We start from the raw sequence: 288,358 nt of genomic DNA, 5'->3' as shown, positions 1-288,358 counted from the left end.
GACACTTCTCAAAAGAAGACATACATGTAGCCAACAAACACATGAAAAGAAGCTCAACATTACTAATCGTTAGAAAAATGCAAACCAAAACCATAATGAGATACTATCTCACACCAATCGGAATGGCTATTATTAAAAGGTCAAAAAATAACCGATGCATGTGAGGTTGTGGAGAAAAGGGAACACTTACACACCGCTGGTAGGAATGTAAATTAGTTCATCCTCTGTGGAAGTCAGTTTGGAGATTTTTCACAGGACTTAAAACAGAACTACCATTCAACCCAGCAATCCCGTTACTAGGTATATACCCAAACGAATGTAAATTGTTCTACCATAAAGACACATACACGCATGTGTTCATCGTAGCACTATTTACAATAGCAAAGATGTGAAACCAGCCTAAATGCCCATCAATGATGGACTGGATAGAGAAAATGTGGTATGTATATACCATGGAATACTATGTAGCCATAAAAAGAAGGAAATCATGCCCTTTGCAGTAACACGATGGAGTTGGAGGCCATTATCCTAAGCAAATTAATGCAGGAGCAGAAAAGTAAATACTGCATATTCTCTCACCTGGGAGATAAACACTGAGTACACATGGACGCAAAGAAGAGAACCATAGACACCAAGGCCTACTTGGTGGTGGAGGGTAGGAGGAGGGTGAGGACCAAAAAACTACCTATCAAGTCCTATGCTTATTATCTGGGTGACTAAGTAATCCCATGACACACAATTTAGCCATGTAACAAACCTGCACACGTACCCCCCCGAACCTAAAATAAAAGTTGCAAAGAAAAAAAAACCAGTATTAAGCAGGTATATTTCTGTTTTTACTAATGTATCTTTGGGTTGATTCCTAGAAGTAAGACTGCTGGATTAAGGGTCAGGATTTTGTATTGTTTTCTAATCTCAATGGGCAGTCTTGAGGTATGTAGCTTTTGCCATGGTCATAGTGAAACTGGAAAAGTTCCCTTGTCCCCTTCGCAGGGCATGCGAGAGAGGGAGTGGCTAGCTTCTTCAGTGTTTCGCTGCTCACATCTCTGGGGGAGCATACAGATGGGCAGGATGTGGGGCTTCGACCCCATGGCAGTGTCTAGGGGTGAATTTTTACAGCTCCTGAAGCCCCAGTGAGTGTGTGCTACTGGGGGCTGTTAGTTTTGCTGTCCATAGGCAGCTTGTGTTAATCAGCTCAATTAGACACTCTGCCTCGTGGCAAGGACAGAGGGCTTTCTGTATCCCGGGTTCTTGCCTTGGTGTGCCTGAAGAATCGGTTCACACGTGGGCTTGAAGAATGAGTGCAAGGTTTTACTGAGTGGAAGTAGCTCTCAGCAGATGAGGGAGCCAGAAGGGAGATGGTTTTCCTCTGGAGTTGGGCTGCTGGATGGCCTGGGCGCTCTCCTCCGACTGCCCCAGCCAAACTCCGTGTCAGTCTGCCAGTCGGTTGGTGGCTTGTTGGCCTGCTGGTGCTTGTCGGTGCGTTCCTCTCAATGTCCAGCCACCTGCATGTTCCTCCAGTGATGTGCTCCTCTCGATGTCCAGCCGTTTGTGTGTCTGCCTGTTAGGGTGTTGGGGGTTTTCATAGGCACAGGATGGGGGAGTGGCACGCCAGGGTGGTCTTGCAAAATGCAACATTTGGGCAGGAAAACAAAAATGCCTGTCCTCACCTAGGTCCCTGGTCACAAGGCAGGTGGTGGAGTCCTAGTCAGGGACCACGCCCTTCCCCATTTCCGTATCATTTAAAGGGACCACACCCTTCCCTTCCCAGCACTTCCCTTCCCCACTTCCGTATCAATAGCAGGGGTGGGATTCTTAGGATATCAGTGCTCACGGGAGTGGGACAGTGGTGTAATAAATAATATTATCTTTGGAGATAGACACATACACACACATACCACACACTCAAGCAGCAGGTAAGTGAATAATGTTTCGTTCAACCTTGTTTTCTCATAGCATTGATGAGAAAAAATATCGCTTCTTTCTACGGCCACTGTCTGTGTGAACCTTGCGTGTTCTCCCCATGTCTGCATGGGTTTTCTCTGGGTACTCAAATTTCCTCCCACATCCCAAAGATAGGCACATTCAGTGAATTAGCGTGTCTAAATGGCCCCTGTCTGAGTGAGTGTGAGTGTGTGTGCCTGAGTGTGCCCTGTGATGGGATGGCGGCCTATCCAGGGTGGGTTTCTGACTGGTGCCCTGAACTGCTGAGACAGACTCACCCACCTACAACCCCGAGCTGGAATAAATGGGTAGATAATTATCCTGCTTGAGTATATTAATAGTTAAAAAATGTATATATAGCTCAAATATTTTTCTATGTTTAATATTAGAAGTGCTTTGGCTCTTTATTTAGAAGTCTGGTGATGTTTTTGTGACCAGAAATTTGTTGTAGGAACTGAATCTTATTTATATCAAGTAGCTGGTGGTAAAATTGGTTTTGTTATGTGTCGTTTTGTTTAAACTTTTGTTTAACAAGCAATAGGTTCAAAGAACCTATTGAAGATATAAAGTGAGGAATTTGTGTGTGTGTTTGTATATATATATTTTGTAAAATCACTGCCTTTTTAAAGGGTAATTTGGGAACATTTTTATCATTCCTCGGAACGAAGGATAAACATTCCTTTCCTTAAAAATAACATTCGAACATCATTTTCCAGAAATATAAGAATTCTCTCACAGTGGTTGCTATTTTACTTTTCAATGACTTGCCAAAACTAGAAAGCAGAACATATAAAATTTCATCTGGAAATGATTTCTGGGACTTATGTGGTTTTTGTGCTGCTATTCTTTTTTTTGTGTTTTTATGTTAGGAAAAGTCATAGAAGAAGCCAAATTTGGTGTAGGAGCTGAATTAGTTACTGTGATTTACTAGAGATGGACAGGGACTGTGGCAGTCTTTGGCAGGCCTCGAGGAGCAAACTGACAAAGCTGTCATTTTCACATTTAGAATTTTCCATGTGTTCACTGCCAGCCTAGAAACCCCAGGAGCGTGGTGTCCCCTACATTTTCCAATATCTGAAGATGTTCTACCCAGATCTCTCATATGATCGATTCTACAGCCCATATAGAGTCTTGCCCTGTTATTCTAGAGTCACCATTCAGAGTCATCCAATATTCTGAAGATAAGAGCTCTTTTCCTTTCATAAAAGCCTTTTCATATCGCTGAAAACAGTTAATCATCAATCTGCATTGAATATCCAGTATATAAAAGAGACTGAAATAATAAACGCCAACTTTTATTGAGTGCTTAACATGTCACAGGCATGATGCTAGTTAAGCTCTTTTCATGGATTATCTCACCTAATTTTCAAAAAGGTTTATTAGTATTTCAGAGGGGCAAAACTGAAGATCTGAAGCCTAGTACTTTTGCAATACTGTAAAGTTGCTATTGGTAGAATGCTTTCTGATTTTGAAATCCACACTGTTAACCAAGAGACCACTTCATTAGCTAATGAGGGTTCTCTGGAGTTGCTAAAGGAAATGTCATTCATACTTTCTTGAGAGAAATGGATCATATTGCACAGGAAAGGGATGTAAGAACATATATGTATTGTTCTTACATCATATATGTGTGTGTACTAAAGCCCTGATAGAATGATGAGCAAGGAAGGAATGAGTTTAACCTTTAAATTAGACTGACCTTGCTTCAAAACTTGGTTTCTCCACTCACTCCCAGTGCAGACTTAGATGAGTTATTCATTGCTCTGAGCCAAGTTTTCTCCACGCTTAAATAGGAATAATAATTCTCCAAAGTTTTTTTGAGAATTTGGAAATACTAATATGTGCATAAAATGATTGAAACAGTGTCTGACATATAGAAAGCAAACCCTAAAAAGTAATATATAGATAACCTTTGAGGCATTTTCAAGTCAGTGAATTTTTACGTTTGGCAAGGACCTGGGTAGTTGAAGAGGATAATATGATAGGCAATACAAGTGAAAATAAAAGAAAGCATAAAGACTTGAAAGCAGAAACAAACAAATGGTGTGTGTGTGTGTGTGTGTGCAACGTAAGAAAGTTTGATTTCCTATATAGAGAGTTTAGTATGCTGTGTAATGTGAGATCACATTGCTTAGTGTGTGATAGAAGCTTGGGTATAATAGAAGCTTAGATATGATGGGAGCTGCTGTGGAATCCCCCTGCAGAGTCAAAGTCTGTCACGTTGAAACTCCACACTGTCAAAAGCAATGGTATCTTGAAGTTTGTCTGATTTAATTATGTTGACAACTTCCTAGGAAAGACACCTTCAGAGCCTGATAGAGGCAAGCAGGTGATGAGATGTCCGTTTTGTATGCTGTGCCCACCACATAGCATGATTGTAAATACTTAGTTCTCTTGAAATAACAACTGTGAAGGAGGAGTGCCATGGGGAGGTGAAACGGATGCAATGATCATTTAACTTTTTCTATGGTTCTTGGGCCTGAAAAGTAGGAACACCTCTATGTTCCTGGAAATTGAGAAAAAAAAAATGTGAATCAGAAGAGATCATCTATTCCGTATTGCGACTACTCTGAGTCATATCAGTAACACAAACATTTGATAATCATTTCTTAATTAAACTTCTGAACATTTTTTGACATTTTATAAAACAATGCTTTTCCCAAACTAATTCTATTTTGAGCTATCAGAATGTATATCCTGTTTTCTTGCATTTTCACCACCAGATGGCAGTGATAACCTATTCATTCATTTCTCTCTCTTTTTTTTTCTTTTTTTTAAATCGTTCTCTTGTTTAATGTTATTCTAGAAATGAACCAGTAGCTCTAAATTAAAAGTGATGGCCAAAAATTCCCACTCTATTTTCTACGACAAGTCAGCATGCTAGAGTCACAGTTCCCTTGTGCAAAGAAGTGAACAAAACGTGCATGGAGGGAAGCACAGGAAATATCGTGATTTTGTGTGAGAGCTGGAATGCCACTAAGTAGTAAATGACTCTGGTAAATTGTAAAAGACTACCTTGGGTTGTGTATATTAAAAGTATATAAATCTCCGTGTGTGTTTGTGTCAGAGAGAGAGAGGTCTTTGGGTTTGGGGTAGAGGTTGTATAAATGTGACTTCAAAATATCGCCTGTCATAGGCTACCCTTGTCACATTCTAGGGTTAACCCTATTAAGGGTGAAAAAGTGAAGTTATCAAAAAATGAAGTGGGCCCTTACACAGCACAGATGTACATGACCTTGGTCTTTACTCCACTTAATCACCACTTCCTTACTCAGTTTGTCTTAATATTGCTTATTTCATTTTTCAGATATTTTCTGCAAGAATAGTTTTCTTGTTTAACTATCCTGGATTTACAAGTACATGTTTCAGCTTGGAAAACAAAATTTTTTGTTTAACTTTTTGTATTTCTTAGCAATAGCAATGAAAATCTTCTAAAGATTGGGGGAAAAAACCTATAATTTTTTTGGACACACTTCTTTAAACTTTGCTTGATGAGGCTGTTTTTAAATGAAACATTCACATGCAAAATTCAAGAGACCGGGAAAAATAGCCTGAAATTGATAAAGTTGTTTGTCCATTGTATTTTTAGTCAGGATTATCTGGACCATTTTTTAACATCTTGGAGTTGTCAGTTGATCTGGTTTTAGTTTCAGCTGTAAAGGACAATTTTCTGGTCTCCTTCAGTTAACCAAGATGTGGTCACAGACCAGGCAACACAGGTTTTGTCAGTGAGATACCATGGAAAGGAAAAGAGGCCTTATAATTATAATCAATAGGTCTGGGTTTGATGGTGTACTTTCAAAGACCACACATATGGCTGTGGGCATGTTTTTATCATGATCTATAAAATGGGGATAATAACGCCTGTATGGGGTTCATTGAGATAAAGTCTATGATTTTTTGGCATGCACGCAATAGTCAATAGAGAGTTTTCTTTCTCTCTCAGTTTACCCCCTGGATAAAAGTAGGTTGATTCTGGCTTAAGTTACAAACAGGAAAAGCTGTGTCTTCCACATTTGTTTCTTCCAGAAGTTTACTCCATAAACATCCACTTCCATGCCTTTCTTTGGTCTGGAATTTTCCTAATGATAAGCTAATGGGGAAAATAATTTTTTATTCTTATGCTTTTTGCAGCCTTTTAAAACACATACATATGCATCTAGAAGTTAAGCTTCTTTACTTAATTGAATAAGAAACAACATTACAAATGAATGCAACATAGTGAAGATTAAATAAGGTAATTAACAGGTCGGTGCTTTGAAACGTTATATTCTGTTATAGGATTGGAAGGATGTAAGAGCATGCTTTAATATAGAAGGTTTCTAAAAGCCTATGTCTTAAAGGGGCCTCTAAGATCCATCTCCACTAAAGAGCTTCCAACTCTGATATATATTTCTGATATATATTTCTGAGCAGATATGGTAATTGGCCTTTATGTTCTGGAATGACACAGATTTCCAAAGGCAGGCAACATTCAGTCTCTCCTACAGTTTCGGCATTGACTGATTGATATTTTATTTTCAAATAGCTTTATACTTTATTTTTGAAATAGAGGATAATGTTCCTATGGAATCTTGGCATCCTGAAGGAATAACTTGTGTTTTAAAAATTTGCTTGGGGACATTGTGGTATTTAGGAACTCAAAAACCACATGGCACTTTGACAAACCTGTGCAATCAAACCCATATTTGTTCAATGAAAGCTTTGGGTTGCCTTATTCTAGAATGTTGAATGCTCAATAGCTTCCTGACTTTGATGTGGTGAAGTTGGAGAATTTTTCATGTGGGGAGTAGTAATCACTTTCTATCTTGCAATGGTGGTACAGGAATTTGTTTTTATGGGAGATCTTCCCTTTCATCCAGGAGTTTCCCGATGCTAATGTTGGATGAGAAGCTCTGAAATCCAGTGAAGGAACCAAAATGCAGTACAGTTCTTCCCTAGTAGCTAAAGGGGGTTGGTTCCAGTACCCTCCACCCCTTGTGGATAACAAAATCTGTGGATGCTCAAGTCCCTTATACAAAATGGCATAGTATTTGCATACAACTGTGCACATCCTCTTGTATATTTTAAATCATCTCTAGATTACTTATAATACTTAATATCATGTAAATGCTGTATACATAGTTGTTATACTATGTTGTTTTAAAAATTTGTATTATTTTATTATTGTATTGTTATTTTTTATATTTTTGTCCACGATATTTTCAATCTGAGGTTGGTTGAATCTGAGACATTGGAACCCATGGCTATGGAGGATTGACTGTACCTTCAGACTGAAGCATTAAGTGTACTATTTAGTAATAGTAATTGTATCTATTGGCTGAACTTTGTTTCTGCAAAGTTAGAAATCCTCCCTACCCCATATTTTGATTTATGTAGCCTAGGGCCTCTTTGTTTTAGATAGGTGTGTAGATGCTTCCCTCCCCCAAGAATTTATTCACAGGAGATGGGAAGCTGAGACTCTGTTATCACTGACAGTTGCAAAGACTGTTCATCATTTTATGAGGGAAGCCAGAGAAATGAGATGGACTGGGCTTAGTGGAAAAGAACCTTAACATTTGTCCTTCGCAAGGAGTTATGTGCAATTGACATTTGTGATTGTCTTGTCAGGAGCATATAGCCAGAGACTCCTGTGGGAAGAGATGCGCAAGAGAGAAAATACTGATAGATATGAATGTAGACACACATATACATATACCATAGGCATATCCGTATGTACATACAAAATAGTTTATCAGATCTTACTGATATATTTCCAATTAAAATTAGGGAAAGAGATGTGTGTGTCAGGGATTGTTTTTACTTTAACTACAACTACTTTCTTCTGTATCAAGAATCTTGGTTCCCATGAATGCAGGAGATAATAAAATTAGAATTTCCCGTAATTATTACTTTATCCCATGTTATAAACAGAATAGTCTTAAAATAACCATACCAAAATCTCCACCATGAAAAATTACTGAGAATTGTTCAAATATATTTTGCATATTCTACACATTATATCAATTTTTTTATAACTTCACTACTTTGCTTAAATTTTAAACCATTATATATTATACTCTCTTCCTTTAATCTTCACTTCATCTGGCTCTACAAGTAACTATATGTTTAATGCTCCTCTTCAGTCCTCATATCGATAATTTTCTATTCATTTTGGTTGTCTAAAGTACCTACCATAGTAGATTCCTAAGGAGGAAAATAGAAACAACATTCCTTCAGTTTTTGCATGCTGATAAAAATTCATGTGTGCCCTTTATACTTGACGGTAAATTTTGTTGGACATAAAATCCACGGCATACATACATATGTGTGTATCTTCAAGTTTATTCTACTTTTTTTCTGGGATAAAACATTGCTGTCCAGAAGTCTGATGATAATATAATTTTCTTTCCCTTATGTCATTTTGACTTTTTTGTACATTGATGTTTTGTGTGGACATAAACTGCACATGTTTAAAAGGTATGTGGTAGGCAGCATTCTACGATAGTCCCCCAAATTTCTACTCCTGAGAGTGTACACCCTGTATAATCCTCTCTGTTATGGACTGAATGTTTGTGGCCCTCCTGTTCCAATTCAAACATTGAAGCCCTAACCCCCAATGTGATAATATTTGGAGACAGAGCCTCTGGGAGATAATTAGGATTAGATTAGGTTATGAGGGTAGGGCCTTTATGCAATGCCACGATCTCGGCTCACCACAACCTCCGCCTCCTGGGTTAAGCGATTCTCCTGCCTCAGCCTCCCGAGTAGCTGGGATTACAGGCATGCAGCACCACACCTGGCTGATTTTTTTTGTATTTTTAGTAGAGACGGGGTTTCTCCATGTTGGTCAGGCTAGTCTCGAACTCCCGACCTCAGGTGATCTGCATGCCCCAGCCTCCCAAAGTACTGGGATTACAGGCGTGAGCCACTGCACGCCCGGCCATATTTCTTGTCTTTTTATAAAAGCCACAAATCGGCTGGGCGCAGTGGCTCACGCCTGTAATCCCAGCACTTTGGGAGGCTGAGGCAGGCGGATCACCTGCGGTTGGGAGTTCAAGACCAGCCTGACCAACATGGAGAAACCATGTCTCTACTAAACATACAAAAATTAGACAGGCATGGTGGCAGGCGCCTGTAATCCCAGCTACTTGGGAGGCTGAGGCAGGAGAATCACTTGAATCCGGGAGGCAGAGGTTGTGATGAGCTGAGATCCCGCTATTGCACTCCAGCTTAGGCAACAAGAGTGAAACTCCATCTCAAAAACAAAAAAAAAAGACAAGAAATAAATCACTTTTTCCCTTCCATACGTATGCACTGAGGAAAAGCCATGTGAAGTCATAGAGCAGCCATCTGCAAGCCAGGAAGAGCGCCCTCACTGGAAACTGCAATGCTGGCCTGTGGTCTTAAACTTCTCAGCCTCCAGAACTGTGGGAGAATACATTTGTATTGCTTAAGCCACCCAGTCTATGGAATCTTGTTATGGCAGCCCAAGCAGACTCCTCTGAGTATGCGTAGGCCTTAGGAATAGGATCTTCACTCCCATGATTAGGTTATATATTTGATCATAGCACACTAGAAAGAGAATCTTCTGTTGCTTTGATGAAGTCAATTTCCATGTTGTGAGATGGCTACGTGACAAGAACCTGGGGGCAAGCTCTAGGAACTGAGAGAATCCCTAGCCAGCAGCCAGCAAGATAATGGGGATCTTAGTCCTACAACCACAAGTCATTGAATTCTGAGACCCCTAAGTCTCAGATGTGATCACAGCCCTGGCTGACACCTTGATTTCAGTCTAGTGAGATCCCAAGTACAGGATCCAGTTAGCTCATGCTTGTATTTCTGGCCCACAGAAATGGTAAGATGATAGGTTAGTTTTAAGTCACTAGGTTTGCAATAATTTGTTATGCAGTAATAAAAAACTAATACAGGGTGCAATTTGATAAGTTTTGATATATGCATATGTATAGAAAACCATAAACAAAATTCAGATAATAAACATACTTATTACTCCCTTAGATTTCCTCATGTTCTTTTATAATCCCTCATTCCAGTCCCACCTCAACCTACCGTATTTCCAGGAAAGTATTGATCTGATTTCCTTCACTGTAAATTAGTTTGTATTTTCTAGTCTTTTTTATAAATGGAATCATACAGTATGTATTTGTTTGGCTTTTCTCTTAAAGAATAGTATTTTGACACTTATCTGTGTTATTATGTATACCAGTAGTTCATTCCTTTTTATAGCTGATTAGTATTCAATTGTCTCTATTTACCAAACTTTATTAATTCATTCAACTGTTGATGCACATTTGTGTTGTTTCCAGTTCTCAGTGATAACAAATAAAGATGCTACAAACATTTGTGTATACATTTTTTAGACATGTACTTTCAATTCTCTTGGGTAAAGACCTAGAAATGCAATGTCTTCATCATATGATAGATGTGTATTTCAATTTTTTAAGTGCCTAAATTTTTTTTCAAAGTGGTTTTACAGCTTTATATTGTCAGCAAAAGTTAATGAGAGTTCCAGATGCTCCACTTCCTTGCCAACACTTGACATGATTAGTTTTTTTAAATTTTAGGTATTTTAATAGGTGTGTAATGTTATCCCAGCATGACTTTAATCTCTATGCCCCTAATGGGTAGTAATATTGATCACCATTTTATGTGTTTATTTGACATATGTATATCTTCTTTTTGGTGACATATCTCTTTACATATTTTGCCCATTAAAACAAATTATTTCAACAGCTTTTAGGGGTTCAGCCATTTTTTTGGTTACGTGGATGAACTGTATAGTGGTGAAGTCTGGGCTTTTAGTGTACCCATCACCCTAACAGTGTACATTTTACATACTAGGTAATTTTTCATCCCTCACCCACCTCCTACCCTTCCACCTCTGAGTCTCCAATGTCCATTATACCACTCTGTATGCCTTTGAGTAGCCATCTTAGCTTATGAGTGAGAACATGCAGTAATTGGTTTTCTACTCTTGAGTTCCTTCACTTAGAATAATGGCCTCCAGTTCCATCCAAGTTGCTGCAAAAGACATTCTTTGTTTTTTATGGCTGAGTAGAATTCCATGGCATATATAAACCACATTTTTATTACCCACTCATTGGCTGGTGGACAGTTAGGTTGATTTTATATCTTTGCAATTGTGATTTGTGCTATGATAAACATATACACATAGGTGGTTTTTTTTTTTTATATAATGACTTTTTTTCCTGTGGGTAGATACCCAGTAGTGAGATTGCTGAATTGAATGGCAGATCTACCTTTAGTTCTTTACGACTCTCTATACTGTTTTCTATAGTGGCTGTACTAATTTACATTCCCACCAGTAGTGTACAAGTGTTCCCTTTTCCCCACATCTATGCAAACACCTATTGGTTTTCAAGTTTTTAAAATGGCCATTCTGGCTGGAGTATGGTGGTATCTTCTTATGGTTTTATTTTGCATTTCCCTGATAATTAGTGATGTTGAACATTTTTTTCATATGTTTGTTGGCCATTTGTATATCTTTTTTTGATAAATGTCTGCTCATGCCATTTGCTCATTTAAAAATAAGGTTATTTGGCTGGGTGTGGTGGCTCAGGCCTGTAATCTCAGCACTTTAGGAGGCCAAGGCAGGTGGATCACGAGGTCAGGAGATCGAGACCATCCTGGCTAACATGGTGAAACCCCGTCTCTACTAAAAACACAAAAAATTAGCTGGGCATGGTGGGGGGCACCTGTAGTCCCAGCTACTCGGGAGGCTGAGGCAGGAGAATGGCGTGAACCTGGGAGGTGGAGCTTGCAGTGAGCCCAGATCATGCCACTGCACTCCAACCAGGGCGACAGAGCGTGACTCTCTCTCAAAAAAAAAAAGATTATTATTATTTTTTTCTTGCTGATTTGTTTGAGTTTCCTGTAGATTCTGGATATTAGTCCTCTATCAGAAGTATAGTTTGCAAGTATTTTCTCACATTCTGTAGGCTATCTGTTTACTCTTGGTTGTTTTTGCTGTGTAGAAGCTTTTTAGTTTAATTAGGTATTTATTTATTTTTGTTTTTGTTGCATTTGCTTTTGGGGTCTTAGTCATAAATTCTTTGCCTAGGCCAATGTCCAGAAGAATTTTCCCTAGGTGTTCTTCTAGAATTGTTATGGTTTCAGGTCTTAGATTTAAGTCGTTAATCCATCTTGAGTTAATTTTTGTATATGGTGAGAGATAGGGATCCAATTTCATTTTTCTACAAGTATATTTTGCCCATATTTTAAATTGGGTTATTTATATTTTTATTACTGGGTTTTGATAATTTTAAAATATATACTATATAAAGATTATGTGATTTTCTTTCTTTTCTTTGAGACAGAGTCTTGCTCTGTAGCCCAGGCTAGAGTACAGTGGCGCAATCTCGGGTCACTGCTACCTCCGCAGGTTAGCAGTGATAATAAAAAGTATCCTCTCTATGAAACGATATTTCAAAGAACAGAAGTTTTTAATTTTGATGAAGTCCAATTTATCAATTTGTTCTTTTGTGTATTGTACACTTGATATCATATCAAATAAATTATTAACTAATCCAAAGTTACAAAGATTTTTCTCCTATTTTTTTCATAGAAGTTTTAGGTTTTGCATTTAGCTCTGTGATCCATTTTGAGTTAATTTTTTACATGGTGCAAAATATGTATTGAAGTTCATTTTTAAGTTAATACATAATATCTGTACATAATTATGAGGTACATGTGATACTTTGTTACATGCATATAAAGTGTAATAATCAAGTCAGGGTATTTGGGATATCTATCACCTCAAGTATTTATCATTTCTACATGTAGGAAACATTCCAAGCTGTCTCTTCTAGGCTATTTTGAAATATACAATATATTGTTGTTAACTGTAGTCACTCTACTTTGTTATCAAACATTACAATTCATTCCTTTTATCTGTCTGTACCCATTAACCAACTTTTCTTCGTTGATCCCCTCAACCCCTGCACAACACACACACTCTTCCCAGCCTCTGGGATTATTCTACTATTTATCTCCATGAGATCTACTTTTATAGCTCCCACATATAAGTCAGAATATGTGATGTTTGTCTTTCTGTGTCTCTTCCTCTGAGAGCTGGTTATTAAAAAGAGCCTGGAACTTCCCTCCCTGCATCTTGCTTCCTCTCTTGCCATGTGATCTCTGCACACACCAGCTGCCCTTCACCTTCCACCACGAGTGGAAGCAGCCTGAAGCCCTCACCACAAGCAGATGCTGGTGCCATGCGTCTTGTACAACCCACAGAATTGTGAGCCAAGTAAAACTCTTCTTTGTAAATTACCCAGGGTCTTTATAGCAACACTAAATGGACTAAGACACTACCCCTTTGAGGTAAAATTGTCCCCACTACTCCTAACTCTGAACTGATCTGTTCTTCATCTCTGTAGTTTTCTCTTTACCAGAATTTCAAATGGATGTAATCTTAGTATGCAATCTGAGACTGACTTCTTTCACCTAGCATAATGCATTTGGGATTTATCTATGTTGTTTTGTGTATCAATAGTTTGTTCCTTTTTATTGGGGAGGAGTTTTCCATTATATGGATGTACCAGTTTACTTATGCATTCACTCCTTGAGAGAGATTTTGATTGATTCCAGTTTTGAGTAATTTTGAGTAATGCTGCTACAAACATTTTTGTGCATGTTTTTGTCTAAACATAAGTTTTTATTTCTCTAGTGAAAATACTTAGGAGTGAGATTTCTGGATCTCATCACATGTGCATGACTTTATGAGAAACCGCCAAACTGTACCATCTTGCTTTCCCAGCAACATGCATTAGAGTTCCGGCTACTCTATATCCTCACCAGCACTTGGTGTGGTCAACTTTTTTCAACAGTCATTCTAATAGATTTGAATACTTTATTTTTTAAAATTACATTTTCTGATAGTTGTTTGTTAGTGCATAAGAATATAATTTAAAGACATAAAATAAGAGTATTTTTTACAAGTGTTAAAAATTAAAATATATATACTGAAAGCATATTTATTATGACACCTTGATGAATTAAACACATCCTTGTAGCTAGTAACCAGATCAAAAGACAGATCATCACAAGAACCCTAAAAATCCTCTTTTTTTTTTTTTTGAGACGCAGTCTTGCTCTATCACCCAGGCTGGAGTGCAGTGGCGCAATCTCGGCTCACTGCAAGCTCCGCCTCCCCGGTTCACGCCATTCTGCTGCCTCAGCCTCCCGAGTAGCTGGGACTACAGGAGCCTGCCACCACGCCCGGCTAATTTTTTTATAGTTTTAGTAGAGACGGGGTTTCACCGTGTTGGCCAGGATGGTCTCCATCTCCTGACCTCGTGATCCACCCACCTTGACCTCCCAAAGTGGTGGGATTACAGGCGTGAGCCACCGTGCCCGGCCACGTAAAAACCTCTTCTATGCTCCCTTTCATTCATTACCTATCCTTCCAAATCTATTTTAACTTTGAATAACGTTGATTAACTTTGCTTTTTTCTATGTAATATAAATGAAATCATGCAGTTTATGGTCTCAAGCCCACTGGTATTTTCTCTTACCCCTCTTAGAATGTTGGTCAGAAGGAAATAACCCAGGAGAATGAAAGCATTAAGATAAATTGCCATTGATAGTATTTTATTTTACATATGTATTTATAGTTATTAAGTGCATACCCTACATATTGTGCACATCCATTAAGATAGTGATAAGTGTTGTGCTACTGAAATATCGAAAGAGGAAGCAGATTATGGGGCTTAATATTGCCAAGGCTTTCTTTTTAATCTTCATTTCTTTAATAGTGATTTTTATTGAGCAACATGACCATGGCATAATTATGTTTCGTAATTTATCTGGTTTATTGTGTGCTTTTTACAGGTTTTTTTTTCCAGTCAAAAATGTATTTTTCCCCTTTTGGGAAGTATAGGGTAGAGGAATCCATTCCCTCATCACCTGAAGCTCCCGTATTCCCATCATATGTGGCCTCCGTGCATCAGCAGCTGACGCATTTCCCACAATGGAGGTGGTAAAGAGAGATTAGGCAGCTTTTTAATTTCCATGTGGAGTTTTCTCCAGAGAAGTGCTACCATACCTGTTCTTTCCATTACTTTTGTTTTGTGTCAGAATGGCAGAAGCCTATGTTTGCTATTATGAAATAAATAAGTTCCAGTTCATCACATGCTCTTGAATTAATCTGAATTAGACCATATCAACTCAACTTAGTAGGTCTATGCAAATTTACCAACACATAATACCTAAAACTTTACTGCTGTATTTTTTTCTTCAGGAATTGCAGATAATAGGCTGTAATTTTACCTGACTTCCTTTGTATTTAGTAACTCATACACACATACGCATTCACATAAGACTTACAGGCATAGGTAAGTTACCATTTGTGTAAGTTTTATCCTTCATCTATTCCATATTTTATGATAGTCTTGGCCAGAACAAATAGTAATTATATTTTAAGAAACCAGTACTCATATTTAACAAAGGCGTCTGCTAATGATATCTTTATAGGATCGAGGTATTTATGCAGTATTCACTTCTACATGTTTTGACAAAAGTAATAAAATATTAATAAATCAGCATTACTTTTTTTTGTTTTTTTTTAAGATGGAGTTTTGCTCTTTTTGCCCAGGCTGGAGTGCAATGGCACGATCTCGGCTCACCACAACCTCTGCCTCCCAGGTTCAAGCGATTCTCCTGCCTCAGCCTCCCGAGTAGCTGGGATTACAGACATGCACCACCATACCTGGCTAATTTTGTATTTTTTAGTAGAGACAGGGTGTCTCCATGTTGGCCAGGCTGGTCTCAAACTCCCGACCTCAGGTGATCTGCCCACCTCGGCCTCCCAGAGTGCTGGGATTACAGGCGTGAGCCACTGCGCCTGCGCCTGGCCAATCAGCATTACTTTTAAATCCCAGCAATCAGATGAAGTAATTTTATAACTAGGGAAAATATTTAAAAGATGGGAGGGCCTGGGGATATGTAATTAATAGTTCTCTGGGAAAAAAATAAATTGTAGTCTTCAAAATTCTTTTTTCTACCTGAAAAAGCACATCTAGGAAGACATGACATTTTGCATGAACGGAATCGTTACCAACTGCTATAATAGCCAGGGGCAGGGTCTTTTCTCCTCTGGATCTGCATTTTGAAATTTGCACTAGCAGAATTGCAGAGTGATGAATTGAACACAGGGATTCTGAGCCAGATTGCTTGAAGTTTGAATCCCAGCTACATTGCTTGACCACTAGCTTTATAATCAGTGTGCTTTTTCTTTGTCTTCTCAGTTACAAAACTGGGGTAATATTAGGACTTATTTCATGGAAATTTTAGATGGATTAAATGTATTTATACATGTAAAGTGTCAAAAAATGCCTGGCTCTATACATGTTGACCATTATTATTGAATTACTGAATTAAAACATTAAATAGACATTTATAATGCAGTTCATCTTCTACATCGCATTTTTGTTATTAGCCTGATAATTCATAGTGTTTTGGAACTAAAAAAGAACTTTGGAAATGATCTGTTTCAATTGTCTTAGTTAAACTTGTGGAAACTAAAGTTGAAGAAGGTCAAATTATTTGTTTTAATTATCCAACTTGCTAGTAATAAAGCTAGGATGTTAACCAAAGCCTCTTAGTCTGTATTGTTTGAGAGGAATTGGGTAGTCTAATTATAACTGAATTTACAATGTAAATATTATAGTAATTTAAAGTAGGCAGTCAGAAACCTTAAGGGCAATTCATGGTCCACTGAAATGAACTTTCCCCCTAATTACTCATTTCTTGTTTTCCAGATTACACATGGCATTACATTAGCTATTTATTTTAATGGTTACGGGTGCTTTAAAATATTTAGTTTCTTCTTGCATGATTTTTTATTTTTCATTGAATGCTGCTAATGCTTTTTGTTTGCCCACAAGCTCAGAGGAACAAACTTCAAAGCCTAGCTAAAGGGCGTTGTGTTTCTTAGGTAGTTTGAGATACCATCTGAACCCTTCCTCAACTTTTTTTTGCTTCTTTCAAAAAAAATAAATGCTAGCCAAAGGCTCCAATCAGATAGGTCCATGGGAGGGCAAGTGGTGTGAAAGCTTTCCTCTAATGTGACCAAAGTAGACAAACTGGCTATTTTAGGCTCCAAATGTAAATGTCTTATTTGTGCCTGTTAGAACTATTTTAATCCATGGTTAATATATTCATAACATAACATTCATGCTGCTGTTCTACAAATGTCACTGTCCTAGGAGAAGCAGCTATTCTCACAAGTGATAAAGAGAAAGAAAAAAACAAATGGTATGCTATACCATCCTTTCAAAACATGTCTTGATTGTGTGGTGGTTGGGGGGCTGGGAGAGAGAGAGAGAGAGCCAAGTCCCCATTTTCTTCAAAAATAAATTAAGTGTTAAAAATTCATTACACTTTTATTACCAGTTTCTTAAGTGTCAGACCCTTTGGTTGGCATTCAGGATGCAGCAGTGACTAAGGCAACGTGCCATAGCCATTAAGTGTTGGGACCAGGATTTAACCCAAGCCAGCTACCTCCAGGGTTGACTCTCTTAATCACTACCTCTCAAAACTTTCCTCTACAGGAAACTATCATTATTTTTTGATTAATGGTGAGAGAAAAAGTTGTAGGATTGATTTCCCACAAACACTTAGCCTAAAAGTAACAAACATTGATATCTGGAGGTTACATCTTTGATTATTCAAAACATCTCGATGAAATTTAAAAACAGTGTTAAAGTATAGCTGTTTTCTAGTAAGTTGTTTTTGGTCATGTCTCAATTTCCACACGTCTTTCTGATAGGCAAGTCAATGTGCTTATTTTCTATTTTTTATGATATTAAATAGATCTTTCTAAGCACTTATTTGCAAAATGCTTAACTATTTTTAATCTCAGCCAAGTCCCAGCTCTTTTCTATTGAAGGAAGACAGAGCCAAATGCTTAAGAGGGTGCTGCTGGAATGGGTGACCCTGTCTTGAGGACTTTGCCATGACAGCTGTCTCGTCTCTGCCAAGTGGCTTAATTTCTCTATGCTTCCAGTTTTTGCATCTGTAAAATATTATGTTTCTCCTAGATATATTATTTACCTGCAATTATTATTTATCTTATAAATAAAGTATTGTTTACTTCAACTCTTAGGCTAGCTTGCATTCAAATGTCAGGTATTATTTCTGTAAAGTGAGAGTGGCAGGCCAAGAGCTCTCCTGGTCTAGAAACTCTGAGCCCAGAGACACTAGACTTTTCCCCTGCGGCCTATAGTGTACCTGACACTATTTGGAATTTGTATGGAATCAGCTGGCATCTTCTATTTTTGAACATTCTGGATAGTCCTCCTGAGCAGCAATCTTCTCAGCTTGCTCAGGACTGGTTGTGCCTTTTTGATTTCGAACACTGTCTTCATATTGCAGATAATGAAAGTGAAAACCCTGTGAGGTTAAGTATGATGTGCCATTTCCCTCAGAGAATTATCAGGATAGCTGAAGTTCTAGTCACCCACTCTTCACTCTGTACTCTTCCTGGCACACTGCCTTACTTCTTTATTAAAAGGCTCAGGGAGAACAAGCCATTTCTGTAGCACACTTACAACATTTTTGGGAGCGGCTCCATAAATCTCTCTAGTGTGTAACAATGGGATAATAAAACTCCGGGATTTGGAATTTACTGTGGTTCTCATCTTCTCTCCAGGCCTTTGTGACTTAGAAAGTCCATATGCTAAAATCTCAGAAAGGGTGATTCAGAGAGACCTCCTTTAATTTGGAGCTTGCTGGTGACCTCCTATTTATTTGCTTCCTCTTATTTTTTTTTTCCAAACTAAGGTTTTTCACAGGACTTCATATAATTTTTCCAGCTTTTCTGGTATAAACCATCTGTGGTCACTTTGCAGAGTCTCTTTAGGTCATGGGAAAGTTCTGTCTTTCCTGCATAGCACATATATGAGCCCTGCTCACCACAGCCACTGTTAGTGGACAGTTCTATTTGTCCCTAAGGAGTTGAGATGTAGTCACAATGACAAAATGTTGCCTATCTACAATTGTGATAAACTTTAGAATGCTCATACACTTAATTAACTCATTGGTCACTGTTAAAAATGAGTTTTACCTCTTTTCTCAGAGAGGCAAGCTATTATAGAATCTCTGCAAGAAAATGACAGTTGTAAATACTCTGATGTGTTAGTACAGTAGTACCTTTATGTTGGTTTTCCAGATACCTTTCAACTTTAAAATACCCATCAAAAGCGTACAAACATGTGATATATTGCCAGACATGCTTTGTCATTGTCTTCAGGATGTGTCATGTCCTGTCCTATCTGCTCTCAAGTCTTGATCACTTACCTGTTCTTATCAGACTAACTTCCTTCAAGACTCAGCCCCCTTGACTACTCTAATCCACAATGCCTCAGATTTCCAAAATACAAATTATTCCATGGGCTGATACTTGAATATACCTTGTCATCTACATGTGATTTGTCTTTTATGTGTATGCACATTTGTGAGTGGAACTATAAGCTTCTTGAAGATGGGGACTATCTCCTGCAATTCTGCTGAAGATCAGACATATGCATGGTTACTGCATGCACATGTTATTTTAAATAATAATTTCTAAAAATAACAATACATACCCCTTGCAGTTATTCTAAGAAATACCAAGACAATAAGGCAAATCTGAATGATCAAAAGATCGCAAACAATGTATTTGCCTATTTTCTGTTTTTTTTTTCCTACAAAAATGTGTATGTGGATTTGTGTGAGAGTGTGATATCAAACCTGGATTATTCAATATACAGTTTTGTTACTGGATTTTTTTTTAAAGTAACCGATTATGAATATTATCCAAGTGCATAATCTTACTAACCGTAATTTATTTAACTATTCCCCTATTGTTAGATATTTAAGTTGTTTCAGTTTTGACTTTATTATTAAAAATGTTTTGGCAAATATCTGTGTATCTTTCTCCCAGGAAACTTTTACCAATTTATAATTCCCCCAATAGATCACAGCGCTCTTTTCATTCCATTTATAGGCAAAAGTTGTCTTATTTTTAATTACATTCTTTGTTTCTTAGGGAGATGATCAATTTAATATGTTTAATAAACATTTAAATTCTTTCTTTGGTGAACTGCTCATTTGTGATTCTTCTCAATTTAATTTGTTGTGTGATATGTTGCTCTCAGGTTCATAAGAATTAATTATGTCTTAAAGACATTATCTGAATCCATATTTATTGGAAGTATTTTTCCATTTTAGAGTTTACCTTTAATTTTGATACTGGCAGTTCCTGATAGTATTTACAAATAATTAAATCTAGTAATTGTTTTCTTTGTGAGTTGTCCATTTCTTAAAGCTTAACTTTTCCATATAAAGCTTTGAAAATGTTTGTTTATATTTTCTCCTGGTTTTTATTTTTCTGCTTTGAATTTTTATTTATTTATTTATTTATTTTGGTTTTAAGGAGTAGAGAGTTTAGTAGACAAAAAACAAGGGAGAAGGCAGGAGGAAGAAGCTCCCCCGTGCAGAGACAGAGAGGGGGGGCCTCCAAAACTGAAAGAGGAATCCCCCAAATTTTTAATTTTTAACTTTATGATACACTTGGAATTATTTGTTTTTTTACTCTCAAATAATTGATAAATTTTCCAGGATCATTATGGAATAGTTCTTTTTCTGCTTATCAGATATTTTCTTACGTATTACGCATTTTTTTTGCTGGTTATGTATTTTCTTACTGATCATACCTGTAGCACATCCTAGTTTTTTGTATGTGAGTATTCTTGGGGTCTTGATTATACTCCTTTGATCTATTCATTCCTGTTTAAGTTTCACAGTTTTGATTATTGTACCTTTATAGTAAATTTTAACATCTAGTAAGACAAATTCCTCATGTTACGATTTTGTTCCTCACAAAAATCTACTCGTTTGTCTTGCTCATTTTATCTTACAGAAGTTTAGAATTATTTGCCAAGTTAAACATGTCTGCTTGGGATTCTGCACAGAATTGCACTAAACCTTAATATTCTTTGAGATGCAATAACAAAAATAGTTGATAGCATTTAGTATATTCTCAATTGGACTAACACTCCTCCCATGCTGGAAGATAACTGACTTCCAGGCTATGCACTAGTCTAATGGTGTAAAAGGTAGGGTGTTCAACTGATGGTAACTTACTTCTACAAAGAACATTTTAAGAAGAGACTTTCCAAAGTAGCTCTCACAGCTTCTGTATTATTAATCTGTTACCTTTCTTTAAAATACTGACACGAGATTTTTGTCATTAGTAAACCTCAAGCAAATATTTTAATTCTGATACTTTTTAGCACACGGATGGCCCTTTAAAAGCCATGTTTATTAAAATATTAAAGTAAATATCTTAAACAACTTTCTTATTTGAGTAAAATTAAAAAATTTATCGCTGGAAAATTGTTCTAAAATCTATTTGTAAGACTACTACATAAACAACAAAAAGTAGTTTTCACTCATTTAAACCTCCTTATCTGTCTATTGTTTTTGGGTCCCGTTCAGTTTTTTTGTTGTCTGAAATGCATGTGTCCTGTTTCTGATGGGAATTCTTGCTAAGTGATATGTGTCCTTCTCTTCCTTTGGGATTTGAACTATCCCAGAACCATCTTTTCTCTCTTTCTTTTCCCATAAATTCTGCTTCTCAAATGATAGTGTCTGTGTTTGGTTTCACAAACATCTGAATGAAAGTCGTTTATTTTCATTTAGAAACACATATTGTAAATTGAGTGCACTTTTGTTTTTAGAAAAGTACAAAGTGATAATTCAAGGTCTATACAGACAAGATTTTTGCTTTCAGAGTAAATACAAGAAGTGTAGCCTTATTTTCCAAGACTGTCTGTGTGGAAGAGCATCTTTAGATAATAAATAAATTCAATTAGTTTGATTAATACTATTTATTAATTTGGCTTTCTGTCAGCAATTTTGAAGAGCAGATTTTCTGTTAAGAATGATGATCATTTTCTTAATTCTTATTTTATGTTCTTATGAGAATAGTGGTCTAGTAATGAATCACAAATGTCTAAATGTATGTGGCTGCAAATGCTAGGAAAGTGTTGAGTGCAGAAACATTTTGTGTTTGGGGAACTCATTGCAGTCTTTGAACATTTCCCGCATTTTCTGTGACACTAGGAAAAGGAGAGGCCTTGCTATTTTCCCATAATGACTTCTTTCAGGAGCACTAGGATGATGCTTTTACGATGTAATTTGGGAACACAACAGAGGAGATCAAAAAACTTCAGGAAGACAATATTTTCTTTAATTTCAATATAAATCGTAAAATTGAAAATTTTCATATGGCTGGAAAAATAAATAGGTAAATTATAGACACTGATACTTCAGCCTGAACATATCCTGGAAGCAATCAGAGTAGATATAGACAATTGCCAGTAAGATGGGCTGCTGAGAGTCAGACATTTTTCATCTATTTTTGAGTTAACAAATGTAGAGTTTCATGGCAGTGGGATTCTGATGGTATTGGGGCAATCTTCCACTGGAAACAACTATACAAGGAGTCATGTGGGTTTCCCAGCATGATGTATATTCGAGAGCCTGAGCACATATGCATCTTTCATGGTTTGTGAAATGACCATTTTCCTTGTGTAGCAGTAAAACAACTTCTCTCAGAAAAATGGATTGTGATTGTCAATATTTAATTTTACTTTATTTTAAAACATTAAACATAGATTTGATTATTGCATGGCTTGAATATGGTTTGTCCCAACAATAACTCATGTTGAAATGTGGTCCAATTTGGTGATGCTGGGCCTAATAAGAGGTGTTTGGGTCATGGGGGTGGATCTCTTACAGATTTCTTGGTGTCACTCTCCTGCTCTGCTGGTAGTGAGTTCTCACTCTTTTGAGAATGGAATAGTTCCTTTGAGAGTGGGTTGTTATAAAGCGAGCTTCCTCCTTCTGTTTGGTTCCTCTTCGTGCCTGTCCATTTCCCCTTTGACTTTCCCTGCCACGTTTTGACCTCGCTCATGGCCTTCACCAGAAGCTAAACAGATGCTGGCTCCATGCTTATCATACTACCCAGCCTGCAGAACCATGAACTAAGTAAACCTCTTTCCTTTGTAAATTAGCCAGCCTCATATATTCTGTTATGGCAACACAAAATGGACTAACACAGTTATTATCCAATTTGATTCAGATTCAATTCCATTTTTAATTTTTAAGAAAATGCAATTCAAAGGTACCAAACAATAATAATAATGTGCCTAACCATAAAACATGCAGAGGATTGATTTTATTTTTTCATAAAGAGAATCTAAAAAAGTCCACTAGCTGGATTTTTCTTTCTTCAACTAAAACATACACAATTACTTCTTGAACAACGAAAAATATCATTTGGTACTGCTCAACCCATTCAGAATATCACAGAAAAAAGTAACAATTACAAAAATAAGACTAAAAGAGAAATAGATTTATGCAACATTCAATATTTATTTAAAAATGTTAATTCACTATATACTATGCCTGTTAATTGATGATCTACTATTAATAAAAATCTTTGCCATCAAGTGTTTACATTCTACAGACTAGGTTCAGGAAAGAAACAGGAGCTGTATAATGCAAGTTGCTACAAACTACAGCTCACAGAGCAAATTTGGCCCATGCCTATTGGTGTGCATATAGTTTATTAGAACACAGCCTTGCAAGTTTTTTGTATATTATCTATGATTGCTTTTGCACTACAATGGAAGAGTTTCATAGTTGTTACAGAGTGGGTTCAACAAAAATAGGATATTCAGGGAAATAATATAACTGTGGAGCAAATTGAAAGACTAAGGATAGATAACTCCTATGAGAACTTTTTCAGTAAAGACAATCAGGGAAATCAGGCAGTAGCTAGGGGAAGATATGGGGTCAAAGAAGGACTTTTTTCTTTAAATAGGCACTATTAGAGTATATTTGTATACTAATGGAAAAGATGTCTGGAGAAGGAGATAAATATTACCTTAAGTGAGAGGGGTAGAATCCAGTGTGCAGTGGAAGAAGTGGTGTTAAATAAGAACACAGAGGATTTATCCACAGAGCATGAGGGAAAATGGAGTATGTAAGCTCAGATGAAGATGGCATAATAGGTTTGGGGTAGACCCATATGAATGTTCTCTCCCAACTGATTCATAGTTTTCAGCAGAATAATAATCTAGGTCATCAACTCAGAGTGAAGAATCACCACTCTGAAAGTGAGTAAGTGAACGAATTAGGAAAATGAATCGAATTGCCTAGCAGCACTGAGGGCCCACTTGAGGTTAATGGTCATAAAAATGAGCCCGGTGAGCATGGTTGAGTGCATTTCTTTTTTCAGCTCTGTGCTCCTCCATTGGTGCATGTGAGAACTACATAGAGAATGCTATCTAGCTAGGTTTAGAGTTTTTCCAGAGGACTACGATGGAGGGGAAAATCGGCTAAGGAGTCAAGAGTGTATGTAAGGGAGTGTTTACACTGGTGACTTCTAGAATCTAATCTGGATAAGAAGAAGGTGAGAATATGATTGGGTAAGGCACAGTAAAAAGGTGATAGAATAATAGGAGGAGGTCCAAAGTCAAGTAATTTTTTGAGTAAGGGACAAGACAAATGATCTAGAAAGATATAATGTGGTGGCTGGAGAGAGGCCTGATTGAACTTGAGGTTGGGAATAATGCAGTTATTGGTAAAACATACAGAGATATGTTTTGAGAGGTGACTTTGGTAGAATGAAAGATAACCACAGTTCAAAAGAGGAGTCAAGAATCTGAAAGGATAAAATGTTGAAAGGATTATGTGCCTGGACATGGAAATCGCCAAGAATTATGGCAGCAGTCACTCTGGAGTTACCACTGCTAACATCTTCAAAGAATAGGAGGAAGGTCTTGGAGGTCCTCGGATGATGGAATAAGCAGGGATGGTGAGTAATATAGTCTGACAGCAGGAGCTGGGGAGTTTTGGAGATTCAGTCCAAGAGAAGTCTAAACAATTACTAGGACAGTGGTAACCAAATTTTACTGTACATTAGAATAATCTGAGGAGCTTTAAAACACCTGGCATTCCAGTTCACAGCCCATACCAACTAAATCAGAATTTCTGGGGGGGGCGTAGAAACAGGATTCGAATAGTGTAAGATCCCTAGATGATTTCAACATCAGCAAAGTTTGGGAACCACTGCCACAGAGTCCACCTTATACATTTTGATGAACCGTTTGGTGAGAATTAAAGCAGGACAAATTAATTTGCTGAAGGAAAGATTTATTCTGAAACCAACTCTCTGTAAATGGGGTGCAGGAAATGAAAACAACATCGAGAACAATAACAAAAACAGCTGTTGGAAATCAACCGGAAATGGCGAGGTTATTACGATAAGTTCACAATTTGAGAATTTGAGGGGGTGCTTTAGTTTAGATGATAACTTTAATAGCCATGTGGCCTTGCTCCAGGTACTTAACTTTATCTTTAGTCTCTTTATTTTAAAAAAAGGATCAAAATATATACCTTTCAAATACTGACAGAATGTGAATGTCCACAGAGTGCCCTTAATAAATGTAAATTCTTCCAATGAAAACATTTTTGTACCTTCCCCACAAATGTTTATATAATGTTCCTTTGTTACATAATTTTTATATACTTTTCATATATTTATATGTAATTTTTATGTTATATATAATTTATACAAAAAAAATCACAAGACAACAAGTGATGTGCCTGGTGTGTAACAGTTTGTCAGTCTGAAGTCAGGTTCATTGCTCTTCCCTTAAAACCACTGTATGACAAAATATGACCATATCAAGCTCCTTGTCTTCTCTTGCCTTGTAAGAGGATTATAAATAATATCTTTGGAGAAAGGAGAGGGGAAATTGGTTATTGCTCACCTTCTAGATTCATTCTGGGAAGGCTGTACTGTTGCATGATTAAAATCACAATGTAGAGTGAGTCAGACATGGTACTGAATTTTAATTGTATTGCTTTTAATCTAACTTCTCTGGATCTCTTGTTGGAGCTGTTGAGAGCATATATGTGCCAACCGTATAAATTAGTAAGTGGCTCATAGTATGTGTGTGTTCAATGAATTGTTGCTGTCACTATTTATTTATAGCCACTTTAATTGAGGCCATTTACAGTTTTGCAAGTTAGTAATACCATTAAGAGCACTAAAAGTAGTGTGTGAAAAAATATAAAAATTCCTAATATTTAAAAAATTCGGTATTTGATGATTTCTGAAAGTTTTTCTTACACTTTGTTTACTCAGGACATAAAGATTTCAAGGGAACTTATTTAATTTCCTCTGATAAAGTGTCTGGCAGGAAGTTGAAAAAATGGAAAAGATGAATTGCTTCATAAGTGCTCAAAGTTAAGACATGAATATCACTATGACAGAGACCTGTCTACGGAAATGGTATTTTTAAAATGAGATAATGACCTATTGTCCCTTTTTATAATTTGCTGAATGTGAATTTGCTGAAGAGTAATCACAGAGATCCAGTTGTGTTGGATTCCAGAAGCAGCCTTTCAGTGGTGATGAGCCAATGGCAACATACTGCAGTGCTCACAGGAAATCACTGCTTTATGGATGAAAAAAGTCCTCCAGAAGTATCTTTAATAGCATGGTATTATTTTACAAAAAGCTATTAAACTGTCTACATGAGAAAGAGGCCTTCACTCCAAAGGTCTATTTAGTTCCTTTCACTTTTATTTTTCTGGCTATTATATAATAAGCATATATAAATCCCGGTTGAAAATTTCAAGTCTTGTAAAGGCCCAGAAAATTTCAGGTCAGTTAACCCAGTTAAGCAGTCTCTTGGCATGATTCTCTAATACTTACACATTTCCCTGGGCCATAAATTAAACAGGCCTTCACAGGAATTTATATAGCTTATTTTCGGGGTGGTCTTTGACAAATTCAGCCTGAGAAGGATATCTTCTTAGGGAAAAGGATGATTTAATGCCTTTTTAAAAATTTTTCCTAAATGAAAAGGCCTTATATTTACAAAATTACTTGGTATATATCAATACTAGCATATTCTTGGTGGATTAATGCATTGTCGTCATCAGAAAGGGGTAATGCTTGCTTGTGAAGGTCTTGTTCTGCTGAGTGTATAAAAGACCAAGAGCAGGAAGGGCTTATTTCCCTCTAAATCTAATGAAGAGTTAGTAGGAGTTTCTAGCATGGCTTTGAAAGAAGACAAACTCAGCAAGATGGTCTTCACTTTAATTACAGCATATAACCTTTTAAAAATCTTGTATTAAAGACTCATGATGGAAGGAAAAATTTAAGTTAAATATTTGCTTGTTTAAAGAATGAAGAACTTAACATCTGTTTATTTTTTGCAGCATTTCAAGTCCTATTATTTTTAACTTATGTATTAATGGTGTGATATTTGGCAAGTTACCTTAACGCTTTGAGATATTAGTCTTTTTGGAGTTAACTATAAAGACTAAATGAAATAATGTGGATAAAATGCCTAGTACTTAATAGTCATTCAACAAGTGCTTATTCCTCATCACTAAATATAGGCCTTGTAGGATTCACGATGACTAGAAGAGCACAGGCACCTTGCTGAATCAGTTTGCTCACTTTATTTGACATATAATCTGCTTATCCCATTTCTTTTTCAAAAAGCTATACTTAAGATGGAAAGCTGAGGTCTTCTTCACTGAAGGTGGATTTTCCCTCTAGATTACTGTTCATCTAATGGTGGGAACTTTTTCTAATCTATTATATGTGCTGCATGATAGATGAAACATAAAAAAATTAAATAGGTAAAAATACTTAATGTTAATCCTATGCCACTAGGATACACACTGGGCTTCACCCTGGCTCCTAATTGGAACCATTGGAAGGGCTTTTTAAAAAATATAGACTTAAAAGTATATTTTTAAAGGTCTACAAGTGGTTTTGTTGCTGAAAAAAAAATGGTTTAAAACGTAAACCTAACAGATCAAAAAGTGTAAGTAATAAATCAAGGATATTATACCCACAGGAAAAATTTTATTATGCTTGCAAAAAGCAAATGGAGGCTGGGCACGGTGGCTCACGCCTGTAATCCCAGCACTTTGGGAGGCGAGGCGGGTGGATCACCTGAGGTCAGGAGTTCAAGAACAGCCTGATTGACATGGCAATAGTCCGTTTCAACTAAAAATACAAAAATTAGCCAGGCATGGTGGTGCATGCCTGTAGTCCCAGTTACTTGGGAGGCTGAGACAGGAGAATCGTTTGAACCCAGGAGGTGGAGGTTAAAGTGAGCCAAGAGTGTGTCAATGCACTCTCGCCTGGACAACAGAGCGAGACTCCATCTCAAAAAAACAAACAAACAACAACAAAAACAAAAAAAACCCAAATGGAATGTGTTTTAGATGTATATTTGTGCCTTCTCTGAAGTCATTTGCATGTGTGAAGTTATTTGCAGGAATCCTGCCTCTAACAGAGCATTTTACAGACAGACACAGATTGACTTAGAGTCCTTCTGCACCACCTCCACAGTAGAGTAGGGAGGGGGTGAGTTTTAAAATCCCCAAATGTAAGATATTAGACTTGCTGAATATTAAAAATAGCATATTTATGTAAAAAATCACATGTACTGAGAACTTAGTTGTTGATGAATATTGTAAAATATGTAAAGTTTTACTTATACTTTTAAAATCTGGCGGTTATAAAAGTTAGTGTTCTCACAGTAAACAATGACACATCTAGATTAGGATAATTTCAAGATGGTTTAATAATGGATCTATTTACATGGGTATGGGCGGGGTGTATAGGAACCACAAAGGATGGTGCAGTCATGTGGCTAGTGTCAGCAGAGCTGTTATTATCCTTTCTCCCAAAAGAACGAGGGGAAGAATTGGTTACTAGAGTGGAAAAGAAGAGCTGCCTGCACACAGCCACCTTGAAAGAATTAGTGACCTTAGGCCAAGGGACACAGCCAATTCAAGGTGACCACACAGGGAGGGAGGCAGCAGGGGCATGTACACTCTGAACTCACTCTTCTGTCTCCCTCCAGTCTGCTATAATAGCTCTCCATTGGCCAAACCTAAGAAGAAGTCAAGTACAAGGAGGTAGACTGGGGCCAAGAAGGGGGAGCAGAGAGAAGATATCCAGTAGAAGAGCAGAGGTGGAGAAGTGGAGGTCTTGAAAAGATTAATATATCTTGATAACACTGTTGATTTATCAAACATATACTGAGTATTTATTATTTGTCAAGTTCTATTACTTGTCATTGAGAGGACAACAATTAATGGCACCAAGTCCCTAGAATAAAGGAGGTCACACGTTACGTGGCAAGAGTCACAAGCACATGCAAGAGTGAAAATTTTATGTAAGTGAAAGGTTAAACTTCCAAACAAATGACATAAGTTTTGAAGAAGGATTTCAGTAACTGCTTTCAAAAGAGTATTTTCCTGCAAAGATTCCCTAAAGATAACAGGAAATCCACTTCCAGGAAGAACATCGAATCTGATGGGTATACAGGGAGAAAAAACAATATCAGGATGTTACATCAAGACCTGAGAGGAAGGAGTGAAATTGGCAAAAGTGTTCAGTTAAGGAAATTTCTACACACAAAAAAATTCAATCATATATATTTCTTTAAAAAGCTATTTGTAACAAGTTTGTTATGTCTTTTATAGATTTATAGAAAACTTTGTAAAGGTTATGTTGGGAATTAATCATAAAAAAGTGTTCCTCTTCAAGCAGCCATCGTGCTGCTCCTTCCTCTCCCCTTGTCCTCTTCCTTTGTTCTCTCTCCTTCCAGATTTTCCCCAGAAACTTCCATTATTTCCTTCTATCATTGTTAATCTAGTAAAAAGTACTTTAGCAAATATGTTTACTTCAGAAAGTTGAGTTGTTCTCAAATGTTAGCATTATCACGATCACCTAGAGGATTTGTTAAAACAGATTTCCAGGGGCTGAGAATTTTTATTGTTAAGTTCTCAGATGACACTGATGTTGTAAGTCTGGGTACCACACTTTGAGAACCATGGCTGTAAGTTACAACACAACACATCTCTGATGACCACTTTAATTGTCAGGTGATTTAATTCCTCTATTGATGTCACAAGAGCAGGTGCAGAAAACTCCAGTAACTTTGAGAAAGAACGTTTCTTTTCACAAGACTGAATTTTATCCTCTACCCTGGCCATTTTGAAAATGTTTCATCAGGACATGGCCCTTTTTTGATTAGGACTTACATAAAACCAAATCATAACATATTCCTTGATTTAATTAGTTATATGAGAAGCAAGGGAAGATAGTGATAATCTAGAGATCATTACATGATTTTTATATTAGTCTGCCACTTGATAGTACTGACTAACACTTGATATAACTCTTATGGTATATTTTACTATTTAGAAAAACATCTTGAAAGCAAGTGTTGAACATTAAATAGCTAGCAAAAGCCACCAAAAATGTCTCTCAGTGTTCAGGTTACTCTTGGATTTATTGTATTTTATTTAGGAAGTACTTAAACATTCCTAGCATATGCAGAGTACTTTCTTGTTCTGGAAAGCATAAAAAAATTAGTGGAAGAAACAAATATATAAAAGAGAGTGAACAAAGGGCAGAAAGGGAAAACATTGCATTTTTGGTGAAGTATGGAAACAGCTGGCATCAGAGTGCCAAGCTCAACATTAATTCTTTATTTTGTGCAATATTTAAGTCTTTGGTTGATGGTGTTTGGGATGTAAGAGTGAACAGATGGAGGAGAATGGACCCCAAGATAAGGTGAGTTCTCCTGTGTCAGCTACTAGTAAGACTATCTACAAGTAACAGAATATCCAGTCAAAAATAGCTTAAATAAGTAAAGACTTCTAGGCAAACCCCATTTTATTGCACTCTGCTTTATTGAGCTTCATAGACTTTTTTTTTTTTTTTTTTCAAATTGAAGTTTGTGACCACCCTGCATCAAGCAAGTCAATTGGTGCCATTTTCCCGAAAGCAGGTTCTCTCTTTGTCTCTGGGCCACATTTTGGCAATTCTCAAAATATTTCTTTTTTCTTTTTTTTTTTTTTTTTTGAGACGGTGTCACTCTGTTGCCAGGCTGGAGTGCAGTGGCGCAGTCTCGGCTCACTGCAACCTCCACCTCCTGGGTTCAAGCGATTCTCCTGCCTCAGCCTCCCTAGTAGCTGGGATTACAGGCACGCGCCACCACACCTGGCTAATTTTTGTATTTTTAGTAGAGATGGGGTTTCACCGTGTTGGCCAGGCTGGTCTTGAACTCCTGACCTCGTGATCCGCCCACCGTGGCCTCCCAAAGTGCTGGGATTACAGGCGTAAGCCACCACTCCCAGCCAATTCTCACAATATTTCAAACTTTTTCATTATTAGTATATTTGTTATGGTGGTCTGTGATCAGTGATATTTTGATGTCACTATTGTAATTGTCTGGGAGTGTCACGAACTTCACCAAGAGTGACTCTTGTTAGGGGCTAGTGCAGCTGGTGACTTTAATTTAAAGTCAATGCTCATTGGCTGTTCTGAAAATTCTTTAAGAATTATGCTAAATGGGCTGGGCGTAGTGGCTGATTCCTGTAATCCTAGCACTTTGGGAGGCTGAGGCGGGTGGCCTCACCTGGGGTCAGGAGTTTGAGACCAGCCTGGCCAACATGGTGAAACCTCGTCTCTACTAAAAATGCAAAAATTAGCCGGGTGTGGTGGCAGGTGCCTGTAATACCAGCTACTCGGGAGGCTGATGCACGAGAATTGCTTGAACCTGGGAGGCGGAGGTTGCAGTGAGCCGAGATTGTGCCACTGCACTCCAGCCTGGGGGGCAGAGTGAGACTCCGTCTCAAAAAAAAAAAAAAAAAAAAAAAGAATTATGCTAAATGGACTCAGCTTGTGCTCTATAAAAAGAACAAAACCTGAATGACAGCCCATCTGTTTATAGCATGGTTTACTGAATATTTCAAGCCCACTATTGAGACATACTGCTCTGAGAAAAATATTGCTGCTCATTGACAACACACCTGATCACCCAAGAGCTCTGATGAAGATGTACAAAGAGATGAATGTTGTTTTCATTCCTGCTAACACAACATCCATTCTGAAGTCCATGGATCCAGGAATCATTCTGGCTTGCTGGTTTCTAGTTGTATTACTTAAGAAATGCACTTTGTAAGGTTATCATTGCCATAAATACTGATTTCTCTGATGGAGCTGGGCAAAGTAAATGAAAAATCTTCTGAAAAATATTCACAATTCTAGATGTCATTAAGAACATTCATGCTTCATGGGAACAAGTGAAAATATCAACATTAATATGAGTTTGGAAGAAGTTGATTCCAACCCTAATGGATGACTTCGAGAGGTTCAAGACTTCAGTGGAGGAAGTCACTGTAGGTGACTTAGGAGGAAACAGCAAAATAACTAGAATTAGCAGTGGAGCCTGAAGATGTGACTAAATTGCTACAATCTCATGATAAAACTTGAACAGACGAGGAGTTATTTCATATGGATGAGCAAAGAAAGTGGTTTCTTGAGATAGCATCTACTCTTGATGAAGACAACGTGAACATTGTTGAAATGACAACAAAGGATTTAGAAGATTAAATAAACCGAGTTGAAAAAGCGGTGGGGTTTGAGAGGATTGACTCTAATTTTGAAAGAAGTTCTAGGCTGGTTTCAGTGATTCATGTCTAATCCGAGCACTTCGGGAGGCTGGGGCAGGATGATCGCTTGAGGCCAGGCATTGGAGATTAGCCTGGGCAACATAGTGAGACCCTGTTGCTATTAAATCAAACAGCACCCCATGCTATAGAGAAATCTTTCATGAAGAGTCAATCAATATGGCAAACTTCATTGCTGTCTTATTTTGTGACGTTGCCACAGCCACCCCAACCTTCAGCAACCACCACCTTGATCAGTCAGCAGCTGTCAACATCAAGGTAAGACCCTCAACAAGCAAAAAGATTATGACTTGCTGTAAGCTTAGATGATCATTAGCAATAAAGTATTTAAAATTAAGGTATATACACTATTTATTTAGACGTAATGCTATTGCACACTTAGTAGACTACAGTATACTGTAAATGTAACTTTTATAGGTACTAGGAATCCAAAAAATGTGTAACTGGCTGTATTGCAATACTCAGTCTATTGCAGTGGTTTGGAAGGGAACGTGTGATAACTCCAAGGTATGCCTATATTTTCTTTTTGTGATAAGATGTCTGAGGGTAGGTGGTCTGCTGTGGGTTCAGCAGTTCAAATTCACTGCCAAGATCTCTGTGATTTTCCTTATGGCTTTAAGATGGCGCCTGCAGTTCTACCAGCTTCTTGTCTACATTTGAGAAAGGAATAAAGGAGGGAATATTCTGGTCCAACTCGTCCCCATTTATTAGGTAAACATAGCCTTTCCCAGAATTTCTTTCAGCCTTTTATTTAAATATTATTAGTCATGTGTCACATAGCCAACTCCAGCTGGAAGGGATGATAAGAAAAGTATTTAGCTAGGTACATTCCTATCTCAAATAAAATCAGACTTTTTTTTTTTTTCCCAAGAGAGAGGGGAGATATATAAGATTTTCTGCCTCAGGGGGCCCCTTGGGAAGCTGTTTAATATTGTCAGGCTGACACTACCAGCCCCTGCCTGATCCTGCTCTCCTATCAGGATTAATACTTAGGCATGTGGAGAATATAACAAAAATCTCAAGTTCTCGTATCCTACAGTTTAATTCTGTATCCTACAGTTTAAGCCCCACAGTTTAATCCTGCTTTGGGAACTTAAGCTATGTAACTCTGAACAAATTATTTGACATATCTGAGCTTTAATTTTCATAAAACAGGGATAATAAGATTACCTTCTTTCCCAGGTTATTGGTGATTTTAAAAGAGGCACTGTATGTGGCACCCTTCCTTCAGGGCCTAGCATAGAGTGAACATTCAATAAATTAGAGACTTAGAGTTTTCATCGCTGAGATCTGTCCCAGGGAAGGGAAGGAATGGATGTTTGCAGAACAGCTGCAGGAAAGGATCATAGTGAGATGCAGGAATAAATGACGGGCTAACCCACAGCTCATTACAGCCTCACAAATTATTATAGTTGTATATATTAGCAAATTCTTTCCAGTCTACTTTTAACCTGGGCACTGTTCACACTACTCAATTTTAGAGACTTGAGTGTTTATGTGAGCCAATGTAAATGAACTATAACTCATGAAATGTACATAGAAGAGATACACTTTTGTAACATGCATGCCGTAAACTGTTGAGACTCTGAATTGCATTCTCTTCCTTGTGAAATATAGAAGGTGAGTTTCTAGGTAATTATAAACAATTTTCTCCTTATTCCAATTCAATTAACTTAATTGACTGCTTTATGACTGTTGCTTGATAATATGAAAAATAGGAAAAATAAGTGCTATATTTGTCCTTATATTTGTCCAGTGTAGACTAACTGATTTGTGCCAATTGTCATTATAAAATGACAGTGCCATTACTGTGGACTCTGTAGAGCTGGTCATGTAAAGAGATGTAAGTTGCGGTACCTGCACCTGCACCTGAGGCTGAAATGAAGTTCCTGGCAGGAATGCACTGCATCAGAGCTCATGGGCTGGGAGACACCTCAGGAGCAGCCTCTTAGAGTTGCTGGGAGTAGGAAGTTCATTGCTGAGCCATGGATTTAGTAACTGAAGAGAACAAAGTCAAAGTTATGTTGAGTGGGCAGGACAGGACCAAGGGATCAGATGCCCCATCCCAAGTAAATGCCACAGTGGCTTTCAGTGGTCATGGTGGCATCTGGCGTTGCAGAACCAGATCACCTCTCTGGAAGATGCATCTGCTCTTCTGTTGTTTGTTGAGTGTCCCATCACCAAAAGAAGAAGAGAATAACTCTCCTCCTCTTGTCATTCCCCAAAACTCATCTTGCTTAGCCCAACACAATTTTCCTTTTCATTGAAGAAATATTGGAGATACTTGCTCTATGCCAGGCACTGTTCTAGGCAATTTGAACTTGCTCTTCCCTCTTCTTGGCATGTTTGTTCCATGGACATATGCATGGATTGCTAGTTTAAGATTTTGCTTCTTCAGATATTTGATTTCAATATCATATTCACAGTGAGGTCTTTTCTGGTCTAGATCTTTAGAGTTGCATCCTTCATTTCTCCAGCTCATTCCCTCCCCCTTCCCTACTTTGTATTCCATACCTCACACCACCTTTGAGTATATTAGGAGACTTACTCACTTGTGTGTGTATTTTCTGTGTTCTCTGAATAGAAGGTAAGCATAGTAAAAGTCTTTGTCTTATTTGTTTTTATTGTTTCGCCTACTCTGTTTCTTTTGTATTCCCGGTGCCTATGAATCCCTGGCACATAATAAGTTTTCAAGAAGTATTTGTGGAATGAAATAAATAGAATCTAGACAAATCCCCTTGTAATCTACATTAACTCCAGTATTAAACAACCTGTGCAGGGATTATTCTGTGTGTCTGGACAATGTGTACCCTACTTTTGACCTTAGTCTTGATACTAAGGCCATTGGTAAGTAAAACCAGCTAAGCAGCACATTTTATAGAATGTGATCTTACTAGGATCTTATTCTAACTATATGTAGGTATCTGTATTACATTCTCTGGACACACACGTGGGTCTTCTTGGTTGGACATCCTGCCGTTATCTACATAAATGTGACTTCACGCTCATGGGTTTCAACAACTCACTTTCAAAGCACTAACCTTAAACTTGCAGTCACTCCTGTTAAACAGCTATGAACTTTATATAGAATTGTTCTTAAATGAAACAATTGTGTCTCTTGGAGATTTCTCCCCTAATTCTTAATCTTCTATTTCTCCAAAAACGTAAAGCACATACTTTCCTTTCCTTGGGGTTTTACTGTAAATAATTCTGTTTCTGTTAGCTCTGGTTTTTGTTATATTTTTCTAGCATGATAAACACATACATGCAGAAACATTATTATTATGTTATTTAAATAATAGATACTTGCTCACTGTTATTTTTACCAAGGCCACCTGTTTTATAGATTTCCCATATTTAATTCTTATAAAACTCTGTGTATTACCCATATTTTAGGTAAAGGAACAAAGGTCCGGAGATGTTACATTAGTCAAAGCCTAAAAACCACCATCTAAAACCACCTAATTTCCACAGCAGTGTAACACAGAATATTTATGAATTAAACCCTAGCATAGGTTTCTAATCTCAAAGCTGACTATTGTTTAATACTTTTAGCACTCTTTGGAAGGCTGACAACAATAAAAATATTTGAGGTTTCTTGAGCATGGGTGACATTTACATCCATATGATTGCATATAAAAATGTGCCCTTAAATAAAAAACAGAAAATTAATCTGACTGGTTTACTCTTTTTGTTTATTAAAAGACCAGTGATCATGAAGGCAAGAAAGAATGAAAAAATGGGTGATAGTAAATGTATGCACACAAAGAAGGTATGAACATTAAGCGTAATTTGCTTTTCATAACATCAGCATGTGATAAAATGTTTTATAAATGCTGCTGCAAAAAATACTCATTCCCATGATTGTTAAATGTCACAAATTTGCTTTTTAAAATTCAGCCAGGTAGCTAATTCTGGGGCTAGATTAATAACACGCATTGACAGTCTTTATGATGATTATTTCTGGCATCTCTTAATTTTTTATTGCTAAGAAAGTAAATCAACACCCAAATTCATTCCTGTGAAATTCACACAATTTTCTTAGCTGTTATGATTTATGATTTCATTGTTTGTGTGTCTGGCTTAAATTGTGAGTTCAATGGCTACAGTCCTATTCTTTTGATGTGTTGTCTAATGCTAAGCATACTGTTGGCTCTCAGCAAACAATAAATTATTTCAGTCATAACCCCTAACATTCTTGTCTAGACAGTCTTCCATATGGTGCAGTTGTTCTTGTTTCCATGTTTTCATCAATAATGGCAGAATGAATTCTGAGGTTTATATGTAGATTTTTAAAAAATCGCACCTTCTCAAAATAACCAGTATGAACTATTTTGGGAGCCATATTTTATAAGAAAACATTTTTGAAAATGCTCTAATTACTTTGGAAGGTTTAAAGAGTCATTTTCATACCAATTAGATTTTACCAAATAGAGATTTTATGGTGTAGAGATCTGAAGATAAGCATTTACTATTTCTCTCCTTTTTGGCTCTGCTTAATGATTAATGCCTGGACTACTCCTACATAATGAATTCTCCATTATGTAAACAAGAATTCAGTTTTCATTAAAGGTCACACAAATTAGTTTTGTGTAATGTTAGAATTCAGAATTATGGATTCATATTTCCTAAGGTGGGGAGCTCTGCTACCAGTAATTTATTTATTATTCATATATGTTGAAGTATATTTAAGAAGGGCTATAAGATGTAACAATATTGTTCATTAAAAGACAGATCTGAGACTGTCAAACAAGACCTGGTAACTTCAAGAGGAACAGGATTATGCATGCTATATATAGTATGTTGTCATCTGCTTAAAGATGATCCAAAACAGCAAAAATACTATTTATTAGAACCCAATTGGTGCCCTCAGTCATCTTTTGTATGCCTACCTCTATTTTACTTTCATATCTCCTTGTCTTTTAAAAATAGACAATATGGCTTTGAAAATGGAAATATATAGAAAATGTTTGAAACTAATGCTGTGAAACACATTCTGATGAATTCAGCTCTTGGGAAAACCTCGCTAGCATTCCCTGGTGGCTCTCATTGCTTATAAAAGTGATTTTCAATAAAATATTGCCTGAATCCCCAAAATATAAAATGGATAAAATGAAGTCAGTCTACTGGAAGAGAAATGGCCTGGATCTTCATCTATTTGTCTCTCTTTGGATTCTGCAGGGGTGCTTGAAAATCCATTGGGTTCTTTTGAAAACAATCAGCCTATTGAATGAAATCTTGGTTCGTTTATTATCTGGTCCATACCAATCTAAATAACCTAATTTTCTACTTTTCCTTTTTTTCATGCTTCAGCAACATGAATATTGTAATTTCTAGTATCCACTTTTTTTTTTGCATGTTGTAAGTCAATTGCATAAGTTATTCTTGTAGACTAGAATGCCTGGTCCTTTTGATGCTTCTCTCTCGTAGCTCTTTGACGCACCTCTCTGAAGTTTTCCCCAATTTTCCCAACAATACTTAGAAACAACTGCATGTAGTTCCAAAATATATTAAGAGTTGTGCATCTCAGCAGTTATGGAACAATTCTGTAATTGTGGATTGCATAAATGTCCACCTCTAAAGTATAACCTCCTTCAAGTTAGATTTGTATCTTTTCATCTTTCTATCTCTGTGCTTGTCTTTCTGTAAGTGATCACTAAATACATATTTAGTAAGCAAATTAACTCAAAATTTATTGACACGAATTTAAATCTATTGTTAATTTTATATGGTTATAATTGTTTACCTATAATTGTGTTTCATTCTTGGAAACTTGGCTCCTGCTGAAAACATTGTAATGAAATTTAACGTGAAAAGAAAATCATCTAGTATTGTACTGAGTGGAAGCTACTATGATAGTGGAGTACAGGTAGACTATTTTTTATTGGTTGAAGAATCCCTAATTCCAACTACCTACAGTTAAAATTTTGAAAGTTAATGTGTCAGGGGGAAAAATCATTTTGGTGCTTCCTTGCTCACTTGGCTCTGGAAGCCAGTTCCTTTAATTCACTTAGTAAAATTTTCTTCTGCTTTAACATGAGACACTGGATTTGAAATTCAGCAGAGGACAAAAAAGATAAACAACCAAGAAAGGTCATGTGAGGATAGTAAATTTGGCTGACTACTCTGTCCTCTTCTGGAGTTTGATCAGTATTTGTAGGTGAAAATAACCCTCATTAGGTTCTTGAAATGTTTATGAGCTAGTTTCAAGTTTTCTGCTTTCCTAACTTTCTGGCACTATAACTTTCTATAATTATCTAATGGCAGTTTTTGAAAATCGGATATGGGTTTTTTAAAAAAAGACTTATTTGAGCATCATATAAATACTGGAACTTTCATGATATTTATCTTCACATGCATATAAATGAATATTGATCTCATATCACAATCATCTAGGGACTATTGAATTTTGGTTGTAAATTTAGTCTGCTGATTTTCTTCCACGTTCCTTCCTTGATGCCAGAAAAATCCTACTTGGCTCCAGTTATTCCAGAGTATTCCAACAGCTTCTTAAGATTAATAAATATCACAGACAAAGACTATAAAGACTAAGAGGGAGAACAATTAATAAATTATAACTAATATATTGTGATGAGTGTTTATTATATGAGTTAAACCCACTAATTTTGTGGAGTATTTTTACCTAACATTTTTAAGACTTATTATTGTGTCAAGACTTTTACAGGATGTTTAACTCTTAGTAAATTAATTAATTTAGAATTATATTAAAATAAAACACAAAACACTCGAGATCACAATTAATTTCTATATAGTGTCCAAATATGCTACCGTATATGATCTTACAGTAATCCTGGTGGTATGACTATTATTTCTGTTCTATAGATAACATTTCTAAAAGTATGCTTAAATTTAAAAAATTTTATCCTTAGAAAGCTGAAATTGATTAGTTAACTCTGGGTTTTTGTAAGAGATTTTAGAATCTGTGGTTTTATTCACATTGAGATATTCTTAGTTATTATCTCTTTAAATATTGCTTTTGACCATTTTCTCTCTTTCCTCTCTCTGTGAGACTCCATGTCTTGTTACTTATTAGATTCTTACTCTATCCTCTGTGTCTTCTACCTTCTCTTCTAGGTTTTCCCCGCATTTGTTTGTGGTTTCATTATGGATTTTTTTCTTCTGATCTCTCCTTCAATTCAGTAATTCTCTCCTCACCACTTTTTACCTGCTGCTATACCCTTTCATCATGTTATCTATTGAGTTCTAATCTGTGATTATATATTTCCATTTCCAATATGTTGCTGAAATTTTTGTCATTTTCTTGAACATAATGACTATTGTTATTTTAAAGTGCCTCTCTACTAACTCCGCTGTGTGGAGTTTTTGTTGGTTCATCTCTACTGTCTGTTGTTCCTGCTGATTTGTTCATGTCATTTTATCTACTGCTGGGTCTGATTACTATATTGTATGTCAGACTTTGCATTATAAACTGCATATTTTTTCCCAAAATTCATGTGTTGAAACTGTAATCCATAATGGATGATAATAAAAGGTGGGCCTTTGGGAGGTAATTAGGTCATAAGAATGGAGCCCAAACTGACTGAGATACTTTGTAAATTACTTATAGAAATAACTGGAGGCCTAGGATGAAATTATTTTACTCCAGGAAGGACTTACTTTTATTTCTGGTAGATGACTAGGGTTACTAGCAATGTAGGATTATATTTGTTCAATTTGAAATATTGAAAGTATTGTACCAGTACCATGCTGTTTTGGTTACTGTAATTCTGTAGTATAGTTTGAAGTTAGGTAGCATGATGCCTCCAGTTTTGTTCTTTTTGCTTAGGATTATCTTGACCATTCAAGATCATTTTTTGTTTCATGTGAATTTTAAAATAGTTTTCTTCTATTTTTGTAAAGAACCCAAATGGTAGTTTAATAGGCATAGCATTGAATCTATAAATTGCTTTGGACAATATGGCCATTTTTATGATATTGATTCCCTCTATTCATGAACATGGAATGTTTTTCAGTTTGTTTGTGTCATTTCTGATTTCGTTGAGCAGTGTTTTGTAGTTGTCCTTATAGAGATACTTCACCTCTTTAGTTAGCTGTATTCCTAGGCGTTTTATTCTTTTTGTGGCAGTTGTGAATGGGATTATGTGTCTGATTTGGATCTCAGCCTGTCTGTTGTTGGTGTATAGGACTGCTAGTGATTTTTGCACACTGATTTTATATCCTGAGACTTTGCTGAAGTCGCTTATCAGCTTAAGAAGCTTTTGGGCTGAGACTATGAGGTTTGCTAGATACAGGAATAGTTTGACTTTCTCTCTTCCTATTTGGATGCCCTTTATTTCTTTTTCTTGCCTGATTGCTCTGGCCAGGACTTCCAATGCTATGTTGAATGGGAGTGATGAGAGAGGGCATCTTTGTCTTATGCTGGTTTTCAAGGAAAATGCTTCCAGCTTTTGCCCATTCAGTATGATGTTGGCTGTTGGTTTGTCATAGAGATGGCTCTTATTATTTTGAGGTGTGTTCCTTCAACACCTAGTTTATTGAGAGTTTTAACATGAAGGGGTGTTGGATTTTAGCAAAAGCCTTCTCTGTATCTATTGAGATAATCATGTGATTTTTGTCTTTAGTTCTGTTTATGTGATGAATCACATTTATTGATTTGTGTATGTTGACCCAACTTGCATCTCAAGGATAAAGCCTACTTTATTGTGGTGGATAAGCTTTTTGATGTACTGCTGGATTCAGTTTGCCAGTATTTTGTTGAGGATTTTTGCATTGATTCATCAAGGATATTGGCCTGAAGTTTGCATTTTTTGTTGCATCTGTGAGATTTTGGTGTCAAGATGATGCTGGCCTCATAGAATGAGTTAGGCAGGAGTCCCTCCTCCTCAATTTTTTGGAATAGTTTCAATACAAATGGTAGGGACCAGCTCCTCTTTGTACATCTAGTAGATTTCAGCTGTGAATCTGTCTGGTACAAAAATAGACACACAGACCAATGGAACAGAATAGAGAACCCAGAAATAAAGCCACAGGCCTACAACTATCTGATCTTCGACAAACCTAAGAAAAATGAGAAGCAGGGAAAGGATTCCCTATTCAATAAATGGTGCTGGGATAACTGGCTAGTCATATGCAGAAGACTGAAACCGGACCCCTTCCTTACACCATATAAAAAAATTAACTCAAGATGGATAAAAGATTTATACGTAAAACCCCAAACTATAAAATCCCTGGAAGACAACATAGGATACCATTCAGGACACAGGAACAGGCAAGGATTTCATGTCAAAGACCCCCAAAGCAATTCCAACAAAAGAAAAAATTGACAAATGGAATCTAATTAAACTACAGAGTTTCTGCATAGCAAAAGAAACTATCAAGCAAGTGAACAGAAAACCTACAGAATGAAAAAAAAATTGTAAACTATACATCTAATGAGAGTCTAATATCCAGCATGTATAAGGAACTTAACAAATTTGAGAAAAAACAGACAACCCCATTAAAAAGTGGGCAAAGGACATGAACAGACGCTTCTCAAAAGAAGACATACATGTGACCAACAATCATATGAAAAAAAGCTCAACATCACTGATTATTAGAGAAATGCAAATGAAAACCACAATGAGAAACCATCTCACACCAGTTAAAATGGCTATTAAAAAGTAAAAAAAAAAAAAATAACAGATGCTGGCCAAGTTGTGGAGAAAAACGAATGCTTATACACTGTTGGTGTGAGTGTAAATTAGTTCAACCATGGTGGAGACAGTGTGGCAATTCCTTAAAGACCTAAAAACAGAAATACCATTTGACCCAGCAATCTCATTACTGGGTATATACCCAAAGGAATGTAAATCATTTGATTACTAAGACATATGCCCATTTTTGTTCATTGCAGCATTATTCGCAATAGCAAAGACATGGAATCAACCTAGATGCCCACCAACGACAGACTTGATAATGAAAATGTTGTACATATACACCATGGAATACTATGCAGCCATAAAAAAGAATGAGATCATTTCCTTTGCAAAGACATGGATGGAGCTGGAGGCCATTATTCTTAGCAAACTGACACAGGAACAGAAAACCAAATACTGCATGTTTTCACTTATAAATGGAGCTAACTGATGAGAACACGTGGATACATAGAGGTGAACAGCACACACTAGGGCCCTTTTGAGGGTGGGGGATGGGAGGAGGGAGAGGATCAGGAAAAATAACTAAGGGGTACTAGGCTTAATGCCTGGGTGATAAAATAATCTGTACAACAAACCTCCATGACACAATTTTACCTTCATAACAAACCTGCATATGTACCTCTGAACTTCATATAAAAGTCAACAAAAAAAGAGAAAATATTGGTAGCTAAGCTACCATCTCTATGAGGGCCTATTTTTGGTTCATGCTGACTCCCAAAATGTTCACATAAATCCTTTTCTTTTCAGCAGGCTCTGGAGTTAATTATCTGAACCCTTATCTCCCAGAGGCTATTAAAAGTGCACTTAATTTGGGAGCCCCTGGATAGAGTAGGTGAATTTCTCCCAGGAGAAAAGTCCCTCCAAATTCTAGCTCACCTCCTTAAGCCTCCATCTTTCCATGGATCTTGTCTCATAATTCTTTACTATTTTATTAGTTCTCTGACATTTTTAAGCAGAATTAAAAAATACTTTGCCAGACTTCCTATTGCCTTCAGCAGGAGGTTAGTTCTGAGTTATTTAGTCTGCTATTACCTGGAAGAAGGAGACTTTAGTTATTTCTCTGCATATGTGTTTACCTGGGCTACTTAATAGTAAAACCTGAAAAAAAATGTTTCTTAGTTTTAGATGCATACACAGGCTTATTCTCAAAAGTGTTTAATAGATTGGTTGTTAGAATTTGAAATGCATTTTTCTATAAAAACACCTATATACTGGCCGAGCACGGTGGCTCACGCCTGTAATCCCAGCACTTCGGGAGGCCAAGGCGGGCGGATCACGAGGTCAGGAGATTGAGACCATCCTGGCTAACACGGTGAAACCCCATCTACTGAAAATACAAAAACAAACAAACAAACAGAACAAAAAAAACGAGCGTGCTGGCGGGCGCCTGTAGTCCCAGCTACTCGGGAGGCTGAGGCAGGAGAATAGCGTGAACCCGGGAGGTGGAGTTTGCAGTGAGCTGAGATCGCGCCACTGCACTCCAGCCTGGGCAAAAGAGCAAGACTCTATCACACACACACAAAAAATAACAAAACCTATATACCAATTAGATTCCCAGGCAATTAGATTTAGAAATCTATTTTCTCCATGTCTTAGGTTTGGTTCCCTAGAACAGTCTGATACCAGGATTTTTTTTGCAAGTTGTTTATTGAGGGAGTGCTGACATGGGAAAAAGCTGTGAAAAACTACCGACAGCAGGATAGGGCAGAGGGGAAGGCCAAACGAAAATAGGCTTCGGATAAAGTCTGGCTTCACCCATCACATGAGAAGCTCTAGAGCATAAAATAATACCACAGTATTATCCCAAATTGAGGAAAAGGGGTTGAGCTTTTGTAGCCCTGAATTATTGAATCATCAACCACAAGCTATGCTTATAACTTCGCAGGCTTCCTTCCCTCCCTCCCTCCCTCCCTTCCTTCCTTCCTTCCTTCCTTCCTTCCTTCCTTCCTCCCTTCCTCCCTTCCTCCCTTCCTCCCTCCCTCCCTCCCTCCCTTCCTCCCTTCCTCCCTCTTTTCCTTCCTCCCTCCCTTCCTCCCTTCCTCAACGGAGTCTCGCTGTGTCGCCCAGGCTGGAGTGCAGTGGCTCAATCTCAGCTCACGGCAACCTCCCCCTCCTGGGTTCAAGCGATGCTCCTGCCTCAGCCTCCCAAGTATCCGAGATTACAGGTGCCCACCACCATGCCCAGCTAATTTTTATATTTTAGTAGAGAGGGGGTTTCGCCATGTTGGCCATGCTGGTCAGGCATTTTTATACAAGGCAATTCCTGTCAGCTCACAACAGTTCTAGGAGAAAAGTGGAGCTGTATCCTTTTTGCAGCCAGCTCACGGTAGGTTGGTGCCCCCTCATAGTAAAGGGGACCTAGGCAGGGCATCAACAGCAATCCCATAAGCCATCTAATGTATAAGGCAGTATTTTTAATACTATGGAATTTAATTTCTAAGAATGATAGTGTTTGAGAATATGCATTTAGATATTATACTTGGAATACTTTTCTGTCTCTACTGAGGTCTGAATAACTCTCCCAGACTTCCCAACTGCCAGACAGAGAAATAGGGATTTCTTCAGAAATAAGTCATGGTGGCAGCTCCAGTAGCCTGGCAGAGACAGTGTCTTAGATGGAGGTAATAGAAAGGTGAGACTCGTTAGGGAGCCAGAGAATAATGAGTTGTGGGCTGTTTGTGAGGAGTTGAGAGTCAGAACTATTCTTATAATTTCTCATTTTCTGGTTACCTTCTGTTATCTCCCGGCCACCCCCAAGTTGTCTTTTCTGCTTTCCGTATTTCCACCTATGTCTTCCTCACAGAACGTCTTCCTGGTCTTCTATGGAAGAGAAGATTAATTACTTTCCTTCCTTTTCCTTCTCCTTAAGTAAAAATACAAATCTTTTGAGGATTTCTCAGATGAACATTCTCCTTTTCCTTTAGATCATGTATTAGAAAAACAACGTAAAACTAAGCTGCAAAGAAAAAGTTACGTTTGTATGGTAAAATGTGCACAGATTTGGAGTTATACAGATCTGGCTTCATATCTATTTTGGTTCTATTAATTACTAGTATTCTGAATAATAATTAGAACTATTGTTAATATTAAAATGTGTAGATACTGAGAGAAAGGTCATGGAGGATCTACAAAGAGAAAAAAGTATATCAAATATTTTTAAAATTCTACTGAGTATACTTTATGAAATTGTCTTTTTTTCACGGTGAAAAACAAAAAAATTTACTAGCTTACCATTCTTAAATATACAGTTTAGTAGTGTTAAGTATATTTACATTGTTGTGAAACAGATCTTCAGAACTTTTTTATCTTGTAAAACTGAAACTCTATACCTATCAAACAACGACTGCTCCTTTCCCCCTCCTCCCAACCCTAGTAACAATTATTCTACTGTTTCTATGAATTTGACTAGGGGTATCATATAGTATTTGTGTTTTTATGACTGGATTATTTCACTTAGCATAATTTTCTCAAGATTTATCAATGTTGTAGTGTGTGTATCAGAATTTCCTTTTAAGGTTGATTAATATTCCACTGTATGTATGTACCACATTTCATTTATCCATTTGTCATCTGATGAACATTTACATTTCTTCTGCCTCTCAGCTTTGTGGATAATGCTGTGTGAACATGGGTGTGCAAATATCTCTGCAGGACTCTGCTTTCAATTTTTTTAGATATATGGTTAGAAGTTGAATTGCTGGATAATATGGTAGCTCTACTTTTAATTTTTGAGGGACCTCCATATTGTTTTCCATAGCAGTTGGACTATTTTACAATCCCACCAACAGTGCACAAGGTTTCAATTTATCGACATTCTCACCAATGCATGTTATTTTCTGTTGTTCTGATAGTAGCCACTCTAATGGGTATGAGTTAGTATCTCATTGTGATTTTGATTTGCATTTCCCTAGTGATTAGTGATGTTGGCCATCTTCTCAAATGCTTGTTGGCCATTTGTATATCATCTTTGGAGATAAATAGATATTTGAATGTCTATTCAAAATCTTTGCCAATTTTAAAAATAGGGTTATTTGATTTTGTTGTTGTGTTGTAAGAGTTTTTATGTATTCTGGATATCAACTCCTTATCAGATGTATGATTTGAAAATATTGTCTCCCATGCTGTAGGTTGCCCTTTCACTCTGTTGATTGTGTCCTTTGATGTACAAAAGGGTTAAAGTTTGATGTAGTCTCATTTGTTTATTTTTGCTTTTGTTGCCTGTTCTTTAGTTTTCATACCTGAGAGAAAACATTGCGAATTCCAATGTCATAAAGGTTTTTCCATGTAGTTTCTTCTAGGAGCTTTAGAGTTTGGGGGTCTTACATTTTGACTTTTTATTCATTTTGAGTTAATTTTTGTATATAGTAGAAGACACAGTGCATCATTCTTTTGCAAGCGAATATCTAGTTTTCCAGCACTATTTGTTGAATGGTGGTGTTTTTCCTCATTGAGTGGTTTTGACATCCTTGTTGAACATTGTTTGATGATACAAATGAGGGTTTATTTCTGGGTCATCTCTTCTATTCCACTGGTTTATATTTGTTGTTATGTTAATACCACACTTTGATTATTGTGGCTTTATATGTTTTGAAATTGGTAAGTGTGAGTTCTACAACTTTGTTCTTTTTCAAAATTGTTCTGATTATTTGCTGTCCTTTGAAATTTTAGTATGAAATTTCCTAATTCTAAAATAAATTTTAGTACAAATTTTTCTATTTCTGCAATAAAATGCCACTGGGATTTTATTAATAATAGGGATTCCATTGAACCTGTATATCACTTTTGGTAATATAGACATTTTAACAATATTGCCTTCCAATCCATGAACACAGAATATTGTTCAATTTATTTGTGTCCTCTTTAACTTTTTTCAGCAATGTTTTATTGTTTTCAGCAATGTTTTGTAGTTTTTGACATGTCTTTCTCCTCTTGGTTAGGCTTATTCCAAAGTATTTTCTTCTTTTTGATGCCATTACAAATGGAATTGTTTTAATTTTGTTTTGGTTTGCTCATTGTTAATATACAGAAATACAACTCATTTTGTGTGTTGATTTTATACCCAGTAAATTTGCTCAATTCATTTATTGGTTTTAATAGTTTTTATTTTTGCAGAATGTTTAGGTTTTCTACATATAAGATTATGTCATCTGTGAATAGAAATAATTTTATTTCTTCCTTTCCAATTTGGATACCTTTTATTTATTTATTTATTTTTGCCTGATTGATCTGACTAGGACTTTCAATATTCTATTAAATAGAAGTGACAAGTGCTGGGATCCTTACCCTGCTTTCAATCTTAAAGAAAAAGTTTTCAGTTTTCCACTATTGAATGTGATGTTAGCTGTGGATGTTTCATATAAGGCCTCTATTATGTTGAGGTAGTTTCCTTCTATTTCTAGTTTGTTGAATACTTTATTGAAAGGGTATTAAATGCTGTCACATACTTTTACTATATCAATGATCATGTGACTTTTGGTCTTCATTCTGTTAATGCAGTATATTAATTTGATTGATTTTTACATGTCAAAACATTCTTGCATTCCATGAATAAATTCCACTTGGTCATGGTGTAAAATTCTTTTAATGTGCTGTTGAATTCAGTTTTCTAGTATTTTGTTGAGGATTTTCTCATCAATATTAATCAGAGATATTGGTCTGTAGTTTTCTTGAGCTTTGTCTGGCCTTGGTATCAGAGTAATGCTGATCTTATAGAATGAATTTGAATGTGTTCACTTCTCTTTAATTTTTTAGAAGAGTTTCAACAGGATTTGTGTTGATTCTTATAATATTTCATAGAATTTTCCAGTAAAACCATCTGGTCATATACTTTTCTTTGTTGGGAGGTTTTTGATTTTTGATTCGATCTCCTTTCTAATTATTGGTCTGTTTAGATATTCTGTTTCTTCATGATTCAGTCTTGATAAGTTGTGTGTTGCTAGGAATTCATCCATTTCTCCTAAGTTATACAATTTGTTGACATAAAATTGCTCATAATATTCTGTTATTATTCTTATTTTTGTGACATTGGTTGTAATGTACAGTCTTTTATTTCCGATTTATTTGAATCTTCTCTTTTTTTCTTAGCTAATCTAGCTAAGGATTTGTCAATTCTCATTATCTCTTCAAAAAAACCAATTCTTGGTTTAGTTGATTTCTTTCTGTTGTTTTTCTGTTTCTGATTTCATTTATCTCTGCTCTAAGTTTTGTTAGAACTTTGGGTTTAGTTTGTTCTTCTTTTTCTAGTTTCTTGAGTTAGGTTGTTGATTTAAGATCTTTTTTTTTAGTTTACAAATTTACATGTATAAATCTTCCTTTTAGCACTGCTTTCATTGCATCTCATAAGTTTTGGTTTGTTGTGTTTTCATTTCCATTTGTCCCAATATATTTTCTAATTTTCCTTGTGACTTCTTCTGTGACCTGTTTGTTATATAAGAATTTGTTGTTTAATTTACATTTATTTGTGCATTTTTTCATTTTGCTATTGATTTCTAGTTTTATTCCATTGTGACTAGAAAAGATACTTTGTATAGCTTTAATCTTCTAGAATTTGTTAGACTTGTTTTATGGCCTAACTTGTTGTATCTTGAAAGATCTTCCATGTACACTTGAGAAAAATATATATTCTGCTATTGTTGGGTGAAGTGCTCTGTATATGTCTGATAGATCCAATTAGTCTATCGTATTGTCTGAGTTCTTTATTTTCTTATTGATCTTCAGTCTGGTTATTCTATCTATTACTGAAAATGAAGAAATGAAAGTTTCCTACAACTACAGTGTTGATATTTGTTTCCTCAATTCTGTCAAAATTTTATTTACATATTTAGGAGTTTTGAGGCTTGGTGCATAAATATTTATAAATATTATATCTTCTTCATAAATTAAGTCTTTCATTAATATATAATGTCCCCTTTTACTTTTTGTAACATTTTTGACTTAAAGCTTATTTTGTCTGATATTAGTATAGCAACCTCTGCTTCCTTTTGGTTACTATTTGCATGCAGTATCTTTTTCCATCCTTTCAGTTTCAGCCTATGTGTATTTGTACATCTAAAAAGTGAATCTCTTTTAGAGAGCATGTAGTTGGATCATGTTTTTTTTTTTTAATCCATTCAGCCAATCTATGTCTTCTGATTGGAGAGTTTAATTCATTTACATTTAAAGTAATTACTGATAAGGGAAGACTTGATATTGTCATTTTGTTTTCTGTATCTTATACCAAGCTTGTCCAACCTGCAGCTTGCAGGCTGAGTGTAGCCCAGGATGGGTTTGGATGTGGCCCAAGACAAATTCGTAATCTTTTTGAAAACATTATGAGGCTGTTTTTTGTGATTTGTTTTTTTTAAAGCTCATTAGCTATTGTGTTAAGTGTATTTTATGTGTGGTCCAAGACAATTTTTCTTCTTCCAGTGTAGCCCAAGGTAGCCAAAAAATTAGGTACCCCTATTTTATACCTTTTTGTCCTTCCTTTCATCTCTTACTGGCTTCCTTTGTGTTTCATTAATTTTTTGTAGCAACAAGTTTTGACTCCTTTTTTATTTCCTTTCGTGTGTATTCTATAGGTATTTTTGTGGGTACTATTTCAATTACATACAACATCTGAAAGGTATGGCATTCTATTTTAAATTGAAACAAGTTACTTTCAATCACATCAAAAAACTGCTGCTTTACAGCTCCATCCCTGACTTTCTATCATTAATGTTACAAAATACATTTTTACATATTATACACCCATTAACATAGATTTACAATTATTTTTAATGTTTTTAAATTTCATGCACCAGAATTACTATAATACAGGTTACTGTATTAGTCCATGTATTTAGATTACTAGAGAGCCTTATATTTTTGTATGGCTTAATATTGCTATCTACTGTCCCTTTGTTTCAACTTGAAGGATTCCTTTTGGCATTTCTTATAGAGCATGTCTAGTGGTAATAAACTCCTTCAGCTTTTTTTTTAATCTGGAAAAGTCTTTATTTCTCCTTTATCTTTATATCTGAAGTATAGTTTTGCTGAAAACAATATTCTTCCTTAACAATTTTTTTTTCTTTTAGCATCTTGAATATATCATCACACTCCCTCAGACCTGCAAGGCTTCTGCTGAGAAATCCACTGATATTCTTATTAAAATTTCCTAGCTTGCAATAAGTCACTTTTCTTTTGCTTCTTTCCAAATTATTTATTTTTCTTTGATTTTAGACAGTTTGATTATGTTGTGTCTTGTGTCTTGGGATGGTTATCTTGGGTTTATCCTGGTTGTATTTCTTTGAGTTTCTTGAATTTGTCTGCCCATTTTCTGCTCAGATGTAGCAAGTTTTTCAACCATTATTTTTTCAAATAATCTCTGTGCCCCTTTTTTTCTATTTTCTCCTTCTGACGTTCCCATAATGTATAGATTGGCCTGTACAGATCAAGCATATAGTGTTTCATACATCCCTTAGGGTTTCTTTACTTTCCTTCTTTCCTTTTTCCTCATTTGAATCAATTATTTCAAATGATCTACCTTCAAAGTCACGGATTCTGTCTTCTGCCTGATCAAGTCTCTGTTGAATCCCTCTAGTGATTTTTTCTATCTAATTATTGTGTTTTTCTGCTCCAAAAATTTGTTTGGTATTTAAAAATCAATTTCTAACCCTTTGTTAATATTCTCATTTTGTTCATTTGTTATTTTTCTGATTTTACTTAGTTGTATATCTGGGTTCTTTTTCAGTTTTATAAGCATCTTTATAATAGTTATTTTAAATTATTTATTTCAGTGCATAGATATGTATTTCTTTAGGGTAGGTTTCTGGAGTTTAATTTTAGTCCTTTGTACCATGTTTTCCTGTTTCTTCATATGCATTGTAATCTTTTGTAAATTGTAAAGTAATTTTTTTGTAAATTATAAAAAAAACAAATTTCTGGAGCTGAAAAATACAATAACAGGACTGAAAAATTCACTAGAGGGGTTCCACAGAAGACGTCATTGTTGTAATTTTTTTGTTGAGATTTGGGCATTTGAAATACATGACCACCTTTCTGAGACTTTGCATGCTAGCCTTGTGCAGGGGAATATCTTCACTAATAAACTCAGAGGTCCTAGGACCTCTCAAAACTTTTCTTATCTCTTGCTCCTGCTGGCATCTGCTCAGAGAACTATAGCTCTAATATGCTGCAGTGTTATCCTCTGTTTTCAGTGGCTTTCATGTTATGCCACTGGTCCTGTCAGCACCTGGAGTTAGGAGAGACAGAAACTAGTCTTTTGTGTAGCCCCCAAACAAGCTAGAATGTAGATACACGGTCTATTCTTATGTTTCCAACGAAACCTTGTTGTTAACTCAGTGTCTCTGTCAGGGAAAGAGAGCGTAAAGATTCCTAGTCTGTCATTTATTTTGTTGACATCACTCTATGAAACTGTATTCTATAAAGTAAATGACTACCTCAAATTTATGTGTTTTTTAAATCTCTATTGTTATAAGTGATTTTTTCTTAAAATTGAATACACTACCATAAGATTCTCACTACTTCTTGCTCTTCATCTTTCTTGGAGAACCTATGCTTGTATTACTAGTAGTGTTTTAACACACTACCTTCCCAGTACATTTGTCTCTTCCCTTTACATATTACAAACTGTAAGTGAAGTTGCCAGCCAGTGTCTTCTGTGTCAAGCTATTCATTCTACCTGTTTGGGAAAACATTATTTTCATTAAAGTTATAGCTGCAAAATATGTTTTTAACCAATTTCTTAAATGCCAACATATTTCTTATTGGGCTTTTCGAATCCAAGAATTGAATTTTATGATCCAAGCATTGTGAATGAACAAGTCACCTGTGTTTTACTATTACTTTATAAGCAGATTCAATCATGGCCTAAACAAGAGATTCCTGGTTCGTAGATTCTTGCCAAAACTTATTTTGTATCTCAGCTATTAGTTGGTGAATTGCAGGGCACTAAATGGTTTCCACAGACCCTGATAAAAATTTGAGTACCTCTCTAAGGAAGCTATTTTCTAGTATGCTGCTTTTATTAATACCTTACCACTAATAAACACTGAGTGCTGTGAGTATAGAACATGAGATAGGACAATTTTCATTTTTGAAAATCTGAACTGCCAAGAAAACACCACCTCCCTCTTGGCCTGCTCCAATATAGTTGGGGAGGTGCTACAGTTTTTGTGTGGGTAAGCAACTTTTCGTTTTTGGTTATTGGAAGACGGGACTTGCACTTATTCCTTCCCCCATTGAATTGTCATTTCAGTCAGAATGCCTCAAGTAAACTTTCCAAGAGAGTGAAACACTAGCAGATTATTTTTCCATTCAGATTTGGGGTTTTTGTTTGTTTCATTTTTTTTTAGAGATTGTGTCTGAGATAGCTGAAAAATTATTTGGGAGATTAGTCTATGAATCTGAGCATTGAGTTTATGTTGCCTCTCATTCCTCGTTTCGCTTTTGCAACTTCTGCCCTATAACTAACAATAGCAGAAGCAGCAGTGCTGGTCTGATGTATCTGACAGATTCTGTTTTGCACAGATTACCGTTTCTAGCCTCGGCTGCTTCACCTGACACAAAAATAGAATCATCTTGAGATCTTCACTAAGGAGCCTATTCTTATACTGTTTCCAGACAAGCTGTTGCTATCTTAATGTATCTTCAGTAAGCCTCCTGGTCAAAGCAATTTTTACATGACGTCAAATGGAAGACAAGACTGTATTTGCAGAAACGAGCAGTGGAAGTCTGGCTCCTAGAAATTGACTATTTATAATGTGTCAACTGGATGGCCTACCAGGTGTGCCCCAGCCTAATTTTGTCTGTATTGTTTATTACTCACTTTTGTCCCTTTTTATTTTCTTACCTTATCTTTCTTTTTCTCTCCTCTGCTCTCCAGACACAAAGATTTCCAGGGATAGTAAGATCATGGTTTACAGCCATGTTCAAATAACCCTCCTTCTAAGCTTTTTCAAGGGCTAAAACCAGCTGCACCAAAATTGTCCCTGTGGTATCTTCCTCCCAGTCACAAAGCTCTTCTTCTGCAGTTTTCTTTCTTTAGCTAAGAAAAACAATCATCATTGTGGGGGTCTCCATATTTCCCGAATTTGAATGTTGGCCTGCCTTGCTGGGTTGGGGAAGTTCTCCTGGGTAGTATCTTGAAGAGTGTTTTCCCACTTGGTTCCATTCTCCGCGTCACTTTCAGGTACACCAATCAAACGTAGATGTGGTCTTTTCACATAGTCTCATATTTCTTGGAGGCTGTGTTCGTTTCTTTTTACTCTTTTTTCTCTAAACTTGTCTTCTCATTTTATTTCATAAATTTGATCTTCAATCACTGATATCGTTTCTTCCACTTGATCGAATCACCTATTGAAGGTTGCACAATGCATCACGAAGTTCTCATGCCATTGTTTTCAGCTCCATTAAGGCATTTAAGGGCTTCTCTACACTGTTTATTCTAGTTAGCCATTCACCTAACCTTTTTTCAAGGTTTTTAACTTCCTTGCGATTGGTTAGAACATGCTCCTTTAGCTCGGAGAAGTTTGTTACTACTGACCTTCTGAAGCCTACTTCTGTCAACTCGTCAAAGTCATTCTCCATCCAGCTTTGTTCTGTTGCTGGCAAGGAGCTATGATCCTTTGGAAGAGAAGAGGCACTCTGGTTTTTAGAATTTTCAGCTTTTCAGAGAACACCACAAAGATACTCCTTGAGAAGAGCAACCCCAAGACACATAATTGTCAGATTCACCAAGGTTGAAGTGAAGGAAAAAATGTTAAGGGCAGCCAGAGAGAAAGGTCGGGTTACCCACAAAGGGAAGCCCATCAGACTAACAGTGGATCTCTTGGCAGAAACCCTACAAGGCAGAAGAGAGTGGGGGCCGATATTCAACATTCTTAAAGAAAAGAATTTTCAACCCAGAATTTCATATCCAGCCAAACTAAGCTTCATAAGTAAATGAGAAATAAAAGCCTTTACAGACAAGCAAATGCTGAGAGATTTTGTCACCACCAGGCCCGCCTTACAAGAGCTCCTGAAGGAAGCACTAAACATGGAAAGGAACAACCAGCTAACATCATAATGACAGGATTAAATTCACACATAACAATATTTACCTTAAATGTAAATGGGCTAAATGTCCCCATTAAAAGACACAGACTGGCAAATTGGATAAAGAGTCAAGATCCATCAGTGTGCTGTATTCAGGAGGCCCATCTCACATGCAGAGACACACATAGGCTCAAAATAAAGGGATGGAGGAATATCCCAAGCAAATGGAAAGCAAAAAAAAAAAAGCAGGGTTTGCAATCTTAGTCTCTGATAAAACAGACTTTAAACCAACACAGATCAAAAGAGACAAAGAAGGCCATTACATAATGGTAAAGGGACCAATTCAACAAGAAGAGCTAACTATCCTAAATATATATGCACCCAATACAGCAGCACCCAGATTCATAAAGCAAGTCGTTAGAGGCCTCCAGAGAGACTTAGACTCCCACACAATAATAATGGGAGACTGTAACACTCCACTGTAAATATTGGACAGATCAACAGAAGGTTAACAAGTATATCCAGGACTTGAACTCAGCTCTGCAACAAGTAGACGTAATAGATATCTACAGAATTCTCCACCCCAGATCAACAGAATGTAAATTTTTCTCAGCACTGCATCACACTTATTCTAAAATTGACCACATAATTGGAAGTAAAGCACTCCTCAGCAAATGTAAAAGAACAGAAATCACAACAAACTGTCTCTCAGACCACAGTGCAATCAAATTGGAACTCAGGATTAGGAAACTCACTAAGAATGGCACAACTACATGGAAACTGAACAACCTGCTCCTGAATGACTACTGGATAAATAAGGAAACAAAGGCAGAAGTAAAGATGTTCTTTGAAACCAATGAGAACGAAGTCACAATGTAACAGAATCTCTGGGACACATTTAAAGCAGTGTGTAGAGGGAAATTTGTAGCACTAAATGCCCACAAGAGAAAGCAGGAAAAATCTAAAATCGACACCCTAACATCACAATTAAAAGAACTAGAGAAGCAAGAGCAAACAAATTCAAAAGGTAGCAGAAGTCAAGAAATAACTTAGATCAGAGCAAACCTGAAGGAGACAGAGACACAAAAAACCCTTCAAAAAATCAATGAATCCAGGAGCTGGTTTTTTGAAGAGATGAACAAAATTGATAGACCACCAGCAAGACTAATAAAGAAGAAAAGAAAGAAGAATCAAATCGATGCAATAAAAAAATGATAAAGGGGATATCACCACAGAAATACAAACTACCATCAGATAATACTATAAACACCTCTATGCAAATAAACTAGAAAATCTAGAAGAAATGGATAAGTTCCTAGACACATACACCCTCCCAAGACTAAACCAGGAAGAAGCTGAATCTCTGATAGACCAATAACAGGCTCTGAAATTGAGCAATAATTAATAGCCTACCAACCAAAAAAAGTTCAGGACAGAACGGATTCACAGCTGAATTCTACCAGAAGTACAGAGAGGAGCTGGTACCATTCCTTCTGAAACTATTCTAATCAACAGAAAAAGAGGGAATCCTCCCTAACTCCTTTTATGAGGCCAGCATCATCCTGATACCAAAGCCTGTCAGAGACACAACAACAACAAAAAAGAGAATTTTAGACCAATAACCCTGATGAACATCAATGCAAAAATACTCAATAAAATACTGGCAAACTGAATCCAGCAGCACATCAAAAAGTTTGCTCATCATGATCAAGTTGCCTTCATCCCTGGGATGCAAGGCTGGTTCAACATACGCAAATCAATAAACGTAATCCATCACATAAACAGAACCAATGACAAAAACCACATGATTATCTCAATAGGTGCAGAAAATGCCTTTGACAAAATTCAACAGCCTTTCATGCTAAAAACTCTCAATAAACTAGGTATTGATGGAATGTATCTCAAAATAATAAAGAGCTACTTATGACAAACCCACAGCCAATATCATACTGAATGGGCAAAAACTGGAATCATTCCCTTTGAAAACCGGCACAAGACAAGGATGCCCTCTCTCACCACTCCTATTCAACAGAGTGTTGGAAGTTCTGGCCAGGGCAATCAGGCAGGAGAAAGAAATTAAGGGTTTTCAATGAGGAAAAGAGGAAGTCAAATTGTCCCTGTTTGCAGATGACATAATTGTATATTTAGAAAACCCCATAGTCTCAGCCCAAAATCTCCTTAAGCTGATAAGCAACTTCAGCAAAGTCTCAGGATACAAAATCATTGTGCAAAAATCACAAGCATTCCTATACACCAATAATAGACAACAGAGAACCAAATCATGAGTGTACTCCCATTCACAATGGTTACAAAGAGAATAAAGTACCTAGGAATCCAACTTACAAGGGATGTGAAGGACCTCTTCAAGGAGAACTACAAACCACTGCTCAATGAAATAAAAGAGGACACAAACAAATGGAAGAACATTCCATGCTCATGGGTAGGAAGAATCAATATCATGAAAATGGCCATACTGCCCAAGGTAATTTATAGATTCAATGCCATCCCCATCAAGCTACCAATGACTTTCTTCACAGAATTGGAAAAAACTACTTTAAAGTTCATATGGAACCAAAAAAGAGCCTGCATTGCCAAGACAATCCTAAGCAAAAAGAACAACGCTGGAGGCATCACACTACCTGACTTCAAGCTATACTACAAGGCTACAGTAACCAAAAGAGCATGGTACTGGTACCAAAACAGATATATAGACCAATGGAACAGAACAGAGGCTTCAGAAATAACACCACACATCTACAACCATCTGATCTTTGACAAACCTGACAAAAACAAGAAATGGGGAAAGGATTCCCTATTTAATAAATGGTGCTGGGAAAACTGGCTAGCCATATGTAGAAAGCTGAAACTGGATCCCTTCCTTATACCTTATACAAAAATTAATTCAAGATGGATTAAAGACTTTAGACTTAAAACCATAAAAACCCTAGAGGAAAACCTAGACAACACCATTCAGGACATAAGCATGGGCAAGGACTTCATGACTAAAACACCAAAAGCAATGGCAGCAAAAGCCAAAATTGACAAATGGGATCTAATTAAACTAAAGAGCTTCTGCGTGGCAAAAGAAACTACCATCAGAGTGAACAGGCAACCTACAGAATGGGAGAAAAATTTTGCAATCTATCCCTCTGACAAAGGGCTAATATCCAGAATCTACAGAGAACTTAAACAAATTTACAAGAAAAAACCAAACAATCCCATCAAAAAGTGGGCAAAGGATATGAACAGACACTTCTCAAAAGAAGACATTTATGCAGCCAACAGACACATGAAAACATGCTCATCATCACTAGTCATCAGAGAAATGCAAATCAAAACCACAGTAAGATACCATCTCATGCCTGTTAGAATGGCAATCATTAGAAAGTCAGGAAAAAACTTATGCTGGAGAGGATGTGGAGAAATAGGAATGTTTTTACACTGTTGACGGGAGTGTAAATTAGTGCAACCATTGTGCAAGACAGTGTGGCAATTCCTCAAGGATCTAGAACTAGAAATACCATTTGACCCAGCCATGCCATTACTGGGTATATACCCAAAGGATTATAAATCATGCTGCTATAAAGACACATGCACATGTATGTTTATTGTGGCACTATTCACAATAGCAAGACTTGGAAGCAACCCAAATGTCCATCATTGATAGACTGGATTAAAAAAATGTGGTACATATACACCATGGAATACTATGCAGCCATAAAAAAGTTGAGTTCATGTCCTTTGCAGGGACATGGATGAAGCTAGAAACCATCATTCTCAGCAAACTATCACAAGGACAGAAAACCAAACCCCACATGTTCTCACTCACAGGTGGGAATTGAACAATGAGAACACTTGGACACAAGGAGGGGAACATCACACACCGGGGCCTGTCAGTTGGTGGGGAAATGGGGGAGGGATAGCATTAGAAATACCTAATGTAAATGATGAGTTAATGGGTGTGGCAAACCAAGACGGCACATGCATACCTGTGTAACAAACCTGCACATTGTGCACATGTACCCTAGAACTTAAAGTATAATAATAAAAGAAAAACAATCATCAAATTAACAAGTTAATGATTGAGATATCAAAAGGTACTATCACCTTGAGGAATATTTACAAGTTAGAAGTGTGTACAGGAGAGGCCTGGTACCTAACCAATGTCTGTGTTGCAGATGCCTTCCTAACTGTGTGTTGGGGTGGGAGATAAAGAAGGAAAGGGTGTTACTCTAGAGTGACCACAGGCTCCACATTTACATGTCAACCCAAACCTGCTTTCTGCTCCTTCCAGATGCCCATGTTATTTGCAGTTGGCCTATTTGTCAAGTTGCTTCATACTCACAGAGCATCCGTAGAATCATCTGGGTTTCCTCTGACTGTATGGGGGTTGTTACTTCTATCACCTCTGGGGCACCAAAAGTAAAAGAGAACTAAGTAACTTAGGTAGCACTGAGCAGTTCTCAGCTGTGATTTTGGATGGTGGGGATGAGGGTGTTGGAGGATGAAGGGAAGCGTTAAAATTTCCAAGTCTTCCTACTTTTATTTTAGAAAGTCAAAAGCTTTGTCGATGAAGTGAATGAGATGATCATGCTAGCTGAGTATGGGCTGCAACTTTCTTCATTCCAGACACATTCTGGAATAAGATTCCACAGCATAAGAAGCTTCCCTTGGGCCTGAGATGAAAACAAGGTCATTTTCCCAGGGGAGTAACCCATCCAGCAAGCGTTTAAAATAAACAAACGGCTTGGCTCTAGCTTGAAACAAGCAGTAGTTATCAAGATTTACTGCAACTGACTTTGGACCTCATCCAAATGTTGAATTAATGCAAGCTTCTTTCTAACTAAAATGGAGTTTCCTTTTTGGTAGATGCAATATAAAAACTCCTTTTCTCACATTCTGGTAGACTCAATTGTACTGTCACCCCCAACATGGGTCACTACCAGTTGTAGCAAGAGAAGCAGTACTTTCTGTAAGCATTGTTTAAGAGGTCTGATTTCAACTCTCATAAAACAAAGAAGCACAATTCATTTATAATATGCAAGCTTAGGACAGACTTCCAAACAAGTTTTTTTTTTTTTTTTTTAATAATGTAGCAACTCTCAGTTAAAATCCCACCATATATATAGTATGTGATTTTAATTGTATAATACCTGTAATATATGCAATTTTGGTAAATACGGTATGATCTTAATATTTTTTTCCAAACAACTGTATTATACATAGAAAAAGCAGTGTACTTTGAGTAAAGCAAACTAATTTGACCTTCTCCTAAACAACTTTTCCTTTAGGATCCTAATCTGATAAATGAAGAGGGCTGACAATCTCAGAGTTTCCTTCTAATTGTAACAGTCAAAGAATCTATAGTTGTTCATTCTTCTCTACAAGATGAGAAATGACTTAGCATTTCTAAGGAACCTCAGCTCTTCTACGCATGCTCTACTAACGTGCATTTAAATATAGGGATGCACAAATGAAGATGTGATTGGGGCTTGAGGCTCAGATTTCACAGTTACTGAATAATTGAAGCTTTGGAATGAATGAGATTGTCTTGTTTTGGGAGAATGAAAAGACACAGGATAGAGAGGCAATAACTAAGAGTGCAAAACCTAAATATCACTAGGACAATGGACAAAGTGACCACTTTTTTAAAAATGTCAACTAAATATAAGATATGGCAGGAAGTAGATGAAGTGAGACTATGGGACCAGTACTTAGATTGGCTACAAGGATCCAGGATTACAGGTTAATGGTGTAGAGGAGGCTCTGGTAGCCTAACACCTAGAGTTCTTCTTAGACTTGCACATAAAAGAGGATGCTTAGGGAGATTTTTCTCAGAATTGGCAACTAGGGCTCTACTCCTGGGGTCAAAGAGTATTACATCCCACTATGTCCTATTAAGCAAGGGAAAACTTATATCCTCTTTACCCTGAACCCCTTAGCACTTACAATAGATGACAAAACCTGCCTCTGGCCATTAGTCACAGCCCTCAAACCTTCCTGCACTTTCTGTGCTTGTACAAGAAGACTGTGAGATGAGGGATAGTGGTTAAAGTCAAGTAGCATCAGATTGGTGGGAAGTTCTGTGGTTTTTCCTCCTACTCTCTATGAGACCAGTTTAACAGAATCATTCATGAAGCTTAGGGGTGTCTGTAAAATATGAAGACTGCCATCACATGCTCTGAAGGATGTTTCCTAACTCGCAGAACTTACAGGTCCTCTCAGATGGAGAGGGTGGTCCACTTTTTGACAAGGCTTTACTTGTGTTCCCTAGAATCTGCAAGGAGTACATGAATATAAACTCTAGCGTCAGCTTGTCATTTGGAGAAGGTATAAGGCTTGCTGGAATTGATTGTGACAACAGAGAGAAGAAACAGTGGTATAGTGCCCCTGGGAAAGTGGGAATGACCCCTCACCCCAGACAGGTTCTTTGTGGCCATTGCAAGATGCAGAAGAGAACTTGAATTCTTTTGAAGCTCCACATGAAGAACGAAGTGAAGGAAGATAGAGAATAAGGTAGGAGGATGGGAGTGGTCCAGGCTTACCCAAAGGAGACTGTTACAGATTGGAATCTAAGATGGCCCCTAGTGACCTCAGCTTCCCTGTATTTACAACCTGTTACTCTCTTCTATCCAACAGAATATAGTAAAGATGATGGAATGTCACCTCCAGTATTTCATTATCAAGATCATAATTTGCACCTTGCTAGGAAACTCTCTCCATTGCTTTCTTGGCTTGCATGCTTTGATGAAGCAAGCATCCCTGTTGGGGGAGGCTCTTGCAGCAAGGAATTGCAGGTGGCCTCTGGCCAACAATCAGCTAGAAACTGGTCCTCAGTCCAATAGGTGCCAAGAACTTGAATTTTGCCCACAACCACATGAGCTTAGAAGCAAATCCTTTCCTAGCCAAGTGTTTAGATGAGACTTGCTTAATTAAGCCTCATGAGAGACCCTGGCTGACACCTTGTTTGAGCCTGATGAGAGAGCCTGCATCAGAGGATCCAGTTGCACCATGCCTAAATTTCTGAACCTCAGAAACTGCAAGATAATAAATGTTTCCTGTTTTAAACCATTGCATTGTGGTAATTTGTTATATAGCAATAGATAACTAGTACAGAGACAGTGAAGGCATGGCCACTGGCAAAAAATAGAGAGTAGGAAGCCCCTCGCTGATGGGGTGCTTAGTAATGTAATAACAATGCTAAGTCATCCCAAGAAAAATACATACACATCTTGTGGGTAGAGAGCACGACATTGGCAGACGCCACTAGAAACAGATGGAAACATATTGGGTACCAGTTACATAATATATTTTCTACCAGCTCTTTTATTCCCTCTTCTCTCCTTAACACCCAGGGTGTCAAAAAGGAAGAGGAAAGCGATGTTCTAGCAATAGGCTGTTCCTCCAAGGTGAGAGAAGGGGAGAGGGATAAAAAGAGCAGACTACTCCCACCCCACCCATTCACTTCAAATCTTTTGGGCCACAGCCTTTCCAGTGATAGGGGAGTAAAAGTTTTCCATCTGATATATTATTGGAATTTTTAAGTAGACAAAGTTTTTGGAAGTCCAGAGATTTTTCTGCCCAACCTGGGAAGAAATTTGACATAGCATATACACAGGAAATGCTTGGAGAAAAATCAATGTGTTTTATATATATAATCCACCAAATTTAAACTCTTCAATTAACAAGTCACATATGAGTGCAGCCAAAAAGAAGTTTAAGGCTCTGAAAACGGGAAGATGCTTTGGGAAGAGGCTTTAGACTCTGAGCTGTGACAAAATGCTTCAACATTTGAGATGCACCAAGAACTGCCTTTGTCCTCCAACACAACCAATTAATATAACATGGAAATTCTCAAATGTTTGACAGCAGTTTGTCCATACCTGTACATAGACTCTAAGGAAGCCTGTCTAGAAGGTTTCTTGAATTATATATACCTGAGTCAAATCAGGATTTTGAGTCATGGCAAGGTGGAAAAAGAAAAGGTCTTTCTAGAGAACAGCAAGAGGGGTAAGATTTAGCCTGTATAAAGGAAATAAATGACAGGAGGAGGGAGACTGATGGATTCAGAAGGCAGATTAGTGAGTGTCAAAGTGAGGAATCTGAATTTAACTAAGAAGGAAAGAGAACACCTTGGAGTTTTTTGAAGAAAAAATATCGTAGTTTCACTTCTATGAAAATTTCATTGCTAGTATGTTGAATGAGTGGGAAAAAAGGGTTGAAGATCAGATCAGAGTTCATTGCAATAGCCCAGGCAGCAGGTAATGAGGGCCTGGACAAGAATAAAGAGAGTGTAAAAAGAGACAGATGCACGGGACATTGTGCTAGAGGAAATCTGTGATATTTGGAGACTGATTTATTAAGAAGGCCAGGGATAATTTAGGGGATAAGAAAAAGCAACTATAATTCAACACTGCTTCTCACCATCAAAAGATTACAGATGAGGGGGTGACTCCTAGAAAATACACAGAATTTGTTTTTTGCTATGTTGAGCATGCTCTCCAGCAGAATGTTTACAGTAGGTATTGAGTTAGAGGAATAAATGTATGTGTGTGGAGTGGCATCTAAATAGACAACTCAGATGAAACCACAGAAATAGATGGCCTGTGAGAGGGTCAGAAAGGGCAGGAGAACACCCTGCAAAGTAGATCACTGAAGCCCTAAAAGATAAGAACTTCCCAAAGGATGAGAGTGATCAGTAGTATTAAGTGGTAAAGAACACTAAGACATTGTGTTCAGTTTCAAATTATGTTTTAAGATGATTCAAAATCCTGATTTCAGAGCCTTAATCTTCTTTTTGGCTGCACTCATATGTGACTTATTAATTGAAGAGTTTAAATTTGGTGGATTGTATACATAAAACACATTGATTTTTCTCCAAGCATTTCCTATGTATATGGAGGTAAAAACTAGTCAATAAATCCAGTTAAAGGCAAGAAAGGTAAAAATAAAACAAATACATAAAACGGGGTGGAAAATCACATAATTAAGTTGAATCATGCCAACAACAAAAGAGAGACACCTCTTGAAATGTGCACTATAGGGATTCTAGCAAATTAAAGTTAAATATAGTTTTGGTATTTGGTCAATTTTAGGTAGAATAGTCAAGCTATTTATTTACATCTACTTTTAAAATTCAAGTCAAATTCATAGTATGGTTCCCTTAGACCTATTAGATGCCCATATACATGGAACCATTTATTTTACTCAAAAAACAAAAAGAAAAAAAATCTTTGTCACTGATTTTTCTCTTAGAATTATGTGATTTATCTGCCTTTTCAACTACTGATTGGTACCATTGACTATCACAAAATAAATTCTTATATCAATGATTAGCTCCATAAAGACATCCTTTAAACCCTAAATCCAACAGAACTGTGAATTCCTTCGTAAAATCTTAGCATTAATTCTTGTGATATTTCTTGCCTTTTAATTCAATGTATCAGCTGTTGACTCAACTACACTTTTCTTGTCACAGTAGTGAAATATAAGATGAATGTAAAAAAACCCATTGCTAGAGAAAATTGTAGTCTAAGCGATAAGGGAAGGTTAAAAATAACAAAGCAGAACCTGGCAAGGGCCAGGTAACCAAAGCAGAATAAATGGTATTGATTAATTAATTCATATATTTATCAAGCAAGGATTGGAACTGTTAAATATTGGAAACACAATAGTAAGCAAGATAGAAAATGTTCCTGGCCTCATGGAACTTGTAATCTTATGCTTTGGTTACCCTCCTTGCCCATCTCTGCCTGTTGAAATAGTGTCCATCATTCAAGACCCATCTCAAAGTCTTTTCATTCTTTGGACTTACTCTCTAAAAGCTATTCTCACATTAAAAATGTTCACATAGTCTTTTGTTTGCACAACACCTGGTACGGCCTTTGCCAGGTTCTGCTTCGTTATTTTTAAACTTCCATTATTGCTTCCATTACTATGAGAAGAAAAGTATAGTTGAGTCAACAGCTGATAAATTGAAAAAGGATTGGCCCTAATGTGGTCATTATTGAGGGGGTGATTACTATGTGCAGTTCATTATACTAAGCTCTCCACTTTTGTATATGTTTGAAATTTTCTATAACAAAAGGCTAAAAAGAGAAAAGAATCACATTTTTCCTCAATAAAACACAATTGGTTTAAAGGGTAATTTGCAAAAGGAATTCTGGGGCAGAATAATTTTACTCTGAATAACCACACAGGAAATATTTTATTCAAATGTCAAAAATTTCATTTAAATTTGATAAGTTCCCTCTTGTTTCTTAGTTATATTTACCATATTCACCATTCCAGCATTCCGGATCAAGCTTTCTATATGTTTCCCTGTAGCTTGCCTCCATTACAACACACATTTCTACAGCTACTGCAGTGTTCTGAAAAACCTAGTTCCCCGTTCTTGAAATGAGTTCACCTTCTCTCTCAAATCCAGGGTAATACTATTGAGCTACAAAGACAAAAGTCATGCTAGAAATCCTTTCTGCTTACGAGTAGTTCCACCTAAAATGGAAATACTGTAAGTTGAATTATGTGTCTGGGTGATTTTTTAAAAAAGATTTATGGTGCATGTCAAATTAGGCCCTTTAGAGAGTGCCCAAATTGTGACCTGTCAAAGAAATATATTCATATAATATAATTATAAACGTAAATTGCAACCAAATGTTAAGAAACTTCAAAGCGTGTTGAATAAAACTTTAATTCAAATGCTCAACTCCATCCGTCGTCTTTGTCTATCACTTGTGGTAGCCCAAGTTATCTGAGGGCCCAAAGTACCACTGGCATTCCTAGAAGTCTCAGGCACTAGTTCCCCAGTTACTTACAGTGCAAATTATTGTCTGTCTGCAGACCAGTACAGATCTACTACAGCTCTGCAATGTCCCGAAATTGCTGTCTGCTCTGGCTTCTGTTCCCAGCCACTAGCTACCACCTCTGAACTTTGGATAGTTCCTGACTTTTGTTGCAAAACCCCTTGTTTAGCGACTCTATACCTTCTTTTGAGTGAATCTGGGTAATAGGTCTCAGCTGTGATTGGTTTTCCCAGCAACTCCATTCTATCCTCTTTATCTTTTCCAGGAATTTCTAAAAATTTCTCTCCCACTGATAAGTCTTTCTTGTTTACCCAGGCTGCAGTAGATTAAGTGTGATTTTAATTTTTTTTTTTTTGGGTTATTTCAAAGATAAGGGGATCAGCTGAAGGGATAGCTTACCATTTTGGGCTAAAAATCCTTCTCAGGCTCTCTCTGTTTTGTAATGATTCTCTGGTTCTAAATTACTTAACCTCTGAGTGTACCTTTATAGCCTCTGCTATAAAGCAGAGGAATATCAGAGAATCAGGGAAAGGGGTTTGATAGCCACTCTTGTTATCTCTTTTCCTGGCTTAATACTGAGCTCTAAGATATTCATGTTGTTTGTGAAATTAGACACATGACTTGAGGAAGTGGTACCTTATGAGTTGAAGGCTGGGTAGGAGTTAACATTTTTGGTAGAAGATGGGGCCCATCCCTTATTGTTTTCCCGTGTAGTCACGATGGTTATTTTAGGACCATATAGAATAAATTCACTGGTTCTTTCCTTTTCATTCGTTCTTTATTGCCCTCTCTGTTAGAGAGTCTCTTTATTTCCTGCCCTTTAATTGGCACTACCTTAGGAGCACCACCATACTACTACTGCTGCTCCTGCTAAAATAGTAATAATAGTAATCATACTAGTTAAGATTTATTGAGCACTTACTATATTCCAGACACTGTGCTGAACACAAATTCTCATCAATACTTCAAAATAACTATATATATACACATATAGTATAATAAGTATATGTATATTATATATAATATATAGCATACCATATAGTATATATAATATATTAATATAAACTAAGTACTATAATACTAATTTACTCAATATATTAAGTAAATTGAGGCTCAGGGGAACTTGTTCAGGGTCCCACTACTGTAAGTGGCAGAGAAGCCAGGGCTGCCTGACTCCAAAGTTCCCGCGTGTAACCACTGTCTTGTAATATACCTTTGCAGGCACTTTTTGGTAAATGTCTTTGTTAGGCTATAGCCTATAGGCACCTTGTGGTGACTTGGTTTATAATTTGTATCCCCAGGTTTTATCACAATGCCTGGTACAGAGCAGTTACTAAATAAATAATTGTTAAATGAATGATCATATTCACACTCCAGCATGAGTTATACATCTAACAGACCATGGCACTTATGGAGATAAATGTATTTTTAAATGAGGTACAAATTTTATAGGGTCTTTAGATAGTTAATCCAAAAAATTTCAGTGCATTTACCACACAAGAGAGTAGATTTTCATCAATGTTGATTAGTTTTAAGTGATTCTTTTTTGTTATTATTGTTGTTTTGAGACAGGGTCTTGCTGTGTCTCCCAGGATGGAGTGCAGTGTCACGATCTTGGCTCATTGCAACCTCAGCCTCCTGAGTTCAAGCAATCCTCCCACCTAACCGTCCCAAGTAGCCTGGGACTACAGGTGCAAGCCACCATGTCTGGCTCATTTTTGTATTTTTAGTAGAGACAGGGTTTCTCCATGTTGCCCAGGCTGGTCTTGAACTCTGGGGCTCAAGCAATTTGCCTACCTTGGCCTTCCAAAATGCTGGAATTACAGGGGTGAGCCATTGAGTCTGGCCAGAGATTCATTTTTTACTTTTCATTTTTTTTCTTCTCTTTAAAGTATTTTGATGATTAAATTATTTTGAATTTTATTAAAGGGAACTGTGCATATAAAAAAGTGCACAAATTATAATGTACAGCTCAATGAATTTTCCCCAGGTGAATGCACCTATGTAATTAGCACACAGTTCAAAAAACAGAACATTCACAGAGACCCAGAAGCTTCCTCATGCTGTCTTCCAGCTCCTATCCCTTTGCCTCTGATGATAAACGATGTGCTGACTTATAAACACCCAAGAGTCATGTTGGCTGTTTTTAATTTTATATACATGGAACCATAAAGATATGCTTTTGATTTGCACAGTACTGTGTCTGTGAGATATATGGATATTATTGTGAGTCATTATAAATTATTCATTCTCTTCGTTCTGTAGTAGTCCATTGTATAAACATATTGATACTTACATATCCATTTTATTGTAAATGGACATTTGGGTTGCTCCCAGTTTGGACCTATAGTAACAGTGATACTATAAAAATTTTTTATATAAGTCTCTGTAGTATGTACCTAAAGTGGAACTGCTAAGTCATAGCATTTGTTGTTTTTTATTTTACAAGACTCTGCCATACAGTTTTTCAGAGCGGTTATGACAATACACTCTCCTGCTTGTAGTATGTTTAAGTTCCAGTTGCTCCTCATCCTTTTCAACACTTGCCTTTATCTTTTTCAGTTTAACCATTCTGGTAGTGTGTAATGGCATTACATTGTGCTTTTCATTTGCATTAGATTACTACTGAGATCAAGCACCTTTGGATATGTGTGTTGGCTTTCTGGATTCTCTTTTTTGTGATGTAATTTTTTCTTGTTGTTTGTCAATTATTTCTATTTGGGTGCCCAAGTTTATCTTACTGATTTCTAAGAGTTTTTTATACATTCTAGAGATGAATTTTTGTAGAATATGAAATTGAAGATATCTTCTGCCATTCTGTGGGTTACCTTTGCATTTGATAATTTAGCATTTTTATTATTCAGAATAGAGGCCAAACTGCAGTGTAGTAAGAAAACATGCAAACAAGCAGTCAAAAAAAAAAAAAAAGCCAAAAACCTACCAAAATAAAGTAGATGTTTATTCTCATCTGTGTAACTGGCTAAAATTAGGAAGCCCAGGCTTGCAAGGCCCTGTTGCACAAAGTGATTTGCTGTGCCAGGTTACTTCCATCTTATTTACTCCACAGGTTTTATCTTCATCAGCCTGGTCAAAGCTGGATTTCCATCACACATGTGCTCACTCCACGGAATGTGCAAAAGGTCAAGACACACAAACTCAGAGTTTTTAAAATGAAGAATTGAAAGTGGTCCACTAGCTTCTGTTCATAGGACATTGAGCCCCAGATTTGGCACATGACCGTAAGTAACTGACACAGCTACTGGGAATGTGTAATCTCTCGCTGGATATTCATATGCCCAGCTTAAACTCTGTTTCTATGAAGGAAAATGAATAATGGATTTTGGGGTGGTAACTATCAGGCTACTATCGCCATCTATTTTAGGCAAGCACAGTGATAAGTAATTTGGGGAAAGGACTTACAATCCAGTGGAGAGAGATGTCTAGGATATTCAAAAGCTATATAATACTAGTTATTATGAAATAACCAATAAATAGAGGTAAACGTTGTAGGGATTAAAAAAAGGAGTGATTTAGGTGGAGAATTTGAGAAGGTTTTGTAAAAATAGTAGTTTGTGGTGATAGAGAAAGCACAGAATTTCAATCTCAGCAACTTGCAGAATGTGAGTGAAGCATTCAATAAACTTGAAGCTTCATAAGGTGTTGTGGGCAGGGTTAGAAAACCAGGCAGGAAAGGTGTGTTGGAATCAAACCACAAAGAGTCTTGACTATCATGTGTAAAGAATGTGAACTTTCTTCAACAATCAATGGCAAATAAGTAAAGCGTTTTGAAGTACTATAAACTTCAGTTTTACAGACAACTGTTTTAGCCTCCACTTTTCCATACCCACTGAAGCAATCCAATAGTATGTGGAAATCTAGCTTTAATATTTTTGTTCCTTCAAATAATTAAGATAAACTCAATGTAAGGCAATAGTTTCATTCCAACTACCCCAGGGAGTATTGGAGTGGAGGAAGGAGTGCCATATGGTACAGCCAAGAAAATCTTCATGAGAACTGGAACACTTCTTGAAAAGAGTATTCATGAAGATGTAAATAACCTAAAATGAAAGTGGGCTCCAACGTAATATTTTGATCTGAAGTTAAAGACTGATTAAGATTTTCTTGAACTTAAACTTGAATCAGTGCGATTATCAAGGGGCGTAATTAAGAGTCACATCCTTTCTAGGTCTGTAGGGAAATTCCCATCACCATTGATGAGAATTGTGCATAAAGATCATGGGAAGAGCATGGCCCTTGGGTTTCCTCTTAAACAGCCTGTAGGATTTGTTATGGTTACTTTAATGCACTGGTCCTTGGAGACACTAACTACAGTTCTGCCTCTACCTTCCATGCTGAAAATAACAAAAGTTGGGAGTGGGAGCCCCAGGAGATGTAGATATCTTTTCATTCTTTCTTCTTTATCTGCAATTGATTTATTATCAAAGGGAAAACTTCTGGCTCCATGAATGCCAAGTCGCTAAACAACAACAACAAAATGAATCCAAATATTGGAGGGGAGAAAATGCTGCCCTATGTTCATTAAGCGAGTAACTTTTCTGCAAGTTAGACTTTCTTTGGGAACTAAGGTCATTTCCTTCAGCTGCTGGGAAGCTGTTGGTTCTGAGACACACTTATGTGTCAGAACATTTTGGCCAGGGATATTTAGAAATGTCTGTGAGCAAGGGAAACAATGATTTTCTTTAGAGAGAGTCTTGAGCTGAGATGCAAACAATAAGGAATTGTCGAATAAAACTATGGTATGGGGATAAAGCAGGAAAAATGATAGTTCTAAGGACAATTTTCTATTTTCTCATCCAGCTCTCAGCAAAGCTGTATGTGCGACAGTTCTAGGTCTTCCGTTGTCTTCCCATGCCTGCTCAGTAACTAGCAGTATGTTTTGATTTTGATTTTGAGATGAAAGTGTCTCTTTTCAAATTCTGGCATGTATTCCAGTTTTTCTTACCTGATACTTTCCATCTCTGATTACTTACTACCAGAATCAGCATGTACTCGGGCTATCAATTTCTGCTTCTCCTTAAAGAAAATAGACACACCTAGTTATTTTTGCCAGATGATAAATGTCAGACATGGCAGACATTCAATATATATTACTAAATGAATAAATAAATGATAGACAAGTGCAAGCAGAAATCTCTGTATGCAAAATGTTTCCTTTTTACACGTTGTAGTATTTTACACATGACAATGTTTGAGGACAGGCAAGTGTCTGTTAAAGGTGTCAAAGGATCAGGAAAAGCAACTGGGAGTGGGCAGATATAAGGGCCTCTGCTGCAGAGGTTTTAAGAGATCAGATTCATGTTGCAAAGTGCTTTTATCTCTGTCCTAGAGAAGAAGAGTAATGCATTGACTCAGTCATTTACTAAGAAGCAAATTAGTTGAAGGTAATCCTTTTTTTTTTCTTTTATTGCCTTTTGCCCTTTTTGAAATAAAGGAAATCGTTTATTTCAAGTGTTTGTCCTGGGCCAATGAATTATACTCTTTTAAGCCCTTTATATATGTTAACTCACTTAATCCTCACAACAAATTTGTGAGGTAGATACTATAATCATTCTGATTTTATATATGGGGAAACTGAGGCACAAAGAAGTTAATTTTGTCAAGGCCTTACAGATGCTAAATGTTAACATTGAAATTGACCCTAGGGAGTCTGGCTTCTGGGTCTGTTTTTATAACTATTACACTGTACTTCCTCACAAGGTGACACTGGAGCAGAGACTAAATAATGACAGGGGAGACTCATGAGGCTTTCTGAGGGAAAACTCTCCAGGTAGAAGCAAATCTATGATGCAGGAGCCATATGTCTCTTTCTCAAAGAGCAGAAAGGCCAGTGTGGTAAAGTGTAGGAGTCTCTGAGGGGAAGAGCGCTAACAATGAGATGTAGTGGCTTGTTGGCCTTGGTAAGGATTTTGATTTGCATTTTAAGAAAAATAAAAAGGGCTGGGCACGGTGGTTCACACCTGTAATCCTAGCACTTTGGGAGGCCGAGGTGGGCAGATTGTCTGAGCTCAGGAGTTTGAGACCAGCCTGGGCTACATGGTAAGACCCCGGCTCTACTAAAAATACAAAAAATTAGCCAGGCATGGTGGCACGCGCCTGTAATCCCAGCTACTCAGGAGGCTGAGGCACGAGAATCTGTTGAACCTGGGAAGCAGAGGTTGCAGTGAGCTGAGATCGTGGCACTGCACTCCAGCCTGGGCGACAGAGTGAGACTCTGTCTGCAAAAAAGAAAAAAAAAAAGAGAAAATGAAAAAGGCAGAAGAGGGCTTTAAGAAGAGGTGTCATGTAGTTTGACTTGTGATTTAAAAAAATATTGTGGCTGCTGTATGAATTATGGAGGTGGAAGAAAGGGTAGAAGCAGAGAACCAAAATACTGAATATAAAATAATATTTAAACACAATATGTGAGTCAAAATCATACATGTACACATATATATGTACAGAGTCCGTCTTATCTTCTAAAACTATGTAGTTCTCAAAATTGCTTACCCAGTGAAATATGTTTTAGCAAAAATAGGTCAGAAAATCATTTTAATACTCTCTAAAACATTTTCAGACTTTTAGAAATTGTTGATAGAACCTTTTGTTTGGTGTGGCTGTCTCTAGCTAAATGATGTCCCTGTCTGAGCCACAGCTTGACATAGGGAGCCCCTCATAACCTTTCATTGACATGCCCATTGTATTGACAGTCATTAGGTCCTTGACACTCAGCGTTTAGTTGCAGCTGGAAGGTGGCTGGGGGAACTTCCCGTACTCCATAGCTAGCTTTGCCCCTGGTGCCAGGGAATTCTCTAGACCCTGGACTCAAAAATTTTGCATCTCAGCTCCACTATGTCCTGACATCACCTGCTGCACAGCCTGTGTCACCTCTACAAAGTTGGGCTACTACTTTGAGGTCCGATATCCACCCCCGTAGTTGCTGTTGGGTTAAGTTTTATTAAGATAGTCTTCAGCAACCTAGACAGAAATGTTTTAATATTCAAACAATTGGTACAGATGCATGCATATATACAGTATCCTTGCTTGGACTATGAAGGAAGTGGTGGAGTAAAGAGAATTGGTCATATTCTGGATATATTTTGAAGGCAGAGCCGAGAGGTAATTGCTAATGGATGGCATGTAGGGTATGAAAGAGGCAGCAAGAATGACTTCCAGGTCATGGCTTGATGCCTGAGTGATTGGAAGAAAGACTGGGAGGAGGGCAGCTTTTGTGAGTGAGAATGAAGTATTTGGTTTTAGACCTAGTAAGTTTGAAATGCTTGTTCAATCTCCAAGTGGAGCCTCAGATGCCTGTTTGATCTGTGAGTCTGGAGTTCAGAGGAACAGTTAGAACCCTTTCAGGAATGATTAACTCAATGACCTGATAAACAGTTTCTGTTCACCTGGTTGGAATCATGAGTCTTAAGATAGAACATTTCATAATTACCTATTTCAATGTTCATAAATACAAACCCCCAAATCTGTGTGAAAGATTTCACAATAGCTCAGCTTTCTGATGTTTAGCTATAAAATGTAAGAATAAAACCATATATAGTTTATTAACCTAGTACTTCTCTCTCCTGTCTCATCCCTTCCTGGAAGAAGCAGACACTAAATATGCTTAAATGAAGCTTTGATAGAAAATCTCACTTTAGCAAATGAGATGATGCTAAATCTATAAATGCCAAGCCTAAATTCAGATACTACTGGGAAGGAAGTATAGTTTTAAGATGGGAGATTGAAGATTAAAAAAAAAAGCTTATAGGATTTTTATGGTATGTCAGGCTTAGATTGAAAAACCAAGAGGACATTTTAAAACCTGAAATAAAATCAAAACAAAGCAAAAAAAAGCTAGTTTTGGAGCAAACAGACTTGAGAGAGAGGAATCTCAGAGTGAGTGTTATCACTTTGACATCTCTTTTACATGGCTCTAAAAACATCTTGAGTTTTAACTTGGGATGATTTTGTGAAAGAGGAATCACAAAACTACAGTGAGTACAAAGAAAATGTTTTAATAAAATATTCAATACAGTATTTCCCTGTGGGGATTCTAAAAGAAGAAGTGAGATGCTGAAGGAAGTGACTGTCACTGTGGGGAACCCAGTCCTAAATGAGACAAGACTTAGCTTTCCTCCAAAGACACCTTGTCCAGCTCTGCCCAACAGGCTGCAATGAGATGGACCAGGAAACCTTCAGGAGTCACCGACAGACAAAACGAATGAACTGAATCCACTTACAAACAGATCCACTTACGCAGTTTTTGCCTCAGGCTTCCTACCAAATGCAGTTATCATGGAGAGAGGAGAAGGCTGATGTACAAAACGCATTAACATGATTTTGTTTTTTCCCCTCCTATTCTATTTGCATTTCCAGAGTGATCATTAGTAACACAGCGATCTGGGTTTCACCAACTAAGCATTTCAAACAGACTCATTTCTTGACCAAATTTTGTGCTCAAGGCCTGTTACTATTAGTGTAATTCTTGTGTTTCAAATTGAGAGAAACAAGAGCATACCCACCCCTGCACATAACTTAAGTATGTCACTGCGAATTCTACATGTATGAAACAAGCGTAAGCCATGAATCCTCCACTTGGTGTGTTACTTTTTATTACTACAGAAAGTGCTGTTGCTTGAATATGAATATCATTTAGTGTAATAAAATGTAGAAGGACACATTATTGTGTTCCAGCTCTGGTTCAGTCTGGCAGTGCCTGGCATAAACCATCAAAACTTGATAAAAGACTGTCTTGGGGTTATCTTGTTGTCATGATTCCGATGTGTTTTGATTTCCTTCTGGAGTCATAAATTGCACCTTTGGTACCATGAGGGAAGAATTGTTCCTTCGGATAGAATTGTTCCTCCTCATGGAATTGTTTCTTCTCATGGAGTTGCGCTTCCTCAGAGAATTTTGATGAGACAGTTCACTCTTTTGGAGGGTCTGAATAAGGATGGAAGGTTTCTCATCCAGCTCTCGGGCACTGCACCGTGGAGCAGCTACTTTAACAGTGTTGCCAAATTTGGAGTAATCCACAGAATACACTCCTTCTTCCTCAGTCACAATGGACACAAAGCGGTGGCCCCATTGGATCTCCTCAGCAATGTAGGAGGTTCGTGCTTGTGTGGTGATGCCAGTAGTTTCAACCACTCCTTCCAGAATAACTATGACCTCCAAGTCTTGGTTGGCCAGGTCAGTTGCTGAGATGTCATACAGGGGACTGCGCTTGTCAATCACATGGCAGATGATCAAAGGGGCCACCAGAAAAATGTTATTGCTCTCGATTGGGTTATCAACAGGAATGTCCAGTTGGTGAATAGGAACCACCTCCCCTTCAGGTGTAGTTGTTTTCTTGACCACCTGGATGCGCACAGAGGCACTAATGATCATGCTTTTCCTCAGGTCACCCACTCGGAACATGAAGCACAGCTTGCCATTTCGGACGGCAATCACAGCATGGCGGCTGAAAATCAAAGTTTCTGCCCTTCTGTGAGCCTGAGCTGTTTTCATGAAAATGCAGCCTAACATGACTGCATTGATGATCAAACCCACAATATTCTGGAGAATCAAAACCGTGATGGCCAAAGGGCATTCCTCTGTCATCATCCTCCCTCCAAACCCAATGGTAACTTGAACTTCAATGGAGAAGAGAAAAGCAGAAGTGAAAGACCTGTGAGGAATGATATCAGAAAAGAACACCATCAGGTCACATTTTGAATAATGAAATATGCCAAGCTGAGCTTTTCATTTTCTTCCGCCAAAGACTATTAAATGCTTGCAGAAAGACTAGCCAACTTAAACTTGTAAAATGCCTAATTCTAAACTGTGTTTAGAACAGTCTCTCTCTCTCTTGCATGCATCTACCTCCAGACTTCTGGAGATTAACATTCTATTAATTAAGTTCCTTTAAGCTAAGGCCTAATTCTATTAACATTCTATTAATGTTTCATAGGTCACATAGTGATGGGCCTAATTGTGTAAAAGATTAATATATTTTCATATATATGCATATTTTACCTTGTGAAATACTTCACTTTCACAAAGGCACAGTTTACTTTGTAAAACTTTCTACCAGGTAGATGTTTATTATTTATTGCGTATCTATGTTTAGGAGACTTGAGTCATATGGAAGGTACTGAGTACTGAGTGAATTTATTATTTATAATCTTTAAAATCATATTCACTAGCTAATACTTATTTTGTGTCTCATATAGAAATAGCACAGTGCTAAAAAAAACTAGTATAAAACACATTATTCCAAACAACTAGTATTTTCAATAGAAGGGAGTGGTTTTCCATTTGGAAAGAAAAGTGTCTTAATGATCTAATTTTGTTAAGTCAGGGGTCCCCAACCCCCGCCCCCCGGCCAGGCCAGGGACCAGTGCTGGTCCATGGCTTGTCAGGAACCAGGCCACACAGCAGGAGGTGAGTAGTGGGTAAGCCAGCATTACCGCCAGAGCTCTGCCTCCAGTCAGGTTAGTGGAGGCACTGGATTCTCATAGTATAGCGAACCTTATTGTGAATTGCACATGTGGGAGATATAGGTTATCCCTCCTTATGAGAATCTAATGCCTCATGATCTGAGGTGGGACAGTTTTATCCCCACACCATCCCCATCCCCCACCCCCCTCAGTGGAAAAATTGGCGTTCCGCAAAACCAGTCCCTGGCTCCAAAAAGGTTGGGGAGCACTACTCTAGGTGTTCTGGAGAATACTGAAATGATTAAAGGGAGAACTAGGGGCAGAAACTAGTAAATGACTGTGTCAAGGTCACATACAGATATGCCTTATTTTATTCTACTCTGCTGTAATGTATTTTGCAGATACCGCATTTTTATAAATTGAAGGTCTGTGGCAACCTTCATCCAGCCAGTCTATTAGCACAATTTTTTCAAAACATGTGCTCACTTTGTGTCTGTGTGTCACATTTTGGTAATTCTCACAAGATTTCAAACTTTTTCATTATTATTACATCAGTTACCATGATGTGTGATTAGTGATATTTGATGTCATTATTGTAATTGTTTAGGGCAGCAGTCCCCAGCCTTTTTGGCAACAGGGACTGGTTTTGTAGAAGACAATACTGGGGGGTGTGTTGGGGGGGAAATGGTTTCGAGATGAAACTGTTCCACCTCAGATCATCAGGAATTAGATTCTTACAAGGAGCCCGCGGCCTAGATCCCTCACCTTCGCAGTTCACCGTAGGGTTCACACTCCTATGAGAATCGAATGCCCCCACTGATGTGACAGGAGGCAGAGCTCAGGAGGTAATGTTTGCTCCCCCGCTGCTCACCTCCTGCTATGTGGCCTGCTTTCTAACAGGCCACAGACTAGTACTGGTCTGCAGCCCAAGGATTGGGAACCCCCAGTTTGGGGCACCATGAGCCATGCCCATATAAGATGGCAAACAATCGATAAATGTGTGTTCTGAGTCCTCCACTGACCAGCTGTTCCCTTGTTTCTTCCCCTTTCATCAGGATTTCCTATTCCCTGAGACACAGCACTATTGAAATTAGGTCAGTTAATAGCCCTACAAAGAACACTAAGTGTTCGAGTAAAGGAAATATTCGCTGTCTCTCACTTTAAATCAAAAGCAAAAATGATTAAGCTGGTGAGGAAGGCAAGTCAAAAGCCACGATAGGCCAAAGTTTAGGCCTGTTGTGCCAAACAGCCAAGTTGTGAACAATGGAAAGAAAAAATTTTGAAAAAAATTCAAAGTGCTACTCCAGTGAAGACACAAATGATAAGACAGCAAAATAGCCTCATTGCTGAGATGCAGAAAATTTGAGTGGTCTGGATAAAAGACCAACTAGGTCACAACATTCCCCTAAGCCAAAGCCTGAATTAGAGCAAGGCCCTAACTCTCTTCAATTCTATGAAGGATGAGAGGTGAGGAAGCTGCAAAAGAAAAGTTTAAAGCTAGAAGAGATTGGTTCAGGAGGCTTAAGAAAAGAAGCCACCTTCAAAACAGAAAAGTGCTAGGTGAAGCACCAAGTACTGATGGAGGAGCTGCAGCAAGTTATCCAAAAGATCCAGCTAAGAAAATTAGTAAAGGTGGCTGCACTAAACAACAGATTTTCAGTGTTGAAAATGAAACAGCCTTCTATTGGAAGAAGATGTTACCCAGGACTTTCATAGCTAGATAGAAGTCAATGCCTGGCTTCAAAGCATCAAAGTTCAGGCTAACTCTTGTTAGGAACTAATGCAGCTGGTAACATCAAGTTGAAGCCAATGGTCATTGATCACTCTGAAAATCCTAGAGCCCCAAAGTACTATGCTAAATTGACTCTGCCTATGCTCTATAAGTAGAACTATAAAGGCTAGAGGACAGCATATCTGTCTGCAGCATGATTTATTAAATATTTGAAGCCCACTGCTGAGACTTACTGCTCAGAAAAAAAGATTCCTCCAAAATATTACTGCCCATTGACAATGCTCCTAGTCACTCAAGTGCTCTGATGGAGATGTAGAAGGAGTTAATTGCTGTTTTTATGCCTATTAACACAACATCCATTCTACAGCCATGAGTCAGGGAGTAATTTCGACTTTCAAGGCCTATTAAGAAATTTACATTTCATAAGGCTATTGCTGACATAGATAGTGAGTCCTGTGATGGAGCTGGGCAAAGTAAATTTAAAACCATCTGGAAAGGATTCACCATTCTAGATGCCATTAAGAACATTTGTGATTCATGGGAGGAGGTCAGAATATTAACATTAACAGGAGTTGGGAAGAAGTTGATTCTAATTCTCATGAATGAGTTTGAGGGGTTCAATACTTCAGTGGAGGGAGTCACTGCACATGTGGTAGAAATAGCAAGAGAATTAGAATTACAAGGGCATTCTGAAGATGTGACTGAATTGCTGCAATCTCATGATAAAACTTGGATGAATGAGGAGTTGCTTCTTCTGGACAAGCAACGAAAGTGGTTTCTTGAGATGGAATCTACTCTTGGTGAAGATGCTGTGAACACTGTTGAAATGACAACAAAGAATTCAGAAGATTACATAAATTTAGTTGATAAAGCAGTGGCAGGTTTTGAGAAGATTAACTCCAGTTTTGAAAGAAGTTCTACTGTGGGTAAAATGTTATCAAACAGCATCACACATTACAGATAAATCTTTTGTGAAAAGAAAAGTCAATTGATGCAGCAAACTCTTCATTGTCATATTTTAAGAAGTTGCCACAGCCACCCCAACCTTGAGCAACCACTACCCAGATCAATCAGCAGCCATCAATATCGAGGCTAGCCCCTCCACCAGCAAAAAGACCACATCTTGCAGAAGGCTCAGAAGATCATTAGCATTTTTTAGCATTAAAATATTTTTTGAATTGAGATATGTACATTTTTCAGCCATAATGGTATTACACACTTACTAGATTACAATATAATATAAATGTTTTATATGCACTGGGAAACAAAAGGTTTGTGTAACTGTCTTTATTGTGATATTTGCTTTATTGCAATGGTCTGGAACCAAAACTGCAATATCTCTAAGGTATACCTGTAATTAATATTATACTAACTTGAATTTTCTCACTTTGGCCTAATCCTGAGAAAGAAGCAGAGGGAAGGAACCAAGAAGTTGTAGGATTTTCTTGGGAAGCTTTTTCAAATTGCACATCTACTCCCTATCTTAGTGAATAGACATTGATTTGGTAGGCTGAGGTTGGATCTGGGTAAGATGCTTTTGAAAAGTTCTCAGGGGATTCTGATTTACTCCCATATGGGAAGCACCACATTTGTTATTATCAATTTATAACACTTAATTTCACAACGAGTACTGCTGTGGCTTCTTCATGGAAACAATATTAGTTCTATCTTTGCCCCCAACCCCAATTTCAAACTTCTCTAACTTTATAGAAGACAAGCCTACACATTAGCAATCTCTCAAAGTATTACCTATTTATTAATGCTACAGACAGCAGGTGAGAAAAATGTTTAAACATTTGAGTACTTGGTATATACAGTGCACTTTGGTAGAAAATTATGAGGGATAAGCAAGAATACATGGATTATTCTTTTGATTAGCTTTTAAGTGAAGTGCGAAAGTTGCCTTTCTCTTTTGTTGCTAAAATGATTCATGGAAAACTACAGTAATTGCCTATTGCACTAACTACCCACAAAAAGATATCTGGTATAGCCCCAAAACATGGCAAGAATAAAAATGGACCCCAGAGAAGGGGTATGGATACAACACTGATTTCTGATAATGTATCCATACCTCAGAGAGCAGTCTAATGATAAATATCCCAAATAGTTTGTTTTAATGGTTTAAGAGACTATTCATGAGCCACATTTTGTATATTGTTGATGAATTCTAAATATTACATATGGTACAAGACCCAGCTTTTTACTGACACTTGCTATGCTAAACAATCTCAAGAGATAAAAGTGTTTAGCTGTTTCTTTGTTCTGTTACAGAAAGAGGTAGGCTGGATAATATCGAGAAAGAGGAAATATATTGGTCTATTTTTTGACTCATATTAAATGGAGTCAAAGAGACTCCTTGCAGGAGAAAATACATGGAGGAGAAAATGAGTCACCCTAAAAGAAGAATGGTCAAACATTATTTGGAAATACTGGTGAATATTCAATGAAAAATGTTGTTTCCAATTTTAGTGATATGGTTGGACATTGAATTCACAAAGGGAAAAATGCAAAGAATTAGAATTATTATTAGTCACCTTTTACATTCTCATTGGGAGAGAATGAAGATTTTTAAGGTTTGCTGTTACCATTTCTTTTTTCGCTTTTTATCAGTATCATATAATTTAGATTAAAAATTTATTTTGATATGAAAATGATTCACCAATTATCAGTGCCAGTAAGTTTCTTAAAGATATATATTATAGATAATGATATTTGTTCTTAGAGTATCTATTGAACGTTTTAATGGATATTTTAAGTATTGTGTTTTCTTTATATCTGGTATACTGATGATCTATGTTTTCCAGCTGCATTTTCTTTGAGACAACAGTTTGTGAGAAGTTTGAAAAAAGAAAATAATATCTAATCAATATTAAAAGCAATAGATCAATTCAATACAGTTTTTGCTGCTCAGAATTTGAGCTGAAATCTGTGGTGTGTGATCTCTGCGCACTAATGCTGCCTTCCTCCTTGAAAGGCTGGCATTGTAGTTACTTAGCAAATGGAAGGGTGGACAAGTTCACAGTCTGGGGTCCACTTTCTGCAGTGATATGCTAGCTTAATAAGGTTTCAGGGTCACTAGAGGTCCCATTCTTTACAGTTTCCCGGTATCATAATGCTTTTTCAAGTTTCTTTGCTTTGTGAATTATGTGAATTTAAAATGTTCTTTTAAAAATGTTTTGGAAAATTTTCCAGTATTATTACTACTCTTTTGCTTCACAGTGAACATCTTGGTAATTGATATAATTTATCTCTTTCCACCTCCCCCCGAAAAAAACAAAGAAACAAATCACCTCAACTAAATGTTCTTAAACCATGTGAAAGTAAGAGAGGTGAATCACTGAAATCAAATTCAATTTACCTGTCTTTGAGATACTTATGATATGAGAAAGAAGCCAAAGTTAGGTAATCTAAGAACTATCTTGTCCCTATTCTATTTAAACTTTGAAAGAAGTGTACAAAATTAAATTGCTTCTATATAACCCCTTCCATAAAATTTTGGACTAATTGTCATTAAAAATTAGCAATTTCTAGTTCTGAATCTTAGCATAACTTTTAATTTCTGAATCCAGTGCAAGCAATCAGCTATGTTGTGATAATCTTGATAAAGAAGGGATGATATTTATTTCATTTTTTAGTAGATTTTTAATCTAGGACACTCTCCCCCTAGGGCCTTCCCATTTTTTTCTTATTATTTCTGAAAATGTCATGGGTTAGAAGAGTCATAGAAAAATGTCCACTAGCACAATATTTTTTGTTGATCAGAGATATTTACCTGTGGGCACTGAAACTATGGACAACAGCTTTATCATACTGAACTCAATGTGTGCGCTTTTGGAGTAAAGCACTCTGTGTAATCCTTTGAATTACAATTTTTTTTTGATAACTGGTATAACATTTTCAAGGCTAGTCCAAAGGACTGAAGCTCAGGTTTTCAGAGACTCTTCTCCATAAAGCTGCATTTAAAAAATACTTACTGTGTTAGGTTTTGTTCTTTATTGTGCTTTTTTGTTTCTGAAGATTCTAAAACAAACCCTTTATTTCACTTTCAATTAAATAACAGAATGATAAGAGAAAGGGCATTTTGACATTTTTTCTCTACTGTTTTCAACCCCTGCCTCATCCCACTACATTCTTACCTGACATTAGTCACACACACAGTGGACTCCAAACCACTTTTCTCCATTCCACTTTTCTCCATGTAAGCATAGATGTCCCCATGGGCAAAGGCCACCAGCCACCACATGATAGCGAAGAGCAGCCAGCTGCAGAGGAAGGACATGGTAAAGATGACCAGCGTGTGGCGCCATTTCAGGTCCACCAAGGTGGTGAAGATGTCCTGTAGAAAGCGTCCTTGCTCACGGATGTTCTTATGCGCCAGGTTGCAGGCCCCGCTCTTGGCGATGAAGCGGGCTTTGGGGAGGCGGTCTCGGATGCGCGGCTTGCGCAGGTTCTCTGCGGCGATGCGCGCCAGCACATACTCCTCCGGGATGATACTCTTTCTGGCCAACATCGTCCTGTCACCATAGCCAGCTTAGCCACCTCCCTCTCACCTGCCTCTCCGTCCCTGGACACCCGTCCTCCTGCACGAGGGAAACATTCATTAAAAACTTAAAAACCCACCCTATCCTCATCTCTTGGGTCCTTGTATTCAAGGATATGTCTGTACATGTGCGAGGTGACATGCAAAACCAAAAATGTGATTTTTACTAACCCAAACATGAATCTAGCTTGTGCTTCAGTTCTGGGATCTCAGAAAAATTACTTGGTTTTAATAAAAAGAACTGTTTCAATTTTTCTTATTCTGAGTACATATGGACATAGCCTTAGTTAAACAAAACCAGGAGCCTTCCGGTAAACAGCAGGCTCAAAGATAATTCTCTGCGATTAACCGCGTCTGTAAATTAGTGCAAGGCTACAGCACGTGGCGTCAGTCATGAAGATTAAGACCAGTTGGGTGCACGATCTACTTATTAAAGTACTTAGATGATGTAGCAATATTAAAAGTAAAGAGAGAAAATTCTTCCTCCGTTATTTTTAGAAGTAAGCAAAGGCCATGACTCCTTGCGCAGTCTAAATAACGTGTACTCTGACAAAATTATAATTAGTGGTGTGCTATAGAATTTATAAGTTATAAGAATTATTTTAAATGCGAAAGAAGTATGAGTTGCATCTAAAAAGAGTTAAAAAGGTTCCTGTGGAAATCATAATATAAATTGAAAACTTTTTTTTTTTTTTTTTTTTTTTTTTTTTACAACGAAGGAATCAAATATACAAGGTGCGGGGGGGAAAAAACCCAAGACAACAGCCTGCGGGTTGCAGTAGGGAGTGTGCCCCGAAAAGTCCATCCATCACTGCAAGCCTCTGCGGTGTTTTGCATTTTAAATCATTTACGGGAACACGGACAGCCTCCCCCCTCCCCTCCCCCGGAGCGGCTTTGAAACTTACAGACTCCGGGTAGCGGGCGCGGCGGCTGGACCTCCTTGCACACGCCGGCGGGCCGCGGGCAGGTCCCTCGCTCTCCCATGCTGGCGCGCGGGACCAGGGGCCGCCCAGGCCGGAGGGACAAATTGGGGGCTGCGTGTCCTAAGGAGAAGAGTTAAAATAATAAAAGGTGCAACTGAATCTAAACGCAGGGAGGGCTAGAGGAAGGGGGATGGGTGTAGATCTTCCCCTCCCCCTGCTCAGCTCAACTCCCTTGGCCACTTCAGTGGAAGGAGGAGGAACTGGGGGGGCGGGGGGGGGCGATGCTCCACAAATCAGCCTCCCAGTTAGGGCTTTGACGCACGCCAGACCTCGGAAGCCGACGTTGTCGCGGAGTAGGGGGCGGGCGGGGAGGGGGCGAGCGCAAGTCCCCGGGAGGTAGGGAGCAGGCCAGAGGGAGGGACGACCCGGGGGAGGGCGGGACCTGCAGAGCCAGCTCCTTTCCAGTAGCCGCGACCCCCTGCCGCCAGCGTGACACACAAGTCTTTAAAAGGCTCTCTGCTCAGGGGAGAGAACTTTCTGAGTCCAAGTTCACTGACGTAAGGAGATTTAATTTTAATTTTATTTTGTAATCTAGGTAGATAACTGGGCTACTTCATGATAACTGGGCTACTTCGGACTGAATAAAAGCAGAGAGGTCAGAAAATATTCTTCCAAAGCGTTCAAGCTGTGGGCACACACAATTATTTACATTAAATTTACACCTGCTAGGAGAGATACAGGTGGAAGATGTTCTGAAACCCACTATAGTAAACTATTTCTTCACCAGCCAAAGCCAGTTCTCAGGGAATTAAACACACACACACCTCAAAACAGCGACTGCCCCCCACCACCCCCGGCCCCTTAAGGAAAAGAAAGAAAAAAAGAACCACTGACTGGCTCCCAATGAAGAAATTTTACCCCAAACAGGGACGGCCGTTAACACTTCAGCGCTGATAAGGCCAGGTCATTCGGTCCTCAGTAATTGGTTGCTTTCTGAAATGTTGCAGCTTCTTCCTCTGTCTAGATGGGTCTGAATGATAAAACAGCATTTGCGCACAAAAAAGGTTATACAATAAACATCTATAGCTTTTTGAAAAGGAGCCAGCGAAGACAAATGTGCTTTTTCCCACAGGTCAAGCCTCCTGATTTTGGCACTTGCGTTAATGGAAACTTTAATTCTTGGAAGTTTCACGTATTTTCCAAGACTCGGGCCGAAAGTGTATGGAGCATAAACAATGTATTCATTTAATTAGCCAAAGACCTAAAATTAGTCTTTAATGAAGGCAAATTTAGAACTTTTTTTTTCTCCTTGTGGTTAGATCTCCTTAACCCCTGTAAGCCCAGGATCCTGGTTTGTTAGTGGTAGTCCTCTTTTCTACTGTCATTAATTTTTGCAGTAATTTATGTAGTATAATAGTTTTACAAGTGTGTGAAGAATCAGTTTGTATAGTCAATTCCCGCCATTGTTCTATTTTACCTTTGACTTTGTACACATTATTATTCATTATTTTAGCCTGGGGAACATTTACTGAACACCTTTGTAAGCTTGTTTTAGGTTTATATGTCTAGTGATATATAAATATATGTCATAGTTGTTGCTTTTAAGAGGCAGTTGTAGTAAGAGAGAGATTCTCTAATACAAGCAGGGATGTGATTAGAATAGGAAAGGAAATTTTAAAATGCCATGGGAATTCAAATGAGAGATATTTAAGAGTAGGAGACTAAGGAAAAATCCATGGATTATTTGGCATCTGATCTAGGCTTTGTAAGCCTAGATATATTTAGGGTATACAGAAAAGCAGAGAAAAGACAGCCCACGTCAGCACTGATGAAGCCAAGTTGGCTACACAGCAGGATTGGACACTTGAGTTCAGTGCTCCCTGAGCAGGCACTGTTACCACCTACTCTCAATACTTAATGAGATTTTCATGTACTCGTCACTCCCATTCCCACCACTCCTGTACCCCCTCCCTTAAACTGGGGACTGCTAGAGGGCAAGGCTGTGACTTGTTCATCTTTGTAGCAAGGCCCTAGCACCATTTAAATTATAAATGGGCTCAAAAAATATTTTTGAATCAATGAATGAAAAATACAAAGTTGAAAAAGCATATTGGGGCCTTAAAAAATGCATAGACAGCCTTAAATGCTCAACAAAAGAAGCTGAGGAGTCCTCAGTATGTAGTGGTAAGCCATGGAAAGATTTGGATCAGAAAACTACACAATAAGAGCCTGTTTTAAGAGGATTGATCCAGAAGCAGAGAATATAATGGCTTTAAGGGTTGCATTTCTTGAGTATAGTCCCTCTGGGCTCCAAAATTCTGTAACTGGCAGAAGAGGGTGCTGGAAACTGTTACATTACTTCGAGAAGGAATGAGGTCTTGGGCTAATAGGTAACATCAGTGGGCACTATACAAATACATACAAAAGGAATGTTATACAGAGTCAATATTGGAAAAGGGAAAAGTCAGAGGTGACTGTGATGTTTATCATAGTAACAGAAAAATAGTAAGAAAAATGGAATGAGAAGAGCTGAAGTACTGTGGAGAATTTATGAGAAGATTTGCAACAAAAAAAAATCCATATCTGAATTCTCTGAAAATTCCGTTCTTTTGGTATAATACATATTTCAGACTCTTTTTTTTTTTCAGTGAGATGTATTCTTCCAAATACGCAATTTTAAATTGTTTTGACTTGCTTTCATAACAGAATGTCATATTTTTATTAGTAATTTAACTTGATTGATTCAAAATCGGCACATAATAAAGATCAAATTTGAAGAAATTAATAAGTAAATGTTTGACAATAGTAGGCCTAAGAACAAATAGTAATCATTTTTAAATGGTAAAGAATGTGTGCTATAAGAATATTACAGATATATATTTTTCTTTGTATTCCCTTTCTACATTGTTTCCTTAAGCAGTGTATGTCTTTGTCCTTCAACTAGTTTTTCTGCCCTAAGTGGAAGCTGCATGAGAGCACATTGTTTATTATCACCACACACCCAGGGTCTCAAATTGTTCCGAGATCCCAAGAATAGGTACTCAATAAATACTTGTCAAATGAAAAGAAGTAGGAATAGTGTTCAAAACATGGTATTTCTCTCTCTTGCATTTTCTCTCTCATCTCTCTCTACCCTTCATGGTTTTGCAACTATTTCTCAGAACCCACATAGGAAATGTGAACTTTTGGAATTCACTTTGCAGTCTGTTTCTATAGCTGTCTGCAAAAATTTTCTTATTCTCACTTTTCTCTTTACTATATTGCTCTACCTTTAAATCAAGCTTGTCCAACACGTGGCCCGCGAGCTGCATGCAACCCAGGAGAGCTTTGAATGCTGCCCAACACAAATTCGTAAACTTTCTTAAAATTATGAGTTTTTTTGTGATTTTTAGCTTATCAGCTATCGTTAGTGTTATTGTACATTATGTGTGACCCAAGACAATTCTTCTTCCAATATGGCCCAGGGAAGCCAAAAAATTGGACACTCCTGCAAAATTATCCATTTCTCCCTTCTTTAGCAACTTCCCTAACTTCCCTAATTGCTCTAAGTCAGCAATACTTAAACTTGTCTGGCATTTGCTAGCTAAGTTTCTCTTTACAACTTGATTTTAAGCTTAACTGACATATACCTCTATCCCCCAAAAGTCTTTCTGGACACATAGTAGCTGCTCAATAAATATTTATTATTGACTGACCTCTAGCTCTCCCTCATATTATGGTCCAAACAGTGAACATTTAAATTTGCCTCTGGCTGAGAAATTGGCAAAAAAAAATCAATTAATTTTCAAGAGCACATTTACTACTTAGGGCTTATTTTATTCATCTGCTTATTCAATCACTATATGCTGTTGTCCACTAAAAGTTAGGTATATTTTCTTAACTGTTCAATAATTTCCTTAATTGTTCTTTCAGGAGTGAAGACTAATTTGCACACTACCAGAGGAGATCAGTAATAAGTTTAGAACACAGCTAATTTTATTTACTATTATAATTTTCTTGAGTATGCAGGAATCCTGTTAGAATTTACTCATGTTGCAGAAATTTATGCAATTAAAAAGCAATTAAAAGATATTGGTTCAGTTGTAAGTCAGCATCTGCCAGGTTCCTTTTAGACCCTATGAGCATTTTCTTTGGGTTTCTGACATTCTCATTCTCTTAAGAAACAAAGCTTGTCAAGTGCCTTCAGACAAGTAGAGAAAATATTAGGTTGATGCTTTTCCTAATTGTCTGCTGCTTTGATTACTAAATGCAAATCAGTGAAGTTTCTGAAAGTACCCTTGAGAGCAAGGGTGAAATTCTTGCAGTTGTTGACTTTGCCTTTGACATGACTTGTAGACTTCAAACTCTTGGATTTCCTGAGCCATATTAGACTTAAAAATTTGGAGGGTCTTCAAAATGGCAATGGAAACGAGTCATGTTAGCTGACCAAATAATGGTTGGTCTGTTTGCTTAGTATGCTGCTTTACTAGTGTCCTCATATAAACCACTTTGGAACATATTGCTTTGGAATCAACTTAATAAAATTGTTACATAAACTAGTAATCAAAACAGCATGTTATAAACTTACTTTTTTGGAGTCATCATGGAATGGGAATGACAGTATAACTCTTCTCAGTTATTTGTTCCACTGAATTCGGAGAACATTTCTTTTTGAGATATGTATCTATTTATGTGCAGAAAAGCATCACTCTGTTTTAAATAAGGTCACCCCATTTCTTCTTTGCAAGCTCAGCTCCTCATACTTTAGCAAGCTCACAGGTGTGAATCAGAAAGGTCAGGAAAGGAGGCACTCAAAACAATAACTACCCTTTGATTTGCATCTAGGTGAGCAAAACAACATCCCTGCTCCAAGGCATTCTTGGGGAGAAAGCTGTTAGCAAACAAGTAATACATTACATAATTATTAATAGTGGTAAAATATATAAAGAAAATAAATTGAGATAAGGATCAAAAGTAACTAGGGCCAGAGATGACAGTTTTAGATAGGGTTCAAAAAAGACCTCTTTAAAACAGTGACATTTGAATAAAGAATCAACTGTATGATCAACTTGGGAAAGAGTGCTTCAGGCAGCCCAAGAGCAAGTGTAAAAGCTTTGAGGCAGGAAATAGTTTGATGTGCTTGAAGAACAATAAGAAAATCAGTATAGCAGATGGGTAAGAGGAAAGGCAGAAGAAGAGCTGGGAAAACTGGGAAGTGCCTTCACTGTTCTCTCCATTTACCCAGTGAATAAGGATTGGGAGTCTGCCAGGTAACTAGGTTATGAAAATCACTGACCCTAATCCTTGAGACAGTTGCATGAGAATTAGGTTATTTTCCTCATTTTGCACACGAGTTGATTAGAATTTAGCAAAATGACTTTCCAAAGTCACTTACCAAGCAAGTAGAAAGCTATGACAAACTCAGAACATCTGATTCCAAATCCTATGCTTTTCTTACTAGACAATATCTCAAGGAGATGATTGTCCAACTGTGGTCCAGCTGCACGAGAAACACCTGGTAATATGATTTCATGCCCCACCAGACTTCTACTGAGCAAAGATAGAATAAGAAGTATGATCTTTGGCCCAGAAATTAAAATATCTTTAATGAAAAGGTATAAACACTTCTAATAAAGCACATTTAAAAGTTATCCTGGAGATTCTCTTGCCCAGCCAGGTATTAGAATCTCATAGAATTATTTTTAGGGCAAGATGAGATAATATAAGATGCTTAGGATAGTTCCTGGCCTGTGATAAGTACTTAATAAATATCAATTCATTAATATCTTAGGGCTGGTTTTAGTTTGGTGATGATCAAGAAGGTCTCAGAGCAGGCTGTGGGGGTAGGAAGGAAAAGCTATAGCTCACAGATTTATTTTATCATTTTATAGACCTGAATATTTTTGAGATCTTACCAATCCTCAGAGTGCTATTATAACTAACCAATACTTGTACTACCATCTCCTCAACTCTTGAACTTAATTAAGACACTGGGGACTAAAAAGGAGCCAACCAAGATACTGGTAATAAAATAAGGACTCAGAAATCAACACATGTGTTTTACTGTAATAGTGTCTCCAAGAGAAAAGTAGTTCCTTCCGTCAAAGAAACAGTACCCATGCTGATTATGTTCTACTGGTAGGCTACAAAATACTAGTTATAAATAAAGCTAGTAGGGCCTCTCTCCCAAGAGAAGATGAGAAATAGTGGCTGTCACTGTTGATTTTTTTCAGGGCCTGAAATTATGCTTTCATGTTCTCATGCCAAAGAAAGGCAAGTTCGCGTGAGCCTGGGATCTGTCCTGCCATAGGAATTCTTCACAGGAACTCTTCACAGGATTTCTGAAACTCAGGGAAAAAGCAATTCCCAAGGATCACCTGATCCATTGCTATGCTTTCATGTCATTATGTTTTGCCAAAATTAGTGACTCACGCAATGCTTGGAAAGAGAAACCTGACGTTTTCCAGAACTCTCTATAGAGCAGCTCCTTATTGCCACCTTTCAAAACTGTCAGCTATAGAAAGGATTATAGAGGTTGAAAGTTTTAAAGTGATATTTAGACTTGTTGGGCCCAATGAAGCCAGGATATTTTTTCTGCTGTTAAATGATTTTTTTTAAGGTAAAAATGTTCTGTGCCAGAAAAACTTTCACCAGGTCATTTTTTCTAAACAGGTTCACACTGGAATTACATGTTTGAGAGTTGTGTCTAATTTAAAATGTCAAATTACCTCATTTTTTGTTAGAATTGATGGGATAATAAAATGATCTCCTCTTGAAATTTATTATGGATTTGAAAGTCAATCTTTCTTTAAAAAATTGAGAAATTATGGGAGATGCATGAGCTATAGTATAACCTTCCATTTAAGTTCACAGAGGTTTACAGTCAGAAAGACGAGATCAGGTGCCAGTTCTGCCATTGACTTGGTTGATGACTTTGAATAACATACTTAACGACTCTGAGCCTCAATCTCCTCTTCTGCAAAATGGACTAACATCTACCTCTCAGAGTTGTATAGATTAAATGAGTTGAGTATGGAAAGGATTTAGCACAGGCCCAGGACACCTAAAACTACATATATATATATATATATATATATATATATATATATATATATATATATATATTTTGTTGTTGTTGTTGTTGTTGTTGTTGTTGTTGTTTTCTGAGATGGAGTCTTGCTCTGTCGCCCAGGCTGGAGTGCAGTGGCGCGATCTCAACTCACTGCAACCTTTGCCTCCCAGGTTCAAGCAATTCTCCTGCCTCAGCCTCCCAAGTAGCTGGAATTATAGGCACCTGCCACCAAGCCCGGCTAATTTCTGTGTTTTTTTTTAGTAGAGACGGGGTTTCACCATGTTGGCCAGGCTGATCCACCTGCCTTGTCCTAAAGTGCTGGGATTACAGGCATGAGCCACCTCGCCTGGCCCTAAAGCAATATTTTTAAAAATAATTATAACTTGGATACAGCATCCTTAATAATTAGGATGTAATTCATTATTTATTATTTTATTTTTTCTTAGCCTGAATTTGTTAGTATTGTTAGATTATTGATAAACAAAAATGGTGATAACAGGCATGCTTTCTCTTCTTAGTGATTTTAACAAAATGCTTCCAGAATATATAATTTATGTATTTATCACTTTAAGGTGGTATGTTTTTACTACTTTTCTGTTTTTTAAATCAGTGATGGATAAAGAATTAGACAAAATGCCTTTTTAGCATCTACCAAGTTTATCTATTTTTTTCTTCTTTGACCAGTTAATATGGTGAATTAAGTCACTAGATTAAAAAAAATTAAACTATTTTTACATTCCTGAGATTAAACTCCAATTGGTCACTGTGAACTGTTATTTTAATATAATGCTGGATCATGTTTGTTAAACAATTTACTTAGGACTTTTGCATAAATATTTGTGAATGAGATTGGTCTGTATTATTTTTTTCTGTGTTATCTCTGTCTGGTTTTGGGTAAATGTTATGAGTCTTTGTAAAAAGAATTGGTGTGTATTCTTTCTCCATCGGTTGAAATAATGTATATAGAGTAGGGATTAGCTGCTTCTTGAAAGCTTAGAATAATTTTGAAATCATCTGAGTCTGAATTTCTTTATTATTATTATTATACTTTAAGTTCTGGGATACATGTACAGAACGTGCAGGTTTGTTACATAGGCATACACATGCCTTGGTGGTTTTGCTGCACTCATCAACCCGTCATCTACACATTAGGTATTTCTCCTAATGCTATCCCTCCCCTAACCGCCACCCCCTGACAGGCCCCAGTGTGTGATGTTGCCCTCCCTGTGTCCATGTGTTCTCATTGTCCAACTCCCACTTATGAGTGAGAACATGCGGTGTTTGCTTTTCTGTTCATGTGTTAGTTTGCTGAGAATGATGGTTTGCAGCTTCATCCATTTCTCTGCAAAGGACATGAACTCATCCTTTTTGATGGCTGCATAGTATTCCATGGTGTATATGTGCCATATTTTCTCTATCCAGTCTATCATTGATGGGCATTTGGGTTGGTTCCAAGTCTTTGCTATTGTTAACAGTGCTGCAATAAACATATGTGTGCATGTGTCTTTATAGTAGAATGATTTATAATCCTTTGGGTCTATACCCAGTAATGGGATTGCTGGGTCAATGGTATTTCTGGATCTAGATCCTTGAGGAATCACCACACTGTCTTCCACAATGGTTGAACTAATTTACACTCCCACCAACAGTGTAAAAGTTCCTATTTCTCCACATCCTCTCCAGTATCTGTTGTTTCCTGACTTTATAATGATCGCCATTCTAACTGGCATGAGATGGTATCTCATTGTGGTTTTGATTTTCATTTCTGTAATGACCAGTGATGATGAGCTTTTTTTCATATGTTTATTGGCTGCATAAATGTCTTCTTTTGGGAATAGTTTTTGGCTCTTTGAACCCTCCTCATTTTCTCTTTCTCTCCTCTGAGATCCCTAGTTCAGACCTTTTCATTTTATCCTCCATATCTTCTGGTTGTTCTTCCATGGTTTTTATCTACTTATTCTGCACTGCATTCTAGATCTGTTTCCAATGGAAATAATTCTCTCATCATCTAAGCTTAATTATGGTTTGATATATCCACTGAATTTTAATAATAATTTTAGAGGTTTTTTTCCTAGAAGTTCTATTTTTTTAACCACCTTTTAAAAACCTATATGTACAACTAATTAACTACCACATGGATCAGATATTAAGATATAAAGCATATCTATCACCCTAGAAGATTTCTTTCTGCCCTTTTTAGACTGTAGTTGCTCCCTAGCAGAGCTCACCTTTTTATGGCATTTCATCAGCAGTTTGTTTTGTTTGTTGTTGAGCTTTGTATGCATGGAATAACACAGTAGGTACTCTTTAGTACCTGCTTCTTTCACTCAACAGAGTGTCTGTGAAATGTGGCCAGGTTGTTTTATATTCCAGTAATAGTATTTCATTTTGTGAATATAACACCGTTTATTTATCCATTCTCCTATTGACAGGCATATGGGTTATTTATGTTTGTTTGACTATTATAAATTTGACTATTATAAATAAAGCTGCTATGGAACATTTCTGTACAAGATCTATTGTGGGCATAAGCATTCATTTCACCTGGATACATGCCCTAGCATGAAATTGTTGGGTCCTGGTATAGGTACCTATTTAGCCTTAGTAGAAACTGCCAGTATTCCATACTGGTTGTGCCATGCACGCTCCCTTCTGCGGTTATATGAGAGTTCCAACCTCACCCCACTTGGTATTGCCAGTCCTTGTCATTTCAGCCATTTTAGGGGATAGTTTTTTAAATTTGCATTCCCAGTGAGGAATGATGTTGAACACATTTTCACATGCTTACTGGCAAACATACATACTTTAAAACTTCTTATAGATTGTTTTATAATGATTTCTAGTTATTGTGCTAATATTCCTATTGGTTGTGTCTGGGTTCCAATCTTGGTATGTGTTTTCTCATGTGGTTTTAATTTTGAATGTGAGTTAATTTTCTTGGTTTTTTTTCCTCCCTATGGGATCTAGATTGTACCCCAGCAGACTGATTTTGGATTTTCCCTTTCCAGGACCTCTAGGGTATCAATATTCTGGAGCTATTTTTATTCAATTTCTTATCTTGAATATACAATCTCACCTTTGCAAAGTTGGATAGTCAATTTGTTTTTAGAGGAAATAAAACACTTATTCTGTGATTTTAAAAATCTCATGTAGTGCTCATTAAGGTATGGTCAATGTAGTGGGCTCTCATACTAACATTCCATATTGGAATGTGCTTTTCAACTTATAAAGTTATTTTCCCATCATTTTATTTGAGATTAATAAAAACTCAGTGAGGCCAACAGGGTAGTTATTGTCATGTCTTTTGGTTTTCCTTTTGCAAATGAGGAAATGGGGACCCAGACTTTAAATGATGAATCCAAGGCCATATATTCAATTGATAGAATCAAGACTAGAAGTCAGGTCTCCTGGTCCATTTCTCTTTTCAATAGTATTCTACATAGATTCACATAATTATTCTTTATTATATGTCACATACTGTATTAGTCAGGGTTCTTTAGAGAACAGAGCTATTAGGATAGATGTATATATAAAGGGGAGTTTGTTAAGGACTATTAACTCACACAATCACAAGGTGAGGTTCCACAATAGGCCATGTGCAAGCTGAGGAGCAAGGAGCCAGTCCAAGTCCCAAAGCTGAAGAAACTGGGGTCCAATGTTCGAGGGCAGGAAGCATCCAGCACGGGAGAAAGATGTAGGCTGGGAGGCTAATCCAGTCCAGCCTTTTCACATTTCTCTGCCTGCTTTATATTCTGGCCGTGGTAGCAACTGATTAGATGGTGCCCACCCAGGTTAAGGGTGGGTCTACCTTTCCCAGCCCACTGACTCAGATGTTAATTTCCTTTGGCAACACCCTCACAGACATACCCAGGAATAATACTTTGCATCCTTCAATCCAATCAAGTTGACACTCAGTATTAACACATACAGTATAAATCATTTATTCCCAAAACAAATAATTGACTTCACTAAATTAATCTTTATTCTAGTATAGCACACGACTAAGAGTGTGGCCTTGAAGTCGGATTGCTCGAGTTTGCCTCTGAGTTCCGCTAAACCTTGCTCAAGTTAGCCTTTATGAATCTCAATTATTAAATGGAAATAATAATATCTACCTCAGGGAAAGTTTTTCAAGATCAAAAGAGATTATACTTGTAAGGCTTATATCATATCTGCTCAATGTATGTTAACTATTATTACCCTTACAGCAAATTTTTAATTAGATGGTATATGCAATAAACATTCTACTGATATCTCAGTTGATTTCATGTTGCTCTTCTCTTCTTTTCCCCAGTGATTTTTCCTCTTTCATATTGTTTGATACAAAATGATACCGGCATCACAGAGACTATAATGATATTTAAATCATAAATCAGTATGTCATCTCTATGCTTTATTGGCATATGTAGCTAAGCTTTATTAAAATATTATTTAAGCCAAGAATTTCCCATGAAATATTAGGCTTTCTATTTTTTTCCCCTACATTTTTGGCCAAAGGCCTGGATGCCTTGTGTTTCCAATATAATGTTTTTGTTACATTGAATATATGCTGGAAGTTCAGTCAAGTGGGAATAAAGAAGAGACGCTCCTATTTTCTAGTGAAAACTTGTCACCCCAAATCACTGCCTTTTGCCCTCTTCTCCTTCCTGTTTGCCAAGGACATAGGAATTGTGCTGCCTGGGCCAAGCGCTTGGCACATATAAGTGTCCACAAGTGATAGGTCACTGGGAAAAATGGCTGCTTCTGTCCAAAATGTGCTTGTAATGATCATATGTGTTAGGGATAGTGCAATTCTGTGGTGGTGGTGGTGGGGTGTTACTGCTTGTTTTGAGTGGGAAGTTGTGAGAAAATGTCTCGTAAGCTATGTGTTATGCAGTAATTCCCATAGAGAAATGAAACTTGGGCTTAAAAAGTCAATATTTGGAGTCTTATGGCAAGAGATTTTGTTTTGTTTTCATGTTTTAAAAGAAAAGTACAGCTTTCTTTAGACTTTCCCTTTCTCTGGAACAAAGATAGGTTGAGAGAACATGAGACGAAAGGCCAAGGGTTTTAGACAACAGCTCATTTTAGTGCTTATGTGATAGAGGAAAGGTTTTTCCTCTCTCAATCTCTTTTATTTTTCCCCCCCAAAGGAAAATAATCAGTAGCCAGCCCAGTCTCATTAGTCTTTTTTTGGAACTACTGGTTGTGATTTGTGTTTGCCTACTTGCTTTCACATCACTCTCTAGACTGTGCTAGTTTCTCCTCATTACTCCCAACCGGCATATACTACCTGACCACAGCTTCTTAGGTCAGAGGTAGACTCCTGACCCAAAGTGATGTGTAATGCACAGTTGTCTTTGTCATGTATAAGATTAAAAGATGAGCTGCACAAGGTAGATTCCTTGCTTGATACTTTGAAATAGACAATCTGAGAAATGGAGATAGTTGTGGACTGAGAAGCCAGAAGATTTAGTCTTAGGGATAGGAATGGTTCATAAAGGTGAGAAAGAAGTAGGCAGGGATAAGAATGGGGCAGAAGAAAAACGAGAAACTAGAGACAGGGAGTTGGAAGTGAGGGAGTGGACTGTCCCTAGACAGGTCCCAGTCCTCACTTTCCCTGAGATCTCATAATTCTGCTTTTCCTAGATTCCAGTGCAGATATAACATTTCAATACCAACCTCCTCTCCACACCTACCCCATGCTGTTTAAAAGGATAGTTTCTAGAGTCAGATGGTCAGAATTTAAATCAGTGATTTGGGGATAAATCATTTAAATCCTAGCCTCAGTTTCTCATCTGTAAAGCAAGTATAATAAAGATACTTATTTCTTAAGATTTTATATTATTTTAAATATACTACATAGCTATGCACTACACCAACAAATAATATCCCTGAATTATATTTTGTTACTCAAAGATGAACACAGCAGATATTCAACAAATTATCAATCAAGATGAAATAACCAAAGTTTATTTTCACACAGCATCCCCTAGTAGGGAGACAACCACCTTTCATAGATGCCCAGTTCAACAGCTTTCATGACAATCATTATCATCCCTTCATTGAACTAAAAAGAGCCTCTTCACTGTAACCCAGCAATATGTTGCCAGTGCTATCTTAAAGGGTAGTTTAAAAAGAAAGGTTGACCGAGTGCGGTGGCTCACGCCTGTAATCCCAGCACTTTGGGAGGGATTACACCCGAGGCGGGTGGATTACCTGAGGTCAGGAGTTTGAGACCAACCTGGCCAACATGGCGAAACCCCATCTCTACTAAAAATACAAAAATTAGCTGGGTATGGTGGCACATGCCTGTAGTCCCAGCTACTTGGGAGGCTGAGGCAGGAGAATTATTTGAACCTGGGAGGCTGAGGTTGCAGTGAGCTGAGATCGTGCCATTGCACTCCAGCCTGGGCGACAGAGCAAGACTCTGTCTCAAAATACATAAATAAAATAAAGAAGAAGGGCTGAATCTCATATCACTGGAAACACATTTTATGATCTATTTAGAAGTGAAATTTCTTTCTAAGGTGATTTAGGTCTGAAAGATACACTTACAGATTACTGTAAGAATATTTCTCTTTATGCCATCTATTTTAACTACCTGCATTTATCTATGCATTAGTGATATAAAGTTTCATACCAACTATAGCTTTATTTAAGGCAGCAAGTTAAGCTAAAATGTGAGTGTATATATGTGTGCATGCAGTGCACACACACGTACTGAGGGGTTGGAGGATAGGTTTAGGTTGTAACCTATAAAATAGATTTAACAGACAGTTTAATTGATTCAAATAGCTGGAAATTCTGTTTACGTCCAAGTTCAAATAACTGATGAACATTTTGGCTGTCTGAAAAAGTTTAAGAATTTTAAAAATTACTTTTTACTTCATGAGTGTTGAAACAGAAAACTCAAACTACTGTGAGTCAAGGAGCTGGCCTAGATATCAAAGAGCTGGCCTAAATCCACTTGGCTCTGATAATGTTAAAGGTCAATGGCCTTTCACTTAATAATAACTGATAATGTTGTATAAACAGTACATACTTTAATCATTCTCTTAGAGAAAGATGGGAATGAAATAGCATTAAGCTACTGCATCAAAGTTGCACTGTTGATATATACGAACGAGTTACTTATTTTTTTTTAGTTGATATCTTTCTTTTATTTATTTATTTTTTTAGAGATAGAGTCTTGTTCTGGAGTCCAGGCACCATTATGGCTCACTGCAGTCTCTAACTCCTGCGCTCAAGGGATCCTTTTGCCTGAGCTGCCTGAATAGCTGGAACTACAGGTGTGCACCACCCAGCCCAGCTAATTTTTTATTTAAAAATTTTTATTTTTGTAGAGACAAGGTCTTGCCTTTTTGCCTAGGTTAGTCTTGAACTTCTGGTTTCAAGCAATCCTTCCACTGCAGCCTCCCAAAGTGCTACGACTGTAGATATGAGCCACCGTGCTTGGCCTAGTTAATGTCACTTACACTCACTGTCACATTGCAGTATTGTTGATTTACATTTCCAATTATAAAATATGAAAATATCTCCTTTATAGTACGCTCTTCAATTTTGAATATGATTTTTAAGTTTTGCAATTTTGTAGGTAAAAAGTGAATAATCAAACAGAAAAAAATAAAAAATCCCACCAAAACTGAATTATGTTTGTATTTTGAATAAATGCAACTTCTTATAGCATTAAGCAACTCAATTATTTTGGACTTCAAAACTTACATTTGTCTCTATGCAGTAGAGAGGATCTGAAAAGAAGCATTGAGGAATGAACAAAAAGTGAACCCTCAGTGGTCGTTTGTACCTTTTAGGTGGTTAGAAAATAATGTTTCTTGCTACTTCCCTCAAATCTCCCAGTCCATAGTAGTTGTGGTAGCTTGCCTGCAAAATCAAAATGGCTGCCATCAATTCCTTCAATTCCTGCATGTGCTTACTATTCTCCCATTAAGAGGTGGAAACTATTTCTCCACCATCTCTTTTTTCATTGTACACTGATGACCTTTAATTCTTTTTTTTTTTTTTTTTTTTTTTAACTTTAAGTTCCAGGATACATGTGCAGAACATGCAGGTTTGTTACATAGGTATACATGTGCCATGGTGGTTTGCTGCACCCATCGACACCTCATCTACATTAGGTATTTCTCCTAATGCTATCCCTCCCCTAACCCCCACACCCCAACAGGCCCCGGGGTGTGATGTTCCCCTTCCTGTGTCCATGTGTTCTCATTGTCCAGCTCCCACTTATGAGTGAGAACGCGCGGTGTTTGGTTTTCTGTTCTTGTGTTAGTTTGCTGAGAATGATGGTTTCCAGCTTCACCCACGTCCCTGCAATGGACATGAACTCATCCTTTTTGATGGCTGCATAGTATTCCATGGTGTATATGTGCCAAATTTTCTTTATCCAGTCTATCATTGATGGGCATTTGGGTTGGTTCCAAGTCTTTGCTATTGTGAACAGTGCTGCAATAAACATACGGGTGCATGTGTCTTTATAGCAGAACGATTTATAATCTTTTGGGTATATACCCATTAGTGGGATTGCTGGGTCAAATGGTATTTCTGGATCTAGATCCTTGAGGAATCACCATGTTGTTGTCTGCAGTGGTTGAACTAATTTACACTCCCACCAACAGTGTAAAAGCATTCCTATTTCTCCACATCCTCTCCAGCATCTGTTGTTTCCTGAATTTTTAATTATTGCCATTCTAACTGGCATGAGATGCTATGGCATTGTCATTTTGAGTTGCATTTCTCTAATCGCTAGTGATGATGACCTTTTTTTCATGTTTGTTGGCCACGTAAATGTCTTCTTTTGAGAAGTGTCTGTTCATATCCTTTGCCCACTTTTTGATAGGGTTGTTTGTTTTTTTCTTGTACATTTGTTTAAGTTCCTTGTAGATTCTGGATATTAGCCCTTTGTCAGAGGGATAGATTGCAAAATTTTTCTCCCATTCTGTAGGTTGCCTGTTTACTCTGATGATAGTTTCTTTTGCTGTGCAGAAGCTCTTTAGTTTAATTAGATCCCATTTGTCTATTTTGGCTTTTGCTGCCATTGCTTTTGGTGTTTTAGTCATGAAGTCTTTGCCCGTGCCTATGTCCTGCATGGTATCGCCTAGGTTTTCTTCTAGGATTTTTATGGTTTTAGATCTTACATGTAAGTCTTTAATCCATCTTGAGTTAATTTTTTTTATAAGGTGTAAGGAAGGGATCCAGTTTCAGTTTTCTGCATATGGCAAACCAGTTTTCCCAACACCATTTATTAAATAGGGAATCCTTCCCCATTTCTTGTTTTCGTCAGGTTTGTCAAAGATCAGATGGTTGTAGATGTGTGGCATTATTTCTGAGGCCTCTGTTCCGTTGCATTGGTCTATATCTGTTTTGGTACCAGTACCTTGCTGTTCTGGTTTCTGTAGCCTTGTAGTATAGTGTGAAGACAGGTAGTGTGATGCCTACAGCTTTGTTCTTTTTGCTTAAGATTGTCTTAGCTATACGAGCTTTTTTTTTTTTGGTTCCATATGAACTTTAAAGTAGTTTTTTCTAATTCTGTGAAGAAAGTCAATGGTAGCTTGATGGGGATGGCACTGAATCTATAAATTACCTTGGGCAGTATGGTCATTTTCACGATATTGATTCTTCCTATCCATGAGCATGGAATATTTTTCCATTTGTTTGTGTCCTCTCTTATTTCTTTTAGCAGTGGTTTGTAGTTCTCCTTGAAGAAGTCCTTCACCTCCCTTGTAAGTTGTGTTCCTAGGTGTTTTATTCTCTTTGCAGCAATTGTGAATGGGAGTTCACTCATGATTTGGCTCTCTGTTTGTCTATTATTGGTGTATAGGAATGTTTGTGATTTTTGCACGTTGATTTTGTATCCTGCAACTTTGTTGAAGTTGCTTATCAGCTTAAGAAGATTTTGGGCTGAGATGATGGGGTTTTCTAAATATACAATCAGGTCATCTGCAAGCAGAAGCAATTTTATTTTCTTTCTTCCTATTTAAATACCATTTATTTCTTTCTCTTGCCTGATTGCCCTGGCCAGAATTTCCAATACTGTACTGAATAGGAGTGGTGAGAGAGGGCATCCTTGTCTTGTGCAAGTTTTCAAAGGGAATGCTTCCAGCTTTTGCCCATTCAGTATGATATTGGCTGTGGGTTTGTCATAAATAGGTCTTATTATTCTGAGATACATTCCTTCAATACATAGTTTATTGAGAGTTTTTAGCATGAAAGGGTATTGAATTTCATCGAAGGCCTTTTCTGCATCTATTGAGATAATTATGTCGTTTTTGTCATTGGTTCTGTTTATTTGATGGATCATGTTTATTGATGTACATATGTTGAACCAGCCTTGCATCCCAGGGATGAAGCTGACTTGATCATGGTGGATAAGCTTTTTGATGTGCTACTGGATTCGGTTTGCCAGATTTTATTGAGGATTTTCACATTGATGTTCATCAGGGATATTGGCCTGAAATTTTCTTTTTTTGTTGTGTCTCTGCCAGGTTTTGATATCAGGATGATGCTGGTTTCATAAAATGAGTTAGGGAGGAGTCCCTCTTTTTCTATTATTTGGAATACTTTCAGAAGGAATGGTACCAGCTCTTCTTTGCACGTCTGGTAGAATTCAGCTGTGAATCTGTCTGGTCCTGGGCTTTTTTTGGTTGGTAGGCTATTAATTCCTGCCTCAATTTCAGAACTTTTTATTGGTCTATTCAGAGATTCATCTTCTTCCTGGTTTAGTCTTGGGAGGGTATTTGTGTCCAGGAATTTATCCATTTCTTCTAGATTTTCTAGTTTATTTGTGTAGAAGTGTTTATAGTATTCTCTGATGGTAGTTTGTATTTCTGTGGGATCAGTGATGATATCCCCTTTATCATTTTTTATTGTGTCTATTTGATTCTTCTCTCCTTTCTTCTTCATTAGCTGGCTAGTGGTCTATTTTGTTAATCTTTTCAAAAAACCAGCTCCTGGATTCATTTATTTTTTTGAAGGGTTTTTTTTTTGTGTCTCTCTCTCCTTCAGTTCTGCTCTGATCTTAGTTATTTCTTGTCTTCTGCTAGCTTTTGAAGTTTTTTGCTCTTGCTTCTCTGGTTCTTTTAATTGTGATGTTAGGGTGTCAATTTTAGATCTTTCCTGCTTTCTCTTGTGGGCATTTAGTGCTATCAGTTTCCCTCTAAACACTGCTTTAGCTGTGTCCCAGGGATTCTGGTACGTTGTGTCATCGTTCTCATTGGTTTCAAAGAACTCATTTATTTCTACCTTAATTTCGTTATTTACCTAGTAGTCATTCAGGAGCAGGTTGTTTAGTTTCCATGTAGTTGTGTGGTTTTGAGTGAGTTTCCTAATCCTGAGTTGTAATTTTATTGCACTGTGGTCTGGGAGACTGTTTGTTATGATTTCCATTCTTCTGCATTTGCTGCGGAGTGTTTTACTTCTAATTATGTGCTCAATTTTAGGGTAAGTGTGATGTAATGCTGAGAAGAATGTATATTCTGTTGATTTGGGGTGGAGAGTTCTGTAGATGTCTATTACGTCTGCTTGGTCCAGAGCTGAGTTCAAGTCCTGAATATTCTTGTTAATTTTCTGTCTCGTTGATCTAGTATTGACAGTGGGGTGTTAAAGTCTCCCACTATTATTGTATGGGAGTCTAACTCACTTTGTAGGTCTCTAAGAACTTACTTTGTGAATCTGGGTGCTCCTGTGTTTGGTGCATATATATATAGTTAGGATAGTTAGCTCTTCATGTTGCATTGATCCCTTTACCATTATGTAATGCCCTTCTTTATCTTTTTTTTAATCTTTTTTGGTTTAAAGTCTGTTTTATCAGAGACGAAGGTTGCAACCCTTGCTTTTTTCCTTTCAATTTGCTTGGTAAATATTCCTCCATCCCTTTATTTTGAGCCTATGTGTGTCTTTGCATGTGAAATGGGTCTCCTAAATACAGCACACTGATGAGTCTTGACTCTTCATCCAATTTGCCAGTCTATGTCTTTTAATTGGGGCATTTAGCCTGTTTACATTTATGGTTAATATTGTTATGTGTGAATTTGATCCTGTCATTATGATGCTAGCTGGTTATTTTGGCTGTTAGTTGATGCAGTTTCTTCATACTGTCAATGGTCTTTACAATTTGGTATGTTTTTGAAGTGGCTGGTACTGGTTTTTCCTTTCCATATTTAGTGGTTCCTTCAGGAGCTCTTGTAAGGCAGGCCTGGTAGTGACAAAATCTCTCAGCATGTGCTTGTCTGTAAAGGATTTTATTTCTCCTTTGCTTATGAGGCTTAGTTTGGCTGGATATGAAATTCTGGGTTGTTTTTCCTTAAGAATGTTGAATATTGCCCCCAACTCTCTTCTGGCTTGTAGGGTTTCTGCAGAGAGATCCGCTGTTTGTCTGATGGGCTTCCCTTTGTGGGTAACCCGACCTTTCTCTCTGGCTGCCCTTAACATTTTTTCCTTCATTTCAACCTTGGTTCAATCTGATGATTATGTGTCTTGGGGTTGCTCTTCTCAAGGAGTATCTTTGTGGTGTTCTCTGTATTTCCTGAATTTGAATGTTGGCCTGTCTTTCTAAGTCGGGCAAGTTCTCCTGGATAATACCTTGAAGAGTGTTTTCTAACTTGGTTCCATTCTCCCTGTCACTTTCAGGTACACTAATCAAATGTAGGTTTGGTATTTTCACGTAGTCCCATATTTCTTGGAGGCTTTGATCATTCCTTTTCATTCTTTTTTCTCTAATCTTGTATTCACACTTTATTTCATTAAGTTCATCTTCAATCTCTGATATCCTTTCTTCCACTTGATCAATTCAGCTATTGATACTTGTGTATGTTTCACGAAGTTCTCTTGTGTGTTTTTCAGCTCCATTAAGTCATTTATGTTCTCTAAACTGGTTATTCTAGTCAGCCATTCGTCTAACCTTTTTTCAAGGTTCTTAGCTTCCTTGCATTTTGTTGGAACATGCTCCTTTAGCTCGGAGGAGTTTGTTATTACCCACCTTCTGAAGCCTACTTCTGTCGATTTGTCAAACTCATTCTCTGTCTGTCCAGTTTTGTTCCCTTGCTGGTGAGGAATTGTGATCCTTTGGAGGAAAAGAGACGTTCTGGATTTTGGAATTTTCAGCCTTTTTGTGCTGTTTTTTCCTCATCTTCGTGGATTTATCTACCTTTGGTATTTGATGTTGGTGACCTTCAGATGGGGTTTCTGTGTGGACATCCTTTTTGTTGATGTTGATGCTTTTGCTTTCTGTTTGTTAGTTTTCCTTTTAACAGTCAGGCCCCTCAGCTGCAGTCTGCTGAAGTTTGGTGGAGGTCCACTCCAGACCCTGTTTGCCTGGGTATCACCAGTGGAGGCTGCAGGACAGCTAAGAATGCTGCCTGTTCCTTTCTCTGGAAGCTTCATCCCAGAGGGGCACCACCAGATGCCAGCTGCAGCTCTCCTGTATGAGATGTCTGTTGACCCCTGCTGGGAGGTGTCTCCCAGTCAGGAGGCACAGGGGTCAGGGACCCATTTGAGGAGGCAGTCTGTCTCTTAGCAGAGCCCGAGCGCTGTGCTGGAAGATCCACTGCTCTCTTCAGAGCTGGCAGGCAGGAACGTTTAAGTCTGCTGAAGCTGTGCGACAGCTGCCCCTTCCCCCAGGTGCTCTGTCCCAGGGAGATGGGAGTTTTATCTATAAGCCCCTGACTGGAGCTGCTGCCTTTCTTTCAGAGATGCCCTGCCCAGAAAGGAGGAATCTGGAGAGGCAGTCTGGCTACAGAGGCTTTGCTGAACTGCGGTGGGCTCCGCCCAGTTGGAACTTTCCAGCAGCTTTGTTTACACTGTGAGGGGAAAACCACCTACTCAAGCCTCAGTAATGGTGGACGCCCCTCCTCCCACCAAGCTGGAGTGTCCCAGCTCAACTTCAGACTGCTGTGCTGGCAGCGAGAATTTCAAGCCAGTGGATCTTAGCTTGCTGGGCTCTGTTGGGGTGGGATCTGCTAAGCTAGACCACTTGGCTCCCTGGCTTCAGCTCCCTTTCCAGGGAAGTGAACAGTTCTGTCTCACTGGCGTTCCAGGCACCACTGGGGTATGAGAAAAACTCCTGTAGCTAAGCTTGGTGTCTGCCCAAACGGCTGCCCAGTTTTGTGCTTGAAACCCAGGGCCCTGGTGGCATAGGCACCCGAGGGAATCTCCTGGTTTGCGGGTTGCGAAGACCATGGGAAAAGCATAGTATATGGGCCAAAGTGCACCATCCCTCACGGCATGGTCCCTCATGGCTTCCCTTGGCTGGGGAGGGAGTTCCCCCACCCCTTGAGCTTCCCTGGTGAGGTGACGCCCCACCCTTCTTTGGCTTGCCCTCTGTAGGCCGCACCCACTGTCTAACTAGTCTCAGTGAGATGAACCAGGAACTTCACTTGGAAATGCAGAAATCATCCCCCTTCTGTATTGATCTTGCTGGGAGCTGCAGACCGGAGCTGTTCCTATTTGGCCATCTTGCCAGCCACCAAGCTACTTATTTTACACAGTGGGCAGATTAGCAAAAATAATGGCCTGAAAACGAAACTCTTGGTCATGAATATGGAGTGTGTAATTGGTGATGGTCTGTGATGGTTGGTGGCACTGAGTCATAGAGTCCATTCCTTATGGCTAATTAACTTATTTAGCCAGATATGGCTCCCTTTGTCATTTTAGAAGTAGGGCACTGGTAACCATAGTGTGACTGGCTAAGGGCAATTTGCTACTGTCCATAGGAAAAAAATAACTTAAATCCCATTTATTAGATATGTAAAATGAATATATCAGCCTTTATATATCAGCAATGATGACACTTGCAAAAAACATAAGATGGGAAAGAGAATAATCATCACAGATAATTTACCTTCCTTCCATATTGTGAAACATCAATAGTGAAATCTCGAATTGGTCACATGCACATACAATTAATGTTTGAAACACTTTGCATCTTTGTGGAAAAAGTTTTATCTTCAGATCCTTTGTTGCTGATTACACAACAAAACTAAAGAAAATAAGTCTTTGAGTCCCTGTTGTGGTAACTTCTCAGCTAAGATTCAGTTCGTTAAACAATGTTTCCTTTATGATGAACTAAGGCAATTAATTCCGTGACATCGAGAGGCTTGTTTTAGCAATTCAGGATAAGGCAATGTCAGCAGGGAAAGGAAGCATGTGAAAATTACCTTTAGTATTTTATGATTCTATGTTCAGCACAACAAAGGGAAACTAGTGTAATGATTGATGTAGCTCAGTGATTCCCAAACTTGGTTAATTATGAATCTCATTTGTCGGCACTTACTAGAAATACCGATACAAGCTCTTTCACTGGAGAATTTGATCCAGGTGAATCCTGTTAATACTTAAGATAATCTGATATAAATGATATGTAGTTACTGAAGAACAAATTAAACATAAAGTACAGGATACATCCCCTTGGCTATTGCTTCTTATGCCAAATAGCTAAGATTAGAAGACTGCATCTAACTTTGAATAATGAGTCAATAAGGGAATTATCATAGTACTATAAATCACAGACCTCCAAAGAATGTGTTACAAAATAAATGATAAAAGATATATTGGAAGACAACTATAAAAATTGATCAATAAACGTTGGGATAAAGTCCAGACATCCAATTATTTAAATAAAGATATATTTAAAAAATTAATATAGCTGTTTCACTTAATGGAAACTTCTCTGGAGCCTATATACAAAAGTAAGGAAGTGCATGACTCTGGCAAACGTGAAACAGGATTGTCAAAGCAGGGCCAGGTATTGTCTCTAAATTGGGATTGATTTCCATCTATTGACCAGTCCCAGTTGCTGCTCAGTGGAACGGTAAGTGAAAAAATAATCACCCTCTTTAAGCAAATAAAAGAGTAATTTAATTATGTAATAGTAGTCCAATATGTTTTTATATATTGTAGAGAATAAACACATTTATTGTAGAGAACAAATACATTTTATATATTGTAGAGAATAAATAGAATAAACACAACATAGAAAAGGAAAGAGAATAACCTATAGTTATAGGCACATGGCAGTAAAACTAATCAGTGAATCAATCAACCCTACTGTGGGTTAGGCACTTGTATTAAATTCCAAGGGCACAATGGCAAACAAGACATGGTCCCGAATCTCAGTTATCAGTTACTTAGAGGGTCTTCTGGTATCTAATCTAGAGCTGAGTAGACTTTTAAATGGATCATGAGTAAGAGTACAAAAATAGATGGTGCACAATTGTTTATACAAAGTCTTTTCCCTGTCAATGACATAAGTAACCCTGGTATTTTAATATAATGCTTTATGCATTTATTGCTTCTTATGAGATTAAGGAGTTATGATTTAAAAATTGATTTGACTAATTAAATATAAAATTTATAAATGTAAAATCTGATTTAGTTAAGGTGGTCATCTTTTACAGATATGTACCTATATAGTCAAATATTATTTCAAGGTGAATCTTTTTATATTCAATAGATTATATGTATAATAAATGGTTAATCAATGAAAAACATTATCCTTGACCTTATTTAGTCAATTTAGTTTGTAAACAATTAGACATTTACTCAACTTAAGTAACTAAAAGTTATGAGGGGACCAGCAACCACTTGGCTGTAAGAATGATGAATGTGATCTTTAGTTTAGTGTAACTAGATAGGCTTCTACTGATGTTGCCTGTAGCAATATAATAAGAAAATATCATTAAAAGATTACTTCCATGGGTAAAAACCCATTTCTCTATGAGAATGAATTATTACTTGCTAACAGGCAATATGCATATTCTGCCCTACAAAATATTTAAACACCATTTTAGGAGAGTGGTTGAATTTTTAGAAAATATTTGCAAGACATAATTAATGAGTACCAATCCTATTCTGTTTAGCTTTAAGAAAACAATAAGGTTATTTTCTTCCAATGAAGTTTTATATACACAACAAAAGGTTACAATTTAAGCTAAATATCATGGACCATTTTTGTCCATCTTGTGGAACTTATTTTTTTGTAAATATAAAGATTAAATATTCAGGTGAAGACACATATTCTGGATACACAACTATTACATATTTTCCAAGAGTGAATACACCATACAATAAACAGAACACAGAAACTATAGGAAAGCAGCATAATTTCTCTTAATTCATCAATTTTATAAATCTTCACAATCTTACAATGCATGTGGATCTTCATATGAAAAAGAAATCAATGATATTGACACTGGATGGGCACAGAATAGTAGAAACTGGTTGCTAACGTGACAAAGAAGGTGACTTTTAGTATTTTTGAATTTATTAATTTTCATTTAAGCAAAACCTAACACTAATATCCCATCAATTTTTGATATACTCTTTATATGCTCATTAAAATTACAATAACATTTTTGGTATATTTTTTGTATGCACATTAAAATTAGAGCAGGAGCAAATGATCATGTGTGACACCATTGGGCATAAATGTCTAGAAGAGGTAAACTCTTTCAGCTAGAAATAGACACTTGTTTTATATATATATAACTTCAAAGTGTAAGATATCTCCAGCCTGCCAGTGGACTGTTTCATAGGAAATATCTCACACCTGAGAGGAATGTTCACCTGCCATTATTAACAGTGCCAAATGAAGTCACTTGCCTGTGTAAATCTTGAGTAATGTGGCATGTTAGGGCTCAAGATCATAACCACAGCTAATCATTAAACTATAGAAAGTTTAGCTGGCCTGCCACTGAAAGATTGAACCTAATCATTCTTTGAACTTCAGTCTGGAAAAGGTACATTATGCCTGATATCTTAAGAATTCTCTCTTTACAGGACAGGAAAAAATGAAAATTTGAGTATAGTTTTTAAAGTATCCAAACTCTTCATGATCTTTCTAGATAAGGCTTTGGCCTTATAGAATAAGTATAAGTGTGATAACTTCTTGGTGACAAGAAACAAAAGGGAAAAAAGAAGGCTCTTAAGAAAAATAGGTATTACTAATGTTAATGAATACAAATAAATTCTCATGAAGTAGATAATGAATTTGAGAGTTTCGTTAGAAAACATGTCCTTTTTTATTCCTTCCAATAACCTCTGGAGACTCCAACAATAAGGAAAATATATTCTTACAAACAAGAGTATAGTAATACTGACTACTCATTGAAACTTCCATTCCTGAGAGATATTTGCCAGACTTAAAGTTAGGAGAAAACTTTAGCTATTGATTTACCACTTAAAGTAGCTTACATGTTTTAATACAACCTAGCTATTCTTAAAGCTAGAGTGGCTGGATCACTATAAAAACATCAATAATGAACATATTGAGCAATAATATCTTGAAAAACTTTTAAAAACAGGAAAAATAAATGTCCACTTTTCGTGCAAAAATCTGTAAAAGTTTTAAGATGCCACTTTACAGAGGTCAAGCTGATGATCCATTAATTAGGTTATGACTGCATTATTTTAAATACATGTATTGTTTTAAGACACTCCTTCACATGTCTGCGCGAACAAAAGAAGCAAATACTCCATCTTCCTGAGCCAAGAGGCTTTCTGGAGTGTCATATTCTAAAATATTTCCTCGCTTCATCACTATAACCAGGTCTGCCGTCAGAATAGTGTGTACTCGATGCTGTGAGTGAAAAGAAAACATGTATTTGTTACACATTTCAGGGCACAAGCCAAAACAATGGAATATGTATATTTCATGAATTATTCTGGGACGTTTGTTTATCTTGGTGAGTGACAAGATGTAGGGATCACAGACACCTCCCCTTTTTTCCTTATTTAAATTATCATTTATTTACATATTTTTAAGCAATGGCCAATATGGCTGGGTTTTCTATGGGCTGTACTAACTTGAGTGTAGCTAATATATCAGCGTCATCATTTTCATGAAACCTTAAGTTTAAGTAGGGTAAAATTGTTTATCGAGTAATTAAATTAAGAGAGGCCATTGTAAACCAGTTGGGTTATACTTTAATGTCAACAATAATTATCTCTTGTGTAGAGTCACTAATTATTTGGGCTATAACACAATTTGAAGAACCCTGGAAAGTGGTTTAGTTCCGGGATGACAATATGGGGAAGTCCATTCTGGCATGCAGTAATAGAATGGATTACTCAGGCCTTTAGACATGCAGTCTCAGTCTTTGGAGATCACTGCCACTGACCCATTCCTTCTTTCCACATGATGCCCTTTGGATTAATTAGTAACTAACAATGATAAAAGCTACCACTTTCTGAGCATATGCCATATATTAAGTGCTCCACACACATTCTTGTGAATCATTAGAGCATTCCTCAGCTGTGGGTGTTATGTCTCTCCACTTTATAGGGGAGACCATTCACAGAGATAAAGCAAAATCAGGAGGTCACATAGATAATAAGTAGCAGAACCAGTATCAAAATTAGGTTTACTAATTTCAAAATGTGAGCTATTTCCATCCTGTCATCTAACTGTTTCATAAGGCTCTCTGATACCTTAGAGGAGCATTCACCTGCCATGTCAGTGTTATGGTTAAGAGAACAGGCTCTGAAGATAAACTGGGCTTGTGTATTTTGGCTTTACCACCTGTTAGTAGTGCAATCTTGAGCAATATACTTAACATTGTATAGTTCCAGTTTCACATCTGTAAAATTATGGTATAGTACCTGCCTCAGAGAAGGGTGATGAGGTTCAAATGAGATAATCCATATAAAAAATTCAGCACTTTGTCTGACATATACAAACAAATAATAAATGTCAACTACTATTATTTTTTATGCTTATAAATTAGAAAGGAAATATCTGTGTGATGGGCTTTTACTCTTGCTAAGATCAGTATTGTTCAATAGAAATATAATGGGAGCCACAAGTAATTTTAAATTTTCTAGGAGCTACATTTTCAAAGTAGAAATAAACAAATGAAAGCAACTTTAATACATTTTAACCCAATCTATTCAGATGTTATCATTTCAATATGTAACCAATATAAAAATGATTCATGGTAACTTTTACATGCTTCTATTAGTATTAAGTCTTGGAATCCAGTACAGATTTTACACTTATGGCACTTCTCAATTCAAACTATCAACATTTCAAATAATAGCCACATGTGGCCAGGGGCTACCATACGGAACCTGAACTATGCAGGTCAAAATATTAGTGTGCTGATGGGAGTCCCTGTCCAGAGTTCTAAACCTAGAAATGCCATCTGTTTAGCTGATACACAGTCTTCCAAAGTGCTTCTCTGAACATTCCAAAGTCCTACCTAAAACCATCCCCAGAGTTGAGGGCCTACATTCTGCCCTGGGCCATGTAGATAGGGTGGACTCAGTGTTTATGCTTTCAGAAAAGCCAGCAGTTATAGTTGTGACTCATGACTTGAGGGGAAAAGAAACATATATGAAATGTGATAATGATGCCAGCTTAGAACATGTGCCAGTTTTCAACACCCATGACAAGCCTATCATTCGCTGAATATTGGTAACAAATTATGTATTAGGTTGGTGCAAAAGTAATCATGTCAAAGACCACGATTACTTTTGCACCAACCTAATACATTGATGAATTAACAAGATTTTGGAGGCTAATATTTATTTATCTTTGAGAAAGGACCAGAGCCATTTGCACACCCATGCATTTAGAAAAAGAAACTTAACAAGCTATCCAATAATATCTGCTGTGCATTTTCCTTCCAGAAAAATATTAGCTGTTCAATAGCCATATCATGGATGTCTAAAAAAAGAATTTGGCCTCTAAACCCATAAATATAATATTATAAACATTGCATTGATATTCTAAAATAATATTTACTAGAAAAAAATAAAAATAAAAACATTAGGCCAGGCGCAGTGGCTCACACCTGTAATCCCAGCTCTTTGGGAGGGCGAGGCAGGCGGATCACAAGGTCAGGAGTTCAAGACCAGCCTGACCAAAATGGAGAAACCCCATCTCTACTAAAAATACAAAATTAGCCGGGCATGGTGGTACATGCCTGCAACCCCAGCTACTCAGGAGGCTGACACAGGAGAATCGTTTGAACCCAGAAGGCGGAGGTTGTGGTGAGCTGAGATCGAGCCATTGCACTCCAGCCTGGGCAACAAGAGTGAAACTCCGTCTCCAAAAAAAAAAAAAAAAAAAAAAACATTGAAAAATCTTGGTCAACAGAAATAAATATAGTTGGTTTTTATTCCATTAATCCAAATAACTTTTCCTTGACAAAGTGTGGTGTCAATTGTAATTGTGTTGATAAAATTTTCAAAATATTCCAGAGAAATTAATCGTGTAATCACTTTCAGAAATAAATACCATGGACTATTTTGGTGTGTGAGTGCTTCCTTTCAGAAGCTGGAGAAAATTATCTTGTTAAGGCATTCCACAATTTTAGTGGCAGCTAACCAAAGTAATAAGCTCTTAGGCAGGAAAGGAAAAACAGTTAATTTTAAGAGTTTAAGTTAATTCTATAAGGAGTCTACCACAAGCATGGTGGTGCTCTCCCTTTTATGGGCCTGTTATGAGGAGTTGGTCCTCTAAAAAATCTTACAGTGATTCTTCCATGACAGCTTCATGTATATTAGGGGCGGGTGGGAGCAGGGAATTCTAGGTATCCTAGTGGCCACGTTCACATGAGTGGTTTTGAAATGAAGAATGAGTGAAAGAAATATAAGTCTATAGAAAAGTATTCAGTGAATGTAGAAGAGAAATTAGGTAAGAGGTAACCTAATTAGGAAACCTAACATTTTGTTAAAAATACAAATTATGCTCAAGTAATCTTCCAGATACAGACTAAATAGAACCATCCAACAACGCCATGCTTCATGCAGAGTAGGGAAAATTCTTCTTTTGAATAGGCAATGGTCTGTTTTCTCTCCCTCTCTCCACCCATTTTGGGGCAACAGGGAATTCTCTCTCTTCCAAAATATCTCCCTACCTTTTCCAGCAAGAAAATTCTTGAAAATACTGACTAATTCTTTTTCAAGTTAACCAGTTCTCCTACCCCTTAAATCATTCACACCTTAATATGAATTGAGTTAATTGGGTGACTCTCCTCTGGGAAAGAGGAACCACAGAGTTCACTGGAAAAATTCGAGAAAGTAGATTTTTCTTTACTTAGGCAGTTTGCAGGAAGTAGGCCCTGATGGGACGTCATTTCCTGCCATCTTGAAAAAAGCTGCACTCCAAAGGGTTCTGTTTCTCCCATGCATCATCCAAGAAAGTGGAAGCATAGCAAGCACTCCATACACAACTCCCATTACTCACCAGTGAAACTCAAGTAACCATGTAAATAAAACAATGCATTCTCCAGGGCAGGTAAGAAATGTGTATGGCATTTTTATGGATGCTTACAAAACATCCCTAAGGACTAGTGAAGTTGGTCCTTAGAATAAGAGGTAAATTCAGTTAATAGGTTTCATAAATACTCTCTTTTGCATGTATATATTTGAAAACACATGCATGAGCTCCATTCGGTAGTGAGCATGACGAAAGCACTTGGTTGAGCTGATTTTGTAATAACACCCTGCAGTTAGTTCCCTCATCTCAGCCCTTCCCTTTATTCACAGCATTAGCCATGCCTTACTGAGAGGATACTGCTAAGATAACTACCGGAGAATGACAGACTTGGTGCAATAGATCATGATGGTCTACTTGTTGGTCATCACCAAAGTGGAAAAGAGGCCATTCTTGTGGGCGAGCAAATTTGGGACAGTATCACACTCCACTAAAATACCCTCAGAAAAGACTAAAACAAGGCCTGCATCCATAATAGAAGAGACACGGTGCTGGAGAGAAAAATAGAAAAGAAGAGAATCAGCAGAAGGAAAAATGTCCAAGTGACTCATTAAAAAATAGTTTTTATTAAGCAGTAAGCCTAAATATGAGCAAGAATCCACTTGCAAAGAGGAAAAGGCAGAAAACTGTGGACTACTGTAAGTCAGCTATAACGTGAATTACAAATATTTAAGCACTTCTTCTATTTGATTGGTGCTATCTAAAATAGAAAAAATTACCTGACCCTACTGTGAGATATCTCATTGTCTATTTTTTAGTAGATTAATGAATGGAAACATAGAAATTAGGTATGGATAGTAGCAGAATAAGCAATGAAATTTAGGAATTTTCTTCCTGAAACTGCTCATCAGAGCATCAGATTATAGAAAAGAGAATTATTTTATATGAACTACCATTTTATCTGGTGAACAAGCAGAGGCCATGACCTGCTGGAATCCTTAGATTTAGGATGTCCTATCATTCTAACTTAGGGAAGTCAGTTAGGTAGAGCAGACAGTTTGGAAAAGAACAATGCTTTCAAAACATCTTCGTATTTTTTTTTCTTTTTTGGACAGATACAGAAACATTAGCAGAGAAATACATAATTCAACACAAGTATATTTTGCTAAAACCTAAAGATGATAACATGTTAGAACAAAAACCAAAGAGGTATACCAACTCCGTCTTCTCATACTTACAGCTATTGTCACCACAGTCCGGTCTGCAAAGGCTGTCATTACTACTTTTTGCAAAATATTCTCCTGCAAAAAAAATAAAGTGTAAATTTTCTCAGGATTACTTTGTCATCATAATATTTTGCCCCAAGAACAATCAATATTCCACTGAATCCCTTGTGAGCATTCTCAATCCCTCATTTTCTGTGGAAGTCATAAGAAGGGGCAGTCCCCAGCAGCAGGTTCATGCTGGATTCTGTACGTGTCTTCAAAACACAAATGAAAGTCAGTCAGTGATCAGCCAGAAGTGGGTGATAGATTTATTTCCAGGAAATGCAAAGAAGAAAATGCAATTAAATGGGTATCAAAATGCTCACTTGAGTTATACCACAAAAAGTATGTATTTGAAACCAGCAAAATTCTGTAATGATGTTAACCTTTGAGTCAAAAAAGGGAAAAACTAAAATTGATGCCAAAAATTTGGACTTTGACACATAAATGGACATTCTAGGCAGCAACTGTTTTTATCTCCACCACAAAGCACTGTTATAATTATATTTTAAAGGCTGTTCTGGGTGCAGATTCCATCTCTGTCCTAGAGGAAATCTTGGTTCAATTTTTAAAGTGAAGGAGTTCTTTCTTTCAATCATTTAATTCATATTCTCTCTCTCTTCTCTGTTGAGGCAGTATTACTGTTATAATAACCCTCAATGTGTCCTTTCTGAAGTCAAATTTTAATATCAAGTTAACTTTCAGAAGAATATTAATTGCTAGCTCATATGCAGTTTGTGATTTAATTAAACATTTTCCCTACTCAATCACAGCCTTCTGGACAGATCTTTCTTGGACACATTTGACAATTTCAAATAATATCTTTCAAAAGGCAAAATTTATGGCTTTTTACCATAAACACATAGAGAAGACTGTTATTAATTCTAGCCATTGTTAATCCCAGTGAATCATTCTTCTTCAAATTGCTTTGGGAAATAATGAGTGGTGTTTGTTAGTAATAGATTCTATTAAACAGAGATTTTCGTACTGCATTTCAGAACTTTTCTGGAGTAGTACTTGAATATAGTACAGTACCTCTCATCAACTAAGCCCTGGAAATTTACTGTTCTGAAAATTTTTCAAAAAGTTGTGGCAAATTTATTTTATGTTGATTGGTAATAGGAATGCCTTTCAACCATATGTTGGGCCCTATTTATTGTAATTCTCAATGTGCTATCATCAGTTCATCCAGTAGATGATTGAGCAGATTCTCAAAACAATAGTACTGAGGATTCAGAACCCAATCAGGAAATAATAAATTGTGATTTTCATGCACATTTCTCCAATTCGTCAATTTTAAAAGCTTAGATAATGCACTCACTGTGGCCATGTCAATGGAAGCTGTTGCCTCATCCATAATAAGAATGCTGCTTTTGCGGACAAAGGCCCTGGCAAGGCAAAATAGCTGTCTCTGTCCAACGCTAAAATTCTCCCCACCTTCAGTGACAACCGCATCTAAATCAGAGAAAGAAGCAAGGATTTCACTAAAGAAATGCTACTAACATTTACCTTGGACAAAATCATGAAAAACACATTACGTTGTATGACAGCATGATGGATATCACTTAGTGCTGGTGCAAGGACTTCATACTGGAACACAAAGAGGAACTCCACTTTGGGAAAATGAAGATGTCCCTAAATTATCTCATTTATGACAACAGATAGTGAATTACCTCTGATAGGAGGATATAAAACATTTTGAAGACAGAAAGATCTTGGAAATTATTTAATTATTTAATACAATTCTCTAAGGAGATTACTTAATATAATTACCTAAGGCCCAGAGAGATGAAATGGCTTGCCTAAAGTCACATTTAGCTAACTTGATAAGATACAGAATATTCTCAACTCTAATTCCACTTCTCTTTTCATTATACCATCTTTCTGTACTGTAAGTACCAAGTGGATAAGGACCGGGTTTGTTTTTGTTTGTCAGAATGTCCCTAGTACTGCGGTATCTTACACAGGAGCTGAATAACACACTGTTGTATGGATAAATGAATATGTCCTCATTATCCTTTTCTTTTTTTTTTGGTTTCCATCTGCATTTCATAAACTGTACTATTGTGAGTTTAAGAAAAATTCTGTTTCCAAATGTCTTTTTTATTAGAATTCAAACACCTTTCCCTAATGTCCTGGGGGAAATTTCTATTGATTATATTCTAATGGTATCAAAGTCTTATAATTTGTCATGATTGGAAAATAGGTATTTATTCTCCAAATTCTGATTTACATATAAGAGGATGCTGGACATAAGGAATGTTTCCACCAAAGCTGGCCTGAACCAAATCTTCATTAAGCCCTGGTCATCTTTACTAAGATGATGAGCACCATATTCAGTCGGCTACATAATGTAAATACAATCCCCTGTTGCCTGTACTGTACCATAACCCCAAAACACTATGCCCACAATCTAAACAGGTGCATGCAGCTCTCATGTTAATGAAGAGGACTAGAAAGATGCAACTGTCTTTTCCAAATATTAATGGTGAGAGAGGGGATCTCTAAATGCCAAGAGAGAAAGTTCTATAAGCATGTATTAATTTCTCAAGTAGACTTGCTGGGCTTTCCACAGGAGACATCAAAAAACTATTATGAGAGCTAGGCATAGTGGGGCACCTATAGTCCCAGCTACTCAGGAGGCTGAGGTAGGAGGATCAGTTGACCCCAGGGATTAGAGGGTATAGCATGCAATAATCATGCCTGTGAATAGCCACTGCACTCAAGTCTGGGTAACATAGCAAGAACTTGTCTCAAAAAAAAGAAAAAATCATTATGGAAAGTTCATCCAGAGTTCTGGAATTACTTTCACAACCTGACCCTGGCAAGTCAATAAAACATTCCTTAAAGACATGCTGTCTTAACTTTTGTTTGTGGCATACTTTCTCCTTGGAACTTAATTAAAATAATAAAATGTAGTGTTTTTGAGTTGGCCCTGCTTTTCAAATAGACTAACAGATAAACATAATTTTATTTTGTAGGTTGACTTTTTAAAAACTAGATGCCAAACACCACAATTTGGCAACTATATATTGTATATTAAATTTAGAATATCAATCAACTATTATCTTTCCTATTGCTTTCTTAGATGAGTTAAGATGTTAAGGAAGCAAAGTCAAAAATTATACATGTTCCTTTTAATGAGTTAAAGATAGTATGAACTCTCTGTGGTTTCAATAATCACATTCATGCTGTCATCATTTATTTGTCAGACATTGTACAACCCCTAGGACTGAATTTTTATCAGTGATTGAGTACATGTTGTGTTCTTTACACAAGTGTTTAAAATTGATACTGCCTCAAGGCAATACAAAACAATGTCTTCAAACACAAAGAAAATTATGTTATATAAATAAAAAGAATTTTCCCTCCTGGCAGCAGAGAAAATGGCTACTAATGCGGCAAAATTGTCTTTCCCTAAGTGGTGCCAAAGACTTAAACCTAACAGCTCCTGCAATCCTCCCATTCATTTCCTGATGGTAGGTGATCAGACAGGTCAACTGAGAAAGAGTAACTACAGGGAAACATCCATTACAATGACCTGTACCCACCAATTGTGAAAAGATGGCAGAGATAAATGTATTAATTGGAATATTTTGGAGTAGTCACATAGAACAGAATTTATCGGGTTCACCCTCTTGTACCCCATGCAAAAACATTAGATTTTGAAATATTCTAATGACTTTTAGGATATTATTTTAAATATAAGGGGATTTAACACTAAAGTTATGTGATTATAGCATAAAATGTAGATAGACATATGTAGGATTAACGGCATATATAAAAAATAAATATGCTATTTAGAAAATATACCTAGACCTCCTGGTAGAGATTTGACCATATTCTTCAGCTGAGCAATTTCTAAGGCTTCCCAGAGTCTGTCATCTGTGCATTTGCACTCTGGATCTAAATTAAATCTGTAGGGAAAAATTAGTTAATTAGTCAATAAGTGAAAATAGAGAAACTTTTATGTATATTTGCTTATTGCTTTTCTTTCTTTACAATGTAAGTTCCGTTTGTTTTGGTTACTGCTGTATATTCAGCACCTAGAACAGTGCTCAGAGCAGTGCAAGCACTGAATTCATGCTTGATGAATGAATGCATGATCTTAATAGTATAAAAAATTGTCTTGATGATATCATTATAAAACTTTGTATACATTATACCATATTATCAAGTTTGTTACCTAGCTCCATTGGCTCCAAACTATGCTTAGTATAACCCAAATAGTATCTAGCAAAATATTCCTGCAGGACTGATGCTACATACATACATCTCTATGGGAGCATATGACACTATTTTAGATAAGCTGTGCTGCATCACCAACAATAGTAGTGTACTGGTCCATTCTCATGCTGCTATAAGGACATACCCAAGACTGGGTAATTTATAAAGAAAGAGGTTTAATTGACTTGCAGTTCTGCAGGGCTGGGGAGGTCTCAGGAAACTTACAATCATGGTAGAAGGGGAAGCAAACATGTCCTTCTTCACATGGTGGCAGGAGAGAGAAGTATTAAGCAAAGTGGGAAAAGCCCCTTATAAAACCATCAGATCTCATGAGAACTCACTCACTATTATGAGAACAGCATGGGGGTAACCGCCCCCATGATTCAATTACCTCCTACTGGGTCCCTCCCATGACACTTGAGGATTATGGCAACTACAATTCAAGATGAGGTTTTGGTGGGGACATAGCCAAACCATATCAAGTAGTACTCATAATAAATATATTTGGAGATATAAATTCACTATGGTATTGCTAAATTACTTGACACATCCAGAAGTTTTAAAGTAGTTTTACAACTAAATACTAGGCAATCTTACATACATTTTTTCTTTACAATAAAGAGTAATTAGTAAAAGGAGGTGGCAAACACTTCTTTGTAATTAAGTAGATGGAGGTTAGGAGCAAAATATAACAAAATATGGTCAAATGAGAGGTGTGATCTGGGGAATGATGCTGATACCGTTTTGCTCTGTGTCCCCACCCAAATCTCATCTCGAATAGCAATCTTCACGTGTCCAGGGAGGGACCTGGTGGGAGCTGATTAGATCATTGGGGCAGTTTCCCCCATCCTGTTCTCATGACAGTGAGTGAGTTCTTATGAGATTCGATGGTTTTAAAGTGTGGCAGTTCCCCCTTCACTCTCCCTCTTTCCTGGCACCATGAGAAGATGTGCCTTGCTTCCCCTTTGCCTTCCGCCATGATTTAAGTTTCCTGAGGCCTCCCCAGCCATGAAGAGCTGTGAGTCAATTAAACCTCTTTCCTTTATAAATTACCTAGTCTCACATCATTCTTTACAGCAGTGTGAAAACAGACTAATACAGATGCCAACATGGACTTTGGAATCAGGCAAACTTCAGTTGGAATAGCAGTTCTTCCACTTACTAGGTGTACAAACTTGGTTTAAGTTACAGCTTCTTTGAGTTTCAAAACCCTCATCTATAAAATGGAGATAATAAATATCTACCCTAGAGTAACGGTTTGAGAATTTAATCAGATAATATATTTAAAGCACCTAGCAGATGGTTGATATCCCCCCCCCGCCCTTTTTTTTTTTTGGTGGGAAACCCTGAACCAGGTATGAAGACTGTAGCAGCTTTATTCATAGCAATTTTGGCTGAAGTAAAGTTGTAAGGGGTGGAGGGATAGATAAAGGGATTAACCAAAGTCAGAATATCTGCTGAGGTCAGGCCAGACACACAAGTTAGACTGGATATCTGTAAGATAGAACACCTTAGAAATGTCTGCCAAGCATCACCATTCTCAAGTATAGTGGAAAAAGTGGCTTTTATAGAATCAAACTGAAAGGGATGAAGATCTCCTGGAAACATAATTTTATAGGTTAATTTACAACTCTAGGCTTTTCCAATCCAAATTGTTGGATGGTATATTTGATTTTATTGTCTTGATATCAGTTCACTCATACCTGAAAAATGACTCTGAGTAAAACCTTTCTATGAGTCAAAGGCTAAATCCTAAGGCATACAGGTGTTGCTAAATACGTTACCTACCTAATGGAACCACTGAATAGTATTGGATCCTGCAGAATGATTGAAAGTCTAGAACGTAGTGTGTGCAGTGGTAATTTGGAAATGTCTATCCCATCAATGACAATTTTTCCTGTTAAGGAGAAACAGAAGTTACACACACATAGTAAAACCACAAGTAAAATAATATTTGTTTACAAATTGAAAGTTATTTCTTAGTTAGGGGTTGAAATTCAGGAGACCCACTTTTCCATTTAAGCATGTGGTGATTCCTCAAGTATCTAGAACTAGAAACACCGTTTGACTCAGCAATCCCATTACTGGGTATATACCCAAAGGATTATAAATCATTCTACTTTAAAGACACATGCACACTTATGTTTATGGCAGCACTGTTCACAATAGCAAAGACTTGGAACCAACCCAAATGCCCATCAATGATAGAGTGGATAAAGAAAATATGGCACATATACACCATGGAATACTATGCAGCCATCGAAAAGGATGAGCTAATGTCCTTTGCAGGGAAATGGATGAAGCTGGAAACCATCATTCTCAGCAAACTAACACAGGAACAGAAAACCAAATACTGCATGTTCTCACTCATAAGTGGGAGTTGAACAATGAGAACACATGGACACAGGGAGGGGAACATCACACACTGGGGCCTCTCGAGGGGCAGGGGGTTAGGGGAGGGATAGCATTAGGAGAAATACCTAATGTAGATGATGGGTTGATGGGTGCAGCAAACCACCATGGCACATGTATACCTATGTAACAAACCTGCATGTTCTGCACATGTACCCCAGAACTTAAAGTATAATTAAAAAAAATCTTGTGTCTCTAAAAAATATACATATTTGGTGGTGATTTTTCTTTCTTATATATTTCTCCTAAGGGAATTCAGAGTTTTTATTCTGTTTATGTGATCATACCAACCAAAAAGTATTTTTATCCCTTACTGAGTACTTTTCCTTCTAGTATTCCCTTTATCCTTCTCACTTTATTTCTCTCCATGGGATTTATCAGAATCTGATATTCTATACACTTTTACTTATCTTTTTTTATTGTCTGTTCCCCAACTAGAATACAAGCTCTTTAAAAACCAGGATCTTTGTCATTCACTCCTGTATTGATTTAATAATACAATGCATTACAAATAGAGAAGTAAATTCTGTGATATGACTATCAAGTTTTAATAAATTTCTCCATACTGCATATGGACTTATAGAGGTTTGTGCAGTGTTGATGTGTTCTCCACCATGATATATGCAGTTAATCCTATCACTTTTGTGCAGAGACCATATTGCCCTGTGAGATAAGATGTCAGGCTCAGAATGGCAGCTGCAGTCCTTTTACCAGATAGATTTAGAGCAGGCAAGGGTGATTAGCTTAACCTATGTCTTTCAGGAATAATAGATCAGAAATAATAAATTATGAATTAAAATCTTAATAGCCTATGGCTATTAAAAAGAGAATAAATCACTGATAGTTCACATGGGACCTGAAATCGTGTGTCTGAACTCATAAGGATCAGGCTAACCTAACATGATCAGTCATAAACATAGTGTTTTAATGAAAAATGTCAGTTGATTTTTGATCACTTAATTGCCTTATAACTTTAATCCCACTGAAAGTCCTTAAAGTATCTGTGCATTATTACTAGCCATGGAAAAAATAAGCTGCTAACTTAGTGACAGAAGTTTACCTTGTTCCTGAATCTGAACCCCAAAAAAACTACATTTACTATAGTTCCATGTTGTTGTTCATAAACTGACCTCTTTATCTCACAGAGCTGTTGTGTAGATTAAATTCAATAATATAAACTGTCAAGTACAATAAACATGCAAAGTACTATAGTCATCATAATCATTACAGATAATAATAGTAAGCACTCCTTGTACTGTCAAGTACAATAAGTTCGGTCAAATTCATTGCTGGATCCTCTTTCATTCAAGATACTTTATGTGCTGGCCTATTTATAGGCCACTTGATAGACTAAATAATGTGACTTTTTTTTAAAAAAAGATTATGTTATTTCTATGCTCTTGTGTATCATATTATTAATACTATGGTGGATGAATGTGTATGTTTTGTGTATGTTGTTATCATGAGCTTTATCACTTTGCAGCAAAGGTTGCCTCCTCACAAAACGTTCAATGTCATTAAGCAATGTTATTAAGCAGATGATGGTAAGAGTCATGTACCAAAATTTAAAATGCAGATTACTTATCTCCTTGTACTTTTTTCCTTTGTTGGAAAGAGACATACATTTAGTCTAAAGGAAGCAAGGCAGTTGTCCTCCCTCTTTCTTTCTCTTGAAATTCCACCTCCACCTACTGCTATTCAAAGTGGGTGGCCTTGTTTTCATTTTACAAGTTTATTAAAATGCTTTAGCAATAATGTATAGACATGAGTTTAAGGCTCATCATTCTATTTCCCCAATTCTATGTCTTTTATTTACTTTTGAGCTGTTTATTTGGGATATCTGCCTTGAACCATGTGTAGAGCACAAAGTCCTTATAAATATTTGCTTTTGATTTCTGCAGGATTAGGTAAATTGATGTTTTTTAAAGGAAAGCACCAAGTGGCCACTTAAAAAATTTAGTTAGCAACTCACCATCAAATATATCAACCATTCTGAAGAAAGCCAGAGATAACGATGATTTCCCACTGCCAGTGCGACCACATATGCCCACCTAGGAAAACAGCTGTCACTCAAAGAGAAGAGGACTCAGAAAAGGACAGAAGATTAGCTTAAGTTTTGTTTTTTAACTTAAGATATTATGATAAAACTGCAATTATGTTTAAATAATTACATTATAGTTATCATTTTTTCTTAGGTCTACATTATGAATTATTCTCAAGATAAAAACAGGCTGGGCACAATGGCTCACACCTGTAAACCCAACACTTTGGGAGGCTGAGGCGGGTAGGTCACTTGAGGCCAGGAGTTTGAGACCAGCCTGGGCAATATTGCAAAAACCTGTCTCTACAAAAAATACACAAATTAGCTGGGTGTGGTGGTGTGTGCCTGTAGTCCCAGCTGCTCAGAAGGCTCAAGTGGGAGGATAGCTGGAGCCCAGGAGGTCGAGGCTGCAGTGAGCCGTGATCACACCACTGCACTCCACCCTTGGTGAAAGAACAAGACCCTGTCTCAAAAAATAAAAAATAAAAATATAAAAACAGTTCTCACCAAATCTCCAATGATTTCATTCTATTTATTTTTATTTTCATGTGATTGCCTTGTTTTTTCTTCATGGTTTTTTTTTTGCATTTAGTATATTGTTGGACTAACAAATAATTATTCCATGTTATCTAAGAAGTGATAGTTTTATAACAAAAAGTAGAATGATTCCATTTTCTTCTGCCCACTTGTTCTTTTTACAATAACTAAAAGAAGTCATTTGGGGACTAGAGTTATTATGAATGCAAAGGTTCCCAAGGGGATGGCTATTATGGCCAGGAGTCAGAAGACAGAAATTTTTAAAAACATGCCTATTGTTGACTTTTCTGATCTCCATGGGAGACTAGTGAATTACAATATGACTTGGAGAACATGTACTGTAGTCTGATCCTATCTCTCCCTTTTTTCTTTTATGCAGATAATTTGACCTACACCAGGTAGGGAATATACTTACTTGGCTGGGAAGTATGAAGAGCTTAGGTAGTAAAAAAGCAGACTCCCTCAGAGGTTTTAAGTATACAACATATCAAATGCAGTGATTTCATACCTTTTGTCCAGGTTTGATGTAAGCCTTGACGTGCTTAAGAACAGGTTTCAGATTATTTTCATATCTGACACACAGATCATGTATCTTGATCTCCCCTTCTTGTGGCCAATGTTCTGGAACTTGAGAAGGATCTGGAGGATGGGATGGGGAAATAGACAGATAATAGGCAGATAGAGATTGATGTAGAAAGAAATGTATACATACTTAAATACATTTATACATATATATATATTTTTCTAAATTTAAAGTAATACTGAACCAAAATATGTGGCAGGTTTTTTTTTTTTTTTAGTTTAAATCACATTCAAATAAACACCTTTTGATTAAGCACTTTTAAGACAGTTTTTTTCGTGTTTGTTTTTGGAGCCTTAACCATCATCATCTCTCCTTAGCATTCCATCACTCAATTCTATTCAAAGTGGACAGAGATAGTTCATTTCTGAATTGATTTATTTGTTCAGTCAGTTGGTCATTAAACACTTAGGTGCTTTAAATGTGAGAGGTGCTGTACAAGGTGCTGGGAATATGGAGACGAAAGACACAGCTCGAGGTGCTTTCTGTGTCCTTGGGGAAGTGTCCAGTAGGTCAGCACCTACAGTACTACATGGAGGCCCCATGATGAAGGCAAACCTATGGTGCTCTGGGAGCATGGATAGTGCTAACCTTGGAGGTCCAGGAGGGCTCCAAGAGGAAATAGTGCCTGAGATGAATCTTAAAGGATGGGAGATGGGGAAATTTATTTTAAATATATGTACATAGGAGAATAAAGAGGAAAAGAAAGCCTAGCATGTTAGTGTGGCCAGAGTAAAAGTGGTGCAGGTGGATGACAAGAAATGAGACATGAAAGATGGGCAAGGGTTGGCTAATGAAGGGGCTCATGGTCTTAGCTAAGTTTTCTGGATTTTGTCCTTGAAGAGCTAGATGGCTGTTGAAAAATTTAGGTAAAGGAATGCCTTTTAAGCTTGGAGATATGCATTTAATGAAGATTATTCTGTCCTCAGTGTTGAATTTCCTGACAGTATTATCCTAGCAAAGTTGGGAATCTCAGTCCGTATTTTAAGATCCAAATTTCTTGACATCTAAGTTAATAACGTCTTGAGAAAGGGAATATAGTAGTTTATAGTTTAGGTCAGCAATTAATGTAATAAATCCCAAATATTTTCTCTTTAAATATCATTAAATAAATATCTGTTTGGACTCTGGTTTTATCCAAGACTTTTCAGGACTAAATAGTCACATCTTTTCCGGTGTACATAAACAAGCAAAGCCAAGATGAGAGAGAGTTTTCTGGATATTGAAGTGGAAAGCAAAAGCAGAAACAACAATGTGCCCAACAAACACTAATATTTGTTTAAAATAAATATTTAAGTGAGACAACAATATTTAGAGCAATACCCATTGTGCCTTCATAGTTCTCTGACTCCATAGTCAGGAAACTGTTCACCTTCTTCACTGCACCCATCTGGACCTCCAGGTCAGCCAAGTTCCTCACAACCCAATTCAAATAATTGGTTATCTGTGTCAGGTGATTAAAAAAATTTTTTTAAATAAATTAAAGTAAGAAGTTCTGGTTAATCACCGGAAATTTTGGAACGAAATAACTTGGACCATTAGTGTACATGTGTGATACAACTCATAAGTGCTACAGAATATTAGAGACCAAGGAGAATGTCATGCGATTTATCAGCAAAGAAGGTGTCTGGTTCCTTCAAGGGTCCATAACTGTCACTATTTTGTGAACTGTCCTGATTTCCCTGCATGATGGATAGTGGTATACTCTTCTGTTTGTACTTATCTCATGTATATTCACATTCATTGTAGGCTAGTCCCCAGCTGGGTTGTGTACAACTCAGGACAGGGATCCCAAACAGCTTGGAGAGTACTCTGACCACAAGATCTGAGAAGTTCTTAAAAATTGGTTCACAATGCTAGAAGTGAATCCAAACTGTCCTATAAAGCTGGGTTTGGGCCCCAATCTACTATTATTTGCAAGATGTAATCTTGTTATGAATTTAAACCTTTCCTCTAACGTCCATGAATAAGAGTTGATAATAACTGTAGTAGACCCTCCAACACTGCACAAAATGAGATTTTTTTCCCTTTATTTCTTCTAAAAAAAATGGATACATATGCAGAACATGCAGGTTTGTTACATAGGTATACATGTGCAATGATGGTTTGCTGCACCTATTGACCCACCCTCTAAGTTCCCTCCCCTCACCCCCCACCCCCCAATAGGCCCTGGTATGTGTAATTCCCCTCTCTGTGCTCATGTGTTCTCAACATTCAATTCCCATTTATGAGTGAGAACATGCGGTGTTTGGTTATCTGTTCCTGTAATATTTTTATCCATACCTACCGTAAGTGCATACAGAAGACCCAAGCCTACCAATCCAGAATTCGAAGACCCACTAATGGATGCTATAGATGCAGTGAGGACAATGCAAGCTCCCAGATAATCCTTTGAAAAAGCAAGAGAAAATGTTAAAAGGTTACTCCCAAGTTCTTAAACCAAGTTCAATCAATTTACAGAGGTGATCACTAAGAGAATACACATCATTCCATGTGTGTCCTGTTAAGTTTCAGAGGAAGAATACCTAAGATGTAGAAGAATAATAGCTTGCAATATTAGAGCTGGAATGGAGAGTGAGTCCATGCTCTCACTATATATATCTATATCTATATCTATATATCTATATATAACTATATGGATATATATATGTGTGTGTGTGTGTGTGTGTGTGTGTGTGAGATATGGGTTCAGAGAAGTTACACATCTTGCCAGAAGTTAAGCTACAATTGGTGGCACAACAAGGATCAGATGTAGGGTTTACTTTTTTTTTTTTTTTTTTTTTCCGACTTTCTACTGCATTATGTTGCCAGACAAGCAGTTACTTTTGGACCTGGTTTTCTAGCTCAGATTTCATGTGTGCTTATGTCAGGATTGTGATTAGCTCCTTTGTGTCGTGTAGTGAGGCCCTTGCAGAAATTTGTCTGTGGTTAACTTGTTGGGATTTGTATTAGGTTGATGCAACAGTAATAGCAAAACCCACAATTACTTTGGCTCCAACCTAGTATTTGAACTTTTTGTCAACTACCTGGCTCAGAGTCTGGGACACTAAACCTACAGATTTCATGTAAATAAGAATAAGCACTATGCTTGCTCAGACAATACAAGTATGGACATGTCTTAATGTATTTAAATAGTGTATGATTCAATTATAAACTCTTTCCCAAAATTAAAACAATTCTTTAATAACAGCCGTAGATTCAAATAAAAGATGGGAACATCTGTCCATTTCCTAACGCTTTCTTTTTATCTCATTTCCCAGCGTTCTTAGGTATTGTTCTGTCTCATCATTCAAAAAAGAAATTCTAAAAACTTCTCATGTTAACATGTCACACATCCCCAAAGCAGGTAGAATTTCAGATATGCTCACTTTCTAGAATTATCTCAAGTCTCATTCCACTGACAAACTCCTTCTCTAGATAGATTTGTCTCTGGTGCCTCAAAAAAAATCTCACAACTAGATGATAACACATTAATGACAATAATGGAATGTTGAACATGCTGAAGTCAAAGAATGAAGATGTTTCTCAAATGACCTCACATGTGTACATTCCTGTCTCTTTTAAAAACAGCTCGAAAGATCAAACTGTTGGAGAACCAATGATCCCAGCCTTGGAATCAAAATCTGGGTTCAGACACTGACCTTGCCCATTACTAGTTAATGAGCTTAGACAAGCAACTTAAAACCCTCTGAGACTCAATTTCTTCCTTGAAAAATAGAAATGATATTTAATTCACAAGGATTTTTAAAGGAATAAAAACGTTAAATACCAGTTAGATTTCTCCATCTCCACATACCAGAATGTCTTTTTTTTTCCCTTTGGATAATTTTCAGATGTTTAAAGCAAACTTAAAAATGTGTATGCATCATAAAACATCAAAGGTTAAAGCAGGCACTAAAATTTAATTCCATATTGATGCTCATGATCTTTACAAAGATTAAAGGAAAAAAAATCACATAGAGTTAATCCTTTGAGGCAATAAATTCCACAGAGGTAGTAAATACTTTTTTGATTGCCTCTTCTGATGTATCCTTTTGTTAACAACTTGCCACACCCCTACTAGACTGTTCTTTCTCTTTTCCTCTTTATTTGAATTAACTACATGGATGCAGAGAATAACCAGTCTGGGCTGTTCTTCTGCAGTTTATACATGCCAAAGTGCTCCCAAATACTTCTAAAATATTTACAGCAATATGAATTTTTTCCTTTCAGCCATTTTGTGTAAAGTTAATACTTTCAAATTTATGTTATACATTTTTATTTCCATATTATTTTTTCTAAAAGTCTCACAGAGTTTCTGTAATAAGTTGCAGAAAGTAAATTAGTACCAGAAAATCCTTCCAGCAAGGTATGTCTGGCTTGACATTAAAAAAAAATATGTCATCTGGCTTCTGAGAAATTTCTGTGACTGGTGTATATGTTAAGAGTTTGAGGCAAGGTACTTCTTTCATTAACTTCTATTCTCTACCTCCTGCCCGCTGACTTCATCCATTCATTCATACATTCTTTAAAAAATGTAAGTCAGGTCATATCACTCCCTTGTTTAGAATTAACAGTGCCTTCCTGTTATACTTATAATACATTCAAACTCAGATGGGTAACAAAGCCTTATATATATAGCCTATATATATATATATAAAACCTTATATATAGGCTCTTTCTATATATATAGCCTTATCCAGACTATATGTCTAGATTTTGCACCCTGTCTACTCTGACCTCATCTGAGATTACTTTCCTGCTCCTTCACTATACTCCAACCACACTAGCCTTTTTCCTATTCTTGGGAATACATCAACTTTGTTTCTGCCAGTGACTGCCTGAAATGCTTGTCAGTAGGTCTCTGATACCTGGCTCCTTCCCATCATTTGAGGTTCAACTCAAACATCACCTCCTTGGAAAAGTCTTCCTTTCTTGGTTCCTAACTCCAGCCCTGTGGCTCTTCTCTTTCCCATTGTCCTGTTTTATTTTCCTCAAAGCACTCCGAAGTGTATGAAATTATCTTATTTGCTTATTTGTTTACATGGTTATTGTCTATCTACTCTCATTAGAATCTACGTTCCATGAGGACAGGGTCTTTGAATTTTTACCATTATTATCTCCAGCAATAGGAATAATGCTAAATACATTGATTGTAAAGCTTCAGTACTTGTTTGTGGAGTAAATGACTAGATAAATTCACCCCTTCATAAAACATTCACTGAGTTTTTCTATGAGCTGACTATTTTCCAACTTAGGACTTCTCCCGACTTTTCTTTTAGGATTTGTATGAATCATTTAAGTCTCTACCAATCTCATTTCCAGATTTTAAGAGCTGAACATGTAAAGATACTACAAGCGTACATTTTTTGATAAAGTGGAAAGTCCAACACCGAGTTTTATAATCTTTTAACTCCCATGTCCATTTAGAACTGTAATATGACTGTCTCTTAAAAAGCTTTGCTATGTTTAAGTGTTATGAGTTATTTCCTTTTCTAAAGTAAAAAGTACTTTTACCTAAGCCATGAATTTCATCATTCAGTTCCAAATTATTATATATATGTATATATTTTACTATTTTAATTGTGGGAAAAAACTCACAAAATGCTGTTGCTGTGTTTTTTATAAAGAACAGATTTGGACAAAATAGAACAAGGTCATAGCTGACTGAAATATCAAAAATCACTGGGTCTAAATAAATGGAAATTCAACAGTAGGAGTAATATGAATATAAATATAATAAAGGAAATGTAAAACATTATGCAGTCAATTTCTCGCTATTGAGTTTACTTTACTATGGAAATCTTTGTATTCTATATTGGGCTCCTGAATTCACCCACTGTAAAGAATGACATGGTAGATTTGATTAGAAGATAATTTAAACTATTTTCTATTGAATTAAAATGATAATTCTGGTAACAGGTAGGTAGTCTTATTCTGGCAAAAGGGCCAGCAAAAGAAGTGAAAACAGATGATGGGAGAAAAAGAAGACTCATCAATAAGTTGTAGTCAATATATATTTTCTGGGCCCCTTTCACGTGGTTAATGTTTTCAGAACTACTTGTATAATTTTCAATACGATCACTAGATATTATTAGTTATTAGGCCAGCAATCCAAATATGCTCAAATTCATATATTAAAATGTTTTAGAAATATTATTTTTGACCCTTCAGCAAAAGAAAGGCATAGCTTTTTGAGGTACATTTTATAGCAAAAATTTTCAGAAGAGGAACTGATTTTCAAAATCTACAATCAACTAAATTCAAATAGATACTATAGCTTGAAAGCCAATATATCTATAGTTTAGTATGTATAACAAAGTTATTTTATTATAAAAATATTTTTAAACTTTCTTTTTAAAGAAAAAGTCATTCAGGCTGTCTTTTAATTTTACTAACTAGATACTCTCCAGCTCACTGCTGGATTACTACCACTGCTAAAAACTGTTTTTTTTTTTCTAAAGTACTGGAAATATTTTAGAGACTACTGATCAGAATTTTATCTTGATTTGCATAAGGGATGAAGCTCCTTTGTGTACTACACTTTTCAAAAAATATACAGCAAAATCACCAAATTTCAATCACTTCTCTTCAAATATTACAGTAGTATAGAAATGTGAAATTAATAGCTAACATAAAAGCTTTTGTGGCCAGGTGTAGTGGCTCATTCCTGTAATCCCAGCACTTTGGGAGGCCAAGGCGGTCAGATCACGAGGTCAGGAGATCGAGACCATCCTGGCTAACACGGTGAAACCCCATCTCTACTAAAAACACAAAAAATTAGCTGGGTGTGATGGCAGGCACCTGTAGTCCCAGCTACTCGGGAGGCTGAGGCAGAAGAATCACTTGAACCCGGGACGCAGAGGTTGCAGTGAGCTGAGATCATGCCACTGCACTCTAGCCTGGGCGACAGAGTGAGACTCCGTCTCAAAAAAAAAAAAAAAAAAAAAAGCTTTTGTTAGGTCTCCGATGTTCACTTCTTTTACTGTTAAACTTAACAAGTTTAATGATTCACAAAGTGACCCTACGGTTACATCTTTCCATTCCTCTGCAAATACGTGAGAAGCAAATGGCTTAGAGGCAATAAACTAAGAAAGGAGAAGCAGATGGTCTGCATAACTTTCACAGAAGACAGCTAATACTTGGGGATCACTAATAGCATTTATTCTACTGCTATAGCCTTACACATCTTAAGCAATCTACTCAGTGAAAACCACCTTCCATCCAAATGATACAATGAAATGGGAGATTCAACTTAGGAAAAGGAAGTTACAACACAGATGAATTATCTACATTCAAAAGAGGGCTTTTATCTGTAGAATAGTAAATTACAGCTTCCATCAATTCTGTGAATTCAATACTCCCCACCAGAAGATTCCCATGTCGAAAGAGAGGTCTCTTTTCAGATTTCTAGTGATTCAAAGATATCTATCTATATTTGGAATTATAATGAAAACTGTAATTCTCTATAAGGCAGCCTTGTAAATAGTTAATAGCAACCCAAAAGTATGTGATCCCTCTCCTTCATATAGCACTCAGGAGCACATTATTGTACCACTGGGTGTCTGCAAGAATATATTAGGGTCTCCAAATTATGAGATCACTGCATCCCTGTCTGTCGTTGAATTGTGAACACACAAAAAAGCAGTGTTGTCTCACAAAATAGACTCTTGTGCAAGCTCACCCTGAAGACCATTTTCACTTTAGCCTGTTGACTCTAAAGTATTTATTTTTGGCTTCTTCATGTGAATTTTCTTTTATCCTTCCACCACACAGCAAGACAAAGCCTTGGAAAGACAGCCTTTAGATAAAGTTACACCATTTTTGCAACTGAAAACACCAATGCCAAAGAACTGGAATTGTTTAGTCCAAAGGGATGAAGAGAAAATACTGTGCTGAACGAGAGGACGCAAGCAGCAATCAGAGGTTAGGCTGTAGTGACACATTGCACTCAACCGCGGCCGGCTTCACTTGGCACCCAGAGGAAAAACAGTCCGCTCTGCTGCCAAAGCAAGTCCGGTGGCCAGCCACAGTCTAGCCGCTTTCTACCAGCCAAATTATTTTATTCTTCTAGTCTCTTGTCCTTTTATGATTTGAGTGTGTTATGGCCTTTATTTTTTTCCCAATTCAAAATGAATATGACATGAATACAGTGGGCAAGGCTAGATCTTCCATAGGGAAAACTGTCTGCATAGACAAAGAGGAAAAATCATGATTGTCTTAACTCTTATTTAACATGACTTGGAAAAGAAAAGAAAGCGCTGTATTTTTTAAAAAACATAAACAATTATTTTGAGATACGTTCCATCAATATCTAGTTTTTTGAGAGTTTTTAGCATGAAGAGGTGTTGAATTTTATCGAAGGCCTTTTCTGCACCTATTAAGATAACCATGTGGTTTTTGTCATTGGTTCTGTTGATGTGATGGATTACGTTTATTGATTTGCGTATGTTGAACCAGCCTTGCATCCCAGGGATGATGCCGACTTGATGGTGGTGGATAAGCTTTTTGATGTGCTGCTGGATTCGGTTTGCCAGTATTTTATGGAGGATTTCTGCAATGATGTTCATCAGGGATATTGGTCTGAAATTTTCCTTTTCTGTTGTGTCTCTACTAGGTTTTGGCATCAGGATGATGCTGGCCTCATAAAATGAGTTAGGGAGGAGTCCCTCTTTTTCAGTTGTTTGGAATAGTTTCAGAATGAATGATACCAGCATCTCTTTGTACCTCCAGTAGAATTTGGCTGTGAATCCATCTGACCCTGGGCTTTTTTTGGTTGGTAGGCTACTAATTATTGCCTCAATTTCAGAACTTGTTATTGGTCTATTCAGGGATTCGACTTCTTCCTAGTTTAGTCTTGGGAGGGTGTATGTGTCCAGAAATTTATTCATTTCTTCTAGATTTTCTAGTTTATTTGCATAGAGGTGTTTATTGCATTTTCTGATGGTAGTTTGTATTGATGTGGGATTAGTGGTGATATCCCCTTTATCATTTTTTATTGCATCTATTTGATTCTTTTCTCTTTTCTTCTTTATTAGTCTGGCTAGCAGTCTATCTATTTTGTTGATCTTTTCAAAAAACCAGCTTCTGGATTCACTGATTTTTTGAAGGGTTTTTCATGTCTCTATCTCAACATATGAAAAAAAGCTCATCATCACTGGTCATTACAGAAATGCAAATCAAAACCACAATGAGATACCATCTTATGCCAGTTAGAATGGCAATCATTAAAAAGTCAGGAAACAACAGATGCTAGACACGATGTGGAGAAATAGGAACGCTTTTACACTGTTAGTGGGAGGGTAAATTAGTTCAACCATTGTGGAAGACAGTGTGGCCACTCCTCAAGGATCTAGAACCAGAAATACCATTTGACCCAGCAATCCCATTACTGGGTATATACTCAAAGGATTATAAATCATTCTACTATAACGATACATGCACACATATGTTTATTGCAGCACTGCTCACAATAGCAGAGACTTGGAACCAACCCAAATGCCCATCAATGATAGACTGGATAAAGAAAACATGGCACATATACACCATGGAATACTATGCAACCATAAAATAGGATGAGTTTATGTCCTTTGTAGGGACATGGATGAAGCTGGAAACCATCATCCTCAGCAAGCTAACACAGGAACAGAAAACCAAACACCGCATGTTCTCACTCATAAGTGGGAGTTAGACAATGAGAACACATGGACACAGGGAGGGGAACATTATACATTGGGATCTGTCAGGGGGTGGGGGGCTAGGGGAGGGATAGCATTAGGAGAAATACCCAATGTGGATCACGGGTTGATGGGTGCAGCAAACCACCATGGCATGCGTATACCTATGTTACAAACATGCATGTTCTGCGTATGTATCCCAGAACTTAAAGTATAATTAAAAAAAAAAAGATAAACAAAAATTGGATGAGGTTCGGAGAACGTCCCAAATTCAACAAAAGGTGTTTCTACTCTGGTTTCTCTCTCTTCTTTCTTGAGATTTTCTGTCAATAGCAGTGACATGGTTTTGGAAAGTTAAAACTAGGCATAAAGAGGAAGGGAGGGGAAAGATAGCCACAGAAAGCAATGATATCATGTTTTCTCCCGTTTCCATTATGGCTCTGAGTCCATGAATTAGAGTTGGTGAAATCCGTGTGAAGAAATCCTGCTTGCCTCTTCTAATTTATGCCCAATGAAGTGACCTTCTTTATATCATTTTGGTTGCATTCCTGCTCTGGGAACTCTAAGAATATTTGCTAGAAGCAGATATTTACGTGAACTTACTGAGTAATACAAAAAAGAGGGGGTTGTGTTGATACCATAGATAAGATCAATGCAGATGTACTGGGCCAATTAGAAATTTTCATTACTTAAAAAAAAAAAAGACTTACAAGGCAGAATACAGAATATATCCAGCTATGGGGTGTAGAGAACAGTTCACACCCTACTCTCCAAGGTACTATATCTCAACTTCATTTTTCTCACGCAAGATCCAGTTATTCCAAACTAAAATTCTGTCTCCAGTGATGTGGACATGCCCACAGAAACACAGTAGTAATGAGGTCATTTATATGTGCACAATTGAGAGAAAAGGTTATTTCCCAGGAGAAGTCATTTACCTTATTTAACACTCCTACTGTGGCATATGTTCTTGGATTATAGTATTTATGTTTAAATACACCTGGTTCCAATGAAAACTCTCAGTTCACTCAGAAGAGCAGAGCGACAGTGAATCCGACTGGTCTCACAATGGATCTCTGAGATTGTCTAGAGGGGTGTGCATGTGTGCGTGTGTACACGTGTTTATCCATTTAAAGTTACTAACATATAAATACAATGGATGGAGGCAAAGCATACACAAAGGACCTTGAACCTTGACTTCTGTCAGCAGATATGCCTGGAACCTTGCAATAAATCAACAAACGTTTCTTGCCAAAATATATCTTTGCCCATTGGAAATGAAAATAAAATACTCCTTAATATTTTGTATTAATTTTTAAGGGAGAGTTCTAGTAATAAGACTAGATTGCAAATCTTGGAAGGATTCTAATACACAGAAAGCAAGGAGAAGACATAGTAACAAATGCATTACAAAGTAACCAAATGAATGGCCTATTCTGCCCTTCCTGTTTCAGGTGTCAGTATTTTGTTTTTTGCAGGTGGAATTCAAGATACAGAGTCTATTATATTTAGACAGGTTCAACTGCTTTTTCACGTGGGGGTTAAAGTATTGGGTTATGAGTCAAACTAAACTAAACCATTTTGAGTTTGGCTGCTGTTCCTTTCTAATTTTTCCTGACCTTCCCTTTCTTGGCAGTCTTAAGGCTCTAATATCTTGTCTTCTGGCTATGAGAGCAGAGCATATGGTTTGCTTGAAGATTCTTGTTCAACACTTATCCATTAATCTGACAGCAGGAAGTGTTAAAGAGCAGAAACAGGAGTTGGTCAGACTCTCACCTCAAGTCCAAGGCAAATATGCTTGCCCCTAAAAGACATACTTGATCTTCAAGTTCAGGAAAACCAGATACAAAGGTAACTGCTAACATTTCTCCCTTATGATTTCGGGACATTCTTTCACTAAGCTATTTCATCAGTAATTATATTATTCATATATGATTTTTTCCCTTATAGAACAACACACACACACACACACACACACACACTCACATATCAAAACAAGGAATTAAAGCAAGGAATTATGGAATTATGGTTTGTATAGGGTTTGGGAATAATGTTTTGGTTTTGTGATAAATCCTAAGTAACACTTCACTTGCCTTTATTTATCTATACGTAATTCCCAAGAAACTCTGTCCTGCCTTCTTCCAACTGTCACAGCTACCTGGAGGGAATTTATCAGCAACCAATACTTCTGTCAAAACTTTGTGAAAAATAACTATGCTGTGCTGTTGAATAATTTCTACATAATGACTAATATAGTTGAGGAGAATCTCTGTAAACCAGTGAGAAATCATGATAATAAAAGCTCACAAGGATGTCCAAGATTCTTGTTTAATCTGTATCCATCAATCAACTACTCAGATTTTAATTTGGGCTCCCTCATTTCTACCCTATTAAATTCCCTTTACCATCTTCCTTCTCTTTTCTGTTGTGTTTTGAAAGAAAGCCTATATGTTAGTGAAACGCAATTAGTGGAAATAAGATTCTCCCAATAGTAGAGATAAACATGCTTTTTCTTTTCAAAACCGGCAAATACCTATTTAAAAAATTACACTCAACTCAACATTACCATCAAAGTGGCTTATCCATGTTCCGGATCGCACAGACTGTAAACTATATTCCTTGCCTTCTGGAATGTCTTTCTCATCTCTCCTACTTGATACTCCAGCTCATTGGCTTATGAACCCCCTACCAGGGCAGGTACGATTCATTATTCATTCATGCATGCATTCGAAAGACATTTCTTGAATGCATTTGCCAATCAGTGTAGTAGGGGATTTATGTTACTTTTAATCCAATGCCCACACAAGGTACAAGGTACACATTCTTATTTTACAGATGAGGAACTGGGACTAAAATTAACTTGCTAGACCAAGTCTGTGTGATGCCAAAGCTTGTGCTTGTTCTTCTACATTATGCAAGACAGAAGGCAACAGATGATTAACTGTAGTTTTCTACATTTTGCACTAACATGACCCTCCACTGGCTTAAAATGTAGAAAGTTGCCATCCTTCCAGGCAGGACCAACTCAGTGAAGGAAATGAGTACATCTGTTCACTTGCCAAATGTGCTCTTTTGGAAAAAAAAATTTGAAGTTATACAAATATTTGCCATTCCATTAACTTATGTGATCTAGAAACTAATGAACACAAAATGAATTTTTGCTTTTTGGGCTATTTGTCTTGTCATTAGCTAAAACATTATGACAAACTTCATCTGTAACATAAACAAATCTGAGCTATTTTAAAGTCCAGAAAATGTGAAGCTAGTGCCGAATCTCAGTGGAAGACTAATTTTTACAACTGTCTGCCTCTTTGCAGCAGGCGTCTTCTCTATTTGGTTTCCATTTCGAAATCATGAAATGAACGTACCGTCCTGACCTCCAGCCATCTGTTGGCAGCTGAGAGAAATAAGTAGGCAATGTTGTTTGTATCCGTCAGTTCCAGCATACGTTGTTTAAATCTGGTTTCATGCCTGCAGAAAACAAAAACACGATGTTAACCACACAACAGGAGAGGTAATAAGAAGCAGTCACACTTACTACTACACTATTTACTCAACACAGTGACAAACTGATGGCATGGAATGTCAGTAAATAGATTTCTTTTTTTTTTTTTTTTTTTTTTTTTCCAGATGGAGTCTCGCTCTGTTGCCCAGGCTAGAGTGCAGTGGCGCTATCTCGGCTCACTGCAAGCTCCGCCTCCCGGGCTCACACCATTCTCCTGCCTCAGCCTCCTGAGTAGCTGGGACTACAGGCGCCCGCCACCATGCCCAGCTAATTTTTTGTATTTTTAGTAGAGACGAGGTTTCACCGTGTTAGCCGGGATGGTCTCAATCTCCTGACCTTGTGATCCGCCCGCCTTGGCCTCCCAAAGTGCTGGGATTACAGGCGTGTGCCACCGCACCCGGCCCAGTAAATAGACTTCTACTTCAAAATAAAGACCAGCTACTACTGCTCTTTGCATTCTTAGTAGAGATGGTGTGGTCAGGTGTTTATTTCCTTTCTTATACCCTTACTAGGAAAAAGAGTCCTTCTAATAACAACATTGTATTAAAGATCAGTTCATAAATTTCCACATAATTATTGTAGCCATGAGAATAAAGCATAGCCTACTATATTAAAAGGGACTTACAAAATCCAAGATAAATTGTGTAGAAATGCAACTCTACCGATATTTTGTGGCATTTATTTTACTTTTCCAAACAACACAGAGTTGGGTGGGAAGTGCTGGATCAGAACCAGGGAAGACAGAAAACTATGCATTTGCAATTGGCAAAAATATACTTTTAAAATTATCTTTTTGCCTAATATTTCTGGGAACCAAAGAAAAAAAAACTGGGGTGGCAACAAGTAGAGGATGGGGGACACTAGAGATGATGGCAAATGTTCTACACCCCCAAATTCTGAAGTATTTGTAAGGATGGTCATTGCATAAAAGGAATTTGGTCTGTGTACTTTCAGGGTTCTATGATATATATCGTTTGGATATTGATCTTCCGCAGATTAAGTTAATTCTTGGTGCTCAATAAAATCACACCAAATTCTGTGTAACCTATTTTATAAATAAAACTGTTACTAAAAGCCCTATCCATTTAAACATCTGAGCCAATATCTCAAAGAAATTCATGTTACATGGTAGAAAAAATCTTCTCTAAATCACAACAATAGTCTCTTTTTATTTCTCAATTATTTTTCCTGAATAACAGAAACATTGGAAGGCTGGATAATAGAATAAAAATAACTGGTTTGAAGGTAGGGAAAATACCAAATCAAAATGTGATTTATTCACTTTCTGCAGCCACGGCTTGTCTTATAGAGACCTCCCATCTATGGGTTATGTTTGCAAGAAATAAGCAAACTTCATCTGACAAAATGGCAGTGATTCCTTCTTGATAAAACACTTCCCCCACTCACCTCCCCAATTTTTAAGTAAAATTGTAAAAATGTATAATAAATCATCATATGTCAAAGAATGAAGATATCCTGGGTGGGGTGTTCATTTGGCCCACTGAAGTAATCCATACAGGCCAATATAAAGCAGACGCTTGATATCTATCCAATCAATCTGATCATTCCAATATGTCAAAAAAGATAGATAATTCAGTCGGACAGTCAGCTCTAATCTACAATAATCAGAGAACTCAGCAATCATAGCTAAATAGTTACCTCACGTTGAGTTGAGTATCCATGACCCAAATGCCATGCTGCCATGCACAGGAGGACCTGGCCTGAATGGCAGCACTCATGCTGTGGGACTAAGCAGTCCAAGCTTACCCTCCAGCTGACCTTTTTAGGGATGAATATAGAGAACAACTAAAGGGTAGGGGGGATGTTCAAAGGGTTATAGGATTTACTGAAACAATGAACATGAACCATAAAGATTATCTATCTATCTATCTATCTATCTATCATCAATCTATCATCTCTCTATATACACACACGCAAGGCTCATTTTTTTTTTTTTTTTTTTGAGACAGTCTCACTCTGTCGCCCAGGGTGGAGTGCAGTGGCGCGATCTCAGCTCACTGCAACCTCCGCCTCCCAGGGTCAAGCGATTCTCCTGCTTCAGCCTCCCCAGTAGCTGGGACTACAGGTATGTGCCACCATGTCCAGCTAATTTTTGTATTTTTAGTAGAGATGGGGTTTCACCATGTTGGCCAGGATGGTCTTGAACTCCTGACCTCAGGTGATCCATCCACCTTGGCTCATTCTTTTTTGTACTTGCTAGGTACATGTTTGGTAGATTTTCATCCATTCATTCGGGAGCATTTAACAATCATCCACTCTAAGCAAGACATTATGCTAGCCACTGAGGATATAGGAACAAGACATGACCTACTCCCTTGAAGGGTCAACTGTCTAGTGAAGGGAGGAAACACAGCACTAGCAAGTAAAAATGGTGCAACACACTGTCTAGCTATAAGGATCTTATGCACAAAATGCTACACGAACATAAAGGAAGGGCATGATTTGCACCAAGCAGAGGATCAGCACGGTAGGAAATGGAGTGAAGGGTGGAGAGAGAGGAAGGGTTAAGCAAGGTATCACAAAGGACAAGGAAGATAATCTGAGTGAGGTTTTTAAAGGATAAGCAGAATGTTTTTGGTGAACAAGGCATTCTACGCAGCAGGAACAATGTGAGAAAAGGCACAGAAATGAGAAAGCGCCACATGTTCTGGGGCTTGAGACAGGTTCTTCTCCCTAGAGGACTGTGTGATGGAGAGATTGGAGATGAGGCCAGGTGGACCAAAGCCAGTGGACTACATTTGAGATGAACCTCAAACACTTGATTCTGACAAAGTGCTTTATCTGGAACACTTTTGACTCTTCCTCTAGTTTTGGGATATTGTTTCAGATCCACTCTTAAAGAGTTTGTAAATGGAGCTGGCAATAGTCTGAGGCAGCAGTGAGAGGGGAGGGGTGAAAATGCAGTGAACATTCTTTCTGCGTGTTTCTATTTGGCAAGAAACCTTCTGTTTTCCTAATGGAAACTTTGACACACTCAGCCTGTATCTTTTCATCCATATCCAGCTCATCTTCTGAACATTCTTAGACCTTTATTCTGTCAGACAAGAAAAAAATAGGAAAGGTCACTAAAATCTCAGTCTAATTTAACTGTGATGCTTTCGTGGTAAACTACTTGAGGGAGTTCATTGCTTCATGTGAGTACACCACGAACCCTCAATGCAGGGGAGGAAAAGCAGCCTCATCAGTAAATATTAACTTTCCAAAGAGTTCAAGACTCTGGGGACTCCAGATAGCTTGAAAGAAAGGAACAGATGGATGGAAAAAGACACAATCAATTCCTGACCACAAGTACCAAATGTAAGGATTCTAGAATTTTATCCATGGCAGCAGGGCCATCCCATTTTCAAGACTTCTTTTGGGTTTAAAAATGCTGATATTTATGATAGTTAATAAAAATGCTTTACGTCCCTAATCATCAGAGAAATGCAAAGTAAAACCACAATGAGACACCACCTTACCCCTGCAAGAATGGCCATAGTTTAAAAATAAAAATAAAAAATAGATATTGACGTAGTGAAAAGGGAACACATTTACACTGCTAGTGGCAATGTAAACCAGTGCAATCACTATGGAAGACAGTATGGAGATTCCCTAAAAAACTAAAAGTATTACTGCTATTTGATGCAGCAAACCCACTAGTGGGTATCTACCCAGAGGAAAAGAAGTCATTATATGAAAAAGACAGTTGCACACACATGGTTATAGCAGCACAATTTGCAACTGCAAAAATATGGAACCAGCCTAAATGCCCATTAACCAGTGAGTGGGTAAAGAAAATGTGGTATATATACATCATGGAATACTACTCAGCCATAACAAGGAACGAAATAATGGCATTCTCAGCAACCTGGATGGAATTGGAGACCATTACTCTAAGAGAAGTGACTCAAGAATAGAAAACCAAATATCATATGTTCTCACTTATAAGTGGGAGCTAAGCTATGAGGATGCAAAGGCATAAGAATGATATGATAGACTCTGGGGACTTGGGGTGAAGGATGGAAGAGGGGTGAGGAATAAAAGACTACACATTAGGTACAATGTACACTGCTTGGGTGACAGGTGTACCAAAATCTCAGAAATTATCAGTAAATAACTTATCCATGTAACAAAAAATTGCCTGTTCCCAAAAAACCTATTGAAATAAATAAACTAAAATAAAACATTAAAAAATGAACTCTGGAGGATCTAAACCTGGATTAGTATCATGCAGGTACTTCCAGATAGAAGTTGAGTTGTCTTTTGTTTCTTCCAACTCTAATTCAAGCATTGAAATTTAACATAATATTTTGTTCTACTTAAAGCTACCTAGAAGTTTTCCTAATGTAAAATTAAGGATAGTAATGCTAAATTATGCTCATGTGTCTAGAGAAGAAGGTAAATGAAAAATCTGAATCTTGACTCTTGGTCAATTTCCTCTTTCATTCTAAATCTTCCTCATTCCCTTCACGATGCTCTGCCTTGTTCTTGTCCCCATCCCTCTCAGAAGATGACTTCCCCTGTCCTTCAAGGAGAAAACAGAGGCTGTTATATGTTGAACTCATCAACTTCCTGTTGTTTCACCTGCCAGTTTTCCTGAATCTATTCAGATCCTTTTCATACCTTCATAGAGGAGCTATGTACCAAATACTCCTCAAGCTGAAGTGGTCTTCACACTTGGGCACTTAACATACTCCTGCTAATCTGCTGTAATAATCTTCTCCGTTAACTGTCCCATCCCGCCTATATCTCCACTTCTTCCCTTCAGTCTTTGAAAATGTCTAGTTCATTATCCTCTTAAAAATGAAAACGCAATAGTAAAAAAGCTCCTTCTTTTAGTTAGCTCTCCTAAACTCCTTCCCACCTCAGTAAAACTCTTTCAAAAAGTAGTTTTTCCTTGCCATGTCCATGTTCTGATTTCCAATTAATTTTTTAACCCTCTGAATTTTGCCTTCGATTCTCTCCACTTTATCATTACTGTTCTTGCTAAGGTTATCAATAGCTTCATGGTTGCCATATCCAATGGACACTTTTAATTCTTTTTTATTCTTCTTTTATGTTGTTATTACTATTGACCATTCAATTTCTTTTTTAAATGCTCACTTGATTAACTCCAATGATGCGACTATCCTGATTTTTTGCCTACTACTTAGATGGCTTATTTTCCCAACTGGTCTGAATTCCTCTCCCTTAGTAGGAAGATGGGTTCTGCCCTATTAAGTATTAACATTTGGCACTTATATGTCATTGAGGTCTTGGAAGGAAATGGACAAGACTGAATTGAGGTGCATTACAGTGGTGTTTCCTAGGGTAATATGCATCAAACACAGGTAGTGCAGTCCCTTAGGCTTTCCAGACCTGTCCTTGACCTGGGTAGAGCTGCTACAGGTAAAGGTTTACTTACCAGAAGGTGCCATTTGGATAAAGGGCTATCAAAAATTTCAGCTGACCACTTAAGGGCCTTTAATGGCCTCTAGGGAGGCAAAGTGCTTGGGTGCTGGCCTCTCCTATCTGGATATATATATGTATATGTATATCCATTTGGTACTTGTGGTCAGGAATCGAATGTGTCTTTTTCCATCCATCTGTTCCTTTCATATATATATATATATATATATATCCAGAAGAATAAAAGAGGGGCTGAAAATGATATATATATATGACTTATACATATAGCATATATAACATTATATACATACACACACACACACACACACACACACGCAGTGCGCACATGAGGAGGGAGCCCAGTGAACTGATCTTTCCCACCATTAACTTCTCACTCATAGGATAGTTGATCTTTACAGGGACCAACTTGCTAAACTAGTAGTCACAACATCAAGGTTGCCAAGACGTAGATCCTCCTCCCATAAACAAGGCATTGGTTTGGATTTGATGGCATCAGGCTGGCCTATGTTGGGGTTGGCCAGGAGCAGGAGGAGCTCAATAGGATTTTTAGTTGAAAGACTGAGACCATGACAAGGGGCAACATCAACCCTTCCCCTTTATTGAGCAAGCTGACTGGGAACATAATTCAAACAGTCTGTCCAAATTAGGAGGGCTGGAAGCAGATAGATGTTGAAGTAAAGAGCCATGGAGATATTAACAGAAAGTAGTAGGTTGAGCAATGAAGTGTCCTTTAATTTATTCACAAAACATTTGGACACCTAGTATGTAACTGACTCTGTCAATATTCTAAAGATTAAGATGAAGGACACATTACAGCTCTTAAGTAGCTCCCAATCTTGTAGAGGAATGCAAACACACAAACAGTTGATTATGATGCAGTGTGCTAAGTTTAGGATACAACTTAACATAGAGATCTAAGAAGGACATGGACTCTACATTCTAACATTCAGAGAAGGCTTACCACAGTAGATGATAATCATGGACTGATATTTCAGCAATGAGATAGGCACTGGTTAGCCAAATATAAAAGGATATTTGGAGGGACAAGTAATATAACCTATCTTACTCTTAACCTAAGAGGACCAGCTTTGTTTAATGAGGCAGCAATTGGCAGATCATATTTTCCACAGGATCTTTTTTATCTACTTTTTCTTTAAGTGCTGGTAGTCTGAAATTTTTCTGCAAGCTCCTCTTTTCTTAGTCTGCACCATCTCCCTCAGCAATCAAATCCATGGCCAAAACTTTAACTATTATCCATAAAAGAATGATACTCAAACCTGTATCTTCTGCCCTTAGATATCTCTTAGACATCAGACCTGTATACCAAAATGATCAAAAACAGTCCAGCTGGATATCTCATTACTACCTATACATGTTCATAACCAGACTCATGAACTCCTTCTCCAATCCTCCACATCATCTTCAGTTTCCTAACTTGGAAAACTACCTACTCATGGAATCAGAAACTTAGAAGGAATCACCTTCAACTTCTCCCTCAACCTTACTCTTCACATTCAATTTTCTCCTAAATCTCATTGTTCCCACTTCCTAAATATTCCTTAAATCTGTGCTTTCTCTCCCGGTCCTTAGTTCCTTATCCTGCCTTTGTAATCTCTCATGTGGACCACTGCAACAGCCTCCTGGAGTCTCCTTGTCTTGGGCATTAACCATCCCCAGTTCATAGTAGTATCCCAGAGTTATTGTGATGAACACAACTCTGATCATATCACTTTCCTGCTCAAAATTCTTCAGTGACTACCACACATTGAAAGGATCCAGTCTAAGTTATTTAAAGATACTTATCAATGCCCTTTGTGTACTGGCCTCTACTATGGTTTCAAGCCTCATCGCCACAGACAGCTTCTCTGTACTTAATCTATGTTCCAACAGTACTGGACTCTTTTGATTTCCATATAAAATAGAAATCTTTATATTTTCACACATCTGTTATATCTTCTTTCAATATTCTATCTCCTGTATCTGCCAGGTCAATTATTCCTCATTCAAAAATTTGTTATTCAATAATTATCTCCCCATTCCTTCTAGACAGAGTGCTACCCTGCTCTCTGACACAGTTGTTTCTTGTGATATTAGACTATGTATCATGCTGTGTTGCTATTTTTTTTCTTAAGCCCTCTCTCCTACTAGGCTGTGAGCTCCTTAACACAGCCCATGTTAGCTACTTAGTCAATATATATTTATTGAGCACTTACTTAGTCCCAGGCACTTTTCCCAGCTAATGATGCCACAACAACAACAAAAAAAGAAAAAGTGGGGGATGAACTGATAGGGCTTACATTCCAGTTGGAAAGGACAGATAACTTGTAAACAAATAAAAAAGATGATTTAAAACACTCAGATAAATATCACAAAGGAAATAAAAAGGATAACATGGCAGGTGTATGTGGGGAGGATGTGGGGAGGGAGGGCAACAGTGCCACTTTTTGCTGGTTGGAAATGAAAGGCCATGTCTTTTTAGTCTTTATATATCTACAGCAAGAATAGTACCTGGCATATGTTCGGTACTCAAATGTTTCTTAAATAAATTGAATTGAAAGGACTTATTTGGTGAAAAAAGTAATCTTTAATATGGTGTACATATTAATACCAGTGATCATTGCTGGTTGTTAGAATATAAATTTCATGTTAATATCTACATTCAATGCCAATAAATAATTTTGACATCTCCAATAAAAGGAATTGCACATTATGATGGAAAAACATACCAGTGCAGAAAGCATGAATGCTTCATGATGCCGCCTACATAGATTATGTACACGTGCTGTGGAACATAATGTTGTGGATAGTTGTCTCTCTATATTCTACTCTGTGACCCAATTCTATATTTAAAAATAAATTTCGTAGGTTAGAAAAATCTCTGGTTAAAATCTATATATACTTGCGATTAGGATTTCAGAAAGTTATAACACTAAAATATCAATTTTCTAGATTAAATGAAATATTCAGTAATATCACCTTCTTTGCTAATCTGACTTGAACAGGAAAATTGGGATAGGTAATTTTTTGAAAGTAAACACTCTTGATCAAAAGTTTAGGTTATTACTCTGTTTACAAACCTTGAAGAAAAAGGATTAAATTCTAAAACAACTTTGGTGTAATAGTATTTCTTTTGTGAGAATTATTATTACTATTATTATTTATACATTTATTTTAACTTGTTTATTGGATGCTTCTTCAATAGTCAGTGTGGTTAATACTTCGCAGGGATAATATTAACTAGTCCAATGACCCTAAGAAGCAAAATTGACTTTCTCCATTTAATAGATGAGGAAACCAAGGTTAGAGAATTCAGATGCCTTATCCTAGTCACATAGCTAGTATTTTTCCTATCTGTTGCTTCATCCTTTATTATAGTTAGCATTTTGGATGAGTAAACTCTAACTCTGATCATTTACACCACATTTTTCTTATTCTTGGTTTAGTACACCATCAGGCACACAATGGGGATATCAAACAAAATGAAAGCAATGATCAGTTATTTGTAGAAAAATATTTGTTGATGATGTAATTGCCTAGTCAGCTAATATAAAAATGTGTTTACTCACCTAAAAGCCCGAATGGTGGTGAGTCCTTCTGCTGTTTCTGAGAAGTGACAGAGCAGAGGGAGCTGGGTACTATCGTCAAGTTCCTGGAGGTCCCTAGTAGAGAGAGGGGCAAAAATAAACTTCATGTGCATCCAGACTCAAAGACTACCATGTTTATTCTTTAAGAGAAAGTTATTTTGTCACTGTATTTGTTTTCCTCATTGAATTTTTTTCCCCTAGCACTCAACAAAAACTTCAACAGCTTACAATCTAAAGAGGAAGAGAAAGATGGGTATATAATGAATACAGGTAGAGGCTGAACATAATGTGTTGTACAAAACTATCATCTCTGTGTAACAGCCAAAGTAAACTGCTACAGGATTCAATGGAATGAGCACTTAATTCATACCTAGGACATTGGTGGGATTTTCCTTAAGCAGGTAGAATTTAGGCGAGACCTTAAGCTTGATGAGGGCTTCTACAAAATAGACAAGAAGAAAAATAACAAGAACAAGCACTGGTGTCTGGAGAATCTTGCAAGTTCAATCTGTCTGGTGCCCAGAGTCCTTTAGGGCTGTTGTAGTAGGAAGAGGCTATGTAAAGGATATGGCCTTGTAAGGGTGACAGTGGATTGTAGAAACATCCTTAATGGGCTGAAAAAAATCGCTGAAGACTAGAAATAAGGTAATCTGGCCAGGTGCGGTGGCTCATACCTGTAATCCCAGCACTTTGAGAGGCTGAGGCAGGTGGACACTTGAGGCCAGGAGTTTGAGACCAGCCTGGCCAACATGGCATAACCCTGTCTCTACCAAAAAATTAGCCAGCCATGGTGGTGCACACCAGTAATCCCAGCTACTCAGGAGGCTGAGGCAGGAGAATCACTTGAACCCAGGAGGCAGAGGTTGAAGTGAGCTAAGATCACTCCACTGCACTCCAGCCTGGGTGACAAAGCCCGACGCTGTCTCAAAAATAAAACAGAAAGAAGGTAATCAGAGCTGTCGTTTGATCCTTTAATCAACATAACTTGGGAGACAGTGTACAGGATGAAAGAGAATGGGTGAGTGAGGAAGATCAGTTAATATAGTCCATATAAGAGGTTTTTAAAAAAATGTTCAGAATTAATGTGATGCTGGTCAAGTTTAAAATAAGAAGTAGGGGAATGTGAGACAGTCAGAAGAAGCCCTATTTGCTGTGATGATCAATTAGTTTTCACAGGGTAAACAAGAGTCACATATAGCTTGGCTATTTCTAGTTTAACAGACTTGAAAAGTGACAGTGCTGTTTACCAGAGTGGTGGTCAGGGGCACAGAAAGAAGACATTTGGAGGGAAAAGATAATGAGTTTAGTATTGGACACAGTGAGTTTGAATCCTTGCCTTCATGGAACTTCCATTCACAGTTTCTCTAAGGAACCACATGTACATAAAACACAGACATATACTGAATGAATGGAAATGCTGAATCTGACCATTTTGATAAAGATATATTCATGACAACTTTTCTTTAAACCACATGAGCTAGAATTTATAGAAGATAGGCTAACAGTTATATCACATGTTTCAATGCATTCCATTTTTTACTTTTCAGACCTTTTTTCCTGCCCTTCTCTAGGTTTTTGGGGTTGAGAAGATTAGAGAAGTAGTGTTGGCATTCACCTGTGAGGGTCAACTGAACGGATGAACATGGTTCCATAATCTTCAACAATTAACTTATGCCATTCCTGGCTGCCAATGTAGTCTAGTTGCCAAAACAAATGCAAGTCTTTTCAAAATGGAGTTTCTAAAATGGATTCCCTCATTCAGAATTTTCACATGGGAATTGGGGGAGAGAAAGATAGAAGGAAGTGGGAGAAGGAATATGAAGGAATGTGAATAGTCTGTTATTTTTAAACATAAAACCAAATGGCTATTTGTAAATCTGACACGAGCAACAGGTGGTCACTACATTGAGGTTTGGAGTGAAGGAAAAATACTGTGGAAGGAGGAAGCTTTGTTTATAAAACTGTGTTTGATAAAACCAAAGAGGTGAGGGCACAGCTTGATCTTGTATTCTTGCAAGAAGGAAACAGTTACTTACAAAGCTAAGCAAGCATTTGATCCATGATTTTAAATATTCATTTTTTCAGAGCATTTCCTGTAGCTAGTTTCCCACTTAAGTTCTCTTTAGTGTATACAAAAATGGCGTGTTAAGCTGCCTGAGCTTTTCAACATGGATGAGTTCTAAAGAACCTCAACATCTAGAAGGATCCTTGTTTGTGAGGTTTAATATCATATGGTTATATTTGCTAACTTTCAGACAATTTCAAACAAGAATAGTGTACAATCCATTGTCAATATTAATTCTTTAAAATAACCATCCTCTCCATACTTTAGTCTCTAACAGATTATTCTGATGATGAACAGAATTCACAATTCAAATTTGTGATGGACTAGGAATATTTTCCCAAACTTTGCACTCCATTTGTATTGATAAAGGGCAATAATAGGACCAAATGAGTATGTGATTAAAGTAAGACATGACTGATATCAGTGTTGAGAAGGCAAGGACAGATTTGGAAACCATCAGCAGTAATGAAATAACTCTGAACTTCTTTGCCCCACCAGCAAGTAGACCAGCAATATTATCAGAAGAAAAGAAATGTGAAGTTGATTACTAGCTTCTCCATTTTGATCAGAATTTGCTGCAAGCAAAGACGATGAGTCTAGGGATGAAAAACAGACTAAATGTGGATCCCTGACATTTAAAGGACCCTAATTCATAGCTAAGAGGGAGAAACAACTATTTCTTCAAATTATGAAATGTTGTATGATACATTCGGAGGTTCCCATCTACAATTCTTCTTTTCTTCTTATCTCCTCCTACTTTCTTTCACCTTCCTTGCACACAAGTCATATTAACATTTTCAATTTCCTGAATAAACTCAATACCTACCTTCTTATTCTAGCACTTATCCACATATTAGGATTACTTTGTATATGTTTTATCTTCCTTAGAGACTATACATTTTTTGAGAACAGGTCCCTGTCATATCGATCTCTTCACCTGTCACATGGCTTAACACAGCTATTTGCGACACAATGAGTGCTTAGTATTTGTTGAAATAACAAACTTTACTATACTATATATAGCGGGGTTTCAAAGTTAAACTGGAAATTTTAAAACAGCTGGTATTATATTTCATTTATTCAACATCTCAGTAAATGACAAATCCTAAACGAATATTTTTTTTCCCATTTGTAGAGTATAATAATATTAAATCACTTACTCTTTGGGATTATGTTTCTGGTTTTCTGTTTTTTTTTTTTTGGTTTTTTTTTTTTTGAGACAGAGTCTCACTCTGTCACCCAGGCTAGAGTGCAGTGGCGTGATCTCAGCTCACTGCAAGCTCTGCCTCCCGGGTTCAAGCGATTCTACTGCCTCAGCCTCCTGAGTAGCTGGGATTACAGGCGGGTGCCACCACACCTGGCTAATTTTTGTATTTTTAGTAGAGACGGGGTTTCACCATGTTGGTCAGGCTGGTCTCAAACTCCTGACCTCATGATCCGCCCGCCTCAGAGCCCCAAAGTGCTGAGATTACAGGCATGGGCCATCACGCCCGGACTATGTTTGATTTTTTGTTTTCTATCAATGTCATGTTCAGAAAAAGGACCATGGAGTGAAAAATTTGTCAGTCTTAGAACTCAAAACTCAATAGATCAATCCACATGTTAATATATGTCCAGGACTAGGTAAGGCCCAGACAACCAATTATAGGTATAATTATAATATTAATTGATACCTAAATGAATCATAATGTCAGGATAGATTTCATTATGTTTCATATAGGTTGCATTTCTAAATTCCACATCTTATCTTGAAAAACACTACAGCAAATGTAGATCACAGTAAATCGAATACAATTGTCCCCATGGGGAAGTGATTCCAGGACCTCCCATGGATACCAAAATCTGCAGATGCTCAAGTCCCTTATATAAAATGGGTGGCATTTGCATATAACCTACATACATCATCCCATATACTTTAAATCATCTGTATGTTACTTATTCTACCTAATTCAATGGCAACACATCACACATCGCTTCATCAGTGTGTATTCAATGTAGTACTCGGCACATGACAAATTCAAGTTTTGTGTTTTGGAACTTCGTGGGATGTTTTCTTTCCAAATATTTTTGATCCGTTGTTGGCAGAACCCATAAATAGAGAGGGCTGACTGTAGATAAGCTTTTGAAAATGAGTGGGACGCTGTTTTACTTACTTAGAGGCAACCCGAAAGTATTTCTGGATAAAATAAAAGGCAACACCAAGGGGCAGGAGAGCAACCAGGAACACAGGAGTAGCATAAGAAATCATCCCAATGGCAGACAGGCAGAGCAGTGTTGAGCGAGTTAGAGATTCCAAGGTTGGAGGGATGTGCTATTAGGGTAGTTTAAAAGGAAAATATGATTAGCCCAGTGAAATATTGGCTACAATGTAACAAAAATACCTATTCTTATGTTGATAGTTATACAGTTAACTACCAAAGTAGTGTATAAGCATGTTCACCCTAAGCAATTCTTCACTCAAATCCCATAGTTTATTGTGTCTGTCTATTTATCTATCAACATGTTGTTGATTAGTTGTCTATCTACCTATTTACCTTGGGTGTTTTATGTAAATGACACTGTACTATAAATATTATTCATTCATGTGTTTGTTTACTGAGCAAGACAGACTGTAAATCTTCCCATGGCAGTGTATACAAATCTATTTCTTTTTAATGGTTGCATAGTATTAGCTTATTTAGCTATTCCTCTACTGTAATACATTTAAATTAATTTTCTGTAATTGCTTCCTCGTATCCTTTGGGCTTTTTTGAGTGAATTAATTTTTCCTTATTGATTTTTAGATGCTCTGTATATATTATGTTTATTTAAAAAATATTTGCAAATTTTTGTTCCCAGTTATCTATTGTATTTAAATTTATCTTTGGTGCTTTTAGCTCAATCACAATTTAAAGTTTTTTATAGTCATTTCTGTTGACTTGTGGGCTCAAAAGTAACCTATTTTCCTTGTTGTTTCTGAGTTCTTTGTCTTACTGAGAAAGACCTTTCCCACCCCAAGATTCTAAAACTATTTTCCTACATTAGTTTATAGCTTTATGTTTTAATATGACCACCTCTATGCTATATGCATTTGCTTTGTATTTTTTGGATAGCTAATTATCCCAATATCCTTTATTGAAAAATTAATCCTTTCCTTATTAAGATGCCACATTTATACTGTTAAATTTCTACATAAGATGGAGTTTTTTAATTCTCCATGCTGCTCTTTTGACCTACTTGTCTTCTGCAATTAACAGAGTGCTTGAATTTTGTAGTATTTAAAAAATATCTAATAGGGAAATTCTTTCTCTATACAGGATTGTTATGACTTCTGGGATTGTTGAACATATTTTCTTCACATTAAGTTTATTTCTGTTTTTATAGGTTTTATTGTTATGGAGTTTGTTTTTCACTATTTTCTTAAATTGGTATAGAGGAAGTTGCTGCTTTTCATATGATATATCTTATGTAGATACTCTGCTGACTTTTCTAATTGGTTATTTTACTAATTATTTTGAATTCTCTAAGTGACAATCATGTCATCTTCTAAATAATGAGTGTTTCATTTCTTCTTTTCTAATGTGTATTCCTTAGAAAGGTTTTAGGTGCAGTCTGACCTAACACCAATGCCATGAAAACATCAAAACTTCTCATCATACTCTGCAGTCAGCTGCATGCATCAACCCTCTTTCTAAATTGAGGGCCATTTCGGTATTCCGAATGCTACTCTGGAAAGTCAGAAAAGGCAAGGGCTGGATATGATGAATTCCTTTCTCAGTCATCCAAAGGGTTCCACTTATAGAGTGATATAATTTCAGAGTGTGATGTCTTTTATTTCAAACAAACTTTTAGATTCCTAAGGATCTTAGGCTAAACTTGGCATTCCTGGAATTTTTCCTAAAGTATCACACCATCTGAAGCTTCAAGAACCAATCTAATAAAAGTAAAGGACTTTAAGACAGCTTGGCATCCCATCCTTCACTTCTGAGAGAAATTCTGCATGAATACTAAACTTTTAAGAACTTTATACTGTGAATGCTGATATGACTTTAATCAAAACAATTTTTTATAATCAAAAATTTTAAATATTCAATCATTCTTTACTTCATGATGGTTCTCCAAGTTTCTTCTTCTACATGTACAAATTAGTCTGAGTTAAGATTTTCCTTTAAGATTTCATTCTAGATATCATTTGCATGTATTATATTGATACAAATACAAATGGGCCTTTATTTAAATTTCAGAAATCCTCTATTGTTAATAAGAATTATACTTTATCTTAAAATGCTATTTAGCTTACATTGTGAAACTAATTTTTGAACTTGGAAGTAACCCAGTTACTCACCTGATCAATGATATTAGTATCAGCTGAAAAGCGATTGAGAATCAGTCCCAGGGGTGTGGTATCAAAAAACCTAGGCAATAAACAGATGGAAGTATATGATAATACTAAACTATTTGGAACCTGGGCATTGCTAATGGGCATCTTAGTGTCATGAAAATGAGAAGCTCCCTATTCATTTGCTCAAGGACTAAAGAAATTCTTCTAACTTTCACATTCCACTTAAATTGAAAAATGCATATTTTTATTATTTTATGTGTGGGAGTGATAAATAACCACTGTTTTACCTTATTGGTCCAAGGATTATCTTATTGAGAAGGTTGTGGTGAAGATTTTTGGCAGCTGTGAGACCCATCCATTCTACAGTGAGGGATGTAACAAGGCAAAGGAAAATGCCTGCTCCACAGAGTATGCTAAAGCCAGCCACATAGTAGGTCTAAAAAGCAACCAACACAAAAAGCACATAGGAAATTATCAATGGAGTTCTTTCTTACTAGAAAACCAAATGTCAATGTCAGACAAGATTGTTTTCTTCATTATTTTGCATGCATTTAGACGGTTGAAGGAATGCAATTTTTTGAGGCCCAGGGTAGTATCCCCACCATAATTCCACAGGCCAAGCCTCCACCTGCTCCCTTCACTCTCCTTCAAGGCTTGCTTAAAAGCAGATGAAGAGAAAGAGTTTGTTTTCAGGTTTGCGGCATATTCTTGGCTTTCTATGTTGTAGAGCTCACTTTTCTCATTCCTAGTCTCAAAATGACCCGCTAATACACTGATGTAGGTAGTTAACATCAAATACCATAAGAACAAATACAAAAAGGTCCTCTGTGTGTATATATGTATAACATATATAAAAATATATGTATAGACTCTCTCAAATACAAGTCTAAACATTATATTTAAATATTTCTTATGATAAACTTTAAAAGTATTAATAATAGCTTCTATTTTAACATTTTTGATAGTTTATTCTATTTCAGGTCCTGTTGTAATTATTAACTTATTAAATTATCACAGAAGTCCTATGGTATTTGGGATATAAGCATCTAACTAGATAAGAAGGTATCACTGTTAATCTCAATATTTCCTTGATGATTTAAAAACAAAACCGAACCAATTGTACCTGATCAGCTTTTCCAGTATTGTTTATACTGTACTCCGATGTCCATGTGGCCAGCCAATAGTCTATAGCTACAATGACCGAATGCTTCAAAAGCTTAGAGAAAATCATCAGGATGAGCAGGAAGAATCCTCCAGATGTCAGGTAGCGCCAGCAGGTTTTCCATGGCATTTTAGTCCTGAGCCTCATTACAGTGGACATGTTATCATCCTCATCTTCCTCCTCTTCTTCCTCTACATACAAAAAACTTTTGTTTAAGCTTCAGATGGGCACCAGCTAGATATAATTTTTATTGCACCACAAATAGTATATAAACATTCATACATTTATAAAAATGTAAGCATTAGTATTGAAGTTTTAAATGCTTTTAGCAGGGCAAACGTTATTTCTTTCTGAAAATAGGTGAAAAATGAATGAATGAATGAGTGATAAATGTAAAATCTACGTCTGGATGAGACTATTTGCTGATTTACTGCACATCAAATTGACTGGAAGAAACTTACAAAGTTATTGAAGGAATTGTGTTGCCAACAAAAACCACATACCTGGCTTACAAACATCTACAATATTGTGACCTGCAAATTTCTGAATTTATAAAGCTGCACCAGGAGGGAATAAGCTCTGAAATCTGTGCATAGCACAAGAGGGCATACTCCATGCTGTCTATGGCCCCAAGGAGGACTTCCAGTGGGCAAAGCCAGGGGACACAAAGGATAATGGGCCAGGAATTCCTCTCAGATGTTTAAACCATCTAGAAACTCCAAGATGGGCTTCCTTAAGAATGACTCCACTGCTAAAGCAGGTTTTGCATTTCCTGACAATCAAAATTTGATCATTTCTATGGTCCAGTGACTGTGTTCCCATCTTTTGCTTTTCCAAAGGAACTTTATTCATTAAAGTTACCCTGTATGTACTTCACTACTATACTATATACATATCAGGTTGTGGGGAGGAAGGACTTGTCTTTACTTTTTAGGTTATTAGACCACAGGGATCCAAATATGTTTATGATGAGAAGACTGAGCATCACCAAAGATCCTGATATTTGAGCTGGATGCAGTAAATGACTACGTCTCAGAGGATCTCCCCTTTGGTAGGGGTATGTCCTTTGTGTGAGAAGAACAGACTAGAAATTCGCATGATCAAAGAGGTGGACACTTGCACTTTGCTAGCTGTCTCCCCAATACCCATTCTTTGCTTCTATATTAATTGAAATTTAAAGTTGTCCATGGCTGCCCAGCTAAAGACAGCATTTCCTCACATTCCTAGTACTTAATCTTTCCAAGCAATGACAGAGCCAATAATAAGTAAACAGAAACAATACGTGCAACTCCAAGTCTCTTAAGACTTGAGTTGAGTCTCTTAAGACTCAACTCCTTTCTCTTAAGAGAAAGGAAGTACCCTCTACTTCTTTTCTTCCCCTACTGTTGGCTTGAGCATTCTGATAGGACCTGCAGCAACAAACTAATAAGTAATATGTACTGTAATTGGCTCTTCAACATATATTACTTCATTTACCCTGTAAGCAAAGTGCTATTACCTTATTTTATACCTGAGAATATGGATTAACACAGCAAGCCAAGGGCACAGTCAGCATCCCCACTGAAACACTGAACAGAATAATTGGGTACAACTCCACTCTTATAGCCCATTAGAAATAATTTGTGTAGAGTTCTAGAAGCTGATGTCTGTTTACAGCACCAAAAATTCTTTAAGAACATTTTTAATCATAGAAATTGAAAGTAAAATTTAGCCTTCATTCATTAATTCATTCACTCAATGAATATTTGTTGAAATACAGAAATATAAAAGTAGCACATTTTGGTGCTATTTGACTTGAACATTTTCTCTGTTTTTTTTTAATTGGTTGGTAGAAATGCAGGCGTAAGCAAAAATTACAAAGGGAAATGAGTCATAAAGCATTTACTCTATTGACTTAAAAGGTGGTTTATCTCACAACATTCTTGGCAATGAATGTCAAAGCAGTGTAATTATTTCATCTCATTCCTCACATTTCCAGTCAATCTTTTTTTCCCAGTATACCTTATCAGATCTGGAAAACTGAAACATAACAAATGGCATTCTAATTTTCTTATCCTTCATGGCTATATTGTCATGAAAACCTCATGAAGACGAACTGAATGAATCAAATACAGCTACTTCAAAATGCCATATTTCCCCTTTATTACTTATTTCTGAAGGATTGAAATTTTCTTAAGCAGATTTGGTCATTATACTAGACAATTTCAATTTTTCTGAACAAAAGTCTAGATCTACTTAGAATCCACTGCCATTTCCTTTCAAGCCTTTCTCACACATAACAACTGTAGTAAGACACATTCTGTGGAGGCCCTCAAGATGACTGTTGATGGATTACTTCCACCTTTCCTTGACTCCTATTGTTTCCATTTTCAGTATTACTTGATTTAACTTTTTCCCCTGGCAAAGTGGCTTATTATTCCTCATGGAGACACTCACACATAAAAAAACCCTCACATCCTGTTATCCCATTAGAATGTTCCAGATAAAAGAAAAAAGATCTACCTTCGTCTTCGTCCTCCATCTGGGCTTTGGCTTCTCTTGAATACATGGCCCGTCGGAGAGTTTTCCTCTCTAAAGTAGTTTGGTCAGCTTCCATATCCTGCAGTAAACATTGTACTATCATGCAAGGAGCTAACACCAATAGGTTGTGACTTATCAATGAATGACTCACACGTGTAAATGGTTAGTTACCTTTACCAGTCTCAAGCGCTCTGTGCTCACTCTGGAGATCCACAACTCCTGTCACAGAAGCAGCTGTGGGAGCAGAACCTTAGACTTGTAGTAAGTGCTGCAGTGCTCAAAGGTATGGAGCAGCACACGAGACCAGGAAAAGCAAGAACGAGATGCAACTGACTCCAGAAGCAGGGTGATATCTCCCTGAGCCCTAAAGCATAGTTCTACCATTGCTACTTATTTTTACATCACCTTCAGACTATCCTTGTAATTTTTCTAATTAAGGATTCATTCATGTTAATACATATCTTCCTTCAAAAGAGCACATGGTTCCAAGTTGGTTAAACTGCTGTCAGTCATCTACTATTATGAATTATTAAATCAGAACGAGTTTCTTTAGCATCTCACTAAGGGAGCTGCACAAAAGAAAGGGAATTCAATAGGATCTGAAAGAAGGTAGAGAACGTTGAAGAAAATAGGCAATGAGGATTCTAGGTGCCTAGCAGTGTAAGAGAAAGCCCTAGGAGGAGAAAGTATGCAGAAAGAGAAGGGAAACGTGCCAAAAACAAACTTTGCAGATTTTTAAGAATTGCTGTGAACTTTATCCTGTAGTTAAGAAGGGTAGAATCGTTTCATTTTCTCCATGCCCTGGCTTCCAACACACCAGCTCCCCTGACCTCAGGACTGCAGTAGTAGTATCAGTTCAGTTACATTGTGGGTTAAATCAGGTTCTACCGGCTATTCTGGAAAACCAACCATTTCCCCTTTTCTGTGGGGAAATGTATTCTGAATTCTAAACAACTAACCCACAAATTTTGGAATCTATGGCAAATTGGGAGCTTCCTGTATATGCCAATACAAAGAAAAAAAAAACCTACACGGTTTTTCTGTTACATCAATAAACCAATAAACCTTTTGTGATTAGTCGCTAGGTAGTGACCTTGGTTGATTTTTTTTGGCCTCATACAACATGTCTGATTTAGGAAACTTTCTATTCTAGAAGGTTGTACTACTTCAGATTCTTGGTTAAAAGAGTGAAAACAAAAATGTCTCCTGAATCCCATTTTTACAGAGACAGTTTGACCCCAGTTTTAAATTTTGCATAACAATATGAAGACCAACATTTATAAATGAAGCTAAATTAAACTCAAAATTAAAGAGGATCCCTGTCTTGTGCATATCATATAATGAAATAAAATAAACCTTCATAGTGAAAAGTAGATTTGATTCCAGTTCGATTCCCCATGCTGTGACCAAAAGGTTTAAGACCTTGGAGACTTAAAAAAACAAATAAACAAACAAAAAACCCCAAACAAACTTTAAAGCAATTTTTCCTAAGAGTAAATGCTCATATTAAGCTCATTATAGGTTAAATGTTTTAAATAGTGATGATACTTGGACTAAGTAAATAAAAATTTAGTTTCATTTATCCAATAAATATTCACTGGGCCAGGCCAGGTGAGGACAGCAGAGAGGGAAGTGAGGAGTGTTAAATACTACCAGTTTATTCTGCTTAACAGCATTAAGAAGATAATGGTTCATGTCATTTAAGCTAATATTTAAATCAGCTAAAAGTGTTAACTCCCTCTCCTTCTTTGTAGTTTTCATTACTATCTTTTAATCATATTCTTTCCTGTTTACTCCTTAATCCTTAAACTGACAGCTCTTTTTCAAGCACTGCATTAGGAAATTTTGTGCATCCTTCGGTTTCACCTTCCTTCTCCACTTGCTTGATCTGTTCTGGCTCTAGGCCAGACTTTCTCAGCCTTGACACAGTTGACATTTGAGCTGGACAACGCACTGTTGCAGGGTCTGCCCTGAGCATTGCAGAATGTTGAGCACACGAGATGCTAATAGCATCCCCCGCCCCAGTTTGTGACAACAAAAATGTCTCCAAATGTTGCCAAATGTCCTCTAGGAGGGAAAATTGGCCCAGGTTGATAGGAAACACCCTGTCCTGTCCTATAACAAACTAAACAGAAATCTGTTTGTACAAAAACTTCCCCAAGGTATCGCAGTGGTCTTGTTCACAGTGTGATTCTTTCTGGCTGCAGATGAATTCAGGTGCCTGCCTTTTGTTACGTGGCAGTAATCTCCCTCCATCCTGAGATAAGGATTCTGGGCAGGTGCGTGATTCATTCTGGCTTCTACTGGCTACCATTCTACCTTGTAACTGGATTTACCCTGTCCATATCCTAACTTGCTCCACACCTCCTTCAGTTCATACATAACCCTGTAATGTGTCTTTAATTATACAGCTATGCTATCTCAAGTGATCACTTCATTTCTAAATACAACTTAATGGACTTTCTTCCTGGCTTGCTTAACAGTATTACTATAATATTGAGCCAACAGCTCTCTTTATTTTCCAGTTCTTCTTTCCAAAGTAAACCATAAATTGACCCACTCCTTAAGTTTACGTCATCTTCTTTTGTCCCTGGCATTTAGATCACTGAAAAAAATGTCATTTGGAGTTATCCCCGGTACGTTTAGAATCAAGCTTCCCACAGCACAATTCCTAAGCAGGCACTTGTCAACTGTACCTGATACTGTTTTGGGGTTTGTTGTTTGTTTATTGCTTTTTTTTTTTTTTTTTGCTAAATATCCTCATTTCAATGGTTCTGTGATTTGTCCTATTCTGCTTGTATATTTTTGCATATATCTTTTCTTCTTTGTGTGGTTTGCTTTTGAGATCTTTAGCAAATCCAAAGAAGGTAGAGAAATCCTAGGGTTTATCTGACTTTGTATCTTCCTCTCTCTGTGGAGACAGATCCTTTATTTTCTTTTCTAAAATAATATATTTAAATTTCCTAATATTTTAAAGAAATTCACTGGTACAAATATTTCATTTTGTAAATGCTCATTCCTGGATAAGAATACCAAGTGCTGGACACTTTGTACTCCCAACTCAAGAACAAAACATTTCAAAAATTTGCAAATTTAATTTACAATTTCACTTGTCTATCAAAGTTTTTCCTCTTTTGTTGTACTCAGTCTGGTATCCAACTCTGTGATGACCTCATTCAATGTTATACTTACATCATCCATAACATTATAGTGTAATTACACCGGATATGCACTTGTGTTTAAATCCCATTGGTACCACTTATTATATATGCTGTACAACTTTAGGTAAGTTACTTAACTTCTCTGAGCCTCAGCTTTCTCATCTGTCTAAAGTAAGATAATATTTTCTTTGCTTATTTGTCAGGAGTTTGTGAGAATTAAAACACATCATGTAAAAAGGGCTTTGTGGACTTCAAAAAAAGTACAAATGTAAAATTTTATTTTTATTTCCTTCTGATTACCTTCTTTCACCCCAGAAGCCTTATACCAGACATGCCTTACAACTTTGCCCACCACTCAGAGCTCCTCCTTCAAGATCACCTTGGCTTTTGACTTTCCAATGACCCTCTATTTGTAGGTGGTTATTGAAAATATTCTACTTTTATAGATGAGAAAAATGAGGTATAAATAAGAAAAAATAAGGAAACGCCATGCTTCAGTTAAGTAGTTTCTGTAAGTTTTAAACACACATATAATTGCACTATGGTTGAAATGTAAACAAACAGCCTCTAAAAACCTGACTGCACCTCATCCAAAGATGGCATTAGAATTTTATAGGTTCAAAGTACCCTGTTCATTAATAATATGCAAAGATACAATTGCTTTGGATTTCAGATAAAGACCATTATATTACAAAGCATTAAATGGTAATTTTTTAAAAAGCATTCTTAGTAATTAGTAAACTTCTAACTCTTCTGAATTGGGCTCTGAACTCTTCTGAACTATGAGCACTTACCTTTTCTAATTCTTGATCTTGCCGATTCATAAGTGTTTTCCAGTGTTCATAAAGCTCAACATCTTTGGTTTGAATGTCCTTCAAAGTTCCTTCTCTTAGGACACTTCCATCTTTCATGGCTATGATCTAAGGAAAGCAGATATTCCCAGAAATGTGATGAAAAGCCTTGATTGGCAAAATGAACTACCTTTATTTCAGAAAGCATTTTTTACTGTCTCTATTTATATGACTATAATATAAAAATGAGCAAAATTCTCTTCTAAACTCTTACCCAGTCAGCATGCGTCAGATACTGTAATTTGTGAGTCACAAGAACGAGTGTCCTTTTGTCATCTTGCAGGAATTTCAAAATCCCCTCCTGCATTAAGTGATCACTCAAGTGAATGTCCAGGGCTGAGAATGGATCATCCTGCAATCAGTAAAATGGAGGAAAGATGGACGTTTTCTGTACTTGTTACATAACTCAATTCCTCTCGAAAGTAGTAATACAAATAACTAAGGGCAAATCATCCCCCAAATCTAATTTATTTTAAAAAAGGATAAAGAAAAACTACCTGTCAGGTACCATGCTTATTACCTGGGTGACAGAATAATCTGTACACCAAACCCCCATGACACACAATTTATATAACAAGCCTGCACATGTACCTCTTAACCTAAAATAAAAATTAAAGAAAAGAAAATAAAAAAGGGCCAGGAGAAAAACAAACAATGAAATAAAGTTAGAAGTGCCTGCAGGTGAAAAGAAAAACAGACTTTGTAAAATTATTTTAAAAGTAAATAACGCTATTCAAAATGTTTTGAATTCTTATAGAATCTGCAAGTTCAAAAACCGTATTACTCAGCAATCTATAATAATAGGGCAAAACAAAGAATGAAAAAGATAATTGTACTTGAATTCTAGATAACAAAACTAGGTATAGAAAATGTTAATTGGGCCAGGCATGGTGGCTCACGTCTGTAATCCCAGCATTTTGGGAGGCCAAGGCAGGCAGATCACCTGAGGTCAGGAGTTCGAGACCAGCCTGGCCAACATGGTGAAGCCCTGTCCTACTAAAAACACAAAAATTAGCCGGGCATGGTGTCGTGGGCTTGTAATCCCAGCTACTTGGGAGGTTGAGACCGGAGAATCGCCTGAACCCAGGAGGAAGAGGTTCCTGGAGGAGGAAGAGGCAGTGAGCCAAGATTGCGCCACTGCACTCCAGCCTGGTGACAGAACGAGACTCTGTCAAAAAAGAAAGAAAAAAGAAAATGTTAACTGGATCATAACAGGACTTACTTAATGGGGATATTTTCAGAATTAAATGAGTTAATATACATGAAGTGCTTAGTAGGGTACTGGGTATATAATTTACATTGTTAGCTATTATTATTATTATTATATATAAGAATAGCATGCCTAACACTTCCTGATGACAGTTGTTCTAGGGAGAATGTTTTTATCCACCAAGTGATTAAGATATTTAGAAAATAATTTAAGAACTCACATTAATTGTCTTTTTTTGTTCATGATATCACTATAAATTATTTTCATATATATTTCATTCCTAAAATGTTATATAGAGCATCAAACTACATGTTTCACATTTTGGATCTTAAAAATAGGAGAGCTAGAAACAACTGAAGAAAACTGGAATGTATCCTCAAACTATGAGTTAGAAAGCAAAGTGACCTGAAGGGAGGAGGTGCAGCAGGAATATAATCACTCCTTAGAAGGACCAGGGATGGCAGGGAATGAAAGAAACTGAGGGAGCACTGAAGGGACAAAGCAGTAAAAAATGGTGGATGTTTCAGGTAAAAACTGGGAAGAGTTAACGGAACAGTGGGAAAAAAAGTTAATGAAGGTCTTCTTCATTACCCTTCTTTCTTTGTTGCTTCTCCAATAGGTAATATGCAAACAAACTTCTACTTTGTCTTGTGGGCCCAAGAAAAGAAGGAGCTGGTTTCTCATGCTACTACACACAGGCTACATGTTGAGATATCTAAAAATAACAATTCTGCAAAATTTTCAGTTGAGCACAGTCATAGTCTCTCTACAGATAGATTGCATTGCTTAATAATCTGAATAATGAACAAAACAAAAGTAATTGCTATTTAGAGAGAAACTGAAGTTTGGAAGTTAGAATAAATTGATGTATAATCATTATAGATTGTCATATGATTAGCTCAGTAATTTTTCAACTTTCCATCTATTTGTCTGCATAGATAGAAACTATAAGCAATTTGACCTTATTAAAGCATTTAGGAGAATCCTTATGCAAAAGAAATATTAACAAAGCATTTTGATAGTTAAAGGGTAATTAAGAATTATAGGAGCCTTTAAAAAATCAGTCTGCTGGATATTGTAATTGTGAATAAATGGGTGATATAATCAGTGTCCTCAAATGACTTTTATAGAATTAGACACAATTATCTTGATTGTCCTGAAATTTCTTTGGATGACAAGGGAAATATTTCAAATCTTTCAGACCCTCTGGATCATCTTAATGCACATCAATTATTTCTGAGATGTTGCAATAAGTACTGTGTATAGGAATTGGCTTTCAACTGCCCAGTGAGTTGCTTTTCAAAATCATCACAGACACTAGCCCCTTGTCATTTAGCTCCTTTTAATAACAAGAAAAAAATATTCTTACTTGCATTTTAAAATTATTAGATTTTGATAACTGGTAGAAAATTCTACCACTAATATATGAAATTTCTTTTAACATAGAAGTTATAATGTAACTTTGCAGTTACTTAAAAATGAAAGTCAAAGAACCAATATAAAGTGATATCTCCACAGCAATGGAAAAATATCAGGATTACACTGACAAAAGTGTCTCCATTTCCATCACCAACAATGCAGCAAGGATATAATTAGCAAGATTTAGCAAATCTTGATATCAGCAAATTATTGGTTTTAGAAAAGCAGATGATTTTCACAGGGGGAATCTGATTGCCTTTGAAATAACTTTCTGCTTCTGATTCCATTAAAACCCCAAGAATAATTTGTGACATAGACCAAACTATCCCAAATGATTCTTCCTGGGAATTTTTCACAGGAAAAATAAGACATGAATTGAAAATAAATTTTTATAATAATTCAATTTGTCCATAAAATTCTGATATTTATTTATTTATTTATTTATTTATTTATTTATTTATTTTGAGATGGAGTCTCACTCTGTCACCCAGGCTGGAGTGCAATGGCATGATCTCAGCTCACTGCAACCTCTGCCTCCTGGGTTCAAGCAATTCTTCTGCCTCAGCCTCCCAACTTACTGGGATTACAGGCACACGCCACCACGCCCCGCTAATTTTTTTGTATTTTCAGTAGAGATGGGGTTTCACCATGTTGGCCAGGCTGGTTTCGTACTCCTGATCTCAACTGGTCTGCCTGCCTCAGCCTCCCAAAGTGCTAGGATTACAGGTGTGAGCCACCGCACCCAGCCTAAATTCTGATTTTACATGTTAGAAGTTACTAAGGCATAATTGAAAGTCCATTATCTCTAAATTAAAAGATCCAAATTGTAGTTATGACCACTCTTGGAGGCTGGCCAATGTTTCAAACTCAGTCACTTCATTTGTAAAATGGGGATAATAAAGAGGCCTGACAGAAAGCACCTTGGATTGCTGCAAAGATGCAACAAAATAATGTAGTCAAAGTCTGTAAATCATTTCAAAAGTGTTGCTTTATTATTATTTTCTTATAAATAAAGCCATGGTGGATTAATATTGTGTTTACCCCTTCAATGTATCACAGTGAGAGTTTAGCATCTTCCAAGCATCTCTTAATAAGGAAGAGTGTGGTGACTAAGAACACAAGCTCTGGAATCCAGCCATCTGACTTTCTATCCCTGCTTCACTGTTACTATCTGTGTGATGTTGGATAAGTTATCCCCAAAAGCCTCAGTACATTCATCTGTGAACAGCAGTAATAACAATAATAATAGTAATAACAACAATAATGTCAAACCTAGGAGAGTTATTATGAGAATTAAGTGAGCCAATGTGTATAAAGTACTTAGAATCATGCCTAGGTCACAGAACTATCATTTATATGCCATAGCTTCATGGTGGGGATTTGTGATGTTTTTTTGTCAAATAAAACCTTTTCTACAACTTACTAAAAATTGAGGCTTAATGGCTTGAGAAACATATCTCCAGATTCAATGTATATAATAAGATTATGGGGAAATAATTCCTTTAAAGAAAGCAAGACAATTGCCAAATGGCCAATTCAATGAATGGTCAATTCTTTGTTTACAAGCTTATGTTATTTATTCTAATATATATATGTACAGTCTTCATTAATATATTCTCTTATATATTCAATAAATGTGCTTAAATAGTATATTCTTTATATGGATGTATTTTTGGAAATAATTTAATATATTCATTGATACAGCACATTTGCAGATGCAATGAAGTTTTCAAAAATAATATTTTTGATACATAATTAAGACATTTTCATCTAACTTTTATACTGCGTCAAGGCTAACATGATAAAAATTTATTTAGAGCAAAATGTGAAACTATTCAAGTGACATGTACAAGTAAAATCCTTAAAGATATAAGTAATGCCTTTTTCTCAACTCTATTTTCTTTACCCAGCACAACAGATGGCATTGGGGATGTTCACTGAATTTTAGTAGATAGAAAGGAGGAAAGAAGAAAGGGAGGGAGGAATAAAGAAAGGATAACAGGGAGTGAGTGAGTAAAGAAGAAATGGTAAAAGGAAAGGAGAGAAAAGGAAAATACAGCAATAATTTCAGAAAATGCCAGAGGATCTTTGCTGATTACATAGCCAATACTCAAAAGACATGCATTTCTAGCACAAACTCTGTCATTCACTAGACATCAGTCCTTGGATAAGTTTCCGCATTTAGCTTTAGGATACCATCTACCCTCTCTCAGCACTGTGATGAGAATCAAATGGGATAATACTGTACCTTGTGAATTTTTAAACAATGGAAATGTGAGATATTATTATTTTTGAGGAATTTTTAAAACACATCAGCAGCATTCCATTGCTGCTAAAATGTTTTTCAGTAAGTTGCAATGGAGTAATAAGACCAAGATCATAAGACCCAATAGTTTTAAGGTTATCTGAGCTGAGCAGTGTGCATCTAGCACAGATTTTTTCAAAGGGACACTTATATAAACACTATACATCGGGGATTAAGAAAAGTTATACAGAATATGTTATTTGTGGAAGAATTGAAAATACTATGCTTGCTTGGCCTAGAGAAATGTAAATTTAGACAAGTTACGACACTAATATTAGAATGTTGAACTATATATATATATTTTGCTGCAGAAGTAGAGTGCAGGCTGATGAACAGATAGTACTCAGAAGCAGATCTCAATACCGTAATAACTTTCCAATAATAAGAGCTGTCTGTGGTAGAAAGAATAATGGCCCCTAAAGATGCCCTGGTCCTAATCCCCAGAACCTGTGACTGTGTTACCTTATATGTCCAGCAGGATTTTGCAGATGTAATTAAGACTAAAGACCTTGAGATGAGGAGCTTATCCAGACAGGCTTAAACTAACTATATGCATCCTTAAAAGCAGAAAACTTTCCCGGCTGTGAAGAGAGGAAGACGTGACTATGTAAAAATAGTCAGAGAGACATCATGTTGCTGGCTTCAAAGGTGGAGGAAGGCAGGCGTGAGACAAAGAATGTAGGCAGCTTGTAAACGCTGGAAAAAGCAAGAATATTGACTATTCCCTTCCCCAGAAGGGAACACAGCCCTGCTGACACTTTGATGGACTTCTAATCTATAGAAGTATAAGATAATATAATAAATCTGCATTGATTAAGTCACCAATTATGGCAATTTTTTATAGCAGTAACAGGAAATTTATATACTGTCCAACCAGGAAAAGCTGCCTTAAAGGTGAGCAATGTATCTTCAGGGAGAGTCATCAAGAAGCTGTTAGAGTTAATGCTAAAAGTCATCTTGTAATGAAAGGGTGGGAATTGACAATAATTTAGTCCTACAACTTCTTTGATTTCCATGATTCTACAATTGAAGTAGGTCGGAGTCACTGAATCATAGCAGGCAGTAAAATGAACTGAGGAAGAAAGCCACACCCAGGGGACCTCAGTCCCTTTCAGATTTCCAAGGCAGTTCCTCAGGTTCAGTCAGTAATTGATCCCAAGGTTCAAGAAGTCATTTCTAGTTGTGGATCCATCCATTATTATAAAAAGAATTTACGGCTGGGCACGGTGGCTCACAACTGTAATCCCAGCACTTTGGGAGGTAGAGGCAGGCGGATCACTTGAGGTCAGGAGTTCGAGACCAGCCTGACCAATATGGTGAAACCTGGTCTCTACTAAAAATTAAAAAAAAAAAAGCCAAGTGTGGTGGCATGCACCTGTAATCCCAGCTACTCAGGAGGTGGGAGAATTACTTGAACTTGGGAGGTGGAGGTTGCAGTGAGCTGAGATGGTGCCATTGCAGTCCAGTCTGGGCAACAGAGCAAGAATCCATCTCAAAACAAAAATTTACAATTACATAGGCTACTGTTAGATCCTGCAATGGCTTTCATGGTGTTTTTAGGTTTTGGGGGGAATAACTTTGGAGACAGGTATTCTTAGGAGGATGAATTAGTATGTCCAAATTCTGCTACCATCCCCAATGACAGATCCAAATTCAGTGGGAAACTCCAAAACCAACTTACTTTTTCAAGAGGCTCTAGAGATTAGATGCAGTGAAGACTCTAAAAATGTTCTGGGAACCAGATTGATAAGTGGTTAATAATTGTACAGAAGGAGAAGGCAGGGATGCATTTACATACTCTGCCAGCATCTCCCCATTGTCTACTTGTAAGCTATTTTAGGTACCTCCTGCTGGAGAGACCAAAATAGACCAAAATTATAATCAACGTAACTGTCAAATTTTATTTCTAGATCCACAGCTAGAAATAAATTATTAGTCCAAGATGGATATCACGAAAATCATTCATGACGTTTTTAAAGACATAAATTTTAGATTCTACCTTTGCAGATTATGCCACAGGTCTAGAGCAAAACCAAGATTTCTACAGTTGTAGGGAGCATCACAGATAAAGCTTATCCACAGCCCGAGTTGCACAGCACTGGAATGGGGTACTATGCTTACTTAGCCCTGTGTCTACCAAGAGTATATTTTCTGGCTTTTTTTCTTTGCCATCAAATATAAATAAGAAGCCTTATGATCCTGCCTCGTTCATCCAATACCATCCAAATCCTTTCCTGGTTAAGAAACTCAGATAAGCAACCACTTAGGGCATCTAAGTCTCTTGGACACCAATCTGGATCCTCCCAACTCTCAAGATACGTTGCTCTTCTACTGATCTACTGATCTGTACTGCAAGGATTTATTTCTCCTATATACTTTACGATTTCACAAGTTAAACCATCTTTCCTTGAGTTACTTGACTTACACCTTTTTAAAGACTCATTTGTCCAGATGGAAGAATGAAATAGAAATAAAAGGGAAGGCCATATTCTTACCAAAAAGACAATGTTGGTGTTTTGATACAGCGCTCGTGCCACACAGATTCTCTGCCTCTGTCCCCCACTCAGGTTGATGCCCTAGAGAAGAGACACCCCCAAATACCCATTTTTTAATGTTAGTAAATGATCTTTTGGTAATATGACCTTAAATTACAAACGTCTTTTTAAAAATCTTAGATTGATAGTAACTTGTTAATTAAATTGTAGTAACATTGGTAAGAAAACATGGAAACTGTCTACTGGCCAACGATTCTCAAAATAATCAAGATGGCTTCAGGCTGATATGGTTAATCTTCCTTTCACTCTAATAGAGATCTCTGCTGTACAGAAGCATTAATAACCAAAACACTTGCTAGGAAATGCGAGCAATTCCAAGATTTTTTCTTGTTTACTGAGTTGTGTCTGTAGTTTACTTAACATACAACCCAAATTTGATATTATGAGTTATGTGAAACAGTACTATCCAAGAGTATGCTTTCATAATAAAGTACCACTTACACTTTAAAAAAAAAACTAGTGTTAATTGACCTCTTAGTATGTGCCAGACTTGTGTAAATGGCTTTACATTTTTAAATTTCTCTTATTCTTCATAGCAATTCCAAGATGTAGGTATTGTTTTAATTTTACACATGTGGAAACTGAGGCTCACAGAACTTAGGTTCATTCTCATACACACTGCGGTATGTAGCGAAAAAGAACAGCCATTAAGAACAAAGGCCACAGAGCCAGACTAATCCTGGCTACACCACTACCTTGGCAACTGTGCAAGTTCCTTAACCTCTCTCAGCCTTGATTTTTGCAGCTTCATATGCAGAAAACGATAACACCCATAACACAGATTTGTTGTGAAAGTAGATAATGCATATAAAGTTTGTGCCCAGGACTTACAACGATTAAAACATTGTAGACGTTGTTGTTCTAAAGATTTTAGGTATAAATATTTTTCAGCTTGTCTGAATAATATGACATCAATGCAAAACATGGTTACACAAAGAAAAAAGAGCACTTTAATAAGAATAAACAGATTTTCAACAAGGTTGGGAGAAGCTATGGAAAGTAATCTTAGTTTCAAACCCATTACAGCAAGCTCCACGTAAGCAAAAATGCATTTGGTCAAAGCCAGGAACTATGTTTCACTTTTCTTTGAGAACTCTTAAGTGACTAGTACCATGTTAAGTATACAGTGATTACTCAATAAATATTAATATGTAAGAAAGAGTGGCATCAAAGGACTCCCATCCTTGGTTTTCTGGAACTTCTTACTGGGACAACATACAACTCCTAAGCTCTCAAATTTCATGATTCTCTATTAATGATTAAAGACAACCAGAAGACTTTTCTAGATTTTTGTTCATTGCTTAATGAAACTATATATAGCTCACCCTCTCTCCAATTTCAGTTTGATCTCCAAATGGTAATAAGTCAATATCTGGCTGAAGAGAACAGGCATCTGTGACAGCTTTGTACCTTTGGGAGAAATGATTTTGAATTTTTAGATCTCAATTAATACATTGTCCATAAACTAAGTGCCAAATTCAATACTTTGGAAGTTGAAATAAAACATTTGCTGAATCACTTATTATATGCCAGCCTCTGCTCTACATTTCTGGATACAAAGATACATAAGTACTACTTCCCACTCTTTTTTTTTTTTTGAAGACAGAGTCTTACTCTGTCACCCAAGCTGGAGTTCAGTGGCACGATCTTGGTTCACTGCAACCCCTGTCACCTGGGCTCAAGTGATTCTCCCGCCTCAGCCTCCTGAATAGCTGGGATTAGAGATGTGCGCCACCATACCCAGCTAATTTTTTTGTATTTTAGTAGAGACAGGGTTTCACCATGTTGCCCGGGGTGGTTTCGAACATCTGAACTTAGGCAATCAGCCTGCCTCAGCCTCCCAAAGTGCTAGGATTACAGGCGTGAACCACTACGCCCAGCTGGGTTCCCACTCTTAAAAAGCTAGTTCACGGAGCAGAAGACTGATACAAAAATATACGATGAAAGTTTACCTTGTTAGGTATTATAGTGGAAGTGAGTATAAAGCACTCCTAGAACACAGATGAAGAAATGACTGACCATTCTGAGAAGTATCAGAGGAGGCAAAGCTTAAACTGTGTTCAGAAAGTTGAGTAGTAAGTTTTCAGGAAGAAAATGAGTAACGAAGTTTAAGGAACTTGAGAAAGTAAAAAAGTTCATGATGAATGTAAGGGACTGCAGGAGGTTCATTATGGCTAAAGCAGAGGTTGTGAGTGGGCGCCCTTCCACACTGTCATGCATGCTGAAGAGAGGAGACAAGGGAGATAGGACTGACAGTCCTCAAGTTCATATAAGGCTGGGACTGGAAATCAGATGAACTGGAAGTACAAGGAAGCATGGGGATTGAAGATGCTGGGGGAAATGGCAATGATTTTATTTTCTTAATCAGTTCATCTTAATATAGTAGAGTCATTCTTCATTCTTCCCTCTTCTTCTTCCTGTTGATATCTGTCCATTGTTGTTCTTCAATTTTTTTTTTCTCAACCATCCCTTCTTTTACATTTCTACCGTCATTCCTAAGTGTAGGCAACACACACTGCATGCCTGGATAATTATTCCTACTGACTCCTAAATGTCTCCATATATATGTATATATGCACATATGTGAATCTGTATATATAGAATGCACATCATTGTAGCCAATTGGCTTTTAGGCCCCCCAGCTATCTGGTCTCAGCCTCCTGAATCTTTCTGTCTGGTTTGCTCCAGGTCCTAAAGGTTTTGTCTTTCATATGGTCTACTTTTCTTCTCCCTCCCCCTTCCTCTTGCCTCTCCACTTACTTTATTCTCCTTAATTTTCAAGACCCAGCTTATGGTCCTAAGACCCACGCTTGAAAGAGTGGCTCAGGGAAAGGGTCATACCTTCTTATGTGGTGGTGGTATTTAAAAGATGCTTGAAAGATGGTGTATTCTGGCTGTTCCCAGTCACCAGACCCCTCAGGTCCTATATTCTTCTTCTTTTCACAATTAAACTTCCTTTGTGAAATTTACTTGAATTTTTCCTTCTCTATCTTCTCACCAACAACCTAAGCAACACATCCTCACTCTTACCCTCCCCACCCCACACACATACACACTTCAATTGCTGTTTAGTTTTGGTGTACAAATTGTTCTCAATAAGGGTCCAAGATGGGCTGGAACTTCCAGTGAGGCTTCTCTTCAAAGAATTGATTCCAAAGACCTTGGTGATGAGGATGAAAACGGGGCCAGCAGGAAAGAAAATACCAGATGTAAAGGTTCCAGAAACCATTGTTCATTCCCAAACACACGAGTCAGAAAGAGTTGCCATTTTGGTTCTAAATTTTATATGCTCAAAATTACCTCTGTTTGTTAAAAGGACTTCCAAAAGTAATATTTTCTTCTACTGTAGCATTTAATAGCCAAGGCTTTTGAGCTGCATATGCCACAGAGTACCTGTTCCTACTGAAAAATGAAAAAGAAAAAAAAAACACCAGGATTATGCAAAGGTACTGTGCGTGTATGTATTTTACTATAAATAGGGGAAATAAAATTAGTAAACTATCTCAGATACAGAAATGGAAAACTTCTAAAAGAGAAAAATTTAAAGACCACCAACCTTATTAAGAAATGATTAAATATGCCACCTAAATTAAAGGGATTAGGATTTAATCAAAATGTCACATGTATAAAATTTGGTTTTCAACACTGAAGAAGTGTTTTATGGTCTAAACAACTAATTGAAATTCCCTTTTCTAAAATGACTATAATTTTTAAAAAATAATTAAAAGATTATAGCTACAGACATTTTACTTTATACTAATAGCACTTTATTAACTATAAATTCTACGTGCAAACTTTAAGATGTTAATTGATACTGTAATTATTGTATGGCTTTGTGGCTTAATCACATTAACATATTTTATGGTAATAGATAATATGTAAATATTTCAAAACAAAGAATATCTTAAGGAGTCCCTGAAACTTTCAATATTGAAATCGTGCATGTAAAAACTGCATATTTCAAAATATATTGAAATCGCTTATATTTTAAAAATAACTCCCTCCCCCCTTTTGACTTGCAAATTCTACCAGATGTCTATACATCAGACTTTAATTTCCAATAGTTAGGAAAATACATGTGAGCTGAAGAGAATGATGGGAAGGGCAGGTCAGTTTAAAAGTCAGATTTCCACAGTTAGTTCATGATCTGTAAAGTACTAATGAAGGAAATAGGGTTAAAAGAGAGCAAGGTTAAAAAAGAGAGTAGTTAGAAATGTTCAATGATCTTTCTAAAACATTACGTCTTAGGAGTGTAGAAGACATGATACTATATAGTATGCTAGCAGTCTCTGAGATAATCATATGTAGAGTAAAACAATGGTTCCCAACCTCTGACATGCCTGCTTTCCCCCCCAACCCACTCAGCTCTTTAAGGTTTTTGTTTTTGTTTTTCCTTTTAAGTAGATAAAGCACTTGGCTCTTCATCTCTACCTTACAGATGGATCCCATCACTGTTTAACTCATAATCAATATATGTATTAATTCTTACATTTTTATTTTATGAAATCCCAAACCCAGTTTACTGAGGATAGTTTGAGTTTCAGCCAAAGTTGGGACACGTGTGACTCAGTGAGAGGAAAACAGTTGACACAAGGAGCCACTTTGTTTGGTAAATTAGTTCTTTTAGCAGCTTGTCAAGGTTGCGAACCACTGCTGTTGGAAATATGCTAGCACACTTTAATAACTATACATTATCAGAATAAGCAAAATGAGATTAAAGAGATTAAAGTCTGAGGAAGGAAGTTATTCTTATTAAACTCAGGTTAAAATAGAAATAATACCTTCTGGTTGCTTCAAAAGAAGGCTCAGATTCATTTACACTGCAAGTATGGCAAACAATGTTCATTAATTATGAAGTAGAAATATAGAACCAATGTGCATACACGTCAGGTAAGAGATACAATAAACACTGGACATATTAAAGAGTACATTTCCCAAATGGTTTCTGATATTAATTTCAAAGACAAACCAGATAAGTAGTATTCTTCTTTATGTCTTCATCAGCTAGGAAATAATTGCTTAGTAAGCTTCTAAAACATAGATAGCACTGTTCTCTTTCATAAAAATTTTGGTTCATACAATGACTGGGTTCTAGTGCTAACCCTGCTCCAAACAGCTGTAAACTTGGGGAATCCCTCTAGAATACAGTTTCCCGTTTCATAAGGACTCTGTATTTCCAAGGCCTTCCAACCTTTAAAATTTGAATTCAGTAAATTTAAATTCCAAATTAGCTACCCTAAGGTAGCAGCAGAAATACTTTTTGGGCGCTAAACATGAAAGATACACAAAACACACTGGCCCCTCAGGAGCTTGTAACAAAAACAGACATGCACCAGAAACCAAACTACATCTAAGTAGAATCAATTATTGATATGATTTATGTAAAAAGTGGGCTTTGGTCACAATTTGTTATGCCTGCATTATGAGGAAAGACACCTGAAGACCTATTTCTTTTATTGTTCTAATTTTTTATAATTTAGGGTTAGTTGAATTCAATAACATACACATTACAGACGTGAATTCAATAACCATACAAATAATTAAAGCCTACAGAAACTCCAAAAATTGATTCTATTTGACTTTGCAAAATGTTGTATGTTTTTGTGGAGAAAATTTACCTAATTATGCTACCTAATGATATTTGGTTTAGAGTTACTAAGGATCATTTTCACTACTGCACACTGCTAATGACATCTTGGGATGGCTGATAGAGGCAAAAAAGGCAACCTCAGACTAAAAATTTCCTCCCAATAATAATTGTTCCCTGATTTAAGTTACTGATAAAAAAATAGGGAAATGATCATTTTTATGAATAATATTTTCCACACAATATGCTTTAGATAACAAGAAATTTGGACTTTGTTTTCTGTGGTATAAATCTAATGGGTGACCTCACTAGTTTTAACTAATTTGAGGAAGAGAGGGAAGAGGGAAGAGTGAGTATGTGGCAGAAATGAATGTGTTAATTTGTATTCTGGCCATTCAAGTGGAAATGCCCATTAGACATGTGTAAATACCTGTTGGACATTTGAGAATGTCAGCCCAAGGTAGAGATATGGATTAAGAATTCATCAATCTATTCAATAAAGGTTGGTTAAATTCCGACTCTATTTATTCAGTATCAGTTAAAAAATATGAATTGATCACTTCCTAGTGCCACACATGCTAGAGATACAGCAAACAAGAAAGATCCACTCCTTTCACACCACTTTCACTTTTGTGGGAGCATAATAAGGGAATAAGGGCTGAGACAGGTGGGGTAAAAGATGGTAGTAGGGCACTGATCAAGAACCAAGAACCAAAAATAAAGAAGCAAAGAACCAGAGAACCAAGCCACTTTTAGCAAATCAGAGTAAACAATAGAGTTGACGTCACAGGGAAAATTAAGAGTGTGCTAGATGAAAAAAAAAAAAAAAGCCAAGAGTACTTCAGACCAGAGAAAATATGTATTAGAAGGCCATGAGGTATCCTGATTACACAAAGAAGTGATGTATATTCAGCATGGCTGAAATGTAGGTGTGTAAATGGCAATGAACTTAAAAAAGTAAGCACAGCCAGATAATGAAGGGGCTCATAAACCATTTTATAGAGCTTGAACTTTTCCTGAAAGTAAAAGAAAACTACTGAAAAAGGTTGAAACAAGAGAGAGATACAGGTTCAATTTAGAAATATCACTGTGATCACAGAATGTAACAACTGAACTAGAGGGAACAAGACTGGAGATCATAAAAGAAATCCTTTGCCAACCTCACAGATTTGACTCAGTCAAGTCACCTATAATCGTTCTTATAAAACACTGTACTTCTTCCTAGTCTTTATAAAACATTAATCCAATAACTATAAAATTATTTGCTTACTTCCTCTTGGTTTCCCCTGCTAAACAGTAAGCTTCGTGAAAATAGGGGCCTGCCCTCTCTTGTTCACTTATTTCTCCCCCCAACTTAGAACTAATACAATGATTTGCATATAAATGGTGTGCAACAAATATTTTTTAACAAATTAATAAATGCAAGGGTCACGGAAACCAAGAAGCCACGTTGATTTCAAGGAGTCGTCGATGGGTGAAGAGTTTCAAAATCTATGGAGAAGTAGGACTGAGGACAAATTATTGGGAGTTAGCACTTAGGCAGTCATTGGTGTGACCCTCTCATCCAGGTTGCAATGCACAGAGTAAAAGAGAAGAACAGAGGTTAAGTGTGGGTGGACTAGGTCGTTAAAAAGAGAAATGTTCCAGCTGATTGAGAGATAAGCAAGACCATTATTTAAAAAACGGGTGGGGGATAATCGAGTGTGAAGAGCAATAAATAAAGACATTTATAAGAGAAAAGGGTTAATTAATGCAGTAAGGTCCTGAAAAAAGCAAAACAGCACATAGGGGATCTTCACTTCTGAAAACCTCTCCTTGAAGGATTTACATATATTTTCCTTTTCTTTCAGAGAAAAAAAAAAAGAGGTGAATTTAGACTCATTTGTAGGTAATCATCTTCCAAGAGCAAATTAACCCATTATTTCACTAACATTTTTATGAATAATGTTATAATCCTTAACTTCCAGAGACTACCTATTCCGGCCCTCTCACATATCAATATGTTTAATCAAATTCAATTGTGGAAGGTTATATAATTCCTCTTCCAAAATAAAGAAGTAGATTTAGCTCTGTCTAGACTCATCCTCCACCATTCAATGTGGTACTCAACAGCACTCAAGACAACAGGAGAATGCAAAGAGGTCATATAGAAAATCCCCTTCTAGAAAACAGAATAAAGTTTCACTTCTGAAAACCTCTCCATGTAGAATTTGTGTGTATTTTCCTCCCAGAGTAAAAGTTAAAGTCGACACAGTGTATTAGCAACTTCCAAGTATTATGGTTAATATTATGGAATGGGAGAGTGACTTTTGCAAATTTAAATCAGGAATGACATTTGGAAGAAGGGAAACTAGATGCTGGCACAAACATGATATATTACATCTGACCCAGGAAAGCTGATTTAATATTATTATTCCTTCATGCCAGCCAAAGTCACATGAAAAGAAATATTTCCTCCATTTGTCTGAAAATAATTGAAGCACTGTTACAAAGCTGATTACACTAAGATGTTGGGAGATAGAATGTCAGGACAGAAGGGGCCTGAAGAGTAGGATGGTTGATGGCATGGGTGAGAGGGAAAAGAAAAAAAAAAAAAAGGAAAACAAAGATAAATGACAAGCTGTTTCTCACATCATTACCACCACAATTAAAAAGCATTCTGGACTCTCTCACTGAAACTATTCATCAGATAAGGCATTTTAGTTCTGGCTCCTAAGATATCAGTAGAAATTGTTGTTTACCATCATAACCAGGAAAGGACTTCAGTCAGGCAGAACATTTGTTTTTCAACAAATATGAAGCACACTTGGATGCAAGATTGATGTGCACATTGGCATTCTGACAATTTTGGAGAATTTTTTTCATTCCTCTCTCCTCTCTCTCATCTTTTCTCTTCTGGGTCTACAATATGTCAGACTAGGTCAAAGGAAGCAATTCCCAAGGAAACAACTATCGGGATCTGTGTGTTCCACGTTCTACCCACACAGGTGTGTGCTGGATGAACAACAATGCCTTTTCTCCGGCCCAAAGTAAATATTTCCTCCTGCAGTAGGTCAGAGTACTTTACTCGATTTTGTTCATGCCTGTGCATGAGGACACATTCAAAAATAAAATTTATGGCCGGGCACGGTGGCTCACGCCTGTAATCCCAACACTTTGGGAGGCCGAGGCAGGCGGATTATGAGGTCAGGAGATCGAGACCATCCTGGCAAACACGGTGAAGCCCTGTCTCTACTAAAAATACAAAAAATTAGCCAGGCATGGTGGTGGGCGCCTGTAGTCTCAGCTACTCAGGAGGCTGAGGCAGGAGAATGGTGTAAACCCAGGAGGCCGAGCTTGCAGTGAGCCAAGATCGTGCCACTGCACTCCAGCCTGGGCAACAGAGTGAGACTCTGTCTCAATAAATAAATAAATAAAATTTATGCAATCAGAGACACATGTAATGGTGAAAGAATGATAGCAAAGTATTTGGTGTCTTACCATATCATTTAGTTTATTGTTTTGGTTTGTTTTGAGCCTTAAAAAAAACGAATTCAGTCTGTTGAAGTAAAGGACTTCTAAGCATTTACACAGCAGCAGCTTATGAATATCAATAATTTCTAAATTAGCTTAGCTTTAATTAATAGTTATATGCCTTTATTGGACTGGGCATACAGCTTTTGTTTCTGGAATGAAAAGAGTAATTACAAATAACTCTTTAAAAGAATGTCAGTATCCTCTGAATCTTCTTGATCCTAAAATATGTTTTATCAGATATTAAGGATATCATGAAAAAAATAAGTAATTCTTTTAATTAAATAAAAATAGAATTTGCATTAACTTATTCAATCTATTAGAATATTACATTTTCATTTGTTTGTGTGTTGAACCAACTTAAACATTTTTGAAGAAAACTTCGGTCCTTTCTGCAGTGAAGAGATAGCATTGTTGTCTAGTAAGGCAAATGCTCATAAAAAGATAATTTTTAGGTTACAGGAATTTTATAAATACTTAGAATTATCTCAATTTCCTTCTTACACTTTCATCCTGCTGGCTGACTCCAAAGTATATGCTGAATCTATTCACTTTGGTTCATTCCACAGCTACCATGTTACATCAAACTACCTTCATCTCTCATCTGAATTAGTGAAATGAACTCTTAAATGGTTTCCCGCACTTTCCCTCTTGCCTCTGTAATTCATTCTTCACACCACAAGTCCGAATCATCTTTTCAAATTGTACATCATATCTTCGCAAAAATGTAAATCACTCCTCTACTTAAACTTCTACAATATTTTGCCACTGAACTTAGAACAAAATCTTAACTCCATAGCATACCCAGAATGCTTTCCTCCTTTTCCAGGTAGCCTCAGCTTGCACCTGCATCAGTCAGTATTTACCAGCCATTCTAGACCCTTTTAGGATCCTCAAACACACCTCACAGGTATAGTACCTTTACTATATTGCCTTGTTTTATCATTGTCACAGCATTTATCAAAGTCTAATATTATGTCTTTTTCTTGTTGATTACTTATACACAGGCCACATTCTAGACTGTAACCGCATGAGATAGAGACTTGTCTTGTCTTGTTCACTTCTATATCCTTGATACCTAAATCAGTGTTTGGCATGAAGGAGGTACTCAGTAAATGTTGAATGAAAAAAAAAGGACTAAGAAATAAAATATCTGTATTCCATACTAAACATGGAAGATGGTCCAACTGATGTACAATTTATGTATTTTTCCAAATGTAGTTAATTTCATTCCTGGATCAAACTAGATGTTGAAGATCTGCATACTTAGACTGTGTTGTTCTGATACTACCCATACCACATCCTTCACCCCCTCCTGCCTGCCCTCTAAACCTTCACATAACATTTATTATATAATCTATAATCTAGTATTATATTCTGAATATTATTTGTAATAATTGGCACATGGAATTTACTTTTGAATAAATTTTAGGAATATTGAAGACATTAAGAATTAACCTTTTATTGACTTTTTATAAGGTATATGGAAGATATTTCTTTAGTTTTTTTTTTTTTTTTTTTTTTAAGAGAAATGGTCTCACTCTGTCGCCCAGGCGGGAGTGTGGTGGCACATTCACAGCTCACTACAGACTCAAACTCCTAGGCTTAAGAGATCTTCCTGCCTCAGTCTCTCAAGTAACTAGGACTACAGGCATGCATCACCATGACCTGCCTATTTTTAAATTTTTTTGTACTGATAGGGTCTCACTATGTTGCCCAGGCTGGTCTTGAACTGCTGGTTTCAAGTGATACTCCTGCCTCAGCATCCCAAAGTGCTGGGATTACAGGCATAAACCACAGCTGGGCAGATTTCTTTCACAGTTCTCTCCAAAAAGAGAAAATCAATCTCTACTGAGTAAATGTATGCTGTTTTTTTTCCTCACATTTCCTTCTTTGCCTAGCTTTCATGAAGTTCAGAAATTTGTGGCCCATATTTTATAATTATACAGGACTTCAGTACATGCATTTCTGTCTATTACTACTTCAGATGATTATTTAAACAATATTTAAAAATTTTCTTTATCTTTCAAACTCTACTATGTTATTTTAAATAAAACAATACAAAACTTTATGAAATAAGATACAATATAAATCGTATACATGCTTAGGAAAGCAAGAAAATAAATAGGTTATAAAGAATATTTTCTGCATCCTCACATCATTTCTTTATTCATTAACACAATGATAATTATGAATGATAATATTGGGGGTCAATTTAGCTCAAGTGGAGCTGGGGCCTGGAAAGTTAAATTACACTTGGAACAGGCCAGATTAGGAGATCTTCCTGGTAGCATGAAAATAAAATCTCAAGCCTTTTCTGTCACTGTCATTCTTTCTTTCTGTTTTAATGATGGTAAATCAGGATAAAAACAAAACCCAAATAACTTAATTATGGTTGTACAAGCTACACAATGTAATTAAATCCAGTGGGATCTACTTCTTCATCCAAGATAGAAGTGACGGTGGCTAGGGGAACATCATCTAGTGCCTGAGGTTAGTGACTGACACCATCTACTGCCTGAGGATAGTGGCAGGGGAAACCTAGTCTAGTGCCGTGAAGCAAACTGAGGTAGCAATGTTTCACTGAGCTCTCTGCTGGGTATGCACTAAACAGTTGCAAGGCTATCTGCTAGATTTGCTCAACAGGGATATAATGTACACTCAACAATTCTCAGTCTTCTTCTTTTGCCAATGACACTGAAAACAGGATTTACACTTCTAATTTTAGTCTGAATTTCACAACCAAGAATTTTGTTTCTTAATTGGAGTTTAAAATAAAATCTACTCTTAAAAGGCCCGTAGTCTTCTCATTCTTGAGAGATGTCTGTGTATGTAAACAGCAAACTCAGCCACGGTGGAATTCATGACAGTAGATACAAAATGATATGAAAGAACATCTGTGGGTTTCCCAACCTCAGCACAATTGATATTTGGGACAAGCGAATCCCTTGGTATGGGAGCTGTCATGTGCACTGTAGGATGTTTAGCAGCATCCCTGGCCTCTATCCACCAGGCCAGTAGCAACCTAATGCTTCAGTGTAAAACCAAAAATGTCTCCAGACATTGCCAAATGTCCCTGGGGACAAAAATCACACCCGTTTGAGAACCACTGGTCTATAGCCTAATTTCTTAGATCAGCTGTAGCCAATGTATCCATAAACTACTTATAAGGAGTCTACTAAGTAGGCCAAACTAAATAAGTATAATTTACTCTTTATTAACCAATTATGTAACATATTTCTGAATCACTTTATTACCACAGTGTGCTTTGACCACCATTCAAATATCTAGAAGAAACATCATGCTGGAAGCAGTCATTCAAATGTCTGGAAGATGCACTTTCTTTTCCATGTCTTTAGAATTGCACTAATCAAACCTATTCATATCTCCAACTAGACACTTCTAGTATCTAGTTTAAGTATAAGGATAAATAGTTGATTTTCACTTTCTTATACAGATTTTGGAAAAGATCATTTGATATTTCTTCTCTGAACATTGAAACTTTAAGGCACTGTTTTTATTTAAGCCTTATAAATAATGCACATTTTCCATAACTTATTTTATTATAGAATAAACTTTTAAGTTATTTCTTGAAGTGTTACCCATTTAACTTTAAAAACCTATCTTTACAATCCCATCCTTACTTTTGTCTCAGCAATATACTAGTTTATACTATTATAAACAACCTTTGTAATAAATTGTTTTGTAACTTTTTATTTATGACTTTTAAGGTTTCCATCAATTTTTTTTTAAAGCTGTGCTTATTTCTGAGTGGTCTTCAGAGTCAGAACATGTAAATGTATTTGTCTAAGTTCTTTCCTTGGAAGATTATCAGATGTATGACATAGCAGCGGAAGCCAACTAAAAATATACATACTTGCTCCAGTGAACTTTTCCTTCCAATGTCTGCATCTCACCGAGGATGGCAAGGAGAAGAGAGGACTTCCCACATCCTACTTGGCCCACAATCATGGTTAACTGACCTAGGAAAGCAAAACAAAGGATAACTACAGAATGAGATGGATTCTTAGTGAAATAACATCAAAACACATTTAGAAAAAGCTAATGTTTTACAATCAATGGCCCAGTTTTGATCTCCAGCAGTAAGGTATTCTAAACAGCTCCTTTCTCTGATACGTCTTTTTGGAAAAGGAAAAAAATATATATATAATGATTTATTATTTTTAAAACTATGAGAATAGCTGATATCAGTAAAGAGAGTAATGAAATAATTGCCTAGATTATCGAGATTAGTTTTAACTTTAATGTTCAATTCATTCAGAATAAAAAGGGCAGTTTTGATGAAAATAAATAATTGCAATAACTCTCCAATTTCTATTTGAAGAAGAGAGTGTCTTTGCATTTATAATAGAAAAATCTGTTCCTACTATAAATTTGTTTTGCATTTATAATAGAAAAATCTTCACCTAATGACCTGGCATAAGGCCAGGTCAAAAATATTTCTATTCAATTATAGAGACATTTTAAGGAAAAATTACTGGGTTTATTCCTAAATATTTTATTCTTTTTGATGCTATTGTGGATAGTATTGTTTTCTTAATTTGAGATAGTTTGTTGTTAGCATATAAGTACTTGGAAATAAAACTAACCAAGGAGGTGAAAAACATATACACTGAAAACTATGACATTGGTGAAATTAACACAAACAAAAAAAATGAAAAGACATCTGGGCTTAGGGACTGGAAGAATTAATATTGTTAAAATGTCCATACTACCCAAAGCAATCTACAGATTCAATGTAATCCTTATCATAATCCCTACAGCATTTTTTACAGAAATAGAAAAATCAATTCCAAAATTCACGTGGAAACAGTAGACCCCAAATAGCCAAAGCTATCTTAAGAAAGCAGAGCAAAGCTGGAGGTATCACACTTTTTGCTTGCAAAATATATTACAAACCTACAGTAATCAAAACAGTACGGTACTTGCATAAAGACAGATGCATATATCAATGGAACAGAAGAGAGAGACCATAAATAAACCCATACATATACAGTCAACTGATCTTCAGCAAGGGGTTTCAACGAACTGGATATCTACATGCAAAAGAATAAAATTGGAGCCTATACTACACCATACACAAAAATCAACTCAAAATGGATTTAAAACTTAAATGTCAGACCTGAAACTATAAAAATCCTTAAAGAAAGAACTTCTTGGCATTGAACTTGGCAGTGATTTCTTGGATTTCACACTAAAGCACAGGCAATAAAACCAAAAATAGATAAGTAGAACCACATCAAACTAAAGAGCTTCTGCACAGCAAAGGAAACAACAGAATGAAAAGGAGACCTACGGGATGAGAGAAAATATTTGCAAACTATCTATCTGATAAGAGGTTAATATCCAAAATATAAAATACAAAAAAAAAAAAGAAATGAAACAAATAATCCAATTAAAAAATGGGCAGAGAACCCGAATAGAGATATTTCTTCAAATAAGAAGTACAAATGGCCACCAGGTATATATAAAATGGCATTCAACAACACTAAACATCAGGGAAATGCAAATCAAAACCATAATGAGATATCACCTCACACCTGTTAGGATGGCTGTAATAAAAAAACATGAAAGATAACAAGTGTTAGTGAGGATGTGGAGAAACTGGAACCCTTACACACTGTTGCTGGTAATGTAGAATTGTGCAGCCAACAATGGAAAACAGTATAGAGGTTCCTCGAAAAACTAGAAATAGAATTGCCATATGATCCAGCAATCCCACTTCTGCGTATTTATGCAAGCGAACCAGAATTAGGGTCTCAAAGAGATATCTGCTCCCCCATCTTCATTGTAGCATCATTCATAATAACCAAGATACTGAAACAACCCAAATGTCCATTGACAGATGAATAAATAAAGAAAATGTGGTATATACATGCAATGGGATATTATTCAGTCTTATAAAAAGAAGGAAATCCTGCCATTCACAACAACATGGATGAACCTAGAGGACATCACAGAAGGACACCACCTAGAGGACACCACAGTCACAGAAGGAGAAATACTGTATGATTCTACTTCTAGGAGGTATCTAAAATTTTGACTCTTTTAGGTATTTTAACTAATTTAGTCAAAATTTTAGACACTTCTTCTCACAGAGACAGAAAATAGAATTGTGGGTTCCAGGAGATGGGGGAAAGGGAAAATGGGAAATTGTTGTTCAATGGTTATTATTGAATTTCAGTTATGTGAGATGAATAAGTTCTAGAAATCTGCTGGTCAATATAGTACATACAATTAACAATATAGTACTGTGTACTTTAAAATGTGTCAAGAGGATAAGTCTCATGTTAAGTGTTCTTCCCACAAAAAATAAAATAAAAACAGAAGAACACAAGGAAATTTTTGGTAGCGATTGCATATTGAATACCTTTATTGTGGTGATGGTTTTCACAGGTATACACATATGCTCAAACTCATCAAAATGTAAGCATTAAATATGTGCAATTTTTATGGATCAATTACACTTCAATAAAACTTTTTTAAAATATTAAATACATATAATTATTGGATATTTAAATGTTATCTTGAAAACTTCATCAGTATTTGTCACAAACAGAAAATAAGTTTCTCATATACTCTTTCTTTAAAGTGTTTCTCAAACAAAAAGTGAAATCAACCACCCCACTGTTTAAATTGCCCAAATCAGCAAATGAACAGTAAATAATTGTCCAAAGGTATAAACTCCACTGTGAAAGTCAGGTCTTATCATTTCCAGCCATTCCCACAGTGACACAGTGGCTCGCAAGCACAATAGTGCAAATAGGTAATCATAAATAATATTTATGTCTTTAAAAAGTATCTTTTTATTAGGCTCAATTATCTTGGAAAACTATGGTTACGGTCATGAACAATTACAAAAATTCATAACAAATAACTCTTACCTGTTGGAATTCGGATATCTATATTGGATAATGTAGCTAAACCACTGCCCCATGAAAAGTATCCATTTGTGACCTACAAAATAAAAATATAGAAATTAAATTATATGTGTGGTATCAATGAATAATTCTAATTAAAATAATAATTTGTAGGCCGGGCGCAGTGGCTCACGCCTGTAATCACAGCACTTTGGGAGACCAAGGCGGGTGGATCACAAGGTCAGGAGATCGAGACCATCCTGGCTAACACGGTGAAACCCCGTCTCTACTAAAAATACAAAAAATTAGCCAGGCGTGGTAGCAGGTGCCTGTAGTCCCAGCTACTCGGGAGGCTGAGGCTGCAGTGAGCCGAGATCGCGCCACTGCACTCCAGGCTGGGTGACAGAGCAAGACTCCATCTTGGAAAAATAAAATAAAATAAAATAAAATAAAAATGTGTAAATACTAAAAGACTCAACCCAAGGTAGAACACACAATGGTGAAATTCTGATTTAGAGTTACGGCTATTTAGTGGTATAAATGAAAAATTAGAAAGAATGAAAGTGAAAGGAGGGTCTTTAAATTTGCGATATTATGAAGAATGCTAAAATCTCTGAAAATTTGGGATTACCAGATCGTTTACATATGGACATTCTTAAAAGACAATTATCCCAAACATTTTCCAATGAAATCTCCACATTAATTATTTTCTCACTGCCAGACAATTCCCCAAATCCTAGTGATTAAAATAAAGCAGAGAAATAACCACAAATTATTCCAGCAAAATGACTTCATTAACTGAGGAGGAAAATTCTGTAATTAATGAGTTTCCTGAACTGTGTAGGCCAACTATTCACTGAAGTTAAAAAAAAGAGTAAAGAATAATAAAAGAAGTGAGGCAACATTGCTTGTGGTATAAACGCCAACAATCAGGAAAAATCACAATACCTTCTATTCATCCCACACAATCTATTTGTTTTAACAAGCTTCAAGTGGACTTAATAGTTTTACCAGTTATACAAATAGGAAAGAAAACAGTAACAGAACCCAGGAATTAGAAGGATGAAGTAGACACAGATGAGGGGAGGAAAGGCTCCAAAAATCAGGAGAAATTGAAGATACACTTTGCTCATAAACTAATGTTTTATTTCAAAACCATAAATGAAATTTCTAAGCACACTATCGTTTAGGAATTTTGCAGAATGGATTTGTGATATCTGAATTATAACTACATATAACCCCCAAAACCCTTCATAAAATGAATAACTTAAAGAGTGAAAAACTGCTTGAAAAGGCTAGCTTATGTTTGTCCATGCAGGTTTTCTCTAGCTTGTAATATATATGGCACAACATTTAGTAATATCCATCACATAGTTATGTGTGAAATTAGTCATGGAAGGAGGGTCGCATGGAAGGGCTGGATTCGAATTACTGATTGCTTTATAAATATGGCTGATCATCCTCACTCTGTTTGAGGGACTGTGTTAGGCTGGCATAGATTACAAAGAAGGCATAATGCATCCTCCCTGCTCTCTTGAAGCTTGCAATCAGTTGAGTAAGTAAACCATGGAAAGAAGTGAGTACAAGACACGACATTATGGGCTAAGTACCAAAGAGAGGGGACACACAGACACTAAGTACAATAGCAGCTCATAAAGAAAATCATTTACATCTGGGATGAGTCAAAAAACTTTTTGGAAAAAGAGGCCTTTTAACTAGTTTTGTAAGATATACCGAATGTCAATGAAAGCATTTGTAGGTAAAGAACTATAGTGAGAATAGGCTGAAGATCAAAAAACCGTAAAATATGTCAGAGGAAATGATGAATAGAGCTAGCTGGGGCAGAGGTGGCTGGGGCTGTCATTATGGTTAAATGACAAATGGCATGCAAAGAAATTATACAGCCTCAGAGGCTGAAGATTCCATTTTCTCTCCTAGGGTAGGTGAGGAGGCTAAAAGAGGCACAAAAATAGATGCTTGTGGACAAGGGCCAGCATGAAACTGAGAGAGACCCTACATAACACCGTTGATGTTCTCAGCAAATTGGGAGCTAAGGTGATCTGGAGAAAGAGGAGACAAAAGGAGAGAGAAGGAGGTGGGAATAGAGTGGTGACAGCTGCATAGCTACTGTAGGTTTGGAAAATAATGCTGCTAAGAGACATGTAAAAGGATGGCAGATAGCTATTGGGGGAGGGGAGTCAGCTGAGGTTGGAGATAATAACTCTGTGGCCATGCTGGCCTATATCATTGTGTCACCTTCTCCATAGCACTCAGCAGCCTGGTTATAGATGTGTAGAAGGCATAAGGTTGGATTGCTGCAGAAAGGTACTAAAGGACTGGGAGAAAAAGAAGGAGTTCAAGATATTGAAGGTTTCAATGGTGTTAAAAAAAAACAATGACCATGAAATTAAAGGCTTGAGAAAACTTGGGTACCAGGATTTTGTTGTCAGTGACTGACTAGTCTAATAGAGTAAGATAGAGGGGATGCAGTTCCAGGTGGTGACCAAATGTGAATCCAAATTATATGAGTGTGAAATTAAATTATATGTGTGGTATCAATGAATAATTTCTAATTAAAATAAAAATTTGTAAGTGCTAAAAGACTCAACCCAAGGTAGAACACACAATGGTGAAATTCTGATTTAGAGTTATGGCTATTCAGTGGTATAAATGAAAAATTAAAAAGAGTGAAAGTGAAAGGAGGGTCTTTCAATTCGTGATATTATGAAGAATGCTAAAAATCCTTTAGTATCTTTCTGCAGCAGTCCAACCTCATGCCTTCTACACATGTATAACCAGGCTGCTGAATGCTGTGGAGAAGGTGACACAGTGATACAGGTGAGGTTGTGTAAATGGAGTGACAGTAGATTAGGGGATTTTCAGGCTGGGATACTGGATAGACTGTGCCCTTGGAAGTGTAAATCCTAACTATGTGTGGCACATACAAAGACAGAATGGTGGACTAGGAAACATACTCACATCTACAGTGAAGGTGGAAGAGTGATTATGAGGTCCTCTGATAATAGATGTGAAAACAGGTAGAAAATACCATAGCTTTATGAGTGTGACAGGGAAAGGTTATGGTCTGAAAGTAGCAGGAAAGAACTAAAAGAATGCAATGTCACCTTCTGATTTGGTGCTACATTGAAGTAAAAGAAGGAACAACATCCATACAAGAAAGATAGAAGAGGAGGAAGGCTAAAGTTAATTTCTCCTGCTGCCATTTACACTTCCATTCCCTCCTGCCTTTTACAAAATGCACTAAATTCCCCACCAGCAGGGTTAAAATCCTGACTTCCCCAACTAGATATCTGAACTTGGAAAATCAGCTAATATATAAATCAGTCTTTGCAAAGGATCATGTAAGGATAGGTACAATGATGATCATCATAACAGGGTTTATGATACAGGAAAGATGGAGGCAAGCTCAGTGTACATCACTAGGGGATAAGTAAAATGCAGCGACACATTCTACAAGATACAATGGTGCACTTAGCAGAAGCAAACGATCAAGAAAACATTTAAGTAAATTGAGAGCACACAGACACTTATGACAACACTACATATTTTACAAAGATATGGGCATGCCTAAGCACATCAAGCACATTAGAGCTGGTTCTATAATGATGGGGGTAGGAGGTATGTATATTGGGGATGAGGTGACTTTGATAGGAAGGAGTATCAGGCATACAGGGAAAGAATGAATTAAAATTTAAAAGCGGGAGCCAGATAGACACAAAATGTCACCTAGTATATGATTGCATTTATATGAAATATCTAGAATAGGCAAATCCATTGGTTGCTGCCTGGGGCAAGGGGAGTGGGAAATGGGGAGCAATTGCTTAATGGATTTGAGATTTCCTCTTGGGGTGATGAAATAGTTTTGGAACTAGGTAAAGGTGGTGGTTGCACAACATTGTGAATGTACTAAATGCCACTGGATTGTTGACTTTGAAATGGTTGTCTGCTGAGTGAATTTCACCTCAATGAAAAGAATTTTTTTTTTAAATTTAAAGGCAGGGCACACACAGACCATTGTCCATTTTCTCCTGCTGAAAATAAGTAACAATGCTGAACAAAATTTGGTTTGTAAAAAATCTCACTAAAAGAAGCAGTTAGGAAATTCCAAGTCAAAATATAAGGAAAAAATACAAATTCAAAGGTGTGAGCCCCAGAACACCTAAGCCTCTTTCCCCCAAGGGGCCAAGTATAGCTAAGAAGGAAAAAAAATCCAGTTATAAAGACTTGTTCTAAAAGGTGTCAATGTTCATTAGAAAGCTATAGTAATCATTACAGCGGAGTACTGAACACACAAATAAATCTGAGAAAAATAAATGAAGGCTATCAATTGATTCACACACATATAGATCCTTGATGTGTAACTGATATCACACTGAAGATCAGTGGGGACAGTGATCAATAATACATGGGGCTAGGCAACTAGATATCACGCTTGAAAACATTAAATCAGACCTTACTGATTTACTACTAAATTTGGGAAAATGACTACTACTAAATGTACTACTGCTACATTTATGATTTACTAATAAATTATTCATCACTGATTTACCTACTAAATCACATCCCTACTTCATACTAAACACAAAAATTGGACTTATGTGTATTAAAGGACTAAAGTTAAAAAGTGTAGCTTCAAAGCTTTTAGGAGCTAATATGGAAAATCTTCATGGCCTCTGGGTGGGAAAAGTTTTCTTAAATAAGATGAAAAACCAAAGCATTAACCATAAAGGAAAAGTTGTATCCTAGACTATATTAAAATTAAGAACTTCTGTTCAATGAAAGATATCATAGAGTGGAAAGCCAAGTTACACAGAGTGGGAGAAGGATTTTGCAACATATGTGACTGTCAAAGTAGTACCAAAAATTTTTAAAGAGGAGAAGGACAAACAACCTGGTAATTCACAAAAGAGAAATCCAAACCCAAACCCCAATGGCCATTTTCATAAATATATCTTATATCGAAAGTTGCTTGACCTCATTTGTAATCAGAAAAATGCAAATAAAAACCACAGCAAGATACAGTTACACCTCTCCCAGCACACAACACTTGGCAAAAAAATGAGAAGCATTTTTTTGGTGAAGATGTAGAGCAACAGGAACTCTCAGTCACTTCTGGTGAAAGTGTAAATTGGCACCATCACTTTGGAAAGCAGTTTGCCATTATCTAGGAAGGTTGAGGATGCACATACCGTATAACTCAGCAACTGTTCACAATAGCCCAAAACTGAAAAATACCCAACAGACCATCAAAAGTAGAACAGATAATTAAATTCTGGTATATTTATAGAATTGAACAATTTGTACACTAGAACAGCAATGAGAGTGAATGGATTACATTTACAAAATATAGGTGAATTACACATACATAATGTTGAGCAAAAGAAGCAACACACACACACATATACACATATTTAAACTTTTAAGAAACTAAAAATATGTTATTAGGGAGGCAAGCATAGCAAGAATAATCAAGGAAATGATGACTATAAAAGACAGGGTGACAATTATATCTCAGGGAAAAATATAAGAAGACAGCAGATATATGTGTTGGAGCATTTTCTGAGGGAGCTGCTGATATAAATATGTACTTCTCTGCAGTATGTTGTATTTCACAATAAAAATATTTCAAAAAATATATTATTACCAATTTGTGAGCTTTCACCATAAATAAAAAATTAATTTGGGCTTGAAAGTGAGACTGAAACTGCGGAGGCCATTCAGAAGCACAGCAAAGTCAAAACCATTGATAAGCAGCTATTTTTCTTAATGCATGAATGGTCAATTTTGGAAAAAAAATTCATAATAGTCTCTCTTTTCTTTCAAAAAGAAAATTAATGAAACACATGGAAAAGACATATTTTTAGATTCCTACTATAGTGAACAGAAAATGTCAATTAAAAACTGGCCCTGTTTTTTATTCACCAACACATTAGTTGTTATCTGGGCATAGTGGGGAAACAACAGCATAGAGGACCATTTCCAATCTCTCATTCCTTATCTTTTCATAGCCCCTAGTTCACACACTGCCTGAACATTATAATCGCCTAGGGAACAACACACACACACACACACACACACACACACACATTTTTTAAAGCTTTGTAGGTGATTCTAATGCATAGCCAAAGTCAAGAATCACTAGAGCTCTCTTTAAAATTCATATGTGACATATCCTTTTAACCCCAAAACAACCACACTAAAATGGCATGTCCACCTCAAGATGGGCAAACCATGGCTCAATGAGGCATAGTAATTTGCCCAAATATCATGCATCAAATTAGTGGAAAAGGGAGGGCTAGCACTAGCTTGTTCCACTCAATCACATGTTTGTTCTGATTATGAAGTGGCTATTGTGGGAAGGTATTGTGTCAGGTGTCAAGGAGAGAGAGACCTAAACATAGCTCTTGGCTCTACTATAAACCCCATACTGAGCCTCCCCCTCTCTCTGACTGGCCTAGGCTGTGCAGGAGAATTGGATATCCTCCAGTAGCCAATGCAGCCAGTTTGCTAAGTTTCCAGGACTCTGGCAGCTCCCATGGATGGAGGCCTTTGACTGCTGCCGGCAGCTCTTCCAATTCCTGCACAACACTGATTACTCCCTCTTATCCCCAACTCTCGGTTGCCTGTTCTGCCTTAACTTAAGCACAATGCCTGGGGAGAGTCCAAATAGCCAAGTTTGAAATGAGATCAAGGGCAGTACCGGGAAACTGGTGAATGCATACACTAGTCTGAGTCTCCCCTGATTGAAAACAATGACTATCTAATTTATATTCCTGAAATTTGAACTTATAATATTGGTATTCTCATGAATCAATTTATTTGGTTGATAAACATAGGAATACCAGAAAAAATACATGTGACACTAGCTTCTAAAGCAGATTCAGAAGAAAGTCACATTTTCTGGTTATTGAAATGTGCTGCTGGAGCAAAAATTGTGGTTGGGAGATGAGGAAGAACTGACAATTAAAACTCAGAATTTTTTAATAAATGTTATTAGGGTTAATGACAACTGTAAAAACAATTTAAAGGCACAATTTGGGACACTTTCGCAGAACTTCACCATAAAATAGTAACATAAATGTTTCTATTCATGTAAGAATCCAGGAAATAAAAATAACCTTTATTGCAATGTCCTCTGTTTCTGCGGGACGTAGACGCCGTGTTGATTGCTCATAGCTGTCCAGGTGATATCTTCCAGGCTGTTTCCTGTTTATAGTTTTTGGCTGCTGCATTCCAAATGGAAAAGAACACAAGTTGAGGCTTTATTAAAAAAAGAAGGTTTACTGAACATTTACTCACATTGCTACCTAAGTTCCAAGAAAAAGAAGTGGATGTTATATTTTAATTATTTCAGTGACTCCTTCATAAAAAAAAATGAAAAATTCTTAAGCTATAGTTAAACCTCATTCACATGCCTCTTGAGAAAAAATGAAAATATGAAAATAGGATACTTGCAAATGATGGAAGTTAAAGTACAGAGTCCCAAACTAAGTTTTGGATAATCTTTCTCCAATGATATGGATGGATTATGCCCAGGCAATAAAAACAACTGCATGGTGTTAAAAGGTGATCAGATTAACTCAGGTCAAACTAGAATCCATCTGTTAGGCTATGATATGGTTTGGCTGTTGTGGGAGGGACCTAGTGGGAGGTAATTGAATCATGGGTGTGGGGATCTTTTCCCGTGTTGTTCTCGTGATAGTGACTAAGTCTCAGGAGATCTGATGGTTTTACATAGGGGAGTTCCCCTGCACATGCTCTCATGCCTGCCACCATGTAAGATGTGCCTTTGCTTCTCCTTTGCCTTCCACCATGTTTGTGAGGCCTCCCCAGCCATGTGGAACTGTGAGTCCATTAAACCTCTTTCCTTTATAAATTACCCAGTCTCAGGTATGTCTTTATTAGCAGTGTGAGAATAGACTAATACAGTTATCAGGCTTGTAAACATTCCACCCGTACATTATTGATAATTCTCTGAATCATGAGGATTTTTAATCTGATACACTCACATAAATCAGATTGAGCTACACGGCACCCAGCTTCTGCTATGGATTGACAAAAGCATAAAGATCTAGATTTTTTTTTGTCCAAAGATATTACAGTGTTTCATCAGGAGATCCATAAGTCTTATAGAATGATCTAGTCTATCTCAAATGTTATAGCCCTATTCCTAGTCAATGGACTAAAACATCCTTTATAAAGAGGATGCCAGCTGAGTTGTGACAGTCTTCACATATTTAAGGTGAATGTAAGTCATATCTAGAAATTTGTCATTCTCTAATTTTTTGGTTCAGTTTCACACAGAGATAAATGGCTAAAGAGAAAGTAGAATATTTAGCTCATAAACCTTCTAATCTGGAAAAATTTTAAAGCTCAAAATTTCTTCCAGAAACATATTGAGTCAGTATTTCAACATAAATAATTAACTTTTATTTTTTTGAAACAGAGTCTCACTCTGTCCCCCAGGCTGGAGTGCAGTGGCATGAACACAGCTCACTGCAGCCTTGACCACCGAGGCTCAAGTGATCCTCCCACCTCAGCCTCCTGAGAAGCTGAGACTACAGGTGCATTTGCAACCATGCCTGGCTAACTTATTTGCTGTTTGTAGAGACAGGTTCTGCCTATGTTGCCCAGGTGGTCTCAAACACCTGGATACAAGCTATCCGCCCATCTCAGCTTCCCGAAGTGCTGGGACTATAGGTATGAACCAATGCACTCAGCCATAATTATCTTCCTACTCAAATACCTTATAGAGACTATGAAGGCTAAGTAATAATACACTTTAAACTGTTAAGTTACCTAGAAAGGAAACGATTCTAGAATTGTGAAAGTTGTTGGTTTTGGGGGATTATTTTTTGGCCTGGAACTGCAGGTTTAGCTTTTTTAAAAATCCATTGGGTTCTACTATGGGAATTAGGAATGTACTCAAATAATCAGTAATTTAATCCAAACAAGATATTGCTCTTCCAATTTCCATCAACTGGTGTATCAAGAGAACACCCAAACTGTCAAATAGTACATTGCTAGGCTACATGCAAATAAATACACAAATTAAAAAGCCACTGAAAAGATTAGAAAGTAAGACACTAGCAGTGGTTCTGTCACACAGAAAATACTAATATATTTTGACTTAAAGAGAGAGAGGAGGAGAGTATGTTCATGAACTTTATTTTAGTTTTGTTTTTCCTTCCTACAGCCCTCACAAATACTCCTGGAAGTACACTGCATGAGAGGTTGTAGAAAGCCACTATCCTTTAGGCTAAGTATATTTTCCATACAAAACAGGTCTACACCTACATATAAAATGTACTGTCTTCTAGAGTCTTTAATTCTGTAACATTATTGCCCCCACAGGTCCAAAAGAAATGACTTCATGCCCTTCGCAAAACTAAGAACAGGGTGGGAAGAGTAGATGTGTTGACAGAGATTTGAGTCGAAGTTCCACAGATGTAATATGAAGAGACTTTGGCCCTAGACTGTCACTAATTCTCCATGGAGATTCTACAGCCAAAACCACTTAACTCTAAGCTTTTACAGAATACATAGTATCTTAAGCACTCTCAAGAAGGAGTTTCCATTAGTGTTATTTTCAAATACACAGCTTTTTTCACTCCATTTTAAAAAGTTTGTCATTTGTGGTTTGGCCCATCAGCAGTGATGAATGACCCTGAAAGACATCAAGAAGTCCAGTCTGGTTTCAATAACCCTGAAGATATTGGATGCATTTGAAGGGGATTCTTTTTTTCTTTCCAAAACCTTTTCTCAGTTCAATTTTTCTTCTATGCCACATCTCATACAAAAAAATTCTTCAGATTTCCCTAACTCCATGAACTTGACCTCCTATATGCCGTTTCTTGAGGTCATCTCACTCTGCTTATCCCCCTATCTCTGAAAGACAAGTTCCTTGGTAGTCTACGACCATCCCAAGAGTGACGAGACTGGTTCTAATCAAATATTTGATCCCCTACTGCCTAAAAGTTTAGACACTCTTTAATGCATTTTTGTCTTTGTGTCCATGTCCACACACTAACAAACAAGCATTTTGAGGTGTTGTTCCTCCAGCACATATAAACATGGCTGGTGGTCCCTTCTCAGACAAAATCACACCCATTCAGTAAAACAACTTAACAGAAAGTGAAAAAACAAAAACAAAAACAAACACCTCCAGAACAACAGAAGGAAACGAGTCTAAATATAACCACAAGATTGCCTTTTTTAGCAGTTTTAAACATGATTTAAAAATATATAATATAGATTGATTTCCTGGGAAAAGCTTTCCAAGTTCCAATCAGTTCCAGTCAGGAGACTGATTGTGTTGGTTCACATAAATGGTAAATATATTCATATTTTTTCTAATAGTAACAATTATAACTAACATTAACTTATGACTCACGGTGGAATAATGCTTTTCTACTTTGTGAAATATATTAATTTTTAAGAATTTCTTCAAAATTTTTTAGACACTTCAAGAAAGTGGTATAATCCAGTCATTGATTTAAATATTATCTAATGGCTAATGGCTCTTAAATTTATATCTCCAATGCTTATGTCTCTTCTTGGGTTAAGAAGTATCTCAAAACTTGCATGTGCAAAATGTACCTCTTGATTCTACCTCAACACCATCTCCTCATTTCTCAGCCTCCCTATTTCAGTTAATGGCTATATCATCTACCCAGAAGTCAAGCCAATAACCTAGGATTCTTCCTTGAGTCCTCTTTCTCCCTCATCTCCTCCATCCAATCTATCACAGGTCTTTATCAGCTCAATGTCTAAAGTGTACACTGAATTTGATCTCCTTTTTTCACAATATCCACTGCAACTGGACCAAAAGCTCTAATTCTAACCATCATCCTCTCCTGCCTATATTATTATAATGACTTCTTTACTGATCTACGTGTTTTACTCTTTGTCCTCCACTGACTTCCCTCTACACAGAAAACAACAACATAATCTTTTAAAAATATAAACAAAAATTATATTACTCCCTACTTTGAAACCTTCCAATAATTTCCTATTGCATGTCAATAAAATCCAAACTCTTTCCATGGCTTACGAGGGCCCTCAATCATTGTTCTCGCATCATGTCATCTTTCTCTTCTTCACCAGGCTCCAACCACAGTGCCCCTCTGTTCCTTGAACACACCAAATTAATTCCTACCTCAAGATCTTTGCATCTACTAGTTTTCTTGCATGGAATGCTCTTTTCCCATAAGTTTTCAGGAAAGGTACCTATTTTTTATTCAGGTCTTAGCTCAAATGCTGGCTCTCCAGAAGGGCCTTCTTGGAAATGACCACCCTGCTTCAAGTACCCAATTCACTCTCTAATACCCTCTTTCATTTTCTTCACACAGTGAAACTATGTTACTGTTTTAATTTGCTTATCAATTCCTGCCTCAAGAAAGCGAATTCTGTGACAGGAAGGATATCACATGTCTTGTTTATTGCTACAACCCTAAATCTTGGCACAAAGCACAGGGCAGCCAAAAAATCAAAAACACAGTCATATATTTAAATAAAGCTTATTCATATTACATGTAATGCATGACAAAATAATATTGACTATGTTTCTAGATTTTATGTAGATACTAAGTAAATATTTGTATCATGAATAAATGAACTGGTCTATAACTTACAAGATTCAAGTTTTAATTCTAGCTCTACCACTTAGTAATCTTATGACTTTATTTGAGCCTCATGACATGCAAAATAAAAAGAGCTAGAAAATAAAAAAAGAGACAATGTAATGTAATTCAACTGGGAAATAAAAAGAGACAATGTAATATATTAAGTGGATCAAAAGGTAAAATGCATCAGAAAATATGTTTTAAACTATAAAGTGTAGTATAGCTAAATGGTATTATAAGAAGATGGTGCATGAGTAGTAAGCTTATTTGGTGTTATTTTTATATACATTTGGAGTAAGCAAACTCTCAATTTCCTTTTGAATTAAACACGTCTTGTCTCCTAGGATAATTTTTTCTGAATTTATAAAGACAAGCCTTATACATTCGTCTATTGATTTTAGACTTGTGAGGCTGTAGAGAAGCAAGTGGTAATTTTTCTTCACATAGGTTAAAAAATAAAGCTTATAATCTCTTCTAACTCACTTGTATTAATCTGTCCATTCTGCTGAGACTGTCCTCTATTCACAACTTCCAAAACAAAAATAAAGCACTTACAACTCCAGTGTGCTTCTTACAGGACTCAAAAGGAAGCGAACTTTCACCAGTTCGCCAACTGTCGTCACCAATCTCATCACTCAAGAGAAACTCATTCAGCTTTTGAACACTGCAAAAAGCAATAAACACAGAATAAGAGTTAACAATAAAACCACCACCAACAAAGTGCTACCTAAATAACGACTTTAACACACATTATTATGGTGAGTAGGATGCCTGTGAGAGTCATTTTTCAAGACCAACTGGGAATTCAGCTAGATCAACCAAACATCCTAAATTGCTGAGGACAGAGGGGTTTCCAGGACATGGGACTTTCAGTGCTAAAACCAGAAAAATGTCAGAAAAATCAGGACCACTTGTCACCCTAAATTCAACAGAACCTTCTTTGCATTTTTTTGCAATTATATTCCTTGTCAAAAATAGTGAAGTTGTTTAGGAACTTGGAACAGGGTGGTTAAAAACAACACTAATGAGGAAAGTCCTCTTAGTATTCTAGTTTTACAAATGATGGGGAGGTGACGTACAGAGAAGCTAAGTAACCTGCCTAAAACCATTTAGCATGTAATATGCAAGGATCTGGAATCCTTGGCCACTGTGTATCTTGCTTAAGCACTATGCATGATTCACATTTTCTGAACCTGGCAAGGAGAGGGGCCTCTAGAGTCTTGCTGCTCAAAAGTTTCAGCCAAGGACCACCAGCATCAGCATCAACTGGGAGCTTATTAAAAACAGAAAATCTCAGCCCTGCCTCCAAATACGAATCACATTATGCATTTGACCAATACTCAGAGGCGCTTCATAAACACGTTACCATTTGAGAGGCCCTGCTCTAGAAGACTGGTTTGCCAACATTCTTTAATGTGACCTCCTTAGGCTGGGCACAAGACTCCTTGGCTCATCTACTCTACCCATTCTAATTTTCTCAAACCAGTGTCATAGGATCAGGAGCAAAAATAAATAAGTAAAACAAAGAAAATGATAATATGCTTTGTAAACATCATCCTAGAAATAAAATAATATACAAAAGGAAATTCAGTGAAGTTGCAAAGGAAAAGAAGTGCTCCTTTTGGCAAGCTAGGATGCAGCAAGTGGGAAAACTTGCTTGGCACATGCAGCAGCAACTACAGGGGAGGTATTGCCTTTGATAGGAAACTAGAAAATGTATGTAGGAAATAAATGGTTTCTTTTTTAAAAATTTTATTTGAACTTATAGTCAAGTTCCTCCAGACAAGTCTTCAGAACTTGTTTTTTGTGACACAATAACAAAATGAGAAAAAGGTAAATTTAATATAGTCTGTTGCCCATGATCTTTAAGTGTTTTGGCTTTGCATGCCATAGAAACATGATGGAAGACGAAAATCCATTGAGGCAATCTATTAGCTGTCAAATTGCACTTGCAGAGAACTAAAAGAGGTAATTATTTAGGAAGAGCTTCAGTTCATACACTTTCTTTGAGTCTTTGATAGCAAAGTCTGACCACATAGACTTGAAAAACAGTGTTATAAATGCCTTATGAAACATTATTTTATTCCTCTTAAATGGCAGTTATTCTTCTTCACTTTTACAGATTGTAATTGTCATTCTGTTCTTATGTTTTGAAAAGATTTGATTTTAAGAAGCGCAGCTCTGTCAATCAAAGGAATACCTTTAAACAATCTCACACTATGTCTCTGCACAAAAAAACAAAGTGGAGAAGCCAGTCTCATCTGCCTTTATAATTCCAAATATAGCAATGCCTGGCACATGTCATTCAAGGAATGTTTGTTCAATAAATCAAAGAAGGAATAAATCAATGATTCTGACATTAAGTAAAGTTGGTTGGTTCAATTCTCCATTCCCATTTCTAGTATAGATACAAATCACGAATCTTTCCAGTATAGACTCAAAGCTTTTATGGAATAAATGAGCCCCACTCTTCCTGAGCATTGGAAGCAATGGTCCCTGACCTTGATTGAGAATGGGGACAACATTCTCTCTTCTTAACACCCCACTTTGAAACATCAATGACAAGGACCATCAATGGATGCCAATACTAACCTATCTGTGAACCTCTTACTTCCCTTCCCCTCCCATGTCCCCAGTCATTCTAGGCTCTCTGGCTGAGGATCTCCAGCACTGCTACTTTGTCATTGTTGTTGTTTGTTCCATGTCTATCTCTCCCACTAGACTGTGAACTCGTTAGCAGCAAAGATTTTCATCTTTAGAATCTATCCCAATGCCTAAAATATAGCATGGTAATTCCTAAAGAAATGTCTGATGAAATAATAAATGGGTAATACAAAAAGCATTTTCTATTCATACGAGGTCCTTTCAGAAATCACAGAGGTAAAACAATTATGGAAAATGCACAAATCCTGACCAAGGGTGAAGTAATTTCCACCATGCTTCCAGGTTTATATTTTTAAAATGCAAATCTGTGCATGTAATGACCCACTTCTTAAAGTGACAACTGGCATCCGGTTGCCTTTCAGCATCTTTAGCATCATCTAAAAGCTGCTCAGGAGTTTACTCTCGAGCTTCATGCCTTGATACTTCCCACATCAGAACGCTTCCTCCAATGACACTGAACTACTTTTAATCTCCTGAAGATACCAAGATTTCTCACCTACTTACCCACTTCTTCCCCATGAATATACTGCTCCTGCTGTTAAAACATGTTTTACATGTTTTCTCCAACTTGCCAAGTCTTACCTATTTTTAAGGATTCTATGAAAGAGTCACTACCTCCTTTAAATCTTTACCAACCTAAATGTCCAACAACAATAGACTGGATTAAGAAAATGTGGCACATATACACCATGGAATACTATGCAGCCATAAAAAATGATGAGTTCATGTCCTTTGTAGGGACATGGATGAAACAGGAAACCATCATTCTCAGCAAACTATCACAAGGACAAAAAACGAAACACCGCATGTTCTCACTCATACGTGGGAATTGAACAATGAGAACACATGGACACAGGAAGGGGAACATCACACACCGGGGACTGTTGTGGGGTGGGGGGATGGGGGGATAGCATTAGGAGATATACCTAATGCTAAATGATGAGTTAATGGGTGAAGCACACCAACATGGCACATGTATACATATGTAACAAACTTGCACGTTGTGCACGTGTACCCTAAAACTTAAAGTATAATAATAATAAAATTTAAAAAAAAAATCTTTACTGACCAGATAGTTTCCCTTCTCTCTCAAAAACTTCAAGGATGGCCATTATGGGCCATAGCATTCTGTGTATAGCTTTATAACACCATAACCCACCATACAGTAATTAGTTTCCCTTCCTGGTCTCTGTAACTAGGCTGTGGACTCCCTGCAGATTTCAGTCTTTTATCTTTGGAATTCTTAATGCCTAGCAATGTACCTGTATCAATAAATGAATGCATATCCACAGAAGATGCTCTGAGGCTTGGGGTAGAGATGAGTAAAATGGTGGTAAGATGGTGAAATGGAGATTTGTAACATACAAAGTGGAGAAGTGAGGCAAGCATTCTAAAAAATCACTCTTCTTCGAGCATTTTATTATTTTAGATAATAGTTACTTTTCATTATTCTGTTTTGTGAAAGTAGACAAGAACACTTCATCATAAAATGTCCAGAAAAATCAAATGGTGTTGGGTGCTGGGGGGTGTGAGGAGACAATCTGAATCACACCTGCCTCATTCTTCCATTTTATGAGGTGTATACAGGTCTCAGCCATTGAATGCCATGAAGACCACTTTGGCTAATAAGCCAAACCTTATTAAAAGAAAGCATAGAATTGTTTTGGAACCAAGAATTGAACATGGTATGGAATTCTCCTCCGGTAGAGAAGTTTACAAGTCTCTTACATGCATGTATAGCACAAGTTTGACAGTGTGCTTTATCCCATTCTAACCCACCAAGTTTCTAAATGTATTTAAGAGTGCAGTGAGGGATTTAGAATTTCCACAGTTCCTGAAGAGGAGATTTCAAAATCAGCTGACCAAAGTCTCCGATTATAAACAGGCTGCTCAACTCACTGTGGGCCAACTGGCACTAAAGGTTGGTCACGGGTTCCCAGGCACAGAAGAAAATGCTCTAAGTCCAGTCAACACTGGGAGAGCACTTATTTGGGTTCCCAGAACTAGCACACAGTGGGAAAAAGGATTAATGTTCTCTGCTTACCAGTCATCTCTGTAGGACCTGCAATTCAACCACTGAAACTCATTTGAGACAATCAGCCTTTTATAAGCAGATTCTGTTTGGCCTATGGCTTGGGAAATCTGGAACTGAGCCCTGAAGAAAGACTGGTCTTTATCAAACTGGCAAATGTCTTTTCCATGAGATGTGCAGAAGGGAGAGTGCTATGCAGAAATATACAGGGATATCCATCCTCCACTGTACTAGGATTTATTACCACAGAATTGTATACCATGGATTGGAGGGACATCCCTAGATTGTTTTCATTTTTTTTTAATCAAGTCAAAGTCCTTTTAATATTTGGTAACCTCCTGATTTCAGAGGTGTTATCTATTGCAAGTTATCAACTGCTTTTCTATCTCCACTTGTAGTACAAAGTCAAATTCCAAATAAAAGTGTAACCATGAAAGGGACAGTTGCTGAGTGGAGAAAATGAAAATAAGGACCAAAATAGCAGACTCTGGCCATTTATCAATTTTATTGTTTGAAGTAGCTTCCCTTCCAGAGCACTGCCTAATTTGGAAGTGGTGCTACAAAAAGTAGTCAGTGATCTGGACAAGTGTTTCAGAAGGCAGAACAATAAGAAAATGAGGGCAGATGTGGCCAGAAGGCTTGAGCTCCAGACACTAACAGCTCTAGAACTGGTTGTTAATGAATGTCTCAGAGGTTAACTTTGAAACTATGTTACACTATCATATTCTGTAAGAATTTGGTTTATAAGATGATTTATATGCATTTTAATTTTATTGGGCATTAAGTGATTGTTAAGCCAATGCAAACTATTGGCTTAAAACTGAAAATTCTGGTATTTTGAATAATAAATTCTAGTTTTCTCAGTAAGATATAGACACCAGCACAATTATCTCATTTTAAAAGTCTTACAAATGATGTTCTATGTTTCCGTCAATTGCAACATGATACTTCATATATTTAAAGGCTCAATTTTCCAATTTTTCTTCAATATTGCGACATCTTGACACTTCTTTCAAAAGCCAGATATAAATATGATAATGATTGTTTACAAAGCATTCTGAGGTTTTATAGGTTTATAAAGAGCATATATCTAAAAAGAAAAATTCCTTTTTAAGAGTGTCTTATTTATGGGAGCATAAGACATATAGACTATCGTATAGGCAGTGTATCATCTAGTTTGGTAACACATTTTTATAAGTAAAAATGGTGGAAAAATGGTCTTATCATATCACATCTATTTTTATAGCTGTGCATTATGAGAAATTATAAAGAGACAAAATCTGCACTGGTTGGAAACACTATAGAAGCATATTTAAATGAGCAAAATACAAAATGGTTTTACAATTCTTAACCATTTTCAGAGACTTTAAGCCTGGATTTTTTTCCAGATTAAACTAAAATTAAAATAGTAAATGTGATGATGTGAACATTCTCTGTCACTATTGTTGCCAATATAAACTGGCACAGCTTTAGTGGAAAACATTATGGCTGTATTCATTTTTAAAAATCTTAAAAATGTGTGCCCTCTTTGACCTACCACCACTTCAGTGGAAAGCAACATACTCATCAAGGACCTCAAAGATGTGCATATTATTAGAACTAGTATCCCCACTTCTAGAAATCCAACCTGAGAAAATCATCAGAGAAAAGTTTACAGATAAACAGAGATGCGTGAACTTCAATGTTATTTATGTTAGGGAGAAAATAGAAACATTCTAAATGTTCAATAAAAAGGTAATTGTTAAATAAATTAGAATATTTCCAACATAGAATATTACATAGTCAGTAAACATGGGGCATTATAAAACTTAAATGAAGGGAGAATAATAAAAAAAAGTGTAATCAGGAGACAAATGCTAGATAAATTTAAAATTTTTGTTTTGAAAAATTATTTTTACATGAAATAAATAAAATACTGAAAAGTAGCATACCACAATTTTAACAATGGTTGTCTCCTGGCAGTGATTTTAATGTTCTTTTTTATATTTTTTCAAATACTCCTATTAGCACACATCATTTCTATTATCAATAAGCAAAACATGTCAGACACTTCAGTGCATACCTTATGATGGCTTTGACTGCAAATCTGACCACCGTGGAGAGCAGGAACAGTGGTGTGACCAGGATATGGAAGAGAGACAGTGAAGCAAAGGCCTCTGCAGGTTTCAGATTGTTTCCACTGGCATACGCATGGGTCACAAATGTCTGTGCAAAGAAAGGAGTTCTTTAGAGAAAGCTGGAAAAAGTTTCACACATGCGTACATTCAGTCTTAGAAACCTAACATATTCTGCTATGCCAGTATGTCCATTGTAACTATGATAACAATGACTTCATCCAAAACTCCCTAATTAAAACAATACTTGCTTTTGGTGAGTCCTGAAAGGCTTACCTGCAATTATAGTGGCAAACTTACGAGAAAGTTAGAAAAAAATTCTACTTACAGGTTAGGTAATTGACCCTGTCAGATTGCTAAGTTGGGAGAATAAAGGGATGGAGAACCCAGAGTTTTCAACAACCAGTCAAGCCCTTTCCAAGCAATACTAAATACTCCGGGAGAAAAAGAATGTTCTGTTGTTTTGGGGTCCTCACTGTGGATCTTTACTAAAACTGTCAGCATTAATATCCAAAGAAGACTTATTTCCATTTTTTTTTTGAGACACGGTATCACTTCATTGCCCAGGCTAGAGTGCAGTAGCGTAATCGTGGCTCACTGCAGCCTCGACCTCCCCAGGCTCAGGTGATCCTCCCACCTCAGCCTCCCAGTTAGCCGGGACTACAGGCATGCGCCATCATGCTCAGCTAATTACATTTCTACAAATAATACCAGTTGCCGATTTTGTCATTTTAGTATGAAATATAATGCAATTATTTAAGATTTTCTGGTTATTGATCTAGCTCCATCCTGTTGTAAGAGTGTCTGGGAACAAGATCATTGAGATTAGAACAGTTAATTCCCAACCACTGTTCATTTTGCAATGTTTGCAAATGTACCAGTATACATTTGGCAATGTTTTGATTGTCGTAACTGAGGTTGCTACTGGCACCTGGTAGCTAGAAGCCAGGGATGCTGCTAAACCTCCTAACACAGAGGGCAGCCCCTAGAACAAAATTTATTTGGATTAAAATGTCCATAGTGTCTTTATTGAGAAACCCTGGATTAGAACTCTTGCAATGGAGACTGCAACAGAGAGAAGTCACAGAGGTGAGGTAATATATATTACTACCCACACATTCTTGCTCATAAATCATTTATAAACACTGACTTGGTTTCATTTCTAAAAGCGAGAAAAAGTGTCTTACAGCAAGAACAGCTGCTATGGGAATTGCTGCATTCATGAAGACTGTGGAAAGAAATAAAATGCATTAGTTTCATTGAACTGTGAAAACATTTTCAGTAACTTTAATCATCTATTATTGCTTTAACTTTCTTTGAAGACAGGACGGACAAAGAGTATTAAATGTCATTTTGTCTGGAGTCCACAAACATTTCCCAGTTAATATCTACTTGTGTGCAGTTTTATGAGCTCCCATACATTAGTCTTAACTAGTATCTGTTTTTCTTTATTGAATTTTTTTCTTATGAAATGTTACAAACAAAAGAATTCATATAAAATCATCCTTTAATGATAAAAATTATTAGAAATTAACAAATGTATATTCTACAGAGGGGTTACAGTCTATCTTTTGTTTAGTCCACTAATTTAAATATGTGAAATCAGGTTATTACACAGATTAAAAACAAGAATTTGACATCACTTCGAGTTCTCTTTCCAGCAGTGATATTAATATTCATTTATGGCCCTTTCAGTTAATAAAACAACTCCATATCCTGGACTCTCTGCGTGTCTAAATATCTCTCCTGGAATATATTTAACTGTCATTGGATCAGCATGATATGCCTAGTTGAAATAAGAAAAACTCACATTTTAGCCTGAAATACTAGTGTTTGGAAGTAACAGTAAAAATAAAAAGCCAAGTTGATGATTTATAGTCATACAGTCATAAACTATAGAATTTTAGGAACCAAGAAACCAAAGATAAAGTGAATTGTTGGTAACAGAGCCAGGCAACAGCAGAGTGAGAAGCTAGAATCTAATTTTCTTAACAGTAGAGGACTCAAGTTTTAAAAATCATCCGCTCTCAGGGATTATCCTTACCACCGTACATAGAACAGAATCAGACTGTGCTTTTGCAAGTCCAGATATGACTTAGTTGTCAAACATAGACTCTTGTACAGTACCGTGAATCCAAACACTGATCTGAGTTTTGTAATAACACAGATGAGAAGCCACATTTCTGCCTCAACCTTCTTTCTCTGACCATTGTCACCCTATTATATTTTATTTTAAGTTCCGGGATACATGTGCAGGATATGCAGGCTTGTTACATAGATAAACATGTGCCATGGTGGTTTGCTACACCTATTAAGCCCAGATGCATTAGCTACTTTCCTTCCCACTGCCCTCCTCATAGGCCCCAGTGTGTGTTGTTCTCCCTGTGTCCGTGTGTTCTCATTATTCAACTCCCACTTATAGGTGAGAGCATGTGGTGTTTGGTTTTCTGTTCCTGGGTTAGTTTCTGTTCCTTGGTTAGGATAATGCTTCCAGCTCCATTCATGTCCCTGAAAAGGACATCATCCTATTCCTTTTTATGGCTGCATAGTATTCCATGGTGTATATACCACATTTTCTTTATCCAGTCTATCACTGATGGACATTTGGATTGATTCCATGTCTTTGCTATTGTGAATAGTGCTGCAATAAACATACACATGCATGTATCTTTAAAATAGTATGATTTACATTCCTTTGGGTATATACCCAGTAATGAGATTGCTGGGTCAAATGGTATTTCTGGTTCTAGGTTTTTGAGAAATCATCACACTGGTCTTCCACAATGGTTGAACTAATTTACATTCCCATCAACAGTGTAAAAGCATTCCTGTTTCTCCACAGCCTCACCAGCATCTGTTGTTTCTTGACTTTTTAATAATTGCTATTCTGACTGGCGTGAGATGGTGTCTCATTGTGGTTTTGATTTGCATTTCTCTAATGATGAGTGATGTTGAGCTTTATTTCATGTTTGTTGGCCACATAAATGTCTTCCTTTGAGAAGTGTCTGTTCATGTCCTTTGCCCACTTTTTAAGAGGGTTTTTTTTCCTCATAAATTTGTTTAAGTTCCTTGTAGATTCTGGATATTAGACATTTTTTAGATGGATAGATCGCAAACATTTCCTCCCATTGTGTAGTTTGTTCACTCTGATGATAGTTTCTTTTGCTGTATTTTCACCCTATATTCTAAGTGTATTCTTTTCGTTTAACCTGCTTGGTAGCAGATGAGTATGAAGCACTTGACATAGTGCCAGAGATGGAGTGTGCACTCAATAAATGTTTGTATTATCCATTATCTTCTTTAATCTTTACAATCCTACATGGTAGATATTATTAATAGCTCATGTTACAGTTGAAGAAACTGAGGCTAGGAGGATATAAGTAATTTTCTCAAGGCCATTCTACTACACAGTGTCAGAGCTAGGATTTATAGCCAGCTCTGTTCAACTCACCACCAACAAGATTGTACTGAACAAAATAATAAAACTTGAAGTGGTCAAACTGGAATTTTGCTCCATTGATTCAAGAATCCCAGCTGCCTATCAAGAACACAGGATAATGTATTTTCCCCCTCATGACTTCTTACTGCTCTCCCCTAGGATGACCTCCTCTACCCTCTCTCTTCTTGTATTTGACTCAAATACCAACACAACTCTCATCTCTAGAGACACACAAGCTGAATTCACATCTCACCTCAGCCCTTTAGTAGCTGGATGATTTGAAAGAAGTTCAGGTTACCTAAGTTCTTTATATGTCAATCTTTTAATTCTAAAGTGGAGTTAATAATAAAATCTAGGCCAGGCATTGTGGCTCATGCCTGTAATCCCACCACTTTGTGAGGCGGAAGCACTTGAGCCCAGCAATTAAAGGCTGCAGTGAGCTATGCTTGCACTGCTGCACTCTGGCCTGGGTGATAGAGTGAGACCTTGTCTCAAACAATATATAAAAATAAATAATAGATTCAAAACCACTGGGCTGTTGTAATAATTAAATGAGATGGTATATGAAAAACCACTTATGGCAATAATTGGCTAAGTATACTCTCAATATATCTTTGTTGTTGTTGTTGTTATTGTTATTATTCTTGGCTGCATCCATCCTTCTTATGAGAATTTCAGTCCCCTGAAGAGAAGGATGTATTGAAGGGGTCACCAACTTAGAGTAGTACAATATAAGCAAGTGAATCTTGATCATCCTGTCTTCTAGCATTTTGACACTATGTTAGTGGTGCATTGCTGGAAGATAAAACTCCTTCCAACTTTATGTCTAATGTATCAAGCATTAGGGCTAGAATAAAGGGGCTATATAAGCCAAATATTTTCTCTAAATCTATTTCAAAAAAGAAATGTTTATAATCTTTAAACTCTAAAGGAGTTTATAATTCAAGAGGAAACAATATATAAACTTCCAAAATTTTAATTTGTTAAAGGTCTTGGGAGCAACAAAGATGAGCAAAACTGACACATAAATCAAATCAAATATTAGTGGGAGTAGTTTTGCTAAGTTTGTGTAAAGTATACTAACATAAACCCTGTTATTCATGAGAATACTCAGTCATACTTTGAGGGAAAAAACAATATTTTTGTAACAGTTGCTTTTAAAGTTAGAGTTGAGGATGAAAGAAGTCTCTATTTTGAAATTTTTGAAAATATATTGGAAAAAAGGGTTTTATGTGAACGAAGTTTGGCTTCTTTTACCTGAAAATGGTATTTTTTTCTCCTCAGTTTTCAAAAATGGCTAAGTTTTCTTGACAGTCTTCAAGAAAATATCACATCATAAGCTCCCAAGGAGACAAGTTAAAAAACTGCAAATATTTTTAACCCTTTTCCCGTTTAGAAAAAACAAAGTGTATCTCACTGCCAGTACTCATTTAGTTTTACATAAACACACTCTTTGAGGCTGAAGCAAATCTGATTGATTTTTAATGTGAAAATAAAATGTAAAAACTGTTCTTGGAGTTATTTCTAAACAGAACTAACAAGAGAATCGTTGCAATCATCTGAATCATCTATTTAGGAAAAAACCGAATTCATCAAATGAATCTTCGGCCAATGCTGTTTGAGAAAGATGTTAACATCACACATAAGAATGCAATGATTTCGAGGGGGTTCCAAGATGGCCAAATAGGAACAGCTCCAGTCTGCAGCTACCAGTGTGAACGACGCAGAAGACGGGTGATTTCTGCATTTCCAACTGAGGTACCAGGTTCATGTCACTGGGGCTTGTTGGACAGTGGGTGCAGGACAGTGGGTGCAGCCCACCGAGCATGAGCCAAAGCAGGGCGAGGCATCGCCTCACCCAGGAAGCACAAGGGGTCAGGGAATTCCCTTTCCTAGCCAAGGGAGGCTGTGACAGACGGCACCTGGAAAATCGGGTCACTCCCACTCTAATACTGTGCTTTTCCAACGGTCTTAGCAAACAGCACACCAGGAGATCATATCCCGCGCCTGGCTCGGAGGGTCCCACACCCATGGAGCCTCACTTATTGCTAGCACAGCAGTCTGAGATCGAACTGCAAGGTGGCAGCGAGGCTGGGGGAGGGGCACCCGCCATTGCTGAGGCTTGAGTAGGTAAACAGAGCAGCCGGGAAGCTCAAACTGGGTGGAACCCACCGCAGCTCAAGGAGGCCTCTGTAGACTCCACCTCTGGGGGCAGGGCATAGCCAAACAGAAGGCAGAAAAAACCTCTGCAGACTTAAATGTCCCTGTCTGACAGCTTTGAAGAGAGTAGTGGTTCTCCTAGCATGGAGTTTGGGATCTGAGAATGGAGAGACTGCCTCCTCAAGTGGGTCCCTGACCCCCAAGTAGCCTAACTGGGAGGCACCCCCAGTAGGGGCAGACTGACACCTCACACGGCCGAGTACCCCTCTGAGACGAAGCTTCCAGAGGAACGATCAGGCAGCAACATTTGCTGTTCAGCAATATTCTCTGTTCTGCAGCCTCCGCTGCTGATACCCAGGCAAACAGGGTCTGGAGTGGACCTCCATCAAACTCCAGCAGACCTGCAGCTGAGGGTCCTGATTATTAGAAGGAAAAGTAACAAACAGAAAAGACATCCACACCAAAACCCCATCTTTACATCACCATCATCAAAGACCAAAGGTAGATAAAACCACAAAGATGGGGAAAAAAACAGAGCAGAAAAACTGAAAATTCTAAAAATCAGAGCGCCTCTCCCCCTCCAAAAGAATGCAGCTCCTCGCCAGCAACGGAACAAAGCAGGACGGAGAATGACTTTGACGAGTTGATAGAAGAAGGCTTCAGACGATCAAACTTCTCTGAGCTAAAGGAGGAAGTTCAAACCCATCACAAACAAGCTAAAAACCTTGAAAAAAGATTAGACAAATGAGTAACTAGAATAACCAGTGTAGAGAAGTCCTTAAATGACCTGATGGATCTGAAAACCATGGCACCAGAACTACATGACACATGCACAAGCGTCAGTAGCTGATTTGATCAACTGGAGGAAAGGATATCAGTGACGGAAGATCAAATGAATGAAATGAAGTGAGAACTTTAGAGAAAAAAGAATAAAAAGAAAAGAACAAGCCTCCAAGAAATATGGGACTATATGAAAAGACCAAATCTATGTCTGATTGGGGTACCTGAAAGTGACAGGGAGAATGGAACCAAGCTGGAAAACACTCTGCAGGATATTATCCAGGAGGACTTCCCCAACCTAGCAAGGCAGGCCAACATTCAAATGCAGGAAATACAGAGAACGCCACAAAGATAATCCTCGAGAAGAGCAACTCCAAGACACGTAATTGTCAGATTCACCAAAGTTGAAATGAAGGAAAAAATGTTAAGGGCAGCCAGAGAGAAAGGTCGGGTTACCCACAAAGAGAAGCCCATCAGACTAACAGGGGATCTCTTGACAGAAACTCTACAAGCCAGAAGAGAGTGGGGACCAATATTTGACATTCTTAAAGTAAAGAATTTTCAACCCAGAATTTCATATCCAGCCAAACTAAGCTTCATAAGTGAAGGAGAAATAAAATACTTTACAGATAAGCAAATGCTGAGAGATTTTGTCACCACCAGACCTGCCCTACAAGAGCTCCTGAAGGAAGCAATAAACATGGAAGGGAACAACTGGTACCAGCCACTGCAAAAACATGCCAAATTTTAAAGCCCATCGATGCTAGGAAGAAACTGCATCAACTAACGAGCAAAATAACCAGCTAACATCATAATGACAGGATCAAATTTACACATAACAATATTAACCTTAAAAGTAAATGGGCTAAATGCTCCAATTAGAAGACACACACTGGCAAATTGGATAAAGAGTCATGACCCATCAGTGTGCTGTATTCAGGAAAACCATCTCACGTGTAGAGACGCACATAGGCTCAAAATAAAGGGATGGAGGAAGATCTACCAAGCAAATGGAAAACAAAAAAAGGCAGAGGTTGCAATCCTAGTCTCAGATAAAACAGACTTTAAACCAACAAGATCAAAAGAGACAAAGAAGGCCATTATACAATGGTAAAGGGATCAACTCAACAAGAAGAGCTAACTATCCTAAATATATATGCACCCAATACAGGAGCCCCCAGATTCATAAAGCAAGTCCTTAGAGACCTACAAAGAGACTTAGAGTTCCACACAATAATAATGGGAGACTTTAACACCCCACTGTCAACATTAGACAGATCAACGAGACAGAAAGTTAACAAGGATATCCAGGAATTGAACTCAGCTCTGCACCAAGCAGAACAAATAGACATCTACAGAACTCTCCACCCCAAATCAACAGAATATACATCCTTCTGAGTCACACCTATTCCAAAATTGACCACATAGTTGGAAGTAAAGCACTCCTCAGCAAATGTAAAAGAACAGAAATTATAACAAACTGTCTCTCAGACCACAGTGCAATCAAACTAGAAATCAGGATTAAGAAACTCACTCAAAACCGCTCAACTACATGGAAACTGAACAACCTGCTCCTGAATGACTACTGGGTACATAACAAAATGAAGGCAGAAATAAAGATGTTCTTTGAAACCAACGAGAACAAAGACACAACATACCAGAATCTCTGGGACACATTTAAAGCAGTGTGTAGAGGGAAATTTATAGCACTAAATGCCCACAAGAGAAAGCAGGAAAGATCTAAAACGGACACCCTAACATCACAATTAAAAGAACTAGAGAAGCAAGAGCAAACAAATTCAAAAGCTAGCAGAAGGCCAGAAATAACTTAGATCAGAGCAGAACTGAAGGAAATAGAGACACAAAAAACCCTTCAAAAAATAAATGAATCCAGGAACTGGTTTTTTGAAAAGATCAACAAAATAGATAGACCACTAGCAAGACTAATGAGAAAAGAGAGAAGAATCAAATAGACGCAAAAATAATGATAAAGGGGATATCACCACTGATCCCACAGAAATACAAACTACCATCAGAGAATACTATAAACACCTCTATGCAAATAAACTAGAAAATCTAGAAGAAATGGATACATTCCTGGACACATACACCCTCCCAAGACTAAACCAGGAAGAAGTTGAATCCCTGAATAGACCAATAACAGGCTCTGAAATGAAGCAATAATTAATAGCCTACCAACCAAAAACAGTCCAGGAACAGATGGATTCACAGCTGAATTCTACGAGAGGTACAAGGAGGAGCTGGTACCATCCTTCTGAAACTATTCCAATCAACAGAAAAAGAGGGAATCCTTGCTAATTCATTTTATGAGGCCAGCATCATCCTGATACCAAAGCCTGGCAGAGACACAACAAAAAAAAGAGAATTTTAGACCAATATCCCTGATGAACATAGATGCAAAAATCCTCAATAAAATACTGGTAAACTGAATCCAGCAGCACATCAAAAATCTTATCCACCATGATCAAGTGGGCTTCATCCCTGGGATGCAAAGCCTCATTCAACATACGCAAATACAGCATATAAACAGAACCAAAGACAAAAACCACATGATTATCTCAGTAGATGCAGAAAAGGCCTTTGACAAAATTCAACAGCCCTTCATGCTAAAAACTCTCAATAAATTGGTTTTGATGGGACGTATCTCAAAATAATAAGAGCTATTTATAACAAACCCACAGCCAGTATCATACCGAATAGGCAAAAACTGGAAGCATTCCCTTTGAAAACTGGCACAAGACAGGGATGCCCTCTCTCACCACTCCTATTCAGCATAGTGTTGGAAGTACTGGCCAGGACAATCAGGCAGGAGAAAGAAATAAAGGGTATTCAACTAGGAAAAGAGGAAGTCAAATTATCCCTGTTTGCAGATGACATGATTGTATATCTAGAAAACCCCAATGTCTCAGCCCCAAATCTCCTTCAGCTGATAAGCAACTTCAGCAAAGTCTCAGGATACAAAATCAATGTGCAAAAATCACAAACATTCCTATACACCAATAGTAGACAAACAGAGAGCCAAATCATGAGTGAACTCCCATTCACAATTGCTACAAAGAGAATAAAATACCTAGAAATACAACCTACAAGGGATATGAAGGACCTCTTCAAGGAGAACTACAAACCACTGCTCAATGAAATAAAAGAGGACACAAACAAATGGAAGAACATTCCATGCTCATCGATAGGAAGAATCAATATCATGAAAATGGGCATACTGCCCAAGGTAATTTATAGATTCAATGCTATCCCCATCAAGCTACCAATGACTTTCTTCACAGAATTGAAAAAAACTACTTTAAAGTTCATATGGAACCAAAAAAGAGCCCACATTGCCAAGACAATCCTAAGCCAAAAGAACACCTGGAGGCATCATGCTACCTGACTTCAAACCATACTACAAGGCTACAGTAACCAAAACAGCATGGTACTGGTACCAAAACAGAGATATAGACCAATGGAACAGAACAGAGCCCTCAGAAATAATACCACACATCTACAACCATCTGATCTTTGACAAACCTGACAAAAACAAGAAATGGTGAAATGATTCTCTATTTAATAAATGGTGCTGGGAAAACTGGCTAGCCATATGTAGAAAGCTGAAAGTGGATCCCTTCTTTACACCTTATACAAAAAATAATTCAAAATGGATTAAAGACTTAAATGTTAGACCTAAAACCATAAAAACCCTAGAAGAAAACCTAGGCAATACCATTCAGGACATTGGCATGGGCAAGGACTTCATGACTAAAACACCAAAAGCAATGGCAACAAAAGCCAAAATTGACAAATGGGATCTAACTAAACTAAACAGCTTCTGCACAGCAAAAGAAACTACCATCAAAGCAAACAGGCAACCCACAGAATGGGAGAAAATGTTTGCAATCTACTCATCTGACAAAGGGCTAATATCCAGAATCTACAAAGAACTCAAATTTACAAGAAAAAAACAAATAACCCCATCAAAAAGTGGGCAAAGGGTCTGAACAGACACTTCTCAAAAGAAGACATTTATGCAGCCAACAGACACATGAAAAAATGCTCATCAGCACTGGCCATCAGAGAAATGCAAATTAAAACCACAATGAGATACCATCTCATACCAGAATGGCGATCATTAAAAAGTCAGGAAACAACAGGTGCTGGAGAGGATGTGGAGAAATAGGAACACTTTTACACTGTTCGTGGGACTATAAACTGGTTCAACCGTTGTGGAAGACAGTGTGGTGATTCCTCAAGGATCTAGAACTAGAAATACCATTTGGCCCAGCAATCCCATTACTGGGTATATACCCAAAGGATTAAAAATCATGCTGCTATAAAGACACATTCACACGTGTGTTTATTGCAGCACTATTCACAATAGCAAAGACTTGGACCAACCCAAATGTCCAACAATGATAGACTGGATTAAGAAAATGTGGCACATATATACCATGGAATACTATGCAGCCATAAAAAAGGATGAGTTCATGTAGGGACATGGATGAAGCTGGAAACCATCATTCTCAGCAAACTATTGCAGGGACAAAAAACCAAACACCACATGTTCTCACTCATAGGTGGGAACTGAACAATGAAAACACTTGGACCCCTCACATCACACACCGGGGCCTGTCATGGGGTGTGGGGAGAGGGGAGGGATAGCATTAGGAGATATACCTAATGTAAATGACAAGTTAATGGGTGCAGGACACCAACATGACACATGTATATATATGTAACAAACCTGCACATTGTGCACATGTACCCTAGAACTTAAAGTATAATTAAAAAAAAGAATGCTATGATTTCTAGGATTTGACATTTTTAGCGATTGAGAGTTACTATATTTTGTAAATGGAAACACCACTACTAAAAACAGAATGCTACAAATAGAACGATGTCTTTTGTTTCCAAAGTCGATATCCTAGAGTGATACAAAATAATAATAAAAGCAAGATATTTTGTGGCAAAGTTTTCTCGGAGTAAAAGCTGCAGCCACAAGTGCTACCCATGAGTATTCTGAGACAAATGGAAAAATAGTTAAAGGATCTTTGGGGATAAGAAAATCAATCGTAATGTAGTCAAATCAATTTCAGTAAACAAAGTTTTACTTTTTTACTAAAAACCAACTATTTATCCTAACTGAACTGATAACGAGGGTTTTAATTACAGTTACTATTATCACCATCTTCATTTTACTGATGAAGAAAACCAACGATTTCAGTTTGTAGAGTAACATGGCCAAGGGCACACTAGTTGTGAGGAATCAAATTCAGGTCTACTTGACTCTAAACCTGTGCTTACTTTGGTCTTTAATTTAAATGTAAATAGATAGCCTCGTGTGGCTGGTGGCTATTGGACAGCACGTGTTTAGAAAATAAATAGGTGTTCTTGAAGAACTAGAATGTTTCATTGATCACAATCTAAACTGAATAGACTATTGGTTATTCTGGTTGCCCTTAAAGTCGCCTGTTCTTAGAGCAACAGCAACTTACTGGAGAGTGATGTATATAGTGCAAAGGTTTTGAGACTAGATAGTTCTTTCATTCTTGTTTCCTCCACACTTTTGCAGAAAATGTGTTCCCAGGCATACAATTTTAGAAGTTTGATGCCTTTCAATATTTCATTTGTTTTCTTGAGTCTCTCAGTGGAATAATCCTATAAAACAAAGGAAGAAAAATAATACCAGCTGCATCCAAGTGAATCAGAAAGGCAGAACCATGTAATGGACAGGGATTGAGGAGACCTTGATTTCAGACTGGCCCTGCCACTCACTAATTAGGTTGTGAAGTTCCCAGGAGAAGCAGTTAAACCCTTTGTGCTTCATGAAATAAAGAGTTTAATGAGATGGCCTCAACATTTCTTCCCACCTAAAAACATGTATGTCTCTGTTGCTTTGGTTTACATCAAAGCTAAAAACAATTTTCTAAAGTTTCACATGATTTCCTTGAATCATGTCTGCAGATAATATAGACATAAATTTAAATAATAAGGAGACTTATAATGACTCCTAACATCTAACTTAATTTCTTCTGCAGTCAACTCTATCACTCATACTTACAAGAAGAAAAATAATAAATTTAAGAAAAGTTAGTGGGCTTCTTATTTGAAAATATGAGGGTACAGTGTTCTGTGCATTCATATTGCATCTTCATAATACAGTTATTGAAACTAAGCCTATTATCTTAGCTATCAAGAGATTTCCACATACTTCTTTGTAAGTTCTTGGGTAAGGCCTAAGTTAGATTTACTAACAACTTGGAATAATCATAGAGAGATTTGTAGCAGATATGAAAGCTTCATTTTAGCCAGCTGTTTCAGCTTCCTTCATCACCACATGTCATACTAGAATTACTAACAAGGTAATATATGACTAATTAACTATCAAAAGGGGCAGTAGAGTGGTCAAAAGACAGATAGGAGAAAGCAAAAGTAGCAAACAGCCTGGTTTTTGTTCAACGTTTTGTCTTTACAGGGTGTTTAAATGCCTATCAAATGATTGTTCAATGAGTGAATGAATATGGTATGAATAGCTAAATGAAAGACAGATGTTTGGGAATCATCATATCTCTCCTAAGCTCCCCTTCCACACCTTTCTGTATTTGTGTGCTGGAGTAAAAAGGATAGCTGGCTCAGACAGAAATAATGAGTAACCTACCTAAAGGAGCAGAAAAACAAGTGATAAACACCGCTTGCGTGACATGCAACTCGCTTGTCATAGTAGAAACACGAACTTGAGAAACAATCCTGTCAGTGGCAGCATCTTCACATTTTATGCCTGATTTACAGACAGCCTTGCTCATATTTAATCAAACTTTATTTGTAAACATGCTGTCAACAATTTTATTATTTGCAAAGATTTCTCTAAAAGCAGCAAATTCGTGCTCAAATGAAATGATTTCATGGCAAATTGAAGCCAGAAAAGGTCAATAATTGGGCTTTTTCTTGCTTGCCAAATTGACCAGAAATATATTCAGCAAGAGCAGCTGCCACTGAAACATGTCAATGTGACTCCATAGATCCTCACATGCTTTGAGTCTACCCTAGGGAAATATAATTTCAGAAGCAGCAAACTTGACCCTTCACTTGCACCTTGATCCATTTCTTGCGTGTCAATAACTGACATTCACTAGCCTCAACGTACGCTTAAGATTCTTCAGACAAGTGATCTAAGAAGACTGAAAGCCTTATCACCTCATGGTACTTTAAAACATGGGGAACGGTGATTCTAGTATTTTGAGTCTAAGATCATCAAGTTTTAAATTTCCAATCCACTTTTAAAAATTGTTTTTGCAACATGGAAAATACACATTTGCTGCTGAAGAACTGAAGTGAAATAGAATTGTTTCCAAATTATCTTTAGTGGTATGTATTAATTTCCTATATTATAAAATTAAAACAGCATTGCTCATTTTTGTAATTAAGTTTCCAAAAGATGTTACTTACAAGTGTACTTTTCTGAGCCTCTGCCAACTTTGTAGCAATAAAGTACTGAATTGGCGCAAGGAGCACAATGACAGCTGCACCGACCAATGCACTTGATCCAAGTAAATTATAGAGCAGAATCACGCCCATTATGATCTAGAGAGAAAAACACATGGAAAAGAGAAAATGAATGGGATGTGGAAGCCATTGCATGAAAGGACATAATTTTTAGTGCAAACGTAGTATTTCTTAATTATTATATTGTTTATTTGGAAGTCAACGGTATTAGGGTTCTCTAGAGGGACAGAATTAACCATCAAGTCAACCCAGCTGTGACAGTTGGGTTTTACTCTGATTTATTTGGGGAAGGCTAAGTGCTAGGAATGTATTTTTAGTATGATAATCTGTACAACTGATGTCAAGCCAATTTATTGCATGAATTCGCAAAGTGGTCCCATGACGCTTCCAACCTTTTAAGTAGTCTTCAGATTTTTAAAAGGGCATAAATTTTTTCTTGAAAACGCTGTCACCCACCATAAATTTGACATTCTATATTCTTTTGGAATTGTACTAGCTTTTCAAGGCTGAGAGGATGAAAAGTAGGGGCAGCATCATGTGAGTAGAGGATGGTTGTCTGTGGACTAAAGGAATGAGCTGAGCTCCTCACCTTCTTATGACTTCAGAAATCACTTACTGACAAGAAGGCAGACGGTAATTAAAACTGTTAAAAAGCTAAAGCTGGTGTCCTATCTTAATATACTTCTCTTTCCCCAAACCAAAGGCAAAACCATTCAGACCTGTCCTCTCTGGTTTGCTACTGTCTTCTTTTTCCTTTAAAACTCAGAATTTACCCCTGCTATCCTATTCTCTCTCTCTCTGATTTATCAAGGCTCAAAACATCAATTAATGAACTGTATCCATGCAGTTCAAGTATATAATTTATGCCTATATGCCAATGATAATAGCTTAATAGCAGCTGCCTGGGGCCAATGACACGTTTACTGCCTAACTAATTAGGTAGTTTGAGATATCCAATAAAAACAAAAAATTCCTTAAGGTCACCCATGATGCAGTCATTCAGAGACTTTTGGTGCACTTGAAATTACACCACCTAGGCAGCTACCTAATTCACCTTTATATAAGTATATTTTGATAAAATGAGACAAAGTACATCTCAAATCCTACTTTGTGCCAAGCACTGTGCATAATATACACTTTTATTTGCCTTGGTTTTCTATTAAAAAATGAAAAGGCAAACAGTAAGTTAAAAACTAGCATCTTCTTTATTACTTTATGCACTTGAATAAATGTGGGACACAGGGACTTAGATGATAGATTTTTTCAAATAAGATCTAGCACTTAAGCTTCATCTACAGAATGCAAAACTTGAGATAATTAAAAATGTCCAGTTTATACAGAGGAAAAAACTGAGTATATTTCTTTTGCCATTTTTACCCAGCTAGGGGAAGAAGAAAATGTGTCTTTACTAAAATGTTATTTTACATAGGAAATAGCTAAATAGCACTCCAGTTTGTCACTGTTCCTACCATTTTATGCAGTTTGACATTTTGCAATATACTAACTATTGAAACTATGGGATTGATTAAAGCAATTGCTCTCATTTAGAAATGCTATAAGAGAGCTTGCCAAAATAAAAGGGGTCAAACCATGGCTCTGTGACTTACATGAATCGAGGCAATAATATTAACAACTAACAGTTACTGGATGCCCAGGAAATGCTGGGCACTACGCTAGATGTTATAGACATATTAATCTATTTAACCTTGACAATTCCCACAACTTTATGAGAAGTACTATTATTATTCTCATTTACAGTTAAGAAAACTAGGACTTTGAGGAGTTAAGCACTTGTGTAAATGAGGGGGTAGGGCAGATATTTGAACCCGAGCAGTATAATTTCAAACTTCTCTTGCTTAACCTATGCTATAACATTTCTGAGTCTCAGCTTCCTTTTCTATGAAAGAGTGTAATATTTGCACATTCAAAAACTATACACCTTTTACAGAGCTAAATACATTACTGCTTTTTTTGTTTTATTTCCTCTGCAGACAAAAATCTTACTTATATTTATCTACCTACCTGAACAGGCATAGCCCATAGATTGGGACACAGGAACAAAAACCACATGAGTTGATTAGTTTCAATGGCGACTAAGTTGTTGATCTGCCCCAGAGTCATCTCCCCCATGGATAAGTTAGACGTAGAGAGCCTAAGGATTTTATTATAAATCATGGCCTACCAAAAAAAAAAAAAAAAAAGAGTACATAAAGCTCTAAACTTAAAATTTACACTATGATTATTTTCACTGAAAATAAATAACAAGCATTTAATTTTTTTGAGAAAAAAGAAAAATTCTATAGGATCATCTTCTTAAATCAACCACTACAGTTATTTCTACTTCAGTATAGTTATTTTCAGTCCTTAACCAAATACAGACTTCCTTTTTTCTAGTGATATAATAAAAACATGCATTAAACTTAAAGCATAAGCTCTAGAACAAACAGAAAGAGATAAATAAATGTAAGATTTCAAAATATTTTTCTTAACATTATTTGAAAGTTATTTTTAATTCAATAGGTTTATTAATTAGCTCTGTTTCTTTCATTAAGTAGATTATAGAAACGTTGTTGTAATACCAAAATGAAAAGGGAATGAAAAAACAAAACTGAAGCTACCGCTATTCTTTTCACTGAATGGTATATAGCATTCTTAGGAAACAAATAGTATTCACAGCCTTTACATACCAGCAGAGCTCCACGGAGGTTAATGCCAGTCTCTATGGTTACATAGTAGGAAGCCTGCAAAAATGTCCTTTGCAGAATAAGAGCCAAGAAGAGAAGAACTGCTAGAACGTACGCGTTTTCAAGAAATTCCTTTGATGAGAGGGTTTCTGAAATCTGGTCCCCAAAGAAAAAAAGTGCCATATTAAAACTCGTCTTTTTATAGACCAGGTGTACAGTTTGCATTTATTAAAAGATACATAATATTTAAATACAAAAAATCAATGTATTTATTATACAGCAGTGAAATACAATGCAAACCAGGTAAATCCATAAAATCCCTAACTGATTAATGAGTCATGGAAATGCCTAATTGAAGAAAAAAAAAGGTAGAATTTATTTTAAAAAAATTAGAATGCATTTCCTGCAAAGGTATATCCAACCTTAGTAAAATGGTAAGCAGCAAATAAAAAGACAAGTTAGTTTACACTCTAATTTGGAAGTAGAAGCTATAAAATTGATAGTTGGCCAGCAAGACCAATGGAAGAAATATACAATTTTGGTAGCCTTATTAGTTTAAAATAATTCCACTCAGTTGCCTTTTTCTGATTCTCAGATATCTTAATTTATGCTAATAAGATAAATAATAAATTATAAAATAGGTAATTTGGCTATATCACCCATGCAACACTACCAGTAACAAAACATGACTTACAAAATTTTGTTTTAGTAGGAATACGACTGAATTCAGCATAAGGATATCCAAAATTGATTTTTGTTTGTAACAATAGCATATGGTAACTTGTTTGTTAGAAAAGAAGGAAAGATAACATTTGACTAAGTACATTACATCAGTTTGGACACTATTTTCTATGATTTAGACCTAGTAGAATTCTACTTGTGGTCCCTTCCTCCTTTTTTGTGGGAATATATACAAATGTGCAAGTCCTATTCTTTCTTAGCAAAACGTGGTTAATATATGCAAGGGAGAAGGATAATGGATAAACTCTGTGGAATTTAGATATCCGTATGTAATTAGGCTAGTAGGGACAAAACATCACCAAAGTGTATTCAGTGGTGAAAATATCTGGTTCATTTCCATTATAATTGAACACTAATGTATGCAAGGATCTGGGCTAAGCATTGTGAACACAAATATGAATGGCTCACCGTAATTGTTTCATAAGCTTACAACCTAGGAAGATAAACATATCTCTAAGTAACAGGCTTCAGTAAGTGCCAACATAAAGTAAAGAGTGTGTTAAGGGACTATCAAGGAGAGTCAGATTCCAACTAGGATGATCAGAAAAAGCTTCACCGAAGAGGCAACATTTAAGGTCAGTTCTCATATTGCATAACATTTTTATACGTGATGGAAAGAGGACAGGAAATCAGATTGAGAGAATAGAAAAGGAAAATGGATTCATCTGGCGATAGTTTCTATATGTGGAACTACAAAAATCAATACTTAGAAAGAAAGTAGGAAGTTCACAATGCAGTCTTTATTAAAAATAGAAAATAAAAATTATATATTTATGATCGTAAACACGCAGTATTTTAACTATATAGCTCCAATATAACAACATAATGTCTAATAAAATATCATAATGTGACTTGCCCTGAACGTTGTGAAACAGGGTGGTGGGTTTTTATTATATAAGAAAAGAGAAATGTACAATATTACAAATCACATTGCTAGTATTATTGGTCACAGACCTCTAAAGAAGTGACTCAGCCACCCGTCATGTATAAAAATTCTTTAAAGAATTCCTATAAAGATTAAAACAATCAATGCACAATTTCTACACAAAGTTTCTGGCATACCATAAATGCTTGTTAAATGTTTATAGGCTCTGAATCTGAGAAATAATTTTGGTGGCCAGATTCATTCAATGAATAAATACATAAACACGTGATTTTTTTCTAAAAGGAAAATTACTGTTTTCTTTCTTTTAGAAAGCATTCAATTCTCTGAAAAAAAAAAGCCTATTTGAACAACTCATAAAACTGCATTAATAAAAAGTGACAATTACAATGAAATCCATCAATAATATGTTTCCGTTGAAAATCACCAGGAACTTACTCCAGTTGTGTTATTTGTCCCATTCTGGGTTTCATTCACACGCTGAACTATTCCAGAAATACAAAGAGGTCCAGCAAAACCCAGTAAATCAGCCAGATAGCGGAATGTGCTACTAAGTAGAATTGGTCGCCCAAAAGCTCTGTACATTGCAAGCCATATAGATGGAGTCCGATTTGGATGATCTGCAACTTTTTTCTGAAGAAAAAAAAAGAAAAAAAAACCAGATGTAACAAAATAAAACTGCTTAGAGCAGTAACTAATCTCATGTATGGAAATTCCTTCTTATACTTCAAAAAATACTTTAAGGGTTTAAAAATTGATGTTAATGTGTGCCTTTCAGCATAGCATGCATAATTCTATATCCTTGCCTTCTATGAAAATAGTAGCTACTGAATGCATTTTAATAAAATAGAGAGAATGAGAAGTAAGCAAGACAGTTTTTCTAAGACTCTGTATTATTTTACTTATCAAAGGATGACACAGGATTCTTAAAGCCTAATTCATTTTCAGTTTTCTTTGATTGGGAAAATATATATTTATCATGAAAATTGCCAAATAGCATTGCATAGCAAGCAAAAGAGTAAAGCACAAAGATCAAGGTTATAGGCAGACTAGTCAAGACTTTTGGAGTTACTACATCACCACAGGTTTGCCTATCCAGTAATTACCAACTAAACAAAACAGATTATCCCAACTTCAAGTTGTTTCTCCTCCATCGTATTTCTTATCTCCCTGAATGGCAGTCAATACTTTAAAAAATTATGGTAGACTTGTGTTTCCTAGGTATTCCTCAAAGAAATGCAAAATGAAGACCAGCATTTATACTTAAGTCAACTCATGGCTTCACACAGCTATAGTTGTTTGTTGTAAATAAAATTTTAAGACCTGAGCAATCATCATAATTAAAATTTAGGGAGGAGGTAGATAAAGTTTTTTCATTGTGACAAGGAAGTCAACTCACTAGAATAGAGCTCAATTATGTTCCCTATACAACCCCCTGTTAAATAAATAATTTGTTTTCCAAAGTTTATGTAGACGTTAACACACCAAGTTCAAGCTAATCTCTGTTGTAAAGAGAACTCAGAAAAATTAAGCTATGCTTAGGCTAGACTGCAAACATCTTTACTTTAGCAGTTTTAAAATTTTTATGCAATACTTTTCCCAGAGGTGAAACCAGAGAAATGACTCAGATTCATTTGTTGTAACCTTTTCCTGCCATTTAATTTCATAACACATATTTCTGACACAAAACAGAGATTATTTTCATCATTTACCATAAATGCTTCATTGATCTTCATTTAGAACAGCCAAAAACTCATTAGCTGTTTTACCATACTCTATTTCCTTCCAGTGTTGTTGAGAATCCTAATATTTTAAATGGCAATGATATTTGTAGATGATGGCAATAGAAAACACATCTACCACTGTGGGTAGCATGCATGACTATTTAGAATGATAAAAGACAAAATGAAAATATCCAAAGACTCTCATCTTTAAATTTTTTAAAACAATAATGAATACTTAGGAAAAGTGCCAGAGGAAGCCAATTTTGACAGCCATATAGGATGATACATGGAAGAGGAAGACAATGCCCTTTTATTTAATTTAGTCTCTCATTTTGAACTATAGAAGCTAAATTTTAGTCACTAATTAATGTAAGGTTTTTGATTTCTCAAAAGTGATTATTAGTTGGTATCTATTTTACCTCTTTATATAACAAACGTATTATGCTTGTGAAAAGACAATAACAAAAATTTCATGAGTTATTAATATTACGTGGTAATGGATTAGTTATACATGATCATTGAACTTAATTCTTACTTTCCACTTGGTGACATGTCCCAGAGAAAAGACAGTACTCACTCTATCCTTCCTCATGTATTAATGGAGCAACTAATATAAGTATACTTCATTGGCTCTTCCAGTCTTCCAGGCCCAATTTACATGATTCAAAAGTACAGAGGAGGGCAGATGAAGGAAATCTGCTCTTCCTCAACCATAGATATGATTTAAGCTTTGTGTCTTTTTTTTTTTTTTTTTTTTTGAGACAGAGTTTCACTCTTGTTGCCCAGGCTGGAGTGCAATGGTGCAATCTCGGCTCACCACAACTTTCGCCTCCTGGGTTCAAGCAATTCTCCTGCCTCAGCCTCCCAAGTAGCTGGGATTACAGGCATGCGTCACCATGCCCGGCTAATTTTTGTATTTTTAGTAAAGATGGGGTTTCTCCATGTTGGTCAGGCTGGTCTCAAACTCCTGACCTCAGGTGATCCATCTGCCTCGGCCTCCCAAAGTGCTGGGATTATAGGCATGAGCCATCGTGCCTGGCCTAAGCTTTGTGTCTTTATATATATGTGTGTGTGTGTGTGTGTGTGTGTGTGTGTGTGTGTGTATAGAATGTGTATATATATGTGTGTATATATATACATGTGTGTATATATGTGTGTATATATATACATGTGTATGTATATATAATGTGTATATATGTGTGTGTATATATACATGTGTATATATGTATGTGTATATATACACGTGTATATATGTGTGTATATATATGTGTATATATGTATGTGTGTGTGTGTGTGTGTGTATATATATATATATTTTTTTTTTTTTTTTGAGACAGAGTCTCACTGTGTCACCCCGGCTGGAGTCCAGTGGCCCAATCCTGGCTCACTGCAAGCTCTGCCTCCCAGGTTCATGCCAACAGGACCATTCTCTGTAATTAAGCACATGGAAGACAGACACTAAATCACCTTTTGTTCTTCATATGCATCTTTCAGGCAAACATAATTTGTTACTGCTCTCATTGCTATTGGCAATTTTCCAATTGCCTTCAGATCAATAGGCTTTTTGTGAGCAGATATAATAAGTGTGTTCATCCACCAGTATGTTGCTTTTGACAGCAAATTCACAAATGGTTGAAGAAATCTCACTCCCAGATCCTGGAGGTCTTCAGGAGGCTTTACTTTCTGAGGATTCATGAAAAATACATATCTCTGTGGCAAGAAAAATTCCACAGTATAACAATTAGTCCAATTATTTTCCACATATTAAAAATAAAATTTCAACCTTTTCTACATTTTCATTTCAGGTGACCAAAATTTATATTTTAATGCCTCCTTCCATCCCTTTCTGAAATATTCTTTGAGATATTTCCTTCTGTTGTGACTAGATTAACTAGTTAATGCCAGAATTTTGCATGTAATCCTCTTGGGGTCAATTCTAAAAGATCACTTAACCTTTTAAAAGATAGTTTTTACTAAGAGTCAGTGTTTCATGATATCCTATGATAGGGTCTACCAAATGAAGGTTTTTACTTTGTTTAGATTTTAAAATGTATTATCAACACCATTATTGAGTCTCTTGATCTATGGTTTCCTGATGTTAACTGACTACTCTCCACATGCATTGCAGCATATATCTTTCTACTCACAGATCAAGTTCAAAGTTCTCTGATAAAAAATGAATACTGGAAAATCTATCTCTAGTATCTCACACAACATAACTGCCAGTATTAAGTGGTGGAAAGTACAATCGATATGCAATTACAAACCAGGTGTGTGTCTTGACCATATTACTTTGGATATATAGCCAAAGCTATCTCTACATGTTTCTTCATCAGCAAAATGAGCAAACTGGATTAGATTATTTTCTTTTCAGTTTTAAATTTCTGAGAATGCAGTATTTTGCTTAACCCAGGTGTGCTTTGAGACCAATCATGGATGATTGAACTTTCTCCTAAAAACAATTTCTTCTGTAATATAAACTGAGCATAATATCTGACACATAGCAAGCATTTGATCAATCAATATTTGTGAATGAATAAATAGTTTCTAGGGTCATACTGAGATTTCTGAAACATTAATGGCCTGAATTTAGTGATTAGTTCAACTTTATATTTATATATAAATCAAATACATGTGTTCATCCTTGTCAATACTAATGATTTCTAGCTAACTGTAATCTTTCATATTGGGGTCTTGAATCCAAGTAACTAAACAAAAGCCATTAGCTACCTACCCTGACTCGAATGACATTGATCTCCACAGCCATCAAGAGCCCATTCAAGATGACCATCATGCCTGTGATGCAGAAACGCAGGTTTGATATGTCCAAGCCAGACTGACAGTACTTAACCAATTTTATTGTTTTTGTAATAAAGGCCATTACCCAATACAGGAACAGGGCTGAAAAGAAAAAGACAAAAAGAGAAAGATACAATCTTTTCTTAAACATCACTAGCATTTGAATGTAATTATGATGCTTTTTTTTTTTTTTTTTTTTTTTTTGAGACGGAGTCTGGCTCTGTCGCCCAGGCTGGAGTGCAGTGGCGCGATCTCGGCTCACTGCAAGCTCCGCCTCCCGGGTTCACGCCATTCTCCTGCCTCAGCCTCCCGAGTAGCTGGGACTACAGGCGCCCGCTACCACGCCCGGCTAATTTTTTGTATTTTTAGTAGAGACGGGGTTTCACCGTGTTAGCCAGGATGGTCTCGATCTCCTGACCTCGTGATCCACCCGCCTCGGCCTCCCAAAGTGCTGGGATTACAGGCGTGAGCCACCGCGCCCGGCCAATTATGATGCTTTTTAATAACAAAGGCAATTTTATGTACTATATTTCCACATGGTTTTACTTGGTAAGAAAACAACATATATGATTTAGTGTACTTCTGGAGTTTTGAGTTGAAGGAGTAATAACTTGAAAATGTTGAGTGTGTCCATCCTGACCGTACATGATAGATGGGAGGATGTAAAGAGATATATAATAGGATAAACTAGACTCTTCAAAATGTACGTGTAAGTCTATAAATTTTAAAAAGTAGCTTTATCTTCTGGTCCTGTTTTCAAAGAGCCTTAATTATATGAATAATTCACAAGTTGGTATCTGTATAACCTACTTCATAGGTGTGTTGCAAACCCAAGGATATGTCTCATGGTATTACCCTGGAATTATCATGGAATTCATGTATCTATGTAATTGAGTTTCTGCCTTACAGATTCTTATTCAAGTAGTAAGTGACTTTCCTTAGTCAAATGGTTTAAAACACCACGCACATTCACATAGCACAAAGAACAATGGTCTTATAGAGCGAACTGAAACGTCAAGTACTAGGACCAGAAAGGCGAGGATTACACTGCCGCAAAACTACAATCAGCATTTTGCAGCCAATATGAGATAGAAGCAGAGACTTTCCTAGAAATATTTTGGCAAGGATACAATCTACTTTGAACTTTGAATAAATGTAAGTACAAATGAATATGGTCTAAGAAAGAAGAAATCTAAGACACACATAAGACAATCCAGCTTGGACAACATTTATCAGAACCAGAAAAGTTGAGTGATCACTTCATTAGTGAAAAATACTGATCATTGGCATATGAACTCAATGTGTATCTTGTTTTAGCTTAAATGTAGAGTCAGAATGGATTCATTAAAAAAAAACAGACCAAATTATATGCTATCTAAAGAGATTCACCTTAAGTATTAGAGTAGCTTAAAAGTAAGTAGATGGGAAAGATATACAATGAAAACAATTAAGCATAAGAAATTTGGAGTTGCTATATTAATGTCAAACAAAGCCGACTTCAAGACAATTATTATCAGAAATAAAAAAAGACTTTTAATAATAATGAAAGTGTCCAGTTTTTAGAAAGATACATTAAAAAATAGACATATGACCAATGAAGATTTAGAAGATGTATTAGAACACTATCAAATACCTCATACTATTTGATATTTATAAAACTATTTGAGATTTGGTACTCTAAAAATACTTCTAACATCTTCAGATTGTACCTTCGTATTAACTGAATATGGTACTGGTATAGATTATATGTTTAGCCAGAAAACAAAGAGAAATGAATTTGAAATAACAGAAATCACATAGAGTATGTTTTCTGACCACAATAAAATTAAATTTAAAAAATCAAGAACAGTCAGACTATTGATTTTCTATCGCTACTTAACAAACTATAACAAACTGAGCAGCTTAAAACTGCACACATTTATTATCTCATGGTTTCTAGGATTCAGGACTTTGAGCCAGGGTCAATTGGGTTCTCTATTCCAGGTTCTCATGAGGCTGGGTTCTCTGCTCCAGGTTCTCACCAGGTTCTAGGTATTGAGTGGGTCTGCTGGCTCAATAAAGACTCTACTGATTTGAGACCTTCCTCCAGGCCACAGTCTATTGGCTAGAACCCAGGCACAGGTCCTACTCACACTCAAGGCAAGAGAGTCATAAAGGGCAGGAACATCAGACACAGAGATAAGGAAGTAACCTTTGATCTTTTCATGCAGTAAGATATCTAAAAGCTTCAAAATATTTGGAAATTAAACAACACATTACTAATAATCCACATGTTAAAGAAGAAATCACTAAAGAGGTCAGATAATATTAAAATACATTAACTATAATAAAAATACTACATATTTAAAATTCAAGAAGTACAACTAAAATAAGACTCAGAGGAAAATTTACAGCTTTAGATATTTATTTTACAGTATAAGGTTCAAAACTGCATAGCTACCTTTAAAGCTCAGGAAAGAATAAAAAAGGATCCCCCAAAAAAGATGAAAACAATAGAGATGAGTAGAAAGCAATAAAATAGAAAAATGAACAATTGATAAAATGGACAAAATCTATAATGCCATTCTTTGAAAAGACTAATAAAATTGATAAGTCCCTAGCTAGACAGTTCAAGAAAAGAAGAACACAAAAACCAATACTAGGAATGAAAGAGGCACTATCCCTGCATACCCTACATACTTTAAAAGGAGAATCAGGAAATATCATGAATAACATTATGACAATATATCCAAAAATTTACATGAAATGGAAAATTACTTTAAAATGTACCTTATCAAAAGTAATATAAAAAGAAGTAGATACTCTGAAAATTCTATATAGTCACTAAGGAAATTAGACAATATATTTACTAAATTATAATAAAATTTAGACCTAAAATTTTACTAGATATAAAAAAGTATTAGACATAACACTCTGTCTAATACAGAAATAAATTTATAATTTTAAATCCTCCCTTAGCCCAAATTCCAGGTCCAGATGACTTTACTAGTGATTTCTATTCAACATTTAAGAAAGAGATAAAATTAACCTTATACAAAGTCTTTCAGAAAAATAGAGAGAAAACACTTTCCAACTCATTTAGGAAGCCAGTTTAATGCAGCCTGTATAAGCCTGAAGAAAGGAATTACAAGAAAATAACAGATGAATATCCTTCATTACATAGATGTAAAAAGCCTTAACAAATAAAATCTAGTGATATCAAGCATGCATAATATATTATGACTACGTGTGGTTCTTCTCAGAAATGCATTGTTACTTTATTTGAAAAACAGATCAATGCAATTTAGCATACTAACAGAAATACAATTTTCCTAATGGATACAGGAAAAAAACTTTAATAAAATTCAACACCCATTCAAGACTTTAATAACACCCTGAGTAAGCTTTAAATAAAAGAAAACTTATTAGGCAAATAAAGGTCTGCTATGAAAAACCTATAACTAACATTACAATTAATTATGAAAGACTGACCATTTTCCCCTAAAATCAGGAACCAGAGAGGATTTCAGTCTTATGTCTATTTGGCATTTTACTGGACATCTTAGCTACAGCAATAAGACAAGAAAAAATAAAAAGAAAAAAGAAGGCATGAAGAAGGTTGAAAGAAAATAAGTGTCTCTCTTTGCAGATGGCATGTTTGCTTATCATTTTATTTTATTTTATTTTTTATTTGTAGGTATATATTTATGGGTTACATGAAATGATTTGATACAGGTATGCAATGAGTAATAATCACATCAGAGTAAATATGGCATTGATCACCTCAAGCATTTATTCTTTCTGTTAAAAATAATCCAATTGTACTCTTTTAGTTCTTTTTTAAATGTACAATTAAATTATTATTGACTGTAGTCATCCTGTTTTGCTATCAAATACTAGGTCTTATTCATTTTTCCTAATTTTTGTACCCATTAAACACCCCCATTTGCCTCTCCCAGCACCCCACGACCCTTCCCAGCCTCTGGTATCCATCATTCTACTCTCTATCTCCATGAGTTCAATTGTTTTTATTTTTTTGCTCCCACAAATAAGTGAGAATATGAGATGTCTGTCTTTCTGTGCCTGTCTTATTTCACTTAAACAATGACCTCAAGTTCCATCCATGTGGTTGCAAATGACAGGATCTTATTCTTATTTTATGGCTAAATAGGACTCCATTGTGGTACATGTATCACAGTTTCTTTATCCATTCATCTGTTTATGGACACTTAGGTTGCTTCAAAATCTTAGCTATTGTGAACAGTGTTGCAATAAAATGGGAGTGCAGATGTCTGTTCGATATACTGATTTCCTTTCTTTTGGGTATAGACCTAGGAGTGGGGTTACTGAATTGTATGGTAGCTCAACTTTTTGTTTTTTAAGGAACCTACAAACTGTTCTTCATAGTGGTTGTACTAATTTACATTTCCACCAATAGTGTACAAGGGTTTCCTTTTCTCCTCATTCTTGCCAGCATTACTTATTGCCTGACTTTTGTATACAAGCCATTTTAACTGGAGTGAGATGATATCTCATTGTAGTTTTGATATGCATTTCTCCGATGATCAGTGATATTGAGCACCTTTTCATACACGTTTGCCATTCGTGTGTCTTCTTTTGACAAATGTCTATTCAGATCTTTTGCCCCTTTTTTATTGGATTATTAGTTATTTTTTTCTTATAGAGTTGTTTGAGCTCCTTATATATTCTGCTCATTAATCCCTTGTCAGACAGGCAGTTTGCAAATATTTTCTCCCATTCTGTAGATTGTGTCTTCACTTTGTTGACTTTTTCCTTTGCTGTGCAGAAGCTTTTTAACTTGATGTGATCCCATTTGTTCATTATTGCTCTGGTTGCCTGTGCTTGAGGGGTATTGCTCAAGAAATCTTTGCCCGGTCCAATGTCCTAGAGAGTTTCCCAATATTTTCTTGTAGTAGTTTCACAGTTTAAGATTTTAGACTTAAGTCTTTAATCCATTTTGATTTTGTTTTTGTACATGGTGAGAGACAAGGGTCTAGTTTTGTTCTTCTGCATTTGGATATCCAGTTTTCCCAGAACCATTTATTGAAGTGACTGTCCTTTCCTCAGTGTATGTTCTTGGCCCTTTTTAAAAGATAACTTCACTATAGATGTATGGATTTATCTCTGGATTCTATATTCTGTTCCACTTATCTATGTGTCTGTTTTTATGCCAGTACCATGCCATTTTGATTACTACAGCTTTGTAGTATGAAATCAGGTAATGTGATTCCTCTGGTTTTGTACTATTGGCTTAGGATAGCTTTGACTATTCTAGGTCTTTTGTGGCTGCCTATAAATTTTAGAATTGTTTTTTCTATTTCTGTGAAAAATGTCATTGGTATTTTGATAGGGATTGCATTAAATCTGTAGATTGCTTTGAGTAGTAAGGGCATTTTAACAATGCTTATTTTTCCAGTCCATGAATATGGAATATCTTTCCATTTATTTGTATCTTCTTCAATTTCATGCACCAATGTTTGATAGTTTTTGTTACAGAGATCTTTCACTTCTTTGGTTAATTCCTAGGTATTTTATTTTATTTGTAGCTATTGTAAACAGGATTACTTTCTTGATTTCTTTTTCAGATTGTTCAGTGTTGGCGTATATAAATGCTACTGATCTTTGTATGTTGATTTTGTATCCTATAACTTTACTGAAAATATTTATTAGTTCTAATAGTTTTTTTGGTGCAATCTTCAGGTTTTTCCAAATATAAGATCATATCATCTGCAAACAAGGACAATTTGACTTCTTCATTTCCAATTTAAATGTTCTTTATTTATATTATCTGATTGCTCTAGGTAGGACTTCCAGTACTATGTTTAATAACAGTGGTGAAAGTGGGCATTCTTGTTGTGTTTTTTATCTAAGAGGAAAGGCTTTCAATTTTTTTGCATTCAATATGAGTCTAGCTATGGGTCTGTCACATGTGGCTGTTATTATGTTGAGGTATGTTGCTTCTATACCCAACTTCTTTAGCATTTTTTTCATAAAGGGATGTTGAGTTTTATCAAATGCTTTTTCAGCATCAATTGAAATGACTGTATGGTTTTTCGTCCTTCATTTTGTTAATATGACACATAATATTAATTGATTTGCAAATGTTGAACCATGCTTGCATTCTAGGGATAAATCCCACTTGATCATGATGAATGATCTTTTTAATGTGTTGTTGAATTTGATTTGCTAGTATTTTGTTGAGAATTTTTGCATCAATACTTAATTGCATTTCACATAATGGAAGAAACAATTGAAAAATGAAATATGAAATAAATTTCACATACAATAAAAGGAAAGCAAAGAAAAATACTTGAAATAAAGTTAACAAGACATGAAAGACCTCTACACTGAAAACTACAAAACACTGCAAAGGGAAACAAAAGACCTGAATAAATGAAGACTGGATTGTGAAACCCAATAGTGTGAAGATGCCAATTATCTCCTGAATTGTTTTATAAATTCAATGCAATCCCCATAATGGTCCTATCAAGCTTTTTTTTTCTTTTTTCTTTTGGAGAAATTGTAAACCTGATTCTAAACTGTATATAGAAACCCAAAAGAACTAGAATAGGCAAAGCAAACTTCGGAGGAAAACAAAGAAAATGTTGTGTGACTTATAATTTATGACTTCAAGGACTCCAAAGCAAGAGAAAATGTTAGTAGCATAAAAATCTATGAATACATCAAAGAAACAGAAAATAGAGCCAAAATAGATTAAATTTAAACAGTCATTTGATTTATTTTTTTTTACAGAAGTGCCAATGCAATCTCGTGAGAAACAGAAAGTCTATCCCACAAATGGTGCTGGAACACATTGATATCCACTTGGAAAAAAAAAAAAGAACTTTGACACCTATCTTATACCATATACACAATTAATTTAGACAGAATCGTAGTCCTAAAAATAAAAATGGAAACCATAAAGCATCTAAAAGCAAACAGGAGAATAAGAGGAAAACATATTTAGAGGGAAGACAAAGATGTCTTAAGACACAGAAAGCAGTAACTAAGGACTAGAAGAAATGATAAATTATACTACATCAAAATTTAAAATCTTCTGCTCATTAAAAGGCCCTATTAAATAAATGAATATGTATGCCACAGACTAGAAGGAAAACATTATCAAAACATGTAACTGATGACATACTAATACCTAGTATGCGCAAAATATTCCTACAACGCAATAATAAAAGTGCAACCCAATGAAACATGGGCAAAAGATATGAATAGCCACATCCCAAAGATTAAAAATGGCCAATAAACTCATCAAAGAGTGTTCAACATAATTAGCAATCAGATAAATGCAAATTAAAACCGCAATATATTACCAGTACACACCCACTAGCATGACGAAATTAGACCAAGATCACCAAATGATGAACATGTGGAACTGGAACTCTTACACCTTGTTAGTGAGTATAAAAAATGATACAACCATTTTGGGAAAAGATGTCAGTTTCTTAAAATATGAACATTTACCCACTTATCGTATGACCCAGAGATTTCACTCTTAGGTATTTACCTAGGAGAAATAAATGCATATAGCCACAAAATACTTAAGAATGTTGATAGCAGCTTTTACTCTCATGATGGCTAAAACCTGGAAATAGTACAGATGTCTATTAACAAGGGATTGAAAAAACTATGATATAGTTATACAATGAAATGCAACAATAACAAAATATTGATCTATGCTACATTACAGATGAGCATCAAAAAATCATGCTTAGAAAAAGAAGCCTTACTTAAAAGTCTATACCGTGTCATTCAATTTACATGAAGTTCTAGAACAGGCAAACCTAATCCATGGTGGGGGTAAAAATCAGAACAGATATTGCTTCTGTAAAGGTGAAATTGAGTATAAGAAAATTTGCATGGATGATAGTTATGTCATGATAGTGTTATATAGGTACATGCATTTAGCAAATTAAGATCGCTGTGTTTCATGTATATAAATTTTGTCTCACAAAAAGATACGCATGAAGCGTTCAGAGGTAAAGTATACTAATGTCTACAACTTACCTTAAAATGCATCAAAACTAAGATGGAGAGAGGTATGAATAGAAGGATGAAAAGATGTAGATATGTGATAAAACAAACAGAAAAAATGTAATTTGAAGAATTCAGATGTTGGGTAAGTGGGAATTCACATGATTCTTTCAACTTTCTGTACATTTGGTGATTTTCATAATGAAATGTTGAGACAAAATTACTATCTTTGTGGTCTTAAAATGAGTAACTTTCCTAGGTCCAAATTTTTCTCTGTTAAAATAACAAGAAATATTATATTTTATCTCCATGTCCTTCCAGCAATATGATCAAATTGTGCTGTCTTGCACCTAAATAACAATAGGCCTCTTCTGATTGCATTTCCATCAAAACATTATTAATATCTAAATTCCTTTCTTTTTACCATCAACTTTTCAAAAATAGATATTTAGCTTATTAAATTCTCAATTTCACATATTTTTTTGCAGCTACTTGTTGGAAATTTCTTTCTTTTTTTTGGCATTTTCTGCAATAATGTCTGCCTCTCATTTTGCACAAAAGACCTTTCTACTAAGATAATTCAAAATGTGACAGCCTTTTAAATTAATATTTAACCCTCTCTACCTTTTTTATTAGATTGCCTTTAACAATCATATAATGTGACACAACATATAATTAAATAATCAGTATCTTTCATGCATCCATTTTCAATTTTCGTGTCCTCTGGACAAATGAATAAAATACTGTGTGTGTGTTTTCAATATTTCTTCTCCTAATTTCTATATCATTAGTCAACATCATTTTCATTATACAACAATCAAAATCAGAAACAGTAAGCATCATTCACACAAACACATAATTCGAACTACAATTTCAGGAGGTTCATAGCCCATCTGTGATCCTTGTTCCATATCTTTATCTCTTTAAGAAAGAAAGTATACTCCAAGGAATACAGTGACGGGTCAGAGTATTGAACATAACTCATATAGATGCGTTATATAATTTTGACCCAAGGCAAAAATAAAATTAGGAATATTTTAGACAGCCTCTGATTTCCACAGAACAAGGAGGCAAGAGAGGCTAATAAAACAATTTTAGTCACAATGCAGGTGTGAAAGGCCGTGATGTAATGGCAGCTGCTCCTCAGGACAGCATACTTTTCATTATGCTAGAAACATACTCTGCTACATAGTAATTCTAGTAAAATGTAGCATTCCCACAGCATCAGTGAAAGGCTTGAACCTTGGGAAAATGTCCTTGGACTCCAAGCCAGAGACAGAAACACCTGGAACTAGAGGAGATGACTTGTTCACAGGGCAGCATGGTGCCGCAGCTCCTCACAAGAGCTCTGATTCTTAAAATACAACTTCCGCAAGCCAGAAGGCCAGCCATATTTCCTCCACTTCCTTCCCCCCACCCCCCCACCCCCCTACACCACAGAGAGCATTTATTGCAGAAGAGATGACCTGGGGGTAAGGAATTTTCACAGCCTAGAGCAACTCAGCTTATCTTCAACCCCACATTTACTGGGCAGCTACAGGAGAATTAATCACTGGTTTTCCCATACTTTCTACTCCCCACACACTCTGATACTATTTACCCTGAGGAAAAAGAAAAATAACCCTTTGGGGGGAAAAACAAATAGCTCTTTAAGGAGAAACAACAAAAGTGATCATACTTACCTAAAAGTAATTTAGGAAAATTTGATGTTTCGATATTATGATAATACACTATCGATGTTGTAGTGGCAACGAATCCCATCACGGCTGGCATAAAGAGGTGGAGGTGCCTTGATTCCCGCCGCCTAGAAAGAGCAGTATGTCAACGCCTAAAGCTGATGGTTCCAGATAATTTCTTATTTTTTTTTCAAATTTTTTCATAAGAACTCTATCTTAGCAATAAGATGTTTAAAATACAGAATGCAATAGTAGTTTCCAAGATAATACATAAGGGAAGAATATATTGAAAGATATCGTTCTGCGGAAACGATTTATCTTAACATGAAGGGCCAAGTAAACAACCAAACTATACCTCAAAATGCTTACAAAGAAACAAATGTATAGCTACTCCTATACTGTAGGGCAGAGCTGCTGAAATAATTTAACAACTAAAGCAAGTGAAAACAGTTAACTCAATCTGAATTCCAATGTGTGTGAAAAGTGTGTTTGTTCCTTTGACAGCACTCCCAACTTGATAGTCTTCAGTGATTTCTCCATTCTCATTAATTCATTCAATGCATCTGTGATTGCTGGTCCAGCTACTTGGATGCAACCATGAAGAAAACAAGACGTAACATCTGTAGTCAAAAAATCTAGTATATTGAGGATACCAATAGCAAATAGGAAATTACAACACAGCTGAAGGGACAGTGTGAGAACATAGAGTGCACGTCTGGGACAAAGAAAGCTTTGAGAAGGAAGTGACTTCCAAACTGACACTTCAAGAAACAGGAATGGCTACTCAGAGGAAGAAGAGAGGAAGACAGTTCCAGGCAGAGGGGCCAATGTGTTCAAGGGTATTGCAAGCAATTCAGCATGACTGCAAGAAGAACAGACTTCACTCTGAAGGCAACAGAGATCACCAGGTGAACCAGTGATTCCAGACCAGATGTGCATAGTAGACAGCCCTCAACTCCATTGGCATTAATAATGCCACAGAGTGAAACATTTTGCTTTTCTCAAATTACTTGAAGATATTAGTACATAAATGGTATAGAGAAGAGAGTGACTAGTTCAAGATTAGGGGATAGGAGAACACTGAGAAAGTCATTCCAGGAGAGTTATGGTTGACAATGGGAACTGAAATATGGAAAGGAATCCACTGGTCAGGAAAAGGGTCATTTTAAAAAAGGAACAGAATGTGCAAATACATAGAAGCATGAAACAATACAACATGTTCAAAATTCCAAGTAGTTTAATGTTCTTGAAACAGAAAGTTTAAGATAGAATGTATCATGGAAGGCTTTGTATGCCATGGTAAGAGGCTGGCATCTCAACCCATGGAAAACTGAAACACTTGAATAGGTAAGCGGTATGATCAGATTTGTTTTAAACGGATAGCTCTAGCAGTCATGTGGATAAGGAAGTTGGTTGGTAATACACGAGTTTGTAGTGGAGGGAGAGAAATGGAAGGAAGAAAAGCAGTTAGGAAACTATGGGTATAAAGTCAGGTGACAGATGATAAAGGTCTGACTTCAGCTTTGGCAGCAGTAACATGAAGGAAATAATACATTTGGAAAAGACTGATTGGTGAAATAGACAGGAGTTTACTAACATTAGGGTATGAGGGTGATGGCAATAGAGAAGTAGAAGATAATTCCTAGGGTGTCTGTGTGGATGGCCGTGTGACCAAATAAGATTTTAAGAGGATGAGCAGATTGGAAAGAGGAGCTAATAAGTTTCGCTAGACATTTATGGATTGTGAAGGTGTCCAATAAGCATGCAAATGGAATTTAAGTGTCTGTAGACATTTGGAACATGGTCAGTGATATAATTTGGAATCATTAATATAGACATGGTAATAAAAATGTGAAAGTAGTATGGTAGCGCTTAAAAACCACCTACCACCTCCTGTAAATAGATCAAAATCATCAGAGGAAAAAATAGATAACTATTTTGTCAGTACAGAAATTAGGAAATGCTTCTAATATTCTCTGACTATTGAATCAAAGAAAGAATCTGGCTGGACATGGTGGCTTACGCTTGCAATCCCTGCATTTAGCAAGGCCGAGGTGGGCGGATCACTCGAGGCCGGGAGTTTGAAACCAGCCTGGGCAACATGGTGAAACTCTATCTCTATTAAAAATACAAAAATTAGCCATGTGTGGTGCCGCATGCCTGTGACCCCAGCTACTTGGGGGACTGAGGCAGGAGGATCGCTTGGACCTGGGAGGCAGACATTGCAGTGAACCGAGATCACGCGGCTGCACTCCAGCCTGGGCAACAGAGCAAGACTCTGTCTCAAAAAAAGAAGCAAAGGAAAGGAAGGGGAGGGGAGGGGAGGGGAGAGGATGGAAGGGGCAAAGGAAGGAAGGAAGGAAGGAAGGAAGGAAGGAAGGAAGGAAGGAAGGAAGGAAGGAAGGGAAGGAAGGAAGGAAACCAAAATTCACTTACTAATATTATTTAGGAAATTTTAAAGTGAGCACACTCCCTATCCAATCCTGTAAAATGTGGTCACAACCATACTCACAAGAAAGTTTATAACCTTAAACAGGTTTGATAAGAAATAATTATAATAAATAAATTAAAAGTCAATTTAAGATTTTAGAAAAAGAATGACAAACCATTATTAAAGGAAGCAATAACAAATATTTAGTAAAGATAATAGCAGCTACAATTAAGTTTTGTACTTATTGTGGCACTCCTTTATTAGGGATTTAATATGTCTTTTAACCATGCTAGTATTTTTATAGGATTGCTGTTATTTTGTTAGTTCTCTATTTACAAAGCTGCGTAGGTTTTGAATGGTCTTCAAATGCTAATTTTTTCCCTTAAGCTATGTTCTTTTTAGAGTATGATTTGCACACCTCGATGGCTTGGTAGGAGCACTTATGTCCCATTACAGCAGAAAGTCTTTAGTCAGAACATTGGAAAGAAATTTTTAAAGTATTATATTGCAAAGGTGAAAGAAATCATTTTGAAAGACAGAAAATGATAAAAATAAAAACCTAATAAAAACACAGTAATAGTGAAGATTTTAATACACTGCTTTTAGAATTTGACAGATTAAATGGTATAAAAACAAGCAACATATAGAACTTCAGTAATACAATCAGTAAACGCAATAAAATTTTGTCTCCTACAAAGTGTATATATTACTTTCTAATACTAATTAAATATTTATAAAATAATGAAGTATTTGACTATAATAAAAATGTTAATAAACCGCAAAGAGTAATCATTTTACAAACTACACGCTTTAATAATAAACCAATCAAATTAAACAAAAGAGCAAACTAAAAAGGATTCCTAAACCTAGGAGAGTAAACCGGAATCACAGGTAGAAATAAAAAGGCGAACAAAAACTAATGCAGAACAAAGGATGTTCCAAAAGAAAAATTACTAGCTTTAAATGCTTCTATTACTAAAAAAAAAAAAAATCAAATATTCTATTAGGAAAGACTTTGCACTGTTTTTCTAATTGTAATGAGCATTTGTCAGATATTAAGTAAATAATTCATAAAGGTTTTATTTAAAAAAAGAAAGATGGAGTGATCAGCAGTGTCATAAGTCATAATTATGATAAAGATAAAAGAGTCTCCATTAGTTGTCATTAATAATCATGAAGATTCTTACAGAAGCAGTTTCCAGAATAAGGTGGGGCAAGAGAAAAAGCAAAACTAAATATTTGGATTTAGAAGTAACTAGAAGAGTGTGTTATCATTCCTCTTTCTTCATTATAAAATTTTAGATATTGTCAATTGGTTTTGTACTGGGTATTAATTTTATATATATATTTTTTATTATACTTTAAATTCTAGGTTACATGTGCACAACGTGCAGTTTTGTTACATATGTATACATGTGCCATGTTGGTGTGCTGCACCCATTAACTCATCATTTACATTAGGTATATCTCCTAATGCTATCCCTCCCCTCTCCCCACACCCCACGACAGGCCCCGGTGTGTGATGTGAGGGGTCCAAGTGTTTTCATTGTTCAAGTCCCACCTATGAGTGAGAACATGCGGTGTTTGTTTTTTTTTGTCTTTGCAATAGTTTGCTGAGAATGATGTTTCCAGCTTCATCCATGTCCCTACAAAGGACATGAACTCATCCTTTTTTATGGCTGCATAGTATTCCACGGTGTATTTGTGCCACATTTTCTTAATCCAGATAAGTGACAGAAAGTTTTGAAAATTATCTTTATTCTACAGGTTATTGATGTCATATTTCTATATAATATGGGACCATAGCATTCTTCTGATATGTATTGTAAAGTTAGGATAATTATAAAAGTGTAACACTGCCCAAGTAGTCAATAAACAGATCTATATAGCACTATAAAAATTCAAATTTTTTTTTACAAATGAGGTTTTCAAAAAAGCAGACCTCTGAAAGGAGGAAGGAAAGAAGTTAAATGATTGGCATACCTGGGGAGGTCATGTTATACACAGATAATCTTAGGTCTCATCTGTAAAACTAAGACAAGATCCTCTCAGCGTAGATAATGTCACAGAATTACAGGCCAGTGGAGCAGAAAGGTGGAATAGGACTCTCCAGCACAAATGAGTTGAAAATTTATGTCTACACAATATGTGCAAACGTGCACAGAAATGTTTATAGCATTTTTTTTGATAATGGCCAAAACTTAGAAGCAATCCAGATGCCCTTCAGTGGGCAAATGGATAAATAAATGGTGGTATATCCAGACAATAGAATATCATTCAGCACTAAAATGAAATGATCTATTTGGCCATGAAAAAACTTAAAGGCACCTTAAATGCAGATTACTATGAAATTATATGGGATATATACTGTGGGGTTTTGATAGCAGGGAAGATTGGGCATATGTGGGGGAAAGATGTATATAGGGAATCTATTTTCTACTCAATTTTGCTGTAAACCTAAAACTGCTCTAGAAAAATTCGTTCATATTTTTTAAAGTACCTGAGTTCAGAAAATGTAAGCTTTATTTGCTAAAAATATAGAAGCACATTTAAATTTAAAAATTAAATTGAGCTATGATATGGTTTGGCTGTGTTCCCACCCTAAATCTCAACTTGAATTGTAATCCGAATTGTAATCCCCATGTGTTGGGGGAGGGACCTCACGGGAGGTGATTAGATAATGGCAACAATTCCCTCATGCTGTTCTCAACATTATCAGTGAGTTCTCACGAGATCTGATGGTTTTTTAAGGGTCTTTTTCCCCTTTGCTCTGCACTTCTCTCTCCTGCCACCATATGAAGAAGGAATTGTTTGCTTCCCTTTCTGCCGTGATTTTAAGTTTCCTAAGTTCTCCCCAGCCATGTGGAATTATGAGTCAATTAAACCTTTTTACTTTATTAAAAAAAAAAGAAGTAACTAGAAGATGATGTTTCGAAAAGCCTGAATAAAAAGGGTAAGGAGAAGTCTATACCTGAAGAGTAGAAGAGCATAACACAGAATCAAGGCTGTATTTTTACCTGTTTTTAGGACCTCTTTTATCATGACCACTACAAACAAGTTTCTACCATTAGGATATATCATTATTATTTTGAGTTCAGTCTGTGTTTTGTGAGGACCTGACTGAATCTACATATCAACCAGAGGAGTTCTTCTTGTCCACATGATGTCAAGTTTCAAAAAAATATTGGATGATCTATCTTCTACTTTATACATACGCATATAAACAGATACAGTAGCCTAAATGCTACTGTATAAAAATTAAGCCTAGAATTGGCTATGCTAGTATAAATAAATATACCAGCATTTTAAACAGTTACCAACAAGATAATATCCAATTAAGCTTCTAAATGTCTGGAGGGATGGCATCTATTAGAGTCTCTAATTTTTCTTTTTATCAGAAATTAAGACATGCACATACCTGCAAAAAGCCCTCATAAAACATTACAAAATAGTTGGTTCCATGACAAATGCTTAGAAGTTTCATTCCTTGTTAATTGCAACAGAAAACACAAACAGATGTCAGGGAGGTTCCAGTTCAATAAGAAGAAAATAAATTTTAGACTTTCCTATCAAAAAATTTAAAGGCCTTCTAATATTAACTCCTCAATGAAAGTTACACCATTTAGCATAATTTCATAATCAAAATTTTCCTATTCTTGAGTTTATTTTGTTACTATATAAGAAAAATATTTTCACCAGATTATGTTCAAGTTTATAAATATAATTCATTATATTTTAACTGTCTAATGAAACATCTTATTTTATAAAAATAACAAAATTCCTTTAAAAATATGGGTTTTCAAAACTATAAAACCCTGGAAGACAACCTAAGCAATACCATTCAGGACATAGGTATGAGCAAAGATTCCATGACAAAGATGCCAAAAACAATTGCAACAAAAGCAAAAATTGACAAATTGCATCTAATTAAACTAAAGAGCTCCTGCACAGCAAAAGAAACTATCAACAGAGTAAAAAGACAACCTACAAAATGGAAGAAAATTTTTGCAAACTATGCATCCAACAAAGATGTAATATCCAGCATCTATAAGGAACTTACACAAATTTACAAGAAAAAAACAAACAACCTCATAAAAAAAGTGGGCAAAGGACATGAACAGACACGTGTATGAAAAAAAGCTCAACATCCTTGATCATTAGAGAAATGAAAATATAAACCACAATGAAATACCATCTCATACCAGTCAAACGGCTACAATTAAGAAGTCAAAAAATAACAGATGCTGGTGAGGCTGTGGAGAAAATAGAATACTTATGCACCGTTTGTTGGAGTGTAAATTAGTTTAGCCATTGAAGAAGACAGTGTGGTGATTCCTCAAAGACCAAAAAACAGAAATACCATTTGACACAGCAATCCCATTATTGGGTAATGGGAATATAAATCATTCTATTATAAAGACACAGGCATGCGTGCATATGTTCATTGCAGCACTATTCACAATAGCAAAGACATGGAATCAACCTAAATGTCCATCAATGATAGACTGGATAAAGAAAATGTGGTACATATACACTATGGAATACTATGCAGCCAAAAAAAAACAAGATAATTTCCTTTGCAGGGACATGGATGGAGCTGGAGGCCATTATTCTTAGCAAACTAACACAGGAATAGAAAACCAAATACCACGTGTTCTCACTTGGTAAATGATGAGAACACATGGACACACAGAGGGAAACAACACACACTGGGGCTTTTGCTTTTCAGAGGGTGGAGGGTGGGAGGAGGGAGAGGATCAGGAAAAACAACTAATGGGTACTAGGATTAATACCAGGGTGATGAAATAATCTGTACAACAAACCTCCGTGACTCAAGTTTACCTGCATAATAAACACGCACTTGTACCCCTGAACTTAAAATAAAAGTTTAAAAAATTGGTTTTATTACAAATCTTGATTTTAAAACAGTTTTGTGCTTTGCATCAATTTATGGCTCTATCCTCACTGATTCTCAGACTCATTCATCCTGACTCATCTATCTTTGCTTCTTTACAAAATAAATGGAAAAATCTGAGAAATAATTAATATATTAACATAAGTATATAGCTATTAGACCTATGTGTAAATGTAGACAATCTTTCCATTTATACCTATTTTTAACATTAAAAATTTCAAAAAGACATAAGAACTTCCTGCAAGAGCTACATGGATCAGAGAGCAAAAAATATAAAGCACATTTATGGGCACAAGTTACAAAGATGTGAACTTGTGTAATCAATATACCCACTGGTATACTGCAGTGGTATTATTTAACTTAGATCACTTACGAGTCTGAAACAATGCCTTCTGCTATTTCACAGACATGCACAAACAGGAGAGCGAATGTAAGAATCCATCTCAGGTTATGTCCCGGAAAATGAAGCCATGTGTTGTGGTGAATTTGTACTTTTGAGCTTTGGCTCCCCCACCCTGGAAAAAAAGAGAGAAAAGTTAAAAACAAAAAGACATAAACCGAAGGCTCAATTGTAATAAACATAATTTAAATTATGATAAGCTTTAAGGCGGGGGTGGGGGGGTCCTGAAACCTTAACACTTTCTAGAGTAGCAATGGAAATCCTAGTCTATTTTCATTATTGAAAAGAATTACAATTAACTTTTACAAGACTACTCAGGCTAACACATTAACATTTGTGGCATTACTCAGGAATAATACCAACTCTGGATGACAACATGGTTCTACCTCATGCTAATCAGAAGCTCTTCCTGACAGCTTTCTGATTAATTCAAAAGGAAATAAGTTGATGATAATAATACATGAAATTTGGTGTAGAAAATCTTTGAAGACATGAAATCTATAAGGGGCTAAATCAAGAAAAGACATATTTGGTTACAAAATACAGGACTCATTAGCTGAGTCAACTCTTAATCATATGCACATCATATGAGAAAAATTGTTATGTATGACTAGGCAGGCACTATTATTCAACAAGTAGTACTGATACTTTTCTCAAAGAAAGCTAAAGTTCTTGATGATGAGCTTTTAAGCAAGCTCAAAACCATTATAGGTCCACCGTTAGCTTGCCACTGAAGAAAAAAATTCAAGGTTATATGTTAGTAAAATTCTGATCGTTTTCTCCCTAAAGTACTATATAGTTTAGTTACTATGTAGAGTAATACTAGGTCACATGTGGTGTGCTAGTAGGCCCCACTTTTGTCTTGTTTTGTTCTTTTTTCTCATTTTTTGACTGTAGAAAAAAAGCCCCACCTACTTCAAGAACAAATGGGGGTTTGGGCTTGAAATACTGCAGGAAAGAATTTCTGTATAGGCAGCAGATGCCCCTTTTATTTGAAATGAATATTCATGTCTTAGTTGTTTTCAATTTATTCATCATTGGAAGGTTAGTTATATTTAATATATTCTACTAGAACTTATGCTGTAAACTCCCATAGGCAAGTTCTATGTCTTTTTTTGCAACCTTATGATTTTCCTAGTACCTGATAGTTTTTAAGATTGATTTATGATCCTTCACTAATTCAAGCAGCCAATGTCATAAATGAAAAGTCTGAATTTTTTCTATTTCCCTTTAACAATGTCCCCTCAAATTCTCTTCTATTCAAATACCCTGGTGCCAGCCTCTGTGCTGGATGCTAGGGATACAAAATGGAATGTCCCTGTTCTTGCTCTCAAAAAGTTAACTAGATGTCAATAATTGGGGAATTTTATTAGTTGTGGAATTACAGCTAAAAAATCCGTTTTTCTACTTTTGGCCAAAGGGCATTCTTCATGGCCTACAAATAATACTACATAAACAAAGACTGATGTTTCTACATATGGCCATTCTGGTCTCAATATATTTAGCATCTGTACATTTGTTCAACATAACTATGTACCAAGAATTATGTTGGCCTGTGTATATACCATATGATGAGTTCTTTAATCCCCCTTAGAATAATGCCAAGCACATAGTATCCTCTCAATTGATATTTGTTAAATGAATAAATAAAAGTGTATGAATGATTTTCAAACATTCCCTTAAAGTAGATCATTAAATGTTGCTAGTTTTCTTAAGAAAATGCATCTGAAAACTTTTTCACTTATTTAATTGGAAAGATACCATACATGAAAAAATTGAACACAATCAACTCAAAATAGTGGTTGTCTCCTGTGAAAAGATAGGAACGTAGGATATGGAAAGAGTCACAAAACCAGGAAATGGTGTGCAGAGAGAGGTCCTTTCATTCTTATTTCTATATTCTTTAGATGAGCGTTGGTAGGCTCAATGGATATTTATTATATTAATGTCCATCATTTTAGGTATCAAAATACTTCATAATTTTTAAAAAGTTAAAGGGTCTGTTTGGGTAAGTTATACAAATTATTCATAATTGCCCCTAATTATCAGATTTTTTACATATGTAAACTGTAAAATAATAGACAAAACTGTATTATTAACTTCTTTCCAAATTCTTTGTGAATGTCCTCTTTCTACATAAAACACAACCTCATCACTCCCACTGTAACTTGCATGCTTGGCATCTTCCAGTTCCCCAGACATGTCACTCACTATCTTCCCCACCACCTCCAAAGAGTGAGTTGTTTCAGCAGGTTAATTTGTTCCTGTGCTTGTAAATAGGCTTACAATGTGGCATAGTCATTTCTCATGACTTTAACACATCTGCCCCACTGGACTATTCCCTGAAGGCAAGTACTCTTTTATTCATTTTCCATTCCCTTTACCTAACCCAAAGTAAGTGCTCAACTAATGCTGTAGATCTATCTCATATATTTCTCTTTCCTTCTTTTTAAAAAACTGCTGCTGCTACCTGAAGGCCATGCCTAAGCAAGCATGTGACCTCGATTTCACCTACGGAAGATCACCTGTCAAAAATATATGTTTGAAAAACACAAAATACTTGCTTGTTCATTTCTCACAGCCATCAGCTTCCATGTTACAGAAATTAAGTCAACATTATCCCAAATCTCAGCCATTAGCGAGATATATAAACATCAAATGGTATAACATAAGATACTAGATTACTTACCAATAAACAATATTGGAAAAGTGATAAACAACAGAAAGACATGAGGGACCAGGTTGAGGGCATCCACAAAGCAGGAATTTTGTAGTACACCATCGTTGATATTATATGAAGAAATGTTGTTACCACAAAATGAAAGGCTCATTTCTTCTTATATGGTTTACTCTAAAAGGGAGAGAAATGAGAAAGAAAAATCCTCTTGTTAGTAAACTCTTGTTCATAAAGTTATTAAAGCCTTGAATAGGGGGCTATATCATAAAATTAATCCCTTTTATTTTGATAGCTGAGGAAATAAGAAACTCTGTGCCAAAGCAACTTGAAGGTTTCTTATAAAATACGTCCTATGAGATCTTCTTTTCCATAGCTTTTACTTCCAGAGAAAAATGCTTTCATGTGGAAAATGTATTATAATTAATATCTACCTATAGTAGTACCTCAAATGAGTGTCTGACTAAAATGCTTTCAAAGAACAAAAATGGTCATATATTAAGAAAAAGGAGAAAAAAAATTGAACCAATGACTAAAAAGTCAAAATGGTATAATTTCAAATATTTTCCCATACTCACTGAAAATGTACTAATAAACAACAAAAGTTGTTCAGTAAACTGTGACAGAGTTTGCTGAAACATTTCACTAGTTGTGGGAAATACTAATATACAGAAACAAGTGTGCCTGCGGTAATGGCTAACAGTAATCAGTCTTTCCCTGAAGAATATTAAAAATCAAATGCTCAAGATGAATTAAACCTAACTCAAATGACAAGTCAATGAAACTACTCAGATTCCATAGTTAGAATATTCTCACATGAAATACACTCTGCGCAAGTTTGAAACGCAGGATGTCTTTTAACTGGAAATTGGTACTCCATGAGTAGAAGTAGATGAGTTTAGAGAGGAAACAGAGGACAAGGTCACACTGTGCTTTGTAAGTCATCGTCAGGATTGCGGCTTCTACTCTTAGTGAAGTGGGCCACTGGGGATTCCTGGGCAGAGGAGTGACGTGCTGTCACTTACATGTTAAATGGTTCTCTATTATTGCTGTGCCCAAACAGATGGGAGATGAGCAAAGGTCTGCTCCATCAAAATACTGCTGTGAAATTCCAGGAAAAGCTTTGACATTCTGAAAACTTATTTTATAATGCCTACTACTTATTTAAGTTCTGGGCACTTCGCATATCTTAAATCCTCAGAACAACCTTGTAATTCATCTTTTACAATGGAGGATACTGAGGTCCAGATAAGTTCAGTAACTTGCCAACCAGTAAAGCGGTCATGTCCACACCCAAATGTCTGACTTATAAACTATTTCTTCCCACTGTATTACACACCCTCCAACCTGCTTTTTAAAGAAAGTATCGTATCTATTCTTTAAAACAAGTAGCAGTTTAAGATTTTAACCTCACTAGACCTAGTTTCCTTTCTATATTTATGTCACACTGGATTCTGAGTTGCATTACAAAAGGCTGGCAAAAATTTTATTAACTAGCATAGTACCTTTTCTTTCTTTCCTTTCATTGATAATTGATTTAACAATGGTCACAAACAATACTTTTCCCAGGAAAAAACAGAGTGTTATACAGAAAAGATTGTCAATGGTAGGTAAATTATTAGAGAAATCAAATTTCAAGCAAAGGTTTTATAAAGCATTATATGAATGCCTCAGCTAAAGAGTCTGTGTATTTACAATCTTAGATACTTATAAAGAATGCGTCTCACATATTGTTCCTGATAAGCTCTTTTTATAATAAATAATTGATATGCTCTCTAGTTGAGTCTTTCCCTCATCTTTTTTTAAAAAGTTGTATTTTTAAAACCTCAAGGTGAAGTTATACACTTGGTAAATTCTAACAAGCTATTAAGGTTTTAATCTGGATAAAAGAATAAAAGGGACTTGAAGTTTTTAAAAAACAGCAAAATGGAAGTTATTAATTTATAGGTGTATGTTAGATGTATTTCTGGCAAAGACAGACAAAAACAAAACTGAAAACTAATAGCTAGTAATGAAATTTTTTAGACTACTTCCTTTATTTAGTAGAAATGATAAAAAGAAAACTTAAAGCCCACTCTTAATTGAAAGACATATATAAACTTTCCTCGCACAAACTAGAAAATGATTTTTACTTTAGCAACTTTTATAATCTTATCCAAAATTATAATATTCCAGTTGGCCACATTTATAAACTAGTATCATTGAGGTAGATGCTAAAATATAACCTGCTGCTTTGCAAATTACACCCTTCATTAGCTATAAGCATTGCTTGCCTGGTGTTTAATCAATCCTGAAATCTACCAATTAAATCGCCTTTGGATAAATGTTGTGTGTAACTGGAAAAAAAATCTCAGAGAAGTGCAATCACCTGAAAAATTTAAGAACATTTTCAGACATACACCAGATATCTGGAATTCTATGCCATTAACTAATTAACTGTAAAAACACTTATTGATGCTAACCACGTGCTAGTTACTAGGAATCCAATGGTGCACGTCAGAAACAGTGCCTGTGGTTTTAGACTATATGAATCAGATTACAGTAGTCTTAGTAGCTGTGGGTATATTGTAGGGGTATATGATCTAAAAGATAGGAAAATAAGCAATCATGCAATCAAACAAAAGTGTAAACTTCAAGTTGGTACAGTAAACGCTTTAGAACGATTTTTCTGTCTGCCATAAACTCTAACTTCACATTTCCGGCCGGCTCTGAACCTGTCCATTACCTTACCGCATGTCTCCTTTCACCTTTTCTTTTGACTCCTCATTTATCCTTTCCCTTTAACCCGTAGTCTCCTTATCCAACATCCAGAGTCCATGTGGCACTCTAACAGCCAGCCTCCATTACAACCCAACATGGACAAAAAGAGGGAGGCAGTAAACTTATTGCTGATATATTGATAATTATTGTGTTTATCAAAGGCATTTTATTCAATCTACGTTTCTAATTCTTAAATTTCCAATTGTCATTTAATGTTTCCCTCCCAGACACCAGGTTCAATTGGGAATGTTTGGGGAAGGGTATAAATCGCTGTTCTTGCTGGCTAACCTCTGTCACCTGACATCCTTCAGCTCCACCCCTTCTGGAGCTGTTTAGATTCAGCTAAGCACTGAGGGAGGCCCAAGCATCAAGGAGAGAGAGAAGGGAGAGCAGATGGGGAGATATAGTGTTTCCCTTTCCACAAGCATAAGCCATCGAAATATGCTCAGTTGTTTATGAGAGGTGATAGAGTTGAAGAACTTGACTGAATAAACTTTAAAAACAAAGATCAAAGTGAAATTTTGCTTCTAACGTATGTCTACGGAGCAGAAAACATAAAATAGAAATACTCCTAATTATCTAACTTATGATTTCATGGCAAGAATCGCACCCTCAGTGTTTTTATTCCTCGAAATGCATTACATGAAATTCCACACATCTAGAACATATACATTTTGGATTTAGTTGGTGAATATAATACCTGACCTATCCAGTCTGTTGGTTCCTCTGCAAGACACGAGCAGTAGTTATCTGATTTAATTCTAAAAACACATTTAAGTGCTGAGGCATATAAGGTACACCATTTATTTTGGCCAGCCCTGTCCTTTTCCAGACTACAAGTAAAGCAAGTGAAAACTTGTCTTCCTTCCTGTTCACTTAGCAGAAAGCGTTAGTTCTGATCGAATAGCAATTGCAGAGAGTTTAAAATGCTGGAAACACCTGGAGAAAACATGCTAAATTTAAATAAAAGTTTTCATTCTTACATATAAAAGGATTCATTCTTTAATCGTTTAGAGATTAACCAAATTCTGTTATGAAAGAGAAGCAGGACATTTTAAAGAACTTAGGGCTTTATCATCATCTAGAGCATTTTCAGGATGGATGTCACTTGCAAAAACAAATGCTGTAATCACTTCTTTGAAGTTATTCAGTCCCTAGTTCATGAAATAAAAACTAGAAGATGTATAGCTAGTTAGCTACCATGGCTATAACTATGACAGATCCAAGTGGGAAAATCACTGGCAAAAATGACCACTGACTTCTGACTTAGTGCCTGATCTGAATCCACCCATTTACTCTTCAGTGGCTGTGAAGTACCATCCCACACCAAAAGAAATGTTGAAATTACTCAGTAGGTATTCCTTAGATACTGCAATGAGATTTTTTAAAAAAATCCCAAACTGAACAAATAAAGCAAAAAATAAATACCTTGGGCAATAGCTTCACGCTGCTTCAAACCCCTGCCGGTGCACTTGAGCTACCTTCAAAACACCGACTTCCTACACTGTCTTAAGATGTAAATTTCAAACCCGGACGCAGAACTCCTAAAAAAAAGCAAAGAGTAACAAAAATTAAGCAGATAGAAAACTACTTCTTGAACATACAAGAATTGTCTACAAGAAAGGCGGTAATAATAACTCCTAATAATAACTCCTTTCACTGTTTCCAGTTGATTTGAGTAGGAGACGGCAGTTTTGAAGTAAAACTGGAAACCTGATCCCCACCCCTTCACTTCTCGAGCCGGGCCTCGTCCCTTAATTCTAGAAATAGCGATCGCGAAAGCTAAGTGCCGAGAGAGTGCGAGAGAGTGCGAGGGCGTTTTTGGATAGCAGAAATGTTAGCTCAAAATCGACAACTTACAGTTATTCCTAAAAATGTTTAAATGGCATTCATGTAAAAGACACGGATTCACTTACTCCGATGACAGTTTTCCTCCCCTAAGCGAAGCACGCAGTGCGCCGGAGCGGATTATTTTTAGGGTGGTGGGAGACCAGCTGCTGCCTCCTATCGAGTTTCTAAATTGCTCAAACTGCTCTGGGCCGGGGCGGACACCGCGGCTGTGAGGCAGGAAACTGGGCAGAAGCCCCGCGCGCCGCGCCTGGGGCCGCAGACCCTCCCCATCCCTGCTCTGCTCAGCTTTGACTTGGGGCGCGCGCGACGCCGCGATTTTACAACCCCAAGTAATAGGCGTCCCCTAAACTTCATTAGACACTGAAACTTGGAATATGATTCCATGATTCTCCGGAGTCGGGTTTTCAAACGTCAAAACACTCAAGGTATTCTTGTTTCTTTGTTTTGTTTTTCTATGCTCTGTAAGCACCCCTTTATTAGCCACGTAAGGAAGCGGATTTGGGGATTTCGCTGCTTCCCCCTGAAGGGATCCGGGAAATGAAGGGCTCATTCTAGGTAGAGGCACCCACTGCTGGGTTATGAGTGCACGAATGTCTCACAGGAGCAAGGCTGGCTCAAGTCTTAATTTTCCGCTTTTCCCCGGCGACCTAGAAAACTTGGTTTCTCTGGTGGACCAGCCGCCGCGCTATCGAAGGGCGACCCTTGCCCACGGTCCCCGAAAGTGAGACGCTGGTTCCCATGGACTGCGTAAACAGTCACCCTCTTCTCCTATTTCCAACCAGAGACATAATTAACTCTCGAGATAACGTGTTTATATTAAGATCACCCCACAACCACTCCCCCGCAAAACACAAGCCGTGAATTTTGTCCCCGACAACCCTCTTTAATTAACACCGGATTTTCTCAAGAGCCAGTTTTGACTCAGCTTGAGATAAGCATTGTTTTCAGGAACTGTCCTATTTTAATAAAGGATGGTCAGCCGGGCGGACTGCTGCCCCTGAGGCTCCGCGTGCCGTCCTCAAGGGGCGCCGCTGCAGGACTGCGGTCTGCTGGCGCTGGTCCCCAGATCTGAATCCTAAACACCGGTGGCCTCCTGGCCTGTGCGACGCAGGCCGACTCCAGCCCTGCCAGTCCCAGGGGATTTCTCCGCGGGCGCCCCACTCTTGGGAAGGTCGCTGCGTTTCCGGGTGAGTGCCTGGCCTGCGTCAGCGGCTGGGACTTGAACCCGCGGCCGCTAGGAATCTGCGAGGCCACATGGGGCCGAAACCTGGGAGGGTCCGAAGACTCCGTTCCTGTGGCCTTTGAACGCTTGACAACTTTACCCTGGAGCTGTCTGCAGCGGCGCAGGGAAATAAGAGAGCGTTTCAACAGTGAGGACCCTGGTACTATGGATGCAGCCCAGGGAGGCCGGGTGAGCAAGCTGGACGCGAGGCCAGAGGCTCTCCAGGGCATCTGTGGAGAGAGAACTGGAAATAGGGGGTGCCAATAATCCCAAGATGAAAACTCTGAGTGTGACTACACAAAATGAAGTTTACTTGAGGATTATAAAAGAATATTACAATTCATTAAGGTCATTTACAATGTTTAAAAATCATGCTTATTGTAGAAACTTTGGAAGATGTGAAAGTGTACAGAGGAGATCAAGGAGCCCCCCATAGATGCACCTGTGCACACACACCCATAAAACTACTGAAAACATTTTTTTTTTATGTTTTAACAAACACAGGCGGTATGGTGCATTGATTAAGAGTGTGGACTAGGAAGGCAGCCTGCTCTATATCACATCCTGCTAGTTAGTTCAGAGACTGAACAAGTCACATAAACCCTCTGTGTATCAGCTTCCTCCTCTGTTTAATGGGACAATAAAGGTAAATAATTTAAATAAATATAGAATAATTTTTAAAATAATTTCAATGGCTATATACTATTCCATTGAAAGTCTATACCATAAGATTCATTTTCCCGTTGTTTGACATCTATTTGCCCAATTTTACTAATATCTGTGATCATATGATGACCTTTTTTCATAAACTTTTTTTCTTTCTAACAAGTAATGTTTTAAGATAAATTATCTGAAAAATAATTACAGGATCAAAAGTGGTAGATATTTTTAAGGCCGTCAACATAGAATGCAAAATCACCCTTCTATGAAGTTCGTATTAAGTCCCCCAAATTGTATGAGATGACCTATTACACTTATACTCAAACCAGCATTGGATATTGCTATTTTTTATTTTAAAAAAATATTTCAACTTGACAGATAATATTCAATTCTGTTATTCACATTCAACATTTCCCCAATATTGATTAATCTTTGTATCCCCCCTTTTGTGGCAGTTTGTTCACATACTTGTGTACCTCATGGGTCTTAATGAAGTTTACCATTTGTATAAATGTTTAATAAGAGTATACTAATCAAATGTTTAATAAGAGGATACTAATCCTGCTTCATATATGACACATTTTTCCCAATTTGTCATATTGTTAAAAAATGATAGTGCTGCTGCCTTTCAAAAAAGTAAGAAAAAAGTTTTCATGTGTTCTGTAAAGATTTATTAGAGCACACACTATGTGCTAGACATAGAAGCTAGTGATGAGTCAGATCTCTAGGGTCTATTGCACTTCATTGAACTTTCTTCTAAGGGAAATTTTATGTAGGCAAATTTGCTGCTTGTTGCCTTTGCAATGTATTAGAACACTTTAGTTAATAAATATTTACCTTCATTTATATTTGTTTAAAGGCTTTAGTAAAAATTTGATTTTGGAATTTATTTTGGCATACACTATGGGATGAAAATCTGCATTAATACTTTATTTGTTACACCAACACCATTTACTGAATAATCTTTTTCTTCTGCATTGTGGTGTAATACCACTTTTGTCATATACACATAATTAGTTCATAAAAAGATCTGTTTCCGGGCTACCTATTCTGTTCAATTGATCTGTTTCAATTTTTTATTATATTGCTATGATTAGACTGATTTGATTATCAGAGATTAAATTATATTGTAACCCTGACAGTGCCAGTCCCCTTTTCACTCTTTTCAAAATTTTCAAAGCTCCTCTCTTTGGGGGATTTTATTGGAATTTATTAAAACTAGGAAGTAATTTATAAGGAACATATTTTTAGTGCTTTGTCTCTTCACCCAGAAATGTAGTTTCCCATTTATTTGTCTTCCTTTTATCTCAATATTAAATTTATAGAGGTCTGTGCATATTTTGTAAAGATCATACAAATTTCATATTTTTGTTTTAATATTTTGTACTGCTATTAAGGATGTACTATTTATTTTGTCCCAAAAAAGTATATTTATCTTATATCCAGACACTTTATTAAGACTTCTCAGTAATCCCAGAGCTATTTCACCCTGTTACCTTGACTTTCCGGAAATATGATTTCATCTGCAAATAGTGGTACCCTTCCTTTTTAAAATACTTACAGCTTGTTTGCATTTTATCTCTAATTTTCATTAGCTACATTCCAGAAGTGTTAAATAATACAAGAATATAAATCATTGTTTCTTTCAGAAATATATACAATATATTTTTAAATCAACATTGTAAGTATAATTTTCATGAAATAAAAAGTATCCATGATACATGTAAAATCCAAAGTCTTTTGAAATAACCATCATCCCAAAAAGATACAAAGTATTTCTATCTCCCGAGGAAGTTATCTTGTGCCTTTAACTAGTCAGTCTAACTATCTCTCACTTTGGGTAACAAGTGACCTGAAGTCTATCACTGGAGATTAGTTCACAAATGTCATATAAAAGGAGTCATACAGTACATACTCCCTTGTGTCTGGCTTCTTTAGGTAAGCATAATATTTTTGAGATTCATCCATGTTGTTGTATATATGAATAGTTTATTCCTTTTATTGCTGAGTAGAATTTCACTGTATGAATATGCAGTTTGTTTATTCATTCACCTATCTGTATACGTTTGGGTTATTTCCAGTTTTGGGCAGTGATGAATGAAGTTTCGGTGAACCGTTTTGTAAACATAGGTGTTTTGTTTTTTTTGTTTTCCTCTTGGGTAAATATTAAGCAGTAGATTTGCTGAGTCATATGGTAACTATACATTTAACTTTACAGAAATTACCAAAATGTTCTTCAAAGTGATTGAAACATTTTACATTCCCTTCAGAAAAGTATGGCACTTGCTTCACAATCTTGCCAATATTTAGTATTATCTTGTTCTTTTTCTAAATTTTAGCCCTTATATTGCATGTGAGTCGACTGGTTCTTGATTGTGGTTTTAATTTGCATCTACCTTATAACAAATGATTTTGAACACATATTTTCATGGTGTTACTGGTCATTTATATATTTTTTCATGGTAGGCACAACTCTAAGGTGGCTCCCACGACATTTACTCCTGGTGTTACTCCTGTGATTACATTATGTTACATGACAAAAGGGATTTTATAGATATAATTAGGGTTACTAACTAGTTGACTTTAAAATAGGCATATTAGGGGTGACATCAGCAAGATGACAAAGTAGGAGATGCCAGCCTTTATACTTCCACAAAACACAACAATTAGACAGCTATCCACAAACAAAAATAGACCTAGGAGGGCTCAAAAATCCAGTAAGCAAGAACACAGTGGAAAAAAAAAAAGTCACTTGGGAGATTGGCTTAGCAATGTCTGCAGATGGCCATAAACAAAGATTAAACAAACAGGGATGAGTTATGTGTATCAGCCATATGTTGGGTCCCATCATGATCCACAGTGGCCTATCCTCTAAAGGACCTTGGTAGTCTTAGCCACTGAGGACCTCAACAACCCCCACAGCAGAAAACCCCATAGTGTTTGTTGGCACTGACCCTATTGGCCTACTCTACAGAGGACATCAGTAGCTTTTGCCACTGAAGTAACCAACAGCCATCCCACCATAGATCTCCAGGAGAGGGAAACATTGCTGCACACTGTCTAAAAGGATGTGCTTTTGTGTTGGCCAGAGACCAGGGCTGCCACCCCTACCCCCAACCCCATGCCTGCTCTGGAACCCAGAGCCACAATTTCTCTGCACACACATGCACCTCGGACCCCAGTTCTGTGAACACTCTGCACATGCCCACACTCCATACCTAGCTCTATGGCTGTTGCACATACATAGTGTCTCAGGCACTAGAGCCACAGCTGTCAAAGTATAGCCAGTGCCCTGGACACAGAGCCACTGTCTATCTGCATGTGTTCATACTCTGGACCCTGGCTATATGGTCACTTGGCAGGCTCCTGCATCTCAAACATTGGAACTCCTGTCACTGTGGGCTAGCCAGAGCCCTGGACCCTGGAGCTGCTGTCTGTCCACAGTGCCTGCACTCCAGACCCTGTCTCTGTGGCTGCTCTGCAGATGCCCACTTGTGCATCAGACACCATTGTCACTGCCACTGTGAGGGTGCCTATGTGCTGGGCTTGGCACCAAGAGGGATCCCCTCAACTGTGACATCCCCTGTGGGAGAAAAAGAGATCAAGAGTTTCCTAGCAGCCACCAAAGATCCCAACTGCTTTCATCACCGCTGCAGACATGCATTGCCTTGGCCATTAAAGAATCCTGCAATCTTTGCCAATGTTAACCTCAGCAGATGAAGCCATGTGGAGATTATACTGGGCCTTCCCCAAAGCCATAATTTCCACACTCCATCCAGTCAGTGCCCTCACACCAACCTGCAGGTGAATGTCTTTTCCCGTGAAGCTAGTCTATAAAGTCTAGAAGGAATAACTGCTCCATCAATTGCTCAGATACCAATTCAAAACTATAAGATACATGCGAAGTCAAGGAAACATACCATCAGAGGAACACAATTTTCCAGGAACTGATCTAAAAGAAATAGAGATCTGTAAATTGCTGGGCAACGAATTTAAAATAAATGTCTTAAGGAAGCTCAGTGAGTTCAAAGAGAACATAGATAACTCTGAAATAAGGAAAACATACAAACTAGCAGCTCAATGGAGATAAATAATAAAAAAGAACTTCTGGAGCTAAAGAATACAATGAATAAAATGAAAAATGCAATAGAGAGCATCAATAGCAGGCTTAATCAAGTAGACCAAAAATCTGTGAACTGTAAGACAGATCATTTGAAATTATCTAGTCATTCTAAGTGAAGTAGCTCAGGAATGAAAAACCAAACATCACTTGTTCTCACTCATAAGTGGGAGCTAAGCTATGAGGAAATTCTTCAAGCTGAAATGAAAAAAGACTAATTAGTAACATGAAAATATATGAACACATAAAACTCACTAGTAAAGGAAAGCATATAGTCGAATTTAGAATACTCTAATACTCCAGTGGTGGTGTGTAAATCATTTAACTCTAGTATAATGGTTAAAAGACAAAAATATTTTAAAATAACTAAATGTAAAAAATTTGCTAATGAATATACAATATAAAAATATAACATCAAAACACAAATTGTCATGAGAGTAAAAGGGTAGAGGTTTTTCTAAGCAATTGCAATTAGGTTGTTGTCAGCTTAAAATAGACTATTATAACTACAAGATGTTTTATGTATGCCTCATGGTAACTACCAAGCAAAAACCTGTAGACTCACAAAAGATAAAGAGAAAAAAAACAAAGCATACCACTACAGAAAACTATTAAATCTCAAAGAAAGACATCAAGAAAGAAAAACTATAAAACAGTTAGAAAACAATGAGTTGACAATAGTAAGTTTTTATATAGCAATCATTAGTTTACATGTAAATTGATTAAATTCTTCAATAAATACTTCGTTAAATGGCTAAATAGATGTTTTAAAGGGCCCAACTATTTGCTGCCTGTGAAATACTCACTTCAGTTTTCAGGAAACATATAGGCTGAAAATGAAGGGATGAAAAATATATTCCATGCAAAGGAAAACTAAAATAGGGCAGGGATGGGTAGCTATACTTTTATCACACAAAATAGACTTTACCTCAAAAATGCAACAAGAGAACAAATATAATTATTTAATTAATTATATAATTAATAAGGGGGTCATATAACAACTGTAAATATATATGTATCCAACATTACAGCATCTAAGCATATTAAGCACATATTAACCCAACTAAAAAAGAAATAATCAGCAATGTAACAACTTTAAGGAATTTTAACACCCCACTTTCAGCAATAGATAGATAATTCAGACAGAAAATCAATAAGGAAACACTGGAATTGACATCTTAGGCCAAATGGATCTAACAGACATGTACAGAGCACTCCATCCAACAATAATAGAATGCAAATTCTTCTCATGTGCACACAGAATATTCTGTAGGATGGATTATATGTTAGGTCACAAAACATGTCTTAATAAGTTTAAGAAGACTGAAATCATACCAACTATCTTTTCCAGCCACAATGGTGTAAAATTAGAAATGAATAACAGGAGGAATCTTGAAAAAGTCACAAATATGTGGAAACTAAAGAACATACTCCTGAACAATTAATGTATCAAAGAAGAAATCAAAGGAGAATTTTTTTTTAAATCTTGAGACCAGTGAAAATGGAAACACAGCCTCTCAAAACTTATGGGATGCAGCAAAAGCAGTACAGGGGGAATTTGGTAACAATAAATGCCTACATTAAGAAAAATGAAAGATCTCAAATAAAAAAGCCCTAATGTTACACCTCAAGAAACTAGAAAAAGAACAATCTAAGCCCACAATTAGCAGAAAAGAGAAAATAACTATGCTCAGAGAAGAAATACATAAAATAGAGACAAGAGAAACAAAAGAAAAGACCAATAAAATGAAGAGCTGATTTCTTGAAAAGATAAACAAAATTTGAAATCCTTAGCTATACTAAGAAAAAAGAGAGAAGACTCAAAAGTGAAAAAGAAGACATTATAACTGATGTGACAGAATACAAAGGATCGTAACAGATTACTATAAAAAATTATATGCCAATAAATTGGATAACCCCCAAAAGAAGGATAAATTCCTAGAAACACAAAACCTACCAAAATTGAATCATGAAGAAATAGAAAATCTGAAGAGGCCTAAAACTAGTCAGGAGATTGAATCAGTAATCAAAAGTCTCCCTACAACGGAAAGTCACTACCAGATGGCTTCACAAGGGAATTCTGCCAAACATTTAAAGAAAAATTAATACTAATTATTCTCAACCGCTTCCAAAAATTGAAGAGAATGGAACACTTCCAAATTCATTTTATGAGGCCAGAATTTCCGTGATACCAAAGCCAGACAAGAAAACTACAAGAAAAGAAAATACCAGCCAATATTCCTGCTGAACATAGATATAAAATTCTCAACAAAATACTAGCAAACCAAATCCAACAGTGATTTATCCCAGGGATGATTCAACATATGCAAATCAATGAATGTGAAAAACCATATTAACAGAATGAGGGGTGAAAATCCTATGATCATTTCAATAGATACAAAATGTTTGCAAAATATTCAACATATTTTGTAATAAAAATTCTCAACAAATTTGATATTTAGAAGGAATGCCCCTCAACATAATAAATGTCATATATGGCCAACCCATGGCTAACAACGTATTCATCATGAAAAGTTGGAAAGCACTTCCTTTGAAGTCAGGAAGAAGACAAGGGTGACCACTCTCATCACTCTATTCAACATACTACTGAAAGTCTTAGCCAGAATAATTAGACTAGAAAAAGAAATTTAAAAAACAGTCAAATTGGAAATGAAGTAGTATAATTTACAGATGACATGAACTTATATGCAGAAAACTCTAAAAGCTGCACCAAAAAAAAACTGTTAAAACAAATTAAAAAGTTCATAAAGTTGCAGGATATAAAATCAACATACAAAAATCAGTTGTGGCCAATGCCCTAACAACAACCTAAAAGAGAAATGATGAAAGCAACCCAATTTTGGTAACATTAAAAAAAAATACTCAGGAATAAATTTAACTAAGAACCAAAAGATTTGTACAATGAAAACTATAAGACATTGATGAAATAAACTGAAAACATACATTTGCAGCAACATAGATGGAACTGGAGATTAATATGTTAGCTACAATAAGCCAGGCACAGAAAGAGAAATATAGTACGTTCTCATTCATATGCGGAAACTAAAAAAGTTGATCTCATGTAGAGAGAGAATAGAATAATGGTAGCCAGAGGCTGGAAACCAGGTGGGAGTTGCCAGGGGAGAATTAAGAGAGGTTAGTTAACGACCACAAAAATACAGTTAGATAGAATGAGTTCTAGTGTTCAATAGCACAATAGAGTGACTATAGTTAACTATAATTTATTGTGTATTTCAAAATAATTAAAAGATTTTAAATATTCCCAACACAGAGAAATGGCAACTATTTGAGGTGATAGATTATCCTAATCACATTTGAATATTACATATTGTGTGCATGTATCAAAATGTCACATGTACCCCATAAATATGACAATTATTATGTATCAATTTTTAAAAGCAAGAAGATTTGAAGATATATATAAATAAAAAGTCATCCTATGTTCATGGATTGGAGGAATAAATACTGTTGAAATGACATACTACCCAAAGCGAACTACAGATTCAACGTAATCCTGATTAAAACCCCAATGGCATTTTTTACAGAAATGGAAAAAAATCCTAAAATTCATATGGAACCACAATAAGACCCTAAATAGCCAATGCAATCTTGAGAAACAAGAACAAAGCTGGAGACATCACACGTCTTGATTTCAAAATATATTACAAAGCTACAGTAATCAAAACAGTATGGCACTGGCATAAAAACAGATACAAAGACCAATGAAACAGAAGACAGAACCCAGAAATAAACCCATAGATATATAGTCAACTGATCTTCAACAAAGGTGTCAGTATCACATAATGAGGAAAGAATAGTCATTTCAACAATTGGTGTTGGAAAAACTGGATATTCACAAACAAAAAGAATGACATTGGACTCCTATTATACATAATACACAAAAATAAACTCAAATTTATTAAAAACTAAATGTCATATCTGAACCTATAAAAATTTTCAAAGAAACGATAGGGGAAAATCTTATTGACATTGATCTTGGCAATGATTCCTTAGATTTAACACCAAAAGCACAGGCAACTAAACCAAAAATAAACAAACGGGACCACATGAAACTAAAAAGCTTCTGCACACAAAAAAGGAAACAACAAAATGGAAAGGCAAACTACAGAATAGGAGAAAATATTTGCAAACCATATATATGATAAGGGGTTAATATCTAAAGTATATAAGGAATTCATACAGCTCAATATCATTTAAAAAACACAATCCAAGGACTTGAATACACATTTTGCCAAAGAAGACATACACATGGCCAATAGGTACATGAAAATGTGGCGAACATTACTAATCATCAGAAAATGCAAATTAAAACCTCCATGATATATCACCTCACATCCGTTAGGGTGGCTGTTATTGAAATTATAAGATCAGTATTGATAAGGATGTAGGGAAAAGGGAACACTTGAGCACTGTTAGTGGAAATGTAAATTGGTACAGCCATTACATAAAACAGTGTGGAGGTTCCTCAAAAAATTAAAAGCAGAACTACCACACCATCCAGCGATACCAATTCTGAGTATATGTCCAAAGGAAACAAAAATCAGTTCTCAAGGAGAACATATCTGTACTCCCATGTTCTTTACGATATTATTCACAATGATCAAGCTATGGAAACAACCTGTCTATTGATGAATAAATGGATAAATAAAACATATACATGTATACTTATATATATTATATATGTATGTAAATACATTTCATATACATATAGAATGAAATATTATTCAGACATAAAAAAGGAGAAAATCTTACCATTCGTGGGAACAATATGGGTGGACCTGGATGGCATGATGCTAAGTAAAATAATCCAGGCAGAGAAAGACAAATACTTTTGTGTGGAATCTAAAAAGAACAAGAAAAGTTCAAACTCATAGAAAGTGGAAGTAGAATGGTGGTTGCCAAGGGCTAGGGAGCAGGGGAGGTGGGGAAGAAGTTGGCTAGATGGTACAAACATGCAGTTATAAGATGAGTATGTTCTGAGTATCTAATGTACAATATAACTATAGCTAATAATACTGCATTGTATACTTGAAATTTGCTGAAAGTGTAGACTTTAAGTGTTCTCACATTTTAAAAAAGCAATTATGTGAGGTGATTGATGCATTAATTAACTTGAGTGTGATAATCATTTTGCAATGTGTATCAAATCATCATGTTGTACAGCTTAAATATATAAAATTTTATTTGTCAGTTATACTTTGATAAAGCCAAAAAAAGAAAAAAGTAGGCAGATTATCCATGCCTAATTTAATCACATAAACCCTTTTAAAATCAGTGTTTTCTCAGGCTGGTGGTAGAAGAGAAATTCGGATAGAGCTGAAGAATGAGAAGTATTTGATGTGAGGGAGGTTCTCTGTTCCTTAGATGAAGAGGGCCATGGGTCAAGGATCTGAGTGGCCTCAAGACCTGCACATAGTCCCCAGCCAACAAGCAGCAATGAAGTGAGTGAAATTCTTATAGCCATGAGGAATGAAATTCTTCCAACAACCTGAATGAACCTAAAAGTGAATTCTCCAAATAAAAATTGGACCCTCCTAATAAGAGCCCAGCCTGGTCAATACCTTGATTTTTGCTCGAGAGACTCTAAGCAAAACACCCCATCAAGCCCACCTGGACCAAGAGAACTATGAGAAAATAAATGGGCATTGTTAGAAGTCGCTTAAGTTTGTGGCAGTATCTTACACAGCAATAGAAAACTAATGCACTTCTTCTGTAAAGCATCTGTTCACACTTTTGCCCATCTTGTTTTAATTGGGTTATCTTTTTATTATTGAACTGTAACTTTGAAAATATATCTATATATTTAATTTTAATTTTTAATTTTTGTGAGTACACAGTAGGTGTATATCTTTATGGGGTACATGAGATGTTTTGATATGAGCATACAATGCATAATAATCACATCATGGAAAATCCATCCCCTTAAGCACTGATCCTTTGTATTGCAAACAAAACAACTATACTCTTAGTCATTTGTAAATATGCAATTAAATTATTATTGACTACAGTCATCCCACTGTGCTATCAAATACTAGGTCTTATTCATTCTTTCTATTACTTTTAAAAAATGTATTATGCATATGTTATTTGTCAGCTATATGTATTGAGAACATTTGTTGCCCATTGGTGACTTGCTCTTGGTGTTTTTAAGGAATATTTTAATTTTGATCAATTCAAATTAGCAATTTTTGTTTATTCAATAGCTTAATGCATTGACTTTCCTCTCTAAGAAATTTTTGTCCAGCTTAAGATCATAAATATATTCTCCTAAATTTATTTTTAGGAATTATATGGTCACAGCTTTTATGTTGGTTCTGTGTTATAGTTTTGGTTTACTTCTGTGTAAAGTATAAGGTAGGCATTGAGGCTCATTTTCTCATTTTTTTGTGTGTGGACAAAATTCATTTTTGAAAAAGCAATCTGTTCCCCCATCAAATTACCTTGGTATATTTTTTGAAAATAACTTGACCGTACATGTAAATCTCCTCTTGAACTTTCTGTTCTGTATCATTTATCCATGTCTATTCTTTTGCCTATGCCATTCTGCTTTATACTGTAGATTTTTAGTAAATTTTGAAATAATGTAGAATAAGTTCTCCAAATTTATTCTTCATTTTCAAGATTACTTGAGTTATTCAATGCACCTTTCATTTCCGTATAAATTTTGAAATTAATTGGCTTGTCAATTTCTACAAAATTCCACTAATATTTTGATTATGATTGTATTGGATCTATAGATCACTTTAGGGAGATTTACATCTTAACAACCTTGAGTCTTCCAATCCATGAATACAACATGTCACTCTATTTAGCTAGGTCTTCCTTTATCTCTCAGCTATGTTTCCAACTGTGTTCAGTGTATATATCCTGTATATACCATAGCTCACTAAATCTATCTCAAAATATTTTGTGATTTTGATAGTACTGTAAATGGTATTTTTAAATATCATTTTCTAATTGTTCATTATTAGTATGGAAATGTCTTTGTATCCTGCAACATTGCTAACTTCACTTTATAAATTCTAGTACTGTTGTAGATTCCTTAAGATTTTCTATGTTCATGATGGTATGATCTACAAATAAAGACAGATTTGCTTCTTTTCCATCAGTATTTTTTTCTTGTCTTGTTACACTAGGTATCACCTCAAGTATGATGTTGAATAGGAATAATGAGAGTGGACATCATTGACTTGGTATCAGTATGAGAGGAAAAAGGATTCAGTCTTTCACTATTAAATATTACATTATGGTTAGGATTTTTATAGATTACTTTGTCATATCAGGGACATTTCCTGTTATTCATAGTTTGCTGAGTTTATTATGAATTGTTATTCAATTTTGTCAAAAAATTTTTTCTGCATATATTGTGATAATCTTAAGCTCTTTCCCCTTTATTCTGTTAATAGGCCAAAATGAATTGTTTGATTGTTGAGTATTAAACCAACCTTGAATTCCAAGGATAAGTTTTCCCTGGTCATGATATCATCTCTATATTCCTGGATTCAATTTACTTATATCTTATTTATAATTTCTTCATCTATCTTCATGAAGAACATTTTTTCCTTTTCTTTTCTTTCTTTCTTTTTTTGTGGTTTAGGGGTTGTTTTTTGTTGTTTTATCAGCAATGTCTACATTCCATTTTGATATTAGGATTCTGCTAGTCTCATAAAATAAATCTGGAGGTCTTCCCTCCTCGTCCATTTTCTGAAAGAATTTTATTTAATTATTATTTCTTCCTTAAATTTTTGGTAGAATTAAAAGTTGAGATCATGAGAGCCTGGAATTTTCCTTGTAAAATGGCTATTAATTTCTTTACTAGACATGATGGTACTCAGATTTTCTATTTCTTCTTCTGTCAGTTTAGATAACCTGTGACTTTTAAAGAATTTGTACATTTTTTCTAATTTATTGAATGCCATGGCATAAAGTTGTTTACACTGTTTCCTTAGTATCCTTTTGATGTATATAGAATTTTTATTGATATCCCTTCTTTCATTCCTAATATTGCTAAGTTATAGTTTCAATCTTTTTTATTGATAAGTTTAGTTGAAGATTTATCCAGTTTATTTAGCTTTAAAAATACTTTTGGTTTCATTGACTTTATATTTACCAGTTTTCTTTGAAATTTTTTATTTGGCTCATTGGTTATTTAGAAATGTTTGTTTTAATTGCTATATATTTGGAGATTATCAGTATATCCTTTTTAAACATTTATTTAGCTAAGGTTTATTTAGTTAAAGTTTATATGCAATAAAATATAACCTTTTTAGGGTAGCAGTTCTTTAAGTTTTGGCAATTGTATACTGCCATGTAACTACCACCATAATCAAGATATAGAATCTTTTCATCACCAGCCAATGTTGGGGAAGGAGGCTCAACAAGTCTCTCTAGCAGGAAGAAGAGCATGTGCCAAAGCACAGAAGCTGAAACAATCTTGCATGCTTAGAGAACTTTGAGTAGTTTAATGTGGCATAAATAAAGATAGAGTGAGCTATTAATAGAAAGATTGCTAGAGTGAGCTATTAATAGAAAGATTGCTAGGAGATTGTGATGGGCATATATTTCAAGCTAAACAATGTGGAATATCTTCTTAGGTTTTCCAAGGAAGTGGGAAGTGTTATGATCAGTTCCCTGCTTTTAAAAGATTATTTTTCATTCAATGTGAAAGATGAATTGGTGGAGATAAGAATAGAGACAAGCATACAAAACAGAAAGCATGTTCAGTAGTCCAGGTGAGAGATGGTGGGTGCCTAAATCGTCACAGTCACAGCAGGACAGCGAACAAGATTATTATGTAAGTGTAACTGTACTAAATAGTTCCTTAATTGCCAAATGCTGCAGCCTCCTTTGGCCTGGCTTCTCTCTACCACTTTGATAATTTCTTGGTTAACTCTTCCTTTTTAAAAGTTTTGCTTCCTTCAGTTTGAACACATCAAATTTTTCTTCCCTTGTCATAGTTTACCTGTTTTCATTTGCTTTCAGTGACTCCTCTTTCAGTACTTATTCCTAAATATTGGCTCCATTCTAGACTCTATTTTTTTTTTTTTTTTTTTTGAGACAGGGTCTCACTATGTCACCCAGACTGGAGTACAGAGGCACGATCTTGGCTCACTGCAATCTCTGCCTCCCAGACTCAAGCAATTTTCCTGCCTCAGCCTCCCAAGTAGCTGGGATTACAGGTGCACACCACCATGTCTGGCTAACTTTTGTATTTTTAGTAGAGATAGTGTTTCACCATGTTGGCCAGGCTGGTCTCAAACTCCTGACCTCAAATGATCCACCCATCTTGGCCTCCCAAAGTGTTGGGATTAGAGGTGCGAGCCATCGCATTCTCTTTCAAAAGAAAATCACCTTATATACTTTCCAGAAGAGAACTTATTCACCCCCATGGCTTTAGCTAATATGGTTAAATGGTTAAAAGTATAGACTTTCCTGAAAATTTTGTCACTACCTGCTCTCAAAGGCTCAATTTCTCCAGCTGAAAATGGGTATGATAATGTTGTCTCCCTAAGAGGATTGTTTAGATGACTTAATGAACTATGTACCACATAAAATGTTTGCCATACAGAAGGTATTCAACAAATAATATTTCCCTTAGTTATTCTTCTCTCAAGATCAACTTCTATAAATGGAAGTCCTATAGGCACTTTGGTAAATACTATAATATTATCTATCCAGCATCTTTCTGCTAGTATTTTGTCCCTCTCTCGAGCTATTAGGTTGGTGCAAACGTAATTGCAGTTTTTGCATTGTTGGAATTTGCCATCTGATATTGGAATACATTCTTAAATAAATGTAGTTATGTTATACGTCATTTTTTCTCATGATTTATTACTTACTGTTTATTTTATGTTTAGACTATGGAAATGATGTTTGGCAAAAAGCAAATTCGAGCAATTTTCTTATTTGAGTTCAAAATGGGCCATAAAGCCGCAGAGACAACTCGCAACATTAACAACGCATTTGGTGCAAGAACTTCTAATGAACGTACATTGCAGTGGTGGTTCAAGAAGTTTTGCAAAGGAGACAAAAGCCTGGAACATGAAGAGCATAGTGGTCGGCCATTGGAAGTTGACAATGAAAAATTGAGAGCAATCATTAAAGCTGATCCTCTCACAACTACAAGAGAAGTTGCTGAAGAAATCAAAGTCGGCCATTCTATGATGGTCTGGCATTTGAAGCAAATTGGAAAGGTGAAAAAGCTCAATACATGGATGCCTAATGAGCTGAGTAAAAATAAAAAAAATTGTCGTTTTGAAGTGTCTTCTCTTATTTTACACAACAACGAGCCATTTCTCAATCAGATTGTGACGTGCAATGAAAAGTGGATTTTATATGACAACCAGCGATGACCAGCTCAGTGGTTGGACTGAGAAGAAGCTCCAAAGCAATCTCTAAAGCCAAACTTGCACCAGAAAAGTCATTGTCACTGTTTGGTGGTCTGCTGCTGGTCTGATCCCCTACAGCTTTCTGAATCCCAGTGAAACCATTACATCTGATAAGTATGCTCAGCAAATCAGTGAGATGCACCAGAAATGGCAACACCTGCAGCTGGCATTGGTCAACAGAAAGGGCCTAATTCTTCAGGGCAATGCCCGACCGCACGTCCCACAACCAACACTTCAAAAGTTGAACAAATGGGGCTATGAAGTTTTGCCTCATCCGCTATATTCACCTGACCTTTCACCAACCAACTAACACTTCTTCAAGCATCTCAACTTTTCACAGAGAAAACGCTTCTACAACCAGCAGGAGGCAGAAAACGCTTTCCAAGAGTTTGTTGAATCCCGAAACGTGGATTTTTATGCTACAGGAATAAACAAACTTATTTCTCGTTGGCAAAAATGTGTTGATTGCAATTGTTCCAATTCTGATTAATAAAGATGTGTTTGAGCCTAATTATGATTTAAAATTCACAGTCCAAAATGGCATTGCTTTTGCACCAACCTAATACATGGTTTCTGTAGGAGCTACAATGTTAGTCTGTTACCCCGGACACCTAAATACAGCTCATTTGACATGTAATGGGTGCACAGCCAAAGTTAGACCGTCAGGGTCTTTCCTTAATATTGTGAAATTGGAACTGAAAAGAAAATAGAAAAGATAAAGAGAGCTCAGTTTCTCCCTAGGTGACTGAACCTGACAGAAATAGAAAGAGAATATAGGAGATCTGCAGAGAGCCAAAAGAGTCTAGATGGCACTGGTGTCCCGTAATCTAGGCCAGCAGCTTATGTCTTCCCTTCAGCTGTGCCAAGATCCCTGTGGATTCCTCATTTTGCTTCAGCTCACCAAAGAGGAACTCTGTGTTAGGAGAAAAATGTCCTAATATAGTACCTTAAATTCTCTAGTCTATAATTGAGCTTATTATTCCTACCACTCCAAACTACTCTAATTTCCTATCTCTGTCCATGCTGCCACTAGCCCTGTAATAGTCATACAATTGTGGTAGTCATACAATTTAGACACCTCAGAATCAGTTTTGCAGCACCCACATCCAATTGAACATAAATGCCTCTGAGATTTACCTATCACTTCTCTTTTCCTTCCCCATCCCTGATGCTGCTGCCTTAATTCATGCTCTTATTTCTTGATGAGAATATTTTACACCTCAAACTGGCATTTCCATGGCTGAACTGTCCTCCTTTGCCTTTCTTCCACAAGATCCAGAATCATCGTCATATACACAAATCTCATCATAACACTCTGCCCCAATCCTTCAAAGTGTGGTCCACCAAAGACCTTCATCAGAAGCACCAGAATCTGCCTATATGTTTGTCCAAAAATGCCAATTCCTTGGCCCAATGCTGCCTAGATCTACTGATCAGGAGAAGGAGCTCTCCTACCAAATATCAATATGTTTTACAGGAATCCTAGGTGATTTTTAGCACTGTTAAATTTGAAGAAAGATTGATCTACTCAATAAAAGCTCAATGCTTTAGTTTTCACTATAATTTTTCAGTCATATTTTTAAGATCATCCAGCTACCTTATGTTCTAGGCACACTTCATGCCTACTGTCCATGAATTATATTTTTATGTCACCTAAATCTTTGTTCATGCATTTGCTCCACTTGTCTGAAATGCTTTTCAATTCCTTGTCCAGCTATTGAATCCAGTTTGTTAATTATATTCTTTATGCTCCCGTGATTGCTGGTAGTTATGTCTTTTATTGAACTGGACATTATATCGTATTTATTTATGTGTCTTTTTTCGCATGAAGTTTTAAACTTTTTAAAAGCTGGAACCACATCGTCTTCAACCCTGTAACTTCAATATCAATTACATTATCTGGAAAACAACAGACAATCAATGAATATGTGATGAGTGAAATCTGAGTTATCTCCACAATTGTCTTTTTTTACACTTTATTTTTCTGTGGTGTTGTTATAGGCCAAGTGATGCAGAAAGGAATAGAATGCAGAAGTATGTCCCTGTGGTATAGCAAAGAACTACCTTGCTTGGCTCTATCGAGCCCTCCCTGGGCTTAATGACAATAAGCCTTGGAAACTAAGACTCCTCCAAACTGGAGGGTTGGTTCCTCATTCCAAGTAGGCTATATTCATCACCAGATTTCAGATGCATTTCTGTAAACAATCAAGAGGCATTAGGAAGCAATAGCATCCACTTGCCTGCTAGTATTCTTATCTAGAGCTTATCTATGACACTGTCTTTTCATTGCTTTGTTAATAAATCTTAGTGATATTAACTTCATGAGCACTGGTTTCTTTGAATTGGCCCAGCCAACTCCAGATACGCTGTTTATTTCTTTGTGCAAATTAAACACTGACATGGTGAAACAATAAAAAAGAGGAGTGGGAAACCATGAACATAAATGATACCAAGTATTAAAAGTAATATAGTTGGAAAATAGGATGGGAATTTCCAGTCCTTAGTTGTAAAATAAAGGGGGCTAGGCTGTCTCTAACATTGCTCAAATTTACTAAAAATATTGATTTCAGAAAATCTAAACATCCACACAATTAGTGACTCATACTTTTGTTCAGTTAATATTTCAGAAACTATATTTTTTTATTTATTTGAACAGAAAATAGTAAAATTATTTTCACTTTGGTATAATAGTAATTTTGATTAGATTATTTACGTTTGTAGTATTTCTGACAATAGCTTATCAGATTAATATTGTAAACATTTCAAGGGTGTTCATTACATAAGGGCCTATGCTAGTTGCCTCCAGCTCTTTTATAAGGTACTGATCCATTCATGAGAGTGGAGCACCCATGACCATCCTAAAAGGCCCCATCTCTTAATACCAACACAATGGGAATTCAGTTTTCAAAAGTACTGGAAGTCATAGCCAGAGCAATTAGGCAAGAGAAACAAAATAAAGGGTATCCAAATTGGAAATGAGGATGTCAAATTGTTCTTCCTTACAGACAACATGATCTTATATATAGAAAATCCTAGACTCTACCAAAATCTCTTAGAATTAATAAACAAATCCCATAAAACTGCAGGATACAAAGTCAATGTACAAAAATTACATTATTTGTAGCTTTCTATATACAAATAATGAACTACCTGAAAAAGAAATCAAGAAAGCAAACCCATTTACAATAGCTACAAAATAATAAAATACCTAGGAATAAATTTAACCAAGGAAATGAAAAATCTCTACAATGAAAACTACAAAACATTGATGAAATAAATCAAAAAGGACACACACACACACAAAATGGAAAGACATCCTATGCTCATGGATTGGAAGAATTAATATCATTAAAATGACCATACTACCCAAAGCAATCTACAGATTCAATGTAATTCCTATGAAAATACAAATGACATTCTTCATAGAAACAGAAAACCCTATCCTAAAATTCATAGGTAATTACAAGATACCTTGAATAGCCAAAGCAAAACTGAGCAAAAAGAACAAAGCTTGGCTGGGCACAGTGGCTCACACCTGTAATTCCAGCACTTTGGGAAGCCAAGGTGGGTGGATCATCTGAGGTCAGGAGTTCAAGATCAGCCTGGCCAACATGGTGAAATCCTGTCTCTACTAAAAAATACAAAAATTAGCTGAATGTGGTGGCATACATCTGTAGTCCCAGCTATTTGGGAGGCTGACGTGGGAAAATCGCTCAAACTTGGAAGGCAGAGATTGCAGTGAGCCAAGATTGTGCCACTGCACTACAGCCTGAGTGACAGAGTCAGACACCATCTCAAACACACACACACACACACACACACACACACACACACAGCTGGAGACATCACACTACCAGATGTCAACGTATATTGCAAAGCTATAGTAACCAAAACTGCATGGTATTAGTATAAAAACAGACTCGTAGACCAACAAAATGAATTAGATAATCCAGAAATAAATAAACATATTTATGGTCAATTGAATTTTGACAAAGGAGCCAAGAATATACATTGGGAAAAGGATATCCTCTTCAATAAATGATGCTGGGGAAGCTGGATATACATATGGAGAAGAATAAAACTAGTCTCTTGTCATGTACAAAAATAAATTGTCTAAAGACTTAAGTGTAAGACCCAAAACTATGAAACTACTGGAAGAAAACATAGAGAAAATACTTCAGATCTCAACAAAGATTTTAAGACTAAGATTTCAAATACATAGGCAACAAAAGCAAAAAGACAAACGGGACTATATTAAACTAAATGGCTTCTGCACAGCAATGGAAACAATCAACAGAGTAAAGAGACAACCTGTAGAATGGGAGAAAATATTTGCAAACTATTCATCCAACAAGAGACTAATATTCAGAATATACAAGGAACTCAAACAACTCAACAGTAGAAAAACAAAAAATCCAATTAGAAATTTGGGGAAAACCTGAATAGACATTTCTCAAAAGAAGACATACAAATGGCCAAGTATATGACAAATGCTTAACATCACTAGTTATCAGAGAAATGCTAATCAAAACAAAAATGAGATATCATTTTATACCACTTAGAATGGCTACTATCAAAAAGAACAAAAATAATAAGTGCTGCAGCAGATGCTGAGAAAAAGCAACTCTTATACACTGTTGGTGGAAATGTAAATTAGTACAGCCATTAAAAAAAATATATGGAGAGGCATTTCCAAGATGGCAGAATAGGAACAGCTCCAGTCTACAGCTCCCAGTGAGACTGATGCAGAAGACGTGTGATTTCTGCATTTCCAACTGAAGTACCTGATTCATCTCATTGGGACTTGTTGGATAGTGGGTGCAGCCCACGGAGGGTGAGCCAAAGCAGGGCGGGGCATTGCCTCACCCAGGGAGCACAAGGGGTCGGGGGATTTCCCTTTCCTAACCAAGGGAAGCCATGAGTGACTGTACTTGGAGGAACGGCACACTCCTGCCCAAATACTGTGCTTTTCCCACAGTCTTCACAACTGGCAGACCACGAGATTCCCTCCTATGCCTGGCTTGGTGGGTCCTACACCCACAGAGCCTTGCTCGCTGCTAGCACAGCAGTCTGAGATGGACCTGGGACACTGGAGCATGGCAGGGGGAGGGGCGTCTGCCATTGCTGAAGCTTGCACAGGGTGGTTCTATGCCCACAGCGTAAACAAAGCAGCAGGGAAGCTTGAACTGGGCGGAGCCCACTGCAGCTCAACAAGGCCTACTGCCTTTCTAGATTCCATCTCTGGGGCAGGGCATATCTGAAAAAAAGGCAGCAGACAGCTTATACAGACTTAAACATCCCTGCCTGACAGCTCTGAAGAGAGCAGTGGTTCTCCCAGCACAGTGTTCGAGATCTGTTAACAGACAGACTGCCTCCTCAAGTGCGTCCTTGACCCTTGTGTAGCCTGACTGGGAGACACCTCCCACCAGAGGCGGAAAGACACCTCACAGAGGCAGGTGCCCCTTTGGGATGAAGCTTCCAGAGGAAGAGTCAGGCAGTAATATTTGCTGTTCGGCAGCCTCTGCTGGTGACACCCAGGCAAACAAGGTCTGCAGTAGAACTCCAGCAAACTTCAACAGACATGCAGCTGAGGGGTCTGTCTGTTAGAAGGAAAAATAACAAACAGAAAAAAATAGCATCAACATCAACAAAAAGGACATCCACATCAAAACCGCATCGATAGGTCACCAACCTCAAAGACCAAAGATAGATTAAACTACTAAGATGGGGAGAAACCAGAGTAGAAAGGCTGAAAATTCCAAACTCCAGAATGCCTCTTATCCTCCAAAGGAACACAACTCCTCGCCAAACAAGGGAACAAAACTGGACAAAGAATGAGTTTGACGAGTTGACAGGCTTCAGAAAGTTGGTAATAACAAACTTCTCTGAGCTAAAGGAGCATGTTCTAACCCATCACAAAGAAACTAAAAACTTTGAAAAAAGGTTAGACGAATGGCTAACTAGAATAAACAGTGTAGAGAACAGCTTAAATGACCTGATGGAGCTGAAAACCACGGTACAAGAACTGCATGAAGCATACACAAGCTTCAATAGCCAATTCGATCAAGCAGAAGAAAGGATATCAGTGATTGAAAGTCAAATTAATTAAATAAAGCGAGAAGACAAGATTAGAGAAAAAAAGAGTGAAAAGAAATTAACAAAGCCTCCAAGAAATATGCAACTATGTGAAAAGACCAAGTCTACGTTTGATTGGTGTACCTGAAACTGACGGGGAGAATGGAACCAAGTTAGAAAACACTCTTCAGGATGTTATTCAGGAGAACTTCCCCAACCTGGGAAGGCAGGCCAACATTCAAATTCAGGAAATTCAGAGAACACCACAAAGATACTCCTTGAGAAGAGCAACCCCAAGACACATAATTGTCAGATTCACTAAGGTTGAAATAAGGAAAAAATGTTAAGGGCAGCCAGAGAGAAACGTCAGGTTACCCACAAAGGGAAGCCCATCAGACTAATAGCAGATCTCTTGGCAAAAACCCTACAAGCCCGAAGAGAGTAGGAGCCAATATTCAACATTCTTAAAGAAAAAAATTTTCAACCCAGAATTTCATATCCAGCCAAACTTAGCTTCATAAGTGAAGGAGAAATAAAATCCTTTACAGACAAGCAAATGCTGAGAGACTTTGTCACCACCAGGCCTGCCTTACAAGAGCTCCTGAAGGAAGCACTAAATACGGAAAGGAAAAACTGGTACCAGCCACTGCAAAAACATGCCAAATTGTAAAGACTATCAACGTGATGAAGAAACGGCATCAATTAACAGGAGAAATAACCAGCTAGCATCATAATGACAGGATCAAATTCACACATAAAATATTAACCTTAAATGTAAATGGTCTAAATATCCCAACTAAAAGACACAGATTGGCAAATTGGATAGTCAAGACCCATTGGTGTGCTATATACAGGAGACACATCTCACGTGCAAAGACACACATAAGCTCAAAATAAAGGGATGGAGGAAGATCTACTAAGCAAATGGAAAGCAAACAAAAAGCAGGGGTTGCAATCCTGGTCTCTGATAAAACAGACTTTAAACCAACAAAGATCAAAAGAGACAAAGAAGGCCATTACATAATGGTAAAGGGATCAATTCAACAAGAAGAGCTAACTATCCTAAATATATATGCACCCAATACAGGAGCACCCAGATTCATAAAACAAGTTCTTAGATACCTACAAAGAGACTTAGACTCCCACATAACAATAATGGGAGATTTTAACACCCCACTTTCCATATTAGACAGATCAACAAGACAGAAAATTAACAAGGATATCCAGGACTTGAACTCAGCTCTGGACCAAGTGGACCTAATAGACATCTACAGAACTCTGCACCCCAAAACAACAGAATATACATTCTTCTCAGCACCACATTACACTTATTCTGAAATTGACCACAGAATTGGAAGTAAAACACTCCTTAGCAAATGTAAAAGAACAGAAATCACAACAAACTGTCTCTCAGACAACAGTGCAATCAAATTAGAACTCAGGATAAGAAACTCACTCAAAACCTCACAACCACATGGAAACTGAACAACCTGCTCCTGAATAACTACTGGGTAAATAACGAAATGAAGGCAGAAATAAAGATGTTCTTCAAAACCAATGAGAACAAAGACACAACATACCAGACTCTCTGGGACACATTTAAAGCAGTATGTAGAGGGAAATTTATAGCACTAAATGCCCACAAGAGAAAGCAGGAAAGATCTAAAATGGACACCCTAACATCACAATGAAAAGAACTAGAGAAGCAAGAGCAAAAATATTCAAAAGCTAGCAGAAGACAATAAATAACTAAGATCAGAGCAGAACTTGAAGGAAATAGAGACACAAAAACCCTTCAAAAAATCAATGAATCCAGAAGCTGATTTTTTGAAAAGATCAACAAAATAGATAGAACACTAGCAAGAGTAACAAAGAAGAAAAGACAGAAGAATCAAATAGACGCAATAAAAAATGATAAAGGGGATATCACCACTGATCCCACAGAAATACAAACTACCATCAGAGAATACTATAAACACCTCTATGCAAATCAACTAGAAAATCTAGAAGAAATGGATAAGTTCCTAGACACATAAACCCTTCCAAGACTAAACCAGGAAGAAGTTGAATCTCTGAATAGACCAATAACAGGTTCTGAAATTGAGGCAATAGTTAATAGCCTACCAACCAAAAAAAAGTCCAGGACCAGATGATTCACAGCCAAATTCTACCAGAAGTACAAAGAGGAGCTGGTGCCATTCCTTCTGAAACTATTCCAATCAACAGAAAAAGAGGGAATCCTCCCTAACTCATTTTATGAGGCCAGCATCATCCTGATACCAAAACCTGGCAGAGACACAACAGAAAAAGAGAATTTTAGGTCAATATCCCTGATGTACATTGATGCGAAAATCGTCAATAAAATACTGGCAAACCAAATCAAGCAGCACATCAAAAAGCTTATCCACCATGATCAAGTGGGCTTCATCCCTGGGATGCAAGGCTGGTTCAACAAACACAAATCAATAAATGTAATCCCTTACATAAAGAGAACCAACAACAAAAACCACATGATTATCTCAATAGATGCAGAAAAGGCCTTTGACAAAATTCAACAGCCCTTCATGCTAAAAACTCTCAATAAACTAGGTATTGGTGGGATGTATATCAAAATAATAAAAGCTGTTTATGACAAACCCACAGCCAATATCATACTGAATGGGCAAAAACTGGAATAATTTCCTTTGAAAACCAGCAACAGACAAGGATGCCCTCTCTCACCACTCCTATTCAACATAGTATTGGAAGTTCTGGCCAGGGCAATCAGGCAGGAGAAAGAAATAAAGGCTATTCAATTAGGAAAAGAGGAAGTCAAATTGCCCCTGTTTGCAGATGACATGATTGTATATTTAGAAAACCCCATAGTCTCAGCCCAAAATCTCCTTAAGCTGATAAGCAACTTCTGCAAAGTCTCAGGATACAAAATCATTGTGCAAAAATCACAAGCCTTTCTATACACCAATAACAGACAGAGAGCCAAATCCTGAGTGAAGTTCCATTCACAATTACTACAAAGAGAATAAAATACCTAGGAATCCAACTTACAAGGGATGTGAAGGACCTTTTCAAGGAGAACTACAAACCACTGCTCACTGAAATAAAAGAGGACACAAACAAATGGAAGAATATTCCACGCTCATGGATAGGAAGAACCAATCTTGTGAAAATGGCCACACTGCCCAAAGTAATTTATAGATTCAATGCTATCCCCATCAAGCTACCACTGACTTTCTTCATAGAATTGGAAAAACTACTTTAAATTTCATATGGACCCAAAAAAAGCCATATAACCAAGACAATCCTAAGCAAAAAGAACAAAGCTGGAGGCATCACGCTACCTGACTTCAAACTTTACTATCAGGTTACAGTAACCAAAGCAGCATGGTGCTGGTACCAAAACAGACATATAGACCAATGGAACAGAACAGAGGCCTCAGAAATAACACCACACATCTACAACCATCTGATCTTTGACAAACCTGACAAAAACAAGAAATGGGGAAAGGATTCTCTATTTAATAAATGGTGCTGGGAAAACTGGCTAGCCACATGTAGAAAGCTGAAACTGGATCCCTTCCTTACACCTTACACAAAAATTAACTCAAGATGGATTAAAGACTTAAAATGTAAGACCTAAAACCATAAAAACCCTAGAAGAAAACCTAGGCAATACCATTCAGGACATAGGCATGGGCAAAGTCTTCATGACTAAAACACTAAAAGCAGCGGCAACAAAAGCCAAAATAGACAAATGGGATCTAATTAAACTAAAGAGCTTCTGCCCAGAAAAAGCAACTATCATCAGATTGAACAGGCAACCTACAGAATGGGAGAAAAATTTGGCAATCTATCCATCTGACAAAGGACTAATATCCAGAATCTACAAAGAACTTAAACAAATTTACAAGAAAAAAGCAAACAACTCCACCAAAATTGGGCAAAGGATATGAAACGACACTTCTCAAAAGAAGACATTTGCAGCCAACAGACATATGAAAAAATGCTCATCATTACTGGTCATCAGAGAAATGCAAATCAAAACCACAATGAGATACCATCTCACGCCAGTTAGAATGGTGATCATTAAAAAGTCAGGAAACAACAGATGCTGGAGAGGATGTGGAGAAATAGGAACACTTTTACACTGTTGGTGGGAGTGTAAATTAGTTCAACCATTGTGGAAGACAGTGTGGTGATTCCTCAAGGATCTAGAACTATAAATACCATTTGACCCAATAATCCCATGACTGGGTATATACCCAAAGGCTTATAAATTATGCTACTATAAAGACACATGCACACGTAAGTTTATGGCGGCACTATTCACAATAGCAAAGACTTGGAACCAACCCAAATGTCCACCAATAATAGATTAGATAAAGAAAATGTGGCACATATACACCATGGAGTACTATGCAGCCATAAAAAAGGATGAGTTCATGTCCTTTGCAGGGACATGGATGAAGCTGGAAACCATCATTCTTAGCAAACTGTCACAGGACAGAAAATTAAACACTGTATGTTCTCACTCATAAGTGGGAGTTGAACAATGAGAACACATGGACACAGGGAGAGGAACATCCCACACTGGGGCCTGTTAGGGGGTGGGGGGCTGGGGGAGGGATAACGTTGGGAGAAATACCTAATGTAAATGATGAGTTGATGGGTGCAGCAAACCAACATGGCACATGTATACCTATGTAATAAACCTGCACATTGTGCACATGTACCCTAGAACTTAAGGTATAATAGTAATTAAAAAACAGTATGGAAGTTTTGCAAAAAAACTAAAACTATAACTAGTTTAGTTATGGTTCAGCAATCCCACTACCGAGTATTTAAGCAAAAGAAAGAAAATTAGTATATTGAAGAGATATCAGCACTCCCATGTTTATTATTATAACACTATTCACAATAGCCAAGATATGGAAGCAACCTGAATGCCCATCAACAGATGAATAGATAAAGAACATTTGGTTCATGTAGAGAATGGAATACTATTCAGTCATAAAAAAGAATGAAATCTGTTCATTTGCAGCAACATGGTTGATCCTGGAGGACCTTATGTGAAATGAAATGTCAGGCCTAGAAAGATAAATACTGTTATCCCTCATATGTAAGAGCTAAAAACAAGTTGCAATCATAGCCCTCATATGTAAGAGCTAAAAATAAGTTGCAATCATAGAAGTGGAGATAAGAATTGTGGTTACCAGAGGTTGGGAAGGGCAGCTGGGGGAGAAATAGGGAAAGATTGGTTAGAAAATACAAAGCTACAGGTAGATAGGAGGAATAAGTTCTAGCATTTGATAGCACTGTAGAATGACTGTAGTTTGACATAATTAATTTTCTTTTATATTTTCAAAAAGATAGATTTTGAAAGTTCCCTAAACCAAGAAATGATAAACATTTGAGGTGACGGATATGCTAATTACCCTGATTTGATCATTATACCTTATATACATGTATCAAAGTACCATTCAGTATCCCATAAATACCTACAATCATTACATGTCAAGTAAAAAGGAAAAAAAAAGAGAGATTACCAGATGTGAAGAAAAAAAGAGGGAGAAAGTTATTCATGCTCTGCCAGTGTTCAAAGGCCACAGGCAAAGAGTATTCTTTGGGCCAGGAGCTAATCACTAGTTTCAGTGAAGACACTATCTGTTTGTTAAAGACAACCAACCACTAACAGCCAGGGCAGCTCACAGGCAGAGTAGGAACCTCAAAAACTCTACATCTGCTCAACAAAAGTTCAGATCATATTTCTCTCATGCTTCTCCAGCTTTACATATGTTTCTCCAAAGCTGTTCCACAGAGCTACCCTCAACATTTGAGAACAAATGTATATCTTCATGAACCTGACAGTTTAATCCAAAGAAACCCATCTCAAGATCAATGTTTCTTATCATCTTGTGTTTCAACTCAAAAGTAGATTCAAATTTGGCCCTTTATCCTATAACTCCACCACTACCACCAATAAAGAGCCATGTCCATTTTCTAAATCAGAATTTTGTAGCATCTGACATTCTGCCTGAATGCAATAAATATTTATTTAATTACTAAATTATACATCCGAGTTGACTTTAGTGGAAAAAGGTATATCTTCCTATATTTTCAAGTAAAATCAGTGCACCAGGAATACACTTCATGATTACTCTGTTGCGTCAAGTATCAAAGGCACATATCACAGTTTAGAAACATGGTGGTATAATGGTCTCATAACTGATTCTTTACCACGATAGCTCCCAGAAATACTTTTAAATACAGGCAATCGTGGAGAATCATTATGCCAAACATAGTTCTTGGGCCACAGAAAATATAATTTAATCTTGATCTTTGTTTCCTTACTGAGTTAGCTATGCACTAGAGAAATAGCCATTTAAACAGTCAAAATCAAACTTTTCACCACACAAGTAGTTAGTGCCTCTCTTCCTTCAGCAGATTGTTTCAGCAATTTCTTTGTCCAGATTCTGTGAAGAAGAAAGTGGAAGCAATCATCCTCATCACTTAGGTAAAAATTGACTGAGTTGGGAAATGACACAATTTTATGGATAACCTGGTTGGAGAAGGAGCCAGAAAAGAAGAGTAAAAAACCATCCTATCTTTATGATTCTACTTGGAAGTCACAAGGATTTACTACTTTATTCATGAAAAGTCACAATAACGACCGCTAATTTGAGCAATTACCATGGGCCTAGCACTAGGTAAGCAAACCTCACTTCCATTCTATAAGCTAAGTTTTTAATAATTCCTGTGACATTGGTGAAGAAACTAACAAAAGATAAATAATTACATTCCTCTCCACCCCCACCACCAACTTAGTGGCACTGCAGATATGGTAGAATTTTTCCTGCTGCCTTCCAGGAGCAAGGAGCATAAAGAACATTATGGAGTGGAGATAAATAGGCAGGTAATTAGAATATGTCTGCTTCACAAATACAGTGAGGGTTAGACATTATTTTGGAGGACAGTAGGAAAAACCTAGAATACTGATATTGGTCAAGAAAAATTTCTACATATCATTAGGACTTTGGTAAAATCTAAACTTTTTTCTTAAATAAAATTCATAATATTAGAGTGCCTTGGAGGCATAATAAAAATTTAAACTACCCATAGTCTATTTCTTCTCTTTCCCTGCTCCTAAACTAATTCCACCTCCAACTTTCCTATGTATTGCACTGGTGCCTCTGACTTAAAGCCTTGCTTGGAGTTAGTCTTGAATTCATCACTGACTGTCTCTTACTCTGTTCCCTTCCATTCTTATACAGATATTCAATCATTTACGATACACTCAGCAATGACTGGCCTCCATCTCTTCTTTTCTGTCTCTTTTCTCCTTTAGATTAGTTATTGTATTAGTAATGTTATTGTATCAATAGTTATTAGTTATTATATCAATCATTAATTATTGTATCAGTCTTCTAATTGGCCTCTCCCACCTGAACCATTTTACACATACATATCATGTTAATCTTTCCAGAATATATCTCCAATTACAGCTTTACCACACACACAAACCTCCCATGACTCACTGATGTTGTCACTCTGTCATTTAAAGTCTTCACAAAGCTTGCCCATCTTCACTGATTCCTTATATTCCAACCAAACTCTACCACTTACAGCCCCGGCACACCCCTGCTCTAACCACTTCAGTGTCCTTACTTTGTCTCATCCAACTGCCTAAGTAATCCTTTTCTACTTTTCCTTTCTGAAGAATTCTGTCCTGTTTCAACACTCTTCCCAGATATCTCATTTTCTGTGTCACCTAACTCTGGGTCTAGCAGTGTCTGCCACACATACTAGGTATTAAATTGGTGCTAAAACCCGTTCTTCCTGTAACTGCAGTAGTAGCACCACCTTTGATATGGCTTTTGCAGTGTTTCCCCCACTGAGCATAGGCTCCGGTTACAGCAGCAGAATCCTCACCAAATAAAGACAGCCTAGAGGCAGCAGTCTTAGTGGCTGCTACTCCTTCCTTCTCTTCTCCCAAGTGCAAACATAGATTACCCAGAGGACAAAGGAGAAAAAGCCAGCAGGCTCAAATCAAGCAAGCCTACACCTCAACTCCCACTGCCCCATAGCAACTTTCATGGAAAACTTGGTAGTGTTCCATCCATAACTCTTTAGAATGAGAGCAGAGATTCAAGTGAAGATAACTATCCAGCTTAAGAGTAATGAGCTGTGTTTCTGGAGAGATATCAGTGAGGACACTTGTAGATGTGAGCCCAACAGGATCCTGAGACAGACAAATTGTTTTTGAAGCAATGAACTTTGTTCTAAATCATGCTACATTAACAGGAGTCAAGCAATAGAAACTAGAGAGCAGTTTTCCCCAAAGATGACAGTTTGTGGGAATACTAACTTGTACAAAACAAAAAGATACTCACTTGTACAAAACAAAAGCATAATTAAGATGTATATCTCTATTATTATGTATCTTATAATTTTGGAATACCAACTCATACACATGCTTTTAATACTTAATATTCAAAATTTCTGTTGAGGATGTGAATACAGATGAACTTCCTTAGGAAATGCTATAAAAGGTTAAAGTCAGAAAAACAAAAAAAACTTGATGTCGTTCCTGGAATAGCAGATCACAGAGACCAATCTGGGAACCAGATCCTGAGGGCATTTAATACGCTTAGATAAGCACTAGCGATTACAGTAGTTTGGTCACGTAATAACAATTTTTTATTTTATTACAAATGTAAACCATTTAAACAGTGCATTTCCTTCTCTAATGATTCATTTGGGGAAACAGATATCGGTCTTAAGCCTGAGAAAGTACAGTTCATCAGATCTTGATGAAAAGAAAGTAGTGAAAATCAACAGGTTTATATTCTTGGTTCTATCAGCCACAAACCTCAGAAATCATTTGTTTCTTGAAACAAAGAGTATTAAGACTTGGGTTAATGTATTCTTTTCACAAATATTTACTGAGTGCCCACCATGTGACTCACATGTGGTAGAAGAAAATAGCATGAAGCAACTTAGACATACCTCTTGTCTTTCTAGAGCCTTAAGTCTAACAAGGGAGAAAACCATTAAATAAATAATACCAAAGACTTTTAAAATTAAAATCATGGTAAGTACTAAAAAAGGAAAGTACAGAATGGGATGAGATTGTATTATTCCAAGACTAGATCTAATCAGAGAAGTTTCCCTATAGAAATGACATTGGAGCTGCAGCTTGGAGGATGAGAAGGAGTAAGCCAGGTGAAGGCTAAGACAGTTTTGGGAAGATACTCATGTTCTAAACCAAAAGAGCATATGCAAAGGCCCTGCAGAGGAAGGAGGTACCTTTGAGGAACCAATAGAAGGCCTGTAGTTGAAATATAGTTAGTGCAAGGAAAAGTGAGGTGATACGAGACAGAACAGTCAGGGCCTTGGTCATAATAAAGATCTTGGATTTTATTCTAAGATCAGTAGAAAGCCAGCCAACAGGTGAACATTTAAATTGTTTACTTTTTTTCCTATTTTGCATAAGCCTATATAGAGATCTTTTATATTCATCTGCTTCTTTGTGTTATTTTTTGACACATGACTACGAATAGACTTACTAATTAAATGGTAGAAATGTCTTTATTTCTCATACTATATGTTAATATAAAGTTTTTTTTAAAAGCAAAAGCAATACAAGCAACTGCATATCATTTACCTACCTGTAATCTTTAGCATTATGATTTTCCTCTTGTACCTTTTGCTGATTTACTAAGTACATGAATCAGTACAATACTCTCTCAGAGACCTCAAAAGTCTTCTTACTGTAGATCAAGGTTTATGTTTCTGATGAACAGCTGGGTTTCCTCCATGTGACTTGATGTGACTTTCCTCCATGTGACTCCCCTAGCTGGTGGGTCTGCTGTCCCCTAAGACAGTCATTCCCAAGCTTTGCAATTAGAATTACTTGGGAGGTTTTAAGTTTTTTGATATCAAGATTACACCCCATATGAATTAAATCAGAATGTCTGGGGCATGGTAGTAAGGCATTCAGAGAGTGACTGGGAAAAGAGAGTGTGAAAAAGGCACAGTCTCCCTAAATGCCTTGTCTCAGAAGGGACACATATTCTGTTGGTTAGAGCTAGGTACACAGTCATGCATATCTGCAAATGGGGCTGGAAAATATAATCTAGCTGTATGCCCAAAAGACAAGGGAACAGCTAAAGGCCTTTAGAAAGTATTTAAGAAAGTATTAAAAGACCTTATGTCTTTAAGAAAGTATTAAAAGACCTTATGTGTTGCTATAAATTTTGTCCCGTTTTTTAATGACTGTTAAATGTGACTTTTCAATGTTTTTCAAGTATTTGAAATTATTTTAAATATTTTTGTTTTGTCTGGGCTTAGCATCTAGAAGATCAGAAGTGAATGTAGAATTTTATATTAGCTTATACAAAGTCGATGCTCAAAAATGTTGGGTGATGATCTTCTGAGATGTGAAGCCATGTATTTAATATCGAGGATGAATTTTGAAGTGGGGACCATCAATTTTGATAGAGAACCAGATCTCATGGCATTTACTTCTGTGTAAGCAGTGCATGGGTGCCACTAGGTTTTCAAAAATTTATTTGAAATAAGCTATCAAAATAGAAGTTTTGACTGAGACTAACAGATACCATATATCAAACTGAGGCAGAACACCCTGCAGGACTTGCAAAAATAATGTGGCTAAAACCAATTAGATAATTCTTAAAATGTCCTTGCCCACAAGGGCAAAGAAGGAGTCAAGGATTAGCATGCAGAAGATGATTTTTGAAGGGGACTTTTGAAGAAGAGTCTTTAAATAGAACTCTCCCAAAAAGGAAGAGTCAGGGAAGTTTCCTCCCAACCCCATGTTGTTAGAGAAGGGACTTAAGGAGATCAGTTTGTGGGCTTAATACATGTCTCCCACAGTTTGAAAGACAAAGTGGACAATATGGCATCATGCCTGATAAATTTAAAGGGGGAGAGGCAAGATCAGGAGGTGAAGTTTGGGAAGTGCTATAACTTCACTCCCATCCTTTGTGCTTGTTCCACTGTGTGTGTGACTGCTCTGAAGTCTGCCACCCACCCAGAAGTGAGGAGAGGGCTGCCTGGTAAGTGTCTGGTATCTCTGAGATCTACTGTCTTAAGGTCTCAAGAAAGACTTTTGTTTCCACATTCCATTACATGTTTTTTCAGTCTGCTTCATTTGCTGAAGCCTCTGAAAACTCCGAAAGCAACAGTTCAGCCTTTTGGGTATTTTTACAAAAGGTTAAAATAAATTAAAGTGGAAGCCCTTGGCAAACTGTAAAACACCATAAAATTATAAGACATTATTATTTTGTGCTTATTTATCATACATACTTGTTGCACTGAAAAAATCCCTTCTCAAAACATAATATAGGCATATGTGACCATATTTTAACCAGACTCCATTTGTTTGGAGCTTTCTTATATTTAGTCTCTAGTCAAGATGTCATGGGCTTAAACTTGGCAAGGAAAGTAAAAAGCATTAAAAAAAAACATTAAGTTCACTTAAAACATTTTCCACAATTTTCTTTCTCTTTCCATCTCTCCCTCAATTTTTTGTTTCCCTGAAAAAAACACCAGGGAAAATATTTCAAGTCATTATTTTAAAAGACAAAGAGGAAGTTAAGTGGAGTAAGATCTCTCTTACTCCATTTAAGAAAACAGCAAATAGTACAATGGACATAACCCATGTCTGAAAATTGACATATTAATTATAAAGGTGAGGATCTGATACCTGTCCTCATTAGGAAACAAAAGCAATAACAACAAAACCTAGTCAAAGGATGGGAAAATATACAAAACTTTTTTTCCAACTGTGTTAGTCTCTTTTTATTCTTTTGCAACTCCCTTCCAGAGTTAAGTATTGCTGTTTGTAGGTGACGAAATGCATAAGGACCCACTTCAAATACTGGTACTACTTTCAGCATGGTCTTTCCCTTTGCTTTAACTCAGAATTAAGACTTTTGATTTATATTCCAGACCCAGAAGTAGTTTTCACTGTAGAAGTTATCTGAAAACAGTCTATGTTTTGTACTAGTGGTCTATAACCAAACTCTTAAGATTCTCTCAGAACATTGCAGGATGATTTACTTTAAATATGTATTAAACTATGAATGCTTCTTAGTTTAATACAAATTTAATGCATTTAAATTCATTTCAATGCATTTTATTTTTGGACTTGCAAAAATAATGTGGCTAAAACCATTTAGATAATTCTTAAAATCAAAAGTTTTAATTCTGAGTTGAAGTAAAGGGAGAGACCATGCTCAAAGTAGTACCAGCATTTGAAGTGGGCCCTTATGCATTGCTTTCTTTTTTTTTTTTTTTGTATTTGTTGTAGAGTGCAGAATCAATACCCCAAAAGACAGAGAGTTGGCAGGGAACAGTGGCTCATTCCTGTAATCCCAGCACTCTGGGAGGCTGAAGCTGGTGGATGACTTGAGGTCAGAAGTTCAAGACCAGCCTGGCCAACATAGTGAAACCACATCTCTACTAAAAATACAAAAATTAGCAGGGCGTGGTGGTGGGTGCCTATAATCCCAGCTACTCAGGAGACTGAGGCAAGAGAATTGCCTGAACCCAGGAGACAGAGGTTGCAGCGACCTGAGATCGTGCCACTGCACTCCAGCCTGGGCGACAGAGCCATCCTTTGTGCTTGTTCCACTCTGTGTGTGACTGCTCCGAAGTCTCCCACCCACCCAGAAGTGGGGAGAGGACTGCCTGGTAGGTGCCTGGTATCACTGAGCTCTACTGAAAGACTTTTGTTTTCACATTCCATTACATGTTTTTTCAGTCTTCTTCATTGTTAGATTCTCTAGGAAGCAAATGTCAACATGAGTTAACAATGCAAACAGTTTATTGGAGAAGTAATATCTTAAAAAGAAACTGTAGAAAGTAGAATTTGGAGCTTTCAAACCATGACATGAACATGACGAGGTTTCTGCCAACGCAACAGGGAGCTCCAGAGCAGTGTGTCCAAAGTTAAGCCCTTGTTCATACCACCTTGTAACACTACTTTGCTCAGTCGTTGGCCGCAGGGGCATACTGTGAAGAACTTGACCTCTAATTAATAGCTAAGGCCGATCCTAAGAGAGCCAATTGTGGGAGATTGTCAGCTACTATATTCCTCATAGCTGGGTAGAAAGCCCTCTTGAAGGAAGATCTGAGCAGTACATCTTAGTGTCTGTCACAGACACACAGAGCTTGGATGACTCAAAAAAAGAAAAAGAGAAATAATTCTTCTGATTCTAAATATGTAACCCTCATTCCCTGAGGCGCAGTACTTCAAATTTAAGAACAAAGTTATAAAAACAACTAGTTAAGAAAAAAAGATCTGTAATCCTACTTACTCCTCAAACAATATAACCCCCAGAAGTTCTTCTCGAGTAAATTTATGAATATCCAGTGGGTGTCTCACAAGAGTTCTAATAACATGCTGTTGACTACCATCGGGGATTCTACCAGTTTTCCTATCTCCTAATTTAGATCACTGGATAATGTGTCTAATTGCTCCTAAGTTAAGAGTGGTAGCTATGCCAAACCATTGGCAGTTTCACTTCCCAGACACTACTCCTGAGGATGCTACATAGCCCAAGACTGAGGGTTCTGACTTCTATTCAGGGGTTCTGATGTTTTATATCCAGAGAATACAAGGCACTGAAATCAGTATTTTATCATTTTATCAATAACACAACTCATCAACATTGCTAACATTCTGTCCCTGTGTCATCAATATCATCACTTCTAAGAGGACTCAATGTCTCATGAAGGTTATAGAACAACAGCTTTTTGAGATTTTACTTACTTTTTTGTTGCAGCTTTCTTGCTCTCAGATTGAGAATGGCTGGTCTAATTGATAATCTAGTGACAGTAACGTATTGGACTTCTCCAAGTTTCTGTATTTCCACTTTCTCCTTTTTTTATAGAATGAGTTCTTTCTTAGTGGAAAAACAGGCTGTTGTGTTGGCCCTCTAGTATTTCAGATCTATGCAGATATTCTTATATCCTAGGATGGTCATGGCTTCACGTAAGGGCAAGCTGAGATACCTGCTACATTTGCCTAAGAGTTTTCTCTGATTTCTAAGGAATGGGAAATTAATATCAGAAATTAACTGAATAGCTGATACTTTTTATATAGCATAATCATAACTATCTCTATAAGACACTGACTACAATTATCACTAGCAGTGTAAATAGAGTTATTCTCAACAAATCCTTTTCCTGTCTTTATAAAGTGTTAAAGAACTCTTCCTGGCAGGATGGTGGGCCGCACGTGGCCATTATTGCTATAAGTCTGTTTCCCAACTGGTCAGAATCAACATGCAACACTCCTTATAAATAGTCTTGAGGCTTCTCTCTGATTTTGTTATGTGTTACACTAATACCACCCTAGAATATTTTCAGTCCAGCAAGTTACGTTTAAGAAAGTCAAAATCATGCTTTGTATTTTGGAACTATAGCTTGAAGAGGTCAGTATTGGTCCTGCAGCTTTGCATTTGAATGATTTGTTAAAAGTTTTTCTTGCAGGAAGCCTACTTTCTTCTCACATGGCTTTATATGGGCTGTTACCAGGTAGGACAATGGTAATTTTCACTAACAATTAGAAGGGGCAAAATTGTGTCAGTACTTTTAGGATAGCACTACAGAAAAAAAAAAATCAGAATTCAAGACATTATTCTACTTTTCAGTCATTCATTCTGCAAATAGGAATTTCCAATTTCTATGGAATAAAATGAAAACCAAGGAAAGCTGTGTTTCGGTTGTTCAGTTATTCTAGAAATCATATATTATTTTCCAGGAAAAAAGAGTGTAAAAGAGAGACTTCCCTTGCCAATTCCTCTCATGCTACCAAAATAAAATACATTTGTAGGCCATAGAGCATACAAATATGTTCACCTCATCCTCTGGCTATAGTGGTGATATGTTCTTCCTGTTTATCTTTCTTGAGGATATCAACTTTTCTCCACTTCCATTCTCAGAACTCTTTAATCTCACAGTGTTCTCTACACCCTCTCTCCAGTGTTCCTCCATCACTGATCTCAACATCAGGGCCATTTAGGGTTCACTCAAGACTGCCAGAGTCCAAACCAAGACTAAAAGGATAAGAATCTTACTTCCAGTTTGAATTTGAAGACACTCCCACAAAACAACAACAACAACAAAAAACCGTTTGAAAGAGAGACAAGATAAAAGATCCAAAGTTGAAGGACTAAGTAAGCAGAAAACCAACATAACAGTAAGAAGAGCCCTTTCACAGACATCACAGACCTAGTGCAAAGTTTGTAAGCAGAATAGTGTGCAAACATGTACAGTCATAGATTCATAGTTTCCTGAGCTTTTTCTAAGGTAGAAAGCATGAAAAAAGGAGCTCATTTTTTTGGAGTTAAAGGCATTTCACACTCTTTGGTTACAGTGACTATCACTGAATGTAGCAAAACCATAGGAGCTTCAATTATTTCATTATTTAAATGCTAGGCAAATTGAGCTAAGGACCATATGCAGTTAAGGGTTTGCACTTAATTCAAGAAACAATGGATACCACACATATTTATTGAGCTCCCACCATTACAAAACTGAGCATAACTGAAATATTTGGTTAAGAGCATTCAAGACAAAAAAACTAACATAAGCAAAGGTAAAGAATCTGTAGTAGAATCAAAATAGCAATAGATTCAGTTTGACCAGAGTTCAGGGAGGATCTGAAGAGAAAAAAAAAAAAAAAGAAAGGAAATAGGTTAGATTGCAATCAAGGAAAACTTTAGTTGACAGATTAAAGAATTCATTATTTCATGAGGAAATAGGAAAAAAAAATTGAAGATTTCTAGACAGGAAAAATACATAATTAAAACTGTTTTTTAGATAGATTAAGTTGACTGTGACCTGCAGATTGGATGCTGGAATAGAGACCTACTCGAGGTAGAGACATCTCACAGCTATGAGATTGTTGCTTCATTTTCATGGACCAGAGTAATGACAATAAGGGTAGAGATAAGAGACTAAAGGGGAGAACTCATTAAAGTAAAATAACATGATTTGGGAAATAATAGTTGATGTCATTGAAGCTCCATTGGTTTTGCTATAGTCAGTGATACATACTGTAATCAAGAAGTGTCTGCATACCATTAACATCAAAATAATGAGATCTTTTTTTTCACCCTCTCTACATCAGAATCTCATGTTTTATTGGAATGTGAGATATCAGAGAAAAGGAATAAAAGGTATTTCAGGTTTTAGACCAAAATTTCTGAAATGGGGCTATTACTACAACAATGTAGTTTCTGAAAAATGTAAGCACTCCATGAGACTGTTTAAAATAACATTGATGACTGAGGAGTTTATAAGAAAGTGAACATATTTAGCAATAAATGTGTACAGCAAAGTTTCAAGACATTTTTACTTTCAACTCATTTTATAACTAGTGACTGAGAAATAATAATGATCACTGAGTTCTTATTCTGTATAAGAAATTATGCCACTATTACAAATATGTGCCTGGCACCATTCTTTCACATATCTATATTCAAATTTTTGTGGTCTCACATATGGACTATTAACAAAATAATGTTTGTTTCTTCAAGGAAGATATTTTCTTAGACAGTCATTTGTTTGACAAATCTTTATCAAAGGTTTACAATTTACGTGGTCCAAGTTATGGAGAGAAAAACACATAGTACCTACCCTCAAGGCGCTTATATTCTTATAATGAACAGGCAAACGTTTATTAGGACTCTGGATTTCAGTAACGCGGAAAAATCATTCACACTATGAACTCCTAGAAAATCTGGATTTACAGAAGATGTTGATGCATAGCTGAGCTCCCTCAAAAGAAAAAGAAATAGCGAGATATCAGAATCAAAGGGTTGTAAGTATAGAGTTTATACTATGATAGCCCTAGGGGGTGATACAGAGGGAGGAGGAGGGATAATTAAATTAGCTAATACCTGGGTTGGATTTTAACCCTTGCATAGGACAGGGGATTAGGGTTTGGAACTGAAACTTTGCTTAATGGCCTTTCCCAGAAGAGCTGTATCCTCAATATAAAGAGAAGCTAGGAAGGAAAAAAATGGCTTGGCAGCCCAGGGACCTAACCTTCAAGCTTGCCTTGGCTTCTACTTGGCTTCATTTGTTTGGTGAAAACAAATCGTAAATAAGAAATCAGCTCCTTTGGCCTGCACTTTTCACAGGTTAAGAATAGAAACCTACATGGTATCCGAGAATCCCCAAGCTGAGAAAACAAACATCAATGTTGATTCTTAGCCAGTGACATTCTTCAGTGCCTGGCAGAATCGAATGCAAAATTGCCCTTGGGAGTCATTGTCGTGGATAATGTCAATGTCCAATGCTTCACCCAGATCCCCTGGGCCCATTTTTACTAT

General features: G+C 36.6%; 2 protein-coding genes and 1 pseudogene across 5 annotated transcripts; 1 reads left to right on the top strand and 2 right to left on the bottom strand.

The window, feature by feature from the left end:
* Window positions 1-73,028: 73,028 nt before the first annotated feature.
* On the bottom strand, window positions 73,029-83,692 carry KCNJ8 (potassium inwardly rectifying channel subfamily J member 8). Of its 2 annotated transcripts, none has more exons than XM_008954327.6 (4): window positions 83,564-83,692; window positions 82,628-82,765; window positions 81,319-81,762; window positions 73,029-74,699 (listed from the first exon to the last, which is right to left on the bottom strand). In XM_008954327.6, exons 3-4 carry the CDS (start codon window positions 81,690-81,692, stop codon window positions 73,799-73,801), a joined length of 1,275 nt encoding a protein of 424 aa, XP_008952575.1. In that variant the 5' UTR covers window positions 81,693-81,762; window positions 82,628-82,765; window positions 83,564-83,692; the 3' UTR covers window positions 73,029-73,798. The 2 variants fall into 2 exon arrangements, with proteins under 2 accessions (XP_008952575.1, XP_063449238.1); XM_063593168.1 differs by lacking the exon at window positions 83,564-83,692 and adding an exon at window positions 83,088-83,484.
* A 21,830-nt stretch (window positions 83,693-105,522) lies between these two features.
* On the bottom strand, window positions 105,523-258,595 carry ABCC9 (ATP binding cassette subfamily C member 9). 3 transcript variants are annotated; one of them, XM_063593166.1, is made up of 40 exons: window positions 248,495-258,595; window positions 248,063-248,178; window positions 243,890-244,051; window positions 241,174-241,315; window positions 233,461-233,582; window positions 223,725-223,891; window positions 222,458-222,700; window positions 219,705-219,899; window positions 217,646-217,798; window positions 216,981-217,136; window positions 214,902-215,036; window positions 212,951-213,113; window positions 202,255-202,295; window positions 201,016-201,158; window positions 194,813-194,921; window positions 189,752-189,859; window positions 182,637-182,709; window positions 179,609-179,714; window positions 171,413-171,451; window positions 169,932-170,033; window positions 167,957-168,041; window positions 166,572-166,652; window positions 159,357-159,494; window positions 159,086-159,211; window positions 155,113-155,209; window positions 152,572-152,801; window positions 151,736-151,884; window positions 151,452-151,521; window positions 149,281-149,438; window positions 145,045-145,137; window positions 135,933-136,035; window positions 125,196-125,297; window positions 124,232-124,352; window positions 122,837-122,967; window positions 121,723-121,801; window positions 119,127-119,235; window positions 116,925-117,028; window positions 114,433-114,566; window positions 113,085-113,147; window positions 105,523-108,264 (listed from the first exon to the last, which is right to left on the bottom strand). In XM_063593166.1, exons 3-40 carry the CDS (start codon window positions 244,029-244,031, stop codon window positions 108,127-108,129), a joined length of 4,650 nt encoding a protein of 1,549 aa, XP_063449236.1. In that variant the 5' UTR covers window positions 244,032-244,051; window positions 248,063-248,178; window positions 248,495-258,595; the 3' UTR covers window positions 105,523-108,126. The 3 variants fall into 3 exon arrangements, with proteins under 3 accessions (XP_063449236.1, XP_008952570.1, XP_063449237.1); XM_008954322.5 differs by having other exon boundaries at window positions 248,551-258,595; XM_063593167.1 differs by lacking the exon at window positions 171,413-171,451.
* A 5,794-nt stretch (window positions 258,596-264,389) lies between these two features.
* LOC129393520 (histone-lysine N-methyltransferase SETMAR-like) lies at window positions 264,390-265,407 on the top strand (annotated as a pseudogene).
* The last annotated feature ends 22,951 nt before the right edge of the window (window positions 265,408-288,358 follow it).

Source organism: Pan paniscus, chromosome 10 (genome assembly GCF_029289425.2).
Source record: "Pan paniscus chromosome 10, NHGRI_mPanPan1-v2.0_pri, whole genome shotgun sequence".
Lineage (NCBI taxonomy): Eukaryota > Metazoa > Chordata > Mammalia > Primates > Hominidae > Pan > Pan paniscus.
Note: the sequence above shows the minus strand (reverse complement) of the source record. Positions and strands in the feature narration are given on the sequence as shown.

Coding starts and splice junctions, on each gene's coding strand:
- KCNJ8 (XM_008954327.6), bottom strand. CDS start 81,692: ATGTTGGCCAGAAAGAGTATCATCCCGGAGGAGTATGTGCTGGCGCGC. Junction 74,700..81,318: donor GTGTGTGTGACTAATGTCAG/GTAAGAATGTAG, acceptor CATTCCTCACAG/GTCTTTCACTTCTGCTTTTC.
- ABCC9 (XM_063593166.1), bottom strand. CDS start 244,031: ATGAGCCTTTCATTTTGTGGTAACAACATTTCTTCATATAATATCAAC. Junction 189,860..194,812: donor GTAAGAAGCACACTGGAGTT/GTAAGTGCTTTA, acceptor TTTGGAATGCAG/CAGCCAAAAACTATAAACAG. Junction 117,029..119,126: donor CTATTCAGTGGTTCCATTAG/GTAGGTAACGTA, acceptor TTTTCCCTACAG/ATTTAATTTAGATCCAGAGT.